Source organism: Ursus americanus, chromosome 18 (genome assembly GCF_024610735.1).
Source record: "Ursus americanus isolate L20-20 chromosome 18, mUrsAme1.1.p, whole genome shotgun sequence".
Lineage (NCBI taxonomy): Eukaryota > Metazoa > Chordata > Mammalia > Carnivora > Ursidae > Ursus > Ursus americanus.
The window spans coordinates 13,644,095-13,893,434 of record NC_142144.1 but is presented as its reverse complement, the minus strand read 5'-3'; the positions used below and the strand labels follow the sequence as shown (position 1 = coordinate 13,893,434).

At 42.9% G+C, this 249,340-nt stretch overlaps 5 protein-coding genes across 13 annotated transcripts; 1 reads left to right on the top strand and 4 right to left on the bottom strand.

The window, feature by feature from the left end:
- Positions 1-15,891: 15,891 nt before the first annotated feature.
- MEGF9 (multiple EGF like domains 9) lies at positions 15,892-99,445 on the bottom strand. Its single transcript, XM_045791073.2, has 6 exons — positions 98,699-99,445; positions 58,123-58,324; positions 31,700-31,839; positions 23,248-23,391; positions 22,420-22,689; positions 15,892-20,639 (listed from the first exon to the last, which is right to left on the bottom strand). The coding sequence occupies exons 1-6, from the start codon at positions 99,291-99,293 to the stop codon at positions 20,188-20,190; spliced, it is 1,803 nt and encodes a 600-aa protein (XP_045647029.2). The 5' UTR covers positions 99,294-99,445; the 3' UTR covers positions 15,892-20,187.
- A 27,420-nt stretch (positions 99,446-126,865) lies between these two features.
- FBXW2 (F-box and WD repeat domain containing 2) lies at positions 126,866-158,727 on the bottom strand. Of its 4 annotated transcripts, XM_045791072.2 has the most exons (8): positions 158,651-158,727; positions 158,440-158,548; positions 153,638-154,147; positions 146,159-146,353; positions 143,887-144,020; positions 140,924-141,010; positions 139,678-139,847; positions 126,866-133,915 (listed from the first exon to the last, which is right to left on the bottom strand). In XM_045791072.2, exons 3-8 carry the CDS (start codon positions 154,125-154,127, stop codon positions 133,627-133,629), a joined length of 1,365 nt encoding a protein of 454 aa, XP_045647028.1. In that variant the 5' UTR covers positions 154,128-154,147; positions 158,440-158,548; positions 158,651-158,727; the 3' UTR covers positions 126,866-133,626. The 4 variants fall into 4 exon arrangements, with proteins under 4 accessions (XP_045647028.1, XP_087725539.1, XP_087725538.1 ...); XM_087869413.1 differs by lacking the exon at positions 158,651-158,727 and having other exon boundaries at positions 158,440-158,643; XM_087869412.1 differs by lacking the exons at positions 158,440-158,548; positions 158,651-158,727 and adding an exon at positions 158,160-158,431.
- Positions 158,728-161,454: 2,727 nt separating this feature from the next.
- Positions 161,455-163,971, top strand: B3GALT9 (beta-1,3-galactosyltransferase 9). Its single transcript, XM_045791167.1, has 2 exons — positions 161,455-161,460; positions 162,868-163,971. The coding sequence occupies exons 1-2, from the start codon at positions 161,455-161,457 to the stop codon at positions 163,969-163,971; spliced, it is 1,110 nt and encodes a 369-aa protein (XP_045647123.1).
- A 3,587-nt stretch (positions 163,972-167,558) lies between these two features.
- Positions 167,559-186,143, bottom strand: PSMD5 (proteasome 26S subunit, non-ATPase 5). Its single transcript, XM_045791071.2, has 10 exons — positions 185,829-186,143; positions 179,658-179,802; positions 178,556-178,669; positions 177,991-178,119; positions 176,081-176,190; positions 174,859-175,001; positions 173,780-173,971; positions 171,150-171,259; positions 170,630-170,770; positions 167,559-168,365 (listed from the first exon to the last, which is right to left on the bottom strand). The coding sequence occupies exons 1-10, from the start codon at positions 185,999-186,001 to the stop codon at positions 168,108-168,110; spliced, it is 1,515 nt and encodes a 504-aa protein (XP_045647027.1). The 5' UTR covers positions 186,002-186,143; the 3' UTR covers positions 167,559-168,107.
- Positions 186,144-204,779: 18,636 nt separating this feature from the next.
- PHF19 (PHD finger protein 19) lies at positions 204,780-227,702 on the bottom strand. Of its 6 annotated transcripts, none has more exons than XR_015727330.1 (16): positions 227,578-227,702; positions 224,933-225,133; positions 224,366-224,447; positions 221,974-222,069; positions 221,374-221,474; positions 220,670-220,818; positions 218,935-219,030; positions 218,122-218,190; positions 217,814-217,934; positions 215,542-215,609; positions 214,083-214,244; positions 213,458-213,545; positions 212,634-212,719; positions 211,661-211,756; positions 206,418-206,554; positions 204,780-204,916 (listed from the first exon to the last, which is right to left on the bottom strand). XR_015727330.1 is itself a non-coding variant. In XM_087869410.1 (15 exons), exons 2-15 carry the CDS (start codon positions 225,116-225,118, stop codon positions 206,473-206,475), a joined length of 1,482 nt encoding a protein of 493 aa, XP_087725536.1. In that variant the 5' UTR covers positions 225,119-225,133; positions 227,578-227,702; the 3' UTR covers positions 204,971-206,472. The 6 variants fall into 6 exon arrangements, 4 of the variants coding, with proteins under 4 accessions (XP_087725536.1, XP_045647024.1, XP_087725535.1 ...); XR_015727331.1 differs by lacking the exon at positions 204,780-204,916 and adding an exon at positions 207,942-208,123 and having other exon boundaries at positions 204,971-206,554; XM_087869410.1 differs by lacking the exon at positions 204,780-204,916 and having other exon boundaries at positions 204,971-206,554.
- Positions 227,703-249,340: the final 21,638 nt, after the last annotated feature.

Below are 249,340 nucleotides of genomic sequence, written 5' to 3'. Positions count from 1 at the left end.
GAAGCCAACCTTCATCTGGGTGTTGCTACCTTCCCCTGCCGGCTGTCGGCAGAATCCTGGATGAAAATAACTTGAAAAGGGGGAGTGGATAGATGGTGACTTTCCCTATAATCAGGTACAAGTCCTCCCTTGGCCTCAGTTTTCTCCTTCTAAATGTAAGTGTACTATCCAAAAGAGGCCTTCTCTAATCCTCTAATGTAAAGCAAGTCGTTTCTTGTATTCTTAGCAACCCGTATTTTTCTTTTGTGGCACTTAACCACATTTTGCAATTATGTATTTCTGTGTTTTTTAAAAAACCTTCCTTTTGCTCTAGACTGGAAACCCCATGAGGACAGATACTATGTTCTGAATTGTTCACTGCTATATCCCCAACACTATGCCTGCCACCCAGAAGGTGTTTTAAAATATACATTGAATGCACGATTCAATCAATCTGGGAAGTGGGGGCTAATACCTATTTTGCAAGGTTTTTATGAGGATGACCTGAGATACCTCTAGCAGTACTGTCAACAGTAATCCCACAAATCCCTCCCCCACCCCTTTATTAGCTTTCACGAAGTCTAAAAACTAATGGTCCTGCGCCTGTCCCTCTTCTTTACTCAGTTCACCCACCCCTGAATCAGCAATAAAGCAACAGCCCAAAAGAGAGAGTGGGCAGGAACTAGTTGGCACATCAGACACCCGACCCAGGGAGGGGACAGTCCTTGATGCCCTGGAACGGTGCTAAGTTCAACCAGAGAGATGAGTGTGTCCAAAAGCTGGCAAGCTGGAGGTGTCAGGATGCCTGCCTTGGTTCTGCCACCAACTCTCTGCGGTCTTTGCAGACCATTCCTCTGGGCCTGTTTCTCCACCTCTGAAATAAGAAGGTTGGATAAGAAGGTTGGACTAGATGGGTGTCTCAGGACCTCCCAGCTCTGGAGGCGAATTCTTTGTGTTTCTTTCAAAGCTACAAACACACCGCCAACTCTGTTCTGGTGAGGGAGGCTGAGTCACGAATCATCACTTCCCAAATAAAGGCACTAACTTTCCATCCAGCAGATAGAAGCTCTTGAGGAAAGAAATGAGGACGAGGACTTACACATTTTGAGCATCTCTCATGTATTACCTGTGTCCAGCATATCTCATGTACCACCTCCCTGAACTCTCGCAATGGTCCTCTGGAGTACGTACAACTGTTATCCCCATTTTACTCACAGATGAGAAGACGGAGACCAAAAGAGGTAAAAATATCTCACTCCAGGTCTCATTGCTGGTAAGTTGCAGGGCTGGGATTGGAGCCCAGGTCCCTCTAAACTCCGATGCCCTAATTGTTTCAGGTAGCCTGTCTTTCCTATCTGCTTGGTTTTCTACACTTTAGAATTTAGGATTAAGAGGTGAAGTCTACATCCAGACAACAGGATTTCAGTGATGTGTTCACCAGACTCTAGTCCTTGGGTAGCTGCTGCAAGGTGGCCACAAGGCAGATCTTAGTGTGGGCAGTATGATTGCAGGACTGGAAGTCTGGGCACCTAGATTCGGATTCTGGAAAGTCCTCTGACTTTTCCTGTGACTGGGGTCCCTTCCCCTTGCTCCTTCTTGGTTTTCCCATGTGTTAAATGGGGCAGACCATGCTGAGCTCACACAGTTGCATTGTCTAACTAGATACTTTGAAAACTATAAAGCAGAAAGAGCCTGTGAGGAGCTCTCCTTATGATGAATCTATTGCCCTGTCCTGCAAATGACTATGTTCCTGGATGGTGGGCTAAACCCTTTAGTAAACCTGGAAACTGAAAATAGAATCAATTGACAACGGAGAGCCCATTTGGGAAGTTGTTTTTCCCATTTTCGTGGTCAGGGACGAACCCTTTGCCCCATCTCTGTCTCACCAGGGCCTTTCTTTCTGCCAGGCCTGGAGATGACGTCACTCCCACCAGCTGTGTGGGCTATCTGGCTCCATCTCCTTGACAACAGCCACCCAGCCACAAAGCTGACATTATTATTCTGTTGGGCAAGGTCAGAGCAAATGGCTGGGAGGAAGTAGCTTGCAGCCAGATGTTTCTCATTAGGGTAGAACCCTCCTGAAGTTTGAGCAGCTCAAGCATCTCATCAAGACACACGAGCTGCCACTACCGGCAGCAAGAATAACTTTGTAACATCAATACTTACACTATTTCATTTTATCCTCATCACTATGAAGTAGATTGGAGTGAGTGCCCTAGTCTATGGATGAGGAAAGAAAGGATCAGGGAAGGGAAGAGATTTCCCAAAGGCATTCTTCTTTCTTTCTCTCTTCCTTTCCTTCTATTTTTCTTAGCTTTTCGTTTAGAAATAATTTCAGACTTAGAAAAAAAAATTGCAAAAATAGTGCCAGGAATTTCCCATATAGCCTTCACCCAGCTTTCTAATATATTAACATCTGACATAACCATAGCGCCACTGTCAAAAATAAGAAATCACATTGTACGGTACTGTTGGCTACAGACCCTATTTAAATTTAATCAGTTTTGCCGTGAATGCCCTTTCCCTGGACCCAATCCAGGATTCCATACCGCATCTGGTCATACTCCCTCCTGACTCTTCTCCGGTCTGTGACAGTTCCTCTGTCTTTGGATTTTATGACATTGACACCTGAGGAAAGTTCGTGTCTGTTACTTGATAGAATGTTCCTCAGTTTGGGTTCACGTGGTGTTTCCTCATGATTGAACTGAGAGGTTGTGTGCTTGGGGCACGAATGCCACAAAAGCGAGGCTGTGCCATTCTTAGGGTATCAGGAGGCAGATGATGTCCTTATGTCTCACTCATTGGCGATATCAACTGTGATCCTGGCGAAGGTGGTATCTGCCAAGATTCTCCATGGCAGGATTATGATGTTTCTTTTTGTCATTAGTTAAGAGTCTTGGGAGGTGATAGTTGAGAGCATGCAAATATCCTGTTTTTCGTGAGACTTTCACCCACTAATTTTAGCATCCACGGATAATGCCTTCCTAAAACACTGATGACCGGGTATTCACCAACTGGTGATTTACTATTTGCATCTTTCCTTCTATATATATTTTTAAAGATTTTATTTTTAAGTAATCTCTCCACCCAATGTGGGGCTGGAAGTCACAACCCCAAGATGAGGAGTCGCACGCTCCACCGACGGAGCCAGCCAGGCGTCCCTGCTTCTGTATTTTTTAACTGGAATTCTACTGGAAGAAAGAGCTTTCCCTTCTCCCTCACTTAGTTATTTATTGAAATCCATATGGACTTGTGGGTGTTCGCTTTATTTGATGGGCTATAATCCATTACTATCCTTATTTCTTTTGTTATACAAATTGTCCTAGATTTGGCCAAGCCGCCCTTCTAATACATAGGTGTGCCAAGTTCCAGACCCAGGTCTGACTGGTCCCAAGGCCAGCAGAACCAGCAGAATTTCTAGCACGTTACCCCAGCCCCTTGCACTCAGAAGCTCTTCCCAGTCAGCCCTCCCCATCAGCAGTCCTTAAGTACTGACTGTCTTCTCCATAGCATGCTGGGTTACTAAGCTAGTGATGCCATCTGGGCCCAGACGAGTCCCAGGCTGTGCACAGAGTCGGTGCTCAATGCCAGTCTGTCAAATTCAAGTCCTGACTTTTGATTCAAGATGGAAAGAGGAACGAGAAACACTCCATAACAAGGGAATAGCAGGTAAAAAAAAGTAACACACAAGAACAGGATATGACTGTAGACATGCCAATTCAATGTTCCAGGCCTGCTTTCTTATTTGTAAACTCAGTGCATCAGACTGCAACACCGAGGGCCCCTTTGGCTCTGAAGTTCGTGAATAACTGATATGAGTTACCGTGTACTGATGAGCACTTTCTATGTGCCAGACATGTGTTAATAACATTCTATCCAATCCTTACATTAACCGTATGAAACAGGGACAGATTATACTCCAGTTTTACAGTTGACAAAACTGAGGCTCAGACAGAAGAGGGATTTGCCTGGTCACACAGCAGTGAGTGGAGGAGATGGGAGCTGAACCCAGATGAACCCAGCGCTTCATTCGAAAGCCTGTGCTCTTAATCATGAAGCCGCGAAGCCGTGATGCCTTTCACTGAGTTCCTGCTCCCCCTGCCTTCAGAAGCTGGTGAAAATGCATAATTAAAAATCACAGTGAGGGGCACCTGGGTGGCTCAGTCCTTAAGTGTCTGCCTTCGGCTCAGGGCATGATCCCGGCATTCTGGGATCGAGTCCACATCAGGCTCTTCCGCTATGAACCTGCTTCTTCCTCTCCCACTCCCCCTGCTTGTGTTGCCTCTCTCGCTGGCTGTCTCTCTCTCTGTCAAATAAATAAATAAAATCTTTTAAAAATAATAAAAATACAAATCATAGTGAAATAACTTCAATACTTTGCTGGCCTAAGAAAACTAACAGTAAGATTCTAAGGGCACAAAGAGAAGAAACTGAGTCATTCTGACTGAGAGGTTGGGGAAAGGCATTTTAGAAGCAAGATCCATTCCAGCAAAAGAAAATACAAACTTGTTCACATCGTATGTGCACAAGGCTTCACTTTTTAAGTCCAGCAGAAATAAAATCACCATTTGATGCAGCTCTATTTATAAAGCCCATATCACATTTTTCACCCCTTGATTCTTTCTCTCACACAAACAAGTTTGTTACCCTTTATGAATAAGGACATTGAGGCTGCAGACATGAACCAGTTTTCCCAAAGTTACACAGCAAAACTAGTGACAGAGAAAGAAACTTGGACCTCAATCTCCCAGTTCCCAAAAGCTGATAATTCTGAGCTTTTTGAAAACTTACAAAGGGCCTACCTATACCCCAAATCAAAATCTCCCATAATTGATATCCTCAGTACCGCAGCCAGATCCCCATGTGTCTAAACCCGGAGGCTGGCTATTAGAGAGTCAAAGGCTTTGGGAAAACTATCCGGGGAGAGCTTTCCAGCATCCTTCCCAGCTGCACATCTGAATATATAAAGTAGCAATAGCTGTAGGCAAGAAAAGATCGCGGAATTACTCAATTGTCTGAACATCTTGCGGCTTAAAAGAAGCACAGAACGTCTTGATTGTAAGTTACAGGCGGTGGTGGGAGACTGCCCCCATCCCTTAAATGCAGTGACTTTCTACTGAGAGAGCAGGTCAGGACGTAGGGAAGGAGGACCACAGGTAGGTGGCCACAGGACTTACTTCCTCCAAGGGATGAATGTAAGGCCCTTTTGGCTTTGCTTCTGCCTCCCCCATCCCCACCCCTCCCCCCCACCCCGGTCAGGCCACCAGCTACACTGCATAGGGTGTGTTCTGTTGGAGACACCCAGCCAAAGGACAAGTGGAGGCTGAAGTCCAGTCTATCCGCTTGCCAACCTGTGGGTTCTGTTTCCCAATATGAATCCATTCCAAAGAAGGGGCATCCTTTCCTGACTTGCGCAAAGGAACTTAGTATATGTGTGGCTCTTAGTATATGTGTGGCCTCTTTGTCACCCTTAACTGACACTTCAACACCTTCATTCAATAGTGTGATGATCTCTTTCTTTTCAGACAAAAAGGTGAGGAGCGTATTATAAGGAAATAAAGTTAATTCTTTACCCAGGTCCCATACCTGTTCACATTGCTACCTTTTCCTTCTAATTAAGGAAATTCGAAACATAGCTGTCACCAAAGTCTGCTTCTTGCTCCGGACTGTAAAGGCCTCTCCATTTCAGACAACTCCTTTGGAGATTAATGGTCCGTTGGAGGCTATACAATTTGCTTAATTACCCCCAAATTATTATCTCAACTAAAACAGAATCTTAATAGACAACCGTTAATGTCTCTATCCTTGTCTGGAAGAATCTCATCTCTTGGCAAAAATAGCTTCTTCAAATGAAACTGGATAATCCCCTCGCATGGTGATGAAAGATAACAATGGCTCATTTAGAAAATGTTTGGAGGAAATTAAAAAGCTGAGCGATAGCCTCTTGGTTCTGCAAGCTACTAAAAATAAAGGCAGGGAGGGGAGGGCACCCAAAGCATCCATGTATCAGACCGAGGTTGCTTCCTGCGCAGTCAGCACGTGCCCGCATGTTGGAGGCTCTGCAATCCAGTGAGTGGGCGGGGTCGCTCTCTTACTGAAGGAATGCGCTTGGTCAGCACCATTTGGCGGGAGGAAATCCTGGGCTGTTTATTTCCAGGGTCACCCCCCAAAACATCCCTGCTTAAAAGTGACTTGGTGCTGCCCAAAATAACCGTCCGCTTGGGCTTTCATTAATTCGAAGCCTTTACGACCTGCAGTATACTTATGTGTCTCCAGCATGTTCACTAGTATAAAAACGGTAATACAGTTGATTGGCTCGTTCATTTACCAGTATTTATTGAGCTCTTTTTGGTACCGGGGCCTGTGCTCAGCAATGGGATTAAACAGAAAAAGCTGGTCCAGCCATCAAATTGAACAGATAACTTGAGAGTAGACAGCTTACCATCATCATTTTCTCCTTCCTCCTCCTCCTCATCATCTTGATCATGAATCAATGTTGGATTTGGTCTAGTGCTTTTTCTGTATCTACAGAGATGATCGTCCTATAATTGTTTTCCCATCTATGTGAATTACATTGATGGATTTTCATACGTTGTACCAACCTTGCATTCATGGGATAAATCCCAGGAAGTTCTATCTTTTTAATATTTCATTGTATTTACTTTGTTTAAATTTTCTTAGAAATATTTATGTCCATGCTCGTGAGGGATATCGGTCGGTAGTTTTCTTGTGATGCCTTTGTCTAGTTTTGGTATCAGGGTAATGCTAGAATGAGTTGGGAAATATTTATGTAGAATTCATATTATTTCTTCTTTAAATGTTTCATAGAATTCACCAGTGAAGCTATCTGAATCTGGATTTTTTTTTTTTTGGTAGGAAGTTGCTAAACACAAATTCTGTTTTCCAATAGATGTTATCTATTGCTTTTTGAGAGAGTTTTGATAGTCTGTGTCTTTCAAGGAATCTGTGTGTTTTGCCTACGTCATCAAGTTTATTGGACTTGGTGGAGAGCAAGATGGAGTCACGCGTCAAGCAGGGGCCAAGCAGTGATGCAGGCAGCGAAGACCAGATATCACCGAGACCAGCACCAGCTGATGGCACACTCAGAACTGGTCACAAGCAGAAACAGAGATCTGCAAAGGCCCAAGTCTGATTAAATCCTTTAAAAAGGAGGGATTTTTGTAGCAAACTGTCAGACCCCTCAGACCCTGACTCCTCTGTGTCTGACCACTTCAAAAAGCAGCTGCAGCCGAGAGTTCTGCCCCACTGATCCCCAAAAAGAGCTGAGATCCTTCCCTGCTTGAACATAATAAGCAGTGAGGCCTGAGAATGGGCCTGGACAGGACCAAGGCCTTATCTCAAACTCCACACCCACGGACTGACTCCACATTTGGTTCTTGAACTTCCTACCCCCTGTGCTATCTTGTTTGTGGTGTGACTTGTCTTGTGTTTTGCTCTGTGTGATGTGTGAGAAGCCACGTTAAACATCCTAGTGAAATGTCACTGGGTCTGGAATCCTGAACTTGCTTTATCATTATGTTAACCTTGCTTTACGCCTGAAGAAAGCCGACATTGTGGGAAGACACAACTCGTGTGTGTGCCTTGCTAGCGTGCTCATGACAGCCTCAACTTCCCTTATGTCAACTTCCCTTTAATGTCAGTAGGATCTGTAGTGATAGCCCCTCTCTCATTCAGGATATTGGTTCTGTGTGTATCTTCTTTCTCTCTTTTTAAAATTTTCCAGGTTGCAAATTTATCAATTTTATTTGGATTTCTCAAAGAAGTTCCATGGATTTTCTCTCTTGTTTTCTTTTGTATTTATTTTTGGCTTTATCTTTGTTATATTTTATCTTCTGTTTATTTGGGGTTTATTTTGCTCTTCCTTTTCTAGTTTTTTTTTAAAGATAATTGATTTGAGATCATTCCTCTTTTCTAATTAAACATTCAGTGCTCCTAATTTCCCTCCACGCACTGCCTCAACTGCGTCCCACAAGTGTGAAATGTTGCGTTTTCATTTTAATTTAGTTTAAAATATTTTCTTTTCTTCATTTTTCCTTGGACCTATGTGTTATTTAGAAGTATGTTAGTTTTAGAAGACTTCAGAATTTTCCAGCCATATTTCTGTTACTAATTTCTAATTCCATTGAGGTCAGAGATCATATTTCGTTGATTTGATGTTTTTTTTCTTGATTTGTAAGACTTACTGGGGGATGTCTGGCTGTCTCAGTTGGTGGAGCATGCAACTCTTGAGCTCAGGATTGTGGATTCAAGACTGATGTTGGGTGTGGAGCCTACTTTAAAAATAAATAAATAAATTTTTAAAAATTTGTAAGACTAATTTTATGGCTCAGTGTATGGTGTACCTTAGGAAACGTTCCATGTGCTGTTGAAAAGAACGTGTATCATGCTATGTTGTTGGGTGAGTCTGTTTCCATGAAGGTCAAGTTGGTGATAGTGTTGTTCAAATGTTCTACATCCTTACGGGTTTTCTGTCTCCTTGTTATATGCGTTGACAGAGGGGTTGCAATCTCCAACTGTAATTATGTGGTTTTGACTATTTCTCCTTTCGGTACTATCAGTTTTTGCTTCACATATGCTGACACTCTGCTATTAAGTGCATAAACATTTAGGAGGCTCTGACGATTTATTTTTTTACCATTAGGAGATAAAATGTAGTGTAGATTTGTTTCCTTTGTCTCTTTTGGTTGTCCGGATCGTTGGGAAGATTATACACATGTCAGATCTCTAACACGTGTTTTTGTTTTGTTTAATCTTTTCAACTAAAAAAAAAAAAATGTTCACCGATTTCTCCCATCCCTTCACCTCTTGCAACCACCAATCTGTGCTCTGTATCTGTGAACTTGGGTTTTTTCTTTTTCTTTTTTAGATTCCACATATAAGGGAGATCCTATGATACTTGTCTTTCTTTGTCTGATTTATTTCACTTAGCATAATGCCCTTGAGGTCCATCCATGTTGAGTCAAATGGCAAGATTTCATTTTTTATAGCTGAGTAATATCCCAATGTGTGTGTGTATATGTATGTATGTAGATAGATGATAGATAGTTAGATACAGATATAGATTAGATAGATAGATAGATAGATAGATAGATAGATAGATAGATAGATAGATAGATAGATGATAGATAGATCACAATTTCTTTGTCCATTCACCCATCAATGAACACTTAGGCTGTTTCCATTTCTTGGCTATTATAAATAATGCTGCAGTGGGGGCGCCTGGGTGGCACAGTGGTTAAGTGTGTGCCTTCGGCTCAGGGCGTGATCCTGGCGTTATGGGGTCGAGCCCCACATCAGGCTCCTCCGCTATGAGCCTGCTTCTTCCTCTCCCACTCCCCCTGCTTGTGTTCCCTCTCTCACTGGCTGTCTCTATCTCTGTCGAATAAATAAATAAAATCTTTAAAAAAAATAATGCTGCAGTGAATATGAGAGTGCAGGTATCTTTTTGAGTTAGTGTTTTCATTTTCTTAAGATATACACCTAGAAATGGGATTGCTGAATCATATGGTAGCTCTATTTTCGATTTTTTTGGAGGAACCTCCATACTGTTTTCCATAGTGATTGCACCAATTTACTTTCCCACCAACAGTGAACAAGGGTTCCTTTTTCTCTACTTCCATGTCAACACTTGTTATTTCTTGTCTTTTTGATACTAGCCATTCTGACAGGTGTGAGGTGTTACCTAATTACGGCTTTGAGTTGCATTTCCCCGATGCTGAGTCATGTCGAGCACATTTTCATGCAGCTGATGGGCATCTGTACGTCTTCTTTGGAAAAATGTCTGTTCAAATCTTCTGCCCATTTTTTAATTGAATTTTTTTTTTTTAGCTATTGAGTTGTATGAGTTTTTTGTATATTGTGGATATTAGCCCCTTATCAGATATATGATTTGCAATTATTTTCCTCCCATTTAGTAGGTTGCCCTTTCATTTTTGTTAATGGTCTCCTTTGCTGTGCAGAACCTTTTTAGTCTGTTTAGTCCCACTTGTTCATTTTTGCTTTTGTTGTCTTTTCTTTTAAGGTCAGATTCAAAAAATCATCACCAAGACCTTAACACCTATGTTTCCTTCTACTTTTATGGTTTCAGGTCTTACAGTCAAGTCCTTAATTCATTTTGAGTTAATTTTTGTGTACAGTACAAGATAGTGGTCCAGTTTCATTCTTTTGTATATGCCTATCCAATTTGCTCAGCACCATTTACTGAAGACACTGTCCTTTTCCCATTGTATATCCTTGGTTCTTCGTTGCTGTAAATTAATTGACCATATATGTATGGGTTTATTTCTGGACTTTATATTCTTTTCCAGTGATGTATGTGTCTGTTTTTATGTAAATACCATACTGTTTCATTACTGTAGCTTTGTAATATAGTTTGAAATCAAGGAGCATGATGGCTCCAGCTTTGTTCTTCTTTCTCAAGATTGCTTTGGCTAGTCAAGGTCTTTTGTGATTCCATACAAATTTTAGGATTATTTGTTCTGTTTCTGTGAAAAATACCACTGGAATTTTGGTAACGATTACATTGATTCTGTGCATTGATTTGGGTAGTATGGACATTTTAATAATATTAATTCTTTCAAACCATGAGTGTGAAATATTTTTCCATTTATTTGTGTCTTCCTCAGTTTCTTTCATTAATGTCTCATAGTTTTCAATATATAGGCCTTTTACCTCCTTGGTTAAATTTATTCCTGGGTATTTTATTCTTTTTGATGCAATTGCAAATGAGTCTTGCTTTCTTAATTTCTCTGATAGTCCATTATTAGTGTAAAGAAATGCAACAGATTGATTTTGTATCCTGCAACTTTACCAAATTTGTTTATTTGTTCTCATGGTTTTTTTAATGGAGTCTCTAGGGTTTCCTATATATAATATGATGTCATCTGCAAATAGTGACTTTTATTTCTTCCTTTCCAATTTGGTTATCTTTTATTTATTGTTCTTGCCTAATTGCTCTGGCTAGGACTTCCAATACTATATTAAATAAAAGTGGCAAGAGTGAAGATCCTTGTCCTGTTCCTGATCTTAGAGAAAAAGCTTTCAGCTTTTCACTGTTGAGTGTGATGTTCGATGTGGATCTGTCATATATGGCCCTAATTATGTCAAGGTAGTTTCCCTCTATACCCACTTTGTTGAGAGTTTTTATCATAAATGGATGTTGAATCTTGTCAAATGCTTTCTCTGCATCTATTGAGATGATCATATGATTTAAAAAAAAATTTTTTTTTAAGTAATTTCTACATCCAACATGGGGCTGGAACTCATGACCCCTAGAGCAAGAGTTGCATATTCTACCAACGGAGCCAGGCAGGTTCCCCGTTGATCATATGATTTTTATACTTCATTTTGTTAATCTGGCCTATCCCATCGCCTGATTTGTGAATGTTGAACCATCCTTGCATCCCTGGAATAAATCCCATTGGATCTTGGTGTGTGATTCTTTCAATGTATTGTTGAATTCAGTTTGCTAATATTTTTTTTTAAATATTTTATTTATTTATGTGACAGATAGACAGCCAGCGAGAGAGGGAATACAGCAGGGGAGAGGGAGAGGAAGAAGCAGGCTCCCAGCTGAGAAGCCCGATGTGGGACTCAATCGCAGAACGCCGGGATCACGCCCTGAGCCGAAGGCAGACGCTTAACGACTGAGCCACCCTGGCACCCCTCAGTTTGCTAATATTTTGTTGAGAATTTTTGTATCTATCTTCATCAGGGATATTGGTCTGTAATTTTCTCTTCTGGTGGCATCCTTGTCTAGTTTTGGTATCAAGGTAATGCTGACCTCATAACATGTTTGGAAGAGCTCCCCCCTCCACTGTTTCTGGAAGAGATTGAGAAGGATTGGTATTAATTCTTCTTTGGATGTTTGGCAGAATTCACCAGAATTTGTTTGTTGGAAGGTTTTTGATTACTGATTCAATCTCCTTGCTAGTAATTGGGCTGTTCAGATTTCCTATTTCATTATGATTCTGTCTTGGTAAATTCCATGTTTCTTTTTTTTTTAAATTTTTTATTATGTTATGTTAGTCACCATACAGTACATCATTAGTTTTTGATGTAGTGTTCCATGATTCATTGTTTGCGTATAACACCCAGTGCTCCATGCAATACGTGCGCTCCTTAATACCCATCATCGGCCAAATTCCATGTTTCTAAGAATTTATCCATTTCTTCCAGGTTGTCCAATTTGTTGGCGTATAATTGCATAGTAGTCTCTTAGAATCTTTTGTATTTCTGTGATATCAGTTGGAACATTGTATTTTTGGTACAGGTATCACAAGTTATGGTATTTCCCTCCAAACATTTTCTGTATTATTATTTTTTAAGATTTTATTTATTTATTTGACAGAGAGACAGCCAGCGAGAGAAGGAACACAAGCAGGGGAGTGGGAGAGGAAGAAGCAGGCTTCCCAGTGGAGCAGGGAGCCCGATGCAGGGCTTGATCCCAGGACTCTGGGATCACGCCCTGAGCCGAAGGCAGACACTTAACAACTGAGTCACCCAGGCACCCCTGTATTATTTTTTCAACATAGTTGTAATCATGTTGTATCCACCAGTTCATATCCTATTGAAAATTTTCACTGTGAAATGTAACACATATACCAGAGTATATGTGTGTTTGTGCATATATACAGACACAGTATTAAAAAAGAATACATTAAAAAGCCCATGTACACACACACACTTCTTAAGGACATTACTCGTAACTTTGAGGTCATCTCTGCATCCCCCTCTCTTTTCCAAAGTTATCTTCACTTGTATTAATTATTCCCTTGTTTTTCTTTATAGTTTTCCCATATATGTATGTATTTTTAAACAATATATTTTATTTCCCATTTGGGGCCATTATATAAAAGAAATTATATTGTATACATTCTATACAGCTTGCTTTTTTTTCTTGGCATTATGTTTTTGAGATTCAGCCATACTGGTATATAGCTATAATTCATTCGTTTTTGACTACTGCGTAAAATTCTGTTCATGTATTTGGATACACCACAATGTATCCATTCTTCTACTGACAGACAATTGGGGTGGTTTCCAATTATTTTCCTATAACGAATGCTGCTGCAGTGAAGAATTTGAAGTATGGGTCCTGGTGCACATACATAAGAGTTTCTCTAAACTGTATACCAGAGGTGGAATTGCATGCACATCCTCAAAATACCGTTTTCTTCACTAAACCTTGATTCTGTTTTTAGTCATTCCTCCTAATTCTTTTTAATGTTTGCATTTTATCTCTACAGGTGCATGCACTAAGCTACATCTCTATTGTTGACCGTCTAGGGTTTGTCCCCATTTTTTTAAACTTTATATACACTCTGGGGGTAAAAAATTTTTTTGCACAGAATTCTCTGATTTTTAGGTCATTTCCTTATGAGGAATTCCCAGAAGTGGACTTCTTGAATCAAAGCTGTACTGATTACCATCCAGTGGGAAGGTCTTTACTACTGAAATACACAGAGTAATCACCATCCAAGTAGTTGTTAATCCTTTGGGGATCATAGATCCTTCAGAGAATATGATCAAGGGTATGGATCTTTCCTCCAGAAAACACATGGACATGCGCACACACATAGAAATTATTTGTATTCACAAACAAAGCAGAATGCCATTTCAAGAGTTTCTCAGACCCTCTAAGTACATATGCTGACATCTCTATTAAATAAGATATACTGTGTTGCCTAATGAATATGTCTTATACTTCACCACTTAAGTTCCCATACCAACTCCTGTATCTGTTAAGTAACTTTTGTTTTAAACCACAATTTCCTGAGCATCTACAATGTGCCAGCACCATGCCGGATACGAGAGATAGAAGAATAAATGTTCCTGGCTTCAAGGAATATAGAATCTACTGGGGAAGACATAAAATAACAAGTATTTCCAATAAAACATGTGCAATAGAGAAGCATTCATTAGGCAAAACAGAGATACAAATTAAGGATTGATCAACTTTCCTTTATCAAGGAGTTGCAAAGAATGAATAAACATGCTCAAGGATGTTATAGATAGGAGAAACAGTACCAGCAAAGGGAGAAAGGCATCCTATAACGTGGCACCTATAGGAAGTTATACATGAGTCAAATATAGCTGGGTTAGAAGGGTAATGAATGTAAGGAAGGGTTGGGACGCTTCCTTATTTGAGACTGAGATTAAGAAAACAGTATGGACATAGAAGACGATAGCGGTGGGTCTGACAGCAGAAAGGAAACCGCAAAAGAAGATTTCCTCCCAAATACTTCCTTTTTTACCCCAAACCTACTCTTATTAAACACAAAGGAAAACATCTTGCCTGTTTTTTTGTGCAACCATCTGAAAGTTCAGTGCTCAATATCCAAAGTCTAAAACCTACTTATTAATACAAACAACACATTTAACAGTGTGATGGCTTTCATTTTGTAAGTGGAAGTATCAGAAAGCCAGTACTGAAAGTACTACAATAATTTCCTCATAAAATTGCCTTGAAAATCTAACTTACATGTAAAACTATGTCTGGTTAACATTCACTTAAAATATCTCTTTGGGGGCACCTGGGTGGCTCAGCCGCTAAGCGTCTGCCTTTGGCTCAGGTCATGATCCCAGGGTCCTGGGATCGAGCCCCCCCATTGGGCTCCCTGCTCGGCAGGGAGCCTGCTTCTCCCTCTCACACTCCCCTTGCTTATGTTCCCTCTCCCGCCTGTCTCTCTCTGTCAAATAAATACATAAAATCTTTAAATATATATATATATATGTCTTTTCAGCCTGTCAGTTAACACTTCTAATGCTATCATGTCACGAAAATCATTTCGTTGTTTTGAATTTAGCCTAACTTTTTAAATGTAACTAAACATAATTGTTACTTTGAAGCACTGGTTTCATTATAATGGAAGATGTGAAATTTTTGTAAAACATACATATCTTCTACTCCTCTGGAAAAGGAATATACCCAGTTTTGATAATCTAGACATCTAGACATCTTTGATGTCTTTGGTGGACTTTCATCCAAAGTTCGAATACAATACTATAAAAGTAATATTTCTGGCAATATTTCCTCTTGGTGTGCTGGGATTGTACATACATTTCCCTTCCTTTGAAATTTTAATTTGTTTAGTTAGGTTTCAGCCCTGCTTACTCGTTTCCTTAAAGTAACACCCAAATCATATACATTATACACTTACGCGTATAGAACCACATACATAAAAATATAAGGTGCGATTATAGAGTAATACGACTTGTTTTCTTGTGTGACTAGAAAAGAAAGGAGAAACGGGGTTTTGAAGTTTAAATATCAACCAGCTGAAGCTGAATAAACCAACTGAAGTTTATAAAGCTCTCAGCACAAAGGAACGCCTGACTTACTTTTTCTCTTTTTCAAAGTACTCCTTGGATCTTTAGATGGCATCCCATTAAACACCACTGAGCTTTGTCAAAATACAGGATCTTCAAGGGTACCTCAAAAAATAAAAAGATGTACTCTTGTTGCAGGTTGTCTAATAAACACATAGAACATGGTTCCCTTCAGATTTATACTGAAGAAAGAAAAATTTTTATACGTATGAAAAATTCAAAAGGAACACGTTTTTTCTTTAAAATTTTTATGGAAATCCCAATGAATCTCATAGGGGACAGGCAAAAGCACAAACAAGGATATATGTTAACATATGCTTCCTCCCCCCCACCCCGCCAGGGTGTTGTGTTTTGTTCTAAGAGGGGGAATCTTATGGCATTTTTTTCCCTAAGTGGAAAAACATTTTTAAAAGGGAGTTAAAACAAAAAACATGGTCAATAAATGAAGGGTTCAAAGATTTTCCTGAACGGGTTTGAAAATAAATGCCCTGCGACATATATTAAAAGACTTCCAACAACTCTGACCACTTAAAAAAAGTAAAACGACGAATCTACAATAGGTACAAATTATATACATTTATTTTTTTAATAATTTTAAATAACACTCTTGTATAAATTCTTTTCATATATTCAAATCATACACAAATTTAGAAATGTATCATGAAGCCTAGTACAGCGTATGTAGGAGACATGTTTTTAAAATTTGTGTTAGAATTTTAGTGACATACAGACGAGTTTAATGTTTCAGAAACATTCCCTAATCGCTCGGGCTGACGTGTAATGCATGACAGAGCGCTTGTGCCTAGCGTGAGAACTCAGCTGCGGATCCTTCGGCTCTGGGCTAACGTGGCTCGCGTTGTCGCCCCCGCTGCAGTCATTGTATACGCAGAAGTAACAAGTAAGAGAGGCTCCCAAATGCCTTTGAAAAAGCATCATTCAGCCACTGCCATTTTAACGATCCATAACCTTCAGTCCATTTGACGTTGTTTGACGTCTTCGGATGAACCCGTGTGTTCTTCCTGTTTTTTCCCTCGTCATAGTCACTGGCTCAGGGTTAAAGAGGAAAATTGCCGCTAACCTTCCGTCACTCCCCTGCACACACCAAACTCCTGTTAGTTCCCAAACCCCATACTGTCCACGAAGATCATAATGGACCAAAAGTTTTCTGTGGGTGAGGCCAGAAATGCTCTTCTTGCTCTAACAGGTTACACTGGGTCGCTTTTTACTTCTCTGAACTTTTTGTCGGAGAGCTTTCCTTGAGATGCATAGATTCAACTCCTACCCACAAACCTCAAAGTATAAGAACCAGGGAATGTTCATTACAAGTGCTGTTATGTTCACCGTGTGTCCTACAAAAAATAGAGGACCAAGGTGAATGATCTAACAGCCCCGTCCCAACTGAGGCTCTTGGGAAGACATACTATTGCTTTAGCTCTCTGCCTCCAAAACAGCACGAGAAGGGCTAAACGTCCGGAAGGTACTCGCCGACCAAAATGAATGAATGGGGCAGTGAGTACTGCTTTAATGACCAATTTTCTGGGGGACGTTAGGGCTAGAGAGTAGCCATATAATCTGACACTTATACAAATCCTCTCTCCCCAGATCTCTCTCCTCGCATCCCACATCTGCTCTGTTCTCTCTTAAAATGCAGGTACCCCTAAGAGTAGTAACACATCAATCCATAGGACCCTAGTATAAGTGAGCTTTAGTTTTTATTACCATTTTTCTCTATACCTGCAGAAAGATGTCTGGAAGCTTGACAGTGCAGGGAAGGAGGGGAAAATAAGGGAAGACAGACATAGTTAATAGCACTACCTAGGGCATCTGTCAGAAATGCATCAGGGCTTACGAAAATGAATGAATGAAGATACAATCATTAGTTAATAGTAGTATCTGTCATTTATCAATAAGATTCACACTAGCCTTATTTGAAAATAAACACATTTCTAATCCTTATTTAAAATTCTTCCGATATTATCTTTCTAAAAGACTGACGGGATCCCGGTGCTGAACACCATAGTTCATGGGGATCTTGCCTTCAGAGGAATGAATATTGTGTAATGCATATTCCCTACTAGTTTCCTAGTTTAATTTTGCTGGTAGATCACTTCATGATTGATTTTAATTCTAGAGCAAAATGATTTCCCCCAGCAAAAAGCAGGGGACACTAAAGAATATTTTTTAAAACAAATTTTAAGACCTTAATTTTTTTTTCCACTGGGAAGAATTAAGAACATGACCTAGGAGATGTTAATAAGTATTTAGAGGTTAGTGTTCCTTGTAATTCAATGTTTGCAGTATCTCTTAAGGTCTGTTTCAAGAAATCTCTATATGGCCGGAATCTGGACTGTTTGGCTTTGGCTCTTAGACTCCGACAAACATTCCTGCTTTCTCTATTGATTTAACTTCTACTTAACAAATGGTTCTTCCTCATCGCCCTCAATCCCTCACGTCGAGACGGTGGCAATCTGGGAGGGAGGCGGGTGTGTCAGTCTGCACATGTCCTTGCAATTGTGCAGTGCACAGTCTGTACGTGCATGGGGGCAGCTGCTGGGAAAGCAGATTTTCCCTCCCTGCTTGGGGAAGATTCGTTCACTTTAATGAAGCACAAAATGGTAGTTTTTTTTTCTTATCACCAATACTAGCTTCAGATAGTAATCCTCCTGTGTCCTTTCCATGAAATCCTTCATAGCTATATGCCCCTGGACTGTACCTTGCACTTACAGAAGTTAGAAACAGTCACAGACAGGACTCTTCCCCCAGTCCTCCTTGTCTGGGGCTAGGCGGTTTCTGCACTGGCATACAGTGGAGAGAATATGTGCTTTAGTTAGGAGGCCTGATCCCAAGCCTAATAATGACGTATCGTATAGTCTCGAACAAGACATTTAACCTCATCTATAAAATGGGGACAATAATTACTTCCTCAGGGGGCTATGATAAGGAACAGAGGACATATATATATATAGAAAGGTGTTTTGTGAACTGCAAAGGGCTATAGCAATATTCACTGATTTTAATATAATGTAATGTCACATAACCTATATTCTCGTGAGCAACGGCCAAATATTCAGAACACCTCAGGTTACCAGAAGTAGATTATCTGTCTGTCCATCCTCCAGAACATCATCTCTAAAACCTGAGAAAACTTATGGGTCTCCTACAGAGGGATGACCAAATTACATATTTTTCTTGGGGGAAGTTAGGCAAGGTTGTTAACGTGGATTTCCTAGGTCTGATCTAATAAATCTTTGTTTTTTTTTTCCTAACCACTTGACAGTTTGCCACTCCTCCTAGTAAATATCTATATTTGATTTCTGGCTGCTTTTCCTGGCTTGCTTAACCCACAATCTGTCAATATCATAACAGATGAGAGCAACAGTAGGTGGCCTCTAGGGAAAAACTGTGTATAAAATCAAGGACTAACTGTACCCACCCACCTCCAGAGCTACCCTCTAACCCGACAAGAAGCTCTGCAGGAAGATGGTACACACCTTGTGGCATATGGGTGATAAGCTATGTTCAAATGTAGAAGGTATTTTTTTTTGAGGGGGTGGAGGAAGAATATAAATATTTGACAGGTATGGAGACTGGGGATCCCAAGCGGTACGATGGCTTTTCTTTTGGAACTAAAATATTTCTAATTCCTTTGGAAGACTATCTTTTACATTTTGAGACTTTTTTTTCATGAGGATATGTTCTACATTAATCTATGGAAAATATGTAGACTGGCTAATGTCTAATCAGGGGAGTACTTTGGAGAGCACAGCCTCTGTCCCAGCTTAACAATCAATGACTTAAAAATCTATTGCTTGAATCTATAGTAAGTCAAAGAACATATAACTCTACTTTGAGACTCAGAATGGGAAAGAAAGGTTAGAAACATTCAACCTCTTATAAATTTCAACAGTGTCCAAAGAGGGACTAAAAATGACTGATGGTCACCAGAGTCCCAGCTCTAGCAATATTGCCATCTATGTTACGCTATTTTAACCAATCCCCGTATTTTCTTTTTACAACACCGTTAACTGCTGTACAAATAAATTCTAGATGATAAAATATGACATGATTTTTTTTTACAAATAGATACAAATACAATGTTGACCAGATATGCTACATTAACTATATACACCTTATTTCTCTAGAGGAAGGAAGAGTCCTTATTTTTAGACAATTTACCATTTACACTGACACCCTAAGGAGGACCATCAACTTCCTGCTCCCGGATGTTGCCTTCCTCTTTCTACCATTAAAAGCTTATCCTGTGCTTTGATCCTATCATTGAGCAAGAATTTGGGAAGGAAAAATCAAGCCTTTCTAAAGATCTTCTTGAGATTTTTCTGCCCCTATTTTAGAAACAGTTGAGATTGTTTATTGTGATATAGCCCAGACCTTAAGCTTTCTTCAGTGGTGTCTTTTAGCACAGTAAAAGGAATATCATCCCTGACTTTCCTTTTAAAAAAGGTGTCTCAGGAATGGAGATGAAGTCTTCCGGCAGTCCTTCCCCCTCCACTTCCATCCTGTTTCTGCTGGTTTGGTGAACACTTCCCCAGAAGTCTATTCCGAGGTCAAAGTAGATGTGGGCTGCACTGTAGGGTTCAGCCTTTCTATACTCCCATGTAGTTTGGTACAAAAATATACTTTACTACAAGTCCTTATTGACAGCAACTGCTTCAGATCTTCATGGGGAGAAACTAAAAGTAATGGGCTAAGTGCATTACAAATTTGTACCTGAAAATTTCAGATGCACTCTATGCTTTTGCTTTCTCAGCAAATCTGCCCAGGCCTCATCTGGCCCAGGAGCTGATGGGGTCTTAGTGAGCACTGTGGTCTAATAGTCCAGACAATGGTTCTAGCTCCTTAGGCTTTGTAGTTATGTATGGGTGTCGTCAGGGTCAGCTGCCCGTTGGGAGCCACTTCATTACCATCATCTTCCAAAAGTCCTGACACATCTGCATTGGGAATGCTGTCATGGTAGCTGCTGAAACTGATATTGTCTTCTTTCAGCTCGATGGTCCAAAAGGGGGCATTGAGTTTCCGGTTTTGGTACTCCCGGTACATATAGACAGCCCCCACAAATCCCATCAGTAGCACCACCACAATGATGATGACTGTCAAAATGATGATGTTAAACTGGGTCCATGAAACGTCAGCTAAAGCTGATGTGCTGTTTTCAGCAGAGCTTACTGAGAAGATAGTCTGCAGGGTTGTGGGGGTAAATGTACTATTTATAACAGGGGTGGGCACTGATGTGGTCAAAGAGGCATTGGAAACCAAAATGGTAGAACCTTCAGGTGTTGGAACAATAACTTCTGAAAATAAAAACAGAGAATGAAATGTAAAAGACAAAATTATCCAGTTTTAAGAATCAATAAAAGAAATACACATGGGAGTGGAAGTTGATGTGGGATGCTGAGATGATATTCTGCTTTAAGGTAATGCAAGTTAAAAATAATTTTTAAAGAAATATAGTGGAAAGAATCAAGGTCTAGAAAGCTAGATTGTTACATCCATGCCTGTTCTCCAAAATGTACAATATTAAAATCTTTGGGAAAATTTTAATGTTGCAGTTTCCCATCCTTCTTGACTCTGGGATAGAGTCATACAGATTCCTGCAAAGGCAGTAAATATGTCACTACTGAATCCTGAATCACTTGGTTAAAAGTGATAGGGATAAAAAAACAATCATTTGAGCTAAAATAAGTTCAATGTGTCTGATGGCATTTCATAAGGGTGAAATTCTCTTCAAAGGTGGCAAAACAGAATAAGGAAAATAGTATTTCTAGTTACTTCTGAAAAACACAACTTAAAGGTCCAAATTGATGTCAGCCAAGGGAAAACACAGCCTTCCTTTAATCATGTGTGTAGTGATTCTTCCTTTGTGTAGATCGTAGACGATGTCATAATTAAAGCGCTAATGCAGCACAGCTCAGTAGAAATACCGAAGGCTTTGGAACCAGGTAGAACTGTGTGGCTGTAGACAAGCAAGTGAATCTTGTTAACACTGAGGCTTCTCATCTGTAAAATGGGAGTGATAGCACCTACTTTGCGGAGTTCCTGGGGAGGGTTAGGCGAGAGAGGGCGCTATGGAGCGTTCCCGCATGTAATGTTCACAGGGCTTGGCCCATGGTAGGCACTTGATAAAATGGCTGCTGTTGTCATTATAATTTGTCGCCATAGTCAGACACATTATTCTATCCCCAGAAGAGGCAAGTTTTACATTACCTAGTAACTAATAAGAAAAATCATCATGGTTCTGTCAGCTACGTATGGACAAAGTATGTCTCTAAATGGGAAAGGGAACTGCGTGACAGGATCTCCAGGCTAGTGAAAGGGTTCAGTCTCCATCTTTTAGCCTTGATCACAACGGAATAAGGATATCAAGAAAATGGCAGAGGGACGACACCTGCCACAGACCATCAGCCCAGTATTCAGCATCTGTCAGAATATCAAGGAGTGGTTTCTAAAAGAGCGTGGTCTAATCACTCTGTGACCCAATAAAGCCTGACTATCCCTAGCTCATCCTGAATTTCTAATCATTAATTTTTATCTAAACCTCTACTGACCTTTCCTGCAAGAAACATTTCACCATATGAGTAACTTTTTCTTTCAAAAGTCAGAAGGAATATTATTACTCTTTTCTCCATCGCACATGGGAAGACGCTGGCCCAAAGTTAGGACAGAGGCTACGGTGGACTCTTGTTTCTCAGCTGGAACGTCTAACTGGATTACAGGTCCCTACTTGCAAAGACCTTTGATGGTCACTGGAAGTGATGAGAATATAGGAAGCAAAGGATAAAAGAAATGATAGGACTTTTAAATTATTAACATAAAAATGAAAATAGATGAAAAGAAAATGTGAGAACCCTGCAATGACTTTGTTGTGGGCCTCAGATTTCTGGAGTTGACTTTGGAGCAGCAGGAGAGCAGCAGGAATAGAAGGAGATCCCTTTAGGCAAATATCTATCAAAATCTATTTCCAGAAAACTCCTCCGGTGGGATTGGAAGGTTTTATAAAGCTAAAGGTAGCTGTCCTGCACTCGTCACTGCTAGACTTAGATAGTAAATGTACCACCTTACATGAAGCGTTACCTTTCTTGGTGCAATTTCCCTCGAGGTCTCGGACATAGCCTTCTAGGCAGTTCTCACACCAAAACCCGGTGGTGTTATGGAGGCAGTGGATGCATTCACCACTCTCGGGCTTGCAGATCTTTGGAGTTGTGGTTGAGTCCACGTGGCTGTGACATTGGCACTTGGTGCAGATGCTGTCAGAGTTGTAATAGCCGTTTTCACAGGTGTTGCAGTTCTTGCCCGTGTAACCCTCTTTACACTGGACACAGCTAGGTTCCGATTCACCCAATTCTAAAAGTGAGAGAACACCAAAGAAATTCAGTGCAGCCTCAAGTTACAAGCAAAAATGCAAAACAACTCGTGGTCCTCAAACTGGTTTTTAAACCCTCCCTACTATCTCCTCTCAGACTTAAAGAGACTAATGATCTATACCTTATTTCTTAATTCTTAATTGTCCAGTTTATTGTAAAAATGATGGGGCCCTCCAGAGAATCTCTGCAGGTAGAGAACAAAAGAAATATGCTTACATAAGGAATATGAATAATTGTAATGACGAGGCACTCATAACTGTTTTTATTGCTTCTTTAGTCATGACAGGTGGAATAAACATGATTTTAACAAAAACTTCCTCATCTCTCCCTCAAGTCTCATTTCATATATGTACTTGGATTTGGTTGCAAATCCCTAGAAAGAAAAACCTTTGCTGTTTTTATAACTCCTCTTCGCCTACTCTCACCCTCCTCTCACTCCTTTTCGCCAAGAACTTCATTTATCAACACACTTGATATCAATTGATAACGGATTGCCTGGTCTTTCCTCTCAAAATGAAGAAGCAGAAGAAGGCCTTACTTATGACACAGCTGCCTGTCGATGTCACTGCTGAACAAGGGCAGCGAAGACATTCTTTCGTGGCACCAGGACTCTGATAAAATCCTTCTTTGCATTCTTCACAGTGATCCCCTTTGCTATTTTCCTGGCAGTTTAAACAAGCACCTAAAAGAAGCAAATTATTTTAAGAAGTTAAAGACTTACTCTGAAAGCACAATAACTTTAAATAAATCATACCCGCAACCAAAAGACCTTATGCGTTCACCAGAAGAAGTGATGTGACAGGAATTCGATAGAGTTCAGTTTCTATCCCATCTTATTTCTACATTGGCCGCATCTGTGGGGTCTGTGTCCCCTTCTAGATTGTAAACTCTAGGGAAAGGCTGGGTACATGAGTAGAGGAAGCCCGGGTTGACGGTTGACTGCATACAGAAAGCAGGCCAACTATTTTCAAATTAAAAATAAAAACAATCTAAAGACCTACGTAAAAAAGAATAAATTATATACTATTTTCATAGTTGGGATACTATAGTTAAGTAAGTGAACTAGACCTATATGTGTGAACATGCATAAATCTTGAAAAATGTTGGTTGAAAAAAAGCAAACCGCGGAATGATACAAAACAGAGGACAGTACTTACTTATCTTGTAAAATTTTAAAAAAACATACTAAACAATACTAAGCAAATGGATACAGAATACACTAAGCAAAAGGATACATACATATGATATGTGGTAAAAATTAAACGTGGACTGAGGGGGCATAGGCAAATCTCATGCTCTGCTCATCTTTGTGAGGGAAGGAGAAAAATGAGACACGGGGAAAAAGAGGACTCCAACTGTATTTGAAATTTCCTATTTCAAATATATAACTATATATAATACATATAAATATTGGGCAAAATACCAAAATGTTAATATTTATTAATTCTAGGTGTAGGTACATGACTATGCATATTATTCTCCATACATTTTTATATTAAAAAATTCAAGATCAAAGTAAAAACAATTAATTAATAGGAGCGCCTGACTGGCTCAGTCAGTAGAACGTGTGACTCTTGATCTTGGGGTTGTGAGTTTGAGCCCCACAATGAGAGATTACTAAAAATAAATAAATAAATAAATAAAAACTTTAAAAAAATTAGTAGAGAAAATGAAAAGGAAGGAGGAGAGCAAAGCGATGTGTTTTGTAGTAATACTCTCATGGTACCCTATTAGTAAAGATATTATACAGGCACTGAAGCAGCATCGTGTCTGAAAACAAAAAATGAAAAAGCACAGTGTAATTAACATCCCTTTTTTACGGGGCCACAGAGACGCACAGGGACTCTTCCAACTGCTATTACAGGAATAAGTGAGAAAATGTGACATAGAAACCTAAGAAGACGATAAAATTTTACCTGGTAAGCTAAATACCATTCAATGCTAAAACTATTCATAAACAGTTGTATTTGATTTCTTTTCCTTATGAGTGAAATATTTATGAAAAAGGGCAGAGAGACTGAGGCTGTGAAATAAAATGGTCTGACAACTGGGGCAAAATTTGAAAAACCAAATGACAATGTTATTAACACACATGGCACATCTCAATTCTTAAGTCATTACAACAGAATTTCCCCAAACTTCATGAACTGACGGGGAAAGACAGGTTTAAAAGTTTATTACCTGAACACTGAACTTTGAACTAAATCAAATTCCCATGCAAATGTCTCTTTCAATCATATAATTGTTTTTAAGATATTATTTCTAAGTAATCTCTACACCCAACATGGGGCTTGAACTCATGACCCCAAGATCGAGAGTCGCATGCTCTCCTGAGCCACCCAGGCACCCCAATCATATAACATTTTAAGGCCTGTTAGTGTTAATGATACTTTTCACATACATAACAAAATACTAGTATATCCTCATACAGTGATAAACACATTAGGTACTGATTTCTTTCCAGATCTTCTTATATCCTGATCCCTCTTTAGCTATGTATCTTTGTGACAATAAAAATAGCTGAAAAATACATACTAAGAAACAGCAAACTGCGGATTTTGGTTCTGCAAATAAGATAATCTTTTGTTTGTTGTTTGTTTAGAGAGGGAGGGGGAGGGGGAGGGAGAGAGAGAAACTTGAGCAGGTTCCATGCCGAGCGAGGAGGCCAACGCAGGGCTCCATCTCACAACCTTCAGATCATGACCTGAGCCAAAATCAAGAGTTGGACACTTAACCGACTGAGCCACCCAGGCACCCCCAAAAATAAGATAATCTTAAATGTTAAAGTGTTCTGCAGTTTGGAAAAATCAAAACCTGCATTATGTGTAAAATCTGGACACCTGCTGGCCCCTTTTAAAAATGCGCGATGAAAATAATTTTTAAGAAAACAAGTTCTGATAAAGTCCTAAACTTTCAAAATACCTCAAAAATGTTAATAGTCCTGTAACAGAATATGGATGTTTGGGGAAAGATGTGTTCCAATAACATGCCACTTGCATGTGACTAATGTAGCAAGAACAGGTCATATTGCTCTTCTTATTTAAAAATGGTAAATATATATACTGTTAATAGTTTGCTTCTACTATGCTATTGGACTTACATGCTTATTTTGGGGGGGCTTTTTACTATTTTAGATAAGACCTCAAGCCTTGGTGCTTATCACAATATCATTCCATTCTCTTAAACCGTTTATATTAGAATATACATTCTTTTAAGAAATTATAAAATGTATAACAATTAAACATTTTTTCCAGAAGAATTTATTTCCATTCATTTTATGCTGTATCCTACAAAGAAAAGTCAATGAGAAAAAAATAACGATATATGGTAAATATGTTGTCTCAAAAGGAAAGATGAAAACAAGTCTAATAATAAGACTCATTACTCTACACTGCTTCAAAAATAGCACGCACCTGGAACACAGCCACTGAGAAAGAAAATTAATGAATTACAGACAGACAGACATAAATACAGCCAAGTGCTATCAGTAGCTGTGAGGGCAACAGCTCTTTTGATTTCTCCCCTTTCATTTTCACGTGTCTCTGGTATGCATGTATCCTTTTTTTATATTGTCTTGATTTTTTTCCTGATTACAAAGCTAATACATTATAAACTCTATCACATGCGTATTATAAAATATTTTAAGAACTCAAGCAAGTTTAAAACATTTCATGAGAAACTTGGAGGAAATGTTTTTAGAATAACAATGAAGATCATAACCTTTCAAGTCCACATCCAGTAGGAACTGGTGGTGTGGCTTTACCTTTCTAACAGCTCATAGCTCCTCTTGGGGAGGCAAGAGAGCATAAGAAAACTGGTATAGTGTTTAATGTCAGATCTGAGTCCCACTCCCAGAGGAACCTCTTACCAGTGATGGGACCTTTGGGAAATAGCTTCTCTGACTCTCACTTTTCTAATCTGTAAAGTGGGATGATTCTTGGGCTAATGATTTAATGTAACATGAATATTTCAAGTGGTGAAAAACTATTCCATAAGACAAATGTTTTCTCTTTATGTTTCAATTTCCTCATCTATAAATTAAGAAAGCCACACTAGATGAAATCTAAGTTCCCATTAAAATCTAAAAGTTGAGGGTCTCTCTTTTATGATAAAGGATATGTAAACATTAGCTGAAGTTTAACTTTATTATACTCTGCCTGGAACCTCCCAAAATACAGCAATATCGCCTTAAAATTCACATTCTCTTTGCTGAAAGATGGCCAAAGGAGCGGATTACCAAATGAAAAAAAGAAGAAGAAGAAGAAAAAAAAAAAAAGGAGTGACTGTTTCCTGAAGCTGATCTCATCAAGCTCACTGGCTAGGCAGCAAACCAGTGTGGTAGGGTAACCAAGAAAGCAACCAGTCAAAGAAAAGAATGTGGGGCTCCTTTCCAACCAAATTCAATGACAACGCTTTGGAAACATAAATCGCCACCTGTAAAAAGCCTTGTCCCTATTTATTTTGCCATCCCATAGTTTATATATAAACCTGTCAGAAATACAGCAATGTGCTTTTTTGTGGGAAGAAACGCCTGATTCTCCCCCTATAGAGCAGAAGGCAAACTTGAACCTGTCAAAAAGAAAGAAAGCCAAACCTCCGTGAACAAGGGAGAGTAACAGAGGATAAGGTCAGAGAGAAAGGCAGGGGCCACAAAATGTAGAGTCATGCAGGCTATAGAAAGAAGTCTGAATTTTATTCCAAGACGGATGGGAAGCCATCCAAGGGTTTAAGCATGAATGACATGATGTGGTTTTACATTTTAAAAAGATCACTCTGGTTGTTCTGTGGAGACTGGACTGTGGTGCGGTGGGGCTCTGGGGTGAGAGGACAAGAGAGGAGGCAGAGAGGTAGGATGAGATCAGAGAGTGCCACAGTAGTTCAGAGAGATGACAGGGGCTTGGACAAGGATGACAGTAACAAAGGTCATAAACAGTGGTCAGATTCGTGGTGTATTTTGAATGCTGGGCTGATAGAACTTGCTGATGGATTGGCTATTTGCAGTGAGAAAAAGAAAGGAACCAGATATGACTCTTAGGCTGAATGGTGTCAGTCACCAAAATGAAGAACACTAGGAGTAAGGCAGGCTTGGCTTACAGGGTAAAATAAAGAATTGTTTTGGATGTCTTGGGTTTTGATGCCAGTTGAGGCATTCAGACGAAGATGTCCAATGCACTATTGGATCTTTGAGTGTGAAGATCAAGGGAGAAATGTAAATCTGGTAGTCAGCACAGACATAGATGGCATTTTAAATTAAATCCAAGGGACTGAATGAGATCACTTAGGGGACAGTAAAAATGGAGAAGACAAACATGTAAGATTTATTTATTTTAGAGAGAAAGAGAGAGAGAGAGCACACACACAGTAGGGGGAGGCGCAAAGGGGCAGGGAAAGAATCCTCAAGCAGATTCCCTACTGAGCGTGGAGAATGACACAGGGCTTGAGCCCAGGATCCTAAGATCATAAACTGAGCCGAAACCAAGAGTGGGATGCTTAACCAACTGAGCCACCCAGGCGCCCCAAGAGGAGCAAAAATAAATAAATATTCTTAAAGGAAAAAGAAGTGCACCATGTGAACATAAAGTTCTAGTTTGAAAAAATATTAGTCTCCTACTTCCATTTTAAAGTAAATATATACTCAATAAAGAAAATCTAGAAAATACAGGAGAATAGAAGAAAAAAAATCACCATCAGAAATCTGTCATTAAGATTTTGAATACTTTTCCTTGAAAACTTTCCTTATGTATAGAAGTTTAAGTTTTGCTTTTCAAATAGTCTAAATATATGGCCATGTCCTTTCACGCCCTGCTTTTTTTACTCTCATGTTGTTATATATACCAATCTTAAAAAATTTTAATGACTACTTAATAGTTGCCGTTTATTGATTACTCATAATGAGCCAGGCACTGTATTAAAGGTTTTATAAATATATTGCACTGAATCATCACAACAACCCATTAGACAGTTACTGTCATTATCTGCATTTCTAGACGAAGAAACAGGCTACGTAATTCGGCCAAAGTCAAGTCAAGATTGCACTTGCCGTGCTTTTAACCATGTACCGCCTAAGTAACATAACTGGCTTCATTCTCTGTTGATAGAAATAGGTTTGTCTAATTTTTTAGAATTACCACTACCACTTTAGTAAGCTTCTTTGAACGCAAAGCTTTTTATGAATTTAGAATTATTTCCTCAGAATAGATTTCTGGAAACAGAATTACTGGATCAAGGAGGTATTCTGAAGACTCCAATACACATTGTGAAAATGTTCTCCAAAATGTTTTTCCCCAATATATTTTATCACAAAAAATTTACTTTAAAACCTTCTTCATCTAAAACACAAGGTCTAGAAAAAGACTAGAAAGGGGGAAACGTTAAGGACTGGGAAAACATAGTAAGTGGCCACCAGAGGGCAGCCGTATCACAGCGCTGTTGAAAAAAATCTTTGAGACAAAAGGAAAGGCTGATTATATATTAAGCCTGCAGGTTTAAATTAAGTACTTGCATGTCTTCGTGTTGAAGTCCTCTTTTATTATATTTCCAAACAGAGAAACCATTTATTTTTCTTATTACTAACTGCTTTTAGAAATCATAACCATGGCAAAGATCTCTTTTGCCTTAAATTATCTCGAGCAAGGACAGGTTGGGATTTACTTGACATTGAAGATAGCTACCTCATTGCTGCAAGCAAAACTAGCAGTGAGAGGCAGCAGTGTAGACCGCTTTCTTACTATACAAGACCTGGGGAGAAATTTAAATCAACTCAGTAGGATGAAGCGTTCCTGTCCTTAACCAGGATTGAAATTTATCTTTCCTCTGTGTATTTTTCATTTACCGAACAAACATTTAGTGAGTACTGACTGCGTGCCAGGGTCCAGGCTAGAGATTGTGCACAATGATGAACAAACTGATATTGCCCCTACCTTCATAGAACTTACGACGTAGTGAGTAGGCTACACATGACTCACAATCACAAATAAATACAGAATTATAAACATAAGGTCCCGTGACAAAAAATACAAGTGCGTATGACAGTGTATAATTGGGGACTGTCATTCAGCCTGGAGTATCAGGAACTGCTTTCCAATGAGTAAGCTTTAACTGAAGGCCTGAAGGAAAAATAATGATTTAATAAGGCAAAGGGGCTAGCGGTGGCATAGAGGTATATTAGGAAGACCGTTCTAGGCAGAGGAAAGATCATGTATGTAAATCTTAGGACAAGGGAACACGGCTTGTTTTAGGGATAGAAGCCAGTATGACTGGATCACAGACAGTAGAGAAAAAGAATAGCTCAAGAGAGAACCAGTGAGTAGCCAGGGACCAGATCGCATAACAGAAAAAAAATAACACGATTTCTCCTGAATCAATTTTTTTCACCATGGACTAGAGGAATAAAACAAAGAATTTCAAATACTTTCCAGGGTACTTTCAATTTCAAGTACTCTGCTACCCTGCTATCATAAAAACACTTGTACTTGTCAGACTAGTTTGTCCTGATTTTTCTGTTGAGGGAAAAAGATTTCCAAGGAAGGATTTCTAATCCTTACGTTTAGGAAAACTGACCATTGGAAGAGTTCATTGTCTTTAGCTTTTAATAGTTTGCCTCAGTATGGTTTTCTTTGTTTTATACTGCCTGGGGTTTGCTGAGCTTTCAGAATCAGTGGGCTGATGGCTTTCACCAGTTTGGAAAAATCTCGGCCATGATCTCTACAAATTTTGCTTCTGCCCCAATCTCTCTCTCCTTTCTTTCTGAGTCTCCAATTACATTTATGTTAGTCTTTTTGGCTGTGTCCCACATGTCTTTCCTGCTCTGTTCTTTCCATTGCATTTTTTACTTTGTGCTTCAGCTGAATATTTTTAACTGAGCTGTATTCAAGTCTACTTATCTTGTCTTCACTGTGAATAATCTTTTGTTAAACACATGCAATGTGTTATTCATTTCAGATGTTGTATTTTTCAGTCCTAGGCTGACCTTTCAATTTTTTTTATAGATTCCAGTTCTCTTGAAATTTTCCTCTTTTTCCTATTTTCTGAGTTTTCCTCTATTTTCTGGGTTTTCCTCTATTTTCTTAAAGCATTAATTTTAGTTATTTTAAAGGCATCGTTTGCTAACTCTAACATCTGGATCATCTGTGGGTCTGCTTCCATTGTTTCTTTTTTCTCTTTATTATTGGTCACATTTTCCCTCAGCATTGTCTAGTATTTTTGATTGCATGCCAGATACAGTGTATAAAAGAACCACAGATAACTCTTTTCCCTGTTAACCAGATACAATGAGAGAATTGCCTCAATCCAATTCGAAATTGAGATGGGTTGAAGAAGGACTGTAATTTCAGTATGAGTCAGTTCACCTATGGCTCATCACTCTTTCTTGGTCATGGCCCTCTAATGCTTTTGACTGAAAGCCTAGCATCCCTGAGTCTCCACAGCCCTGAGAGACTGCAACAGACTGAGTACTGCCCTTTGGTGGTTTCAGCCCAGGTCCCACTCCACACACTTCAGAACCTGGCAAGGTCTTGAGAGAGAGATGGTCGTATATGGTAGCAGGGCCTCTCTTTCTAAAGGGATTTTGTCTCCTAAGCACCATAAGACTGAGAGACTTCTTTATCCCTTTTGGGCCAGCCTCTCATCTCTTGCACAATCAGCTAATGTCCTGTGAGAAAACTGGCCTTGTGTTGAGGGCTCCTCTAGATTCCAATCCATCATACAAGTCCCAGACAACTGCCAAAACCTCTTCTTGTATCTCTTTCCTCAAGAAGAATTCCTTTGCTTGGGTTAAATCTGCATCTTAGCCTATGACCAGAATCAGCAAATGTCCCCTGGAAATAAAATGGCTGATGGTCATCCACTTACTTAATTAGAGTTCTACCCTTTCTGGAATTTTAGTTCATATAGTCTTCTCTGCTTCCATAGTTCTCCAACCAATATGATTTTTGAAATTTATGAAAAGAACAAAAGACTAATCACATAACAAAGTTAAGGAAAGTGTGTACCTGTGAGGGCATCACAACTGGCAGACCGATTATTACATCGGCAGGGCAAGCAGCCACTCTTACTAAAGTCATAATATCCATCTTGGCATCGATCACATGTAGAGCCGGTGACACCCACTTTGCATTGGCATTTCCCAGAACTGCAAATAAAAGCAAAGACAATGAACAAAAGTAAATGAGTTTGAAAGTTTTGTTGCCTAACATCCCATCATAGATGATCTTAATGTAGAAATACTTTCAACTAGATTCTAATTACTAGAATTATTGTGATTTTTTTAAATTGGAAGTTAAACAACTTCATGACTATATACATTCAACTGACATACTAACACTAATCATTTGTGACAAATTAATCCTCTGCACTTAGGTAGTTTAAAATAACTGATAAAGGAGCCATGGAGAACATAAGTCCCCAGTGCTTAGAAATCTTTGTTTACTAAGCAGTGGGGCATAGAACTGGTACCACCGCTACCTCTCACTCCTGGATCATTCCACAGTTCCATCAGCATCCACCCTGCCCAATATGGAGAAGAGAAGAAACTCCACCTAGTCTTCACCCAACCTAGCTTCTGGCTGAAGAATATGAACACCAAGATCTATATCCATTTAGACGCTGAAAATGATACAATTTTCTACTTTAGATCCAGGATATATTAAAATCATATTTCTGGTAATTAAACTGGAATTCACAATTAAGTAAATATAAGGGGGACCTCTATTGTTTTCTGCATTAAATCCATATAAAATTCTAGATTGTCAACCCAAAAAGAAGTCTAAAGTCTAAAGTAAGAAAAATAGGGATGCCTGGCTGGTTCAGTCGGTAGAGCATGTGACTCTTGATCTTGGGCTTGTAGGTTTGAGCCCATGTTGGATATAGAGATTACCTAAAAATAAAATCTTTAAAAAGAAAGAAAGGAAGAAAAATACTTTATTTAACAATGTGACTCTTCTTTATATGCTTATTCTGAACCTGAAATTTTTAGACTTCACCTGAGCATATCTTGGCACCAGTCATATTAGATGGGAGACAATTTAAGGTAAAACTGCTTTTCAATGTAACATTTTTTAGAGAGTCAGCTCCTAATAATGAGCCCCCGTGGGACTGATAATTTTAGTTCAAGAACCCAAGCTCAAATTATTAATACTTAAACAGCTCTTACATATATCAGTTAAAGTAATCTCCTTCTAATTCCCATATTCCTATTTCTATAATAAAAACAGAAGTTCCAAGTTTGAGAGTTACTGGAATTTTCAGTTGCACTCTGCAGAACGGAAGTAAAGCAACTTTCAACCATGTGTATTCTACTTGCAGTGTACAAACCTAAGGACTTTTTTTTTTTTTTTTGACATATGCCTCTCTTTTTCATCAGCATCCCCTGGGCTAAATAATGAGGCTTACATCCTCCATCCCTAAAAACTATATTGAGCCGCTAGAGTAAAAGTTTACTTCTCTCTCCCTCTTACGGTTCTCTGCACTATCCCAGGCTATGCCAAAAAGGAGTAGAAAAGTAGAAAAACAGTTTGACATGGAATATTTTTAGGGCTTTACTCAAACAAAACCAGTCCAAGAAGGGAAAGGAAGCCAGGCTTATGTAAATAATATATACTTTACATATTTCAAAGTCTTGTATCCTGAGAAGCCACCCATAGGCCTCTGTATTCCTATCTTAAAGCTGTCTAGTATATCAGGTTACGTAATTGCTTGACTAACAAGTAGTTTTACAGAAAATGTAAAACAGAGGCATCTGACAGCAGGAGTGCTGCTGTTGCTGCTGCTGAAGACAATGATAAAAACGATGAGCCATCATTTATTGAGCGCCTATGTCAATAAGTATAGATATGCTCTCTAATCTTCAAAATAACCCTACTAGGTAAAGTCCTAATCCTCATTTTACTATTGAAGAAAATCAGAGAGGATAAAGTTGTTGTCCGCACCTAGTAAGTCAGGCTGATTTTTACAAAGCCAGACTTTTCCTACTATACCATGGCACTTACCACTCCCTAAGTCTGAATCTAAATTTGCACAAGAAATTTGCATGCCAAATAACTTGATACCTACTTGGGTATTAAGCTTCATTCGGTAGATTCCAAGCACCACAATTCACCATTTATTTAGGTTCTCACCTCAGTGAGCTGTTTCTGCCTTGCCCATACTCCGCCTAAGAAAAGTGGTCTCTTTTCTTACTGCCAGTAAATTTTAGGTCTTCCTTAACAAAAGCTAAGAGTTCTTACTGCTTGAAGAGAAACTGCAGCCCAGCAAAGTCCGAGGTTCCCAGAGATGCAAGCCCAAATATTTTGATGCTTAAAGCTTAGTTAAAATTTGTACTGATCATAGTAAAGAAGTGAGACTTGGTTTTAAACATGCAACAGAAATGTACATTACCAACCATGTCTCTTAAGTAACTTCACAAAAAAATAAAACAAAAGGAAAAAACCCAACACACATATGCTTACACAGTCTTACACAAGAAAATCTCAAGGTACTTAAAGATCTAGCAAAGTAAATCTGTATTCATCAAATATGAAGTTCAGGAATATGTTATTACTGAACAAGAAGGAACTAGTCAACTTCAGTCTCACTGAACTGTCAGAAAATTATAAAGGATATAATTGCCTTACAAAGAAATGCTAACATTTTATTAGCCAATTTCTAAGTCTTTTAAAATGTTAATCAAAATATGCTTGCTCCTCATTTCTCTACAGATTATTTGGTAAACAGAAGAATAAAGTTACTTTTAATGACAGTGTTTGCCGAACTCACCAGCCTACAAGAAAATGATATTATCTTGGAATGCCTAATCACTTCATAATATCTCATAATCATAATATAGTCCATGTTCTCAAAGTAGTTGCTATTCCTGTAAGTGGACTTTCCCTTCATAATTCTGCTCTGCATACTCAAAAGACTGATGCAGGCATCTTTCTCCCTGGAGAATGTGTTCCTTAGTTGCTGATGTAAAAATAAAAACCCCACAAGGGGCTTGCTTTATGAATCCCGATAAAGTGATTGACTAGTCTAGATACCATGCTTCATTTTTCCTGGGTAGATTTTAAAACAACAGGAAAGGAGGTGCTTTCTCTCTCTCTCTTTTTTTTAATATAGCAGAGAGTGGGAAAGTTTGCTGTGAGACGGCACTAGCAGTACTCTCCATGTTACTCATGGCCCAGGGCCAATTTCTGCATGTATAAGAATTAAATCACTCGGCAAATATAAAGCTCTCCCTGTGTGACTTCTTTTACAGAATAAAGCCTTTACAACACCCCCTTTCATGGTCTCCCTCTGTTGAAGACTGTTGAATGCTTTTTGAAGCAAAGGTCAATGATATAAATGCAATGAAATCAAAGACAGAAAAAAAAGTCCTGTTAACAGACCACTTATGCTTATCCATAGATTTGAAATGAAAGAACCGAAGACTCATAGCTTCATATCTGGAAAATAAGGGCACAAAACTAGATTTTGAACAGAAGTCAGAAATCTATACTATTGAGATCAGTTAAGATAAACTAAGATAGAACTTGCTCATCCGGTGTCACTTTTTATAGACATGAGTTAATTACTAGTAAAGTACTAAGATAGTATGGAGAATTACACCAGAAAGAAGAATATAGAGTTATTTACAAAGGAAGCACAAGCATTGTGCAACTAAGCCATACTAAGTATAAATAAGTATATACTATACATTTCTTAAATTATCCCAAATAGGATTCTCAGATTTTCTACGGTGTCAGGTGCTTAGTTATAGAATTACCACACTCATAAGTGTGAACCACTATTACAAGGCTTGAATCTTTAAAAATGAACTCTTAAGGGGTACTTGGCTGGCTCAGTCAGAAGAGCATGCGACTCTTGATCTCAGGATCATGAGTTCAAGCCCCATATTAGTATAGCGATTACTTAAATAAATAAAAATTGAAAAAAACTATCTCTTAAAACGTGAATAATATATTTTCTGACATGAAGTCATTAATTTTTCAAAAGGGAATTCAATGGTGTATCACATTTCAAGATATGGTACATATTTATGTCATGCAAGTACTAAACAAAATATCTTTTTAGAGGTTCTGGTCTGTTTATGATGAGTAGATGGAGAATCTCCAGAATTTCCATTATTTTATAACAGCACTGACTAGGGTGGAAAGGGTGGAACACAGGAAGGAAGGTATCAGGGTCTATGGAAAATTCATAGCCTAAGGAGACAGAGAGCTTGGTTCATATTCCAGCTCTGCTAGTGACTAGCTGGGACCAAGGGCTTATTCTATCTTAGACTCAGTATTCTCACTTGTAAAATGAAGGCAGTTATACCAAACTTTGTAGGGTTACTGTGAAAATTAAAGATTACATACCCAGGGTCTCAGCATAGCATCTGGGATGTGATCAATATTCAAGAATAAAAGAATTACAAAGATGATGACAGTAATCCTAGATCTTGAATTTTTCCTGAGAATTATAAAGAAAATGGGCTGGACTCTCTAATAGGCAAAGGCAGACAAAGCTAAGTTATTTCCTTTTAAAATTCTGTTTACAAACCTAGAGAAATTGCAAGAATTTATGGGGGTAATTGTTAGTTTAGAGCAAAAAGGTGGCTAGGAAAAGACAGCACATTATGAAAACCAGGTAGAAATAGTTTGGGGAAAGAAAATTCTAAAATTGAGAAGGGAGGGGCACCTGGGTGGCTCAGTCTTAAGGTTAAGCATCTGACTTCAGCTGGGGTCCTGATCTCAGAGTCCTCTTGGAGTCCTGGGACTGAGCCCTGCGCTGGGCTCCATGCTTAGTCGGGGGGGATCTGCTTGTCTCTCTCCCTCCCCCTCTGCCTCCTCCCCCCAGTCATGTGCACATGTTCTCTCTTTCAAAGGAATGAATAAAATCTTTTTAAAAATTTGTTTAAATAATAGAGAAGAGAAAGGATCTGCAAAAGCCTACATGATGTGGGACCTAAATCAGTGAGACTGATGTATTTTTGTACAAACTAGCTAATTGATTTAATTTTTTTCTACATTGTCAAATGTCTCAGCATGTTTTGTGTTATCAGAAACATTGTCTATTTTCTTCCTAAGAGGTATAAGATATAAATGACATGTACATGGCATATCTTTAGACATCATGTCATCAATCTGAACTTGTCATAGAATAACTAAAAAGATAGTTTTAATTAGGGGAAATTAATTTATTTATGGTTATTCTGAAGCCTTGTTTTTCTTCCTTCCTTCTTCCTCACACAATTTACATCTTGGCACTCCGACATGGAAAGAATAAGAAACAGAAAAAATGGATAATTAGAGGTATCGATTTTTTTTCTTCTATCTTTTCTTTTATAACTAACAATTCAGTGTAGGGACGTCTGGGTGGCTCAGTCAGTTAAGCATCTGCCTTCAGCTCAGGTCATGATCTCGGGGTCCTGGGATTGAGTCCTGTGTCATGGGCTGGGACCTTGTTCTCCCTCTCCCTCTGCCATTCCCCTTGCTTGTGTTCTCTCGCTCACTCACTCTCTCTCAAATAAATAAATAAAAATCTTAAAAAAAAAATAAAAACAATTCAGTGTAGAAAGAGATTGAACCACTAGTTAAAACACAGTATGAAATTAACAGAAAATTGCTGATTATAATCTCTCTCAATATATTAAAAATAATATTAAAAAGAAGCCAGAAAAAGTTGTTCTAACTAGAAAAAAGTCTTTACATGGGAAAACAAAGAAAATGAAAATTTATTAGCAATTCTTAACTTCATGTTTGTGTCATGGTTTTGTAAAGGTAGTAAAAATAGTTTCTCCTTTTGGTTATGAAAGAAACTCAATAATTGGACATTTTGGCAAAAGACCATCTGCATTTGGCATTCCTCTGTCTTTCTACAATCATGGAAAAGACCATTATGCAATGAGCAAAGCTCCTTTGCTGGAGAAAAAAAAAGATAGCTTTATTGTTGAAAACATTGGGCTATTATACTAAACATTCCTTGTATTTTTGCGGGCAAATAGTCTAAAATATTCTGAGAGGAAATCCATATTCAGACAGAAATTCTTAACACTCAAAAAGTGTATTGCCTAAGTGCAAAAATATTTTCTGATAGTTGATCTTACCAAAATCAAATTTAAAAGCTTATTTGAAAAGTCAGAAATAAAACTTAATGGCAAAAAAAAAAATAAAAAGTGTCATATTTCCAGAGCCATAACTTGGGAAGGCTTAACTTAATTCAACTAGGAAAATTATTTCTTGTTTCCTTCACTTTTTTAATGGAATAAATATGGCCATAAGAATACTCAAACCCACACAATTACTCCATTATTTGATAGAGATTTCTGCATTTTAAAAGTCATTTTGAAAAAAGAAAGAAAAAGCATGTCCCGATAGCATCTCCTTGAAAAGAAGATACACCTCAAATACATTAACATTGTATTCTTTTGTAACCATCGTGAAAGGTTTGCTTGATGAAAGGGTAATTTTTTAAAAATCTTTTTTCAATTTAAATTCTAGATAGTTAACATACAGGGTAATATTTGTTTCAGGTGAAGAATTTACTGATTTGGCACTTCCATACAACACCCAGCGCTCACCACAAGTGCACTCCTTAATCCCCATCACCCATTTCACCCACTCCACCTCCCCTCTGGTAACCATCAGTTTGTTCTCTATAGTTAAGAGTGTTTCTTGGTTTGCCTCTCTCTCTCTTTTCCCTTTGCTCATTTATTTTGTTTCTTAAACTTCACATATGAATGAAATCATATGGTATTTGTCTTTCTCTGACTGATTTATTTCACTTAGCATAAAACTGTAGCTCCATCCATGCTGTTGCAAATGGCAAGATTTCATTCTTCTTGATGGCTGAGTAATATTCCTCTGTGTGTGTGTGTGTGTGTGTGTGTGTGTGTGTGTGTGTGTGTGTGTATACACATATCATACACACCATATCTCTTTTTATCCATTCATCAGTCAATGGAGCCTTGGGCTCTTTTCATAATCTGGCTGTTGTAGATAATGCTGCTATACACATTAGGGGAGGGGAGCCTGGGTGGCTCAGATGGTTGAGCATCTGCATTCGGCTCAGGTCATGATCCCCAGCTCCTAGCACTGAGCCCCGAGTCAGGCTCCCTGCTGATCAGGGAGCCTGCTTCTCCCTCTCACTCTGCTGCTCCCCTGCTTGTGCTCTCTCACTCAGTCAAATAGATAAATAAAATCTTTAAAAAAATAAAATAAAGTCAAGCCTTGCTGAGGCTCTAGCATGCCCATCTTTAAACAAACAAACATCGGGGTGTGTCCATCATTTTCAATTAGTTGTTTTTGTATTCTTTGGGTAAATACCTAAGCAATTCCTGGGTTGTAGAGAAGTTCTATTTTTAACTCTTGTTGAAGGAACTCCATGCCATTTTCCAGAGTGGCTGCACCAGTTTGCTTTCCCACCAACAGGGCAAGAGGGTTCCCCTTTCCGCACATCCTCGCCAACACCTGCTCTTTCTTGTGTTGTTGATTTTAGCCATTCTGACAGGTGTGAGGTGGTATCTCATTGTAGTTTTGATTTGCATCTCCCTGATGATAAGTGATGGTGAGCATCTTTTCATGTGTCTGCTGGCCATCTGGATGTCTTCTTTGGGAAAATGTCTATTCATGTCTTCTGCCCATTTTTTAATTGGATTATTTGTTTTTTGGGTGTTGAGTTTAATACATTCTTTATATATTTTGGGTACTAACCTGAAAGGGTAATTATTAATACTTGATCTGTGCACATGCTGTGTTCCAAAAATTGACTTACCTTGTAGTGCCTAGATTTTAGAACTCATTTTCTCACAGAAATGACAGCATAAGTAGTGGCTTAGTTTTCAAATGAGCAAACAAAAACCTGTTGAACTAAAAATGTTGATACTGATAGTGCTAAGGACCAAGCCCTTTATACCCAAGTCCTAAGCTTTTGAGTTCTAAGCCCTGTAGGGAATGAAGTAGTCAGGAGGCAATATTAACATTTACTGAGTTCCTACTGTGGGATTAAAAATAAAGTGCAGGGGAGCCTGGGTAGCGCAGTCGTTAAGTGTCTGCCTTCGGCTCAGGGCGTGATCCCCGCATTCCGGGATCGAGTCCCACATCGGGCTCCTCCGCTGGGAGCCTGCTTCCTCCTCTCCCACTCCCCCTGCTTGTGTTCCCTCTCTCGCTGGCTGTCTCTCTGTCAAATAAATGAATAAAATCTTTAAAAAAAATAAATAAAGTGTATAACACAATATTTATATATGCTTTAGTTACTTTCGTTCTTACAATAATTCTATGACATTCATAAGTCTCAACTTTGCCACTTTCTAGCTGTTCGATTGTTGAACAAATTAAGTTTTCACATCTGAAAAAATAAGAATAATAATCCCTGTTTCAAACGATAGTGAAAACTAGTTAAAACTACATATTTAAGTACCTTCCAAATATTAGTAGCTCTCTATCTGGTCAAATTGGGGATACTCAACATCCCAAATAATAGAGCTTTCATGACATGAACTGACTCAGTTTTCAAGGTCACACACCCAGAGGGCAATCAGAATTAGAACCCAGGTCTTCTGCCAACTAATACCTGTTTTTTTCTCTCTCCTCTATGTTATAGATTACCTCCGTGTACTTAATGAAAGCAAGACAGAAGGATTTAATGTGCTCATCTTATAGACCTGCAACACTCTTAAAAGTTTTTTTATGTTAGCCTTCTCCTGGCTCAATTGTCAGTTGTTTAAATAACTCCTCTGATGAATGGGATTTTAAAGTGATTGCCAAGGAAATGAGACATCGCTTCTGATCTATCTCAATACAATTCTATAACTTGGGAGCTCTAGTTTCCTACTTGTGGCTGGCACAGTTTGCAAATGCCTCTGTTCTAGCCAGTTCCCTTGCAAAGCTTCCCACCCCTAGTAGCTTTATTGATATAAGCGTGCAAAGCTTTTTTAATCTTCATTTTTAAACTGTGAAATATATCATTCATTCAGAGATAGATAAATTTAAAGACAATAGAATTTAAAGTAGAAAAATAAACTCAATAATTTAATATCCACTAGGCAAGACATTTGAAGCTCCTTGCATGGCAACCACATCCCCTTCTCTCACCCCAGAAGCAACTAAGTTTGTTTTTTTTTTTTAAGATTTTTTATTTATTTATTTGACAGAGATAGAGACAGCCAGCGAGAGAGGGAACACAAGCAGGGGGAGTGGGAGAGGAAGAAGCAGCCTCCTAGCGGAGGAGCCTGATGTGGGGCTCGATCCCATAACGCCAGGATCACGCCCTGAGCCAAAGGCAGACGCCCAACCGCTGTGCCACCCAGGCGCCCCCAGAAGCAACTAAGTTTTGATCAGTTCAGCTCTTTAAGAGTTTCACCATTTCCATATGGATTACTAAATAATAGATCATATCGTTTTGCCTGCTCTTAAACTTTATATTAATAAAAATCATATATTCTTTCATTTACTTTTTTTCTCAATATATTATGTTTTTGAGATTTATCAATGTGCATTTGTATAGCTATAGTCATTCTTTCTCTGCTGTATTATATTTTATCACATGAATATAACCCTATTTTATTCATTCTTCTAGAGATTTGGGTTGTTTTCATTAGGTATTTAGATAATACCTGTACACATCTTCTGGCACATATGAGCATGTTTTTCTCTAAAGTATATGCCAAAGAATGAAACTGCTAGGTAACAGTTTGTTCAAGATCAACACACTAACTGTTTTTCTGAAGTGGTGGTAACAATTTACACCCCTATTAGCAACAGAATCATGGTCTCATTGTTCTGAATCCTCACCAATACTTGGTGTCATCAGCTTTAAAAATTTTGCCAATCTGGCAGCTCAAAGTGATATCACGCTGTGGTTTTTAATTGCATTCTCCAGATTTTAATGAGATGGAATATATTTTCAAGTTCATTGGCCATCTGAGTTTCCTCTTCTATGAAGAGTCTGCCCAAGTATTCTTTTTTACGAAAGGATAATTGACATATTACATTAGTTTCAGGTGTACAATATAATGATTTGATATTTATTTATATTGCAAAACCATCACCACAGTAAGTTTAGTTACCATCTGTCACCATACAAAATTGCACATTTTTCCCCAAGTATTTTTGACATTGACTTGTAGATATCCTTTATTCTTAGAGTAATCAATCCCTTGTCAGTATAATATGCTACCATTCTCTTCTCTCAGTTTGAGGCTTGTCTTTCCATTCTTTGTATAAGTTTTAGCATTTAACGAAGTAGTTAAGCCGTGAACACTGGAGCTAGACTACCTGGATTCAAATCCTGACTTTATCACTTACTGGCCGTATGACCATAAGTAAATTACCTCAACTTCCTGCTTCAGTTTCCTCACTTGTAAAATGGAGAAAATAATCTCTCTATCTCACAGGTGTGTTGTGAAGGTTAATTTAGTTAATATGGTTAAGCATTCAGAACAGTGTCTGACACATAGTAAAAACTGTGTAAGTACTGCTACTACATTACTAGTATGGTTGAAGCTTATCCCTAAGCTTTAGTACCTCTCAACCATATGTCAAGTATCTTTCTACACATGGGGTGTTTCTGGGTTTTGTTTTTGTTCTATTTATCTATTTGTCTGTCCCTGAACTAAACCAAACTGTCTTAATTACTACAGCTTTATTTCCCCTTTATGTTTTTCATATAAAATTTTTGAAAAATATAGATATGTTGAAAGAACAGTATTCTCATCATCTGTATATATATTTTGCTTTTACCTAGTACTCCCCTAATCCCTTCTCACCACGTACATCACTTCAGCCACACTCGCCTTACTGTTGTTCAGATGCGCTATGCATGTTCCTGCATCAGAGAGCCTGCGTTTGCTGTCCTTTCTGTTAGCAGTACCTTTCAGCCAGGGGATTCCACATGGCATATCCTCTTACTTCTTCTTGTTATTTGTTCAAATGTCATATTCTCAACAAGGCCTCGGCCAGCCACACCATCTAAGATTATAATATCTCTTACTACTAAATATAATATACATTTTATTTTATTTTTTATTATCTCTCTCCCCATCTAGAATATCAGCTCTATGAAATCAGGGGGTTTTATCTGTTTGCTTGTTTGTTTCCACTGCTATATTCCCAGGGTCTAACACAGTGCCTGGCACATGACAGACACTCAAATTTTTTCATTTGATGAATGTGTAATCTGGCTCCAAAATCTATGTATGCTTCCTTTTAATTCATGATGCCTTCTTTTTTTTTTTTTTTTTTAAGATTTTATTTATTCATTCGACAGAGAGAGAGACAGCCAGCGAGAGAGGGAACACAAGCAGGAGGAGTGGGAGAGGAAGAAGCAGGCTCCCAGCGGAAGAGCCTGACGTGGGGCTCAATCCCAGAACACCAGGATAACGCCCTGAGCCGAAGGCAGACGCTTAACGACTGAGCCACCCAGGCGCCCCCATGATGCCTTCTGAGTACCATACCTGTCTTCAATTTAGCCCATTTAATATTTTATATTACATTTAAATAAATCTCTTAGAATCTTAGAAACAGCGTATTTATTCTAGGTGAGCAAAATGAGACTTTTAATGACTGACTATCCATTATGGGCCAGTCAACATTGTAAGACATTGATCTCTTGGATTTGTTTTTTAAAGGATAAAGAAGAGCAGAAAGGAAAAAAATAATTTACTAGTCCACAAAGAAAAGTCTGTTTTGCTTAACCCCAATTCTCTGTTATGAACCTACTAAAAAATCCTCTTTAACTTCTATAATCCTCATATAAACAAAGAACAGAGACTGGAATGCCTCAAATAAGCCTACTCGTTATTACTTCTGGTTTTTTTCTGCATATAAGTTGACCTTAGATTTTTAGGGGCAACAAATTGATCAGTGGTTCTGATTGCTAGGCCCTATTTCAGAATTTCTGATTCAATACGTCTGGGGTTGAGCCCAAGAATTTGCATTTCTAACCAATTCCCAGTTTATGCTGATATTGATCTGGGGACCATACTTGAAGAACCACTGTACTAGATTACCTGGAAAAATGTCACAATACTTGCTTCACTCTACTTTTCATATTCCAAGCCCTGACTGGTAAAGCTGCTTGATTTCCATCTCTGCACTTGGTGCTTAACCCTTAATTTGGTATCAATTCTGACCTAGGAAGAGGGTACTTAAGGCAATCAACCTCAGTAAACTGTCATTCTCATTTGCTACTGGTTCCTTTGACCTTAATCCCCTAAATTCTCAATGGCTGAATTACAACTATTGTCCCTAGTTTCCTGATGTCTGTCTCCTGGTCCCAATGGCACCTGCCTCACCATTTCCCACTCCAATGACTAGATTCACAACACTTGCTTTCAGATCTCCCACATTGTCAAATGCCCGCCATTTAAGCCCCAACAAATTAAGTGGACTCAATTTTTATATTTATAATGTCCTAATTCCTGCCTTTCAAATGATTCTTTATGGATGATCTCAATACTTCAGTGGACTTCTTCTATACGGTATTTAATTTCATTGTAGAAGATCTGACTTCTAGATTTATGTCTCCATGGGCCACTCCTTAGGAGTGCTCACACACACCTAGACCTACACTTACACTGAGACTCACACTGCCATATCTAATCTTGCCCATTCTATTTTAGGGTACAATGGGGAGAGCCCTGGAGTCAGACAGACCTGGGCTCAAATGTAAGCTCTGCCATTTATTAATTATGCCATATTGTTAAGTAACTCAGCATCTAAGAGCAAGATAGCTAAGTTGTTCTAAGAAGTCAGAGAGGTTATATGTGTAACATCAAGAATAGAGGTTTAACAGTGTTCATCAAATGTTAATTTCCTTCTGTTCCTCCTGCTGCCTCTCCTGGGTTATGCAGCTTCCTTAGGTGAACAGCTTAGTCAAAAAAACTAATATATTTTCCTGTAAAAACTTTTCTTCCAAATATCTATAATATCGTTTACTGGACATCGTATTCAAACATAGAACTCTTTAAATAATCAATTCAGGATCAGCAAAAGTAAAATTTAATTAAGGAAGTGGTCACAGTATATGTGTTAGGAATTGGCAGAAGAGAAGGAAGGGATTCTGTTATTGACAATATAAGCCATTCTTTTCATTATGCTTTTGGCAGTGTGTGAAGAATGTCTATGTCCTTCCTGTATAGTATTTAGAATAAAATTTAAATTTGATGACATCCCAGATCTCTTTGAGAATCTATTTAATCTTATAGACCTTCTCCATGGAAAAATACATAACCATCATTACATGTCATGTGTTTCCCCCTTCCTAGGTTAAGAACTTCTGACCTTGAGCATAGGGGCATATACTAACCCAGAACAGAATGCCATGGGAGTTTAAGGTAAGAGAAAGAACATGAGATAAGTTGTCAGAAGACCTTGAGTTGACTGCTCTTGCTCTGGTATTAATAGATATCTAAGCTTGGGCTCCAACCTTTCAATTATTACTTCTCATTATAGTAATTTGGTGAAAAATCATCCTTACCTACTTCATCCTTACCCTGCCTACAGGGTTGTTGTTAAACTCAAACGAGGAAATGTACAGGAGAAGAGAATACTAGTTCAGTTATTAGTTATTAGCATTACCTGGAAACCTACTGAATTTATAAACAGAAGTGCAAGCCTGAAATACCCAAACTGGTGAAACACATGGAATATATCATACCGGAGAATTCATTTAATATATAAAGAACCATAATCATGGAATTGATAATTTTTTAAACGAGCCCTATATACTTCGAATGTCAAAATAATCATGGCTAAAGCACCTATATACTTTTTCTAGGAAATCTAGACACACTTTAAGTCAAGATCTCTCTCTGGAATTGACAAATTTAGATATTGTGAGTAGAAATCAAACCCAAGGAGAAAAAAGATGAATAGTCCCATATTTCTCTCTACCCTCTAGGAAACATATTTCTTGCTATTAAAAAAAAACCATCTGAGATGGAACAAGTCATGCTGATTTAATTTTCTTTCAGGGGACACAGGGGAAGACAAAGCCTTCTCTGTGGGAACAAGCATCCTTCTATTTCAGCGTAAGTCTACTAACACAAGGTTTAGAAGCTCTTCTTTTAAAACTTTATAGAAAAAAAGATATTTAAAACATTAAAACTGGCTATGCATTTGACTGTATATTCTTTTTTTTACTTTATAGGTAGTATTTATTTTTCTTTTCTATACAGTTGGCCCTTGAACAACATGGGTTTGAACTGCACAAGTCCACTTACACGTAGATTTTGTACAGTACAGTACTGTAAATGTATTTCCTCTTCTAACCACAACGTCATATATCTAAAGCAGCAGATCTTCATTCCAGCAAAGTTAGTTTATTTCCTTACCCTGATTCCTCTTCTGGACCTAAGGGTAAGAATTATCACTAGGACTAAATATACCTTCATCATAAGACAGTAATACTCTCCATATTCCCTTGACTGACTGCTTTAAATAATAATTCTATTAACTTTATTTCTAAATAATATTAGATTTTTTAAAAAGTGTAAAGATAGTACAGAGCGTTCTTGTATACTATTCACCCAACTTCCCCTAAGGTTAACTTCTCATATAACCATGGCATATTCATCAAAACTGAAAATTAACATTTCTATAATACTACTAACTACACTATGACTTTATCAGATTTCCCTAATTTTTACGTTAACATCCTTTTTTTCTGTTCCAGGAAATCTAAGATATCACCTTATGTGTGTTTACTGGTCATGTCTGCCTGGCTTTCTCCAATCTGACAGTTTCTTGGTCCTTCCTTGTCTTTTATAACCTTGAAGCTTTTGAAGAGTACTGGTTAGTTATTTTGTAAAATGTTCCTCAGTTTAGGTTTGTCTAATGTTTTGTCACAATTAGACTGAGATTATGAATTTTAGTGAAGACTGTCTCAGAGGTAACATGCCCTTCTCATTCATTGCATTGTATTAGGGGGTATATAATACTACTCACATGACTTATTACTGATGATGTTATCTTGATCACTCAAATGATAAGTTTTTCATGCTAGGAATCTGTCTGTATGGTAGCTAAACTTAGAATGTTACCAGGTTTATTTAGAAAATAAGCAGAGGTTCAGCCATGCAATTAATAAACACTTAATAAAATACTCAATTAATAAACACTCAATTAATAAACACTGATAAAATAAAGGCAGAATAGTCAGACGGATATTGATTTGAGCCTGTTTATGCTACTTACTAGTTGTCTGTTTGGGAGCAAATTACTCAAGTCTCAGTTTCTTCATCTGTAAAATGGGACTAATACCACTTCAGTCAGTTGTTATTTTATCCTTACAAGTTAGTACATAAAAAGCCCTTAGCCTGGCACAGAGCAAACATTCAATAAATGTTAATGCTGTTCATTCTGGGGTTGATGGTGGTAGTAATAATGTTCATATTATTTGCCAACCTGTGTGGTATTTTCATCTGAGAAAGAAGTCAAATTTTAGAACAGAAGACATGATGTGTTTATAAGATTTTTGCACTCTTTAAGTGTAGTAAAATGTCCCATCCAGAGATGCTTAACTGGAGATTTAATTGTGTTTTCTTTCTCCTTTAGCAAGAGAAGTTTGCAGTTGCTTTGCCATTTGGGCAAGGGGAGAAAATAATCTTAAAGCAGATTCTCCTGACTGGGTGAAGAATCACTTGTTTAGGCTTCTTTCAGATGTGTAAGTACAGAGTGAATAGGCCCCGAGAGAAAAGTTTAGCAAGAACTTTTTTATTGGGGAGGGAGGGAGATTTGGGGTTTGTTAGGTGAAAGATTCTACAAAATGTCCTCAACTGGAACGCTTGGAGCTGGCTTGCACTCTGGGATATGGCTGCATGAATAAACCGAAGGAGCCGATTGTTAAGATCTATAACTTTGGAGCCCTGTTGTAGAGCGTCCTTGCAAGAACTCGGCACTGAGGGGTGGGTTCATCCTCCCTCCAAGAACTGCTGCTGCCCCTTCAAGGATCTGGACCAGTGAAGGCATCATTACAGTGGTGAGGTGAGCAAGCATCATCCATCAGGTTGTTCAGCCTGGCAATGCCATGTCGGAGTGAGAGCCAGTAACGGCAGTGAACTGTTCGGAATCGCATTCCCTTGATACTCAGCATCAGAGGACTGACTCCTAGAGTTATTGGAAAATGAGTAATTAATCATTGGAGAATGGGTTGCCTCAAAAGGAAAATGGATTGCTACTGAGGCATATGAGTGTCAGAGTAATTAATTGGAAAAATAAAAGAGGGATGCCTATATCTGAACCCTGTTTGTGGAAAAGTCCGCCATTTATAGAACCATTCAATTTCCCCGTATCTATTATATTCGCTACCCCCACAAGCCTCTCTACAAAGGTTAATACTTTTTTAAACTCTCAAAAGGTAAAGGGCCCTTGTACTTATTTTTAGCAACACAGAAAGAACATGGGTGTGGGGACCCTGCTTGATGCTCAGCAGCAAGGCTCGGGGGGGAATCAAAATGCCAGGCAATGCAGCGGGTGGCAGCAGCTACTGAAGCATGTAGGAGAGCAGACTCAGTCCCCGCAGCCTGCAACAAAGGGAGAATGGGAACACAGGGAGAGACCATGGACCTGAGAAGGAACCCGGGACTGAGAGAGTCCTTAAATTCAACTTAGAAACACAAACTGCCTTTAGATTTGCGTGTATGTAGTAGTGCAAAAATCACAAACTTGGTAGAGAATTATGCACAGAAACCCTGTCATGGGGCATATCACCATTTTCACTATTGTCCACTCTCAATATTCTCTCTGTTCTCACTAATTATTATCGTAATTTTGGCCCTCACTAGTTTTCATTCTGCCTCTAATCTCCCCCTACTTATATCCATCCATTCTACTACTGCTAAGACACAGTGCTGATTTTTTCTTCTGCTTAAAGATTGTTTCATGAATAAAAGCCAAATCATTTGTCTGGCCCTTGAGGCCCTCTCTGACCTGACCCCAGCAGGACTTGCCAGATTTATCTTCTCTGCCCCCACTTCTCTTCCACCTTACATCCTGTGTAAGCACATCTCTGAGACATTAATCTTGCTCTTTCCTGTTCTCTAACATCCTTTCCCACCTTGTCCTCTTCTGTAAGCCTAATCCTTTCCTATCTTCAAAACTGAGGTCAAAAGCTATCTCTTCAATGAAATCATCTCTGATTTTTCCGGCTATAAGTGAGAACTCCCAGATTCTTAATCCCCTTAACAGTTTATCCTTATAGTTTATGATGTCGGCCAATTTTTACTTTACATTATAATTATTTACACACATTTTTTTAGTGTCCTTACTAGACCGAAGCTCCTTTGTAGTAAGACCCATTGTCTTATTAATCTTTTATTCCCCACAAGGTCTATTAAAGTATCCTGCACATAATTTGTTAAATAAATAAACACCTTGATACCAAATACTGCAATTTGTATGAACTTAGTTATTTTTTATTATTAGCTTATATACATCTACATATTTGGGGGAGTCTCTCAGCAGAAGCAAAATAAATGACCTTTTAAGATTATCAATAACCAAATTTTAACTTTAAAATATTTCTTTTAAAAATCTCAAACCGGCCTAAAAGTGGCTTAATAAAATAAATAAGTGGAAGAGTCTGCAACATGGGTTAGGGAAGGTACCATGTTTGATCAACAGCAATTATATCCACTCACTGTGACATGTTATGTTCACGTTCTCAAAGGTCACCAATAGCTGGAAGAAAGATGTGGGTTGTTTTTTTTTTTTTTCATTCATTTGACTACAGCTGTTATATGGTTAATAATTAGAAGACCAGGAAGGCAGAGCATGCCCTGTACTGAATGGAGGATTTAAAATAGCAGGGTACTGAAAAACACACAGAGCCATCTAAACTGTAATAGACATGCATTGTTTACACTTATATTCAATGCGCTTGGTGCCTTTTCCTGAATGAGCCCCTGTCTGGCCATTTATTAACATTCAAATTTCAGTCTAATTTCTTTTACCATGAACTTAACATGATACTTGGTGTAATGTGCTTAAAATATCTTCTAACACATAAACCATTGGCATTGTACGGACATTTCTTTCTTTTTTTTTTTTTAAGATTTTATTTATTTATTTGACAGAGAGAGGCAGCGAGAGAGGGAACACAAGCAGGGGGAGTGGGAGAGGAAGAAGCAGGCTCCCAGCAGAGGAGCCTGATGTGGGGATCGATCCCAGAACGCCGGGATCAGGCCCTGAGCCGAAGGCAGATGCTTAACAACTGTGCTACCCAGGCGCCCCTGTATGGACATTTCTTGAAACAAATTAATCATGATAGGATAAAGGCTGAGATCAATTACGTGCTTTTGACTAAGACAGCTACCTTTTAAAATTCTACCTTCAAGGAAAAAACATAAAAGTGAATTTAAAAAGATAATTTAAACTAGATATTGGTACCATTGCAAGAATGATAACTGGAGTATAGAATAAAATTATTTTTAAATAAAATTAAAGCTGTAAGGCTCTGTTCTATTTTCCTAAGGAATAGCAGAAGAATATGTTAGAAGATTTCTTGAGTTTGGAGCACAATGTACATGCAAGTATCTGACATCTCAATCTGAATATCTCACAATCACTTCAAAATGAACATGCTTGAACCCTAACATCATCATCTCCGTCCAACTCACTTACCTGCCTGTATTCTTTATCTAGTTAATGGATTATCTCTTCGCTCATGAGCCGAAGCCAGAAAGAAACATGGAAGTCATCTCTCTCTCTCTCCCCTTACTCCATACGTACCAAAAATCACCTAGCCCTGTACATTTTATTCTCCAAATACCTCTTATATTGGTTCCCTCCTCTCTTGCACCATTGCCAATGCCAATGCCAGTGTCCGGTTTCACTGGTCTCCTTCCCTGAGCTCACTCTCTTTATCCACCAGACTTCTGACAGTGATTTTTCTTAAAAGCAAATCCAACATCACTCCTTTTTAAGTATTCTTCAATGGATAAAATTTGCATCCCTTGCAATGGATAAAATTAGGCCCTTTATGATCTGGCCCTGTTTATCCTTCCTTCCTTCCTTCATTCTATTCATTCATCAAGTATTTAATGAATCTACTTTGTGCCAAGCACTGTTCTAGGTGTTAGAGATACAACAGTAAACAGATAGACAAAAGTTTCATCTCATCATTTCCCACTCTCCTTCAACCCTTCCTCTCCACCACTCACAAGTGCTCTTGCCTTTAAGAAATAGTGAGCCACTTGCACTTTACTAAAGATGACTTGCTATTTCATACAAATTTCTACTCATCTTTCAGGTCTCAATTTAAATGCAACTTTGTCTCTTAAGACTTCCCTGAATCTCCTGTGCACTTTATGAATACTTATATTTTGTTTGCGTTTCTATCTATGAGAGTAAGTTCCGCAAGCACAGGGATAATGTCTTCTGACACAGAGTTGGCAAATACAATACCTTTATTAAATGAAGTGAGTGAAAAAAATGACACAGCTTTCCTCAATTGTTAATTGTTTCTAGTAATCAAATAACTTTTTCTTGATCTCCCAGAATTATATGCAAAGTAATAAAGAAGAGTTTACACAAGCAGCTGTTACCCCAATGATGATACAAGTGATGATTTTCTGAGCCCCATGTGAACGTGAGCCTCAGAGGTTTGCCATCTTTCTACTTGACATTTATTTCATTATAAGTTGACTTCATGAGTAAAATTTTGCCCTCTGTCCTGGGGCATATTCCCATAATTAAAATGCAAAATAATAAATATTTCAAAATACACTCACTGTACAGCAGCAACCCCAGATTTTATGGAAAAGGGCATTACACCACTACAGAACTTCTGTGTTATCTTACGGAGACAGTCTATAATGATGCACCTTACATACAAACCTACTATGAATGCATTAAAAAAAAATCTCAAATCAGTATATAATTGCCTACATATAAAGCCAGCCCTGACAATATTTTAAGGGCTGTAGTTAAGAGATTCAGGCTCTCACTAGGCAAGCTGATTTTTGAGATAAAATGTTATCTGATTTCTCCATTCATTTATTAAACATATGTCCAAATATAAATCAGGAAAACATTAGAAATGCATTGCAAAAGCAAAAATGAGAAGTTAAGATATCGTAGACCAATTAAACAGGTTGGAACACCAATGGTGCCGTGAGGGGGTGGCCATCTGTCAGTACATAAAGGACTTTGTGTTTGCACATAAAGACGTTGCTCAACCCACATCTGGCTCCCATAGCCAAGTTCTACCCTCACTAGGGCAACTCCCACTGAAAATATAGGGGCATAAAGAACAGGGAGATGAATTTTTTAAAAGCCAGCTGTTTGTTCCATGGGCATTAGATGTACAAGAGAATCAGGATAGAATTGAGGCCACTATTCTACTTCTATTTATTTTTAAAAAGAGAACAGGGAGGTGGAAACAGCAAAGAATTTTGAGTAGGTGTTCGGAGATCAGATTTCTCATCTCATTGTATAATCTTGGGAAATTCACTTGAATTTGCATGGTTTTTTTCTCCTGATAACGTCTTCTTTTCAGCCCTCTGCCTTCCCAAATCATAACTTAGAAGGCGCATCTCAGTTCCCACCTCCTCTGGAAAGCCTTTTTCCTTATTACTTTAGTTTATTCTTTTCCCAGTCTAAACCATTCGACTTAGAAATTCAGCATATATTTATAAGCTGTTTTGTATTGGCTTCTAGTAGTTTTGTGCCCTTTAGTCTAGCATAGATTATAGGCTTCCAGACAAGAGCAAAAGCAATATTGTTTTACTCCTCTTTGTGAGTCACCAATTCTATAATCTAATATACAATCTATGTAATTATATAATATATAATCTAATATATCCCAAACTCTAGTTCCAAGTTGCAAATGTTTCAATCCCAACACTTTTACTTACTGGTTATTACCTAGTAAGTTAGGCAATTTACTTAACTTCCAATTTTTGTGCCTAGCTGATATGGCTGCTATAGGGATTAAATCTACTGCTAAATGCAAACAAAGGGCTTAGGATAGTGTCTAGCATATGTTTGATTAACTTTAACTACTACTACTACTATTATTATTATTATTATTATTATTATTATTATTATTATTATTATTAAATACAGATTATCAGGGCACCTGTGTGGCTCAGTTGGTTAAGTGTCCAACTCTTGATTTCTGCTCAGGTCACAATCTCAGGTTGTGAGATCAAGCCCCGCATCGGGCTCCAAGGTGGACGTGGAGCCTATTTAAGATTCTCTCTCTTCTTCTCCCTCTGCCCCTCCCCACTCACTCTATCTTTCTCTCCCTCTTAAAAAAAAGAAAAAAGAAAAGAAAATATAGATTGTTCAATTTCCAGAGGTTTAATATGTTCGCGAAAATGGAGGAAAATAATTTAAACGTTTTTTCCTATTAGAATGAACAATTTCTTCTTTAGCCTATGAGCAAAAACAAATACTCCAATCCGTCCTCATGTGCAACACAGGTGGACTTAATCCTCTTCTTCGGTGAGTCACCAATTTTATTCCTCATGTTTAAAAAAAAATAGCTTCAACCTCTAGGGAGTTATTGAGCTGAATCTATGTGCCAGTCACAGTGTAAGTGGACACACACACACACAATTTAAGACTCACAAAAATCCTTCATGTCACATATATTATTTTACAGATGAAAACACTGAGGCTCAGAGAGGTCAGATATCTTAATGAAGGTCATACAGTTAATAAGTGGCTAAACCAAGAATAGAATCAAAGTCACTAATTTCAGATTCCACTTCCTTTCTACTACACATACACTACTTGCCTACAATTTCCTTTTTTCTTAACTCATATATAATTTATAGCAGAGCATAACACAGAAGTGTTTCCTCATAGTTCACCCATACGTTCTTGCCAAAGTACATAGTCCTGCAACTTCCCATTTCTGTTCTTCTGGTCTTATGTCAATTTAACTTCCTTTCTGGTAGCGAGAAATGCAGTGTTTATAGCTGGATTTAGAGCTCCTGAACCTTCCTTCTAAAGACTTTCTTTGAGTACCGGTTTTTAAAGGACTTCAGTGATGTGCTGTTTGTTCTGACAAAATGCCTGACATTCTGAAATAACACTGTTAAATTTTTTTAATTAAATATTACTTTGCAGTAATCCATAGAAAAGGATTATGGATTTATCTCAAAAAAATTAATATACCTATCTTTGGGGCCATAGACAACCAAGAAATAGGGCAAGTAAAACAAATAAAGATTGGTGGGAGCAAGGAGGAAGGCTTATTGGAAGAGAGGTCAAGAAATTGAAAGGCCAAAGCATTGAGATTGTCTACAGATACTGAAATCATCCAGGATTTTGACAGATGTTGTGGCAGAGAGAAAACAGTGAGCTGTGTATAAGAAATCAGGGGTAGTGCCTGGTAGGGGAACAGCAACAAGGAGGTTGAACAGCATGCTTTGCTGCTATGAGCTTCAGAGGCAGGGGTTTTAGAAAGGGACGAGGGAGAGCACTCTATAAGTGGCAATGAGGAACAAGGAAGATTATCTATTCCAACTCCAGGTCCAGAGATAAGAGGAATGAGAAAGAAAGAGAAAACAGATATCACTTTTAAAGGTTGCAGGGGAAGCAAGGTCCTTCCAGTTGTCAATTAGAAGACAATGGCAGAGGATGTGAGAAATCAACATACTTTGTATGCAGATATTATAAAATTACATGTTACTCATTAAAAAAAAGACCTACTAAGGATAATAGAACCCATCAGGTACGCAGTCCATATAGATCAAGTAATAATAACAACAACAACAACAATAATAATACAGGTATCTTCCCCCTCCTGCTTAACATCAATCATCCATTACTGAAAATCATGTATTCTACATGAAATGCCAACAAAGAACCTATTACCCAATATTTCAAATGAAAATAATTATAATTCATTACATATCAACCCGAAACTACTAACCAACTCTCTAGAGTGTAACTAAAACACAATAAAGCACCTATAAATAAGTAGCAAACTCCCATGTTAAGGTGTAAAATGCTTACAACATCCCTTCCTGATCCAAAGCAATGCCCATGGTTGTACCGGGGGCCTTACATGCAGTAACATGCTGCACATCGTCTGTGCTGACGTGCGGTGCACTTCACAGATTGATTACATGGGATTCTGACTTTATGCTGATTATATCTGGAATTTAACATAAGACTTTCCACATGTTACTTTGTGTAAAATGCTGTATATGGCATTAGTGAGTTTCTGGGGTATAAACAAAAATTTTTCTTATGTAACCATTAGCCAAAACATATTGAATTGAGAGATAAGAACATTCTAGGATATTTGGGTGTTAAATACCAAGAGCCTTTCTACTAAGAAAAACAATTGTGCAATTATGAAGTCATTCTGCTTTACGGAATAAGCACTTGCTTATTACATTTGTTCAACTGGGGTGAATGGTAGGTAAGCTTATAGCTATACTCCCTAAACGTCAAAATTCACATATTCGAAATGGGAAAATAACAGCGCTCTCCTTAAGGGAGTTTCTTTGAAAATTAAATGAGATAATGAACATAAGCGACCTAGTATACAGTAAATGCTCAGAAAAATGGTTTCTAGTATTATTTTTATTGTGTATCTAGAAAGTATAGATTGTAAAAATTTACACGTGCATTTTCTTGTTTGATCCTTAAGACAAAACAACTCTATACAGGAGAGAAACAGGACATGAACTATTACCACTATTCACAAATTAAAAGATAAATGCTTAAAAAAAGTAAAGTGACTTCCCAAAGATACATGGTTGCCCAGCAATTTCTACCAAGATTGGAACCCTAAACCAAGGGTTGGCAAACTTTTTCGTAAAGAGCCAGACAGTAAATATTTTAGGGTTGCAGGCCACACAGTCTCTGTTGCAACACGTCAACTCTGCCACGGGAGCACAAAAGGCGTCACAGATGATATGTAAACAACTGAGTGCACCTGTGTTCCAATGACACTTTATTTCCAGAAGCAGGCGGTGGGCTGGATTTGGTTCACGGCTGTGGTTTACAGACCCCTGCCCCGGATCTTTGAGTTACTAGTCCAATGCGCTTTTCCACTACTCTCTAGTTACGACCTATTTTCAGAACAGTGGTTAGCCTATGTCACTTAATGACGTTAACTGTCAGGGGGAAAAAGATCAGAAATAATATATAGGGCCGCCTGGGTGCCTCAGTTGCATAAGAATCCAACTCTTGGTTTCAACTCAGGTCACGATCTCATGGGTCATAGGATCGACTGAGCCCCTTGTTGGGCTCGGCACTCAGCAGAGAGTCTGTCTGAAGATTCTTTCCCTCTGCTGTTCCCCTCACTCACATGCCACCTCTCTCTCTGTGTCTCTAAAATAAATAAATAAATATTTTTTTAAAAGAACTAATTTGTAAAAGATCAATGGAAACAGTAAGATATTATATGAATTGTAGAATAGCTGTTTTTCTCTCCTATCCAGCTTTTAACACTATCTCTCAATGTTCCCCTTATTTCTTTCTCCTCTAATAAAGCAGTTTGGCCTAGAAGGAAACACAATCTCTCCAAAGTGCTCAAGAAAAAATGTGTTTGCAGAATCTCATTCTAAAGGAAGCAGTAGCCATGCCATTAGACATTAGAATGAACAGACTTATCCAAATCTCATCTTTTAAAATGGTAAGAAAGGTTGAACCTTCTAAGGATGACTTGTGCAGGCATGTTTTTAGGGGAGCAAAGGGAGCAATGATAAGCAACTACTATATCTTCAGCCTCAAATAACAGAATGATTATCAGTTTTCTCATTATAGAAGCTGCATGAAATGGTGATAGGGACACTGGGCTTGGAATCCTAATGGGAATTCTTTCTCTGCCACTTAGTATCCTTGTGATTTAAAAACCCACATAAGGGGCACCTGGGTGGCTCAGTCCTTAAATGTCTGCCTTTGGCTCAGGGTGTGATCCTGGCGTTCTGGGATCGAGCCCCGCATCAGGCTCCTCTGCTGGAAGCCTGCTTCTTCCTCTCCCACTCCCCCTGCTTGTGTTCCCTCTCTTGCTGGCTGTCTCTCTCTGTGTCAAATAAATAAATAAAATCTTCAAAAAAATAAAAATAAAAATAAAAACCCACATAAAAAAGAGTTGCAAAGATTAAAGCAAATAACTATTTAAAAATACCAGCCATCATAAGCATTGATTACTGTTGCATTTGACATTATAAACTTCTCTTTCTTTTTTAAGATTTTACTTATTTATTTGAGAGAGAGCAAGAGCTAGAGAGAGAAAGCATGAGCAGCAGGGAGGGGCAGAGGGGGAGGAAGAAGCAGACTTCCCGCTCAGCAGCAAGCCCAATGCGGGACTCAATCCCAGGACCCCCAGATCATGACCTGAGTCAAAGGCAGACGCTACCGATTGAACCACCCAGGCTCCCAAAATTATAAACTTCTTGATCAAGTTCATATCCATATTTTTAATAGAGGTACAATATGATACAATATTGCGTATTGTGTGTACGGTGTGATTTATAAAGCATCCAAGAGAACTACTGCTGAGTATAAAGAAACTTCTGCCAAGGAGCTAAAAGTTCTTTAAAACTATTCCCTCATTTAAGCCAACAATATTCCTTTGAAATTAAAACAAACCAGAACATATTGTGTGATGTGTGCTAGGCATTTTACACACATCTATCCATTTAACCTTCACAACAACCTTGAGGAGAAACTGAGGCTCAGAAAAATGAAATAACTTGCTGAAAGCACAAAGCCCCTAAGTGGCAACAGATCTTGGATCTATGCCAGGTTAGACTGATCTTAAAGTTTATGTTCTTTTCATTACATAATACTGTCTCTTCAGCTTTTTGATTTGGGGTTCACAAAAAGCTAGGTGCCTCATACAAGGTCAAAGAATAATTACTTTCAATGTAGTAGAAGGCAAACCCTCCGATGGCGGGACACTGTTCCACTATACTAAGTTGCCTCCAAATAACATACTATTTTGAAGGTAATTTCCAGACAATTCCTGCTTGATCAAGTTTTGGTCCCCTAACATATGCTGGTGAAACCAGTCTTTCCCCACTCGTTAGAGAAATTAGGAGATTACCAACTTTAAGCCTTAGATGTGCAAAGAAACACTTCCAACATTTGGATAAGAGAAAAAATAAAGCAAAGAGTAATAAGTTTCCCAAAAATCCAATGGCATGTGAATAAACATAATAAGAACGTTTCCACTGGAAATGCCAGGAAGTTATCACTTTCAGAAAGGAGATTGCTTTCTCAGTAATTTTTTCCATGAAATTTAGAGAAATTATCACAAAGCAAAATTGGTGACCCAGGTGCTTTTGAAGAACTAGATCAGTAAATTAGAGGCTTTTTAATTTTGATATTAAATATAATATACAAAGTGAGGCAATAAAAGTATATGAAGTATTTTATAAATTTATGTCCCCTTCCCCCTTTATTTAAACCACTCTGGTCCTTGAGAGCAAGAGCCTTTTCTTTTTCATGATAAAATAGCATCACCTCCACCCTCTGCTGCTTACCTGCTGCAGTGCGAGCTGAGGGCTCCATGCGGGCTACAGTCACATGGCAGACAGAGCCCGGAAGTGTGATTCAGGTAAAAGCCCTCCCTGCAGGTGTCACAGCGGAGCCCTTGATAAGGCGGCCAACACTCACACTGCCCTGTGGTCTGGTTGCAGCGATTCACATCCAGGCTTCCCGTCACAGAGCAGTTACATGCATATTCTATAAAGGAAAGAAGGAAAGGGACATTAGTAACTAAGATTTAATGCTTTCTTAATAAAAATGAACGTTTTTAAATTTTTCCTATTGAGTGTTCATGACAATTTTGTAAGGATGGGAAAAAATGAATTCTGGTTCAAATTCACTTGCTGTCCCATTTATTTAAGATGGGAAATGTAGACAGTCAAATATGTAAAACTATACATCACTCATAATCCATACATCACTCAGTGTCCCTGCCAGTACTCTTTATCCTCTAGCCCTCCTACCCTACACTCCAATTTGGGGGCGGTGTGGGGACGGGGAAATCCTGTATACTACTGAGTTTTCCTGGACTGGAAAACTCTAAAGGCCTATGCTTACCTACACGGCACTAAGAGCACACGCTGGAAATGGCAACATGTTAAATAATGAATAGTCCCATTGTATAGCAGCAAGAGCCCAAGGCTCAAATGGTTTACTGTGGTCACTTCTACAGGTCAGACAAAATTGTGCTAGAGCTGGAATCATAAGCTAATATGTTCTTCCCAGGGAAGAAGTCATGGAGAGTTGAAACTTTAAGGTAAGGAAAGGACGAACAATAAATCTTAGATGAGAAAGTTTACACAGTCATCCTGATCGTGGGCTAAAACAAATCACAATTTGAATCTCTTGCCTAAGTTTTAAGATTTAGAAAATAAACTTTCCTTCAGCTACATTTCAAAGAGTTCTTTGGATGAAAATATTTAGAAGTCCTTGGCTTTAGCCTTTAAATGTAGATGTATTTAAAGGTCAGCTCAAATTTGGTTTTTGCTATTGTTTACACTCATTTTATCAAGAAAGTATTTTCAACATGGTTTGACACAGTACCCACACAGGACTTTGTGAGCATGTAAAAAACAAGTAAAGTCAACTGCAGATAAAGTAAAACCTTGTACACAGTTTAGGAATAGCCCCAATTCCAAAATAGCTACAAACCTAGATTTAACAAGCTCCCCCTAAATCTAGTAAAATTATACTTCTGAGTAGGTAAGGCACTATATGAAATGGCATTACATTGATAAAAATTTAGCTTGGAAAAAATAATCTTAATGTCATTTTTTATGATTTTTTAAAAGTTACTGAATAACTGCAAATCCAGGGTCTTAAATAGAATGTTAGAAAGGCATTTGCTTCTCTAGTCTGGAAAAGGAAATTAAAATTCCTAATGTCATCACAAGCCGCTTATCCACACAAGTCAAAGCAAAGGATTCCACAGAGAAATTCCCACTTGGCCACGCCCATACCAGTCCATAGCTCCCACGCTTCTTTAGTTCCCAACCTTTGGGGTCAGCTTATCTCCCTGCTCTTTCCATCTCTTCTAATTTGTAAATAGATCAAATGAATGAATATACATGTATTGGTGAGTGATGTACTTTATGCATAATTCAAGCAAGGGTGGTAAATTAGTTACAAATCTCAGAGAAGAATTCAAGATTTCTTCGACCCCAAACTTAGGAAAGGTAAGCTTCCCATCTCAGTCAACTTTCTTATTTTTACTAGGCTATGTAAGCATGACTTCTCTTTGACAGAGTTACTTGTTTTCACATTATTTCTAGTGTTTGGGGTGTGTGTGTGTGTGTGTGTGTGTGTGTGTGTGTGTGTGTGGTTTTTGTAAATAAGGAAGCCATGTTTAGTGGTCTGAAAAGGTGCCAGTGACAACTTCATGGTAAGACCTACACTCCACCAAAAATGACCAGAATGCTTAAAATAACATTTTTCTTCCAAATCTGGCAGAATTTCAACATACATCCAATTCTTCCTGCTGGGCCAATTTCATCACAAGTTAAGCTAACCAAATTATGCTGCTGTGGGCAGAACCAGCTCAAGAAAAATGAACAGATTAAGAAAAAGGTCTAAGACTGAGAATTTTATTCTATTATTTCCCTACTAATGTACTTCCATTTGAAACCTGAATCAGTGTTCCCAATCAATGAGATAAGCATTTTTTTAAAACAACATACTTAATCTAAAAACTTTGAGGAAAAAACTTTTTTTTCCCAATAAAGTTCTAATGGATAAACTTCAGTACTAATCAAGTTCATTAGCTACTTATTACTTCTATAGAGCCAAGTCAATCTCTTCAATATCCTCTGAACATATTCTTTTTATTCTCATCTTTAGACCTTTGCTCCTTCTGTCCTCCTTGAAATGCTCTCTACTCTCCACATATTCAAACCTATCCCCTATTTCAAGAATCAGCTGACACTTACTCCTCCACAAACTCTATCACCCTCAGTGTGAATCTGTAACAACGTCTATTACCTATAACTCTCATTTGCCAATAATTTGAAGAGGCAGGAAAGTGAAGCAGTTATGAGTACAGACTATAGCGGCAGACAGCTATGGGTTGAAATCCAGCTCTCTCATTCGCTAACTTAATGACCTTAGAGAAGTTAACTATCCTCTTGTGCCTTCCTTTTCTTGTCTGTAAACAGGGCATAATACAGTACCTATTACGCTGGGCCCCAGCACCTAACCCGGAGGTAGTTTGGAGTACTGCAAGGAGTAATCCAATAGCTGGAAGAAAGAGATACCAGATAACATAAACAATAATTCAGATGTCAGATTCATAGGCCACAGCTTTGTTATACCCTGTGGACAAGAAAGCCTGGGATTGGGTTTATTACTATGGCAGTTTTTGACAATGTTTAGGAAATAGAATTAGTGTCCCGACATTCAGAAATCCAAGTTGTAGGTTATCTAGGAAGAAAATAAAGGGTATAATATGTATCCTGGGCTTCATATATTACCAATATGGGTGCCTACAAAAACAATGCTGAAAACAGAAGGGTTGAGGATGTGGTTTTAGGGAGGATGAAAAAGAGCATTTATTGATTATATGCCCCTTGTATTAATCATCCTAGAAGTAGTGGAATGCATGGCAAATATTTCAGCAAGAGGGACGACCCTCATGCCAGGAAGGGGGTTGATTTATGAAGACAAAATGCGCTATCATGTTAACATTCCTCCCCAAATTAACCAAAGGAAAGGAAGTTAAAGCAAAGCATGCCAAATGCCGAGGAACATGTGCATCTTTTCTGTTTGGAGTTGGAATCTGAGGCCCTATTTCAGTGACTGGCCTTAAATGAAATGACCCAAGTTAAATGAATAGTATGAGCAACAGTAATAAATGTAAAGCACTGTGAACATCCAATAAATTGTGTCAGGATAACTTGTTAGCTTGTAAGTAGAGTAAAAACTCAGAGTCTTCACAGTTCTTGACATTCATATAGAACCAGACAGGAGTTAATGCAGAAACAATGCAATTTACTAGGAGGCTGGCAATATGAAGAAAAAGAAAGGAATTTCAATTGATAGAAGCAGTGGGAAGGACCTATAACCAAGAACAAGAGACGAAGTGCTGACTTTTTAATGAGGTAGAATCTTAGACAGCAAAGCAGCACAAAGGAGTCAGTGACATGACTGATGGTAAGTCACTAGTGTGGATGTTAATGGGAACGAAACAATATGAAGAGGACACAAAAACTAATCACGGACAAGTCTGGATGAAATGCCAAAAATCTCATTTGGCTGCCTGAGAGTACATATGATGTAAATTCTCCATCACTTGAGCTGTGAGTTTTCTTTCAATGCCCTGTGATTCTTGGGAAAGCTCTATACAGAAATAGAGAAAGGCAACATAAATGTTAGCAGAGAGATGGCAATCTTTGGCAGTATTTTTTCCTTTTGTTTGACTTCTGAAGAGCAATGAACTACTTTGAAGAGCAATGAATTGAACCCTAAGGAAGAATAAGAACTAAAATCTGGTGCCAAACTCTTTGAAAATAGAAATATAAAGGCCCAGAGAAGAGACAATAACTTGGCATTTTTCTTTGAAAACGTGAACGTACGTGATGATTTTGTGGTAAAAGTATCCAAAGTAATCATTGCATTTAAATCAAATACTGAACTTTTTCAAACATTCCTTACCAAGGGCCAGGAGATGAACATTCTCAGCAATGAAAAATAAATATAGAGTAATTTTGTTTAGAAGTCCCATAAATCCCCCCAACCCCTTTGTGCACAAACACCTGTACTGGTAAGAGATTGTCTCCCTGCACATACTAAAGACCTTTTCTCATACACCTGGTAGTCTTCTTTCTGTATCCGGCTTTTAAACACCTCATGTTGCTGCTCAGTAAAAAGTTCATCATATCTTCTAGAGAATTTTAATTGTGTTTTGGTATCTGCAGCTACTTTGATGGTAGTTTTTAGAAAAATATTAATTGTCATACCATGTCCCAATTAATGTGTCCTCTGTCTCTCTGCCTCTTTTTGAAGTCCTTTCTGAGTGTTGTGATTAACTATGATGTCTGGAAACTCAGGCAATTTGGTACAATAGTGTGTTAGCCTTTTGCAGATAAAAAAGAACTATAAAAGCAGTAAATGAAAGATCGGAATAAGAAAATGAAAAAAATTATGCCCCCAGTGAATTCATGATGCAAATGTCATAGAACAAAGAAATGTTAATTGATAAGAGTACCACTGCTGAACTAAATGTTAATTGATAAGAGCACAATACAAAACAAGTATTGCATTTGTGCACAGATACTGGAAAAATCCTTGTAAATATAACTAACAGAGCACTCACAGGAATCTGATCCAGGAATATAGCCTGAATTCTATCTATAGCCTCTTACAAAATTGTGGAAATAACTTCGCAAAACTCAATTCCCGACTCCTTTTCATTCCTCCAACAATGATTTCACTCTTGCTTTCTATATCTTCAGATATTGAAAGAATAAAAAAATATCTATTAAGAACATTTTTTAAAAACTGCTCTAGACTATTCCAAAACTTTTCATTCTTCCCCATAGTCAGAAGACATACAAAATACACTATAATATTTATTGATGTGTCTTCTGTTCAATGTCAAAGTAGCAAAAGCTAGAAGACATATATTTAAAATGTATCAAGGCTCAGCACTTAATCTTATAACCAAAATTTAAAACATTAATAGAACTGAATACCATATGAGGAAATTTTATTGGATATAAATTTTAATTTTTTTTAAAGATTTTATTTATTTATTTGATAGAGAGAGAGAGACAGCCAGTGAGAGAGGGAACACAGCAGGGGGAGTGGGAGAGGAAGAAGCAGGCTCCCAGCAGAGGAGCCTGATGTGGGGCTCGATCCCAGAACGCCAGGATCATGCCCTGAGCCGAAGGCAGACACTTAAGGACTGCGCCACCCAGGCGCCCCCCGGATATAAATTTTTAAAAAAATTTTAAAAAGCAATGAGGTTTTACTAGACTCTGTTTCTTTTTGTTGTTGTTGTTTTTTAATATTTTCTTAGATTTTGCAAGAAGGAAGCGTTGGTGTCCCACAAGCAACTACTTTAGCTGGACTGTGACACTAAATTCACATGGGACCCAACTAATAATTGAAGTCTTTTGCAAAGTTAATGTTACAATTAAGATAGCAAGAATTGATGAATGCTTCAGTTGATTACTGCATAAAAAGTTGTGGAACATTTTAGGATTTAAAATACTATTTAACTGGGGCACCAGGTGGCTCATTCAGCTAAGCATCCGACTCTTAATTTGGGCTCAAGTCACGATGTCAGGGTGGTGAGATTGAGCCCAGTGTCCGGACCTGCACAGAGCTACAGTGTAGCCTGCTTGAGATTCCCTTCTTCCCTCTCCCTCTACCCCTTCCCTCAACCTCCACCCCAGTGCCTGCACGTGAGTGTGCTCTTTATCTCTCTCCAAAAAAAATTAAAATAAATAAAACAAAATAAATAATAAATAAATATTAAACAAAATTTTTATTTAACTAAAAGAAGAATCTTTTTCCTTTGGCTCCAACTTAAGTCTTTGGTTGTAATTCCTCCTGTGTAGAATGAAGGAGAAGAAGAAAAAATAAGATAAAGATGTATAAGATTCCCATCCCTTTTTCATACACAACTGTTTCTTTTCCTTTGAGATTCATCATTAGAAACCCTATTCTATTTAAACAAACACCAGGGAAATGCATGTAAGTATAATGACTTTGAATCTACCCCGTCTGTCTTTTCCACAAACCTAGGATAATATCTACAAAAATAACATCTCTCCTGATTTTCAAACTGAAAAGAAATAGAAAAATAATTGTCAGAATCAATACTAGGAATACTTAATTTAAACCTCTGCCTTGGGGCGCCTGGGTGGCGCAGTCCTTAAGCGTCTGCCTTCGGCTCAGGGCGTGATCCCGGCGTTCTGGGATCGAGCCCCACATCAGGCTCCTCCGCTATGAGCCTGCTTCTTCCTCTCCCACTCCCCCTGCTTGTGTTCCTTCTCTCGCTGGCTGTCTCTATCTCTGTCGAATAAATAAATAAAATCTTTGAAAATAAATAAATAAATAAACCTCTGCCTATACATCAAATGAATACAAAACAACAACAACAAATAATAATATTGTTTTGACTACAGGCTTGATTTCCTAAGTATGGTGTATTTATTTCAAAATGTACTTTTTATTAGGCCCATATTCCATCTTTGTAGGTTTAGAGTAAAGGAATCTTGGAAAGGCCTCATTCTAGAGAAAAGGAATTATCAACACAGAATTTTCATTTTTATAAAAGATCTTACTCTAGCATAACACTGATCCTCAAATTACATTTCACATTTATGTTATGCCAGGGAAGGGTCACAAATCTTTGCAAAACTGGGAAACTCAATATCAAAGCTGATCAGTTTCTTGCATTAAACCAGACTTCACAGAAATGTGGAAAGTTTTAAAGCCGCTACTTTTAAAGAAAAGCTTTAAGCTTTACCTTTTAAAATAAAAATGTATCCCTTAAAATTCCCAATCATAATTCACTGTCACAAAACATTTCTTCTACTTTATGGTAGACACATGAGGAAAAAGTGGGTAACAATGACACAGGTTTTATAGAAAATGTTCTGCTTCACACTTAAGGACGATGTTGTTAATGCTTGTCCCTGGTTCACTGCCAGTTTTCCACAATTCAAAGACAATTCATCTAATTAATGAGACAAAATGACAAGTTCTGGGAAAGGTTGTAACAACCAGCTTTCACTACTACTAATAACCAAGATGACATGACCAGTTATTGGGCAGGCACTACATTATATCCAACAACACACTAAACATTTCACATGTACACATCCCTCAGTCTTCGCCATAATCCTGCGAGGTAAGTGCCTTGAAGGACATAAGTCTCAGAGAAATGAAATGTTCACACAACCAACCAGTACTGGAGAACAGATTGCAACCTAAACTGAAGAACTCCAAAATCTATGTCTTTTCACTATGAGAAACTTCTGATTCAAAACGAGTACAAAAAAACACTAGACAGACCCAGGACATTTTACAACCAGAATTTGCTGCTAATTAACCAGTTCTGTGACCTTCAATAAGTCTAAGTGCTCTGAGTTTCAGTGTCTCAATCTATAAAATGTGGATAATTCTTGTCATCTGCCTACATGAAACACTTAGGGATAAAGCTAACATAATATATACATGATTTTTATGCTAAAAACTATAAGACACTGAAAAAAAAACACAAAAAAAGACCTAAATAAATAGAGAGACACAGCATAACAATTAAATCTATAGATTCAGTGAACACCATTCAAAATCCCGTCAGGATTTTTTGGTAGGTATTCACAAACCGACTCTAAAATAAATTTAAAAAAGTAAACTTGAACAGCCAAAGAAGAATAAAGTTGGAAGACTTTCAGTAACTCATTCCAAGACCTACTTTAAAGCTATAATAATCAAGATGATGTGTTATTGGTGAAAGAAAAGACACAAAGGTCGATGGAACAAAACAGCCTAGAAATAGACCCTCATAAATATCATCAACTAATTTTTGACAAGGTGCAAAAGAAATTCAAGGGGAAATGATCGTTTTTTCAATAAATGGTGTTGGAATAGTTAGGTGTCCCTATGCAAAAAGCCAATTTTTGACCTATTCTCGCACCTTGTTCAAAAATTAACTCAAAATAGATCATAACCCCAAATGTAGAATGTAAAACTCTAATACCTTTAGAAGAAAACATAGGAGAAAATGTGATTGACCTTGGACTGGGCAAAGAACTTTTAGATACAACACCAAAAGCAAAATCCATAAAAGGAAAATTTATAAATTGGACTTAATTAAAATTTAAAACTTTTGCTCTTTACAAAACTACTAAGAGAATGAAAACACAGTTACCAACTGGGAGAATATTTGCAAATCACATTTCTGTCAAAGAACTTGTGTCAAGAATATACAAAGAACTCTCAAAACTTAACAGTAAAAAAACCCCACAATTCTAATATGGGAAAAAGGTCTGAACAGATATTTCAACCAAAGAAGGTGTATGTATAACAAATAAACACTTGATGTTGAAAAGGAAAAACAAAGCTGGGGGCATCACGTTGCCTGATGTCAAGCTATACTAAAAAGCTGTGATCACCAAGACAGCATGGTACTAGCACAAAAACAGACACATAGACCAATGGAACAGAATAGAGACTCCAGAAATGGACCCTAGACTTTATGGTCAACTAATCTTTGACAAAGCAGGAAAAAACATCCAGTGAAAAAAAGATAGTCTCTTCAATAAATGGTGCTGGGAAAATTGGACAGCTATATACAAAAGAATGAAACTTGACCACTTTCTCACACCATACACAAAGATAAACTCCAAATGGATAAAAGACCTTGATGTGAGACAGGAATCCATCAAAATCATAGAGAACATAGGCTGTAACCTCTTCGATATCAGCCACAGCAACTTCTTTCATGACACGTCTCCAAAGGCAAGGGAAACAAAAGAAAAAATGAACTTTTGGGACTTCGTCAAGATAAAAAGTTTCTGCACAGAAAAGGAAACAGTCATCAAAACAATGAGGCAACCCACAGAATGGGAGAAGATATTTGCAAATGACACTACAGATAAAAGGCTGGTATCCAAGATCTATAAAGAACTTCTCAAACTCAATACACGAGAAAAAAATAATCAAATCAAAAAATGGGCAGAAGATATGAACAGACACTTTTCCAATGAAGACATACAAATGGCTAACAGACACATGAAAAAATGTTCAACATCATTAGCCATCAGGGAAATTCAAATCAAACCCACATTGAGATATCACCTTATGCCCGTTAGAATGACAAATAATGACAAGGCAAGAAACAACAAATGTTGGAGAGGATGTGGAGAAAGGGGAACCTTCTTACACTGTTGGTGGGAATGCAAGTTGGTACAGCCACTTTGGAAAACAGTGTGGAGGTCCCTCAAAAAGTTAAAAATAGAGCTATCCTATGACCCAGCAATTGCACTACTGGGTATTTACCCCAAAGATACAGATGCAGTGAAGAGAAGGGCCATATGTACCCCAATGTTTATAGCAGCATTATCCACAATAGCTAAACTGTGGAAGGAGCTGAGATGCCCTTCAACAGACGAATGGATAAAGAAGATGTGGTTTATATATACAATGGAATATTACTCAGACATCAAAAAGAACGATTACCCAACATTTGCAGCAACATGGACAGGACTGGAGGAGATTATGTTAAGTGAAATAAGTCAAGCAGAGAAAGACAACTATCATATGGTTTCACTCATTTGTGGAAAATAAGGAATAGCAGGGAGATTGGTAGGAGAAGGAATGGAAGAATGAAGGGAGGGGGTAAACAGAAGGGGGAATGAATCACGACAGACTATGGACTCTGGGAAACAAACTGAGGGTTTCAGAGAGGAGGGAGGTGAGAGATTGGGCTAAGCCGGTGATGGGTTTAAGGAGGGCACGTATTGCATGGAGCACTGGGTGTTATACGCAAACAATGAATCAAGGAACACTATATCGAAAACTAATGATGTACTGTATGGTGACTAACATAACGTAATAAAAATTTTTTTAAAAACACTTGAAAGGATGCTCAATATCTTTTATTAGGAAAATGCAAGTTGAAACCATAATGACATACTACTACACGCTTAATAGAATGACTAAATTTTAAAAAACTGGCAGTACCAGTGCTGATAACAGTGCTGAGCAACTAGAACTCTTCCATGTTACTAGCAGGAATGCTTAGAAAATAATCTGGCCATTTCTTAGAAATTTAAATTTACACCTACATATGACCCAGCAATTCTAATCCTAGGTATTTACCCAAGAGAAATGAAAACTTATGTTCACAGGTAAGCATAAGTGAATGTTTACAGCAGTTTTATTCATAATCACTAAAAACTGAAAATTACCTAAATGTCGACTGGTGAATCGTTAAATAAACTGTGGTCTTTTTTATATGGTATGCTAATATATTTTTTCACATCAGAATCTGGTTTTGATTTATTAACTTGATCTGTCCATTCTTGTACCAGTAAAAAAAAAAAATAAGTTTTAATCACTGCAGCTTTATAACATGTTTCACTAATGGATTACCTTTCTTTACATTTTCTTTTAGTTGATAGTTATTTATGTTTCCAGTTGAACTCTACTGCCACTTTTCCTCCAAAAAGGATCCTATTGTACTTTTCCCATTAATTCCACTTATTCTAAAAGTTAGTGTATCAAGAACTCGTAGCTTTACGTTAGTCCATTTTTCTGCCTGTGAGCACAGCTATGCCTCTCTATTTATTCAGTCTTCCTCTCTATCTCTCAGCAAAATTTCATAACTTAAAAATATATGTACATGAGTTTCATACATGTCTTGATGAGATTATTCCTAACCTTTTTATCATTTGTGGTAGTAGTGGCAGTAGTGATTAGTGTGATTTTTTCCCCCCATTATCTGCTCTAATTAGTATTAGCTAGAAATACTTAACTTTGTTTTTTTCTGGAGATATATACATAGTCATTTTGGTGAACTCTCATTATTTCTAATTTTTTTTGCCTTGATTTTTTTGAGTAAGACTTCTATTCTAAATTACACGGAGGTCTTCTACTGAAGGTCATATCTTACCTGGCTATCAATAGATATAATTCTGAGTTTGGTAAAATAGAGCAAAGCATTTCACACAACTGATTATCTTAATCCCTAGGTCAGCCTTATTATTAATTATAATAAAAATACCACTTACTATTACCTATAATGTCTCAGCCTTTATCAGTCACACATTTTACTTGAATGAACACTTTGCTTCACAACAACCTTGCAAGGGGTGTTTATAAATAGGGAAACCAGAACTTGGAGAAGCTAAGTCGCTGCCCAAGACCACAGAGTTACTGTACGTGGTGAGACAGTGTTCAGACCCAGGTTTCTCTTACTCTAGTGTTCTTCCTCATTCCACTTCACCACAGAGCTCTCTTCCTTTAAAAAAGGGGAAGGAGGGAGGTGGGAAAAACAAGAAAAAGAAATTGAAATTCCACCTACTGCTGTTAAATGCAGTTGGGTGGTTTTTTGTTTTTTGTTTTTTTCAGTCTGTTTTCTTTTTAAGCAGGTGACATCGAGTCAAATGATTAGCAAACAGTAGGGTGGGGGGAAACAGCTGCTCAAGCTACAAAAATAATTCTCAACGGGAGATTTAGAACACCTTGCATTTGCTTTTGGTCACTGAGTGTTAATATACTGTTCAGAGCCAAAAACATACACTCATGATTTAATATTTGGGACCAGTTTATTTTATTTAAATACAATCTCATAACTAAAATAATACCATTAAATAGTTATCTCCAGTATCTCTCTAAATTCTGGATACAGACTATACCAAACTACAAAACTGTTATATAAACATAGGCCAAAAAAAGTTTCTTTTTGTGCCACCATTTTCCTATTTGTTTGCATTTTTCAAGGCTTCTTTTAAAAAACCAATTTTGCCATTTAGTAAGAGTTATTGCTTACTTTTTGGAAGGACATTTTATTCTCTCTGGCTATTATCATATTGAGAATGTACTGTAAGAATTGACCAAATACCTCAATAAGTATTCTATCAAACTTTGAATTTATATGAATTTGTTTATTTACAAAATGTTCACAATATCCTTCAGTTTAAGGGGAGGTGGGGAGGAGGGAGGAGCAAATACAGAAGAGGAATTTGTGCAACTTAAAATCTGGCTCCATGCTATAATAGAAAGAGAGCAGTCTATGAGGTCAAGGGACCTGGGCTCAAATACTGAAACCATTATTTATGATTTTAAAACTCATGCCCTCTTTGTAAATATTTTTTTTATAAAATTGGGATAATGATACCTAACGTACGAGGATGTTCTAAGAATTACAGGACACAAGGAAAAGAAAACACCTAGGATAGGGCCTTCTCTTTCCTCACCCTACATTTTATTATAAGCAATCTTTTTAGCAAAGTAGCATCCTTAGATGTTACTACAGATTGCAAGAATTGAGAACAGGGATCATCAGAGATCTCTGAGTGCATTCAAATTACCCTAAATAATGTCATTAATACCTTAATTTTGTAGCAATAGAACAGAAAGGCTAAGAAAAAGAGGAGAGCTTCAATTTCAAGTGCTGCCGATTGCTTCTGAGGTTGGGATTAGATTTGCCTTAGTGTGTCTATTTACAGAGCACAGCTGAGCAACTTAAAGGCTAGCACTATTTGCTCATTGTAATACCTGGAAAATTAGTTTGGAGAAAAGGAGCACGGAGAGAGCAAGAGAAAAGGTCAACTTAAAAATACTGTCCTAAGGCACCAAGTGATTTAACCTAGAAATCATGCCTAATTTCAATAAAAGAAAGTTGGTCTCACATATTAGAGTTTAACATCTATCCCACCCAATTTTTAAACATATTATTAAATGGATGGTTTGTGGATTATTAGGAATAAATATGTATTTAATTACAAAATTATGCCATACCATCTTGGGAAAACACATGGGTTATATAGGGACAAAAGTACATACAGAGAAAATCTACTTACTCTGGTTGCAACAAAGACTAACAGGGAGGAATAACTCCCTGAAGAAAATACATATTAGAAAGGTATACTTGGGCACTTTATCCTGCATGGAACAATTCTCCAAATCAGTGCCACCTCTTCAGAATCACCTGGGGAGCACAGTTAAACTTGGATTCCTGGGTCCCATCCTATACCTATTGAACAGAAATCTCGGGGGGGGGGTCTCAGGAATATGCATTTTTTACAAGCTTCAAAAGTGATTCTAATATACCTAAAAAGTTTGCTATAAGCAAAAAGGAAATACAGAAAATTCTTATGCAGAAGTGGCCAGAAGTGGGCTTCAGAAGTGAAAACAACAACAACAACAAAAATAACAACACCAATAATGACAACAGTAATGATCTCCACTCCACTACTTAGTGCTTACTCATTTATTAACTTATTCCATGCCAGGCACTGTTTTATGTACTCTACATGCACAAACATTTAAAACGTTCAAAGAACTTATCTATAAGGTAGGTCAGGTGATACAGGGGATAAAAGAAGGAAATGGAGGCACAGAGAAAGTAAGGAATTTCCCCGAGTCAGAAGGCCACCGATGTCCGACTGAGATTAGATTACCTTTAGCAGCAGTGTGAAGAAGGGACCAGAGTGGGGAGACTGGAGGTGGGAGATTTACTGATAATCAACTGCAGATGTCCAACAGGAAAATCTAAATTTGGGCAGTGTCACTAGTAAAGATTGCTTCTGCAAACATACAGATACCTGTCTGTATGTCATACAGTGAAATTAAATCTGTTCGCTTTTTAAATAAATAAACAAACACTGCAAGGCAGAAAATATACCTGTCTGCAGTTGTCTACAGTGCTAAAAGTTTAATAGATGTGGAGCTAAGAGCCAAGTGAAATAACTGAGCCTTGAGTTATTCCAAAGGACACTTAAGTACTTTTTTCTTTTGGAACTGGAAGTGGGCTATCTTACTTTGAATGCCCTATCTAATCCTCTTACCCCTCAAAACATGTTGACAAATTCTTCCCACTCTCCTGCCACTCTTCACTATTATCAAACACTTATACAGTATAAACATTGTTCTACACTGCAAGCTGTGAAGTTCTCTGCTTTATCATCATGACTAAGCATTTGGGTAACACTTCAAATTCAAAAATCTTAACGGCATGAGAGAGGAGAAACCCCTTTTCCAACTCCACAGCTGACTTCTGCTCTTCTACAGGCCTTTAGAGGAACCTAATCACACCCCCTTTACTCTCTCTCTCTTTCTCTCTCATAGGATGTTCAAAAGAAAACTGAAATGGTCAGGATCAATGCTAAAATAGATTGGGAGGCCTTTTTTTTTTTTTTAAATGAGAAGTTGGAAGCACCACGATGTTAAGTTCGCAAACAATACAAAACACAACCCTCAAACTTCCCCTAATCATTGCCACAGCACTAATGGAAGTTAACAATTTCAGAAGTTCTCAGGGACCAGCAGTTAATAATAAATCAAAAAAGAAATAATTTGACTCTCTCCTCCACTCCTAAAGTAATAGTCTTGGAGAAACAAACAACATTAGCCAAAATATCTAAGAGAAACAGAGGCTAAGTGAAATTTACCTCCACTCTAGTGGAATTTACCTATTCCTCCTTCACTTCTGATTTCAGGTATCCCATTCACTACCTTCTGTACTTTTAAAAGCTTTCACCACACCATTGGCAGGATTGTAAAATGGTCCAATCACTACGGAAAACAGTATGGAGTTTCCTATAGAAATGTAACTACCATATGATCCAGTCATCCCACTTCAGGATATATACCCAAAAGGATTGAAAGCAGAGCCTTGAAGGCACATTTGTACACCCCTGTTCAGAGCATTATTCATAATAGCCATCACGTGGAAGCAACCGAAAGGTCCACTGATGGATGCATGGATAAACGAAACAAAACAAAACAAAACGTGGGATATACATACAATGAAATATTATTTAGCCTTAAAAAGCGAGGGTTTCCTGTCCCGTGCTACAACATGGATGAACCTCCAAGTCATGTTAAATGAAATCAGCCAGTCACAAAAAGACAAATACTACATTTTTCCATTTATATGAGGCATCTAAAGTAGTCAAATCCAGAAAAACAGAGAGCAGAATGGTGCTTACCAGAGATTAGAAAGTGGAAAGAAGTAAGGGGGAGTTCTATTTAATTGAAACCGTGTTTCAAATTTGCAAAATGAAAAAGTACTAGAGATCTGTTTCACAACAATGTAAATAAATGCAACACTACAGAACTGTACACTTACACAATGGTAAGTTTTATGTATCTTTTAATCATAGTAAAAAAAAAAAAAACAGGTGGGGGTAGAAGCTATTATACAGCATGTCTGTATGCGTTTCTTACTTTACCAAAGGAGCTAGGAAATTTTAAGTGCTAGGACTTAGGAATCTAATTGTCTTGTCTACCCCCTTTTTACAGGTAACTGAAACTAAGAGTAGTAAACTAATTTCCCATATAAGGTTTGAAGCCAGACAGACCAGACCACAAACATTGGCTCTACCGCTTAGCTGTGAGCCCGGACAAGTGTGGGGATGAAACAATGTTGCACAGGGCCTGACACACAGTTCTTCCCTTTCAGCAATCTGGGATAGTTCATTCTAGAGTCAGAGCCCCATCTGGGTTGACAATGATAAATGGAGTGACCATTTGAAAAGAGATAGGTGAATTTTTATAAAAATATTTTAATTAAAAAAATGTATATTTAATTTAGATCCTAAGAAATATTGAAAGTAAGCTATCTACTGAAGTAATTTTGCTTTATATTTTAATGTTTCCCTTCCCCAAAATTTATCTAATTTTAAGGAGAGAATGATTACAGATTAAATTTAGGTAGTCATCTAAAAGAGGCTACTCCTAGAACAACCAAATCTCTCATAGAGTCCTGATGGAAATATAAACTTGTATAAGGTCTTCACAGAACAAGGTGACAACATCTAGAAAGATAATGATGTGCTACAACCTAGCAGTGCCTAGGAACCCAGTGTGTGTCCATGAATCTGCATTACCTGAGCACTTATGAGAAACGCACATTCTCAGGCCCACCTCAAACCAACTGAATCAGAATTTACATTTTAACAACGTACTCAGGTGATTCCTGTGCACCTTGATCGAGGAGCACCACCCTAGAGAAACTCTCCCATATGTGAAGAAAGAGACATGTGCAAGGATGTCCATTGTAACATTATTTGAAGTGACTACTAATAAGAAAATGAATACACTGTGGTACATTCAGAGTGAACAACTACACAGCAACTCAATCATTCAGAGTGACATGAACCAGCAAAGGTAAATCTCAAAAAGATGCTGAGTGAGAAAAGCATGATAAGATGCCATTATGCAGGGTGTTATACGCAACTAATGAATCATCGAACCTTGCATCAGAAACCTGGGATGTACTGTATGGTGACTAACATAATGTAATAAGAAAACATTAAAAAAAAAAAAGATGCCATTATGCAAAGTTTCAAACATTAAAACAACACTATATTTGTGTGTGTGTGTGTGTGTGTGTGTGTGTGTGTGTGTACGTCTGTGTATAAGCTTTCTTAAATGCATAGGGCCACATTCAGAATAGTGGTTACACTTGAGTAGGGAGGGAAGAAAATGGGATAAAGGAGGAACACTTGAGGCTTTAATCATATCTAGTATTTTATTTCAAAATGAAAAAAAAATCCAAAGTGAACGTGGGAGAAAACTTAGATAGTCTAAAGCTGAGAGGTAGGTATACAGAGGGTGTTCACTTTCTATAAGCTTTTCTGAAAGCTTGATACAGTTCATAATTTTTTATGAGACATAGTTTCTCCCCATTAATTAACATTTCTCATTAATAAATATTATCCTACTCAACCTTGTACTATGGTTATTTATCCACTTGTCCTATCTAGGTTCTAGAAGAACAGGTTTTACATCTGACTTATACTTAAATGAATCCTCACCCTTTCTCAACACACACAGACAAGGCTCTTGGGTTTCAGATACTAGGTTAGGAGATGGAGAGGTGAGATGTTAAGTGGAGTGACGGTTACCTAAGCCAATAAAATGGACAAACAGAATATTTGCCTGGGCAGCCAAAACTATGGCCTCAAAATGGGACTAAATGTAAAGTTCAAGAAATGAAAGAAAGAAAACATATAGCACGGTACCGTAAGCAACACTGCATCAGATGCATTGAAAAGGTAAAAAAGAAAAAATGCACATCCATGAGCATGAATTTATTCATTCATGCAGCAAATATATATTGGCTTGCCATGTGCTGAACATTGTATCAGGTGCTGGGGACACAGCACTAAATAAAAAAGACCAAAATTCATGCCTCATGAACCTTATATCTTAGCAAGGGGGAGACATACAAACAAGTTAAATATCTAGTTTGTTAAAAGGTAGATAAATGGTAAGGAGCAAAACCAATGTAGGGAAGGGAAACATGGCAGGGGTAGAGGATGGCAGGGGTGGAGGAGAGGAGGAGGAACTGCAGGCATGTGTATTGGGGAATATAATTTTAGGTAGAATGGACAAAGGAAGCGTATGGTAAGTATATGCATTAGTTTTCCTTTTGCATGTTCTTTACACGCTTCTGGGCAAGGTTAGGAAGTTTAAAAGGTTCAAAGCCATGTGCTGTTGAATGAATAAATAAATAAATGTGGGGCACCAGGGTGGCTCAGTCCGTTGTGTCCGACTCTTGATTTCAGCTCAGGTCATGATCTCAGGGTCATGGGATCATGCTGGGCATGGAGCCTGCTTAAGATTCTCTCTCCCCGTTTCCCTCTGTCCCTCCCCGCCACCGCCATGCCACCCCAGCCTCCATGCCACCTCTCTAAAAAATAAAAGAATGAATGAATGAATGAACAAATGAAAGAATGAACAGGACAAAAAGATGGGAAGAAAAATACCAAGAACATGAAAACAGAGAACCCTAATTCTTCTCTGAGGTTGCTAGGGAGAAGATTCTTGGCAAGACACATAATGATTAATTCACTCATTCAACAAATTAGCATGGAACCAGAAATGGGAAACATAACTTCTAGATGCCGGAGATACAACAATATAGAAGAGAGCTATGGTCCCTGACCTCATACAGCTTACAGTCTTAGAGAGAAAAACAAAGGAGCAATATAGTGTGATAAATAGTAAAATGGAAATTTGCACACAACGTTATGGGAAAACATGGTATGTGTGTTTGCACAGGGAAAAACACCTAATTAAGACTTTCCAAAGGAAGAAATCTAAACAGGCACACAAAAATGTGGAGGAGGTTTAGTCAAGCTAAAAGTAAAGGGGAAGATTATCCCAAATTCAAGGGAGTAGCACATGTAATGACCTAGAGGTTAAGACAGAGTATAGTACCACAGAGAACTGAGAAAAATTCATTGTGGTGTGGGCATAGAATAGGAGGCAGGAATAATGAGAGGTCAAGGACATTCGAGTAGCCATGGAAGAATTTTACACAAGATAGAATGACATGATCAGATTTACATTTTATTTTTTTACTTTTTTAAAGATTTATTTATTTATTTTAGAGAGAGAGAGCACACCTGGGGAAGGGGGGCTGGGAAGCAGAGAAAGAGAGAGAGAATCTCAAGCAGACTCCCAGCTGAGCACAGAGCCCAATGCAGGGCTCAGTCTCACAACCCTGAGATCATGACCTCAGCTGAAATCAACAGTCCAACACTCAACCAACTGAGCCATCCAGGTGCCCTCAGATCTACATTTAGAAATCTAAAGAATGGACTGGGAAAGAACAAAGGCAAAGTAGCCTGCTAAAATAATCCAGTTGAGAGATAAAGATAGTCAGAAAAGTAAATGCCAAGAGCATGTGCATGTTATTATGACCACAGGAAATTTATCATTACCTGGGCCCAACGGTACACTTATGTCCTAAAAACCTAGTTTTCTATTGTAGCAAAACCAAATCATATTTGCTGATGAATTATCAGTGTCTCTTACTCAAAAGGTAGGAGAGATCACAGAAAATCAAAGACCCTAATAAAACAGGCCCATAAAAATGTTTTCAGAGTTGTACTTTATAACCACCTAAAGTCATTATGCTCTTCCCTAAGACGGCACCTTCATTGCACGTTATGTCAATATCTGATAACAATTTTCATTCTTTCCTTTCCTCAAACAATTTTTCTACCCATTTTAACAGCGTCTGAGAACTTGAGATTCATGACTGGCTGTATAAGAGACAAATACAGCTTTTCAGCTGAATAAACAAAGACAGACAATGAGGGCAATGTGGCAAATCAGTCTGCCCACTCAGATATTTTCCAAAGTAGGAGTTCATGCCAGGCTCCCTCAGTTGGAAAGCCCAGGGGAATAAACATTCCAGATATATAACTGAACCAATACCAAAGACAGATTTCATTGGCACTATCAATTCTGCTCATTGTCGAGTGGAGAGTTTGGGGAAATTATGAGGTCGAAGAGCTTAAAAAAGAAAGAAGGGGAATAAAGAAGGGAGGTACACTGGGATATTTTGTTGACATCACCAGATTTGACACATTAAAACAATTTTACTCACCCACAGAGACCAGGAAAGCAATGTACTTTCATCAATGCCCATTTTAATGTATATTAAAAGATTCGTGGCTGTAGTCCAAGATGGCACCACTTAAAATGAAAATTATTTGTATGTTACAGTATATTCTAAAAGACTAATGTCTTGTATCAACTATATATCACGTATAGAATGTTTGACTTAGGTGATGCAATGTTTGAGGCAGCTTCTCTATCCTTTTTTCTCATTCAAAATGAGCAGTACATTCTTCACCAGGTCTGCTCAGACACCCAGGGTGCTAGTGAATGGTAGGACAGACTCTTCAGTGACTAAGCAACCAATATCCTGGAATTTGAAAAGAACTTTTTATAATGAAAAGTTCTCCTATCAATAGACCATTTGCCTGAGTTGTTTTCATAGTTGCAACTGACCTTCTGCTGGAGACCAAAATTGCCCCTCTGTTACCCTGAAGTCACTCCACCAGCTAAAAACTAGGGTAGGACAGGGGAGGGGAAAAGTACTTTAAAATTCTAAGACAACAAAAGATAGAAGAAATTAGGTAATCAAAGAGAAGAACGTCCTTGCTATAAAAATAATGTGGGTCATAGGCATTTATAAAGAAATATAAATAGCAAGTTTCTTGAACTCAATAAATATTTATGGAATAAGCATGAATCAAATGACGGATTTCAGCACAGGGTGCTTATGGTTTATATGACCTCTGACAACTCATTTCTTTGAGTCAGTCTACTCACATGTAAAAACTGGATAATAGTCTGTACCCAATTCTACCCAAACAATTCAAGTAGTCCTTCTATTGTTAGTTTTCATCTTCAATTGGGCTATATAAAGTATTTAGCAATGTCAGAAACAACCACCAAATAAGCTACCAATTTTCATTTCTTCTCCTTAAAAAAATGATCGAAGTCTCTAGATTTAACTTAAAAAGAAAAAAGGATCTCCCCTCAATCATAAAGAAAGCACTTTGCTGACTATACCTGATAACAGCATTGTGACTATTTAAAAAAAAATAAGAGAAGCCCTGTATTTTAGAAACACATGCTGCAATATTCATGGATGAAATGATATTATGTCGGGATTATAATTATTTCAAAATAATACAAGGGCGAAAAAAATGGATGCAGATATGGAGGAGGCAGGATTGGCCTAGACGGTTGTCTGGGTAGGTGGTAGGTATGAGAGAGGTCATTACACTATTTTGTTAACTTTTGTGTATTTTCAAAATTTTCCGTAGTAAAACAGTTAAGTGTCTTTATGCTACTTTCACAGGTGTATTTTCTTAGGTTTTTGTTTATGAGAGCAAGGCCATTCATTGATCCCCTGAACAAGAAGTCATATTTCAAATATGCATGCTAGGTAAAATTTCTCTAAGATTAATTTGAATAAGATAGGTTGATTTAAATTCATGTTAATAAACTTTCCTGAATGTTTGGAAAATAGATTGATTGCTATTCCAAAGATGATTTTAACAACTAACAAGTCTTTATTGAAGTCTTTCCCTGTGCTTTCACTGTTTTCAATGCTTTAGCAAAATTATCTCGTAAAAGTACTCATGACTCTATGAAGTGGGCTTAGATTGGTGACGGAGCTGGGATTTAAATCCAGACATTATGACTTTAAAGCCTGTACTTTTTTTTAAAGTTTATTTATTTATTTTTTTAGTAATCTCTGCACCCAACCTGGGGCTTGAACTTATGACCCCAAGATCAAGAGTCACACGCTCTTCTGACGGAGGCAGCCAGGCGCCTCTAAAGCCTGCACATTTAACCACCAACGACTGGATCCTTCAAGGCTCAGCAATATTGGTTTGTGTTGTGTTGGAAAGAATTAAGAGAAGGGAAGAAAACTACATCAGGCTCAAAAATATATATGCATTGCCTTGTCAGGGAAGTAGTGCATATGTTGGGGGGAGGAATGGAAAAAAAATTGGGGAGTTAGGTAGATTGAATATTGAATTGTAGCTATTTACCATTCATCATTATATGATCTTGACTAAGTTAAATACTTCTCTTAGTAGAACTTTAATATTCTCACCATAACACCACCACCAAAATGATACTTATATGAGATGAAGGACATGTTAACTAACCTTATTACGGTAAACATTTTGCAATATATATGTATATCAAATCATCACATTGTGCACTTGAAACTCACACAATGTTATAGGTCAATTATATCTCTATGAAGTTGGTGGGGGGAACCTCTATTACCTTCGGTTTCCCCATCCATACTTCAAAGATATGAGGTAAGATGGCAAGTGAAAATGTATGTAAAGGAACCTAATACACAAGTATCCTAAAGTATTTGCATACAAGTCTGTCCCTCCACCAGACTATAAACGCCTAAGTCATTCACAACTCCACCTCAGCTCCAGCACAGTGCCTGGCATACAGCAGGCACTTCGGTTTGTTCAACCTAACACCAGATCCCTTAAGAGGTCCGGCACCAACTGCTGGCTTTGATTTTAGTCTCTAATTTAAGTCATCCAAGTCTGTGTGTTATACCAACAGGCAAAATGTCTTCTTAATAAGAGAAGATAGAAAAACTAATTCATGTCACCCTTCTATTATTACATTATCTTAGCTTGTAAACCCTTTAATTCAAAATTAATGCTGGAAAAGATTTAGAGAGACAGTCAGCGGCCTCTAATTATCTTTGCTGGGGATCACTTACTCTTTTAGGAGTACACTGCAGTTTCCAGGTTGATCCAGAACACAAGCCCTACCATGTCACCTGGGGGCTCATATTTCTTCATTACTTTGAGAATCCATCTGAGCATAGTATACAAAACACTTTTTTATTCGATAGCTGCCAACCACTCTAGCCTCAAATCTCACCAGTTCCTCTTCCATCCTCACATACCCTATCCTTCCCTAGTCAAACCACTCAGGACTGCAGGTCCCCGAACAGGCCATGCATGTGCTCTCTTACCTCCGTGCTTTTTCACATGCTGCTCCCTTTTCCCAGAGGCCCCTCCTCCTCCACCCTGTAATTCCCATTTCAGCTCAGACCAAACTTCCTCCAGAAAGGCTGCTCTGACAACATCCTCTGCCCCCACCCCATGAAAAGTCCGGGCAAGGAGTCCCTCTTTCCTTCTGTGGTGTGTGCACACCACTATGATGGAACTTACCACCCTGCAGTCTGATCTTCTGTACCCTTCACTAGGGGTCAAGGGCAGAAACCATGTGTTATTTGTCTCTCCAGCATCTATCTAGCCCAGCACTAGGTGCACAGCAGGTGATTAACAATAATCTAATACATGAATAAAAGAATCTTATTTTGTTAACATGGAAAGCCCAATGTAAACTTACTGACAAAAGCATACCCTCTTCCCTATTTCTTAAGTAAAAATAAATGCAAAGTCTTAAGCTGAGCCGTCCTAGGAAAACACAGTTGAAGGCCAGTTTGGGCAAAAAAAAAAAAAAAATCACGTGGAGGTGCTTGGCTGACTCAGTAGGAAGAGCACGCGACTCTTGATCTCAGGGTCATAGTTCAAATCCCACATTGGGTGTAGAGATTACTTAAGTAAATAAATAAACTTTAAACAAAAATCAGGTGAAAAAAAGGGCCTGAAATCTTTTCTGGTTAAAAAAAAAAAAAGGGAGGAAGGGGAGAAAGGATGAGGGATGAGAAGGAGAAAAGGGAAAATAAGAGTAAGGTACCACTGCAGATTGGTTAAGCAAAAAGGAAATAGAAAATAATAGCTTCCTGACACTTGTAGCTTTAGCCCCTGAAGACTACTTAATCATTGATTTTAAGTGTATTTCTAAACAAGTGATCAATTATAAAAGATTATCAACTGAAATAAATTTAGCAAGAGAAATCCCTCCAATAAGCTGTTAAAATGCTTGCCATTAACAAGAAAGATCACATTCTAAGCAGAATAACTCTGTAAAACAGTAAATTTAAGTAATCATACCTTTTTTTGCCCCAAATGTTTGGAGTCCATTTGGAATTGCTCAACAGAAGTTTTATGCACAAGTTAAACAATGATGAATACACAGAAAACTAATACACTAGGTGGCAAACTTGTAGCAACTCAATATCATTATTTGATATGATCTCTATATTTGACAAACCCGTACACTGGCAGAAATGACCCTTAGCCTTTGGATGTATGCCATTTGCCCTTCAGTGCTATCCTAGTTAATGCATAAAATTCCTTACCCGATTCATAACAGATATCTAACTTTTCTGGAAACCAGTCTACTGAACAGATCAATTAGGCTAACAAAAGAGTAAAAGTGAAATTTAGTGGGCAGTCATAGTATGCGAGGAAATGCTTCGGTCTTTCCAGGCACAGAGCACAGTTTCTACTAAAAGTCCAAGGCATCAAGAGGCAAACCACTGAGGCTGGTAAACAAATCTATGGTATGGACAGAAAGACAATGACTACAAATCAGAAGAGAGTGAAGGCGGCGGGGGGAAAGATACATTAAAACTAGAAGGAGTGGTTGGAAGAATATAATAGAGCACATGAAGCTCAATCTACTTTTAGATTGTTATTTTGCCCCAATAGAAAGAGCTTGAAAAGTAAGTCAGAGTTGGGTTTAAATCCCAGCTAACCAGTACTTTTCAGCCAGTGACTATTGGGCAAACAACTTAATCTCATTTCAGACACAGGTCCTCTGTAAAACAGGGTAATACTACTAATTCAGAATTGAAAGGATTAGAGGTAGTGAAGAATTAAACAGATTGAAAGTAGTGAAAGTAGGTATTCAAAGTATAACATAAAAAGAAGAGCTAACATGTAAAAGGCCTACTTATGCAGACATTCTAAGTATTTCACGTTAGCACTGAAACCTTATAAGAATGGGGTGACATAGGTGCTATTCTTAGGCCCATTTTACAGATGGGGGAATTGAGGCACAGCCCAAGGTTACACAGTAAGTGGTAGAGAAAATGATTTAAATCTAGGCAGTCTGTCTCCAGATGATAGTTACCACTCATCATCATCATCATAATAATAATTCTTAATTTAGCTTGAACACAAGTTATCTTTTAGCTTCACTTAATTGTCCTTTTGTTCCCTCCAAAAAGCTAACCAATAAAAGCCCCAGATCTCTGGTCTGCAGTACATCTCTGCTACTCCACTGCCCTTGTACAAATCATTCCACAATTATAGGCCTTCATTTCCTCATTTCTTCAAAGTGAAATACTAACTGCCCTAGGTTATTATACTTTTTAATACAAGGTACAAGACAGTTTGCCCAAAAGCCCTTTCTTCCCAGAATAGATACAATCTCAGGATATAACTGGTTATACAAAAGGGGACAAAAAAAGGTTTCATGTCAAGCGAGTATGGTACTTTAGGCCCTTTTTGTGGCGAGTGACTATTGTGGTAGGTCTGGGAAAGAATTCCAAATTGCCCTTTCCAGATCATGCTTCTAAATGGGAAGAAGAGGTAACCAGAGATGAATAAAGCCATTTCTGGCCTCACCTTGTATGTGGTCTAGTTGGAAATTATGCCAGAGTGCTTTGACTCTGCCATTCACATTTGAAGGTCTTTCTGACAGTGTCATTCCCAGAAATAAATAATTTGCTATTTAGGATTATTCATTTATTGTATAAATATTTACTGAGGACCTACCACATGCTAGGACTTCACCTAGGTTCTGGGGATATAGTGGTTGAAAAAAAGAAAGAGAGAGAGACAAACACAAAAATCTCTGCCCTTAGAGAATCTACATTCTAGTGGTGGTGGGCAGGAGGATTACCCTTCAGTTCACCTCAGATATTTATTGAGTACTTACTATGTGCTGAACACTATCCTAGGTAGATGCTAGAGAGTACAGACATCAATAAAACAGCCTATAAGCTACTTGAGGACAAGGTATAGAGGAGTCATTTACATAAACGAGTAATACTTAAAACAAGAATGTTTAAAAAGCAAGTAATCAAAAGATATGATATATATAGTAATACTAGAATGCATAAGGTACAGTTGTATAGCAGGCCGCATGGATGATGTTTTTCAAGGACAAATAAACTTCTCAGGTGAAAGAAAGGGATGTGGTAGACATCTGTCATTGTTTTCGGCAGCCTTGTATCATTGTATAATTTCCCACTATTTTAGAATCTGTTCCTATCTGGGGAAAGAAGCCTGGCTCTCCCACCACAAAGGTTCATAATGCCAGATTGTTGTTTTCCCTACCCCCTCACCCCTGCCTGCATCCAGGGCTTGAGCAAGTGTTTGAGGTTCCAACAATCATATCCACCCTCCACTTGGAATTAGCAACTAAGGATTCAAAGGAATGAGCATGTGGTGCCTTCTCTGGTAGCAGATGAGATGGTTACAGTATGACAAGTGGCAGCAGTACTTGCCATTACAACATATCCAGTACCTAATGTTAGTGTCAAAGGTGCAAACAACAGCATCGAATTCAGTGGTGGTGTCAGAGGCATATTCAGTGGACCTCCCGGGGGCACGATTGAGCATTATCTTTATTCCACATCCTGAATTTGGTTCCCCTGGAGATTCTGTGAAATCTTCCATATCCTTTTAATAAATTCCACTTCTGATTAAATCAGCAAGCATTGGTGTTTATTGCTTACAATTAAGGCCTTTATTAAAACTGAACAGAAGGAGAATCCAGGCAGAGGGAACAGTATAAGCCAAATAACAAGAGGCCAGTTAGCTTAGTGATTCAGAGAGGAGGCTCTGAGGCCAGACAGATTTGAATCTGAATCAACGTTCTATATTTTACTACCTATGAGAACTTGCTCAGTGTATTTAAACTCTCAAAGCCTTGATTCCTGCTTAGTAAAGTGGGGATAGTAGTATATATTTCTTATTAGGTTCTTTTGAGAATTAAACAAGGCCATGATAACTCATTTAAACCTTTTATTTTTTTTTTAGATTTTATCTATTTACTCATTCGACAGAGATAGAGACAGCCAGCGAGAGAGGGAACACAAGCAGGGGGAGTGGGAGAGGAAGAAGCAGGCTCATAGCGGAAGAGCCTGATGTGGGGCTCGATCCCATAATGCCGGGATCACGCCCTGAGCCAAAGGCAGACGCTTAACCGCTGTGCCACCCAGGCACCCCCATTTAAAGCTTTTAATATTTGATACAGAACAAGACCTCCACAGATGATTGCTTTATTAATAATAATGATGATGATAATAAGCATGGTATTTGGGAGAAAATATAAGCAATTTGATTCTGCTGGTGTTGAAAGCACAAGGAGGGGCGGTAGGAAATGAGGACAAAGACTATGGAGAAGTTACAAGTCATATTAAGAAACTTGAGCTATGGGCTGGGATCACTTAAGGTGATGAAACAGGAGAATTATATTGAAGTATAAATATCATATTAAAGTAACTAGGAGAATGATATAACCAGGTTTTGCCTTGAATATATATCCTCCACAGCTAGTCGTAGAGCTCAACCTGACCACTGTACTTGTACACTGTAGGATGTTGTAATACACACTGCTATTACTGAGTCTTGATGTCATACAAACTGAAACGATTTCTTTCTGATAAATACAAACTGTCCAAAAGTGTGCATATATATCATTTGTCAGTATGTCTTGCAACTGGATCAGAAGGGGCTGGGTCTATACTTGAAATAATAGCTTCTCCTTTGTCTGACCTGAGAGACGATTAAACTTTGGGTGAAGTTTATAAAACAGGAGGAATGCTCCCTCAGGTGACCGGTAGAACTATGAACCACATCTGCAAGTCTGAGATTCTTCTCTGACTTTTATGTAATCAAATATCACCTGCTACTTTTTACAACATATTGTTTTGCACCAGCGTCTTGACCTAGAGTCCATATTAAGTAAAAGATGAAAGGCTTTGTTGTCAAGTCAAGAACAATCCATACTACCATTTTGCAGTATGTGGTATTTCTTGCCAAATGCTAGTAAGTATTACATTGTGTCTGTTAGCGCTAACCCTTCTGGTGCTGATTAGACAGTCTTACAGTTAGTGCTCAGTTCTGCTCTCCATTTATCATGGTTGTCTACTTGTTTAGTCTCATCTAATTTCCACCATTATTTCCTCTCTCCACCCTTACTCCACACCCATACCTACCTCCAAGAAACACTCTTTGATCTAATTTTGATTTTCCAGTAGCTACTGAAATCAAACTAGAGTCACTGTGCAACTCAGAATGAGTGCTGAAAAGGACAATGTATGGGCTTGCTGGGGGATGTTAGGGAAGGTGACAAAAACAGAACCCAAAATGTGCTCTGTATCCACTGAATGCTTTATTTCATTTCTGCTATTCCCATCTGTTTTGGCAATGCAGCATAGTTTAGTCAAAAGAAAAAAAAAAGAGCACAGACTTTTAAGTCAGACAGAGCTGGGTTTGAATTCTAGGTCGACACTCAAGAACCCTATTAGGTTGGCACTGTTATACTCATGTTACAGACTACGATAGAGAAGCCCAGGGAGATTATGTGACTTGCACTGTGTATGTGAATGTTGTATTTGGCATGCTTTCAAAAATATCCATGTTCAACCAGTCTAAATTTGAGTGGTCATGTCTTTCCATAGGCCCCAGTCTTATTTTCACTTTCCTAGGTCATTTGTAGTTAGGGCTCAATACCTACAAAAGATCCCAGAGGATTAAACATCTGCCAGAACTGAACGATGGCTGTTTCAGGGATTCCCTAGAGTCCCATCTTTGCATTTGTTTTTTGAAAATAGCTTCCATTCAGCTCAGTTCTGAGCGGTACAATTACTGTGTATCTGGCAACATGGCACAGGATAATTCTTTCTCGACCTCGGCCACTCTGAGAGGACAGGAGGTAGCCTTTTGCATCAAGCTTATTGGTCCTACCTGTACCTTAGAACCACCTGTTAGAAAAGGCTGATCTGTGATGTTCTGATTACCAATGTCTTGCCAGTCTACAGACTATGTCACGGAAGCTGGTAAATGTGTTAATCTAGAATTGACAAAGTTCTCTCTGCTGTTGTTTAAACATTGTGAATAGATAATAAAAACAATATGAATAACAATGATAGCTAACTTTGAGTGTTTACCATGTGTTGATTATTAAAAGCACTACTAAATCAAGTTTTTTACATGCATTAATTTAATCCTCTCTCAATAACATTATGGTTTGTTACTATTTTGATTTAAAAGTTATAGCCTTTTCTTCACAAAATTCAGAGAATAGAGATCACTACGTGAGATAGATATCAGATTCCTGGAGGCCAGAGCCCTTTTTTTGGCATATTCTTTAGCATAGCACGCAGGCCTTTTTTGGCAATATCTGAGCCAGGCAGATGGGCACTTTGACTTCCCTCATCATAGAATTGAAAATATCAAATGCCTGGCCTGGTTCCAGACTGCTTTGGGCTTTTGAGGGCCACTTGAACCCAAGAAAAATCATGCTTGTGCTGGAACAGACGCATGAGAAATAGTTGCTAGTTTGGTTCTGACAAGGAGTACCAAGTCTCGAGTAAAGCATCATATAGAACCTGAGATCTCCATTCAAAACAGATTCACATTCTTTTTGGTGATATGACAAATAATTTAAATGTGGTGAATTATTTATCATTTTGATCTGTCATATACTTGACTTCAGAAGAGTGCTAAACCCAACTCACACGGCTGTTTTCATAAAAAATACGTGATCTCGTTTGTGAGATCCATTTATGAGAAATGGAGCAATGTATACAGTAATTAAATATTATACTCAGTCAATGATAAAAAGCTTTATGGTTTAGTTGTTTTTTCTGTAATGATTCGGAAGCACCTAATACAGTAACTTAGCATCCAGAATTTGATCATCCAGATTATAGTAATATCACCAATACTAGTACTTCAACTTCATTTGAAAGACATCCCATTTTAAAATGTTAAAATATTTGAAATATATTATGTTTAAGAGCAGTATCAGAGCAATACATCCATATACAATTATCCCAATGGCAGAGAAGGGGATAAAGTAAATATAGATGCAAAAAAATTCTGTAGTTACCGCTAAAATGTTAACTTTATAGTTATCTGGGTTCATTTTTTGTCTACACTTCTTTACATTTTCTAAAATGAACATGTATTATTTTCATAATCATAAAAATGGTTAAGTGAATCCCTTCTAAACAGCTCAACCAAAAGTAATATTAAAGATCTACAAAAGAGCAACTTACTTATTTTATAAGTTTAATATGAGATAAAGATTATTTTATTTTCTCAAGGTAGTATGTGAAGAAAAATAATACCGAAGCATCCCAAACTTCAGAAAATATCATTACGGTCCATAAATTATACAAATATGTTAATTACAAAATAGTATAAAAATATATCTTACGTAAAGAAGCCACATATAAATGCATCTGTTTATTTCTTTGTTCTGTTTAGTCAAAAGCTATCTTGTTTACATTATATTATAACCTAATATGAACCATGTAATCAGGAAAGAATACCAGAAAACAGTTTGAATTCTATAAAGTCACTGCATTTGAGAAAAGCCCACAGTGTTTTGCATGTGAGACTTCTCAAAAACCTTGGAAGACTGGGAAGTTAGGAATAGGCTTCGTTTTATAGCTAAAGAAAGTCACAGAGCCATTTAAAAAAATGTGCTCGGGAACATACAAAGTGAATAGAAAGACAGACTGGAATCTAGTTCTGACTGCTATTCTACCGATTAGCTAAACCACTCAGCCCTGCCTTTGTGGACAAGTTGAAGCAACAAACTAACTTAGAAACTAAAACCAGTTGAGCAGGATAGATTTGCAGGCAATACACCAACAATTCAGTATAATAATACCCAACAGCTAGATTGCTTTGTGTTTTTGGTACACGTTATAACTATTCATTAACCCACACAACATCAATGGAGGTGGGGCTATATTGTTAATGCAGTTCATACAGTATGAATAAGTAAAAACATACTGTGGGATTATAATGACTACAAAATCAAATGAGAAACCTACAGAAAAAAAAGTCCAAGGCCTTCCTCTAATTAAACTTCAATCCACAAATAAAACAGGGTACGTTTGTTGAAATGCCAAGCATCCCTTCTTTTTCCTTATTATTTCCATTGATGTTTCCCAAACTGAACATAACATCCCAAAAATGATAGATGAGACTGCAGAGAACCTAAAAGCTACTCAGTTCATCCAATCTCCTTCAGAGACCACAACATCTAAATTTTCCCTAGAATATTTCTTAAGGATTACACCTTTAAAAACCATTTCCAAAATTAAAAGGAACTAGAGAATATGATGTTCTCCTCATAATTAACAATGCTACTCATAATTTCTTGCTTTTGCTCACATGGATCAAGTAAAAGCACTTGATTTTTAAAAATAAATAATAAAATCTAGTAAGATCCCTGGTAATATGCCAGTTTCTAGGAAGCATCTAAGACTGAAACAAAAGTTACAGAGTATCTAAAGAGTCTACAATTTACTAAGTAAGGTTATTTAACATTCTCCAGCCAGGTTGAAAATATTCCTACTCCTATCATTTTCCTTATGACTAGGCAGAATACATTCCTTTTTCTAATTGAATAAATTTCCCCTTCCCTTGATGCTTAGCTGTCTCCCTGGCAAGGGTATCATATAGAACAGCTGTTATATTACCAGTATACAAGCAATCCCATCTGATCTAATTGCAAAACATATGGACAGAATGAAACCAAATTTGGGGGGCTCTGTATCTTTAAAGGAAGAAATAAAGCTCTTCTATTGGTAAAAGCTGTGAACAATGCAATGAATTCAAATTTTGCACAATTTAAACAATATATATTTCACTAAACTACTTTAATTAATTTTAAGTGCATGTTTTACAACCCCCAAACAGAAGGATATGGATAAAGAACCAGCTCCATCTTCAGCCTTTTCTAAGATCTCAGCTAAATGTCCCCTAGAGGTATCAAATCTTAGATATGTTGACCCTACACTGTTTAAGATTTGTCAGGCCTCAGGAATAGTTTCCTTTCTTGGATATTATCTTCAGTAATCTATTTTCTTCAGAACCACAACTCAATGAGAGCAAATATCTCTGAGGCAGATCAAAATTGCTGAGTCAATGTCAAGAATTAAAAATTAAACTAGCCCTGGTGATATCACCTGACTTGATCTCACATAAAGAAAAGCTTACTAAGCTTATCACAACTTTTTATTCATTTTTTTCCATTTTATTCATTTATTTTTTATGACTATAAAATAAAAATTGGATGTATTCACTGAAAAAAAAAAACCTTGGAAAATTCAGAAAAACACAGAGGGTAATTTATTTTATTTTTTTTAAAGATTTTATTTATTTATGTGACAGAGAGACAGCCAGCGAGAGAGGAAACACAAGCAGGGGGAGTGGGAGAGGAAGAAGCAGGCTCACAGCGGAGGAGCCCGATGTGGGGCTCGATCCTAGAACGCCGGGATCACGCCCTGAGCCGAAGGTGGACGCTTTAACGACTGCGCTACCCAGGCGCCCCCACAGAGGGTAATTTAAATGACCCATAATCCCATAACTTAGCTTTAGCCACTTCACATTTTGGTGTATTTCTCTTATCTTATGTATATTGCTACTTAACAAAACGTAAGCATTTTAATGGCTACATAACAGTTCAGAGATTACCATAATTTCTTTATCACAGAAGTTTAGAGTACAAGAATTCCTATTTCAAAAATCTTTACTGAAAGAACAAAGCCCGTATATAAACCAAATGAGAGTGGAACTGATTCAAGCGCGGGCAATGATATAGAGGTGAGAGGTGAAGGTTGGGACGAGGGCCCAGAAGTAGGCCCACCTGGTCTCCTCAGTCCCTATGCTGGCTCCCAAACGCAACTACAGGTGCCCCCAAACGATACAGTTTAAAAACCACAAATCTAGTCTACCTCTCTCATTTTACAGATGAAATTCTTTGCCCGAGATCACAGAACTGGTGAGAGAACTGAGAAAGAACATTGGGTCCCATGGCTTAGAGACAAACGCTCAGCTTCTCCAGCTTAGCTACTCTTTCTACAAAAGTCTTCAGATGTTCATTTGCTTACTGGTGTTCCTCCTTTACTAAGATAAATAGAAGGAACAAAATTAGGTAACAAAAACTGAATAATTAATGTAATTTGTTAGATCTCAAAGAACCCCACTTGCCCTAAGTAAGTTTCATACTATTCCTGTGAGTTAAGGGTAAAAGAAGGAGAAAAGTTCATTTCTAAACTGAGGGAAAAGACTATGAGATTACATTATTTTCCCCAAGAATACACTGCTAAGTATAGTATAGCAAAAAACCATTCCCTCTTCTTCACTCATTCAATCAGTAAATATTTATTGAGAATCTGTTTTGAGTTGGACACTGGGGACATAATTGTGAACATAACAAACAGAAGTCCCTGCCCCCATGGACTTTATAAGCCTGATGTGTTTGAATAAGCTACTTTACCTCTCTGACTCTCTGTATTTGTCATCCAGAAAGTAAGGATAATAATATTGTACTATTACATTGTTGAAGAGTTAAATGACATGATGTATGGGAAAAAAAATCCTGATACGTAACTAGGCATATAGTAATATGAGCTCAGTTAACATTAGTTACTATTCCAGCCAAAGTGTCAAATATTAAATTGGAAGTGAGAAGTCAGAGTATCAAGTCTCTATGCTACTGACACACTGATTTGAGGCAATACACCCAAAATAGTATATTAAGATAATTCCAAACAGATTTCTACACTAGAAGAAAAGTAAATAATATATCAGTCTGGAAAAAAGGATATTTACATGAGCCCTCCCAATCAAGTTCTGTAGTTCACCTTGTCATCTCCATCACACTCGCTTTCAATGACTAGTGGGCTCTTTCCCTAACAGTCAGCCCCACAGAGTGCCTGGCAAAGAAAATATAAAGAAATCCTCATCTTCAAATACCATTTTCCATCCTGTAATTATGAGCAGCAAAATCAGTCAAAGATTTATATTCAACAAAGTAAACCTAAAAGACAACAGTTTGAAATACAAAATATCAAATGTGAAACCCACTAAAAACCTATGAAGATTTGGTCAATATTCATCAACAAAAGTACTAACAGAGGAAAGAAGTTAAGCCTTTATTCACTCATATGATACCCAGAACTCAACAAAATATGGATGTCACAGTCTTGGAGACTCCAAGAACACCTTGTAAACTGTAAAGTACTGCACACTTGTTAATTATTAGAAACATTCTGTTCACTATTAACTTTAATTAGATTTCTACAAAGGAAATTCTGTCATTCAAAAGATCAAACATTTGTTTCTCAACCAAATTAAACCTTTTATATTGGTATGCAGCCCAAATCCACCTACCCAACAAAAACAACTTATATTATTTATAAATAGAAAAATAAATTTGCTACTTATTCAAAGTATTTAACTTTTTTTGAAGCAGGTAACTTCTGTTATGACAGGTGTTTTTTTCCTGTATTGTTCCTTGGGAGAAAAGAAAAGAAAAGAAAAGAAAAGAAAAGAAAAGAAAAGAAAAGAAAAGAAAAACAGAATCTGGGCAATAAAAAAAGAGCCCAGAGCAAAAAGAAAAAACTCTTCTCTCATTATTTTCATAAAGAGAGAATTAATACCATGTCCTGAATACTATATAAATTATGATGCTTTCTTCTCAAATGGGCTTAATAATCTAAATTAAATAGACTAAAAACAAATCCATAGGAAAAAAGTCAAAGTCACAGAGAAAGACAGATAGGTTTTGTTCAGAGTGCAAAGTGTTCAACCCTGTGCACCCTGTTACCAGGCCATCTTCAAGGACATCTTTTGTTCCTCCAGAAAGACTTCTTGGGAGAATTGGGCTTTGAGGAGGCACTGAAGGAGGACAAAGTGCTAAATTGTTAAACAGAGAAGATAATTTGATTCCTTAAAGAACATGAAAGAATAGATGGGGCTAAGAATAAAAGAGAAGAGTGAGAAGGACATATAGAGGAATTTAAAGTGAAAAAATGAGCAAGGAGAACAGAAGAGAAGTTTTTTGGTTTTTTTTTCCTTAATGAAGGAAAAATAATGGGGAAAGTTTTTTTTTTTTTACAACAATACTTATCTGTGAAACAGTAGCATTACCAGAGGGATTATTCTGACACAAATTTATCACATGTACTTAGAAGAGACATCTACAAGGATAATTTTTTTGAATAAACCGTTACTGTGATCCAAACACGTATATGTCCAAACATTATCTTTTTCATCACAATTTTTAAAAATCTCCCTCCAAAGTTACTAGTGTAGTCTGGGTACTTATTTCCAGTGAAAAACAGATAAACCAAATTACATACTTGAAAAGAGACTAAGTGACCACAGAAGAGGTGCCTGTAACATAATCTCAACATTAGTAATAAAGATTTTTATATCACACCTACAGTAAATAAACAAAAATCAAGATCAAGGCAAAAAGCATGAATTAAAGCTCTTTATAACTAAAAATATCATCTAACACTGCTTTCAGCTAAACAAGATCTTATATTTCTATTCTCTTCTGATCTATTAAGTGCCCTAAAGCAGTAATCTCTCTACCCATAATTTACCCATCAGTAAAAACAGTACTGTGATACTTTTCTTCCATTCTTTTTATAAGGGTGCCAGGACGTCTGGAAGTTAATTTATACATGTTTAGAAATGCTGAGATGAAAAGTAATGCACACTTTAATTTTATGGGTCTTTAAAAAAAATCAAGATAAAAAGACCTAGTCAGATTATTTCAATGTGTAAATTTTCAATTAGCCAGAAGGCTTCCTGGGGTCATAATTCAGAAGATTTGAAACTAATGTTATATAGGAATTTAACTGTGCTATTCCAAAAACAAATCAGACTAAGGAATTTCTACAGAAAGCTAGGCACTTAGGCCAGGAATAAGATACAGTAAATTTGAGAAGTCCCTGGGCCTGGGCCTGGGCCTGGCCCTAAAAAGACTACAGACAAACTTCTCTATCACAGACCACATTAAAATCTAATCAAAGGAGGAATTAGAACTACAACTTAAAACCACAGTTGTAAAACACTGTAAAACAGAAAATTCAAAGAGGTGAATGAATAGCATACGATGAAGTGTAGGGAGTAAATGCCAGTAGAACAGTAGAAATTTTCTCAGATTAGTATCCAAGGACGAAAAATTTTTAGCAAAATGGTTTCCTTCTCTTCTCTTCTATGTAACTATTTCCTTAAATGCCAATAATATGGATTCTGGAACCAGAATGACTAAGTTTGAATCTAGGTTCTGCCATAACTGAGCTTCTGTGAGCCCCAGTTTCCTTATCTGTAAGATGAGGACAGTTAATAGTATCTAACTCAATTGTACCTAACTGTTGTGAGGATTAAAGAAGTTGATATACATAAGGCACTCAAAACACTTCCTGGAACATAGTAAGTACAATATGTGTGTGTAATTACTTACAGTGGTCCATAAGCCCTCAGACCTGATGCCAAGTACCAGGAGATCCAAAAACCAAAATTCTTTCTGTAACTCATTTGGCAGCAAAACCTGACCCAAACACATGCAAGGCTATTTTCAGTCTTTATTTATCCCATTCACTGTAAATATACATGCATTTTGCTGCAAATATCTTCATGTATTTGATCATAGGATGCTGACCCACTGGGGTATATTTATTAACTTCCTAAGATCCAGGGGAAAAAATGTAAATTCTGAAACACATCCAGCCCCACAGGTTTTGGATAAAATATAGTGGACCTACATTATCTCTGGAGCCTGAACAATTTCTATGTCCCTAAAACAAATGGTATCTTCTTAAATAACCACAAGCAAATAACTCTCTGTAGCTAGAGCAGAGAATTTTAGGATGAAGAAAACATTACCCGGTATACTTAGGCAGGCCCTGCATTCCCAGAATGTTCCTTTCAAACAAAATCCATTCATGATATTTTATTTACATGTCATACTAGTCAGAATTTTCAAGCTCTAAATTCTAAGGCTTGCTTAAACAAAGCCTATTCTCTTAACTTATATCATAAATAAATGATCAAGGCTCTTTGGGGGCATTAATGTGCCCTGAATCATGCATACCAAATCATTACAGAACTTTTAAGCTAGAAGAGACCCTTGAGAACTAAACTATTACTCCTTCCCTTCCAAACTATTTTATCATCCATAAATTTACTCTCCCCTGTGAGGTAAGAATAACCTGCTCTAACTTGTCTTTAGACTGTCTATAGGAACACCCTGTAGGTGAATGTGAATAAACTGGGTGGGGTACTCTAACAGACCTGGGATCTAAAAGGATGGCTTGAATCTAACACAATACATCTACATGTCTGGCAAATGTCTCAGTTCATACTTTAGAAAATAACAAGAATTTCCCAGTCCAGAATGAAGAAACACTCATCTAGTACATGTATTGTTTTGTTTTGTTTAAAAAAAAAAAAACGGCTTAGCTATCTTAATGGACTCAATGAGTCAACAACATAACGTGGCTGCCAAGAACGCTACTGTGATTAGGAACTAACTACATCAACAGTAGTATAGCATCCAGAAGGAACGAGGTAACTGCCCTCTCTACCGCAAGCTAGTCAGAGCATATCTGGAGTATTATGCTCAGCTCTGTGCTCCACACTTTGGGAGGGACGCAGAAAGACTGAAAAAGTCCAGAAGAGGACAGTGAGGGAATCTGAAACCATGTCACATAAAGAAAAGTTGAGGGAGCTGACGTTATTTAGTCCAGATTCCAAGAGAACACGATCACTGTTCCCAAAGAACTGTCATGGCCCAGAGAGAGCAGACTTGTTCTGCCTGGCTCCAAAGGGCAGAACCAGAACCAGTCAGTGTTAACAAAAGAGAGAAAGATTTCAGCTAGCCCTTGGAAGTATTTCCTAAAATGTAAAGCCATGCTAGGAGGGTTTTAAAGTCTTATCTAGCCATACTTTAAAAAATCAAACACTTGTCATCACCTTAGTCTCTTACTGCTGGTAACTACCATCCTCTGGCATCACAGCTTCTCCCTTAATTCTTCTTAAAATGTCCCACCCAGGCAACCAATCAGCCAAATGTATTGCCAAGCCTGTGGGAGGAAAGTGCCTGTTTGCTGGGCAATTAGTTTCAGTTTGCAGATCAGTGTCCTTATAAACAAAAGAGGGCCCTAACTGAGGGGCAGGCAAGAGCTCTCAGCTAGAACTCTATGAAAGAAATTCTTATTAAATCAAAGAGCAGCTAGAAGACCCATCTAATCACATAAGATATTATCGATGGCATTCAGTCCTTACAGGAACATTAAAATAAAATACCTAATACAACCATCTTCCCAAATGCCAGAGAATCCAACTCTGCAAGTCAAACTAGGTCTCTCAAGATCAGTTAGAAGCTTTCCTTCTGTCAAAGAGATGTATGTACTATTTGAAGTAGACTAGAACCCATGCTCAGATAAAAAGGCCATCTTTGATTGTATCACACTGTAAAGCCAAAACTACCTATCAACAGGCCCACAAAGTTCAGTTCAGCTGCTGAGAACTAGACATAGGCAATCCATAGTGAATTCACACATAAAAAAGTATGAACTGTGTTAATTTAAGACACAGAAGAGCTACTGAAGTTGGACAGCCTTCTAAAACTTTTGTCACCCAAGACCACAATAGACATGGTTATATGTTAGTCCATGGAAGTTACTAAAGCCTTGAACTGTTCATATGGCACATATTAATTAATCCAGCTTTACTTCACTTGAAATTGGATTCTTCGAAACTCCTGCTGAAGTACTGGAGAATATGTCCATGAGGGGCTTAATAAGAACACATCCTTCTCTGTGCTTTTAAAACTGAATCCCAGAAGCAATCTAAGTGTCCATAAATAAGGGATTGGTTTTAAAAAATATATATATATATATATAATTCTTGTACCAAAACATGCAACTGTTAAGAAGAATAAGGTAGATCTTAAGTATGGACATAGAAAAAAAAATTCGCGATAAATAGCTAAGTGAATACAGCAAGCTGTAAAACAGCTTGCATAGAATTATTTTGAGTTTTTAAAACTATTTTTAAAACCCATCTGTGTATGTATGTTCACAAATGCCCAGAAAAATGTCTGAAAACAGATCAAACTGTTAACAGTAGTAACCTCTAGGGACTGACTGGAACTAAGAAGCAGTAAAGGAGTGACTTTCACTTTTTCCTTTGTAGACTTCTGGTTGTTTGTATTTTTTTGAAGTAAAGGTTCACTTTGTGATTTAAAAATAACAATACAAAAATAATAAAGATAAAATAACATCAATTACACTGACTTATTTATCACATACTAACGTTCAAAATAAGTGATCGTGCTACTACTTAAATGTGTGCTTCAAACTCTGGAAAATCTAATTCATCATTTTTCTATTATATTTTACCACCACCACAACAAAAAATTGTCACATTACTGCTAGGTTTCTCAAAAAAAATTGTAGTCATAAGGATAACTAACACACACATGGTGCTTACTTTGGACCAGGAACTGTTCGAAGCACCATAAATGTATTAACTTGGTTAATCTTCACAGCAATCCTATGAAGTAAGTACTATTATTATCTTCATTTCACAGTTGGAGAGAGGTTAAGTGACCTGCCCAAGATTACACGGTTAATAAGGGACAGAGCAAGGATTCAAACCTAAGAATGGACTCCAGGGTCCATACTCTCAACCACTGTGCTTCCTGTCTCTTAGTAATATGTCAATCTCTCTATACCAAAGCCAAAAAAGGTTATAGTCAAAATCCAGCTAGTTAATATACTCCTTCAAGCTAGAAGAGATGCAAACTTAGCTTTTTATGGTTGAATAATCTGCATTCCTACTGATGTCAATGCCACCCTCCAACCCAAGATTCAAGACTGTATTAAGACTCATAATCATGTGGGAAAACTCTCTACAAATTCAATTATAGTCCAAAGTTCATACCTGACTCTACAGCAAATCACTGAGCCTAAGAATTAGGTCAGAGGGCCATTAATGTAAGTACAGCTTGGCAAACAGTTTGGACAAATCTCCACCCCAACTTAGGCAAAGGAATTCAGAAACTCTTGTCTAATGTCTTGACAAGGTAGGTTTTATTTGTTCAGTTCCAGGCCCACTTTAGATTAAAAGGAGACAAGAATAGGAGTTGTCTTTAACTTTGCTTGAAGACTTCAATCTGCAAGAAGAGCCTATTTTCTATGTGGACTCAAAACAGATACTGGCATTTATCAGCATCCTTCAAACTGAACATTCTAACTTAAGGGGGGGGCGGGGAAATGGGCATCCCTGCCTAAATTGTGTATTTGTCCAAACATATTGACCTTGTAATTGAGGAAGAAAAAATGGTGCAAGAAAGGGATTTAACCTAATTTATAGGCATGCTCAACCTAGATACACACCTGTCCCAAATGACCTACTGAATCCATTTATTTGCAGGGAAAACATGGATTACAATGTCTTTTTTTTTTTTTTTTTTTTTTTTTTTGCCCGAGTGCTCTGTAGTACTGTGGTAGACAAAACCCTCAATATCTCTTCCACCTGTCACATGCACTATATAGATATAGATATAGATATAGATATAGATATAGATATAGATATATATGCAACACATTATATATATGCACATTGTACACACACACACATTATACACACACAAACACACACACAAGGAGAAATGAACAAGGAAGCAGAAGCTTTGAAAGGAATCCCTTATACTTAGGTTTTGACTCATTGGTTGAAGGAGGTACTGTTCTGGCTTTCAAACTTCCCGAAATAACCCAGGCAGAGAGGCAGGGTGAACGAACCGAACCCAAAAGTTTGCGTCTATTCAGGGTCTCTGACAAAGGCCAGAAAGCCCCGTTTGGAAGGAGATGCGATGCCTTCCACACCGCAGCCGCCCCCCTCCCGGGGAAGCCCAGCCCAGGGGGGACAAAAGACTTTCCAGATTGGGGAGGGGGGCGGGCGAGCTGGAGCTCGACCTCCCCTTAGGAGTCGAAATCCGGGGAAACTTTGGGGTGAGGAATGATCAATTCCGGGCACGAACCCAACCCGGGAGGCCCGCGGCTGGGGTAAGGGTGGGCAGCCGAGGGGCTGGGTGCAGCCGGCAAGCAGCGCGAGGACTCACCTGGGGGAGGGGGAGAGGGGGTCTCGGTGGCAGGTGGGGTGGGCGGGACGGTGCCGCCGCCGGGAAGCTCGGGGGTTGGGCTCAGCGGAGTGGTGGGCGCCGGGCTGGTGGTCGCAACGGGGGTGGTCGGCGCCGGGCCAGTGCTCGTCAAGAGGGTGGTCGGCGCGGGTCTGGTTGTCGCGCGAGGGGTGGTCGGAGTACGGTCCACCGCCGGAGGGGCGGTCGGCGAGGGGCTGAGAGGCGCCTGGAAGGTGGTCGCGGCGAGTCCGGCCGTCGCCCGAGGAGGGGTGGTCTCCGGGGACTGGGCTGAAGAGGACGCAGCCGGGGGCTGATGGACGGTAGTGCGCGGCGCTCCGGTCCTCGGGGCCTGGGCCGTGGGAGTCGTCGCCTTAGAGAAAGGACGACTGGGCTCGTCCCCTAGCCCCGGGCCCGGAGACGCGTCCACCTGCCCCACGGCCCCGCCGCCACCGGTGACATTCCCCGCCGAGGTTGTTGAGGCGGCGGCGGCGGCGGCGGCGGCGGCGGCGCAGCACAACAGGGCGAGGGCGCCCAGGCTCGGCAGGCTCCTCATGGCGCGCTCGGCTCCGCCATTCATTCATTCAGTCATTGAGTCGGTCGGTCAGTCATCTTCTCCTCCCTGCGCTCGGACCAGGGAAGCCGCCGCAGCCGCCACTGCCACCGGGCGCACCATCGCCACCTCCCTCTGACAGGCGGCCGGCCCCGCGGGCGGGCCCCAGCGCGGAGGGAGCGACCGGGCCGAGCGTGGACAGCCCGCCCTCCCCGATTGGCAGCCTCTCCTGACCAATGGGAGGCCACGCTGGCCCACGTGACCCGCCCGCTTCCCGGCCTCTTTGTAGCCCCGCGGGCCAATCAGAGGACGTCGAGGGGAGGGGGCGGTGTTAAGGCGGGAGGAGGGTGGTACGAGCCCCTCTCCAGCCCTTCGGGCTCGCGGCAGTCCCGGCTTTGTCTGCCCAAGGAGCGGGGCGCGGGCCGCGGGCATCGGGCGACGCGGAGCAGACAAAGGACGCGCCCCGCGCGGCAAACGCCGGGCCAAGTCGTCTGCTCCACTGGGCGGCTAGCGCGACCCGGGGCGGGGAGTCCGCTCTCGGGAGCTTCCCCGCCCTCTTGAACAATGGGGCGCCGGCGCCGCACCCGGGCTCGGGTGGAGACTGGTCTGGAACCCCCGCAATGGGCGAGGGCGGCAGCAGCGAGGATGTAGAGTTCAGCTTTGCTTGTGCTGCCCGAGAAAGCCTGGTCTCGGCCCTGCGAGGTCTGCGCTGCCATTCCCATTTAAGGGATGGGGAAACTGAGGGCCCCACTGAGCCAAGACCCACGCCCGGACCAGACACCTGCTGTGGGCCCCGGCGCTGTGACAGACAGGACGGGAGTACTAGAGACGCGCCCGGAGCCGAAGGTGCAAGCTTCCTGTATAGTGGAGACAGACTCACGTGCACACTTTACCCTGACCCCGCACCCCCAACCCATCCCCAAGGGAGAATAGGCTCTGACGGGGTTTGAACCTCAGCGTCCTGTTTCTGCTGAGTGGCTTTGTGGCCTGAGCGCAGTTTTCTCACCTCTAAAATGGGCATGATAGACACGGAACACCCCCACACCTCCTGTCACAGAGATGATGTGAGAATTCAGTAATGAATGTACTGAAAGAGCTTAACCCAGTCCCCGGCCTGCAGTAAACCCTCCTTAATGCTAACTACTTGCAGTGTACTGGGTTCGGACAAGCCCCACGCCACAACCCTGAACTGTCCCCCGCCGCCTGCCTACTGCAGGGATTGGGGTGGGTCTGATAGCAGAGCTTGGCCCCGGGTGACACCAAATCCTGTATAAAGCTGGAATTCCGACGCGCAGCCTCGCACCATCTGCCCGGGATCCAGAGCCTGCTCAGGCGCCGCTGCTTCTGGGGGGAGCCAGGCGGGGCGGGTTTGTCATCTGACAGGGCTTAATCCCAGCCCCAACGCCACCCATTCCTGGCCTCTCCTACGTGATGCCTGCCTTTGTGCATGGTTTCCCATTAGTCACTGGCCTCCAACCAGAAAGGCAAGATGAGATTTGTATGTGAACTTGGGTATATGTTAATTTAAAAAAATGCGTTTATTCACCTGCGTGAGTAGTAGGTGGGGAGAGGATATGTACGTGCTTGTGAATGAGAGCATAAACATCTTTGTGAGTCTGTGTGTATGAGTATTATATGTATTTGTGTGAGTTTAGGGAGCTATTTTTGTGTATTATGTGTTTTAAGTATCTGCACATGTACTGGTGTATGTTTTATGTGTATTTTCTGCAGGAGTTGTTTCTTTTTATTTGTGAGCATATATGGATATATGTTGGTAGGTCTATGTATGGAAGAGGACTGCAGGATGAGAGGGGTGTGTGTAGGTGTTCTGGTTTCAGACCAATATTCAGCAAGTGCAAATGAAGATTCTGTTTTACTTCTCCTGGGGAAGGAGGTAGACAGGTCAGTCCCTTCCCCATGTTCTCTGGCTGATTCTCCCTAGCCTTTCAAACCCCAACCAAAATACCATGTCCTCTAAGAGACTTCTCTGGATCTCTGAGTGGGAATTAAACACTCCCTTCTCATTTACTCACTGCCCTTTGTTTATTCATTGATTATAGCCCCAATCGATCAATCTACCTCTCCCCTGCCTCTTCCTAAAAGGATTAAGAATGGCTCTCAGAAATATATACAACAGGATAAATTGAACTGCCTACCCGGCTTTTTTTTACTTCTCACAGGCATGCATCAGCCATAATACTAGAACTTGCAATTTATGTGTCTGTCTCTCCCATTAGGCTGCTCTCTCTGTTCTTAGTGCCTAGCAGGGGTAATATGTGTGAGCACTAATCCATGCTGATAAAATTGAATTAAATTGGAAAGAGATCCTGGGGTGCCATGGAAAGACCTTGTAACTTTAGAGTCAGACAGACCTGGCTCATGACTTTGCCAGATGTGTGACCTTGGAGGAAATCTATTACCTCTCTGAGTCTCAGTTTTCTCATCTATAAAGTGGAGTCAATAAATTATGTCTCACTTCGTTGAGCTGAGGATTGAAGAGGATGTTTTCACAGAGCCCAGTATACAGAAGGTGCTTGACCCTTGTAAGTTCATTTTTCCTTTATACCAGTGCTAACTTTGAGCCTTGTTGGCTGAAGGACCACAACAAAAACCTCTCTGTCATAGCTTCCCCATCAGGTGACATGGCCTGACAGTTGCCCTACCAGCTATCCACAAGTGATAGCTGGAAAATGCTGGGCTGGCCCTAAGATGTGCTAGATCAGAGATTCTCTGGCAGTGGGGGAGAAAAGCTGATGCAGCTTCTTTGCCTGGAGAATCACAGAGAAAGGCTAGAAGTCCTTACCAAAGTGATCCAGGCCAGCACTCTGCCTCAGACAGGGATATGCCCAGGCTTCTAAAATGGGTTAATTACCCTGTAATATGTCAGAATATGTTGAATTATTTTGAAAAATAATTTAAGTGTATAAATGTCAATTCATTCAACATTTTTTTTAAAGATTTTATTTATTTACTCAACAGAGAGAGAGAGACAGCCAGCGAGAGAAGGAACACAAGCAGGGGGGGTGGGAGAGGAAGAAGCAGGCTCACAGCAGAGGAGCCTGATGTGGGGCTTGATCCCATAACGGCAGGATCACGCCCTGAGCCGAAGGCAGACGCTTAACCGCTGTGCCACCCAGGCGCCCCAATTCATTCAACATTTAATTCTTTAAATGTTTTGCTTTGCCTCTATCTCTAAACCACAAGATAACTTTTTTTTTCATTTCTTAGGAATAATATTTTATGTTTAAAAATCAGAAACACTAGGGCCACCTGCGTGGTTCAGTTGGTTAAGCAGTTGCCTCCAGCTCAGGTCATGGTCCCAAGGTCCTGGGATCCAGCCCCAGTCCAGCTCCCTACTCATCGGGGAGTCTGCTTCTCCCTCTTCCTCTGCCCCTCCCCCCTCGTGTTCTCTCTCTCTCTCTCTCTCTTTCCCTCGCTCTCTCTCTCTCTCAAATGAATAAGTAAAATTTTAAAAATCAGAAACACCTTAAATATCCAGTATCAGACAAAGGTATTATTATGTCTGTTCAATTTAATTATATAAAGTCATTGTAAGGGTGGCTCTGAAGATAGTATAGTAAATATTCAAAATAGATCATTGAGCTCTTACTGTGTGCTAGACATTACACTAAAAGCTACACATGAAATATTTTGTTTAATCCAGAAAAGAACCCCAGGAAGTAGGTACTATTATTATCCTTATTTTACAGTTAAGGAAACTAGGGCACAGAGAGGTTAAGCCATTTGCCCAAGGTCACTTCGTAAGTGATAGAGCCAGAAATCAAACGGAGACTCACCAGCTCCAGTAGTTCCCTTAACAACTATGCTATAAAGGGGAAATGCTTATGATATAATGTCAAGAAGAAAAGAGGGGAAAAATTACAGCTGTGACTCCATGTGTAACAGAATGTTGGCTGGCACTTTTCCTGTTGCTCCAGAACCGTGGCTAAGACCCTGGGCTCTAAGGAGAGCTGACAACCCCCCCATGACACACGGGGCCACTAGACTTAATAATGAGGGGCCACAGAACAGCAGGGGTCAGAGAGGACCTTGTCAGAGCAGGTGAGCAGCCTGAACGTTCTCCTATAGGCAATGGAGATGCTGTAAGTGCCCCATCTGATTCCTCTTTGCATACTCAGTACCCAGCACAATGTCATATACGCAGGAGTGGCTCAAGGATTGTTGGTGGAGGGGCGCCTGGGTGGTGCAGTGGGTTGGGTGACCCGACTCTTAGTTTCGGCTCGGGTCGTGGTCTCGGGGTCATGGGATAGAGCCCCGCGTCTTTCTCTCCCTCTCCCTCTGCCTGCCACCCCCTGCCCTGTTCTCTCTCTCTCTCTCTCTCGCAAATAAATAAATCTTAAAAAATAAAAAGGAATTGTTTGTTGAACTAAATGGAGTCTTATCAAGTGGCAAACACTGTCCTAGGAGTTTTGCCTTCATAACGTATTTATTCCCTGAAGATAGGGCTGTCCCCATACTTGAAAGAACAGGAAGCTAAGCCTCTGAGAGGTGAACGGATTTGCCCAAGATCTACCCAGCTCCAAAGCCCAGGCTCTTCTTGAGACTCTGCCATCCATTAATGTGGCCACTATGTGTTGCACATAGTAGGAGGTCGATGAACACATACTGAAAAAAAAGGACACGTACACACAAAATTTTATCCTCCTATAAGAGCAGAATTTAAGAAAAGAGAAGCTTTGGGAGTATGAAAAGAAGAGAAAGCATAATAAAATAATAGATGCAGCTCAGCAAAATAACTTCATCTCCCCGATTCCAATAAAACATGGAAACTTTCCCCTTTCTGTTTCATTGAAACAGCAATGCTGACATGGACAATTTCTAATCCCGCTGGAGCCTGGCCTCCTATCAGATGTGGCTAAATGCAAGATTTGGCATTATCGGCAGACAACTTCAGGATTACTAGGGCCACTATTAACAAGTCTGCCCAGCAAAGGACATAATAGAAAACTCACAGAGGGAAATACAAATGGCTAAAAAACACTGAACTGCTGTATATTCAACTTAAGCAATCAAAGATTTGCAAATTGAAGCAGTAAGTTACCTTTTTTTTAAACCTGATTTGGCAAGAATTTTTAAAAACTGATAATATTTGCTAATGACGGAGTGCCTCGGTCTGTTGATTAGAATGTAAAGTGATAGAACTTTTCCAGGAATCTTAAAAAGTGTCTGTATTCTTCGACTAATTATTTCCACTTTTAAGAATATATCCAAGGGAGGGGCGCCTGGGTGGCCCCGTCGGTTAAGCATCTGTCTTCGGCTCAGGTCATGATCCCGGGGTCCTGGGATGGAGAGCCCCACATCGGGCTCCTTGCTCAGTGGCGAGCCTGCATCTCCCTCTCCCTCTGCCTGCCACTCCCCCTGCTCATGCTCTCTCTCTCTGTCAAATAAATAAAATCTTTTTTTGTTGTGATGAGCACTGGGTGTTATATGTAACTAATGAATTGTTGAACACTACATCAAAAACTAATGATGTACTATATGTTGGCTAACTAAACATAATTTAAAAAATAAAAATAAATAAATAAAAAACTGCAAATAGTTGAAATCTACCAACCAATCACTTTTCTTATTTGTTTGGGTGATGATAAATGATGATTTAACGCAAAGAAAAAAAAAAAGAGAATATATCCAAGGGAAATAAATAATCAGATGTAAATAAAGATTTATATACAAAAATGTCACCAGAGTGTTATTGACAATAGTTAAAATTAGAAAAATCTGAGCAGGTAACAGTAAAGGATAGGTTAAATACTTCGTGTTGTATGACCTCCCTATGTTGGGCTGCTATACATCTATAAAAAAAGGTGATACGCATGAAAGAAATTCTTACAATATAAAATAGTGAAAAAAATAGGTTACCAGTACACACCTCTTAGAATGGCCAAATCTGGACAACACCAAATGCTGGCGAGGATGTGGAACCATAGGAACTCTCATTCACTGCTGGTGGGAAAGCAAAAAGGTTCAGCCACCTCGGAAGACAGTTTGGTGGTTTCTTATGAAACAGAATATATTCTTACATATGATCCAGCAGTTGGGCTCCTTGGTATTTACCTAAAGGAACTGAAAATGTATGTCCAGACAAAAGCCCGCCGACAGATCTTCATAGCAAGTTTTGTTCATAATTGCCAAAACTTGGAAGCAATGTCCTTCAGTAGGTGAATGGATAAATGAACTGTGGTATATTCAGACAACAGAATATTATTCAGGGCCAGAAAAAAAAAAAAAGAGCTACCAAGCCATGAAAAGATATGAAGGAAACGGAAATGCATATCGTTGAGTGAAAGAAGCAGATCCGAGATGGCTGCATACTGCATGATTCCAGCTATATGACATTCCAAAAAACTCAGAACTATGGAGACAATATTATATATTATAATGATAGACACATGTCATTAGACATTTGTCCAGACTCATAAAATGTAACCCCGAGAATGAACCACAATGTAAGCTATTGACTTAGGATGATGACCATGATGTGTCAATTACACAGATTAGCTCATTGTAATGAATGTACCAGTCTGGGCGAGGATGCTGATAGCAGGGGGGGCTGTGCATGTGTAGAAGGAGAGGGTATATGGGAAATTTCTGTATCTTCCTCTCAATTTTGCTATGACCCTTAAACTGCTCTAAAAATAGTCTCGTAAAAAATAAGGGATGGGGTACCTGGGTGGCTCAGTCAGTTGAGGGTCGGACTTGATCCCAGCTCAGATCTTGATCTCAGGCTGAGTTCAAGCCCTGCAGTGGGCTCCATGCTATGTGTGGAGCCTACTTGAAAAAAATGTAAAAAAAGAATAGGGAAATATTTATACTATGATCCCAATTATGTAAAAGAATATATGTATAAAAGACCAAAAAGAAATACACCAATATAGGAATAATCTTTGTCTCTGAATGATGGCACTGTGGGTAAAGCTTTCTCCTCATATTGTTTTGCATTTTCCAAATTTTTGTTATATTTTATTTTTTTTAAATATTTATTTATTTGGGGGGGCAGGGGCAGAGGGGGAGAGAATCTCAAGGAAACTCTATGCTCAGTATGGAGCCCAATACGGGGCTCGATCTCATGCCCCTGAGATCAAGACCTGAGCTGGAACCAGGAGTGGGACACTTAACCAACTGTGCCACCCGGGGCACCCCTTAAGATTTTATTTTTAAGTATTCTCTACATCCAACATGGGGCTCGAACTTGAGGCCCTGAGATCAAGAGTTGCATGCTCTACTGACTGAGCCAACCAGGTGTTCCCACATTTTCCAAATTTTTATTTACAACGAACACATTGCACTTCAATCAGGAATTACCAGCAACAGAATTCACTTGGATCTGGGCATTTGTCTGCCAGCCACATCACTGATCTACCTCCATGGTATCTCTTATACCCTAAGAGGGAGAAAGTCCTAAGTGATAAACTCACATTAACTGCAAAGCACCTTCTCCGAACAATGAAGCTAAATGTTGAAATCCTGCTTCAAAGTCCTTCTAGAAGATGCTAAAAATAAGCTCAGAAAAGCTTTTTCTGCAGTTCTTGGAGATCTACTGAAGGACGTCATTCAGAGTGGGCACCAAGTCAAACTCTCGCTCGTCATCAGTGTTGGCCGGAGAGCAAAGAATGTGAGCCATTTGGGGGAGAAATGGGGCCAAGTCTTCATAAATAACTCTTTCCCTTAGACTGCTGTAATTGTAATAAAGGGGACCACTGACAGGTGCGGAACACAGAGCTTTCACTATCATGAGCTCACTTGAACTTTGCAGCCAGTCTGGAGGGAAGATGGAGTAATAGCAGTAGTGATAATATTATATTAGCGACTAACACTTATCGAGCACTTCTTATATGCCAGGCATCGATGCTGACCACTTCGTGCACATTAGCCCTTTTTTAGTCCTTCTGCTGCGAAGTGGGAGCGATCATCTCCATATGGGTCAGTATACTGTCACTTAAAGAAATCAGATGCTTGCCCAAGGTCACCAAGCCAGTAAGTGGAAGAACTAGGATTTATAGCCATTTTTTTAATCCTCAAGTTCAGAGTGACTTCCAATGCTTACTGAACTTCCTCAACTTTGATTATTTTTTATTGCTATTATTAGGAGAGACATTAGTGTAGCAGTAGAGTGCTGGGTACAATGCTGGTCTTTCTAGCTGTATCACCTTGGACAAGTCACTTAATTTTTTTTTTTTTTAATTTAGCCAACCCCGGGTCAGAGCCACACCCTACGACCCTTGAGCCACTATCAGACCTGAGTCATTCCTTACAGAGGGGCAGCTAAGGGCCAGCAAGGGACCTAGAGTTTGCTGGCTGGAAACCCCAGGGCCCTCCCCCCCACACAGCACTGCCCTTCTGACTTTTGGTCCAGAGCTCTTTATGTCACCGGGGTCTCTGGCCAGGCACTTTCCTCCTGGAATCACAGAAAGAGTGCCCTCCTGCCAACTTTTTATCAATGCTCAAGGCAGTATTTTAAATGATGACAATAATCTCTCAGGCAGCAGTCAGGACCTCAGGAATGGCAAAATCTTCCAAATTAGGCCACATTGTTGTAAGGGAGCTAGAAACAACATCTTTCCCATTCCATCAGGCCTAAATTAGAATGGCTTTAAAGAGGGTCCTGGGAGATCAAGCCTGCTCTCGGGCCTGTGGATCTGATTTCCTTTCTCAAAGGAAATCACTTTTCTTACAGTCGTTGGGTGTTTATCGGGTGTGTGCAATGCCTCCAGTGCAGCCCAGAATTTGGAATTGGATGTAATCTTTAGCCACAGATTGGCAGTGCTACTTTAGAAATAGGAATCTTGGAATCTCTGCCATCTGGTCCCATGTTAGAGCATTAGTCTATGAATCAGCCTAGCTGGGTTCCCAGGGCAGAGTCTATCTCCCTTCATGGTGGAATGGTCTAGTGAGAAAAGTCCATGACCTGGGGGGCTTGGCCGCACTACTCCCAGCCTATGTTACCTAGGGCAAGAATCAACCTCCCTATACTCTCATCATTGCAAAGTAAACGTATAATGCCTGGTCTACTCATCCTGTTGCCAGGAGGATTCCTTCATTCATTCAGCAGAAATGTATTAAACACTGATCTAGAGATACCCTAGTGAACAAGACACACACACAAACAGTATCCTGCACCTGTGATGCTTACAATATAGCGAGTAAGGGGCGTCTGGGTGGCTCAGTCAGTGAAGCGTCTGCCTTGGGCTCAGGTCATGATCTCAGGGTCCTGGGATGAAGCCCCAGGTTGGGCTCCCTCTCTGCTCAGCGGGGAGCCTGCTTCTCCTTCTCCCTCTCCCTCTGTGCTCTCTCTCTCTCTCTCTCAAATAAATAAATAAAATCTTTAAAAAATAATAAGATATAGGAAGTGAGATAGTCAGCTAACAAATAAATGGGTAAATAAGCAAGATATTCACTGATAACTAATAGGCACCACAAAGGAGATTTAAAGGGTGCTGGGACACAGCATAAGTGGGAGAGGTCCCCTCAGTTTGGTCAGGGAAAGCCTCTCGGAAGATGTGACCTTCAACCTCAAGCCAAAAGCGGCAGCTGGCTGTGCAGAAAGCAGGAGAAGCAAGTGCGGGACACGAGGTGGGGAAGGAGCTGGAAGGAGACCAGGGCAGCAAAGCCTACAGAGTGAAGAGGAAGTGGACAAGGTGGGAGCTAGCTAGGCAGAGCTCTGCAGCCATGCCAATTGGATTTTCCTTGCCAAGCAACAGCAAGTCAAGGGGGAGTGTTGAGGAGGGGGATGGAGGTGAATCTCAGGGCAGCAAGGGCAGCAGCAGGGAAGCAGTGAGAAGGCTGAGTTGCCCAGGGGTGAGAAGACAGACAGACTGGCCTGGGACTGGCCTGGAGGCACATTCAGGATCCAGTTTAGAGGCCGGCTTGTCAAGACTTGCTCTTGGATTGGGTGTGGGGTAAGGGGAAGAAAGCATCAAGATTGATGTCTAGGTTGGGGGGAGGGGGGGGTCAATGGGTGACTCATGCAGTCCCAGAACATCAAGGAAGCAGGGAGATTCGCCTGCCCCCTGGGCGTGCTGTTGCCCACGGAGATCTCCTAGCTCCGACGAGCCCGACCACAACATAGGAAGCAAGTGCAGCGCTGGTCAGACCCTGTGTAACCACGCTGGGGGAGGGCATCAAAGGAGTCTTCTGACGGGAGGGCCCTGTGAGCAGAGTCTCGAAGGAGCAACAGGAAAGAGGAGAAGGGCTTTGGCATCATAGATCACAGTTGTGAAATAACAAATGCCGACCCGGCTAATGGTAGTGGTGGAAGGGGCTAGTGTCTGCGAAGCCCTAACGATGTGCGGGGGGCTGTCCCGAGCACGAGTTAATGCACGGAGTCCTCACAGAGGAACTCGAGGACTGGAGACTCCGATGATCGTCTCTGCTTGGCAGTCGAGGAGATCAGGCGCGGCTAAGCCCTGCCTTGGAACTCACCAAAGGCCGTACCACCCCACACCAGGCTTTGGTCTTAGGCACTTGAGCTCTGGAGGCCTCGCCCTCATCGCCACACAAACCGCCCCCCTGGGAGGCAAGCGCAGAAAACAGAGGGTGGCGGAAGGCAGACGTCGAGAGAAGGTGACATAAATGACGTGGAAGTATTTTGCGAACAGGAAAGCACTGCCCCCACGCAGAGTACCATCACTGTTATTAAAGAACTGGCCTCCCCTCCATGCGAAGCCAAGGTTTCTGGAGTATTGGCCTCTGGAGTTTTGGAGGACCGTGGCTGCTCGGAGGTCCTGCCCAAACAGAAGGAATCTCCAGGGATGGGCTGCCGTGACTCTGACCACGAGCTGGGGAGTGGCAGGTGTGGGCTCCAGTCCTAGTCTTGCCCCTAACTTGCTACACAGCTTCGGATGAGTCATCTGTCCAGCCTGGTTCCCCCAACCGGAAGATGGAAGAAGGGAAGAGTGGGGATTCTAAGGGCTTTTCCAGACTTTGCATTTTGAACAATCGCTCCCGCTGTTGGTGCTCTGTGTCTCAGGCAGCTAACAAAAGGAACATCTGTGTGGGGCCCTTTACCAAAGCAGAATGCCACCTTGGATAGGAGGGGCACCTTGCAAAAAGCACCGGTCGCCTATGGCTTATGTCTCCCGAGTCCACAGATGTCCAAGTCAAACACGCCTCATTCCTCCCGCCCCTGCCAGGACACTGGTCTCCAGGGCCCTTAAGTCTGGCCCATTCCTGTCCCTTTGAATCCTTCGGGGAGCTGGGGGTGTGAGCAGCACAGACAGTATCTCAGACCCCACTTCTGAGGATACAGCCAGAAAATGCAGGTGCTGATTACATCCCGTGGGGTCCTGTTTTGAGTTTTCTGTGAAGCACAGCCCTCAGGCCTTCCTCACGTGTGCTCCATCCCGTGTCATCGGTTTGGGATCCCCTGCCCTGGAATAAAAAGCATTCATTTGGGAGACAGCACTGGATCTTTCTCCGTATGTTGGGATCTCCATAGTGAGAAAAGACTCCTAGGCCTGCAAGAGACCCTTTTCCATCCAAGCAATGCAATCCCAACCCTTCTCGCTGACGCAGAACTTTGTAAACTGTAAAGCACTTTCATACATTATTAATTCACATATTATTCCTTTTGTCCCTCAAACAATTCCTGGACTAGTGTGCGCAGGGTAGGGTTGCCAGATAAAATATGAGACACCAGTTACGTTTGAATTTCAGATAAACAATGAATAATATTGTAGGGTAAGTATGTCCCAGATATGGCACGGGACATACTTCTGCTAAAATAGTGTTCATTATCTGAAATTCAAATTTAACTAGGTATCCTTTCATTTACTCAATCTAGCAACCTTAGACAGGGATCATTAAACACCATTTTGCAGAAGTGGACTCAGAGGCCTGAAAGGGTTTATCGAAACTCCTTAGGAACAAGGACCGTGTGTGAGTCATTTTTTTAAATTTTAGTATTTATTTACTTATTAAGCATGAAAAGCATATTCCCCTAAGCCAGTGTATCAGTCCCTTTGATGGTGATCTGAGAGATTTATGCCTCCTGGAAATCTACTCCTCTGAGAAGCTATGTCCTATGTTTGCAAGATTAAGTACATGTATAGAGCGTTAAAAAGTTAATGATTCTTTTTTAATTCCCAGTTCCCACCCTGGAGAAGATTCTAGGGAAATGCTTACTCAGATACTGGACTTTCTGAGCCTCTCATTCCTACAGGAATCCCACAGGCTAAAAGAAAGAGCTGGCTCAAGACAGAGAAGGGTCTCAGGAGTACAGAGTTAGGCTTCCCTGTTATTTCTAGGTGGTTGTACTTAAGATTAATTCAGATGAGTTTCTGGAAAGCAGAGTGAAACTATAGAACATTGTGAAATTAGCAGGGGGCATCACGGCAATGCTCCTTTTCAGAACACGCCTTTCCTACTCCTGGTTTGGGACCATAGGGAGGTCTGCTCTGGGCTGCCACACCAGGGTGATCATGGCATAAAAGCCACCAAAGACACTGCTAAAGACAGAACACGAAGTCCCCGTCCTGCCCTCTGGAGGAGAAGACCCCTCAGTGGCACTGGTGGGCCGCCTCCAGGGTGACCCTGGACTAGCTTCAGCTCCTCTCTCTCCTGATGGACACCTTGGGCTCTGCCCACTGACAGATCATATACTGATGTCATCTGCCCAGCCAGAGCTGTGAATAAACACAGACACTCGGCAAAGGCTTGAGCAGCTGATGATGGAGGTCAGGGGTCTTGGCTCCTTGCCAGGCTGTCAACTAAAAATGGTGACTTGCTGAAGAGTTGTGAGCCTGGGTGAACCTCTGTTTCACATCTGAGGCTCAGTGGCAGAGTCTTCACATGTTAGGGTTAGGGGAGAGAGCCTTTAAAAGCATCTAGGTCAAATCCAAATGTTCTCATTTTTTCCAGAAAGAAACACCAATTTCAGAGAAGGAAAGGATGTAGTCGAGCTCACACCGTAACTTAGCAGCAGAACCAGGCCTGGAACTCATTTTTCTTCTAGATGCTGCATTCCTGATTCAGATAATCAACTTTGAGGGCAGAGTGAGCAGCAGGCGGGGCAGATGTGGTCACTGAGCGGTGTGCTGGCATGGGGGGTCACTGAGCTCTAACCTTGGTACACCATTAGCATCTTCACCCAGGCCGTCACCCTCTCCTGCCTGAAGGCCCTGCAGTCCCCAGGCCATGGCTGAAAGATAAACAGCTCTCCACAAGGCCCTGGAATTGGAGAGGAAATGGCCCATAGGGAGCAACTGGTCCAGTCTCCTTAGCAAGACAGGGTGCCCAGTGCCTGTGAGCTCCCCCAGGTTGCTGGTTGGTAGGCAGACCCCAGGAAGGCAGAGGGTGGTGAGCGGGCCAGGAAGGCATAGAGCTAGCCCAGATAAGTTGAGGAATGACCTTCTGTCTCCTGTCAGCTCTGTTCCAGAATCCTCTTCATATGGAACTGAAGTCTGCCTCTAGGAGCTTCTGTCCACTGGGTTCTGTCTGCTCCTCCAGCAGACCTGGGTAGGAGGCTGCCCAGATCACACCGTAAGTGAAACTGTTGAGTCAGGCAGGCACTCCGATCTGCACACAGGCCAGCCAAGCTCTCTCCCCTGCCAGGCCCATGCGCAGATCCCACCGAAGAGAAAAATGCTGAAACCCAATGAAGGAAGAGCAAGGGCAGCTCTGCTGGGCATTCTTGGATGGATTCCCTCACAAGTGCCCACATGTTTCTCTGCCCTGAGCAGAGAGCGCAAGGGCCTTTGAGGTCACCCTCTTGGAGCTTCCTTTCTGGTTAGGGAGTCAATTAGAGGAAATCGGATGATTTCAGAAAATAGCATTGCTAAGAAGAAAACATGCCTGGGACGGAATAGACAGTGACTCGGGGGCAGCATGACCTCTTGGAAAAGAGGTGAGGTCCGAAGGCGGGCAAGGAGGCAAGCATGGCAAGATCCAAATCTGTCTCTGGGAAGGAACAAGCTGACTGTAGGAGAAAGAGAAGAGCCAGCGTGGAGAAGTTGTAGTGAATGAGGGGAAGAGGGAAGGAGATAAAAATCTGAGAAGAGCCTGTGGTTTGCACCATGACCTACAGCGCCGTGCTTGGCCAAAGAATAAATCATGGCGTGATTCTACTCCCCAGGGAGCAGAGCCACAACAAAGCAGAAATCACAGCAGCACCATGATGGTATCTGTGAAGACCAGGTGCTCACACGCGCGTGGCTAGTCTGGTGTCACTGGAGCAGCTCCCCGGCCCCTGCTCCTACTCAGCTCTCCAGTTCAACAGCAGACATCTAGGCTCATCTGCTGCTTCCCCAGGGAGCTCTGTGCTCCTGGGGCAGCCACACAGGTCAGAGGCAACCAGAGAACCCTGTTTTAAAAGTTTCTGTGAAAGGCTAGAGTCTGAGCTTCACCTCCTTCACGCTGCTCCTTCCCTGGCTTTCAGAGTCTTGTTGGGGACCCTGCACTTACTTCTCCAGTCCGACCTGTTCTCAGGGTCAGGGATGACAGAATAGTTCACCCTGGGGTATAAATGGCACTACGCCCTCTCCCAGGGAGTCCTGTATTTTATCAAAAGTCAACGCCCTGAGTTAAAGGAATACATCAAGACTTGTGTAATTTCGGTAATCTGCCCTCCAGGTGGGCACGGGAGGGAGTGCCTGTGGAGTCGCCAGGTGGATGGCAGGGCCCTGCATGTAGCCGGGTCTTCTGGCTCGGGCCAGTGCTCAGTCCACCAGGCTGCATTGCCTAGTTCAGGTAAAGCATTCATTCCACAACCACAAGCATCTGACTCTCGGGAATTCGTGGGAGATTTGCAGAGCACCCAGCTCTGCGCTAACGGCTGGTGTACTATTCCTGTGGAGGCAGTTGGGGAAGGGTGGGGTGGCCCCAAATAAGTGGACAGTCAGAGGACTGGATATCAGTTGAGGATGTTCTCATGGAAAAGTCTAGCCCCTTCCAGAAAGTTCTGTCTGGCTCAGCAAATTGTCTTGTCATCTCATTGGCACTGTGTCTGTATTTCTTTCCCATTTCAGACCAGGAGAGAACACATGGGCAATCTCTGCAATTTGGTTTTATCTTTCCTCAGGAATGATCTAACCTTAAGCAACAAGGCCAAGAAAACCTATTCCCACCCTTTGGCCCCTCAGTCTGCTTCTAGGAATGTGTCGTAAAGAAATACTTTCAAAGATTGTTTTAAAAGCTTGTTTTCATGAAGGTTGATAGTATCATATATAACAGCAGAAAGCTGGAAATACCCCAGTGCCAAATGACAGGTGGAAGGACAAACTGGCCCATCCCCTTGAAGGAATATTATGACAAGCCTACAAATGATAAATACAAACCTTGTCAAGACGTGGGAAACACGTACAAAAGAATGTCCAGTGAAAATATGAGAAATCCAAACTGCACAGGTCTATCCATTTCTTTCCTAGAGGCCTATACCTGAAAACTGGAAGAGCTCAGGGAAAGTTTAAATACAATTTAAATAAAGCACATTTCTTTTTTGTGGGTATTTGTGTGCTTAGATAGGTAAATAAAACAATCCTTGGGAAAGTGCTGTTTAACTTTTCAATATGGTTCAATATAAAATTATTACTCATTTTCTCCAGAATATAGTTCATGATTTTTATAACTGCTAATTGTTCAATGCCCCATTAGGTGGTCAGGACAGAAGAATGATTGTTTGCTGCCTGGGGGTCGGGAGAATGGGGATCTGAGTCTTGACCAGGCCACTCCCTTCTCAGGTTACTCCAGGAGCTGGGATCCAGGCAGAACGGCACACGCTCACCCTCAAGGATGGGTCAGTTCTTGTCCTGCACCAGGGGAAATCCCCCACCCGGCCCCACTGGCCCGTCCTTCTAGAGAACTCCTCTGCTCCCCAACTAATAACATTAACTATATCAGACTGGATTCTTGGCTGCAAACCACAAACATCTCTTATGGCTTTTTCAACGATAACAGTTCTTGTTGCTGGTATCACCGTCATGAGCATCCCCGTCATTGGGTGCTGGCACTGCACTGGGCTTGGTGGTAAGGGTTTGATGTGCATTACCTCTTTTTATCCATAACTTTAAAAAGGGGCAATTACTCCGAGGTAAAAATGAAGTAATTGAGGTTTAGGAAGGTTGAGAAACTTGCTCCAAGGCCACAGATTTAGTAAGTGGTGGAGATGGTGTTCAAAGTCAGAGCTAACGACAAAGCTGTAGGTCCCACCCACAGGTCCTGCTGTCCCTACAATGAAGCCTCTTTTGGGCTGTCACAAAAATCCAGCCAGCCGGTGATGGTGCCTCTATCCTCCATGGGCCCCTACTGGCCCTAATATTTCAGTGCAATTTCCAGATGCTGGCCAGAGTTGGTTGTTGACATTCACACTCCAGAGCCATGAAGCTGGCTTTCCTAGCAGCTCACACGAACTGGCAAGAAGCAGAAAGTGCTCTCATGGCCACAGGAAACATCTGCAAGTCCTCAAGGAGGCAAGACCTGCCCCTTTATCGTTTTTCCAGGAGAGATAGCAAGAGTGTCCCATCTGCAGGGATAGGACAAACATGCTGCGTTTACTTTCCAGGCTGGGTCCCAGCAAATGGAAAAACTCACTCCTATTTAACTTTTAGGATCAGCCACTTGGGAGCAGACCCCACACTGGGCAATAGGCTCACAGTCTTGAAATCAGAGTGACTGACTACCTGCCTTCTAGGGCTCACGGGGCAATGGTGAAAACAGTAATAAACCGCATTTGCAATTCAAGGTGACTGGTATGGGAGAGAGGATGTGGGGTAAGGGGAAAGCATGAACTCTGGAGTCAGAAAGACCTGTTTCTTCACATCCTGGTTGTGTGATTCTGGGCAAATTTCCTAACCTCGCCAGGTTATTTCTTCATCTGAAAGAGATGTAAATAATTATACTTTTATTGCATAATTCCCATGAGAATTGAAAGGAACAAACATGTGAATAGTTAAAATTGTCTAGCACATAGTAGGGCTCTCCAAATGATAGCTATTATTAATATTAGCAGTATTATTATCCAGATGCCAGTAAGGGTATCTATAAATGTTGTTGATAAGACGAAAACAACAGAAGGGACCTATGAGCTGGGTTTTGACAGGTAAGTAGGAGTTTGCTGAGTGGCCTGTGGGCAGGACGAGTTTTCTAGTTAGAAACAACAGCAAGGGCAGCTTTGTGAAGAAGCATGAGTGGGCCAGTTAGGAACTACTGAAATGTTCCCATCAAGCAATAAGGAACTAGGCTGGTTCAAGATAAGTCTCTGAGATCCCCTTCCTGCAGTCTTCAAATAAAGGAAAATAAAGGACCTCTCTGGGTAAATACGTAAACCAGCATTCTTGTAAGCTATGTTCTCTGTAGGGAAGCAGCCACCACACCCCTGGCCGGTCAGTCCACAGGGAACACATAAACTAGCTTCCAGGCACCCAAGCCTCTGATTCGCCTCCTCTGGAGTCATACAGGCTCGGGTTTGATTCCTGGTGGAGCCACATTCCCTGCTATATCACCTTGGCAAGCCACTTGTCTCTCTCACCTCAGTTCTGTTATCTGAAACAACGGGAGTAATTAAATATTACATAGAAGTTATGATACACTATCTCAGCCCCCAGTGCATGACGGATGAGGGGTGAGGAGGGAAAGAGGGTGCTCTCATGCCTGAGCTTACAAGAGAGTGAGGGCGGGACTCACACTTTCTGGGGAAGCCTCGCAGTCTCAAACACCGAAGATAGAAAACTAGACTTCCACCAAAATGCTATGTTTTAGATACTGCTCTGCACTTGGCTTTTTTCAATGAATAATACATCACGCCAATATAGATCTTCCTCGTTCTTTTTTCTATTGAGATATAACTCCCATGCCATAAAGTTCGCTCTTTTAAAGTGTACAATTCAGGGATGCCTGGGTGGCTCAGTCAGGTGGGCATCTGACTTCAGCTCAGGTCATGACCCCAGGGCCCTGGGATCGAGCCCCAGGTCAGGCTCTGCGCTCAGTGGGGAGCCTGCTTCTCCCTCTGCCTTTGCTCCTCCCCCTGCTCATGCTCTCTCTCTCAAATAAATAAATAAAATCTTTTAAAAAATCAAATAAAGTGTATAATTCAGTGGATTTTGTATGTTCACAAGGTCGTGCACCCATCACCACTAATTCCAGAATAATTTCATCATCACCCAAAAAAACATAGTACCCATTAGCAATCCTGTCACACCAATAGTACAGATCAATGGTTAGAATCAGAATACAGATCTGCTAGCAAACCCCTTATACCAATAGTTAGAATTTCCCATTCCCTTCCCAACCCCTGATAACTACTTATTTTCTGTCTCCATGGAGTTGCCTATTCTAGACATTTCATATAGGTGGAATCTATTTATAGTGAGGCCTCCTGTGTCTGACTTCTTTCGCTCAGCATGTTTTCAAGGTTCATCCATGTTGTAGCATGTCTCAAAACTTCACTGCTTTTTACAGTTGAATGATATTCCATTGTATGAATACATTTTGCTTACTCACGAGGACATTTGGCTTGTTTCTACTTTTTGGCTATAATGAATAATCCTTGTTCTTTTCTTTGTTTTGTTTTTAAAGTAGTCTCCATGTCCAGCATGGGGCCCAACACAGGGCTTGAACACTCGACCCTGAGATCAAGACTGAGCTGAGACCATGAGCTGGACGCTCAACCGACTGAACCACCTACGTGCTCCATAATCCTTGTTCTTTTTAATAGTTGCATCGTATTTTATTGATTGGTTGGCACCTAGTTTATTTAAGCGCTTCCTACTGAAGGATAGCTCTGATCGTTCCCATTTGGGGCTCACACAAAATGCTAACGCAGAAAATGTTGCCACAACATCCTTCTAGTCTTCCATAAGAGGCAGTCAAAATTACCCCGTTTCCTGAGGAAATTATCCAACCAAAGCAAAAAGTTATGTTGACAAAGATGTTAATTGCAGCAATTTTCACAGTAACATAAAATTGGAACTACTTAGAGTCCACGATAAAGGAGACATTTAGATAAATTCTGTTATTCGACAGAATAATGTACAGTCGGTAAAAGTGATGATTATGAAGGCGCTGTAGCAACAAGTGGCTTGCTAATGACGATCTTCAATGAGAAAACCACCACCAACAAAATACAAAATGGCACCACTTGCAGACGTGGGTTCTCACAATTCGATGTACAGAATCCTAACACATTAGAGCAGATCTGCCCTTGGCACCAACTTCCTCATGTCCTCAGTGGGGAGAGTGAGGCTCAGAGAGGATGAATGACTAAAGTAGGACTGTTCAGATCTGGGATTTGAACCAAGGTCTTCTTTAAGGCTTGTATTCTTTTCACTGTGCCACCATCCAAAAAATGCTTCTGGAAACAACTTGTCCCCTGGCAGCTTAGTCAGTGTCGATGTGTACACAAAGCAAAATGTGTCTGGAAGTCCTTAGAGGACATAAAATAACTACACACACACACACACACACACGCACACGCACACATGCACACGTACACATGTGTGCGCTCACACACACCTGGTACAACCAGTGAACACATTCACATTGATAGAGAGAGGATAGGAGGACTTCATTCATTAATTGAGAAACTTTGTTAAGCACCTGCTATAAGACATGTTTGAGGCCCTAGATCCTGGTAATGAATGGTGCTCTTCTGATCTTACAGCATTTACGTTTGGCTAATGGTTGCTGGACATCTAGTATATGCTTCACATCTGTGCTATTACACCAAGAGCATTAATCCTGCTTATTGAGGTAGGGTGTCTTACGTGCCATAACCAGGCACTATTTCTAATCTCATAACAACTGTATGAGACAGCTGGCATTAACCCCATTTTACAGATGAGAGAACTGAATATCTGAGAGTCAGGGGATCTCCGAGGGTGACACAGACCGTCAGGGGCAGAGCTGTTTTTCCAATGCACATCTCTCTGCTCTTAGAACTAGGGCTCTGTTTCCTACCAGGCAGCTTGACCTTCTAACACCCACTCATCACGAAGCCCAAATAAAAGCCTAGGACTCAGTGTATTTGTACCTATCCAGACTCACTGAACTTACGGGGATGGGACCCAGGAATCTTCTGTTCTTTTTTTAAAAAATCAGTTGTCAGGTTTATTTTGAAATTGGCTGTCAGAATCTTCTGTTCTTAGTAAGATCTCTATAGACTCCGTACCGATGCTAAAGTTTAGGAACCACTGACCTAAGCTGTATCCTGGAATCCCATAGTTCAATCTTCCAAGAAAGGAATTAACCCCCGCCTCAATCCTCAAATTCCACTAGGGGGCAGTATAGGCCAATGTGTCCAGAGAAGCAGCCCATCCTTGAAGGGAGTGGAATCAGCCATGACATTCACTCATTCATTCACTGGACCAGCAGTGAGAGCCTGCCAGGTGCCAGGCACCAAGCCAGCCACTGGTGGATGATTCCTGTAACTCTTCCACTGTTTACAAACTAGGAAAGTTGCTTTGGAGCAATGTGGTAGAAGGAAAAACAAGATCATAATATTTTGCAGGCTCTCCCATCAAGGGGTGGTGACTATTTCCTCACCCCTTGATTTGGGGCTGACCCCATGACTCGTTTTGACCACAACAACATGGTGGAAATGACTTGTGGTGTCCCTTCTACCTTTACCCCTTGGAAGACTTCTGCCGTGGAGACCAGAAGCCGTGGGTGAAAGACCATGGAGAGAGGAGGCCCAGACATGTAGGGGAGGCAAATGCAGACTGGGCACCAGGGGAGCCCAGCAGGCCCAGTCCACCTGCTGGATTGTGAGAAATCATAAATCACTGTTGTTTTAAGCCACTAAATTTCAGAGTAGAATATTACCTAGCAATAGATAGAAACAGCAACGCACAGGGGTTACTCATTTCCTTAACAATTATTTATTAAGGGCCTACTGTGCACCGGGTTTTATATTATCCTAGATGTTGGGATCTGCACCTTGTGGAACAAGATAGGAGAAGCCCCCAGCCTCATATGGGAGAAGACAGATGATAAGTAAGCCGATAGACATAAAATTTCACTGGAGATTAGGGCTGTGAAGAAAATCAAAGTAAGAAGTTCAAAAGTGATTGGTGTTGGACATGGGGATTTTGAAGGTTGAGTGGTCATGGAAACGTCTAGAAAGGGGAAATCTGAATAGTCCTAAGTACTGAGAAAGAGGACTACCAGTGGAGATCTGAGAGAAGTGGGTTCTAGGCAAATGGAAAATTCAGTACATACACCCAAAGCAGGAAAATCTTCATATATTCACACAGCCTGGAGGCCACTGGGGTCTGTTAAGTACATTTCTAGCTTAGGGTAACTTTGTAACATATTTAGAATTCTTTAGATTTCAGTTTGCACTTCACTCAGAACACAGTAATATCAGTCCCTCACATTCAGAAGTGCTAACTCAAATGGATACAGTTCGAAAGTATTTGACAAAAGATATCTGAAAGTTCTTTATTTTTCTGGCTTTGGAATCAGCGAACTACTTTCCACTTTTCTGTCCTTCTTTAGTGTTTTTTGTCTTTAGTGTTCTCTTATAGTGTTTCAGACCAGATTTTCAACCTAGACTACCTCTTCAAAGAATATTAACAGTTTTAAAGCAGATAAATTAAGTTATGGGTCCATATTAAGATGGTAAACTAACGCTGGGTTCTCTCTCTTTACCAAAATGGAAAGACAGAGTTGAGGAGCTGGCAAAACAACACATAAGAAGAGGCCCCCGGGGAGTCAGATGTCTGTCTGGAACTGGTGTGTGCACCTGGGAGCAGGGAGGGGGTACCTGCAGTGGGGGTGGGGGGTGGGGGGGAAGCTGATGGAGCAGGAAGAGGACAGGCTGAAAGAAGGGCCTTTAAGGCTGGCTACTGCCTCATCAGGTGTTGTCCTGGGATAACCGCTGCCTGCCTTTCCCTGTGAGAAGCCAGCAGACCAGGCAGGCTACATGGGTCAGCCTGTCAGGAAAGCAAAAAGCCTCAACAAGAAGAAAAAGAAAATGGAGCCAGAGATTACACCCCAGAGAGACTGCCTCCTCCCAAAGCTGCTGCTTACTGTGAATTTAAAGACAAATCCCTGACCAGGGCATTATGTCCACCTAGAAAGGTGGGATTAAACCAGAGAGATCGAGAGTCATTGTGGAGGGACCTGAGGTTCTGTGACCTGGGTTACCCCCTCCTCATACCTTAAACCAGGTGGGAGGGACAGAGACTAGAGCCTGGTCTTCAGCCCTTCCCCCAAAACATTACAGAGCAGTGATATCTCAAGGGAACTTGCACTCGCAGACCAAACTAATTAGCCACTTGAGAAGCACAACCACAGCGAAAGGACAAACATCTACCAGGACAAACATCCACCATCTGAAGCAAAATGACTGGAACAGACTGGCTGAGAATATGCATGGAAAATACACTTAGGAAAGTAAGGCATTTTAAGTAAGTATATAAATAAAGCAAGGCACGTAAAAATATAAAGCAAGAACGGGAAATCATGTTTTACAACTTTTGTGATGTGTAATTAACAGACAATTTGCTGCACACATTTGACGTATTCGATTTGAGGAGTCTTGACATAAGTATCCATCTGTGAAACGACCGCTATAATCAAGATAATGAAGATCTCCCCCCCCCCCCACCCCGCGAAAAGTTTCCTCCTGCCCCTGGTAACTCACCCATAACTCCATCTCCAGACCGCCACTGATCTGCTTTCTGTCACTCAAGGTCAGTTTTCCATAGAGAATTTTGTGTCGTTAGAATCTGAGCGTCTGCATTCTCTCGTGTACGGCTGATTTCACCCAGCGTGATAATTTTGAAGTGCATGCGTGTTATCGTATTTGCTGATAGTTCTTCCTTTTTATTGCTCAGTAGCATTCCATTGTGTGGATATACCTCCCTTTGTTTATCCATTTACGGAGAGTAAAATACTCCTAAAACTTTTGCTCGTTCAGAGCCTTGCCTTTTTTTTAAAGTCCTGCCTTTGGTCTCTTTTCATCTATAGATTCCTCTTCTGTCCTTTTTCATTTTCTTACAAAGTCTGTGTTGCAGAATCGTTGAGCCTGCAGCTTCCCGCAGACCTCATACCCCCGGGGGCCGCTCCGCGCGCTGTCCTCAGTCCTCAGTATTCCTGCCCGGTGGCAGCTGCATTCAGAGAATGGTTCAGATTCAGGTTTGGTCCCTTTGGCAAGACTGTAAAAGACCCGTGTCTGGTTGTTCCTCTCACTGGGATCCTAGCAGCTGTTGACGCTTTATGCTTAGGTATTCGGTGGGGCTGCCAACTGGTGCTTTTCTATCGTTCTTTTCCGGCTTGGAGTTGGAATACTTTTATTAAGATGCACTTCCCCTCACCTGTTATTTGTTGGTCCTCCAGGTCTGTAGTCTCAGGTACATGGCATACATTCAATATGCAGTTTTGACCTTTTGGTTTAAATTGAATGTTTTCTTGATTTACAGTTTTTAGTGTTTGTTCTGTACCCTTGCTTCGGTGTTCTTCTTCGGGACCCCTGCTACCTGTGTGTTTGATCTCCTTTGCATGCCTCAAAGATGTATCACTTTCTCTCAAATCTTGTGTCTCCGATTCTTCGTTTTCTCTTGACTTACACATCTTTTTCTTTATCCTCTATTTCTCTTAAGGTGTTTGTTATCTGTTATGTTTAGTCCTTAGGCTGCTTGTGGTCCAGACTTCATTTCTTTTTTTTTTTTTTTAAGATATTTCATTTATTCATTTGAGAGAGAGCGAGCATGAGCGGGGGGGAGAGTCAGAGGCAGAGGGAGAAGCAAACTCCTCACTGAGCAGGGAGCCTGACTCGGGGCTCCATCCCAGGACCCTGGGATCACGACCTGAGCCGAAGGCAGACACTTAACCAACTGAGTCACCCAGGTGCCCCCAGTCTTCATTTCTTAAATAATTTCTCATTCTTTTCATTCCATTTTTGATTTATGCAATTCTCTCACGTCTTATTCCATGTGCTTAGTATTTTCATTTGTAAAAATATTATGGTTTTGGTCTCTTTCTAGCCACGTCTCCGTGGTGTGCTTCCATGGTCTATAGGGATGTTATTCTGCTTCCTCTTGGTCCCTTTTCTGTTCATAACTTTGGATGGAATTTGGCCTTAATACTTTTCTATTGTTTATTTGATTGTGAAATGATCTTTCCTGGCTTTTTGGATTAAGACTATGTACAGGAAAGATTTTCAACCTTTACAGAATCCTTTCTTCTGTTGCTTTTGTGTGGAGTTTAAAAATAAAGCAGCTTGCTTTCCGGGACTTCCTGCCCCTGTCCTTATCCTTTCTTGGGTCTGGGCCATCTCTTTCTTTCCTTGTCTTCAAATTCTGATAGTGTCTTACATGTTCCTACATTGCCTACAAAGACTCTCAAGAGGAATACAGTCTCTCTCTCTCTTTTGTCTCTGTCCTGCTCAATTCTGCTTTTAATCCCAGGTGTTTTTCCCAGTGTGGGGTCCTGTTCTGGAAGAAAGCAGGCAGTCTCATGAGCTTATAAGGGCTGCACTGCTCCAGCCCTTTCAGGTGTTCTTCCAGCAGGCCCTTGCCTGACTCACTGTTGGGAGAAGACAAGACTTCTCCCAGCTTCAGATGACATTTTTAGATCGGCTGTCCCTCTTCAGTGATCACCTGTTGCCTATCTTGGGTTCTCCTGTTCTCACATCCATCATACACTACCCCGTTCCTTCTTTTTCCTCCTGCGCAAAATGCTATTCTCATGGCAGTTTTTGGTTTGCCCCATCTGTTTATATTCTGGGGCTCATGGGGTTACCTTGTAACCTACTTTTAAGTATCGTCTGGGTTTTTGGTTTTGCCACTGAGGGTTGTTTTTATGTGCAGATTTGGAGAGATTGAAAAACTAGGCCTCCACCAACAACAACCTGCTCGTTTTGTGTTGAATTTCATTTGTTCAATGATTTTGTCTTCAAATTCTAGCACTGTCTTATGTGTTCCTGTATTGACTACAGAGACCACCAGGAGTAATACAATCCAGCCAACCACACATATCCTAGAGCCAGCTTACAAAGGCTGGTAACTTACAGGGTATCTGGGATCGAGAATCCTCTTAGCTTGGGAACTCTACGGAGAGTTACTTCCTCCGGGAATCCGTGGTTATCACCCCTAAGTAGAGCTTCTCCCTTATTTGTTCTTCATTATACCTCTTGGGTTTTGTGTGTATGCCCCTCCCGGGAACAGTGATCTCCAAGAAGCAGGGACCATACACATTTCATCTCTGTATCCCCAGGCCCTAGCACAATGCCTGGTATGGGGACTTCATAAATATTTCCCGAGAGAAGGAATTTGAGCTAAACTTAGATGGCTGCAACTGTATTACATAACTTAAAACATTTTTTAAATTATGCTTAAAATAATTCATACTCATGGCAGAAAATGTAGAAAATACAAAAAAAAGAAGCATATAAAAATATTTACCTCTAATCTCATCCTCCAGAGAGAACCATTATTACCCTCCTGGCGTATTTCATTTTGTTCTTCGGCATATTTAAGCCATTTAGTTTGAATAACGTTGCAGGCCATTTTAACCCTGTTTTTCATGTGTATTTTTGCATTTCCCCATGTTATTAGTCTTCCTAGCACTATGTAATAGCTGTGTATTATTCCGGTGTATGATAAAAGCAATGTAGTACAAAATTAAAGGCATTTCTAAGACAATAAAGACAAGTTTTCACAGAATGCCTGCTGACATCCTGACATAACATGCCCTATGGTAACTGGAAACGAGTAGAAGGCAACTCCAGTTTTAGAACACATTCACAAAAAAGTTCTTAATAGAATTAATGTACTCGAGTCATCGCCAGATGCTATTCCCATAAATTCCAGTAGGTGGCAGAACAGGTTAGCTAATGGTGGTTCTCAGCCTTCACGGGCATCGTCATCACCTGCCAGGCTCCAGCTTGAGTTTCGGAGTCATTAGCCTTGGGGTGGGGCCCAATCATTTGCATTTCTAACGAGTCCCAGGTAATTCTGATATGCTGGAAGGCCACACACTTTTATAACTTTGAATTACAGAAAGTCGACGTAGATCAACCCAAAGCACATTCACCCCCACATCCATGCATCCCCGCGATCAGCTTACTTTGTACCAGTTTCACGAGCACAAAGGATAACAGATTTCCTGTTTTCCAGACATAGTCTGGGGGGGTGGGTGCGGGGTGCGGGAAGAGAAATGAAGAAAATAATGCTCTGTTTATTACTTCTACCTCTCTACGTTTTCTTCCTGACATGCAGCCTTCGTGAGTGTTTGTTTTTCTGATCCCGTCTCAAATAGAGTTCAAGCTTTGTGACCTTAAAGTTTGAATGATCAACTAGTTCAAGAGTCTCTACTTACATGGCTAAATCTGCTAAACTACCAAACTCAGGAATGTCTGCTCTCCTAAAACTCTCAGAGAAGAAAAATCTCCTCTCTCAACCCACCAAGGCTTGAGATATAAAAGCACACCGGACAACCTCCTCCCTGATTCTGCATGAATAAAAATAAAACACCAGTATGACTATGTTCTTGGTATCTGCCTTTGGTTGCCTCCTGGATAAATTCCCCGTTTTAAATTTCATACATATTATGGTTAATTTTGGGAGAAAAACTTGGTTCATGATTGTCCACATATTCCTTTAAATACCACTGATTACTGTGATACACCTGCATTAGGAAAATATTAAAAATACAGTTCTACTATATATCCAGTACTGCTGATTAGCTCTCCTCTGCAGTTCTGGGCCTTACTAGACCTACTTTAAGAGATGATGCAGGGGCGCCTGGGTGGCTCAGTCCATTAAACGTCTGCTTTCCTCTCAGGTCATGATCTCAGGGTCCTGGGATAGAGCCCCACGTCGTCATCGTCTCGCTCCCTGCTCAGTGGGGAGCCTGCTTCTCCCTTTGCCTGCAGCTTCCCCTGCTTGTACTCTCTTCTCTCTCTGCCAAATAAATAAATAAAATCTTAAAAAAAGAGAGAAAATGCATATTTGTGACCTATCACATTGATTACTGGGATGTTAATAGTGATTGCTGATAGGTTTGCTTTCAACACATGCCTTGGGTTTAATTATTATTTCTAAATTAGTGATGCCCAAATTAGTGAAATTTTATTTGTGACCTTAATTCATCTCGATGTTTCCCAAGTACTTGAAAACGTAATAAAGGTAAACGGGTGAAAGATGCAGACAGAATTCAAAAGAAATACAAATAAACAGTTTAAAAAAATCTGGTTTCTGTCTTCACATAAAGACAAGAAATGCCAATTAAAGCAACCTTGAGATGCCCTCTATATACCTACTAAATTGGCAAACATTCAAAATAACCAATCTTCCCATTAAACTAATTGCTACAATAATGAATGACTTCATAAAATTCTGCAAACTTGTAGGTTACATCAATATAAAAGAAAATAATGGCAAAACATCTGTGATGTTTTCCAGTTAACATAGGAATCACCAGGTAAATATTGTTAAATTCTTTGTCCCACAACAAGAGTTGATTCATATGGACAGTATGATTTATGGTTTTTTTAACCACATACCTCCTCGGTAATTTATAATGGCTTTGTAGTAATGTGTATCAAATAAACAGTACTGGAAAATGGATATGCATGGTTCAAGTATTGAAAGATATGTAAATACATCTCTTACAGTTAATTAAAAAAAAACACGCAAAACTGATAATGTTGTGGTAAAACACTGTATTTAATCTAGCAAGGTGACAACATAAATCCCTTTGACCCCCCTGGAAAGCCATATGATAAATATGATCAAAAGCCATGAAATGCTCCTTCCTAGACACAGAGGAGTTTCTGGAGAGCCCGAAATGATCCTTCTTGACTTTGACAGTCCTTAGACAGGTGTTCACTTTGTAACTTCAATAAACTGTGTGTTTTACGCACTCTTCCCTGTCTGTGAAAAAAATGTTGAGAGAATTCTTCGCTTTTACCGATGAGTCTTCTACTGGGAACTTGTTCTAAGAAAATATGCACAAAGAAGTCCTCTCTGTAGCATTGTCTAAAAGCAAAACTGGAAGCTACCTAATTATCCACCAAAAAAGGAACGGGTTAGCAAATTATAATAATAAAAGAATATTGCAAAGTATTACGGTAACCGGAAAGACTTAAAGCACATTTTTGACAACGCGAAACACAATGATTTGTCAATGACTTGTAATCATATAAATCTATACTTAAGTGCATAAGGATTAGAAGAGAATATTAAAAATTGTTGTGATACAGGAGCTCTGGGGAATTTTCTCCATAAATTTGTCTTGTTAGATGATCTTTACCACAATGAGAGCAGAACGTGTGGTTCAAATGCAAAGGACAGGAACATCCCACTGGCAAAGACTACCCATTTCTAATCACGGAATGATCATCAAACATTGTGCCCACATGTTCTCAGAACAATTTAGATGTTTATGGGATATGGCAGAAGAGGGGAGTCTAAGAGGAAGAGCTGTGTGTTTTGCTTCAATGCTCTGATACTCTCAAAAGTTATTTTTTTTCTAGCTAATGTAGCCCCTAAGATGATCTGCAGAACTTATTAAAATACCTTCCCAAGAACTTACTGAGCAACATGTAATAATTCAACCTTAAACGGTGTTGCTGGGGAGAGAAGGTATTCACCTGAATTTTGAAAAGATTATGGATCAAGCGTGAAAGTTAATGGTTTGCCAACTGCAAAAGGTACAATGTGATGAACTGCCAACAGACTGCATATCTAACTACCCCAGGCAAAAATGTTGAGTCAAGCTGAGTGGGGGATGTTGGTCATTTGAGGCTCTAAAGATGGTGGGAAGTCAATGGGATCCTAAAGGCTGGCCCTAGGAGTGAGAGAGAGTAACTTGGAGGGCTTTTCAATGAGAATGGGAGAAGACCCAAACTCCAGAGTCAGGAAAAGAAAGAGCAAGAACTGTTTGAAGAGATGAGTTGGAACTCAATTATGGATAGGTTAATAAATCCAGACACCTCTTGTTGGTAATAGGGAGTCACTGAGGTTGTTTGAACAGAGGAACCACGTGCTCAAAGGAGTGGTTGGCGAGATGCCCTGGAGGCAGGTTCCACGGGTTTGAAAGGTACACACAAGTGGCGGAAGGGGGAAGGAGCCGTCCAGGTTTGGATGAAAGAGACTTGAAGTAGGCAGAGAATGGGAAGGGAAACAAGGAAAGGGGGGGAAATCTAGGACCTGGGTCTGTGGAGGCTAAAACTCTGGGCCCCAACCTCCTCACCACTCACTATTCCTCCAAGCAATTAGCCATTTTCCAAGCCTCAATTTCCTCTGTATAACTGAAGTGACAATCTGCCTGTAGTGGTACTGTTGGGGATCAAAGGTACAGGGCCATGTTTGGTGAATGACAAGGAGTCCTACAAATTTAATTTTGAAGAAGAATGAACCAACTAGAGGATTGGCTGAGTAGTGGAGGCAGGAAGATAATCCCAAAATCTGGAACCTGCATTAATGGCACTCTCCCCCAACCCCCACCCAATTTGCATCTACTCATAGAGCCCACCGAAATCCTTTCCTTGCATTTGACTTTTCAGTGTATTGTTTTCCTCTTGGATCTCATTCAGAAATTGCTATAATGTTGGGCTTAGATTCTAGAACATGCAGAAATATTAAAGGCACAGAGCTGCTTTAGCTCACACCAGAGGCAGTTCCATTTCTAAAAACACATTCTAAAATGCAATTGCTCTCGCAAAATCCCATCTGAATTCGTTGGGGAAAGAAGGTGAGAAAATAGTCTTCACTACAGAATGTGTATTTTTAAGGACACGCAGCTTTACTACTTTCAAGTACAAACAATAACTTGGACTTGACTAACCGAGTGTTGCCTAATTGACAGAACCTGCCTTAATGTATAGATATTGATGATTTATAGTTAGCACAATCACCCATGGTACAAGAATGCTTCGTGATGCATGAAAATAACTTCTCATTTTATAGAGACATCTTGTTCCACATTCGTTCCACTATCTGCTTAGGCAATCCTTTCTCCCAGCACCCCAGACACTTCAGATAGAAATGTCACCTCTTCTCCCTAGATCACAACATACATCAAATTAGTGAAACATGAATTGATACATTTTTACCACATTGCCATAGATGTTGGATTGGTGAGACCAGCCTTTTTCAACCTGAGCGTTCTCATCAAGAGCACTAAATCTACATTAGTGAAATACGTCTGTTCGCAACGTGAACAGAGGGACACAGAATAATTGTGAGCTTCGTCATCTGAATTAATGATTTTCCAGGTTTAAATATGCAAAAACATTTTAATTTGAGCACATTCACAAAGAGCAGAAGTAGCTGGGTTCTTCAAACTGCAATAATCCAGTGGGGTTACACCCCTCAGTACTGTGATGCTGACTTTAAGCAACTAAAGTTCCCTGTTCTAGGGAAGCTTGGAAACACATTGAAACAACTTGACAGCAAACATCCATCTGCACTGAGCATGATCATTCGGCATGACTAGGGAGTGGTGCAAAGACTACCCAAGACTCCACTGGAGGACTTATTCTGGGAAAAAACCTCACTTTCCTAGAGTAGTCACAAGGGACGCTCTGATCAGACACTGCCAAAGACAGCCAGTGGGCATTTCTATCAAAAATGCTAACCCCTGCTCTTTCCATCACTCTAGCTGGGGACTGCATAATTCTCAAGAGGGTCTTGGTGGTCTTAAAAATATCTTAGCAAGCACCAGCATAACCAGGTAGGAAGGCTGTGTCAAGGGGACAGACCTAAAGAGCTACTCCCCTACCCTGACAAAATCTGTGTCCCTAAAGGCAAAGGTGACCGTGTGCCCTGCCCCAGACTGTATCCTAGAGCAGTGATCTGATTCTGCACACTTCCCTACTGAGAAAGGCACTTGCAGGCTACCTTGGCCCGCAAGAGGCCCAGAGGAGGAGGCCCAGAGACTGGTAGAGTGATAGTGGAAGATTCACCTCTAGGTTCCGAAGAAGCCAGGGCACACAGCCACAGCTTCAAGAAGCCGGCTGGGTTTGGCCAAAGCAATGTTGTAAAGCCTGCCTCCACCATCCTTACCTACTTCTGTCGGGTCAAAATGCCTAACCTAACAAACAACTTCTTCATGTCTAAAATAATACTGTTTCCAAAAATATTTCTTTTCTCCCTAAGATGTTTTCTAAATGCAGAGCAGTAATCACTCTCCTGAGAACAAACACTAGAATGATAACATAATCCTCACTTATATTTTACTAAGTGTCTGCAGTGACCAGAACAATCTTCCTTAAGAAAAAACTATGAAAAATTAAGAGCAATCCTTAAAATTTAATAGCAATATTTCCCTACCTTCCACTGATGAAAAGCTATCTAAAACTGTGTACCTTCCTGTGCAACTTTTCAAGATCTAGCCTCCCCCCCCTCCCCCCGAAAAGAAGTCTTTCTTCCTATTTCTCCAATAGGTCTAAAGGTCAGCTTAAGGGCCAGTTTTGACAAATTTGACTTACTACTTCGAATAATGGGGCTGGAGGAAATTACCTCCCTTTGGAAGGTGAAAATGTCGCACTCTCAACTCTCCTGGACCCCCACCTCCCCCCAGAGCCTGAAGTTGTTTCCCTGCCCCTTATGAACCTGAGAGGAGAGGAACCCTTCGCTTCCACGACACTTCACTCAAGAAATCCAATCCTCATAAAAAAAGAATGGGGTCCCTCTGCTCATGACTTACGAATTTTTCAGAAATGAGAATGTTCACAAAAAAAGAGGAAAAGGCAATTTTCTTCCACTCTGAGCTAAGGAAGCAGAAGTCAGCACGCATGTAAAATAGTCCCCTAACTCAATGCAAGGGGACTACGCCACTCCAACTTTGGCGATCCCCTACCCACTTCCCTCACTGACCCCCCACTTCACTTTCTTTCTTAAAGGACGCGTTAGCTTTTCATTTTTATAAAAGCTGGAGTTTGTATGAATAAACCCAGCATCTATACAGCTATCAAATAAAATGCTCAGGTGAAACGAAGGCCTCCGTGAGGAGGAATAAAAGTTAGGACTCCAGCCACTGCCTCAAGCACTGCTGTCAACATCAGCAGCGTCAAGCCACCACCCGCAGGGAAACTTCAGTATCCACTGAAAATTGAAATGGGACGTTGCCACAAAAGTTCCAGGTTTGTCATTTTCAAAAAAAAAAAAAAAAACATTTCCCACAAATACCTATAATGACTTGCCCTGTGAAACTGCTGGATGTATCTGGAAGTAAGGTGGGAATGGGGATGGTCATCAGATCAAGGATCTCAGAGATCTGTTCAGGCTGGAGAAAGGAAAAAGGCATTTGCCCTCATCATTGCCCCACGTCTCCTGAGGCGCCTGCAAAATGGACTCCAGCTGCAGTTCCGAGTCCATTTCTTGGAAGACCGAGCGGAGCTCATGCACATAACTCAGTGTGAGATGGACTTCGGGGATGGAGAAGATACTACTTTTTTGCCTAATCGCCTTAGAGTCTCACCAGGAATACGAACTACACCTGTCCTTGACATCTAGAGTATTAACTCCACGGCATTCAGAGGTCCCCTGTCAGGCTCCGTGCCACTGCGGATTCTGGGAGAGCTGGGTCCCCACCAGGGTTGGCTTCCTTCTCAGCTCTGCCAGAAAGCCCTTTGCCCACGTGTGAAATGGATATGCTTTATATCTGCACCAGCGAGGATGAGGCACTCATGCTCCCAGGCAGAGGCTACCACCGAGGTTCCAGTTTGTGTGTTCATCTTCAAACTACTTCCCGTTGGTATGCGGATGAAATATGCCCCCCTCATTTTCCTGTAACACCATGGGAAACAGTTGAATTGTCCTGGGTCTGGCTCCCTCTACTCTCTCCCTAATGTCTGTGACAGTTACGTTAAAACATTCCCACTGATGATCTCAGAGTTACCTAACTTTACAAGAATGAGAGGGTGGAGGATACAAACTGGCAGCTCGTAAACACACTTTATTTAGCTCACTGTATTTTAAACTATCCTCAATTAGCTGTCATCATTTTAAAAATCAGAAGATTTCAAATAAAAATCTGGATTTCCACTCCCTCCTGAAAAAATTATACGAGCTGCCGCCACAGGGCTCACTTCTACCTAATACTTGGAGCTGAGTAACTGCCCCATTAGATAAGCTTTCCATGATTCAGCACAACCCTGCCCAGCACGCTCCAATCATTTACATCATGCATGGCTGCCCCGGGCATTTGAGTTTGTGAACCCCAATCTAGGGCAATTCCTTCATTTTAAAGATGAAGAAAATGAGGGCCCAGGGATAGAGAGTTAATCTGCCTGAAGCCACACATCAGATTAGAGGCAAAGGAGCAAGAAAAGTCAGGTTCAGGTGTCTTTCTAAGACCACCCATTCTAAAGAACCACGATTCCCCTTAGCATTTCATCTAGTTGCTAACATTTTCTAGGTGGAATCTGTTATATTTTCTACATTCCTTCTTTATCCATCCTTTTCATATAGCTGGTTTCCTTACAGAAAATAACTTTGTACCAATGATTTCATTTAAATATCTTCAACCTAAAAGAAATAATGAATTGGAAAAAACTGAAATGCCAACTTTTGCCCACACCTCAGCAGACACAGGACCAAAACCTTAGAAATCACTTAGCTTAACACCTGGCAACACAGGGAAAAATGGAGCCCAGGGAAGTGATATACTGCGGCTGCAGGGATGCTGGGTAACAGAGCTGGTCTTCAACCTTCTGGCTCAGTGCTCTTTCTACTGCATCCCATCACCTCTGTGCACTCACCCAGGCGGTGGGGAACCAAGGACCAGCTTGCTCCACATGGAAACAAAAACTCCAGAACTCCCTTATACCTTGGACATGGCCAACCTTGACTCTGCCAAGTGCTAGAGTTTAGAATGTGTTGTGAACAATTTATAGAACTTGATTTGCCCTGGAAGACAGACTTTCTTTAGAACTGGCATTTGGTGGAGAGTTTATGAATGTCACAGGACTCAGTGGTCTTTATAACACTGGCGGTTATAAAAGCTAAGCCCCACGTGAGAGAAGTTGCTGGAACAACATCATAGCACCTTTGCTTCAACTTCAAAAGAAAAAAAGGCGATGGTAAGAAGCTTTAATAGACTGAATGTGTTTTTATAGGCAACCAATTAGCAGATTAATGAACCATTTAACCTTCTTTACTGAAAACCAATATTCAAGGACGATGAACCCCAAATGCATCCTCTTATACTGACCAACGTAACTAAGTACAAGTGAAGTCAATGGTGTACCCCATTAGCATGCTGTGCTGTGTGTCGAGAAAACAAGCCCGCCCCCGCCCCGAGCCCTGGCCCCCTGGCAAACACAGATAAATGATTGTGCACTGCGCGATGATACCGTTAGGTGAGAACTTTGGTTCATGCAGTCGGCTGCCAGAGAGGTTGCATTGAAAACCCGCAGCCCCGGCACCCAAAGTCAGTCAGCGGTGGTCAGCTCGTGGCGTCAGCCGTGCTCCTTCCACAACACCAAGTGAATACTGTGGTCAGGCATGCTGGTGGCAAAGACCAAGCCCGTGTCATTGTGCCCATCCAGTCCATTGAGCCAGGATGCTTCGCCTGCCAGAAAGCTTGAGCCTCTCTTTGATTTCCGGTACTCTGGCAGAGGCCAGCGGCTAATCAGGCTCTCTGTCCGCAAGTCCATGATGTACAGGTAGCGGTTGTCAAACAGCAGGGCAAAGATGTCTCCAAAGCCAAGCAAGGCCAAGTTTGCTATCTCAGGAGTCTTGATGACCCTACAAAGACGAGAGTTAGGAAACATTAACCAGAAAGCAACTTTACTTCTGTTTCTGCCACTGTAATCTTTCCTGGAAACATAGAAAAACAATGGAAAATTCAAGAAAATTTGAGAGTTAAATGAAAGTTTTCGATAAAGTGGAAGAGACAGAAAGCTGAGCTTCCTTAAGAAAGGGGAGGGGGAGAACCCTTCACAATGACATGATAACACAGGCATGGAAGGAGAAAGGCATGGTACCTGATGAACATTTATGAAAGCACACAATGCCTACCCAGGCTGAAAAGGATCTTACAGATTATCTCGCTTAACATCTCATTTCCAAAATGTGAAAACTGAAGTCCAGCTAGGGTACATACTTTGCCTAAGGCTTCACGACTGGTCAGTTACCAGTAAGCAAGGGACTCACGTGCTACTCTATTCAGCAGGTAGCAAACTTTAAAAACAGTAGAGGCTGAAAGATTCAAGTTTTCCTAAATAACCAAAAACATTAATAATAAATGCGTGAGAAGTTGTTAGGGAAAACACGGGAGTGGTAGGACAGACAGACAGCCTTCACCTTCTCCAAATGCTGATGACAAAGGCACAGAATGGGAGAGATCCAGCCAAAGGGCAGCATAAATGAAAAACAAAAAACCATAGTCTATTATCTGCACACTTAGGCAAAAGGCTGACAAGAAAAGGTGATGTTCTCTTTGGAGGCACTAGGAAAAAAGCTACGAGAGAAGGATACACAAATTCTGCTCTGGGACGATAGGTTTGGGCCCTGTGAAAGGTTGATTAACCTGAGTTTCAACAAGGACACTACTTTCCAAGAGGTCAAGCGGAACGGCAGGGCCTGGTAACCAGGACAAATAAGGAACAGGTGAAGGAGATCAGCTGCGAGGGGGAGGAAAAGACATCGCAGGGACAGGGAAACTATAGCTGATCGTCACCTGTAAATACAAAGTGAAGAATGTGTGAGGCCAGACATGATGAGCTCTGGAAGAGAGAACTAGATCCAAGGCAAAGAGTCACAGCAAAGCAGATTTCACCTGACATTAGGAGGAGAGGGGATTTAGTCATGAAGGCCTGTTCCTCACACTCAAGCCATCCCACACCAAACTTGCTGGGCAAACCTGTTTCTCCTCCTCACTTCCTGGCCTGCTCTTTCACCCAGCTTCTCAAGCTAGGAAACATGGCAACCATCCAACTCTCCTCCTTATTCAAGCCGCAGATTCAATCACCACCATCCATTGATTTTGCCCCTTAAATTTTCTCCTACTTTATTCACTATTATCTAAATTGCCACAACTTGCCTGCACTGCTGCTGACAGTTCCAACTGGTCTCCCCACATCTACTGTTGACCCCTTTCAATCAGCTAATCTCACCTTAAAATCTAATCCTATTACCACCTCTTTTCACTTTACACCCTTTGAGGACTCTCTACCGCATTCACATCTCCAGTGCCAGGCTCCTACAGTCTTACGGCCTTTGAACAGACTGGTTTCTTGGCCTCCAATGCCCCTTACTGCACGCCCATTGCTGGCACTTAGTTAATGCAGATACTCATCCTTCAGAGCTTAGCCCAAACCTCTTCAAAGAAGCTTTCCCTTACTGCTCAACTAGGTGGGGTCTTGAAGTACTCCACACAGTGTGGCCCTTAGCCCAACCATGAAAACATCTCTAGGTAATTAGCTATTTAATGTCAATCTTCCCTCCTGCGGGTTAGTAATTTCCCCCAGTGTGATGAGCATCTCTGCAGGCTCCCAGTGTAGATCCCAAAGCCTAAAACACAGGTCGTGCTCAATAACTATCTGCTAATGAATACAGCAGTGGTGCAATGAACATGGGCAAAGAAAAACTCCTACAAAGTAAACTGGGAAAACAGCAAGAAAGTCTAGTAAGTTCCACGTCACCAATGCAAAGTAGGAAATAACCAAAAACTTAGATAACTGGGTGGCTGGGGGTAGGATTTAAGCCTGGTGACGATGAGCTGACTCCAAAGACTGAAGCACAAATATGTTACAGAGGAGAATACAGGTCTCGATGGGCTCACTGCCCCTTTAGCTTTGATTACTTTAGAACTGTAAACAGACATCCCTGCTACGCAGTCTGGGCCCTTGAACTTAAATAACTCTGCTTACTGTACTAAGATAACTCAGCTCCAGAGATTGCGTCACATCTTAGATTTATTGAGCAACATGCTACCATTTGCGCTTTGCTCCATTTCAGTTAGCTTCAAAGCGTAAGTAGCCCTATCTGATCTTAGCAACTGAGGCCAAAGGAGTTGCACTAAGATTTCAAAAGAGTATGGTTTATTTGTGTTGCAGGAGGTGGAGAAGAGGCAAGAGATAAAACGCACCCCCTCCCAAAATCTGAATCTAACACTTCCTAGCAGCAAACAATTCTGCAGGTTTATTGCTCAAAGCTAGTGTATCCAAATCCCAAAAATTAACACAACTTTCATCTGGGTCTCTGGACTCTCTAAACGCCACTCGGAGTCAGAAAAATACAAATGTGAGAAAGGTAGATACAGGATCAAATTAAAACCTTTAGAAACTCAAAGCATTAAAAAGATGACGATACCTCTATTCCACCTTACTTCTGCATTCCTCCCATCCAAGTCTTAATCGAAAACAAAAACACAGGGCACCTGGGTGGCTCAGCTGGTTAAGCGTCTGCCTTCGGCTCAGGTCATGATCCTGGAGTCCTGGGATCGAGCTCCAAAATCAGGCTCCCTGCCCCTCTGCCCCTCACTCAACTCATGCACTTCCTCTCAAATAAATAAATAAAATCTTTAAAACAAACAAACAAACAAACAAAAATACTAAACCGTACAAGGTCTGATTTTCCAACGGTGACTACTTGGATTTTGTGAACTATAAAGTTCTTTCAAAAATTCCTTCTCTCTGGCTTGCTGGTACTTTAAGCATACGCCCGCTGGATGATGCGAGGATGGACGGAGAGACAGACAGACGGATGGATGGAGAGATGGAGAGACGAATGGATGGATACAGGACTAGGGTTAGCTGTGGGATGCTGGGCAAGGCCCATACCCACTCTTGGCTTCATTTTCCCCATCTATAAAATGAAACGCTTAGACTAATGTTTTCTGGGATCTATTCCAGCCTTTTTTTCTCAAAGCATAATTACCAATCATTTCTAGAAATGATTCTGACAGTTTGGAATCCTAATTGGTTAGAAATGTAGGTCTGATTCCAGGAAGACATAAAAGGGGTTATAACTGTATGACCAGAGAGATAGGGCCCACCAAAGTCCTGCTGGCTAGTATGACAGATCCCATACAGCTGACCTCAAACAGTCATGCATAAAAACAATGACAAGAACGTTCAATTTTCTGTACTACTCCAAGTCAGCATTTCCTGAACCATGCTGCAGAACACTAATTCTGTGAGCTGGTAATAGGTGTTCTCAAAAAAAGGGGCTTTGTATACAATGAGTGTGAGGTACAGTAGGTTAAACAAATTCAAGCAGGCTTCTTTGTGCAGGGCTTCTCAGAGCTGTTAGTAATAAAGATCTGCCAGGTCCTGTGCTTGGTCCTCATTACAAGTACTTCATTTGATCTTCACTTTCCAGATCAGGAAACTGAGGCACAGAAAGGTTAAGAAACTTACATAAAATCCTCCAACTTACAGGAGGTGGTGCTGGATTCTAATTCAAGGATTATCACCCAAATAATTTCTCTTTTTTTTTTTAAAGAGAGAAAGAGAGCATGCATACCCGGGAAAGGGGGGTCGGTGTGGAGGAGCAGATGGAGAGGGAGAGAGAGAATCCCCAAGCAGGCCCCACACAGAGGGGAGCCCGACGTGGGACTTGATCTCAGAACTCTGAGATATGACTTGAGTCAAAATCAAGAGTTGGGACGCTCAACCAACCGAGCCACCCAGGTGCCCCACCAAAGTAAGTTCTCTTAGACACCATATAGCACTGGCTTCCAGTAGCCTCCAACATGCTTACAGATACCATCAATCTCCAAGAAGGGTCTAAGGTATGCGGTGAATCACAAAATTATTTGGCCATGGACCTCTTCTTATTTCTTTGGAGATAAACTCTGTAAGTTGTATTTTTCTCTAAATACCTCTGTCTTTCTACTAGTGAACAGAAGGCCACTTGATCCCTCAATGCAGAATTCTACTGACTAGACATACATAATTCAGAACTAGACACACAGATGGCCAATGACACATGAAAAGATGTACAATATCACTCATCATCAGGGAAATGCAAATCAAAGCCGTGACGAGGAGTGTCTGGGTGGGTCAGTGGGTTAAGCATCTGCCTTTGGCTCAGGTGATGATCCCAGGTCCTGAGATCAAGTCCTGCACTGGATTCCCTGCTCTGTGGGGAGTCTGTTTCTCCCTCTGCCCCTCCCCCTTGCTCACGCTCATTTGCTCTCTCTCTCTCAAATAAATAAAACCTAAAACAAAAACAAAAACAAAAAACCATGATGAGATATCAGCTCGCACCTGCCAGAACGGCTAAAATCAAAAACATAAGAAATAACAAGTGCTGGCGAGGATGTGGAGAAAAAGACACCCTCTTGCACTGTCGGTGGGAACGCAAACTGGCACAGCCATTGTGGAAAATAGCATGGAGGTTCCTCAAAAAGTTAAAAAAGAGAATTACCTTACAACCCAGTAATTGCACTACTAGGTATTTACCCAAAGAATACAAAACACTAATTCAAAGGGACACGTCCACCCTGATGTTTACTGAAGCAGTATTAACAATAGCCAAGATATGGAAGCAGCCCAAGTGTACATCAACAGACGAATAAAGACATGCTGTGTGTGTATACACACACACACACACAATGGAGTACTGAACAGCCATAAAAAAGAATGAAATCTTGCCATTTCTAACAACATGAATGGAGCTAGAAAGTATAATGCTAAGCGAAATAAGTCGGAGATATATGATTTCACTCGTATGTGGAATTTAAGAAACAAAACAAAGAAGGGGGGAAGAGAGAAAGAGAGACAAACCAAGACACAGACCCTCAAGTATAGAGAACAAACTGATGGTTACTAGAGGGGGGGAGGTGGGTGGGGGGTTGGGTGAAATAGGTGATAGGGATTAAGTAGTACACTTTGTCATGAGGAGCAGTGAGTGACATACGTAAGTGTTGAATCACTATATTGTACACCTGACACTAATATAACACTGTAGTGGTAATTATACTGGAATTAAAATAAGAAACTTAATAAATATATCAATATTTTACTAAATACACATTATCTGTCTAAAACTATATTTAAAAATATATATATCAGAACTAGGGACCTGCACTATCTCTTCATCCAAGCCCCTCATTTTCCTGAAAAGCATGCTTTTTTTGTTGTTGTTTTTTGGTAGGCAGCAACGTTTACTGAGGGCTAGTAAAAAGCTCCCGAAGAGGGAGGAGACCCAAGAGGGATGCCCAGCAGGTTCAATTCTGAAAGGGGAAGTGACACAGTAAGAGGAGATTAGAACCTACATCTTCTAGGCTCTAGGTGTACAGCCTATACTCTACAGGCTCTATAATAATATAGAGCCTATATTATAACTCTATAATAATTATCTCTAAAACTCTATAATAATTGTCTCTAAAATATTTTTTATGTGTGTGATTTTCAGCATATAACTCTGTTTATAACATTTCCCAGATTCAAACTACTGACTGGTTTATCCACATATTTAGTCTTGTCTTTACTATTAAACCACAACAAAAAAATAAACGGGAACAGACTGTCAAAGGTGAAGGCTCAAAGAAACATTACCTGAGAATATCATAACTGGCGAAGTCCCACTGGTAGAGACCCAGTGCTGAACTACAGACAATGTATTTGCCATCGAAATGAAGTCTTGGCTGCAGGCAGATACTCCTATCCTCAGAGACAGACAATGTCTTTAAGCACTTGCAGTTGATTTCTCTCCCAATTGGCCAAATCTACAGATAAAAGAAAATTAGGGAAGATGACAAATCATACACCACAGAAAAGCTTGTCCTGAAACAATGTCATTTGTGTTTGCCGACCCCAGATATAAAGTGAAGTACGTCGGAAAGACCACAGGTTTTATGGTTGACAGCCATGGGTTCAAGCCCTGCTGCTGCATGTATGTACTGCGTGATCTTGGGTAGAATACTTCACCTCTGCACCCCAGTTCCCACAAGGAAGATACCTACCACACGGAATGGTTTAAAAAATGCAGTAAGAACAAATCTAAGAGTGCTCTCTAAACTTTTTGCAAATTGTTTTTTTTTTTTATTAAACAAGTAAATTTTTATGTTTTCATAGTTTAGATCTAAGAATTAAAAGGGTATGAGATATGGGTCTTAAGAAAACAGAATGTAGGGGCGCCTGGGTGGCACAGCGGTTAAGCGTCTGCCTTCGGCTCAGGGCGTGATCCCGGCGTTATGGGATCGAGCCCCACGTCAGGCTCCTCCGCTAGGAGCCTGCTTCTTCCTCTCCCACTCCCCCTGCTTGTGTTCCCTCTCTCGCTGGCTGTCTCTCTCTCTGTCGAAGAAATAAATAAAATCTTTAAAAAAAAAAAAAAGAAAGAAAACAGAATGTGAAGATAAATTTCTGTGGATCTTTTTTTCTTCATTTACAAATCAGGGGTAGAAACTGCCTCATACATACGGGACACCTGGGTGGCTCAGTCAGTCAAGCGTTTGCCTTCGGCTCAGGTCATGATCCCAGGGCCCTGGGATCAAGTCCCACATCAGGCTCCTTGCTCAGCAGGGAGCCTGCTTCTCCCTCTAACTGCTGCTCCCCCTGCTTGTCCTCAGTCTCTCTCCCTCTGACAAATAAATTTAAAAATCTTAGGGGAAAAAAAAAAAAGAAACTGCTTCACAGATAGAAATAATGAGTAATTTTCTTTCCAAGGAATTTCTTTAAGATGACTTATACTAAGACATTCCTGCTTCCCTTGAAATACTCCCCCTGTGCTACACCATTTTAATTTTCTTGTATTTGCTAGTTTTTCTTTGATGAGGCAAATTAATGGAGGGGAAAACCTCACCTTGATCTCATATTTGTCCGCACTTAGGAGTATGTAGTCTCCAGGGCTGTGCAAAAGAGACTTGACTTTACACTTTTGCAAAACCACCTAGAAATATAAATATCCATGTTACAGCAAGATCCTTTTAAAACTATTTCTATATTGCTTTTTTAAAAATTAAAATATGAAAAAAAGCGTGAAGTGAGATGGTATGCTGGAAGAGCTAAGCTGTAATTCTATGACCACGTTAGCCTCTAGTTAGTACAACCAGATTCTCTGGTTGTCAGCAGGATCTAAAATTGTCTAATGTTGGCAGCATTTAATTTCCGCTTTAGTCTGGAAGCAAACATTAGGAATGATTTTAAAAACTGTAAAATGTGACTTTACAGAAAATGTGAGGAATAGGAAAGAAAACAGGTCTACCTAGAAGCAGATACGAATGATCTGTTTTCCTGAGAACGTGCATTATAACAGAAAAAGCACTGGACTTGGGACCAGAATCTGCCATATACTGATTCTGCAACCTTGGGCAAGACGAGCTAGCATCTTTGTTTCTCAATTTCCTCATCTTTAAAATAGGGGATGAGGAACTTATTATATCTCATAACTGCAATGAAAATGAAATAAAACAATTAAGTGAGGAGGAGGAGGAGGATGTAATAAAAGCTAACATTCCATTAGCACTTGGAGTAGGAAGATCAGTAGGAGAAGAAAGAGAAGAAAGGGGGGGTAAACAGAAGGGGGAATGAACCATGAAAGACTATGGACTCTGGGAAACAAACTGAGGGCTTCAGAGGGGAGGGGGGTGGGGGAATGGGATAGGCTGGTGATGGGTATTAAGAAGGGCACGTATTGCATGGTGCACTGCGTGTTATACGCAAGTAATGAATCATGGAACTTTACATCAAAAACCAGGGATGTACTGTATGGTGACTAACATTATAAAAAATATATTATTAAAAAAAATTCCATTAGCACTTGGGATAGTCTATAAACATTTAAGGGCCAGTTATTTTTGTAATAAGTCAGCACCAAGTGAGAGGGAGGCCAAGCTCACTTCTTCAGAAGTTTGGGTTGCAGATTCAACTGAAACTGACAGACCTACTACACACAGATGCCCTGCTGGGTCCTGTCCCATCATCTCATTCAGAATTCACAGGAACATTTAACAGATGAAACTCAGGCCCTGAGGGAGGAGTGACTTGTCTTAAGACATCACAGTCAGCGTCCTGGCCCCAAGTCCAATGTTCTTAACACAACACCAAATTGTCGTGTGTAACTTTTCCATTTAAATATTCAATGTGCCCACTACAGAACTGTGGTAAAAGATACATAACATAAAATGTACTCTTCTCAAACCATTTTAAGTGTACAGTTTAGTGGTGTTATTGATCTTCTCACAAACTGTCCTTTTAGTTCCGCCTATTTCAGAAAAACACATTCACCCACGTGAACTAAAACCCACTGGATGGCTCTAACTCCTCCTCCTTTGTTCCCCACGAGTCGGTAAGTTCAGCTGGCTTTCCCTTGAAGACAAATCCTTCATGTGTGCTCTTCTCTTTCTTCACTGCCACCCGGGTCCGAGCCACAGGTATCTTTTGCTTAGACTATTGCAAAAGCCTACCTGGCCTCCCTGGGTCTGTTTGTGCCCAACTTCAATCCATTTTTTTTACCTAGCAGTTATTTTCTTAACAGATAAATCACATAGCTCCTTGCTCAGAACACTCAACTGTTTCCTACTACACATATGACATCCAAATCCTTAACATGGCCAAGGAAGGCCTACATGATGGCCACCTCTCCCATACCGCCCCCAACCACAGCACAGCTCCACTGGCCATCAAGCCATCAAATGTTCTGGGATCTTTCTCACCCCAGGGCCTCGGCACATACTGTGCACTCTGAAACACTCCACTACTCTTTACCCAGCTACCTCCGATTTCTTCTGCATGTTTTGTCCCTTGTCAAGAAGCTCTCCCTGGGGCGCCTGGGTGGCACAGCGGTTAAGTGTCTGCCTTCGGCTCAGGGCGTGATCCTGGCATTGTGGGATCGAGCCCCACATCAGGCTCCTCTGCTATGAGCCTGCTTCTTCCTCTCCCACTCCCCCTGCTTGTGTTCCCTCTCTCGCTGGCTGTCTGTCAAATAAATAAATAAAAATCTTAAAAAAAAAGAAAAAAAAAGAAGCAGCTCTCCCTGAACAAATTAAATTAGATACCTTCTAGACTTTTTCACAGAACGCTGCATTTTGCCTTCATAGCACTTAACGGCATTTGTAATTGTACATTTATTTGTGAAATTATTGTTTAATAACTGTTTCTCCTACTGGGCTAACACTTGGGCCAAGCCTGGGTCTGTTTTGCTCACTCCTGTATCCTCTGTCCTGCACAGAAAGGAATGGGAAGTTCAGGAAAGCGTTTCTGCATGACATTCCCATGATTAATATTCCATTTGATCCTCACAGCCACCTTTTTTTTGAAAATGAGAAAACACCACAATATTCTTTTAAAGATCCCATACGTTTTTCTTTATCCCATTTCTTGGAATTATTATTTTTTCAAGATGAAAACTGCTTTCCTGATTAAAAAAGAAATAAGTTTATCCTAAAGGGAAAAAAACACCTACAATTTCATAAGTAATAATAACCTGTAACATTTTGGTGCATAACACACTTATTCAGAAATTGATATCGTACTCTACAATGTAGTTTTTTGTCTATGACCTGTTTTATTTGCTCCCTCTACCCACCGAATACATTGTGGGCATTTTTCCACGTCCATAAGTCATTCATTTGTTAACTGTTTACCAAGCGTCTTTTACTTGGCTGGTCACTGTTGCAGGCCATCGTGCACTGTGGGTACATCCGCTCCATCTTACGGCTCCCCTACCACTTACAAGGCAGCACCTAGCATCCCCCACCCCACCCCCAGCTCCCTCACCCCTACAAAGCCTGATGTCAAGGAGATTTCTTCTGTAAGTCTTCCTACCTTGGTGACCCATTCCGTGTGCCCGGTGAGTGTGTTCAGGCACGTCCCAGCAGATAAAGCCCACACTTTCACAGTGAAGTCTGCAGAGCCACTCACCAAGATGTCCAGTTCATCATTGTAGTCAACGCTAAACACTAGTATATATAACATACACAAAGTTAAAACATGCCCCTGTGAGGGTCTTTTATAATAAGAGTTCAATCATGTTCATTCTCCCTAGCTGACCAACTGTGTCATTTCTCAACCAGAGACACAAAAGAATGGTGCTACTCAACTAAGAATTTTATGATAAGAAATACATCCATTTCAAAATTCTTGTTATTATTATTATAGCTTATTATTCTAAGGATGAAATGTCCCAGGAATAACACAATCCTTTTTACTTGTGCTCGCTTCGAACTGAGAGGTAAAACCAGCGCTGGAGATAATGGCATTCCCACTCAGGCCTGCCTGCCTGACACTCCACAAAACTAATCCAGCTCATGCAGGGAAAATACAACACAGGCGGCCCTAGTCAGAGTTGCACTATTCATCACAATGAGACAGAATGTCAAGAATAATACCCATAATCAAGAAAACAATACCCATAATCAAGAAAAGCCAGTGAAATGAGAAAAACACACACACACACACACACACACAAGTATCTCAAAGGTCAAACTAAACCATTCTCTCCAATTACCTGAATTTCTTCATGGGTGTACCCCCAGTACCTACAACAGTACCTGAGTACAGCAAGTATTCACACATTTGTTTTTAAATGCCTGCCAAACTCTAAAGGAACACTGGCGACCCAGAGATGAAGACATTGGGCTTTTCCTTAAGGAACTCAGTCTAAGTGAAGGGTGAAGGAGTCGTCCAAAAAAAAAAAAAAAAAAAAATTAACTGTTTACCTCTTGCTAGGGAAACACCAAGGAGAATGACTAACTCTGCCCAAGGGTAGCAGGGAGGACTTCAGGGAAGAGGTGATACTGGAGATGGGCCCTGAAGGATGAGTAGAGTTTATCAAGAAAAGAAAGAGAATATTGCAGGTAGAGGGAACAGCAAAGGCTTGGAGTTAGGAAAAGCCATAGCAATGTCCAGGGAACAGCAAGGAGGAAATTTTTTAGAGCAGAGCTCTTGAAGTTGATCAGGCATAAAATCACCTGGAAGTCAATGTACATCTGGACATACAGAACAGTACACTCAATTTAACATATACCATGCTAAATCATGTACCTTCCAATATTAATTTCTATAACAAGCAAGTGGTAACAAATAGACTGAGGAAAACATGTATAAGATGACAAACAAAATGGGGAAAATTGTTGTCAGCACAATAGCTAGTTCACTTCAAAATATTACTGAGCACCAGACACAATACAAGGAACTCAGGACCTAAGGGTGAACAAGACATGCAGGATCCCTGTCCTCCTGGAGTGTATAGCCTAGTGGGGAATCAGACCGCCATACTTTTTTGTATGAGGAGTGTTAGGACAAAATACAGGTTATCGGGAAACCTACAGAGGGGAGTCCAAGAAGGCTGCTTATAAAACATGATGCTTAAGATCATAGACTGTGACTCTCCAGGGCCGAGGCAATGGGTAAACAGAGGAAAGGAAGAAGGGAGCTGATGCACAAGAAGCTGGGAAACAGCTCAACATGATTTCTGCACAAAGCTATAAAATACAATACAGCAGAGGTTAGCAGCTCAGGTCTCAAGGCTACATTCAAATGACCAGTTTCTGCACACTAGGCCACTATAAAATTATTAGGAAATATTCAGGTATCTGTTTCCTTTATCTTATCTCTAGGCACTGGTTAATTTTAATCAACTGTCAACTCCAATCCAACATAGCATGTATAGATCATACAATCTGAGAACTACTGTCACTCCAAAGGATTTTCAGCCCTAATTCTACAAATAGAGTACACTGAATTTATAAGTGTAGGACTTGCTCAATTTGGAGGTATGGAACCTGACAAAAACAAAATAAACTGATTGTTCAACAGGGTATAAATGAAACACATAAGGAGAACCACCCCTTCCCAGCACAAGGGTACATAGAAGAGTTCTGAAATGTGCCAAGGAAAAAGCAAAATTCGGGAAAAAATTCCAAATAGGAGTACCTTAAATAAAGGGATTAATCGCTATGACTAAGAAAAAAGAGGAGGGAAAGGCATGTTAAGTTAAAAAGCAAAAAGAAAACAAAACGGGGTCACATTCTTGGCTCCTGATCTTAAGGAATGAGGTTAAAGTAACTGTAGAAACCCCTGAAAAAGGGCAACACACCCGCCCCTGTGTGCCCCCGGAAGTGCTGGGTCCTGGCTCCGGAACTCCATTCCCAGCAGGCCACAGTGTTGTCAAAGGAGCCTGTCACAAGCTTCTGCTCATCAAATTTCACTGCTGCACAAGTGTGGGTCTGGATGCCATAAACGCACTGTCCTGTACTCACATCCCACAGTTTTGCAGACAAGTCATCTGACCCTTCAAGAGAAAAACAGGGAGGTTAGTAAAAAACCAAACACTAAAGAAGGAAAATCAATCCCCAAACCATGGTATTCTTCAAGTAGAACCTCATGATCCCCTCTTCTAGCATTTCTATTTCATAGCTGAGAAAAGCAAAGTACGGGGAGGGAATAACTCACTCATGGTCACCAAAATGGTGTGAACAGCATGCAGACTGCAAACTTTTCGGTTTAGTCCTTTTCCCTTTACTTTCCAATCTATAAGGCTGTACTAGACTAAAGCATCCCCTGGTGCTTCACTTGTGAGATTTCATAAATCTTTGACTACAATGAGCTTTCTGATTTGAGCTTGAAATGGAGTATTACCTATGACTGCACATATACATATGCATGCCTATCCATGACCTAACCCTGGGCAAATAACGCATGCAGAATAGTAAAACTGCCTGCTGGAATATATTCTACTCTAAGATCAAAGATAAGCCTCAGATCATGGGCTAACTTCTGCAAAGGCTAACTGCTAATTCCTTGAGCCATCCTGAAGTGTATAAAGGAACCTCTAAGAAAACCACGGATAAATTATTCCCAGACATTCACAACAACTCAACAATGAGCTTATAAAGACTCTTAAGATTCTGCAGAAAAAAGTAGGTTTTATTCCTGCATCTGATGAGATTATACTGATCATGATGATAATTCAGGATTAGCTTTAATTACGTTTAAAAGTCTAATGATTAAATCAGCCTCACAAACTTACCTTTATAACAAAAAAGTAATAATAAGAATCAATAAAGACGTTTTGAGAATACAAAAAATACAGTCACTATGACAAGGACATAGTATGCAGGAAAGCTCTGAATGACCAGTTTTAGAAAAGACGAAATGACTAAATAAAGCCGGCCACAATTTTACCTTTAAGGGCTGGTGAAAAGCCACTGTTTCACACAATGGAAAAATACCACTTATGAAAGGGGTAGAGCATGAATTCAACCTGGACAAATGCTAGGAGAACACACTGAAACGAAGACTATATTTGCTGTCACTTTACTATTGAGAGACTCAATTTCTCCTTTATCAAACAGGGGGTGGGACTTGGTTGGTGCTCCTCAACAGTCATATGGAGACAGGAGAATCATCTGGGGAGGGGCACTGGGCTGGCTCAGTCAGCAAAGCATGTGACTCCTGATCCTGGGGTTGTGGCTTCAAGCCCCATGTTGGGTGTAGAGATTACTTAAAAATAAAATTTGGAAACAGTACTGTCCAACAGAAACAAAATACACACCACAGAAGTAATTTAGATATGTAATTTAAAATTTTCTATTTACTTTAAAAAGTAAAAAAACATGTAATTTCATTAGCTCAATATATCAAAAATACAATTTCAACATGTAACCAATATAAAAAATTAATGAAATATTTTATATTCTAAGTCTTTGAAATCCATTGAGTATTTCCCATTTCACATCTCAGTTTGGACTAGCTACACCTCAAGAGCTCAAAAGCCTTATGTGGCCTGTGGCTACTATACTAGACAGTATGTCTAGATAATCTCAACTACACAACACTTAAAAATGGTTAAAATGAGGGGCGCCTGGGTGGCTCAGTCGTTAAGCGTCTGCCTCTGGCTCAGGTCGTGATCCCAGCATCGGGCTCCCTGCTCAGCGGGAAGCCTGCTTCTCCCTCTCCCACTCCCCCTGCTTGTGTTCCCTCTCTCGCTGCCTTTCTGTCAAATAAATAAATAAAATCTTTTTAAAAAATTGGTTAAAATGATAAATCTAGGTGTTCTATAAATATGCCTTAGGAAGTGGCATGATTGGCTCCTCAATCTTGCGTATATTTTACACAACTTGATAAAAACAACAAAAAAAGGGAGATTATCATAATTATTTAAATTAGTTTATATAGGAAAATATTGGGCCATTCAGTTTCACACCTTAAAGAAACATCAGAGAGCAATTACCTTGACTTCAGTTCGATTTTATAGTGTTGCAAGTCTAGTCTCCACTGTTAGGCTTCAGGAGCCATTATTCTCCCCTCCTGTTTAGTTTTATTTCAACATTCCCTGTGGACTCCTGTTTGCTGTGCTGACCAGCAGCAGGTCATCAATGATGCAACCCAGGGATGAAAGGGGACTAAATAAATGCAGACTATTTTTCATTATATGAAAGAAAAAAAACAAGCCCTCTCTATTCAGGAAAGATGATGAAAACAACACCTTGATATAAAAAATTACAGGGATGGGTATATAACAAAAAGGTAAGCAGAAAATGGAGCTGTAACTCAAATGGAGTAAACTATCGATCAAGTGAAGTTTAAATATTTAACTGGTAGAATCAGATCTTGGCTCTCAGCCGCCTCTTGGGGGCATCTGATTCTGATGACCAAATGAAGAAACATTTGTCACTGCATCTTCGAGACAGGCAATTTTCAATGTCCTTCTTGAAACTCTTCATCACCATTCTGCTTCTGTACTTCTTCCCCCTCTAAGTACACTCTTCGAGGATCCATCCTAGGCTCTATTCTTCTTCCTCTCCATCTCCTTTTAAAATTTCCCTGTTCTATGGGGCGCCTGGGTGGCTCAGTCGTTAAGCGTCTGCCTTCGGCTCGGGGCGTGGTCCTGGGGTCCTGGGATGGAGCCCGCATCGGGCTCCCTGCTCCCCTGGGAGCCTGCTTCTTCCTCTCCCACTCCCCCTGCTTGTGTTCCCTCTCTCGCTGGCTCTCTGTCAAATAAATAAATAAAATCTTTAACTAAAATAAAATAAAATAAAATAAAATAAAATAAAATAAAATAAAAACTTCCCTGTTCTAGCCATAGCTGTGATGTGGCTAACCCCTCAACCTTTTGCATCCAAAACTCTGATGTTGCATTTCCAGATATTTGTGGAATCTCCACTCGCATCCAGCTGCATTAAGTTCATCCCAAACTGAACTCCCTCTACCCTCTCGACTTTATTCCTTCATTTCCTATTCTTGTTACTAGTACCGCCAACTTCCCAGATGTATATATAGCTAGAAATCCCAGTCATTTTTTAAATCAATCCTTTCCTCGCCACATACTCAATCCACTGCCAAATCCTGTCAATTCCATTTCAGTGGCTGCTCTTCCATTTAACTGCTCCTTTAAAAAAATCTCTACCCTTACTGTCCTAAATCTAGATCTATTTACTCTTATCTCAACTGAAATACTCTAATACTTTAATTTAGAAACTCTACATTTGTCTCTGTCAAAAGGTCTCGACAGAAGTAGTATCATCTCCTAAGGGAACATTTTAGAAATGTGTAGGGGTGATTTCAATTGTCACAATGATTCTGGGGCAGGGGGTGAGGGGCATTACTAGCCTCTATTGGGCAAAGGTTGGAAATGCTAGACATCCTGGAACGTTTGGGACAGAACACAAAAAGAATTGTCTCATAATTTGCATGACTTCTTAAAGATTCTGCCCAATACTAAGTGAAAAGCTTATTCTTAGTTGTCTGAGCCTCAGACCTGTTTTATAAAAGCATGGAGTTTATTCTAAATTTTCTGAGTGTACCAGGTAGGTTGAGGAAAAATGTACTTTGCTTTGTTGGGGACTTTGCTAAGAGTTTTTCACCACTTGAGGTCACATCACTGATGGTACAAATACAACATTCCGCATTTAGAGCTGTCATGTTCATGATAACAGTACATACACAGGTGCAAACGTGTGATTACACGTCTGTCGTCTAGCACAGCTGTGCATGAGCGCAACACGTTTAATGTGTATTATTTTAAATTACTGTCTTTTTATTTCTGCTCTGGATCAGAGTTTAAGTATTACACTAATTTTTTGAAATATGTGTACGTGCAGCTAAGTTATTTCTATGAATTTTACTTCGAGGTAAGAGAATATTATAAAATATTTATAAGAAGAGGACCTGGGTCTGACAGAGATAAGAAACACTGGTCTACTTGGAAGATAGCTCTGATACTGGCCCTTTTTCAGCTCAGAAATCTTTCGTATTTTTTTTTTCTTACTACTCACAGAAAACTGTCCAAACTCATGTTCCCAATATTTAAGGTTTTTATACTATACCTCAAGCCAATTCTTCAGCTTATATTCTAAGAATCTCACAGAATCCCTACTTATATCCTGAGTTCAGCTAAAATGAATTTTCTTTATTTTCCTCCTATATGCTCCATGCTTAGTCCTTTCCACACCTTTGCTAATGCTGATCTTCCTACTGGAAAGCACTTATTCTCATCTCTCTAATATGCACCCATTCTCCAAGATTCAACATAAACACTGCTCAATTTTTGCAAATGGAGGAAATCACTCCTTCCTCTGAACAACTACATGATTTGTTTTCTCATATAATTCAACTATATCATTTGATCACACCTCTTTTGTAGCTATTATTGTTCTTATTCAACTATAAGCCAAAGTCACAATATGGCAGCTTGCAGACTCAATATGACCCAATCATAATATTTTTAAAATGTGAATAATACTTAAAAATACACTAAAAAAAATCAAAATATTGCACAGAAATCTAGATTTGGGACTTCTCTTAATATCAGATCTGATTACCCTAAACTTAAATCCCAAATGGCAATAATTCACTACAGTGGAGCAGCAGCTACCCTCTCTAGAAGGGCAAGTGCTCTCTGATTAGCAATAGTTTACATGGAGACTTAATCAGGCTACCTTCCCGATCCCAGTGTGTACGTTCTCTGAGCAAAGAACTGTCCTAATTCATCCATGCATGCCCTGACATTGTCTTTCACACAGAAGTCATTTTATAAATATCTACTGAATGGCAGAAAGCACAACAGGTTCCTTTCGTAATTACCATTTCAGAACAAAGCAGAAGGATAACTACCTAATTCACTATACTGTGTTAATTTTTAGCATCAGCCACCAATCTTTTTGGCAATACTATTTTATTGCTTGTTCAAGGGGCTAATCTAAAGATGTCACTGTAAACTTATTGCCAAATTCAGAATTTCCCAATTCAACCAAAGAGAAAACACAAGCTCTTCAGTAATAGCATGCAACAAACACATGTATAATGGTATAACAAATACTTCTCTCACTGGTTACAGTCCCAGGGATGCTGCTATTAGAAAAATTAAACCAGGGGCGCCTGGGTGGCACAGCGGTTAAGCGCCTGCCTTCAGCTCAGGGCGTGATCCCGGTGTTATGGGATCGAGCCCCACATCAGGCTCTTCAGCTATGAGCCTGCTTCTTCCTCTCCCGCTCCCCCTGCTTGTGTTCCCTCTCTCGCTGGCTGTCTCTATCTCTGTCAAATAAATAAATAAAATCTTTAAAAAAAAAAGAAAAATTAAACCAATGCTCTGGATTATTTTCAATAGAGCCTAATTTTCAGTATGCAAAGCTGATGAATTTAATCAGAATACAAAATACAGAATATAGGCCACTTAGAAAATAACCTTAAAATGCAGGGGTGGGTTCACAGTTATTGTAGATATTAACCTTCCAGGTAGTTAAAGAATTCAGTGAATGTGTCCCATTCACTTCTGCTTCAAGTAACTGAAGTTTTACTGCATTTCAAAAGTAAAGTTTGACGAGAATTTTTTTCTTTAAAATGCTCAATGTGGTTCTGAAAATGAGTCAACTGACAGTATTTACTCAAGTGCAAGTGACCACAAATCTCAAAGGTAATGCTGTCTTAATCTTTAAAAACTACCTGCCATTGATCATAAGCAAAAAGGATACAGAAAAGCTATCACCCCAAATGGGAAAGTACATCAAAGTATAAAAGAACAGATGATGCCGTTCCAATAATCTGGCTTATAGGACAGGGAATAACATGAGCACGGAGTAACTTTAGGATGACAAACAAACAAAACCATGAAAGCCTTAAATTTTATAAAACTGGCAAAATATCTGGCATTTCAGAGACTATATCACCACATGAGAAAAATGTATATCCTTGAGAAATCCTACATCTCAAAAATATTAAAATTGAGTCTAGTGGAACTCTCAGAAAGAAGCAGGTTATTTAAAAACTTTGCTGTGGCCATGGCACCAATTCAATCTCTCTGCAAAGGACAGTAAGAGGAGCTTTAAAATCATTCATATTTCTGGATCTGTGCTTCTTCTTTGAGGCTTCTGCCTCAAGTAAATAATTCGAGGGGAAAAATGCAAAAAAAAATTCATAAAAATAGAAACAACCTGAATATGCATTAATATTCAACTAAATAATGATGACATATTTACATAAAAGAACAGGAGGTGCTATTAAAAAAGGCAACTATGTACTTTAGATAATACTCATAAATGTTCATTAGAAATTATCTTGGGGAGCGCCTGGATGGCAGAGTTGGTTAAGCACCTGACTCTTGGTTTTCAGCTTTGGTTGTGATCTCAGGGCTGTGAGATCAAGCTCTGTGTCGGGCTCCATGCTCAGTAAGGAGTCTGCTTGAGATTCTCTCTCCCTCTTCCTGTACCCCTCCCACTTGTGCTCCCTGTCTCTCGTAAATAAATATTAAAAAAAAAAAAAGAAAGAAATTATCTTGAATGAAGAAAGAACACCAAGTATCCCTAAATATTATATACAATGAAAGTGACTAGGCATTGGGATCATTGATAAGAACTGCCTGGAACCATTCTAGACATTGTCTAAGAATTACTTACAATGCCTATCAAAATGTATTGCCTAAAACATATGCGCTGATTATAATTATATGCAGAAACATATGCCCATTATAACAAGAAGATACACATAATTTCAAATTTTAATGATTACTTTGTTATATAGTTACTTAATTGCTTAGGGTTAAAATATCTAACTTTGTTTCCATGTTCAGCCTCTTCTAATTCTTCTTAAAACCACAGGAATTTACAGCAAAAGAGAAATACTTCCCTTTCCATATTTTATAGACAAGGAAACAAACACAGAGAGGTTAAGTAATTCTTCCAAGATGATCTAACTACTTGCTAGGTCTAGACACCAACTTTTCCACTGACTTTTCTCAAAAAACATTGCTGACAGAAAAAAGAATTTTTAACCAACATGGAGAACTGTACATGGAAGAAAAAAGCACTGAAAAAAATAGTTACAGCTTTCTGATTCACATCACATTTAAAAGAATGTCTGGAGCTTTCTTCTCATACAATTTTATAAAAATGATTTGTTTTCTAGAGGGAAAGAGGATAAAGGGAGGTAAAACCACTCAGGGATGGGGGTGGAGGGAATGCCTCTATAGATATATAGTTAATACTTGCCATCCTCAACCCTAAGGAGTAGTTTGTTCTGTTTCTAAGATTATACCCTACGAAATGCAAAACAACAACAAAACAGTTCCAGGGTCTCCTACCTGTACAGAGAAGTCCATCTTTATAGTAAAGTGCATACACTCTGGCACTGTGTCCAATTAATGATGAGGTCTCAAAGGCTTCATGGTCCTCCAGTTGCTTCATTCTCAAAATAGCCTTCAAATAAACCTTCTTCCAGTGCAAAGCGTCCTGAACAGAATCATCTATCTGCCAGCCCAAATTTTTACACGCAGTCTGCCACACCTCTGTACAGGCACTTATCACCTTATTCCACTGTTTAGAGACGAGGCAGCATGTGAGTAAAGTCTGAGGATCGAGCCATTTTAACAAATAAAAACTGAGCTCCAGGGGAAGGAGTTTGAGGAAGTCCCGCTTGAGGAGAGTCTCCAGGTTATTGGAGAGATGCCTGAGCTGGACTGCCCCACTCAGACTAATCAGGTGATCCAGAGTTTCATTTTTCTGCAAGTCCGTCAGAGAAAGAAATGTAACAGAAATGTTATCAAGCCATGTCTCAAAGTCCTTTCTCTCCATAAGGTTATGGAAAAATTTACCTGTGGCACATCAAAATATTGTATTAGTTCTGCTCAAAAAGACTGTTCAAGCAAGACTGCTAACAAATGAAAATTAGTGTAAAAAACGTGGCATTACAACTTTATGCTTAGTTACTACATTACAACTTTACAGTTAATAAATTGCATTTGAAAATCTTCCATGCACACAGAGGAAAATACATCTGAGAAAACATATTTTAATAAATCATGATCTCTGAAACACAAGTCAGTGAGACTTATGTAGGTGTATGTGACTTGCTCCTTTTGAAGTCTAGCACATGCTCCACGCATCTTCACAGTAAAAGATTTACAAAGTATTTATTCATTACAAAATAGTTTATTCCACATACTTCTCCCCCACCACATCAAAACCATCATAACACAATTTCCTTAATACATCCTATTTGGGTACTAAAATCACAAAAATAAGCACCAGAAGGCAAGTCTTCTGAGCAGTAACTGGATTTATTAGTTATCATGCTGGGCACAGCCTGACCTGTTACCAAAATCACAAAACTGACTACTGGCTTTTCAATAGATGTTCAGGCAAAAAAGGTTTAGGGAAGAAAAATAAGCAGATGTAAAAAGTTATGTGGCTCAGGTATTCTGGCTCTTCTACTTTGTTTATGGCACTGCCTGTTAGAACATGAATTACCAAAGGCCTCAGGTGACCTTACACAGTTTTTATAAGTCTCATATGAGCTGGTGACAACTCCTAACCATGAGGTCAAGGAAGCCTGCACAAGTAAGTCAAATTAGTAATCCTGGTGCTTCCAAACACCAAAAAAACCAGGTAGCATCATCTCCACTTTGCAGAGGAGGAAGTTAAAAGTCAGAGAGGGTAAGTGATTTGCCTAGTGTCAACAGAGCTATTAAAATAGCATCAGAACAGCCTGGAGGTCAGTGCTCTCACCGTCAGTACTCTTCCAACCCACACCAAGCTGTCTCTTTCTGATGGCGGCTACAACCAGGAGAATCACAACCTGGTCATAAAATCTGGAGGCACTGTAACTATCTGATTACAGCACCTTCTCCTTTAGGAGAATGACAAATTGCTCCAGGACTAACTGGAACAAAAAAACCCTTACAATATACAGCATCACATACTGTGTCAAGGTGTCAACCCACTTTTAACAAAACGGACTAAACTAATGAAAAGAAAACAAAAAACAAAGCAAATCAGTAAAAACATCTTTCCCAAGGCTGGCTATATGTTCATAGATGTTAGTGCTGGATGATCAGTACACGGAGGTCTCTTTATTATCACATGCTTAAACATTTCCACAATTTAAAAACAACAAAAAAAACATCTTCCCTTCTAATCTGACCACTTATTCTCCCACCAGATTGTCATACTAATTTTAAAAATTTATATCCAAATTAATGCAGAAGAGGAAAATTCCTTCCCATATATGTCATCTAGGTCAAGTCTACATCAAAAGCCAAATCTCATCTTCCCACTTTGTTCATGTAGGTCAGTAAAAATCATTTTCACTTATTTCCCAATACCAAATTTGACAAGAATGTTATTGGACACAAAAGAGTAAAAGCAACCAAACCTTCCAATCATATCTGATAGTTTGGTTTGGGGAACAGTGAATGAACTTTAAAATAATACTCTGGAATCCTCAGGGTTTGGGCTAGGCAGGATTTATTAGTTTAAGGATTTACCTGGCAGCCAAAACATAATCAGTTCACCAAAAGTTTTATCAACAAAACAAGCTAACAAGCCTCCTCCTTCTGAATCCAAACATCATTCTATCTGTAACATTTCTGGAAATTTTTTACTCTAAAAAAACCACGCACAGTAAGGCAAAACAACTCTTTTCTGTGGACGTTCACAAAATGTCACGACAGCTAATTAATTAATACTGGCCAATTAAAAACACCAAAACATCTACCCAGGAAGAAGTGTGGAGGACATCCTCTCTCACATCTACACACACACACAAGTATCCATACATCCATCACAGAAATACTTATTTCTGCTTATAAGCTGAATTATTATTTAAATGACTACAAGGAAAATTTATAATACCCATGAAAACATTATCAGGTTTCCACCACTGACAAAAACTAAGAGACATCCTACAGAATGCCAAATTAATGTACTCATGACACCACAGAAGATTATGGGACAAACTTTCCAATGAGCACCTTTAAAAAACTCAGCCATTTCTGAGATTCAGATATTCTCTTAACCCCTAATAATTTTTTCCCCAACACTGCACTATTAAAAAAACACCAGTTTTTACTTTCCTAAAAAAATCAACTGTCTTTGGAGGGAACTTTCTTAAGATCGCAGGTTACAGGTCTAAAAGGAACCGTTTTAGAGAGCCTCTAGGAATATCATGTACTGGCAGCACAAAGCCCAAATGGGACAACTTCAGGAAGCAGGGTTTCAATTCAACAGGCGCTTTCCAATAATATAAGGGCTGTCTCCAGAATGGTGTGAGATTCCCATTGCTGGGAAAGTTGAGGACAGTTAGAAATAGAGGGAGAATGAGGTAAATGAAAATGCTCTGGAGTGAGTCAAATCTTTTACTGATTCAGCCACTTCCTGCAGAATCATGGACAACTTTGACCAACTTCTAAACTTCAGTTCTGTCATGTGTAAAATGGAAGCTATCACTTTGAGAGTTATGAAAATCAGAAATAGGGCAGGGACATCCTTAACACACAGTCTAAAGTAACTCACATCATATTTTTGTTAGTTTTATTACTATGAATACCTGCCAGGAAAGCTTATAGTAGCCCTAAGGTTGGAACAGATAGAACCACTAACATCCCTTTCAATCCTATGATCCTTATCATAAAGTTTCCCTTAAAATGGCTTAAAATATATGGAGGAAAAACTCAAGGGATTAAACTTACTGGGGTTTAATTTCATAATTAAGGATAGTTATTGACTTGAGGCTAGAATTTCCCACTAGGTGCACTTTTGTCTCTTCCCACACTTCAATTCTGCCTTGCCCTTTTTTCCCCACTTCAGATTAAACATTAAACCTGCCCTTCTGCCCTCAATATTAACAATCACAAGGCTCCGACATGGGTGGTGTGAGAAAGACTCCTAAACTGGAAGATGGGAGGTCTGGATTTGGTCTCTAGTTCTGCCATTCACTTCCTATGTTCTCTTAGGCAACTTTCATATTTGTATTGGTTTTAAAAGACTTAAGTACTACTCATAGACAGTAACTCCTTTGATTATCAGAACTTTGTGGGAAGTATCAGTACTACTGCCCTTAACTAATAAATGAGGAAATGTATGGCCTAAGAAGTGGAGTGACTTTCCCAGGGTCCCATAGGAAGCAGCAGCTTAACATCCTTCCCAGCCCCCACCCTCTGAAAACAAAACAAAACCTATACCCCTAGGTTTTATTAGAGACCGCCATTCTGGATAAAACATCACATATGTGTTTTCCTCTTCTCCACCAGGACCCGGCCTAGTTAAGAATGAAAGCATGACATTTGTTGTTGGAGAGGTGGCTTCATCTTCTCTGTTTTCTTATCAAGCATTATCGGCCGTTACAGTACAGAGGTTTTGAAAACGTGTATTTATAAACATACACATGCCTGTTATCTTTTGAATATTCAAGAAGCTGGTAACACTGGTTGCCTCCAGAGAAAACTGGAGCTAAGGAATAGGTGCGAGGAGCCCTTTCTTGAATTTAAAACCATGTGAATATACTATTTATTTTAAAACCGCCTTTAAGATAAATAAAAACAGCTCGGAAAGAATACAGTGTTAAATACAGGCTCTGCAACTCCACTTGTTGCTGAGTGACCCTGGAGAAATCACTTCACCCGTCTGAGGTCCAATCTCTTCACTTGTAAAATGCAACCACGCACAGCATTCCCTACTAAGGTTTTTGTGAGGATTAAGTCGGATAATGCACGTAAAGCGTTTAGCACAGTACCCGACACACTGTAAGCCTCCAAGAAACGCCAGTTACCATTATTATTTAGCATTAATATTGTTATCTGTATTTCAAGCGGCACCCCACATACACACCTGTTTCCATCGCATACCCACAACTATGGCGCAGTCCCTCACATTAACACAGCGCTTTGTACTTCATAAACCACCTCGCCACACTTCATCATCTTTTAAAGTCATGGCTCCCCTGGGACATCATTGTTAACTCATTTCGCAGCTAAGGAAACTGAGGAACTAAGAGGCAGTAACTCCGAGACTCAATTTTCCCATCTCTAAAATCAACTCCAGATCCCTTCAACCCGTTCGTCGCTCCCAGGTCCCCTGCTTCCAGAGTCGTGTTCCGCGCAGCACTGACCTGAGCGAGCGCCCCGGGGCCCGGGACCTCGCGCCGGGCTCACACCGACTAGGCGCGCTCGGGCCGCCAAAGCCTCGCAGCGGCCGGGTCCGCTCCGCAGCCATGGCGCCTGCACGGAGAGAAAGACAAACGGCCCGAGGCGCGGCTGGTCAGCAGCGGCGCGGGGGCCTAAGAGCCCCCTCCTCGGCCCGGCCCCGCCTCACGTACAGACCTGGACCAGCGGCCGCCGCTCGGGGTCTGCAACCTCACAGGGGAGCGGCTTCCGGTGCTGCCTGCGTCATCTCCGCGCGTCCCTCCGCCCGCGGCGCCCAGCGGACGCGGGTGCACTTCCGGCCCCGGCCTCGCGGGGGAAGCTGGCTGGCCGGGGAGAGCGCGGAGGGAGGGGGAGCATGCGCGCTACAGCTTAGACCTGTGGAGCTTCTTCCTGAACTTGTTTCACAGCTATATATCGGAACCGCCTCTCCTCCGATCTGACCTTGCACTGTGTGGCACTTTTTCTTATCCTCTCTTTTCGGAGGAGAGGGAGGAAAATTTCAGAGACCTGTCCAAAGTAAAACAACCCATTGTGCCACTTATTTTTTCCCAAACACTGTTCCGAGAGATGAGCGAAAAGCACAAAAATACACGATCGCCTGGGATTTACGTCCTAGCGGGGGAAGCAGACAGTTAAATAACTAAGCAAGGCATGGTGCAAGTCTTAGCAAGTGCTAAGGAGAAAAATTAAGCAAGTTAAGGGGATTGGTGAGCGAAAGAATGAGTCAGGTGATCTGGATTCGAATCCCACCCAGGTCTTACACTCCGGCTGTGCCTATGGCCTACTTATTGAACCACTCTGATTTATTTCCCTCTTCTGCATAGTAGTTATAGTACCCTCCTCGCGTGATCCTTCTGAGGACTGAAAGATGAAGCATAAATCTTTAAGTGTCAAAGAACTAAAACTGCTTCCTATGTACCAGGCGCTTTGGGTCACCGCACTCAATTCCCACAGCAGCCCTACACGGTAGTTTCTATTATTAGTTGCGTTTTTAGAGAAGGGGAAACCGAGGTCAAAAGGGATTTAATTATCTTGCCCAGAGTCTTACTAGCTGGCTATCATAGGATTTCACCCCAGGACCCCTGCAGAGCATAAATTCTCCTTGTCTCTCTGTAAAAGCTCATAAACTGCATGCACACAATCGTATCTTATACCAGAACCATCTGATAAGAATTTCAGCAATGATATTTTCTATTTGCACTGTCTAATAGGGCAGTCACTAGCCTCTTGTGACTATTGAACACTTGAAAATGCCTAATATGACTGAGGAAATACAATTTTAATTAATTTAAATTTAAATAGCCACACGTGGCTATCGGCTACCTTGTTGAACAGACTGGTCCAAGAGATATAGCACATTATATAGACAATACGACAGTCACATATCCAGTTAGTGGTAGAGAATGGCCAAGGCTCCAAGCATCCTGGGTCCATCTGGTGTACTTGAAACATGGGAAATAAAAATTTGACTATGTGAGGTAGAAGTCTTGAGAGTCAGGTCTCAAGAGAGCAAATTTGATTTGGTAGGTAGCAGGAAGCCTCTCTAGCCAAAGAGTGACTGATGACAACATTATAAGAAAATTTAGGAAGACATGGGTACTAAGATCAGATAACCTCCATGAAAGGGAAGGCAGTGCCAAGGTAATTAAAGAAACCAAGCACCCCTATGTGTCTCAACCCCAACATGGTAGGAGTTTGATGACTCAAACTGAAAATCCCAGATGGAGCTGCCTGGAGATAATGTTGTTTGACCTACCCATGGACCAAACAACCACACTGTCTAAGTTGAAGCCAAGAGGAGATCTGGGAACAAAATTTATAGCTCTGAGAAATGAAAATTGCAAAATAGGATTTGTGTTTAATTAAATACAAGATGTATTTAATTGCTAAACTTAGAATGTATAAAAAATTTCCTTTCACTTGCATTTTCTAGGTTAGATTTTCCCACTTTGTAAAAATTTCCAAGATTGCATGACAGTGGTTGAGAAACCATAGCCAACTTTGAATGTAATGGGATTTTCCTAGCCAACCAATTACAAAAAAAAAAAAAAAAAAATGCTGTGAACGGCAGGCAGGAGATCAACATGTGAAAAGACAAAGATGAAATATAGCCCTGCCTGAAAACAGAATGCTCAGTACAACTGCTTATGTGACAAGAACATGAAAATATGCTGCATGTTGTTTCTTTTCTTCAACTTGCTGGTAGAAACAGTGTTTGGAATAATTCCTACACATTCGTGCCCTAGGAAAATGGCAGACATTAAGTGCTTAGTTTCTTCAATTCTGGCTAAAATGGACTACATGTTGCTTTCCATTTTGAGGTAAAAATTCCTGGAGAGATAATCTGGGTGACAGATAACTGATCTAGTAAAGTTCTTGCATAGCCTATAGTAGGAGTTCAAAATCCTTCCCGATGAGACATAAGCCGAGCCTCACCTATGATGTTTCTTTGGGGAGAAAAAAATGTACCCATTAGGGATGACAAGTATTCCTTGATGTTTAGTACATGTCTTGCACATGCATATACCAGGGAGCAGGAACTATTCCAATTGTTTAGTTCCTTGAGAGCACTCCAAAACGGACTGTATGACATTTCTCCTTGTGTGATGATGAGTGGAGGGGTGATGTAGGAGAACTGCTTTTTCAACTCCCACACTTCACCAGGAATTCAGCATAAAGGCAAGGGGTCAGTTTTGAGAGGTACACAGGTTGGAAGTGTTTGAACAGGCTTGTGTTCTTTGTTCTTTGTTCTGGATTCACTCTAGCTGTAACATAATATGCACTTGATTTCCTATGGAGCCAGCAGGTATTCTGGGACAAAAGCTCAGGTTGATTAGGAAGAAACTTTATCCTTAAAGTCTCAGGCACAAAGTACTTCACTTCAATTGCTGTTAGACTGGAATGGTGCTCAGCTACATTTGGGCATCATTTGACATCTGGACTCAATAATTTCCAAAGCCCTGAAATTGCTCACAGACAACATGCAGGTAAGTTTCTTAAATCTTTGAAGCATTTGATATTTATTAAAACAGGCTTTGAAAAAGCTGAAGTTTCTTCTATGTGCAAATCATCAGCATTGAGAAAATGGAAAGGAGTTCAGATTATAATTGCAGGGCTGATTTTGTGGAAGAATACTTTCTGCATGCTTTGCCTTATGTAGATATGAAAGTTCTCGAAATAAAGGATAAGGCAAGAAAATTGAACGTGGAACCCCTAAGAAGTAATCTTTCCAAGTATTACATCCTGAGCCAGTCGGAGGTGTGTAAAGGGAAGAACATATAATTCGTTTTGTTTTGTTGTTCTTTTCCAATTTAGTAGACATAGAAAAGGAAAAGATGAGAGGATTCTCAGTGGTTAAGAGTGAGCTTCGGAATTTCGCAGACTTGAATTCAAATCATAGCCCTACCTTTTGTACTTAACCATTGAGTGATCTTCAGCAAGTTACGAAACTTGGATGCTTACCTTAATTTTGAAGATAACCTATCTAAAAGGGTTATTACCAGGACTAAATGAATTAAGGCATGTAAAGTGCTTAGCACAGTGCCTGGCACACTGCAAGTGCTCAGTAAGAGGTTACTGTTATTATAGGAGGCTTTGTCAATCGAAGCTCCAGTAGAAATTTAATTCCTTTAATGTTTCCTTGCTCTGTTACGTTACAATACTATATTTACCCTTCCAGATGGAAAGTTTCCATATTCTCTGATGATGTGGAGCAAATTTGGCACAGGTCCATCTTAGCTCTCCGAAGGGGTGCTATGCAGATAGCGGGAATTTGCCCATATTGATAGATGTGTCAGATGGATTAGAGGACATTGCCAAAACAGACAATGTCAGAATTCAGTATTAGATTAAATTGGAAAGTCATACTAGAAGGATGTAAATGTTTGATAGTACCCATTGTTCACTGGCCAACAAAAGCAACTACTTCATGGAAAATTTTCCCTTGACCTTTGTAATTAGAGAAGAAACTGATCCAAGTGCTTCACTTCCAGAAAGAACATCATATATTTTCTTGTAGGTTTTTAGCACAATGCTTGCTACTTTGTATCCATGTGTCTATGTCTGAGTCCTCTTTGCTTCTCCAGAGTCTAACACAGTGCCTTGCATAAAGTAAGTAGGCTTCCATCCAAACAAGGGAGAAAACAACCAACTAACATTTTATTCAGTTTCTACTTTGTGCCGAACACCGAACTCTGCAGCACTGGAGGAGAGAGGCATGATGCCACCTGTCCAAGGGGCCACGATCTAGTCGGAGAGACATATAACAAAAATAAATCAGAAATCCCTAAAATAGTGTACTCAAAGTGCTCTAAGAAGTACTTATAGCATTCAGTGGGGGCAAAAACAAGAATGGAGATGAAGTTTGAATGAACATGTGTTTTCTTCTTATTTAGGTGACATTCTGCAGGATCCGGACTCACCAGTGGTGTTTCATTCTATTTAATGTTATCCTATTCCATGCCTTGCTTTTTGGGGCTGATTTTGTGGAAGAATACTTTCTGCATGCTTTGCCTTATGTAGATATGAAAGTTCTCGAAATAAAGGATAAGGCAAGAAAATTGAACGTGGAACCCCTAAGAAGTAATCTTTCCAAGTATTATATCCTGAGCCAGTCGGAGTTGTGTAAAGGGAAGAACATATTTTTACTCTCTCTTATCTTCAGTAGCCCAGGAAATGGAACAAGGAGAGACCTCATCAGGAAAACCTGGGGTAACGTGACCAGTGTCCAAGGGCACCACGTTCTCACGATGTTTGCTTTGGGAATGCCTGTTTTGGTAACTACTCAGCAAGAGATAGACAAAGAGTCCCATAAAAATAATGATATAATTGAAGGAATCTTCTTGGACAGCACTGAGAACCAAACCCTGAAGATCATCACAATGATGCAGTGGGCTGTGACTTTCTGCCCTAATGCCCTATTCATTCTCAAGGTTGATGAAGAGATGTTTGTCAACCTACCAAGCTTGGTAGACTATCTTCTCAATCTGAAAGAACACCTTGAGGATACCTATGTAGGAAGAGTTATCCATCAGGATACACCCAACAGAGACCCCAATAGTCAAGAATTTGTCCCTTTTAGCGAGTACCCAGAAAAGTACTACCCAGATTACTGCAGTGGTGAGGCCTTTATTATGTCCCAAGAAGTGGCTCGGATGATGTATGTGGTTTTTAAAGAAGTACCCATTATGGTTCCTGCTGATGTGTTTGTAGGGATTTGTGCCAAGTCCATTGGCCTTATACCCATCCACAGTTCAAGGTTTTCTGGGAAAAAGCACATCAGATACAACAGATGTTGCTATAAGTTCATTTTTACGTCCTCAGAAACTACAGATGCTGAAATGCCCCTGGCATGGAAGGAAATTAACAGTGGGAAAGAATGTACCCTGTTTGAGACTTACTACGGGCTCATTTCCTGCAAACTTCTGACATACCTTGACAGCTTTAAACGTTTTCACATGAGTACCATAAAAAACAATGGCATGTATTTTGGTGATTAGGACTTTTTTTTTTTTTTTTGCTTTTTCTTATAAATGTGTTCTTTTTAAATTAACTCATACCTTGTTATAGAAAGCATCCCTCCTTCCTTGTGTTTGTATAGTTTCTCTTAGCAAGTTGCAAAATGTTATTAGTGCTGTGATGTACGACATCATATTGAGATCTCATTTTATGAAATTTAAGTTGATAGAGCATGATTCTTTTAAAAATAAAACCTTTTTGGGCACCTGGGTGGCACAGTCAGTTAAGCGTCCGACTCTTATTTTCGGATCAGGTCATGATCTCACTGTCGTGAGATCAAACCCCACACGGGCTCTGCACTCGGTGTGGAGTCTGCTTGATTTAAGAATCTTTCTCCTTTTCCCTCTGCCCCTCCCTGCTGCTCTGTCTCTCTGTTTCTCTCTCTAAAATAAATAAATAAATCTTTAAAAAAACAACATAAATCCAGAAATGAGAGAACATTAAATTTAATTATAACCAGAAGTCGTGTTTCTCTTTACAGTTAGTGAATTTGTAAACATCATATTCTGTGGAACTGTCATGACTTGGCAATAACAAAGGTGATTGATTTTGGGGAATGCTCAGAATTCAAGGAAAACACTCAGGAATGTGTTAACAAGTTTTCATCTTGGATGTAAGCAAATATTTTAGTAATCGGGTGGTGGAATTATACACTTAACTTGAAAGTATTAACCACCTAGTATATGTTAACTTAAACCATACCAAAGATTTGGATCTCTAACTCTTTGTAAAGCAATTTTCTTCAAGTCCTAGTTAGACACTGCTTTACAGATGGGATGCAACAAATTCACGTTTCATGTTATGTGTATACTCTCCATTAATTTCCTAGGAATGCTGTAAGAATGTACCACAAATTGAGTGAACTAAAAGAACAGAAATGTATATGCTCAAAGTTCTGGAGACTAGATGTCTGAAATCAAGGTGTTGGCGGGACCCTGCTCTCTCTCTCTCTCTCTTTTTTTAAAGATTTTATTTATTTGACAGAGAGAGAGAGAGAGACAGCCAGAGAGAGATGGAACACAAGCAGGGGGAGTGGGAGAGGAAGAAGCAGGCTCCCAGTGGAAGAGCCTGATGTGGGGATCAATCCCAGAACGCCGGGATCATGCCGAGCTGAAGGCAGACGCTTAACGACTGAGCCACCCAGGCGTCCCAAGGACCCTGCTCTCTCTGAAGCCTATAGAAGGTAGACTCCTTGCTTATCTTTTCTAGGTTTGGTGGTGGGGAGCCATCCTTAGCATTCTTTGGCCTGCAGACAGATCACTTTAATCTGTCTCCATCTTCACACATGCCTTCTCCTGTGTGTCTGTGACTTCACGTAATCTTCCCTCTGTGCTGTGTCCAAATGTTCCTGCTCTAAGGACACCAGTCATTGGACTGGCACCCAAATGACCCCATCCTACTTTGATTACATCAGCAAAAACTATTTCAAAATAAGGTCACATTAGGAATCAGGGGTTAGGATTTCAACATTATCTTTTTGGGGGGACACAATTCAACTTACAACACACTTTCTGATTTCTCTTGTATAAAGACTAAGCACTAGATCAATAGCTCCCATCCTGGGGTTCTTGGGATTTTAGGTGTCCCCAAAGTAATACACTTTGCACATCCCTGCCATGACACTTATTAGATCATATTTTTTGATATATTACTAAAATATACTGAGCCTCAGTTTATGTACAAAATCAATCTTATAGGACTTGTGGACGAAATGAGATACGTCAAGCATTTAGCATTGGATTTGGCCCCTAGTACACGTCCAATAAAAGGATGAGGCAGCATTTAAAAACGTATGTTCTCAGTTAAACAGCCTAGGTTCAAATCTTGGCTCCACTTACTTGCTATGTGATCTTGTGCAAGGTCCTTAATTGTGCTGTGCCTTGGCCTCAGGTGTAAACAGGGTAATAGCAGTATTTTATTCCTGGGAGAGGAAGGATAGCAACATGAGTTAATAGATGAAAAGTTATTTATTTATTTTTGGGGGTCGGGGAGAAGCAGAGGGAGAGGGACAAGCAGACTCCCTGCTGAGCAAAGAGCCTGACTCCGGGCTTAATCTCACAACCCTGAGATCATGACCTGAGCTGAAATCAAGAGTTGGATGCTTCACTAACTGAGCCACCCAGGTGCCCCTGAAAAACTTTTAGAACAATGCTTAACAAACATTTGTTTGCTATTATCTTCAAAATATAATCAAGTAACACATCTGACTAGCCACCAGGAAGCCAGGTGAACATTCTAGCTCTGGAGTGTAAATTTGTCAGAAATAGTAGCTCCTATTAGTAATAATGATAAGGAATTTTGTAACTTTCCCCTTTTAAGTTCCAGGGTTTGGTCATATTGCCTTGTAGTTCCCCAAATGTTTCTTGTTTTCATGTCTGGGCCTCTGCTTGCCCTGCTACTCTCTGTTATTTCTTACTTGACTCTCTCCTACTGGTTCTTCAAGATTCAGGTGTTTCCTTCTCTGGAGAACCTTCCTTCAAGTCTAGGGTAGGTGTTTCCTGTTTTTCTCTATTATTGTACTTACTATACACTAATGTTCTATTTCTAACAGAAATTAGTTTCTCTTTTCCTCCACTATTAGTCGCTTGCTACCTGGGTGATTTTGAGATAAGCTACTTAGTTTCTCTGAGCCTGGGTTTCTTCATCAGTGAAATACAGATGTAAAAATGTAAACGAGATGAACTTAGCACTTAGGACAATGTCTAACACTCTTCCCAATGCCAAGCATAATGAGCAGTTAATAGTGTTTATTGATTAAATGCAAAATAAAATAATAATTTGCAAATCTTATTTAATCTTAGAAAAAAGAAGTCACAGATGCAAAATCAGAATGAGTGTGTAGGCCACACATAGGAGAGAAGGCAACTCTCTGAACTCTGATATTAAATGAATAAAATCAACATCATGGATGAGATTAAACAAAAGTCATCTTAGAAATAGAATGTTTCTCAGGCCAGCAAAGACTTGGCTGTAGCCTAATTAGTGGTATTAGCTGTGGAGAAATGATCAGTATGGAAACAAACAAACAAACAAAATATCAGAGATGGTAGAAATGAGATGACCCATCTGGGACAAGAGAATTCCAGGCACTTGAGAACCATTTTGTTACAGAGGGGAATGGTTTATCAACATCACCATGGCTTAAAAGAGACCTACCTCTGGATTCTTCTGAATCACACTCTGATAGCACACTCATGCCGAAACGTCTGACTGGTGAGTGGTGTGCAGAGTGCTTTTCCGGCTAGAAAGCAGGGCAAAGGAAACAGGTGGGAACATTTTTTTTGTCAATGAAAAGAAAGTGCATCCTCTGTTAATCAATGTGGTGGCATCCTGGTTTATATACAGTGTCCTGCCATCTGACTCTGGTTATTAGGAGTCAGTGTCTCTCTCTCTGAATTGATGGATCTGAAAGATTAAAAGCAAAACCCTCAACAATGATGATCCACAAATAAGTAAAACAAGATTTTGGGGAATCTTTCTGCTTTAGCATGTAGCACTCCTTCCAAACCACAAACCACAACACAGTAAAATTCAATGATAAACAACAAAAATAGCAAAGAACATTAGAAACATTTTAAAAAGATTTATTGTTCATTTTCCAAAGGAATACAATGGTAACAAAAAATCCAAAGACACCTTATTAAAAGTATTTATTCTTAGCATGGAGAACATAATTTCAAGATTCCATATTGTTTTTCAAAGAATATTTATATCTGAGACATTGAAAGTGAAATCAGAAAGGCGAAAAGGACCAAAAAGAAAAAAAAAGGTGGTAAAAAGAATTCAGAAACAATTTGGTTCCATTCTATTTGAAGCGAATTTTAAATAAGACAGTGAGTAATTCCACGAAAATTTTCTGGGAGAACAAAACCTCCATCTTGGAAAGATTAAGGCAGTCAGAAGAATCTGAAAAACACCCGGTGCAATTAAGACCAAGTTTGCCTGCTTTCCTGTTTGCACACCGTGTTTCCATGCAGAAACACCACAGATGTAGTGATATAATTACGTTAGACACTCCATGATAATTCTGGGGGAAGGGAAGCCTCTTTTGTAAAATACAGGTGAAGTCAAATGCCTTAGGAGTTTTGGTCAAAAACGGTCTAGACTCTAGAGGAAATCATTCAGCTCCTTCCACGGCTGTTGTGGAAATAGGTTTCACATAGTATGGACCTTCACTCAGGTAAGTTCTGAGCCTCAAATAATTTGGGTTCCCAAAGATTTCGGCAATTGTCTTGGAATTGGCAAGTGCTTTCACCAGTTCATATTTGGCATCTTTTGAAGCTTTGTCATGCTCCACAGACCGGTCCATCACATACTCCACAAACCCTGGACTATTAAACATAAGTTTCTGAGCCCAGGGTTGATTTGCGATGGCCTGAAATGGAAAGCAGAAAGATCACAACTCCTCTGAGCCTTAAGAAGTTAAATGTGTTACTCGGAGAGCACAATCCTTAGAAAAAAAATTGGGCAAAATGAACCTTAAAAATGTTACTTTTTGGGTTACCTGGGTGGCTCAGTCGGTTAAGCGCCTGACTCTTGATTTCAGCTCCGGTCATGATCTCAGGGTCCTGGGATTGAGCCCCATGTTGGGCTCCACACTCAGCAGGGAGTCTGCTTGAGATTCTCTCTCTCCCTCTGACCCTCCCCCCACTCACACTCTCTCTCAAGTAAATAAAAACAAATCTTTAAAAAAATGATACTTTTTGCCTAAATAAATTCCCTTCTGAAAATCTAAGTTAAGAAAATAATCTAGGGGCGCCTGGATGGCTCAGTCAGTTAAGCACCTGACTCCTGATTTTGGCTCAGGTCATGATCTCAGGGTCATGAGATCAAGCCCCATGCTGGTCTCTTGTTCAGCGTGGAGTATGCTTGTCCCTCTCCCTCAGCTCCTCCGCCCACTCATGCGCGTTCTCTCTCTCAAATAAATAAATAAATAAATTCTTTAAAAAAAAGAATCTAAATGTTAAAAAGTTTTGTATACAAAGATGTTTATTATAGTGTGAGTTATAAATATCTAATAGTGGGGGGATGTTAAGTAAATTATGATATATAGCAAGAAAAAATAAACATTAAGAATAATGTTTATAAAGAATAGGTAAATCTATGATATTAAAAAAGTAGATCCAAATTATATACATGGCATGATTACAACAGTGGAAAAATAAAAACAAAAACTAGAGAAGAAAAGACTACCCTGAAGAAACTCTCATATGTGTGCACAAGATAATATTTTTGAGAATGTTCATTGTAGTACCATTTGTAATAGACAAATACTGAAATCTTCATAGATAGGAGAATGATTCACTGTGGCTATACAATGAAATAATGACTTTTTTTTTTTAAGACTTTATTTATTTAGAGAGTGCAAGTCAGGGAGGGGCAGAGGGAGAGAGAGACTCTCAAGCAGACTCCACACTGACTGCAGAGCTCAATTGGGGCTCAAACTCACAGCCCTAAGATCATGACCTGAGCTGAAATCAAAAGTCAGACACTTAACCAACTGAGCCATCCAGGTGCCCCTGAAATAAAGACTTTCTAATTGCCACTTTTAATATACACAAACCTTAGAAACATAATGTTGACGAGAAAAGAAGGATATGAACAGCATGATACCATTTACAAAGTTTAAGAATATGCAAAATATCGTTATTTGTTTTAAGATACACACATATGTAGTAAAAGTATAAAATCATGCATAGGCTTGGAAACCATGAATGCATGACAGTGATTAAATCCAGAGAGGGAGGAAGGGGAAGGGGTTGGCAGAGATTGGAAAGTATTACTGCTGTCTGAAATGTTTCACCAAAGCATGCCTGGGTGGCTTAGTTGGTTAAGCGTCTGTCTTTGGCTCAGGTCATGATCTCAGGGTCCTGGGATCAAGTCCTGCATCAGGCTCCTTGCTCAGCAGGGAGTCTGCTTCTCCCTCTCCTTTTGCCCCTCCCCCACTCGTGCATGTGCTCTCTCTTAAATAAAATCTTAAAACATTTTTTTTCACCAAAAAAAAAGTAAATAAATACTAACACTAAAAGGAAATACACGAAACAGGTCTAACTTTAAGTGATTTCAAAAATTCCTACTTTGCAATGTTTTCCAAATTCTAAAATAATAAATAAGCAGCTTTTATGAGAACTGACACTGCTTAACTCAACCTTGTGGGTCTGGGCAAAGCTTGCTGAAGACATACCTGAACTAGTCCTTTAAGAATGAGTAAGAGGTTAACAAGCAAAGCTGGGGAACAGTGTTGAATGTAAAGGGCACATAAAGGTCCAGAGATATGAAGCAGTTTGGTATCACTAGAGCATTAAGTATCAGAAGGGGAATGGCAGGAAGTAAGGCTCAGGAAGACTAGGGCTGGGTCAGTAGAGGGCTGGCTTGATGGCAGATAAGGAATCTGGAATTAATTCTGTGATCCCATAGAATCCTGTCCAAACCTCTGCCACAATATCTAATATCTTTAACTGAAACAATCTGTTTACGCATCTGTCTCCCTCATTAGTCTGCACTAATAGCATAGGGCAGAACCTGCACTACGCACTGGTATATTCCAGGGCATGGCAGAGGCACTGGCTCACTCTAAGCACTCACATGCTGAACTAGCTTCATCCCAGAAGGACCCGTGAAAAAGAAGAGGATGCTTACCGTGAACACTTTTAAGGCAGCGCAGTGCAGTTCAGGGAAGGGTTGATTACTTATGCCACGGAAGAGCTCCAGTGGATCCCGGGATAAAGAAGAAAACCAGGATTCTGTCATCCGCAGGAGGTCATCAGTCTGCTGCTCAGGCTACAGGGCAGAAAGGGAAAATCTCAAGCCTTTGGAAGTCAGGAAGCCTGGGTCTGATGGCACACTGTCCTCAGTTTGCTACGTGATCTCTGCTAAGTCTGGAGTATACTTTCCCAAACCCAGCTCAGACTTCCCCAGTTGTTTTTTGTTTTCCTGATCGGGTTGATTAGGCAAGCGCTAGGGTCCTCTCTCTCCAGTTCTAACCTCGATGCCTCCACTTTAACTTAAAAAATGTCACCAGTAATATAGTGAGGGTTATCTTCTTTTACTAAAAGTTGAATAACATTTACATTAAGTTAACCAGTATTATGTTGACTTATACAGATTTATTCTCCCAAACATATCCCACTGTCCTTCATTAATTTCCCAATTTACTTACCGATATATAAAAAATAGATGAAATTGCATCCAAACACCTAATTTTGAGCTCCGTCGAAGCATTCTTTGCTTGATATCCTATTTTCATGAGCAAGCGCTCAAAGCGAGTTCCTTTGAAGGATAACAAAATATTTTTTATTGTGGTAAAGTTAATATAAAATTTATCATTTTAACCATTTTTAAGTATACAGCTCAGTGACATTAAGTATATTCATATTGTTGTGAAACCATCATCACTATCCATCTCCAGAACTTCTTCATTTCAAACCATTAAACAGTAACTCCCCATCTCCCCCATCCCCTACCCTGATAACCAGTATTTTACTTTCTGTCTCTGTGTATTTGACTACTCTAAGTACCTCATATAAGCAGAATCACATAATACTTGTCCTTTTGAGTCTGGCTTATTGTACTTAGCATAATGTCTTCAAGGTCCCTACATGTTATAGCATGTATGAGAATTTCATTCCTTTTTTTTGTTCCGACTGGTCCACGCCCAGCGTGGAGCCCAACATGGGGCCTGAACTCATGACCCTGAGATCAAGACCGGAATTGAGAGCAAGAGTCAGACATTTAACCACTGAGCCACCCAGGTGCCCCTCAGTCCTTTTTAAGATTGGATATTTCACTGTATTGTATACACATTTTGTTTATCCATTTGTCCATCAATGAACATTTTGGATTGTTTCTGTATTCTTGGCTATTATGAATAATGCTGTTATGAATACAGGTGTACAAATACCTCTTTTAATTCCCTTGGGTGTATATCTAGAAGTGTATTTGCTGGACCATATGGTATACTTTTTTAAAAAAGATTTTACTTATTTATTTATTTGAGAGAGAGAGAGAATGCACACAAGCCGGGGGGAGGAGCAGAGGGGGAGGGGAAGAGAAGGCAAAAGAATCTCAAGCAGACTCCATGCTGAGTGCAGAGACCAATGTGGGGCTCAATCTCAGGATCCTGAGATCATGATCTGAGCTGAAACCAAGAGTCAGTCACTCAACCAACTGAGTCACCCAAGCACCCCTCTATGTATAATTTTTTGAGGAACCAACCACCATAATGTTTTCCACAGCAGCTGTACCATTTTAAATTCCCAACAAATATGTACCATGGTCCCAATTTCTCTACATCCTTGTCAACACTTGTTATTTTCTGTTTTTCTTGTCTTTTTTTTTTGTCATAATAGCCATCCTGATGGGTATGAAGTGAACGATGTTCACTTTAAAGTATGCTTTCATATACTATGACCTCTATCAACCTAAACACACACAAAAATTAAACACATAGTGGAAGAGACCAAGTGACAGGCCTAAAACACACATTCATATGCAATACAGCATATCTATATAAGCCAAACTGCAGAGGTTCAGGAATCAAAGGACTTGGATTTGAGTACGAGATGACCCACGGTCTGTGTGATCTTAAAAATATTCTTAACTTCCCTGAGTTTCAGCTACCTTATCTATAAAATGAGAATGCCATAGTATGTTCTTTGCAGGACTGTAAAAGGATTACATGTCATAGGTAAAAGCACTTAGGAAAAGTATATATAACAAGGATACTAGTTGTGATACACAACAGCATACTAATTTTCAATTCAAGATATATTTCATCAAGGTTTTAATAGTGACCACATTATTTTTTGTATAGAATTCAGGAGTGTTGGGGCACCTGGGTGGCACAGCGGTTAAGTGTCTGCCTTTGGCTCAGGGCATGATCCCCGTGTTATGGGATCGAGCCCCACATCAGGCTCCTCCGCTATGAGCCTGCTTCTTCCTCTCCCACTCCCCCTGCTTGTGTTCTCTCTCTCGCTGGCTGTCTCTATCTCTGTCAAATAAATAAAATCTTAAAAAAAAAAAAAAAAAAGAATTCAGGAGTGTTTTAAGATACTCATGAATGCGCCGTAAAAGTATCATTCTTAACATAAAATTCGCAACAAATTTTTGTTTCTTTTTCTTCTTGGACATTACAAATATAAAACAAACGTGTGTTTTCATTAAATATTCACAATCCCCAGAAGCAGCTGTTTACCCGTTTTATGAATGAATGAGGAAAAGAGGGCGTATAGCAATGAAATGAGGATATGAAGTTCAAAAAGCAAAGTCAGTGTTGGAACTGGGACATGAACCCAGGTCTTTCTGACTCCAGGCCACAGTCTCTGGACCAGGAATACCATCAAGGAGGGTGCAGAGGGGACACAGTGCTTGGTCTAGCCAAGTAAAAGATAAATAAACAAAAATTCGATAATAATTATGAGACTTTCTGGGATGAGTCCAAGGTCACAGTAAGAAGACTGCCGTCTCCAAGAGCAGTTTCTACAATGTAGTTAATGCGCCAGCAAGTGAGCTTATATACTGAATCCTTGTCAAAAATGAAGATACCGGGGCGCCTGGGTGGCACAGCGGTTAAGCGTCTGCCTTCGGCTCAAGGCGTGATCCCGGCGTTATGGGATCGAGCCCCACATCAGGCTCCTCCGCTATGAGCCTGCTTCTTCCTCTCCCACTCCCCCTGCTTGTGCTCCCTCTCTCGCTGGCTGTCTCTATCTCTGTCGAATAAATAAATAAAATCGTTAATTAAAAAAAAAAATGAAGATACTCCTAAAGAAAGCCAAAATAAGGCATACCAACCTGTTTTTTGTAAAACTTGTTTTCCTTCAACATTCGATCCCAGGATTCCAATTGTGTCCACTGCTACACCAATCATGGTGGGGTCCTGACTTTCAGTCATTTCAAAGACTTTTTCCACAAAGATAGGATAACGCTCACAGATCTGTTGAGGACTATCCATGATAGCCAGGTTTCCAAAAAACTTCACAAATCCTAAAGGTATTTCCAAAAACATACGTTAATAGAGGAGGAAGACCACATAAATTGTGGGCCTTATGTTTTCATAGGGGCCGTAATGAACTACTGGCCAGGAAGGGGAGAATGGTTATAGTACTGTACTTGGTTGACCGGCAACCAGACAGCCCATAAGGAGATACCGAAGGACCTGTAATGTGTGGTGCTGAGAACAGAAACCCCAGGGTGTCAATGGAGCTGGATTTAAATACTGAAGCACTGTCACATGCAAGAGGAAGAGCAAAGAACAAGGACCACTGGATACAAACTATAGGAAAACAAGTTTGGAGTGATTGTTCGAATAATTTTTTTTTTTTTTTAATAACCTCTATGCCTAATGTGGGGCCTGAACTTACGATTCTGAGATCAAGAGTCACATGTCCTACTGACTGAGGCAGCCAGGCGCCCCAAGAAATTTTTAAACAGAGATGTTCATCGATGAAGTAAGCTAGGCTACCTAAGGAAGGAATACATTTCCAATTCCTGCAAGTGCTCAAGAAAAACTAATTAGCCATGTCCTAGAACAGCATGGCTGAGTAGATCCTATGTTAGATAAAGACTCCACCAGAGATTTGCTGAATCTGTGAAATACACTATAAATGTCATTAGTAGTATTTTTATTTATGTTGCTTTTGACTGACATTTGAAAGAAACTATCCTAATGCTCTAAACAGCAATGGTATTTCCAGAAAATCAGAATCAATAATGCACGGCTCCCAGGACAACAGATTCCACCTCATTAAGGGACTGTGGGTATAATCTAAAGGGAATCTGCTCTAAAGAAAAAATAATCCCTGGCCTCTCCTGTCAGAGATAACTCAGAAAAAACATACACCATCATTTTCACAGAAATCAGTATTTCTTACCTGGCAAATAGAAACTAGAGAAAGGGTCTGAATCTGCCCCAACAATTATATTAGAAATCTGATCAATTACTCCTTCTTGAGCAAGGTACTGTCGTCCATGATGAGTATATGCCAGTGATGTCACCATTTCTATACAGGTGGCTCTGAAATGCCAAGATTTTGCATAGTTTATATAGCATATAACATAGTTTATACATTGCTTTTATAGGCTATCTTACTTAATTGTTTTAATCTGAAAGGTCAGTAATCCTGGCTCTACTTTTCAGATGAGGACACAAGGATGAGAAAATTGCAGTGATTTGTTCAGAATCACATTGTTATTACAAGGTAGAGTTTAGACTTAAATTTTGATCTTCTGAGTTGAGGCCCATTACTATTTCCACTGTAACAGAGCTGCTTCCTAAAGAATTTTTTTTAATTTTTATTTTGAAATGTCATGCATATACGAAAGTAAAGAGATCAGTGCAGTAAGCCCCGATGTACCCATAATCCTGATTGCACAGCTCTCAAGATTTTGCCTTACATACGGTTTTGACAAGATTTTGTTTTTCATCTTTTTTCTTCCATTTTTGCTGAATTATTTTAAAGCAAATTCTACTCATCTAGCCATTTTTCCCTGCATAATTTGGTATGCATCTCTAAAAAACATGAACATTTTCTCACACAATTATAATGCCATTTCCACGTATTTTAAGAATTGATAAAAATTCTTTGTAACACAAGCAGGGGGAGCGGCAGAGGAAGAAGCAGCCTCCCAGCAGAGGAGCGTGATGCGCGGCTTGATCCCAGAATGCCAGGATCAAGCTCTGAGCCGAAGGCAGACGCTTAACGACTGAGCCACCCAGGCGCCCCAAAAGCCCATGTTTCTTCTATCATGCCATAGTGCTTTTATTTAACAACGCCATAAAATGTGTAGGATAATCTATTAATACAAAATGGCAGTTATGTGATTGCAAAAACACACATGCCTAAGGACAGGGAATACGGTTAATCTAAAGTAGTTGAATTGTCATGGTTGATGGGGGGGGCTCGGCTACATTCCAGTATACTGTCACAATATAACTTGAGTAATTTCTAAAGGCCCTTTCTTTAGGACAGCAGTCAAGAGATTGCAACCCAGGCCCAGGGTCTCATAGGGAAGATCACTCTTAAGTCCCAAGGCTGTTTCCCGTGCCTCCAAAAAAAAGACATTTTGCTTTAAGAGCTCTCTCAGCCAACATACCTGACCAGCACATCCTCCCCAGTCAGCTCTCTGAGGAGCTGGGTTACCAATCCACTGGTGGTACAGTAGGTTAAAGATTCTGGTGAAACAGAAGAAATCTCCACAATTAACTGAAAGAAAAAAAAAAAAACAGAAAAAGCGAAAAGGTCAAAACAGTCCCATATCTGTTAGATCTCATTTTAAATTAAACACAGGACTAGGCACTTTATATAACTGAATTTTTAAAAAAAATCCATTATTTATCTCCATAAGTAGAAAAACGTCAATGAACATGTAAAAATTACTTTGGCACAGAAATATTCCATTATATCTGATTGTATCTGTGGGGTTTTTTTTTTTTTGTTTTGTTTTGTTTTTTAAGAAATCATCAATTCATTAATCAGGGTACGAAGGCTGAATCAGCAAAAAGATTGCTAAAAATCATTCATTCATTCATACATTCTATCAGTCGGTCATTCACGTACTCATTCCACAAGGTTGTCCTGAGGGCTTATGGAGAGATATAGGACACTGAAGGATTTTAAGCAGAGGAATGACAGAACCAGATCTGAATTTTAAAAAGATCATCCCGACCGCATCTGAAAACAGACTAGTGGTGTCAAAAATGGATGAGAAGAGACCAGTCTGGATGGAAATACAGTAGTCCAGGCGAGAGATACTGGTAGTTTAGACTAGGGTGGTGGTGGCTGTAACAGGGAAGAGAAGTGCGTGGTTTAAGTAAAACTGACAAAGCAGGATGATCTCAGGGATGTGTGGCAGGGAGAACAAGGCCTCACAGAGAACGAGCCCAAGGTCTAATACCCAACCATGCTGACTAGGATACAGGGCCAATGTGTTGCTGCTATGTTTGGTTGGAGCATGGGCTGGGTAAGGAAGCTTAGGAGTTTGGGTTGAGCCTGAGTGTGAGGGGCCTAGAATACATAGGTCCAAAGGGAGAACAGTGAGTAAGCAGCTGGACATGAGGGTCTGAGCTCAGACGAGAGGCCTGGGTTGGAGGTTTATGGAGTCATCCCAGATAGACAGGAACTGAGATCATACGATGAGTAAAACTGCCTAGAAATGAATATACAGTGAGAACAGGGTTTGGGAATTCACCTTCATGAACTACAACAATTCAAAAAATTCAGTAGAGGATAATGAGCCAGGAGACTGAGAAGAAACAGCTAGAGAGGCAGAAGGGAAGCCAGGATAGCATGGTACTGGGACATGCAAAGTAAAAACGTGTTTTGAACAGGGAATTAGAACAAGGGTTCCATTCTGAATATGCAGCCTATTAACTGTACGGCCTGGGTCAGCTACTCCATCAACAGTGAGGTTAATGACCATCAAGTACAGGGTTTACCGTAAAAACTGAAGACAAGTTATGTGGAGATTTAGCACAATGCTAAGTACAAAGCCCATGCAAATGAGAGTCATTTCTTCATCTTACCACTATAACTATTCCAAAGTCTAGTTTTAACATTATCTCCTCTATTGTAGCACTTTATGGAGTGCACTGTAAATATTTTTTATAGGACTGTCTCACACACTAGGCTGGGAGGTCACCCTCATATCCCCAGCATCTAATATAGGGCCTAACACAGACTACCTGCTCAGTAAGTGCACGGTAAACAAGCCATCTTGCCTTCCAGTGTAAGCTCTACCGCATTCTGAATTGTAGGCATCAGAAAGTGTGCTTTCAGGGTCACCTGGGTGGCTCAGTCGGTTGAGTGTCCAACTCTTGATTTCGGCTCAAGTCATGATCTCAGAGTTGTGAGATCGAGCCCTGAGTTGGGCTCCATGCTGAGTGTGGAGACTGCTTAAGATTCTCTCTCCCTCTCCCTCCCTCTCTCTCCCCTCTGCCCACTCCCTGCATTTGCGTGCACTCTCTCCAAAAAAAAACCACAAAAAACTCATGCTTTTAGTCTTACCTCATACACCCTGTATCGAACAATGTCGTTTGTTTTCATTACCCTTTTCAAATCATCCAGCAGATTGCTTTCAAATAAAGCCTCCAGTCCTGCTTGGGTTAGTGATATTCTCGACAGGGACTTAATGGCCTAATAAGGAAAGAAAATACCTCTTGAATCATAAAAATGCAGAATATTAATATCTACTTCATGAGATTGATGTGAAATTAGTGTGCGGACTGCATCTTGCACAATGAGCATTCACTATGTTTTAGCTATCATTATTTAAAACTGAAAAAGATACATAGTATTCCTTCTAGAAAACAGATGATGTAAATTTTATTTCTTATCAAGCAACCTAATACAAGCTCCATGATGGATAATTTAGATATGTGTATTCTAGAAAACAGAAGGGGTTTACTGGTATTCATTTGACACCATTTATTTATCTGATACCATCTATATTAGGTTACGAATTCAACTATACAAATCATCCATCCTAAACTTCCACCTCTCAATCCAGACGGCCTTCTTTTGTTTTTTAGGATACTCTGTGTGTTTAAGCTGATGGTTCTAGGTGACTCACCGCTTTAGCTACAGACAGATTGTCTCCACCAATACAATAAACGATCTGTTTTAGTAATTCAGCATTATTTAGAATCTCAGTAACAGCATCAGAATTTTCAACAATTTTTCCGACCTGAAATAAAAAAGCAATCAGAAACTCCCTTGGTGTGCATTTATCTTAGGAATTACTGATTACAGCTATAAGACAAGCCATTAAAAAATTCAAAATGACCCAAATTCATTAAAGCTGAACACACTCCTGGTATAGTCACATTATTGAAAAGAAAGAAAAAAATTAACAGTAAAGAGTTGAGACACTTCAGTGAGAGAAGACAATACAAATTCTAGTTCTATCAATTTTTAGCTACACTGCCCTTGGGCAAATTAACTAACTTCTTTGAACCTAATTTCTTATCTGTAAAATGAGAACACAATACTTAATTGCAGGATAGTTATGACGACTAAAGGAGACTAAATAGGAAAAGTACCTACCACTGTGTCTAGCACATAAACGGTCAGAGAATCAATCAATACTTTCTCCTTTTCTGTTGAATTAATACTTCCACAGGAGAAAAGGAAAAACAGTACTTGAATGCCTACTGAATACTAACTGCTTGGGTCCTAACATCTGAACAAGATAATCCTCAGCAGCAGCTCTTCACCCAAATAATAGAGTATTTTGGTTACCAAGGTTTTAAGAGTTACTGTCTCAATTTCTTGGTTTAGTGGCCTTTACAATAATACTTTGTTCATGCCACTATAAGACCTAATATGGCAATTACTTTGTCTAGATTAGGAGCTCCTTGAAGGAAAGAAATCGGCTTTATTTATCTTGGTAGCTCTAACACCATATGGCACAATGCCTGGCCTGAAAAAGGAATTCAGTCAGTATTTGATGAACGAATATTTCAGATAATACTGACTAGAACTCATTACTTTAGCTGGGATCCTCCTGGTTATAGTTAGCTATGCACACTAGAACAGACTAGATACTTCCTAGGCACAGAGAGAGATCATGTTTTCTTTATCTCTCTGTCTTTGGCACCCAACACAGAGCCTGGTCCAAAGCAAGTGGTCACTAAGTGTCAGTTCCTTTATTATATGCTAGTAAAACTTCATACCTGGGACAGAGTGAGAATTTTTACGGAATCATCGGGGTGAGTCAGTCCCCTCTGAAGGTCAGCCCCGAGGTTCCGGGCCACATGAACTGGCTCCATAGCTTGGAGCAATCTCTCCAGAATGGATACACACAAAGTGGTCTGTTCCCTAAAGGAGACGTCACAGATCTCATTAGTTTGTGTCCTGCCAAGTACAAAGTAACAACCTATTAAGATCTGAATCCTGGTTCAATGAGATCTTCACCCTTCAAGATACTAACCTTGGGGGCACCTGGGTGGTGCATGTCATGATCCCTGGGTCCTGGGATCGAGCCCCATGTCGGGCTCCCTGCTCCCTGGGGAGCCTGCTTTTCTCTCCCCCTACCCCTGCTCATGCTATTTCTCCTTCTCTCTCAAATAAATACATAAAATCTTTAAAAAAATACTAACTTCTACTAATTTATTAAACGTTTACTAAGTACCTATTATGTGCCATGCCTGTGCTGTGGCTACAAAGAAGAATATATATTCTGTAGCCTCAATGAGGTCAGTCTAATGGAAAATACAGAAGAACAGAAAGGCAACTATAATCAGATGCATAAATGTTAGAGGTTAGGGTTGGAAGCTACGGGAGCTCAAAAAAGAACATGGAGACCAGGAAGTCCTCCCAGAGGGGTAATAGCTGAGCTAAATTTTAAGAAAAAGTGGGAATTATCTAGGAGGACAAAGGAGTTCCAGGTAGAACACATGAAGGAGCATAGAGGAATGAGGCAGTGTTATATGTTCAAGGAAGTATAAGGAACTCCATATCACTGGGGTAAGAATGGGAGAGAAGTGGGGAGAAGGTAAGAGGGGAGGTACGAATGGGGAGAAATGAAACAGAAAAGATGCACAGAAGCCAGATTCTGATGGGTCTTTTTTGCTATGGAATTCAGACTTTTTCCAGAAGGCATATGGCAAGCCATGAAGTATATATAGAGTTTTTCAGTTGGAAGGCAGGTGATGAGGGAGTGAAACGGGGGAGTAGTAAGGAGGGATGGAGAAGAGGGAAAAGATTCAGGAGCAATGAAAGAGGTAAATGAATCAGAACTTGATGACTACCAGTTGTGGATACAGAAGATGTTTCAAGAATAACTTCCTTTTCTCTTAATGGGCAGTGCAAGTAAATAGCCCAGTACTCATACTGTTAATAGGAGTATACAATTAAACTGATACCACTTTTCTAAAAGTTGATTAAGCAATACATAGAAAAAGGCTTAAAAATGAACACAACTTTTTTAACTTAGGGATTCCACTTTGTATAATTGCACCTAAGGGAATAATCAAGAATGTTTATTATACCCAAGATAACTGAAACCATATGTCCACACAAGAATTTGTATGTGATGTTCATAGTAATAGAAACAACCCAAACGCACATCAATTAAACACAACCCGGTTTTATCCATCCAATGGAATATTATACAACATGGATGAAGTGTGGAAATATTATGCTAAGTGAAAGAAGCCAGATATAAAAAGCATCCTTTTGATGATGATTCCATTTATATGAATGTCTGGAACAGACAAACCTATAGAGGCAGAAAGCAGATTCCTGGATGTCAGGGGCTGGGGGAGGGATAGAGAGGAGGAAGGGAGAGGAGGGACTGTTAATGGATATGGGTTTCTTTTCTTTTTTAAAAAATTGTGACTGTATATACCACAGCATTTACCATTTTAATCATTTTTTAATGTACAGTTCTGTGCATGAAAGTTCATCCACATTATTGTGCAACCGTCACCATCAACCATCTCTAGAAGTTTTTCATCTTCCCAAATGGAAAACTCTGTATCTATTTTTTCTAAAGATCCATTTATTTATTTGAGAGAGAGCGAGTGGGGGGTAGGGGCAGAAGGCAAGGGAAAGGGAGAAACTGAGCAGGAAGCCCAATGCAGGGCTTCATCCCAGGACCCGATTCATGACCTGAGCCAAAGGCAGATGCTTAACCAACTGAGCCACGCGGGTGCCCCAAACTCTGTATCTATTAAATGCTAACTTCCCATTCTCCCCTCCCCGGAGCCCCCAGGAACCACCATTCTACTTTCTCTCTCTATAAACGTGACTACCCTTGGTGCCTCATCTAATTGGAATCATACAATACTGTCCTTTTGTGACTGGTTTATTTCACTTAGAATGGTGTCTCCAAGTTTCCTCATGTTGTAACATGTGTCAGAAGTTCCTTCCTTTTTAACGCTGAATAATACTCCACTGTATGTATCCACACTTTGTCTATCCGTTCATCTGCTGGTAGATACTTGAATTGCTTTATTATTGTAATTTCAATTTGCATTTCCCTAATGACTAATGATACTGAGTATCTTTTCATGTGTTTATTTGCCATCCATATATCTTCTTGTTCAAATATTTTGCCCATTTTTAAATTGAATACTTTTCTTGTTACTGAATTTTGAGAGTTCTTTATGTATTCTGAATACAAGTCCTTTATCAGATATATTCTTTGCAAAGACTTTTCTCCATTTGTGACTTGCCTCTTTATTCTCTTAACTGTGACCTTTGAAGAGCAGAGTATTTAATTTTGATGAAACCAATTTATCAATTTTTCCTTCTATGGATCATGCTTTTGGTGTCACACCAAAGAAATCTTTGTTCAACCCAAGGTCATAAAAATTCTTTCCTAGGTTTTCTTCTAGAAGTTTTATAGTTTTAGGTTTTATATTTAGGCCTATAATCTCTCATACACTGTCGGTGGGAACGGAAAATGGTACAATTACTTTGGAAAACAGTTTGGCAGTTTCTTAAAAAGTTAAACACCCACCATACGATCCAGCCATTTCACTCCTAGGTATTAACTCAGAGAGAAAAGAATATGTCTATGTAAGGACTTGTACACAAATGTTCAAAGCAGTATTATTTGTAATATAGTCAAACTGAAGACAGCTCAAGTGTTCACCAGCAGGCAAACTTAAAGAAATGCGGTACATCCATACAAGCAACTACTACTCAGCAATAAAAAGGAATGAAGTATTCATCCACACCACACGGATGAGTTTAAAATAATTATGAGGAGTGGGAGAAATCAGAGTACATACTGTGGGATTCCATATATATATATATATATATATATATATATATATATACACACACATATATATATATTATACATATATACATATATAAATATATACATACATATATACATATATATATATAAAATATAAATAAAAAACCTCTTTTTTTAAAAAAAGGCTAACTCATCTATAGTGATTGGTGGCTGCCTGGCTGAGGTGGAAAGGGATTACAAAGAGGCGCAAGGAAACTTCTGGGGGTAAGGCATATCTTTGCTATCCTAACTGTGGCAATCATTTCGTGGGTGTATACATATGTCAATACTTGTCAAATTGCATATATTTTTTAAAGATTTTATTTATTTATTTGACAGACAGAGAAACAGCACAAGCAGGCGGAGCGGCAGGCAGAGGCAGAGGGAGAAGCAGACTTCCCGCTGAGCAGGGAGCCCGACATGGGACTCGATCCCAGGACCCTGGGGTCATGACCTGACCTGAAGGCAGACGCTTAACCAACTGAGCCACCCAGGCACCCCAAATTGCATATTTTTTTTTAAAGATTTTATTTATTTGACAGAGAGCAAGAGAGCACAAGCAGGAGGAGCGGCAGGAGAGGGAGAAGCAGGCTCCCTGTTGAGCAAGGAGCCCGATGTGGGGCTTGATCCTAGGACCCTGGGATCAGGACCTGAGCTGAAGGCAGACGCTTAACCGACTGAGCCACCCAGGTGCCCCTCAAATTGCATATTTTATTATGCGGAGTTTATTTTATGCAAACTACATCTCAATAAAGCTTTTTTTTTTTTTTACAAGCAGCCATAGGTTAAGCTGTATAGTGCATAAATTTTAGGTCACATGTGGCCCTTTATACCAAAAAGCCAAAGAGTTAATCTACTATCAGTCTCCACGTTGTAAAGCAATAATCTTAGGACTTACATTCTATCACAAAAACTCCTGTCAAGATTCTAGATTTACATCTATTAAATCAGACTCTGAACCAATATATAGCAACCTGGGTGGTTTTGCCAGGATAAAAGAAATAGATCTAGAGACTGCCAATCTACTATCTGCAGAAGAATTATTCCCACAAAATGCAACTGGTATCTACTATGTACCCAGTCCTGAATTACCCTGCACTTGATCTTAGCCAAAAGGCCGAGAAGCGATTCTGAATTACCCTGTTTTAAAATTTCCATTAAAATTGTTTCTAGAGCACTGCTCCTTCATTAGGCAAAACACATCCCCCACGGACCTTATTCTTCAAACTCCCATGCATTTCATTTGATCAGCCTTGCGAGATCTGCGGGCACAGCCTCCCTTCCCGGGGTTTTGGCCGGGACTGCGAGTTGCCCCGGCCGCACCAACAGCAATAGATCCCTACTGTATCTCTGGTGTTAACTTGTAGTATGATATTTGAAATTTTCTTCATCCATGATATAAAGCAGTTGGACTAGGTGGCCTCTTTAAAATTTATGAGTCTGGTCATTTATCTGGCATATATTGTACTATGTGCTACACCCTAAGAGGGATGCCGAGATGCACAAAATACATCCTGTGCATTCAAAGAATTTTCAAACTAGAAGTAAACACATAAAGAACTATAATATAATGCAACAGTGTCAAGTAGCATTAACAGAAATGATGATAATGTCTCTCAGGAGATCTGAGGACCATTCACTTGAAGCTGGAGTGGCCAAGTGAGACTTTTTGCAGGTGACAGCACTTTACCTGGGCTTTCAGGAATGGAAAGAATTTGAAGAGAGGGAGGGCATTTCAGTTAGAAGGACTGGCAAGAACAAAGTTAGGAAAGTGCCAAGTCATGCTCAAGGGAAAGTAAATGGTGCCACATGATAGCTGAAGCAGATGAAATATTGTAGAGGAGTGGAGGGAAAAGATGAGGCTGGAAAAGTAGGATGGAAATATACTGTAAGGGCCCAAATGCCAGAAAAAGAAGTCATGATTTCACACTGCAGACAATGGGAAACCATGGAAAAGATTTGAGACAAATGACCCAAGAAGTTAACTGTGGTTCCTGTGTGGGAAGAACATGCTGGACAAGGAAGCTTAAAGGTAGTGAGTCAGACTCATGCAAGAGACATAGCAAGAGGGAGAAAATGAGGGACAGAAAAGAGATATTTCATAGGCAGAACCGGATGTTAACTAATGGATTTAATGAAGTGCAACATGTATAAAAAAGGGAGGACTCTCAGAAGGAGATTGCCAAGAAAGCCCCCTGAAATCACCCAGGATTGATCCAGTGATTTTTTACCTTTTCAAGTAGAAGGGTCACTTTTACATTTCTGGATCACAAACATTTGTAAACTGTTTTAAATTATCGAATGATCAAATATAAAGTGTTTTTTAATCAAACAGTACATATGTGCATAAAATGAAAAAGTTGCCATCCTAAGTCCCACTTATGTATTAATAGTTTCTACTGTATCTTTCGGATATTCTCAGTGTTATACTAGTCTGTGTACTGGGGGTGGGGGCGGGCGATTGAAATCCTTAAAAACGTTACACATAATGGGATCATAAACTCACATAATTTTCCTTTTCCATTCAACAACATAGAGGTTTTTCCATGTCCACATATATAGATCGACCTCAGTTTTTCTACCAGCTGCACAGGGTTACACAGTAATGTATCATTATTTATTTCCAACCCCTTTTAATGGCTATTTGGGTTGTTTCTAGTTTTTTTGCTGTCACCTTCTGCCATGCATCTCTCTCTCTATATAGGACATTTTGAGTGCGAGCATACCTGCCTGTTCAATGCCTAAGGATCAAAGATAAGTTAATTTAAAATGTGGATGGATCTTGCCAAATTGCCAGGATAGGACCCCTTCTTAAGAGAAAAAAGTCAAGACCCGTACACACGATTGCGGAGCTTCCTTCTAGGTGGGCAACCTCGCTTTCCCTCTCCAATTCCTATTTCAAGGATGAAAGGCAGTGAGGCCGGGCGACGGCCAGGGGCACACAACTAACGCTGGACTTGAGCGCCCTATCTGGCCTCCCGACCCACGGTCCCTCCCGCTAAAGTGTCCGCGATTTCTTTATCCTCCCTGCGGCTGGGGAGAGCCCCTCCCCTCCTCGCAGCCACCCTGGTCTCCAAGCTTGGGGTCGTCTCACCGGTGGTTCTCGTTGAGCAGGGAGAAAAGCGGGCCGAGGCGCAGTTCCGCCGCCTGCTCGCGGAGCTCGCTGAGCGGCACGGTCTGCAGCACCGAATGAAGCGCGCGCAGCTCCTCCAGCGGCGCTTCCAGTCGCGATACCTCCCTCAGCAGCGCCAGCGCCTGGACCGCCATCGCGCCCCTCCCGCCGGGGCTCGCGGGGCTGCGGGTGCGGGATCCCGGCGCGCCGCTCCGAGCCTCGCGAGATCTGCGGGGCGCAGTCTCCTTTCCCGGGGTTTCGGCCGGGACTGCGAGCTGCCCCGGCCGCACCAATAGCAATGTGGGGCCGGCGGGCAACGCGCGCGCTCGGGGGCCGCCAAGCCTCGCGAGACGGGGGCCGTCAGGGGCCGGGCCAACTGTCGCCGGTGGTTGCGGGGGTCGCGGCCGGGCGTCATCGTGGGCGCCGTTCGGTGGGTCGCGGAGGCCGACTTTCCGGTCGGCTTGCGTATTTCCCTTAGAGAGCGAAGACGCGGCAGATGCCCGGCAAGCGGAGTGGTGACAATGAGGACCCACAGAAGGTTAAACGGCCCCGCGGGCGGCCTCCCGGCCCTAAAGCCAGGCTGTCGGCTGCGGCGAGGGCGGCGGTGGTGGAGGCCGCCGCGGCTTGGGCAGCGGCCGAGGCCACCCCAGGCGGCGCGGAGGCCATGGGCATCCTGCTCCCGGGCCAGACACGAATCAAGAGGAGGCGGAGGGTCATGCCTCTGGAAGACAAGATGAAAATTCTCGAGAAGCTGGAAGAAGGCGTGAGTAACACCGACGTGGGGCGCCTGTTTGGCATCAACGAGTCAACCGTGCGCACCATTAAGAAAAACGAGAAGGCCATCAGGGCCAGCATGGAGAGTGTTTCGCCCGTCTGCTCCAAGGTGCTGTGCATTCCCCGTGACGTAAACATCGAGAAGATGGAGACCGAGTTAACCTTTTGGGTGGAGGACCAGACCATAGGGGGGCGGCCTCTGACGCTAAAGGCCATCTGCAGCCAGGCCAAACGCATTTACAAGCAGCTGGTGGAAACCACTGGGAAGGGCAACCCGGATAAGTTTCATGCGAGCAAGGGATGGTTTGAGAAGTTCAGAAATCGCTACAGTCTGCGAAATTCGAGGTTGATGGGGGAGGAAGAACCACTGAATGCCCAGTCGGCTCCCAAGTATTCCAAACAACTCCAGAGACTGATCAGAGCCAGAGGCTATGTGCCTCAACAGGTCTTCAACGCCGAGGAGATGAGCCTGTTTTGGAAGTGCATGCCTTCACGTACTTTTAGGGAAAAAGACAAAAGTCCCGAAAGCTTAGAGGAAGCGAAGGACAGGATTTCCCTCATTTTTTGTGCCAACGCCGCCGGTGACAAAATGATTAAACCCTTGCTGCTTTATAAAGACCCTAATCCCACGTGTCTTTTGGAAAAAGATAAAAACCGCCTTCCTGTGTTCTGGCGATCGCACCCCAAAGTATCATTAACCGCTGCCCTCTTTTTGGATTGGTTTCATAATTGTTTTATCCATCAGGCCCGCAGTTATTTAATAGAAAAAAATCTTGAGTTCAGAGTGTTGCTAATTCTGGACAGAGGTCCCAATCACCCAGACTCATTATTCTTTGCTCATCCTAATGTTGATATTGTGTTCCTCCCTCTGGAAGGCACTAGCTATCTTCAGCCCTTGGATCAGGGTATAATTGAAGCATTCAGGAGGTATTACACCAAGCATATGTTTGACCACTTTGCTGACTGTATTGAAAAAAACCCTTGTCTTACTTTGAAAGAAACATGGCAACAGTACAGCATTGCTGATGCTTTGGTAGTGATAAAAGAGGCAATGGATGATATAAAACCGGCTGCTCTTAATAAAGCCTGGTGGAAACTTTGGGCTGATGTTGTAAATGATTATGCATGTTTCCCTAGAGCTAATGAAGAAGTTGCAAAAATCATAGAGTCTGCAAAACGGATGGACTTAAAATTCCTTGACATTGAAGAGGGTGAAATTAATGAACTGCTCAAGTTTCAAGCTTTGGCCATAACGGAGAGAGAGTCTGTATCAATAAATACGGAAGAAGACAAGTCCCCAGAACCAGAGGTAAAGATGAATCTAAGGAAATTGAATGCTGTTTTACGCCAGGCTTCAGACCTCATTGATGCTGCAATTGATATGGATCCTTTCCTGGACCGAAGTTTGGCCTTTAAAAAAGACTTTAATAAATTGTTATATACCTATAAAGAGGTGCAAAAGAACCTTCAAAATAAAGCAAAGGAGTTGAAGAGTGAAAAAGATAGAAACAAAGAGGAAGCAGTGTGGATGAAGAAGATGGGTACAGAACTGGAGTCTGAATCAGAATCCGAGTCTGAATCTGAATCCGAGTCTGAATCCGAATCTGAATCCCACGAGGAGGAGAAGGTAAAGAGAAAGAAAGAGGACAAGAAGCCTCCAGAAGAAGATTCTGGACCCTCAGGCAGTGGCACTGAGACTCTTACTATATCTGAAAAATCTGCCAAAGCCATAAATGCAGAATTGGACTTTTGGAATCTAACCTTGGAATTGAATCTGGAGAGAGTAGACGCTCCTGAGTTAAAGGAATAAGAGAATCCAGAGGCAGTTCCTTCCAAATGACAGTTCATCTCTTGCCATGCTTCCCCTGTTGCCCCAACATCTACCTTCATCATGACCATCCTTATCATCACCAGCCACACATTCATATCATTTAGTCATTCAACAAACAGTTATTGAGCATAAGCTGTGTGGGGTCCTGTGCTAAACTTGGGGACAGCATCTCAGGAAATCATCTCAGGATCTAAGGTAAATGGTCATTTACCAGTGGCTACATTTCTTATTAATGTAATAGGTATAAAAGATCACAGCCTTATTTTACTGGACTTTGGATATAAAGGTTTTCTTAGGACCACAGCTTCATTTTCTCTAATCCAGTTTTTCCACAGATACTAAGTTCTTCAATCACAAATGGAAATTTTCTGAGTTAACCGTGGTAGTCAGTATGAGATTACTTTTGTTTCGTTTGATGCTTGTTTGTTTAAAAGTTTTATTTTTAAGTAATCTCTACACCCAGTGTGGGGCTCAAACTCACAACCCTGAGATCAAGAGTCACATGCTTTCCCACTGAGCCAGCCCGGAGTCCTGAGACTACTTGCTTTTGAAAAGCTGACATGGTCTTACATTTTCTACAACATTCTTACATGAATTTTCTTTGTTAATCTCCACTTTAGACCTGTGAAGGTGGTATTAGCCCTTCCTTTACCACCCTCCCCCCAGAGCTCAGCCCTTCCTTTACCACTGCCCCTCCCCACCCAGAGCTGAGAGAGTTTATGTAATTGGCCTGAGTCTTCACAGCAAATCATGTAAATGATAAGACCAGGGCTACAAATGGTTTATAAACTACTTTGTCAGACAGGGTGAGAAGTGTGGGCCTTTAAGAAGTTAGAGTCCGAAGTAATGAGACAGACAGTAAACAGATAATTAAAATAAACACAAAGGCTGTGAACTGGCAGCCTGCAAGCCAGATTTGGCTAACAGATGTGTTTTGTTTGGTCTGCCCAGCATACGACAATTTTGAATTGGTTTCCAGCATTTCCCCGGTTCCTTAAGGTGCTGTTTACAAACGATGCAATTCACCAATATAAGTGCATAGTTTGTTGAATTTTTTTAACACTTGTGTAACCACTACCACAGTCGAGCTATTGAACAGTTTCCTTAACTTACAAAAGTTTACTCGTGGCTTTGTGTGCTCCGTCCTTTCCCCTGCCCCAGAGAGATCATTTAAAAATTAAAATATTTCACATTAAAAAGCTGGATTAAAAAATTGCGCAGCCTGGCATCAGTGGACTCCGCATTCCTGAAGGGCCCCAGTCAGTCATTAGCTTGCGGTTCTTCTTATTTGTTTGCAGCTCTGCATGGTTGATGATGTCGAATGCTGCCACAGAAGTGTGTACAGAGTGCCTTAGGGGAAATAGAGGACTGTGGGATTAACCCTGCAAAAAGCTGCATGGAGCAGCTGGCCTAGAAAGATGAATGAGTTCCTAGGGAGAGCAGGTGGGAACAAGAGTATTTTAAGCCAAGGAGAATTAGATGGGAGATCCTGGGAGGAGGAGGTGCTGTGGGGGATGGGAAGGCAGCTGTGTGTGTTCGTGTGTGTGTGTGTGTGTGTGTGTGTGTGTGTATACACGCATGTGTGTATGTGTGCTTCCCTTGTTTTTGTTGGTTGGATGGGCCCTATAAAGTGGAAGAGTTTTGTGTGTGTGTATTAGTGTTTGTGTGCCGTGGTTTCTGGAAGTTTTATATATCTAAGAAACTTAGATCTCTTTATCTGTACATGTGGGTATTTTGTCTTTTTTTGTTGTTGTTAGAATGGGAACAGAAAATTAGTATTTTTGTTTTTGCAGGGGTTGTAGGTCTGCATATGGTGTCTGGGTTTTTTGTTTCTAGGAAGAGAATTGCCTAGTGAGAATTACTCCCTCTTTCCCTGCCCCCTCCACTCTCCCCTCCCAGCCAGCCTGGCTGGGGCCTGGCTGGACAGTGGGGCAGGCAGCAGGTGGTGAGGGGATGGGGCAGTGTAGGCCCTCAGTGCCCGCCCATCAGCTTGCAACTCAGCTCGAGGCCGCAGTTTGTTACGGCTGTGCTACTAAATTACCAGCGACGCCATGGACAGGCTGGGCTCTCGGTGCCCTCTGCCAGGATACCTGCGGCCCTCTGTCCTCATATGCCTCCTGGTGAGTGCCCCAGGCTGCAGTTCTGTGAACTCTCTCACCCCTAAACCTCCAGCCCGGGGATTGAGGGGAGAAGGTGCATTTCTTTTTTCTGCTCCTGGGCTTTTGAGCTGGGAGCAGGCAGGAGATGGAAGGAGAAATCCCCCAAGAGACCCCCCCACCCAGGTGTCCTGGAGACTATAGCATGATTCTGAAGATGACCAGCAACCCTTCACTCCCCACTTTGTGAGGAGGAGCGGCTGGGCTGCGTTTCATTGCCAGGGTTGTCCGGGGAGGTGAAGGGCTGTCTGCTGGCGGAGACTCATCTAGGGATCACATGGTAGATTCTTTTAATCTTTCTCTTGCAGGCACCATCTTGCTTTGATGCATTTGGGGAAGAGCTTGGTTTTGTCATCTCTGCAATATCTTAAAATGTTAAGGTTGGAAGTGGCCAGAGTACCACCAGTGGTGTGGTAATGGTGGTTGAGCACGAGGTGGAAAGAACTGTAGGAGAGGGTCATAAGTCTTGCTGTTCACTTTTTGGGTGATTTCTTCTCTCTAGCCCTTACATCCCTCATCTGAAAAATTGGCACAGATCAGTGGCTCTTAACCGCTTTGGAACTGTAGGTTTTCTTGATGTGTGTGTGTGTGAAAATTTGGATTTGTACAAGGAAAATGTATAGGTAAATACAATGTAGCACTCAATTCCAGAGTTCCTTAAAATTAGGTCGATTGGAACGTTAGAACCACTGGGTGGTTTCCGAGGCCCCTTCTGCCTTAACACAGGTTGTAAAGTCTATCATAACCTCTTTAAAGCTATGTAAATATTCCAAGACAAAAAAAATGGCAGAATGAAATATGAACCAAAGGGACACATAAAATATTTTGAAAGAATGTAAAATTAGAAAAAGTGTTTAGTAAAAGGTAAGTATGAAAATTTTATGAAGACTTTAAAAATTATAGTGAATCTTTTTCCATTATAATGTTTCTAACGGGGAATATTGTGATGTGTGTATTTTCCGTCAATTTTGCATTCATAGGATGTCACAGAATATGTCATAGAATATATCCTAGTCCACCTTTGGTTCCAAACTGGCCTCTCATGCTTCTAATACATTGTTGCTAAGCGCACAAACATTTCTCAAACCTCCCTGTCAGGGGTGGTAAAGTCCTGTGCATGTGAAAATGATTGAGACTGAAGAGCTCATGCCCACTTGGCCGGTGGGGGGGGGGGGCGGTGGAGACCGTGGACATGTGTAAACAGCTGTCTGTACTTCACTGTGAGCAATGGAACAACGGAAGGATGTGAGCAGCAACCCTGGCCTCTACCTACCTACTAGATGCCCAGAGCATCTCCTCCCCAGTCATCACAGTCAGAATTGTCTCCAGACATTGTCTGATGCCCCCCAGGGGGTAAAACTGCTCCGTGTTGAGAACCACTGGAGTATGTGAAGCTGAAATGACACCACTAAACCCATTCCTAGACATGCTCACTACAGTTCAAAGAACCCACAGTGGGATGCAGGGGTCTTGGATTCAAGTCTTGGTTCTATCACAGAGTTTCTGTATGTTCTCAGTTACCTTGTTTGTAAAATGAAGGGTTATCTTAGATACCTGAGGGCCCATTTACCTCTTAGCATTTTGACTGAGTTCATATGAGACTTTGAATACATTTTAGATGAGTTTATAGTTAATCCTGTAAGCTCAGTTTTCCACTGATACCTGCTGGCTGAAATGTTCCACATCTTCCCTAGGAATGGCTTTTTTGTTTGGGGGACAGGCCACTACCCCTTTTGTCTAGAGTCTGTGCTGGAAGCCACTTTAGAGTCTTTGGAGCCGTACAGCTCAAAGCTAACAGTGGGTGACTCAAAAGCCCTATCTACTTCACTATTTAGTCTTTCTTTTTTTTTTTTTAAGATTTTATTTCTTTATTTGACACAGAGAGAGAGAGAGAGCACACAAGTCAGCAGAACGGCAGGCAGAGGGAAAGGGAGAAGCAGACTCCTCGCCAAGCAGAGAGCCCGATGTGGGACTCGATCCCAGGACCCTGGGATCATGACCTGAGCCAAAGGCAAAACCTTAACTGATTGAGCCATCCAGGTGTCCCCGCTATTTAGTCTTAATAACCACATCTTGCTGGCATATTATTAATTCACTAGTTTACTAGTATTTATTGTGAATCTTCTGCATGCCATAAACCGTGCTGGGGGTACAGTGATGAGCAAAGCACGGTCCCTTTGATTACAAAGTCTTTTTCCTATCTGGTTTGAACCCATGACAACTCTGAGGCAGGCAACAGAAATGTCAAAATCTGCATTCTCTAATAACAGAGAAGGGAGAGGAGCTAACTTGTCGAAGGCCACGGGGCAGTTAGCAGTACTGGCACTAGGATTTAAATCCTGCTCTCTAGTGCTTTTATTTTTGTCTTAATAGTCTAATTGAGTTGTCATTAAGAAACGCACACATGCAATAAAAGCTTCATTGAAAAGCCTGGTTCTTTTGTTCTTGTATGCTCACTAGTTTAGTTCAGAGGACTGGTATTTTGATTTGGAGGTGTTGGTGAAGGTAGTAGGAGGGAATGAGAAACCCAACCCAGACAGGCCTCCAGTCAAACTGAAGCTCCAAACATAAAAATCCTGCTCAGGCCCTGCCAAGAAGTAGGAGCCAAGCCCCAGGCAATAATGTGGAAGGGGTGGGAGGACAGAGGCTTTTTTGAGTGAGGCCTGAGCCCTGGGCTGGGAGGCAGGAGAAGCACACTTCTGTTCAGCCTTGCCTGAGTCACCGTGGGCCTCCCTGTAAGTCGCCTCTATCCTGTTAATGGCCCCATGATCTCCCTCAAGCAGAGAGCCCTGGAATGGAAGCCGTTCTCCAGTTTTCAGTTCCTCTTATTTTAAATGTTTATCATTAAAATAGTAAGAACAATTGTATCTTGAGTGTCTTTTGCTCTCACATTGTCACTGCCATCTTCTTTGCTGAAGATCTTAAGGTCTGTTTCCTAGATCATTGTAGTGTACTGCCTTCTGGTCACTCCTCTAACATTACTCTGCCTAGCTTGACCATGGTTATTACTCTCCTACTTAAAAAACCTCCAAAAGCACCCTATCCCATGAGTACAAACCCCAAACTCCTCTGACTGACCCTTTCTTTATAAGGCTAGACAGTCTCGTTTCCTCCTGATATCATAGCTGCAGATTGGATAGCTCATCTGTCCCTAAATACCTCTTGAGTTTGTACATATTATTGTTTACTAGGAGTACCTCCCTCTCCTCTTGTAAATGTACTTATGATTTCAGATCCACCTTAAACAGTATATTTTCTTCGAAGCCTCTTCTCCCTCAGGTACAGCCTTCCTCTAGGTCCCACCACGTCTCAGTTACAACAGCACAGGTCACATTACTTGGAATGAGGCTACCTTTTCCACTGGACTGCCCACAGTGCCTGCGCAGACACAAACGAATGGAAGTGAAATTAACTCTCTACGACATCAGTAGATCATTCATAAATCATCCCCATAGGATGATAGCATCTCAGTGGATTCCAGTTGACATTACCTCCAATAGCAGTTTTATACAGTAAGAATGGATTTCCGCTCATCCAGACAACGATTCCTAACCATGGCTTCACCAATTGCAAGCTATATGATCTTGATTTCTGAGCCTTCATTTTTTATCACCTGCAAAATGCAGAGGAAAACATCTAGGTGCAAAAACCTCAAGTGCTAAAGCCCAGTACAGATACCAGGAATCATTTCGTGGACGGGGAATGGGGATGAAAAAATGATGCTTAGCCTTGGTTCCAGTTTGTTTGAGCTGGCAGATGTGTATCACTGCTGACCTATGCTTTTCTTTCCCTACCATGTAGATCCTGACAGCTTCTTTCGTGTCATACCCCATGCTCAGGACCCTTAGCCTGTGGCTCCATTCAGCTGTCACCGGCAGCTATGTCTCCGGCACTTACTCCATCGTCTTTGTCAACTGTCCCAATGAGCAAATTGCCAGAGATATTGCCAGGTACGGTGAAGGAGCGTAGGTGCTGCCCCGGGAGGCTGGAGGAGCTGTCGGGATGCTCTACTGTGTCCACTACGCAGCTGTCTGCTTGGGGTGATAAGAGGAGCACGGCCGATAGTCCCCAACAGATCCTGCTGCTGGGCCTGAAAACGTTGAGTGGTGCATGGGAGCATTTAAGGGACATGAGGCGAAGAGAGCTAGGTGGCTTGTCCAAGGTGTTAAGGTCAGAGGACAGGGGAACTCTGCAGGCTGAGAATTTAAGTCTTCTAACTCTTGGCTCAGCTCTCTTTCTTCTTGGAGATATGCTCTTAGCTTACTCCCAGAGGTGCTCACCAGGGCAAGTGAGGAAAGGCTATTCCATGTATTTGGTAAACTAACTAACTTTCTTTCTTTCTTTCTTTCTTTCTTTCTTTCTTTCTTTCTTTCTTTCTTTCTTTCTTTTTCTTTCTTTCTTTCTCTTTCTTTCTTTCTTTCTTTCTTTCTTTCTTTCTTTCTTTCTTTTCTCTTTCTTTCTTTCTTTCTTTCTTTCTTTCTTTCTTTCTTTCTTTCTTTCTTTCCCTTCCTCCCTCCCTCCCTCCCTTCCTTCCTCCCTTCCTTCCTTCCTTCCTTCCTTCCTTCCTTCCTTCTCTCTCTCAAAATTTATTTATTTATTTTAGAGACAGAGAAAGAGAGTGTGTGAGCAGGGGGAGGGACATAGGGAGAAAGAAAGAATCCCAGGCAGACTCCCCACTGAACGTGGAGCCCAGTGGTGGGGCTTGATCCCACATCTCCAAGATCATGACCTGAGCCGAAATCAAGAGTTGGACGATCAACTGACTGAGCCATCCAGGTGCCCCAGTATTTGGCAAATTCAAAAGCAGCTATGGTGTGGTGCAAAGAGCGCTGGACTTACAATCAGACCAGGGTTTGAATCTTGGCTGTGCCACGTCAGTAACTGTGTGACCTTGGGCAAGTTGCTTTCTTTCTCAAAGCATTAGTTTTCTGAGTTACAACATAGGATAATGCTACTTACCTCACAGGACCACTGTGAGGGTGAAATGATACGAAATATGTACAGTTCTTACCCCAGTAAATTGGACATAGCAGATGCTCACTAAATGTCTGTTGTATCTGAATGTCTCCCCTCATTCCTTTTTATGGATGTGTCTCTGAAGAGGGTTAGTGGGTCTGGAGGGTGATGGACTTGGCTTACTCTATAACTCAGCCATCTTGAAATTTGATGATAGACTAAGTTACGGTATTTTAAAATCGAATCTGGTCTTTGGGGACACACAGCTTCCAAATTCTTGGTCACAGATTAACCTCGCAATTTATTCCATTTTTCTTCCCCCTACCAGAATGTCTGTTTTTCCCTCATTAATATTATATTCGGAGACTAGCACTTGTCTGAAAGAACCCATGATTACTCCAGAAATATGACCGTAATATTTAGCAGCAAGGAATTGAAATCCCTTTGATGCTTCTGGTATACCTGGGGTATGTGCTGAACTGTTCGGATCACCCACTCCGGGTCCTGTCAGGGAACAACATCAGCTGACATCTGTGAGGTGGGGTATTGGGAGGAAAAGGACTCTTAACGCCTCGATCCTACCTAGTCGAAAGGCCCGTTCAGTAAATGGATCCGTGTGTGCCTGGGGAGAGGTCTCTCTTGCCTTCTTGTGTCCAAGGTTCCGATGAGAAGTCAGGTGTTTGTCGAGGTCTCATTCTTTGTAGGCAATGCTTTTGGTCTCTGATTTTAGAAGTTTCTCTGTCTTAATATTCAACTATTCATTTGGTAAATATTCTCTATCTTTCTGTGTCCTTTTCCTGGATCTCCTAGTTAGGTAGATGTTGAATTTGTTCTCTGGGACTGAACTTTTATATTTTTCTGTTTTTTTATTCTGCATGCTGGGAGAATTTCGGAGCAGTCTTCTCTCTTCTTTGTTTCTCAGCTGTTTTGCTATTCAGCCCTTCTATTGTTTTTGTTTGTTTGTTTGTTTAAACAATTACAGTTTTTTAAAATAGTTTTTTAATAGTTTTCCTTTTCAAGATTTCTAATTGTTTTTTAATAACCAACTGCTCTTATTTCATAATTATCTGATCATATTTTATGGATGCAATAACCTTGCCTTATCTCTCTGTGGATATTAATTATACTTAATGTATTTTAAATTTTTTTCCAGCTTTATTGACCCATAATTGACATATAACATTGTGTAAATTTGAGGTGTACCACATGATACTTTATATAAATACATATTGCTAAATGATTACCACAGTAAGGTTAGCTACCACATCCATGACCTCTCATAGTTGCCTTTTGTGCGTGTGTGTGGCGAAAACTTTGAAGACTTGCTCTCAGCAACTTTCAAGTACACATAATTTTACTTATTTTAAAATCTTAATTTTGAATGTTCTATTAACTGATTCTCTTGTGTAAATTCTTCTGTTTGTTCAGTTTTTGTCTCTCTTAGTTACTGACCTTCCTCAGTTACTTGTGATCAGCTGTGACCTCGCTCATCTTTGTAGTCACCCTTGGGGGCCAGTGCGGCTAGGAATTGGCATTATGCAGCACTGCTTTTAGAGAATGTGGGCTGGGGGCTCTCGTAACTTCTCTCCTAGCACTTAGTGCTCCTGCCTGGGCCCTGGCAGATTTCAGGGGTCCGCCTGCTACTGCCCTGGTGTCCCAGCTACTCACCTCGATGGTTGCCTCCAAGTTCCTGCCTGCTCTGGTTCCTGTCGCCTGCGGACAGGCACCGTTGCTCTCATCTTCTGTGGCAGTTGCCTGCACGCTCCCACTCATGTCTCAGGGTGACCTTTTCTTCTTTGGGGCCTCCTCGTGGTCGCTGGCACGTAACACGTCCTTACTGTGTGCTGGCAGGGCTGAGTGATGAGTGTCTCCCGTTGTTTCTAAGGTCTGCTGTCAAAGGCAAGGCTGCAGCATCTGTTTAGTCCGCCTGCTTGACCTTTAGGAGCCTTTAGGGGTGTGGCTGTGGAGCTGTCACTCAGCCTGTTTTGTTTGGTGTTTTTTATTAATGTTTTTGATAGAAAAGAGGCAGACAGGTTTCGTTGCCAGGATCTGTAGAAGGAGAGCACATGGTACATGATGGGGAGGGCCCCAGGAACAGGAGCAGGCAGGAACCCCAGCTTAGCTCCAGAGCCAGCACTGAGGCCTGGTCCCTCAGCTCCGGGCTAGTGGTCTGTCTTCCGTAGTGTTCTTTAGAGTTTAGTCTGCTGCCTCTCAGTTCTGGATTGTTCATGTATGGCTCCTGGCAGGTTCTTAGATCTCTTTATTGAAAGACACATTCTTAGCTAGAAAGATTAACTGGAATCATTTCCAGTTGGGGCCAGGGTGAAAATCCTGAGTGTTGAATCGGAAGACCTGGATTCTAGTGCCCTCTCTGCTGCCAGCTCCCCATATGACCTTAGGCAAGTCTTCCATCTCTTGGCTTCCATCTCCTGTGTGTAGAGGGAAGTGGATTAGATCAAGGGCGCAAACACAAGTACCTACAGGCAGGCCCCTAAATGAGCAAAGTGGACTGGAGTGTCATGAGGGCAGGTGATGGGGGATAAGCAACCCTGACTCCTCCTGTGTGTTGGGAGGAGGGAAAGCAGTGGGAACTGTGTGGACCTGAGAAGCGGATGTCACGCCTCAAGGGAGTAGCCACTGCTCAGCTTTAGCTAAATGTGACCTTGTTGGACTGTAGTTCTAATGTTACAAGACTTAACTTTCTGGTGAGAAATAGATAATCTGTATTTTTTGAGTGTGAAATATCCTGGTAATAAGTATTAGTAACAAAGTCAAGATTTTTTAAAATGCTGTAAGAGCCAAACCATGTCTGCGGTCTGTGATTCACTAGTCTGCGAACCTGGCAGTTTCTCGAGGCCCTAACAGCTCTATGTGTTTCTATCTTCTGCTCTTCTCAGATGGGCATGAGGGCTCCAGCTCCCATCTCTGACTCACTGTGTGTGTTGGTGTATGTGTGTGTGTCATCAGTCAGCTGACGTGCTTTCTTTTGCTCTCACGCCCTCTGGTTTTGTTTTTGTTTTTGTTTTGGGTTTTTTTGGCCATAGGGTCTTTTTGAATAACACAGTCCTCCGGATTTCTGCAGTCTTCTACCTGTGGACAGGCTGCTGGGATCCGTCACCGTCACCGTCACCGAGGAGTTTATATTCTGGGCCTTTGAGACAATGCGATTATTTTTTTTAAAGGTTTAACTCACTCCCTGTGTTTCCTTGCCACCTTCAGGAGCAATAAAATGGGATTTCTCAGTGAAGAGTTGAGTGAGTAAGTCTTGCCGTGGTTGCTTAAACAGATTTGTGCCATGTGCCTCTGCTTACAGGGATTTATTTAGCTCTGGAACACTCCAAGGGAATGCCACATTAATGTGGAGCCTTAAATAGAGCACTGTTGAGCCTGGAACCCATGGAAGAGAAAGTAGGTCAGTTCTCTTGGCAGCAGCAGAGGGCAGGAGGGATCGGTGAGCAGGGCTCAGACGAGGTTTATCTGTCAGGGTCCAAGCACTTCAGAGCACAGACCAGTCCCTCTTGGCGGCCTGAGACCTGAGAAAGGTTTGTCAGGGCCTGCCTGATTCTGAGGGCTTCCGGCTTTGATGCCTGGGAATGCTTCTTTGCATCGATGAGCTGGTGGTGCCCCTGTTTCTGAGACACGTACACTAATTAAGGCACATCTGATTGTGTTCCCCAGGGCTCGGCACAAGAATCAGAACCTCAGACCAGGAGCTCCAGGCTGTGGTCTGCCCCCAAAATCTTAGAGGTCTGCAGAGTGATGACTGTGCTTTTAGGGCTGTGGTAGAAACCTTTTCATAAAAAAAGGTGAAAAGAGCCTATATTTGCCAAACACAAGGTAGGACGGGGGTTTTGCTTTTACTTGGAGTTATAGCTGTTCTGTGCGGTCACATGGGTATCTACAGAGCAGAAGCAGTGAGTGTCAGCCCGATACGTACCTGAGAGATAAAGGCAGAAGGTGGTGATAGGATAAAACGACGGTGGAAGGCTTGGAAGCCAGTGGCCGAATTGATCCTGTTATGGTACAGCAGGGGGTCAGCCTGAGTGAGGGGGGCATGCCCGTCTTGGGTAGGTGCTCAAATACTTATTCTTGGGTTGAAAGAAAGAACGTGGTTAAAGTCACACAGCCATCCACTGCACGCTCAGGAACGGAATCCAGGTCTGTGTCCAGTGTTAATCAGCTTCCCTTCCCCAGACAGGGCCTGGCCTTAAAACTGCCTTGCCGTAGCTACTTCCTTCCTTTTCTCCCCACCCAGGGAAGGATTTATAAACTGCGCTGTCTTCAGAAGTTTTGTGCATGCTGGTTATGGAATGTCTTGGTTTGAGGGGGAGGGGGTGCTCTAAATGGTTCTCTACTTAGACTCTCATTTCCTGGGTAATTCCCAGGAACTCCCGTCCCTTGTCCCTTTTCTTAAGATGCTGGGTACTTACCCTGGTGACGGTGACTCTGTCTGTTTGCTTTAGGGCTAGCCTGGATAAGAAGCTGGCTGCCTCTGTGAACATCCTGCCCAAGGCGTCCTCACTGTGAGTTTTGCTGTGGCCTGTAGAAGGGTGTGGGGGCGCTAGGTCAGGTCCTGCTGGTGGAAAGAGCACTGACCTACTGGGAAATTTTCAAAGAACTGCTCAAAGGTACTAGTTTAATAAACAATTCATTGTTAATTTGTATTCAGAGGAAGTCACCTAGTGGACATCTGTCAACCAACAAAAGCAAAAATAGCCTTTAATGGAGAAGGGAGGAAAAAGGCCTGTATTTTAGGAACAGTGAATCTTGTTTGCACTTTGTTTAAATGAGTTAGCTTGCTGTTAGCAAAGAAGTCCGACTGGGCATTCCATCCCTGAGTAAGCCTATTAGGGATCTCAAAGAAAATAATTCCCACTGCTTTTGAATTCTCTGGGGGTTCTCTGAGGGGTTGGCCTCTGTGACAAGCTATTTCTTTGTTATCTGCCTTTCTTTTCTTTAACACCCTCCCTTTAGTTAATTCTGGTCTGTTCCATTGCCCTCATCAAAATATGTCAGCATCCCAGAACTAGCTGTGCAGGATTTGTCTTGTGCCTTGATCTCTCCCATCAGCCTGTTTCTCATCTCCTTCCTCCCCTGGTTGGAGGTGGGGAGGAGAGAGAAATAATATCTACTCTGAAGGTCAAAACAGAAAAGTGCTCTATAATGGAAGCTCCCTCCACACCCCTCCCCCAGCGATGTTACCCCCTCAGGGACTCACATCATCTATAGCTATAGCTCCCAAATTCGTCTGTGTTTTAGATTCCTGAGCTCCATTCTAGATCTGCTCTATCATTCTCCCTGAGGGTGGGGCTTGGGTCACTGAATTTTTTAAAAATCGTTTAGGCAATTCACATAAAGCCAGTCTGGGAACAAGTGTGTGGAAACTAGAACGGAATTTGAGCCTCACCTTCCCTTCATATGTCCATCCTTTTTATAATTGACCCCTTCACCATAGCACCAGTGGCCTACGTCATCTTAGACTTGCCCTGAGTCAGTGTAGATACTTTCAGACCAAATTTCTTTCCCTTCCCTTGATACTGTTTTTGTACTCTTTTCTGAACTTCATTACTGACTTTGTCTTTTAGCTTTTGTTATAAGGCTCACTTTTTCCCTGAAGCCTCCCTGCTTTTTTAATTATTCATTTATAGGCACTGCACTTTGAGAGTCAATAATAAAAGTAGCACCAGTCCAAAGGATGGGAAGGGCCTAGAAGCCAGGAGTATAGGATGAGCATAGAAAGAGCTGAAGGGGAGCCTGGGTGGCGCAGGCGGTTAAGTGTCTGACTCTTGGTTTTGGCTCAGGTCGTGATCTCAGGGTTGTGAGATCGAGCTCCACGTCGGGTTCCATGCTTAGCGCGGAGTGTGCTTGAGACTCTCTCTTATTAAGATAAATAAATAAAAATAAAATCCAAAAGAGCTGGAGATGCCCGTTTTGGAGAAGAGAAAACATAGGGGTCTCTGCGGGGCTGCCTTGAGGTGGCTCTTTATGTGGAAGTTGGAGAAAACGACTGGGTGGCAGATGTTGGCATGCCATAAAGAAAACCATCCCATGTGAAAGCCTGTAAGGTACATTGATGGACTTCTTCAAGAGATGGCGAGCCTCTCACCCCCAGGAACATTTAGGCAGCTTTTAGAAGTATGCATTAGAGTGGTTGGACTAGGTGACCTTTGGGGACTTGGCCAATTCCAGACATTTTTATGTGGGCTTGGAAAGATTTTCAGGTCTCCACCTTGGTAAGTCACCCAATTGGGCCAGGTTTGGCACCTCACTGGGCTCCTCTTGTGAGCCTCATAATTTGGTTTTGTTCTCTTCTCCAGGTACTTTTGGAATGGAGAAATTGAAGAAGCCACTGAGATCCTTTTGGTGAGTGAGGATGGGGAGTCCTGGGGCCTTGTTAGGGGAAGAGTGAGACCAAGGCCTTTTCCAAGGTTCCAAGTAAAATTGAGCAAAGATCAGCCCGTTGAGGTTTTTGCCCAACATCGGATGCCCTAGGCTACTTTGTGAATGTACCAGTGCCTGGTCACCTGGAGGATGCTGTTTCCTGAGCGGCCAGATGAATCAGCAGCTGCACGACTGGGGCTGAGGTCCTCCCTAAAGCAGGGATTTTTTTTTTTTTTTACAGCTAATAAAGACAAAGACTTCCAGGGTCCACGTGCTGTCCAGCTATATCAGGTAATGCTGGCATCTCTTCTCAGCCACGGATGTGCTGGGGACTAAGTGAATGAGCTTGAAAAGCAGGAGTCCTAGAACCTAGTCACCAGCCTCCCACATGACCCCGGGCACATCCCTGCCCCTCAGAGTCTCCGTCTGTAAAATGGGAGGCTAGAATGAGTTAGTTGAGACAATGGTTCTCAAAATTGTGGTCTCAGAATCCCTTTACACGTTTAAAACTATCAAGGACCCAGAGGAGCTTTGTTTACATGGGTTATATTAAAGTTTATTGTATTAGAAATTTAAAAAATTTTTTAGTTCTTTTAAAATAACAACAATAGGGGCACCTGGGTGGCTCGGTTGGTTAATCATCCAGCTCTTGATTTCGACTCAGGTCATAATCTCAGGATCCTGGGATTGAGCTCCATGTCAGGCTCTGTGCTGGGCATGGAGCCTGCTTAAGATTCTCTCTCCCTCTGCCCCTCACCCCCCCCCCAAAATAAAACAAACACATATGCTGATGTGTGTCCCTAAAATAAGAAAATTCATTATCCCCAGTCAATGGATAAAATTACCCCAACTCCCAAATGTTTAAGCACCTGTGCGTGTGTCGTGATTTACTAAGTCTGCTATCTCATGAGAACTTGACAGTGCCTCTTTCATTGGAAAGGAAGCAGGGGATTATCACCCCCCTTTGACAGATGGGGTACTGAGGCCCGAGGCCTCCTATATCTTCGGTTTGAGAAGTGAAGAGAACTTGCATTGTGTGCCGAGGGCCAGGTGAAAGAAATGGAGAGAAGGGAAAGATCCCTGTGGGTTTGGATGGTCAAGGAAGATCCCTTGGAGAAGGTCAGTCGTTGAATTGGGCCTTGAGGGATAGATAGGCGTTTAAATGATCAACAGAGAACTTTCTAGGTGGAGAAGAGAATCCAGAGGTATGGGGGGGTTGTTTGGGGAAGGCACAGTGAGGGCTGTGGGATAGTGATGAAGACAGTAAGTGACATTTAATGAGGGCACACCAGGCTGGTCAGTATACCAGGTGAGCGCTTCCTGTGCCTCGTCACATTTACTCCTGGGCAATCTAGTCATGGAGGGACTATTTTTATCCCCTTTTTTGGGGCCTTTGGAGAAATTAAGTGATCTGTCCATAGTTCCATAGCTCTGAGGGGCAGACTTAGAATTTGAATCCATGACTGTGAGACTCTGAAGTCATCTGGCCCAACTCATCCCTTATTGACAAGTGGGAAACAGGCTCGGGAGCAGTGGGGCCCAGTGCCTCACAGGGACAGGTGGGCTGCGGCAGATCGCAGGGCAGCTCGAGTGAGGCTTTCCAGTTGGGTCTAATTGCATAGGCTGATTCTAATCCTCGTCACTCACAGGGCTCTGCTTTCTTTCCAAAGGTTGGTGCATCCTTTTGAAATCCCAGAAATCTTCAGTCTTCCCATGGACCAAGGAGATGTCCACTATTTCAAGTGGCTGGAGGAGGGCATGGAGGAGGACTGAGGGGTGGGGGGGCTTTTGTGTCTGCTGATGGCTGCCTCTCGCCTGCAGCAGCTGCACTCTGGGGCAGGGGGCCTCTCTCGGCTTCGTAGCACCTCTGGATTCCATGTCTTTGTCGGCACAGAAGAGCTAAGGAACTTGAGAGGCTGAAGGCCTGAGCGCCGGGGGCTGGAAGAAGAGGCTGGGTTGGTCGGGCCAAGCAAGAACCCGGTGGAACTTGTCTCGAGTGCTTCAGGCTTATAGGTGGCCAGGGCGAGGTGGGAGGGTGAGGATGGTTATGTGGGGGGGCCAAGGGGAGGTGGCAGTGAGCATGAGGTTTGTCATCTGCGCCTTCAGTCACTGGGCCTACCTTGAGTGCCCAGGATGTAATTACTCTCCTGCTTCTTATGAGGAGGAATGGACCTGGTGACCTGTTTACCCGAAGCATGTGGGATGAATGTCGCCTTCTAGGGGAACTGGCAAGCACTTTATCCAAAAGGATGAATTGCTAATGGTAGAAATTCAGGGACAAGCAAGATTATTTCTTGTAACTAAAGATTTATAGTTTATAGTTGTTCCTGAGTCCTGAGAAAGTGGGAATGGGCTTCACGGGTGTGGGTAGGACTGGGGGAATATTAGGAATTAGACACAGCCTCATGGCTTAGAAGCAGATCTAGACTCTTCCATAGCCTGAATGTGACAGGTGTCAGAAGGTTCTGGTGCCTTGCTCATTGGAGACATAGGTTGGGAGCCTGTGGTACTAACCTTGTCACTTGAGCATTGACACTGAGCATCCTAAAGTGGAAAGACCCCTGGGGAACTGCCAGACCAGTGTTTTCCAGACTTGTTTCCTTGGGCCTTAGAGGTTGACAGAAGGTACCCTGGGTGCTTCTGGGTGGGGGTAAGGGTATGAGGCTTCCCCATCCATTCCTCAACCAGTATAACTACCTTTTATCATTTTTATATATTAAGCTCCCTTGTAAGATTTTTTTTATTTTTTTATTTTCATTTTTTAAACATGTTCTTTGTTAAAAGCTAGTAAACCAGTGGCCTAAGCCAGTCTCCATTTTATAGATCACCGAAGGACACTGAAGTGCATGGAGGTGCCGCAAGGGGTGGCCTGTCGCATTGAGGATGGTAAGGCCAGGCCTGCTCCCGTGTCCGCTGCTCCTCTGTCTGCTTCCCTGGGTCTCCGGTGGAAGAGGCCAGGGAACGCAGAGCCCCTTTGGTGCGAGAAGAAAGACTTGAGCTAGGCCCCCTCCATGAATCTGTCACCAGGTAACCTCGCTCTGGGGAGACTCGTGGGCAGTTCGGGTGGGGGTCCACACCAGTTCTTCCCAGAGGGAAGGGTATTTACTGCCAGGCTCTAGTTCTGACACACGCTGTGCTTCTTAAACCTTAGTTCCTCCAAATAAAAAACAGAGGCCCTCCCAGGGCCCTGCTGTGAAGCCCTTGTAGGGACATAAGGCTGAGGCTCTTCCAAAGGTCCAGAGATCCTTTTTGGATCGCCAGTGGGATTTTGGAGGCTGCCTCAGGAGGACAGAGAGAATGATAATGGTGACGTCCCTTTTTACAACAGGTGTTTCTGATACACAGGAAAATCTTGTATAAAGTAAACCCTAGGGAAAATGCTTTGGGGACCCCAAAAGGACTGCCTCTGTTGCTTTCAGGTTAGAGCCCAGTTTCTTGGTCTGGCCTTCAAGGCCCTTCATAGCCTTGCCTCACTTCACTTTTTCCATCTTCACCTTCCACCTCTCCTTGCCCACGCTGGCAAGGAAATGGCTCCAGTATGCTGTGTGAAGTTATTCCTGTGTTCGGGCCTCCCCTCGGCCTGGAGCGCCCTCCTGCACAAACGCCTGTGAAATCTATCTCCCCCTTTGCGAGGTCAGCTCCCCCGCTTGGAAGAAAGCTCTCCGGCCTTGGTGTCCCTGTTATCCTTTGTATCATGGTCAGCCTCCTGTTTCTAGATCGTGAGCTGCTCAAGGGCAAGGGCATGTCTGAATCTGTTTGATCTCTTGCACAGGACTGGACAAGTATTTCCCAAATTGATGTTTCAAGGATTTGAATAAAGCTTTCTCTGTAGCCCACAGCTACTAATTTATGGAATTGGCAAAATCCCGCCTTTTTTCTTTGAACTTTCTTAAACTGGGACTAGTTCCAAAGGAGATTTTTCTATTTCTGGCCTTCATTGGAGCATTTTCTGTGCTGGCTGTGCACAGAAAACTGTTTCTTGGTGGACTTCCTTTGCCTCTGTCACAGCTGGCTACAGGAAATGGGAGAGGAGAGGACAAACGCCAGCTCTCTGGCGCTCTCCTAGGTTCTCCACATTATTTTATCCTTCTAACTCAGTATTCTCCTCAGCTGGCAGCTGACTCCTGAGATCAGAGAGCATGACACTTAAAATACGTGACCAAGCTAGGCTGTGAACCCACGTGTCCAATTCTAGATCTGATGCTCTTACTGCCTCCTTCAGAGAGGTTGGACATATCCCTTTGTAGGCCAAACACCTAGAGAGCCTACTGTAGCCAACTCTGAAAGAAGGGTTATTGGTTCCAAAAACCAATAACAATGCAGGAAGTTGGTCTGGCACTTAAAAATGTATTGTATATACAGTATATTGTATTGTTTACTTCTACCCACAGATCTGGAGGCTGGTGACAGGATCTTTATTCTGCAGATGAGGGAACAGATCTAGAGGAGTTCAGGGACTCCCAGCTTACTTACCCTAGACCACATTGTCCCCCGAGAGCGCTGCTGTGGGGCTGGGCTAGGACCTAGACTAGTGGCTCCATGCAGGATTGCCTTCCCAGCATTTCTCAGGAAAGGTCTGTTTTTTGAATCCAGAATCTCCAGAAAAATCACTTGAGGAAATGAGAAAAAAATATGAAAATTATCTGTGAATACTAAAGCTTAAAAGCATCGAGATGTTAACTGGTTTGAAGAAATCATTAGATAAAAAAAGAGCACGAAACACCAACATGCGGAGTTGAGGGTGAAGGGAACCAGGACGGGAGCGTGCAGGAGAGAAACGATTATCATGGAATCAGTCTTGTGATTGTTGCCGTGTTCCACGTGTGTCTGTCTAGCCCTGTCTGCTGCAAACCATGAGTTATTTTTGCAGATAAGTTTATACACATAGTATACTTTAAACAAATTCTATGAGCTTTGTTTGAAGAAATCAGCTTTGGAAGCAAAATAAATTTTAATTGAGCAGTTCTGACACGTGATTTCGTGTATTCTTAACCTTGCTAGGATATTTGTTCTTTAAATACTTTCCAATAACGTTTCCAGTGTTTAAATAGTCCTTATAGGCTACAGTTCTTTCTAAATACTACTGAGCTTAAGATTCCTATTTGTTAAAATTTTTTCAGATATCTATGATAATGGGGAAAATATGAAAAGTGTTTCAAATATTTTAAGAATAACTTATGATTTAGGGAATTTTTGAGAATTCTAATTTCTTGCCCTTAAGGTCCAAAGGTAAATATTTGTTGTAAATCTGAATCACGAATCTAGACCACAGAGAACCAGGCACTCGTCAGCCTGGAAAGGACCACTGGTCTCAGGAGGGCTATACAGCTGTTCGCTTTGGAACTTGGCCTGGAACCCAAGTCTCTTGACGCTTCAGACCACTCACTTTTCATTCCATTACACTGATCTCAGCCCAAAGAATAATCCCGCCCCCTTGCCCTACCCTGGCTCCACTGTGGTTTTGTTCTAAGGGCAGTTAAAAGGCCAAAGCAGAAAGCATGGTAGGAAAAAGTGGGAGCCACAGTTGTTACTGAAGAGTTCTAAGTGCAGCCATCGATACTCGGGGATTAACAGGCTGCACTCCACCCCTGAAATTACAGAATCCACTGGAACCCATGGCCTGCACCTCCCTATTGCTGACTTTTCCTATCCCTTCATGCCAGTTTTTCTCAAATTTAGACAAGTTTAAGGTCCTAATCCATCACATTTATATGGGAAATGGTTTCCTCTTTCACCTGGGAGCTGACTTCAGCAGGGATTATTGCTGGCATTGGAAGGGTGAGGAACGCAAAGGAACCTACCCAAAGCGCTGTAAGTTACAACTAGCAAGACAGACCTAGGACTGACTGCAGATTTCTAGGATTGTGTGCAGTAAGTAGTTTTACAGTGGCTGTACATAAGTATTTTCATAAGGTCTGTTTCTAAGGCCATTTCCCATCTTTTACTTCTCCACGGCCCTCAGCTAATGCTGTTTGCCTTCATGGGTCAGGTACTCACAGATAAAAAGTTCCACATCCTGTTGGTGGTAAGGGTGAGAGTATTGTGGGGAGAATGTGGGAGGCAGTTGAAGGAGTGGCAGGTGGCCAGATGGGGTCCTGTCATTCCTCCTCAGTTTCCAGGAAACCAAGACCAGAAACCAGATAATTCCTCCTGGTCCCCAACAGCTGATAGTTCATTTGCTAGAGGCAAGATAGTTAATTTTTCAAAGGGAACTTTTAAATTATAAACCAGACACATTAATTATAACTTTAATATAACAAATGTTATTAAAAGCAGCAATTCAAAACCATAAATCTTTTCAAAGGTGCACAGGGTTATTATAAGGTCAGTTGGCAGTAATGCAGCTGTTAACTGGTATGAATGAAATGCTGGGATGTGGAGTCTGGGTGGCCTTGCTAGGCCTTATGCTGACTTTCCAAACGAGGAAGACACCCCCTTCCTCCCTTCCCCCTCTTCAAGCCCAGAGCCTCTCTGGGGCTCGAGTAGAGAGGGTGCAGGAGTCCTGCGGCAGGCCTTGCTCATGCTGTGCTTTCTCAGAAGCCTGGAAAGCAGGCCTGGGGGTTGCTGTGCCCTCTGAAGCCAGGCAGGAAGCCACCGATTGGATCCCAGGTCCCACACCCCAGCCAGGCTGGGGGCTGGCTTCTCAGCTCCCCTTCCATCTGGCCCCAGTTGGGGGCGTCAGTGGCAGCAGCTGTGGGGCTGAGAAGGGAAAGAACGGGGCCCACCCCCAGCTGCTCCCTGCCTGGCTCACGCTAGGGAAGCAGAGGGAAGTGGGTGGGCCATGTGCAGGACGTGAGGTCCTGTGAGAAAGGCACTGTAGGAGCTGAGGTTTGAGGCAAGGGGCATCTGGACCATCTCAGGGACTCCCTGATGCTCGCAGGTGGGGAGGGGCCGAGCCTAGTAATGGAAAAACCAGCTCCCCAGGCCCACTGCCCCCACGCCACCCCTCTGTTCATCCACCTTCGCCCTGCAGCTGGCAGCCTGCAAAACCCAGCCAAGCTGGAGGCCACAGCAGCGGTTGGCAAGGCTGGTCCCCATCTGGTCCACCCCCTGCCCTAGTGAAGGCACTTCTTTCTACTTTCCGATCATCTGAGTCAGTTTCTAATATCTCTGGAAGCAGCAAAAATGAGGGGTCCCCTTCCCTTCTCACTTTTGGTTTTCCTCCAGATGGGTATGAATTATAATGTCAGTTCTAAGAATTCTATTTTTACTCCCACTGACAAAGAATTTCCTTTGAGGGGACTGAATAACACAAGCCCTTTAAAAATCCCAACCTGTCCCAAAAAGTGATTGTCAATCTCAGGGCACAGCAGGGGCTAAGGAAGAGGGTAGGCGTCCTCTGAGCCTCCCTGCAGGGTCACAGCTGGTTCATGGCTGAAAGAAGGGGGCAGAGGCTGGACTTTCACATTAAGTTGCAGCACACGGCCCCTGAAGAGGGCCAAGGGAGAGCCAAGGGCAGGAACTAGGCTGGCACTGGAGGGAGTGGGAGTGTGTGTGTGTGTGGTGTGTGTGTGTGTGTGTGTGTGTGTGTGTGTGTGTGGTGTGGGTGTGTGTGGTATGCACTCCTGGAGGGTGAAAGCACACGTGTGGTGGGAGCTTCTGTGTGAGTGTGTATTGTTTGGCTGTGTGTGTGGTGGGTCTGGGGGTGGGAGGCACAGGAGACAGTCTGAAGTTTAGCAGGACATGGCTTCCTTTCCTCCCACTTCCTCTCCCTGTCCTGCAGGTTTGCAAGGCCAGGCACAGCTCCTTGGCAACTAAGAGGGGGTGTGGCCGGGGAGAGGACAACTTCGGGGACCTGGGAAGCTGACACCCACAGCCTTTACTCAGCCTTAGTAACTGGGCTCTGGTGCCAGTGCCTTCTGAGGCAGAGACCCAGCCTCTTCACGCCTCAGATCCGAGAGTCCCGGGGTCTCTGCCTCCCAGGCTTTCACGGAGGCCGTCTCACCAAGGGCAGCAGGGGGTGGCGGGAAAGCCAGAGGGAGAAGCTGAGAGGCGTCCTCTTCTCCACCCTCAGCCATGCTTAAAGGTTCCCATTCTTACAATGTGATCCCCGGGACGACTGGCTGCCCATGGGTCAGGAGTGAAGGACATCCAGGAGAGGGACAGCCACACGCACGTAGGTGTGTAAACACACACGCCCAACAGGGGTGGGAGAGAGAGGGACGCAGACACAGGGAAAGACTCAGGCCTCAGGGAAAAGGGGCGGAGAGCCAGGGGGCCACAAATTCAGAGTTACAGGTAACCAGCTGGAGGGAGTGTGTGGAGACACTGGGTAATAGCCAGGGGGACCTTGGAGACACAGGCAAAGGGGTGACGAGCCGAGGAGGCCCAAGAGCAGGGTGGGCACACAGAGCGGCGCGGGCCTCAGCCTGGCAGGCAGGCGCGAGGGGCCTTTCGCCAGGCACTTGGTGTCTTGCTTTCCTCCCCCACCCCAGCCTGGAGAGAGCGCTCTCTCTGTTGGTTTCGGGGCTCCTGGCATCTCCTGGAGCGAGTCAGTACGGGGTGGTCCCTTCCCACTCCACCAGGTACTGAACCTTGCCCTCGGGCGTGACCCTCCTGGCCAACACCTGGTACTTCTCCCCGCAGGCCAGCCGCCCCGCCGCCCCGAAGTAGTTGGTGATGGACGACTTGAGGTGGGACAAGGACGAGTCGTCCTCGCTGATGCTCTCGAAGGTGTGGCTGTCGATGCCTTCGTCCGGCCGCTCGGGGCCCGAAGCCCCCTCGGCACTGCTGTCTGAGGGGCAGCGTCCACCCAGCTCGGCTGCCCGCCGCTTTGCCCGCAGTGGCAGGTACGCCTTGGCTGCCAGCTTCCTCTTGCGGCTGCCCACCGTCCGTCTACGGCGGGATGGGGAGAGGAAGGCGCGGGAGTGGGGCGCAGTCATCCTGCCCAGCCCCTCTCCCCGAGCACGCCTCGTCCCTGCCCTGGACTCTTGGCAGCTCGGAGTCCAAGCGGGGCGGGGGGGGTGGGGAGAAGCATTAACGGACCTCGGCCCCAGAGCCTGAGCTGGAGAAAGGCAGACACGGGGACAGGAAGCGCTGGGCGAGAGACGGACACACAAAAGAAGAGGTGTGTGTCCTCAGGTGTTTAGATACAGGAACCAAGCCCCGAAGAGCTTGTGAACCAAAGAAACAGGAGGAACCAAACACAAATACAGGGGTGCTGGCAGAGAGAGACACCCACAGTCACCTGCGGGCGGACAGAAGCCAGGCACAAGTGTCCTGGAACACAGCTGCGGGAGCCTCCGGCGCCGCTGGGGACCGGCTGCCACCAAACAGACTGCAGCCTTGCCTAGGTCCCTGGGCACTTCTGTCCCCTCTCCTGGACCCCACACCCTGCACGATGCCACTTCCCCTCCATCAGGCTTCCACATGAATGGCTCTTTTCCTTAGTGACCCAGAAGACAGATCCTAGGTTTAGACAGCCACGCAGGGCACCCTGCGGGCAGAGGCAGGGTCATGCAAAGCCATGGCCCGCAGAGGCCAAGAACCCTAGCGAGGGAACTGCCCAGGGACAAGTGTCACATCACCTGCAGCCAAGGCACAACACCCTGAAGGGCCACACGCAACCCCGTCTGAACCCCAGGACTCAGAACCAGATGGTCCCAGGCCCAGACTCACGAGTGGAGGAGCCCAGGTCCCCGAGCTTGAGGAGACCCAGGGGGCAGGGGGAGGGCTGAGGAGAAGCCAAAGCCGAGCCCATCCGGCCGGAACCTCACCTGGAGTCGTAGGAGAGGCTGGTGGAGGCCGAGCCGGAGGTGCTGGCGGCATCAGTGGAGTCCACATCTGAGAAGAAGGTCTGGCCTGAGCTGGCACTGAGAGGGAGGAGAGGGTGAGCCTGCGCTGGCCCTGGCCACCCCTTCGTGCCTCTCCAGTTGTCTCTCAGCCCCCAGCAAAGGCTGAGCTTCCCCCCACCCACTGTGCCTGCCGTGGCAGCCCCTCTGCCTGTCCGTCTTCTACCCAGCCAGCCCTCCAAGTCCAAGGAGTCACGGGACACTGGAGAAAGCCTTCCCCCGGCACCGTCCCTGGTGGTGACAGGAGCACTGAGGAGCCTGGCCCCGGCCACCCAGCTGCTCTATAGACCCAAAGGGCCTTCATTTCCAGCATCTGTTTCAGTCTCGTGGCAGCCGTGCAGACACGGTGAGGAGGTTCAGAGAGGCTGAAGTCGCAGCTAGTGACTGCAAAGTAAGGGGCTGGAGCCCAGGCCTGACCGACTGAAGCCCTCCCCTGAGGTCCCTCCCCTGAGGGGCACCAAGCACGAGGTGCTGTGGGAACACACGGGAGCGTCTGACACAGCCTGGGGAGCGTCAGGGAAGGCTCCCTGGAGGAACGGGAATGCGGGATAACCAAAGCAGTTCTGGTATACGGTGTGAGGGCTGGAAGAAGCCGGAGAGGGGCTGGAGAGGACCAGAGGGCCCAGGCAAGGCAGCCTGTGACCCAGCTCTGGGGAGCGGTCCCCGGGGTCCTGGCCACCTTCCGGCAGGGGGAGGGATCGCAGAGACGGCTCTAGGGCAGGCGGCCAGGTCGCCTGCTGCAGTATGCACCCTTGTAACTGAAACGACCCCGACGGAGCTCCCACTCCTGAAAGGCTCTTGGCTTGGCCCCTTCCAGAGCCTGCCTTCACTGCTGGGGAACGGAGTCGCGGCCTGCTTCCACCCCGCACTGCAGGGCGGCCGTCTCCGGGGCCCTCACCTTCTCAAACTCTGAATCTCATCCAGCGAGAAGTCGAATATGCTGGCCAGGTGGTGGTTGGTGCTCCAGGCTGAGGTAAAGTCGCTCTGTGGACACAGGAAGGGGGGATCAGAGGGCGTCAGAGCCGCCTCCCACAGCGCACTCTCTCTGCCGATGGCCACCCAGGCTCTCCGAGGGAAAGACCGGTCCCTTGCTCCTTGGTCCCAGGCCGACCGAGGAGCCGGATCACACCGCTTCTAGCCCTGACTCCGTCTCTAGCTGACTGCACGACCTTCCCATCTCGGGCCTCCGTCACCTGAACTGCAAAGGGTGGACAGGAGCAGCTGTGGTGCTTCCCTGCTCCGGGGGCTGGGACGCAGGGCCGAGTGAGGGGCTGACTACAGGTGCCTTGCACGCCGCCAGGTGCGGGGCAGGCGTGAGGACCGCTAGTGTCCCTGCCCGCACGGAGCGCCCATGCCCGGCCACTAAGGAAGGAGTGCTCCAGAGCCCTGTTCTAGGCTGGCCTTGGCCACTGGCTGACGTGTGACCTCAAGAGAGTCACTGGCCCTTCCTAGTCTGCGGTGACCCCATAGGACTGTGGGGGCAAAGACGTTACCTCCCCTGCCCCGCCCCCTTCGGCTTCTGGGGAGAACCTGGGGAGATAAGGGAGTGGTCTTGCAGTGCCTGGCCTTGGCTTGTTAGCCCTAGGAGGAAGTGGCTTCTCCTTTAAGGGATGTGGGAGAGCGCCCCCTGGGCCTGGGGGGGCCTCAGTTTCCTGCACAGGACTCCCTAACATGTGCTGACCCTGTGTGTGAATGTGGAGAGCAAGAAAACAAGAAACTAACACTGGGAATAGCATCTTCCAGCAAAAACTTTGATCTTTTTCTTCTATAAACTCGCCTTTTCTGCTGCTGGAATTCGTGAGGCAACAAACTGTGGAGACAGAAAGGGGAGAGGGGGGCCGGGTCAGAGCCTGAAGGCCCAGAGGGAGGAGAGGCAGGGCTGGGGACACAGCAGTGCGGGTGGGGACAGGTGCTCCTTCCAGGCAGTGGGTGTGGGAGGGCATGGTGGGGGGGGAATGGTGGGCAGAAGAGAGAGAAAGCTGCTCTGTCCCCGACGCCCAGGACGAGGAGCTCAGCTCAGCGAGGAGAGCCAGGGACCCCTTACACACTCTCACTTCCCCTTCCCTCTCTGCCTAAGCCCTAACCCAGCAAGACTGGGCCCCATGACCTGGCTTGCCCTCCAAGCAAGGCAACAGGCTCCTCTGGTGGAAGAAGCCCAGAGTGTGGGACCGAGTCCCAGCTCGGTTGCTAACTGGCCCTCTCCGGTGCCTCCAGCTGGGCCTATCGGGGTGGAGGTCCTCCCTGCTCACTTGCATGCCACCGTCCTCTCTGGGCCCACTGCACAGCCAGCGGCTGGGGCTGGAGCTGGGAGTAGTGGAGACCCCGAGCTCGGTCCCCAGGCACTGACCCAGGCTTGCTCTTTCCTCTCTTCCGCAGCTCAGAGGAGGCGCCGCTCTCAGTGGGCACCAGGCCCTTGTCGGGCAGCAGCTTCCCTGGCGGGTTGGGGGGGACACGGATGCGCAAACGGAAGATGCACTTCTTCTTCTTGATCTCCTTGCCGCAGAGGAACCTGGGGGGTGGGCAGGGGGAGGAGAAAGCTCTGGAGTCTGTCGGTCCCTCCTCCTGGGGAGGACAGTCAAGCGTTAAAATTACCCTCTCTGCCTCCTTGGACCCAGAGCTAAAATCCAGGGTTGCCTGTAGAGATGCTGATTCCTCAAGGCCTGTGGGACCAGGGGTCCCGGGTGGTGGCTGGGAATGTGGCCGATGGCTCGTCCCTGTCCTTCCTCTTGTTATGTATGGGTCTTGCTGCTCCTCTCCCTTTTCTTCTCTGCCTCAACTGGCCCCAAGGTCACCTCCTACAGGAAGGCCTCCTCCAGCTCCCAGTGGAACTGCTGGATTCGACACCATTCTGTTTTCGGGTCTCCCCCAGGAGACTGAAAATACCTCCAGGCGCTTCCCTCCTCTTTCCAACATGGGCTGAGCTGCCATGAGGTGAGGGGAGGTGCCCCAGACAGTCCTACCCTCAGGAGACGGGCCACAGGGAAGGCGGAAGGCCCCACTATTCAAGCATAGGACTGTGTCTGGGCCCCAAACCATGAGAAGGTGGAAGATAAGAGTGGAAAATTCTATCTAGAGATGTCTGGAGAGGTTTCAGAAAAGCAGGGGCCATGTCCTGTTCCTTACTTAGTCCTCGGGACCCGCACAGGGCTGACACAGAGCAGCAGTCCAAAGTCGTTCACGGAACAAATGAGTGAAACGGATGGAAGAGCATTCTAGTCAACAGAGGGGTCTGAGCAAAAGCACTGAGTGGGAGAGCAGTGGCTTCAGGATAGCCGACACCCAGAATAAATAAAGCAAAGGGTCGGTGGCAAAAGGCATGGGCAGGGTCTGCTCATGAGAGGCCTTGAATGCCGCGCTCAGGAGCCTGGGCAGTCCCTGCAGTGGCAGCAAGGGAGGTGTCAGCTGTGTGTTCTGAGAAGGACTCGGAAGTCTGGAGGGGAAGACGTGGGCCGAGGACGAGTTAGGAGGTTGCAGCCCACCCGGGAGATGATGAATTGATCCTTCAGTGCCTGGTCCAGAACCATGGCGAGGGGAGGAGGGCCCCTCAAAGATCAGGTGCACCCCCTAGGGCGCTAAGCCCAGGATCCAAATGCATCAAGCTGCTGGAGTGGTCTGGGAGGCATCACAAAGCAGGTGGGATGCTCCCTGAATCTGGAAGAATGGGCAGGACTTATCTAGTCAAAGAGAAGGGGAGGGAGACCCAGGCTGGAGCACAGTTTGAGCAAAGGCCATGAGGCAGGAAGATGCTTTCCACCCAATCCCACCTGTCGGGGGCCCCACGCACTCCCTCCCTTCCCCGCACGCACCGGCTTTTGTAACTGTTCAGCGCGTTGAGGAGATGTGGTCCTCGGTCCGTCACAGGGGTGCTGGTGAGCTGGGGGGAGCAGCCAGCAGGAGAATCAGACCTGGCACATGACCCTCGTCCCCTCCCTCCTCCTCGATCTCTGAGTGAGGACCCTGACTTCTAGGATTCTAAATCTTTTCACCTCTCTGATCTCACTTCTCCATCTGGAAATGGAGAGAGTTGACTCCTGTCCTAGATGGATCAAGAGGCTTAATGGGGCACCTGGGTGGCTCAGTCAGTTAAGCATCTGCCTTCAGCTCAGGACATGATCCCAGGGTCCTGGGATCGAGCCCTCCGTCCAGCAGGGAATCTGCTTCTCCTTCTCTCTCTACCCCTCCCCCCCCAGCTCATTCTTTCTCTCTCTTGCACACACATGCTCTAATAAATAAATGAAATCTTTAAAAAAAAAAAAAAAAGGCTTAAGAATGCCCATGCCCTTGACCCAGTCAGCCATTCCTTGGGCTCTATCATAGAAATAGAACGTGAAACACAACAAAGCTTTAACAAAGCTTCCCCAGAGTGTCAGTCCTAATGACCGGCAGGTGTGCAAAGCAGCGAGGCAACTACCTGCCCAAGAGGTAGGAACGCAGTAAGTAAACCACGGTGGAAACCAATGGAGCCTTTAAAAATGTTGATAAAAACGCTTTCGGAATATGGAAAAGTATTTATGATATAATGTAAACTGGAAAAAAAAAGATGGCTTAAAATTTTATAAACTATATAGTGTAAACCAAGGAAAAACAGACACAGAAGGAAGGATGGGATACATTAGTGGCAGTTGTGTCACGTGGTGTGATGGGGAATACGATGACTTTTTTTTAAGCAGGCCCCACACGCAGCATGGAGTCCAACACGGGGCCCAAACTCAAGACCCTGAGATCAGGACCTGAGCTGAGATCGAGAGTCTGACACTTAAATGACTGCTCTACCAGGAACCCCTGGATGATTTTAAAGTATACTTCTTTACACTTTTTAGCGCTTAACCGTTTTTCTACCAGGAACATATATGTTCTTTTTATAAATCAGAAAAAAGTTATTAAAAATACCAGCTCTAGGGGCGCCTGGGTGGCACAGTGGTTAAGCGTCTGCCTTCGGCTCAGGGCGTGATCCCGGCATTATGGGATCGAGCCCCACATCAGGCTCCTCTGCTATGAGCCTGCTTCTTCCTCTCCCACTCCCCCTGCTTGTGTTCCCTCTCTCGCCGGCTGTCTCTATCTCTGTCGAATAAATAAAATCTTAAAAAAAAAAAATACCAGCTCTACCTATCTTTTAAGGCTTTACAATACGTATGTATTTTTAAGAAAGATTTATTTTTCTATTTTATAGAGAGAGAACAGGCACAGGCACGCGTGTGCACGAAGGGGGAGGGATGGGAGGGAGGAGAATCCTGAAGCCGACTCCCCACTGAGCACAGAGCCCTATATGGGGCTCCATCCCAGGACCCCGAGATCATGACCGGAGCAGAAACCAAGAGTCAGCTGCTCAACTGACTCAGCCTCCCAGGTGCCCTGACAATATTTATGTCTTAGAAATTATCAAACACTATAAATGAAGATGTTAGTATATGAAAAGCTTCTGCAAAGCATAAAGGTCATTTTTTTTTTTAAATACCTGTCTCATCAGAGATTTGGGGCAGTCAGTAGAGAAGACACCTCACTTTGGATTGGTGGAGAGGACTCTAAGGTTACCGTTAGGGAAAAGGGCGCATGGCCCCACCATGGGAGAGGTTGGGGCTTTGCTGGCCACCAGCAAGTCGCTCTCCCCCTCTGACATCCTGGAAGTCTCCTGTTACTTCACTGCCTGGGTCCCGGCCCCCCGGGGACCACTTCTGCTATTCGGAGTAAGACCAGCAGGGGGCAGGCCGACTTCACTTTCCACTGTAGCCAGGTGGTCCGGAGCAGGGCAAACATCTCTGCAGAGAGCCCTGCTCCAGCCAGATCCACCGCTAGCTCCCTGCTGCTGAGGCAGTGAGACCCCAACCCGCCCACGGCCAAAGCCTGGGTCAGGAAGCCCCTTGCCGGGCACTGCCTCACAGGCCTGGACTCAGGGACGGGGCAGCTAAGAGGCTCTGGGTCTTTCTCCCAGCCAACAGCCCTCACAGACAGGCAGCGCTACTGAGAGTGATCCGTTAGACACCGAGATCCCAGTCCTGCACCGTGTGGCCCGCTCTGGAGCTCAGTAAGCCCACCGCGGAACGGACTCCTGCCATTCTGCCGTCCCGCGGTCCTGCGTACCTTGCCAAGCTGCAGGAGCTCCCAGTGGTGGTTGACAAAGGCCAGAATCTCCTCAAAGTCAAAGTACTTCTTCTTGCTCTGCACCCCCAGGTTGTAGAGGGCCAGGTGAACCACATCCACCCTGGGCAAGGGGGCGAGTAGGTGGGGCGGGGGTGAGGTGGCAGCCTGCCCCAGCCAGGGCTGGAACCTCCCGGGTCCAGGCTGCAGGGCAGGGGCAAGGCTGGGAGCTGGTGGCTGGATATGGAATTGTTCCCGGTGGGAGGTGGGAGCGGAGCAGCTGGGAGGGGACTCAAGCCCCACCCTCTCACCATCGAAGGGGCAGCCGCTCGATGTACTCCGGGCCCTGGTTACACACCGAGCAGAAGAACAGGTAGAACCTGGGGGCGGGTGGAGAGGGGCCTGTGGTGGGAGGGGCTGACACCCCACCCTAGCCCAGCCCCTCGCCCCTCACTCCCCACCTGCCTTCCCACAGTCAGTGTCGTCCTCTTCCCAAGGGCTAGTGGCCCTACAGGGAATGGGGCAGTAAGGATGGGGCAGGGCAAAGACCGCAAAATACTTCCCTACCCCTCCTTCCCCTACGTCGTCATTATCCTGGAGCGTGACTGAGTTCAGAGTGAGCTGAGCTAGGCTGGGCTGGAGGGGGCACCCTCTTCCCCTCTGAGAGATGCGCGCGCGCGCACGCACACACACACACACACACAATCACAAACACGACACACCAACCAAGACACACAATATCTGGTGCGACACACATAAGCCTTCTGTTAGCTTAGCCCCATTTGTCAGAAGCCAGATCGATCATCCCCCCTTCCCAGTGGTTCCTCTTACTAGGGGTGGAGGTAGGGGTGGGGCGGGACACTGGAAGAGACTGGGGTGTAGGGAAGGTGGGACTTGGTCTAAGGTCCCCCCAGAAGTCAGTGGCAACTGGGGCTGTGGCCTGGCACGTTCCTCTACTGCGAAGGCCTCCCTCGCCCTTAGCTGACTCCCCTAGACAGGTGCCCACCATCAGAGACCCTGCGTAGGGCCTGGCAGGTGGTCTGGAAGAGCTGCTGCCCCTGCCCCTGTTTGCCCCCCCCCCCAACCTCCCCCTCAAGGCTGAGTGGGGCCGGATGAGCACCTACCGGTCTCCGAACATCATGGGCTCATTAAGGCACTGGGTGCAGGCCTCGTGGAACCACTGCCGGCACCGGTAGCACTGCAGCATCCTCAGGTACCATCTGGAGACCAGAGCAGCCAGGGTCAGCCAGGCCCACGCTCCCAGCCAGGCATCGGCCTCAGCCACCTCTCCCTATGGCAACTCGCACGCCGGCGGGGAGAAGGAAGCGAACTCACAGTCACCAAGCACGAGCACGGAGGCTGCGCCAGGGGCGGGCGGGGAGCAGGCCTATGCTCTACCGTTTCATCTCACCGTCTGGTAAAAGACCGGCCACTGCCCTACTTTTACAGAAGAGTCTGAGCTTAACAGGCTTGCTCAAGGTCGCTCGGGAAACAAGTGGTGGATGGTGACTCAAACCCTGGCCTCCCTCACTTCAGAGCCTGTGCTCTTCGTGCCACCCTGGAGCCCCCACCTTCAGCGCGCACACTGCTTCTCAAACGCTACCGGGATGGAAAGGTTTGCCCAGGAGACGTCATGGGAGACTAATGGCTCCTGGAAGCTCCGTGGGCAGCACCGTGTCTGGTGTTTCTTACGCGGTATCTACCCTGTCTCGCCCGTTCAACGACTATTCAGGGAATGTGAATGGAGAGCCACGTGGTACTTTAACAACTGATGCTTTGTTAGCAGCTTGCCAGGTGAGCTCCCTGGACTGCCTGTGGCGTCAGAGTCACCTGGGTCTCTAGATCAAACTATGAAGATTCCTTGGTCCACTCGAGACCTACTCAATCTTTAGGGGAGCCCCTGGGAGATGCATTCTTAACAATCACCCTGAGCAGTTTTGCCCAGTAAGCACCAAGAGTCACTGCCTCAATTCTGTAAAGGTCTCTTTTAGCATTTCTCCCTGTAATCACAAAGACCTTCCCACACACAGGGAAGCTGATCCCACTTGAGAGATGAAGGACTTCAAGCAGTTTGCCCAAATTACCCAGCTGGGCTGCGTGAGCCCAGCCTCCAGACCCCTACTATTGTCAATAGTGCTTGGGGCTAAGATTCAGGACTTCAGGGTATCCTGTAGGCTGTGTCCTGAGGGCAGAGACCCCACCTCTCACTTCCGTCGTTCCTGCCACAGTGTCTAGTGCAGTCAGCCCAAAGGAGCACCCATGGCTATATGGAGACCCAGCCTGGTAAGGAAGAAGCAATCAAAGACTCCTGTAGTTGGGGCAAGAATCCCCTCCACAGCAATCCCCTCCACAGTACCCTACACATGACCCCCAACCCCTGCTTGCACACCTCCAGAGGGAAGTACCTTAATATCTCACCACCAGCCTGTCTCATTGACTCTGACAACAGAAAGGTTTACCTTCAATTCCATGCACGACAGTAACAGCTCACGTTTATTAAGTGCTGACCAAGTGCCAGGCACCGGGTGAGACTTTATATGAATTATCTAATCGCCACTCTGCTCACAAACACCATATAACGGGAACACTACGATGAGAACTGCGCTCAGGGGCTGCGGAGGGGGCTGGGAGGATCTGGACCCTCGCTTCAATACTTCTTTCCCTTCCCAGGAGCCGCTTTCTGGGAGCGCGAGCCTCGCCGCCTCGAGCCCCGCCTGCGGGTCCCACCCCGCGGCCCTACCTCCGGGCCCCGCCCCCGCCGCCGCGGCGCGACCCCGCCCCTCGGGGAGGCCCCGCCCCACCGCCCGACCCCACCCCCGCCCCGCTCCTCGGGGGAAGGCCCCGCCCCCGCGGCCTTACTCTCCCGGCCCGCCGCAGTAGCAGTAGCACTGCTGCTGGTTGGTACGGTGGGGCGAGTCCCACTCGAGCTCCTCAGGCTGGTAGGACAGCACCATCTTCACGGCCTGCAGCGTCCTGGCGATGGCGCCCTTCTTCAGCGCGCCGCCTTTCTGCGGGAAAATGAGGGTCCGGCTCAGCCGTGGGGTCCCGGCAGGGGGTTGGTGGCTGGCGGGGGCGGGGCGGCCACAGGAGTCAGCACGCTGCGGCTGGCAACGGACCTGCTGACCCCGGGGACCCTCAGATATTCCAGTGTAGTCAGAAACGCAAGAAGCTTTTTCTCATCGATCTCAAATCTATCCTCTCTCCATCCCATAAGTTTCTCTTAGTAACAGTATTAACATGCAACAATAAAGTTAACAATAATAACCAATATGCATTGAGTGGGGGTGCTCACGTGGGTTTTGTCTTTTGATTGCAAAGCACCATTGACTGGGGGCCTCGGACCCCTGGCACCAAACCCATATCCATTTTACCATTTGTTGAGGAAACAGGCTCAGGGAGGCTAAGGAACCCGGCCAAGGACAAACCACTTGCCGATCAGTGGCGGCAGTGCTGTCTGCCTCCAAAGCCCAAGCTCTGTGACCTGGAATCCAGCCTGAGCCCAGGGAGTCTAGGCTTCCTGATAAAGTGGGGAAAGGCAGGGACTGCAAGGATGGAAGGCTCACCCGCACGGCCAGTGCGAAGATGCAGCGTCGGCAGAACCAAGGTGTGAGCAGGGGCCGGTCCGCACTGCCCGCTCTAGGGATGTGGCACTGCTGGTGGTACCCTACAGCAGAGGGGGGCTGGTGAGTGGCCACGGGAAGCAGTGGCCCCCAGGCCAGTCGGCCCAAAGGCCACGGGGCTGGGGAGGGTGGCAGCAAGTTGGAGGAGCCGTGTGCCTGCCAGCTCCTGGGGGCCTGGCTGGCGATGCTCGCCAAGGCAGCCAAGCTGGTGTCCAAGCAGGCGACTCAAAGACAGCCTGGGCCCAGTGGGAGACACCACAGTCTGGCTTCAGCCTCTGTGCCCCATCTCTCCACCCAGCCTCTCTCCTGGGCTAGGGGGAGCTCCAACCTGCACACCCTGTCTCACTTTCCAGAAGCCCCAGCTCTCCCCAGGGGTCACCTCCCCGGGCCCTCATTCCCAGACACTGGCTCCCCGTCACTCTGGAGCTCCAACAGGAACAGGAAGCCAGCTGAGATCCCAACAGTGAGGCATGCCCACTGGGCCAGTGGGGGGTGGGGAACCACAGGTCAGGGCCTCCTCTGTGCCCTGCGCACCACACTCACCCAGGCCACACTTCCCACAGATGAGGATCTCATTCAGTGGCCCTGATGTCTTCCCCAGACAGATGTTGCACTTGGGCTCCTCCCCTGGAACGCCAGCTGAAAGGGAGAGAGAGAGGCCTTCCAGGGTCAGATCCGGCTCGCAGGAATTGGAGAGTTGAAAATTCACCTTCCAGGCACTGAGCCTCCACTCGGTGCGGGGCCTGGCACTGAGCCCCATGGGCCCACTCACTGAATCTCCCCAACCACTCTGAGGTACCTATTATCATTAGCCCATTCTAGAGATGAGGAATTGAGGCTCAGAGAGGTTAAGTCCCAGAAGTTAAGTAGGAGAGGAGGAATTTGAACCCATGACTATTGGACATCAAATCCTTTGTTCTTTCTGACCATATCATGCTGCCTCTTCTGCCTAATTTAGTTCGTTAAACATTTTTTTATGTTAACAATAATAGAATGTTATAATGAAACTCCTTGTTCTTATCAACAATTAAGAACTCGTAGCCAATCTTGTTTTGACTGTATTCCCACCCACTTCCCCCCTTGTATTATTTTGAATCAATTCCCAGATACCTAACCATTTTCCAAAAGTACTTCAGTACGTAATTCTGAAAGATTAGGATGCTCTTTAAAAAAAAAATTACTACAGTGCCTTTATTGCACCTAAAAATTAAAAACGATTTCTCAATATCACCAACAAATTCAATTAGTGTTCACATTTCCAACTGTTTCTTAAATAAAAATGTCGTAACAATTTTAAGTATGTTCAACTGCTTTTAATCTACAAGTTCTTTCTCATCTCTTTTTTTTTCTTTGCCTTTTTTTTTTGTGATTGTTGAAGAATAGGTGTGTTTATGTGTGCAAGGTTTGAGTGAATATTTTAATACATTCTGACACATGTTTCTGTCTTGTTCCTCCTAGCAGGGCAGAAATGGTATCTGCTCATCACTCTGTCCCCAGGACCTCCTACAGCGTGTAGCACGTGTGTTCAAGACACGTTTGCTGACAACGTGGTCTCTTGTCTCTTATTACTGAATATGGCACTGTGGGTCCCAGTAAGCCCTCCCTGGCTTAAGGAAGTAAGCCGCTGATGGAAGCCAGGAGAATAGTAAGCTTCATTAAGTAATCGGTAACTATGGCTGTTCAGCCTTGTGCTCTCATCTTGGGTGAAGCCAGAGGGGCACCGTCCTGCCTGCGAGGCACGGGTATCTGGCTGGGGAGACAAGCTGTTCCCTAGGTGAGCACTGAAGCACATCTGGGGTCCCGGCACACCGTGGCCCTTCTCCTCAATGTCTGCTAAGGCGTCTGTCTGCACCTGCTGGCTCCCTATGCCTTCAATGAGAGGGTAACACAAGAGAAGAGCTCCTCATCGCTTTGGACCTTTGTAGAAGAAATTGAGGGGTGGGGGCTTGATGAAGTCTCCATGTCTGCGTCAGCTGCGACATCTTGGGGACATGGGCCGTTTGGAACCTCTATGACCTGGCTGGGTTCTGTGGTCTCTACTTGGCAGGCTCCTTGAAATCCTTTCTTACAATAAAAAATTCTTTAGGACGTGCTTCCCTGTTAGCACTGGGCTAAGTGCTATACTTGGGGTCTCATGTCACCACCCTGTGAGGCCACTACTGTCATCACCTCCTTTCTTCAGATGAAGAAACTGAGGCTTGGAGAAGTGGGGTCACTTGCCCAAGGACGTGCAGCTAGCAAGCGGCAGAGCTGAAACTTGGTCCGAGGTCTACTGAGCCCAAACTTGGAGCTCTATTTTGGAAACAGATGAGTGTTGGGACTCCTGAGTGGGTCTGTCGTGTCCGTGGGAAGGGAGAATGGTGGCTGGAGTGGGACAATGTCAGCTCTCTGCGCGCAGGGATGGCACCCAACTCAGCTCCCTTTCAACCCTGAAGCCCATCTAGCTCCATCCAGGCATGTCCATCCTCACCCTCCCTGGTCCATCTCTGCCTTCTGGGCTTTCCACCAAGGCCAGGGCTGCCTCCGCTCGTTTTCTTCACACCGCGCTCCCATCCAGAGGCGCCAGTTTTGATTGCCTGGGCCCCTCCCCCCTCCGTTCCTAGCCCTGTACTGACCCCCAGCTTTGTGTAGAAGTGGATGATGTGCCATCCCAGCTCTTCCAGAAGCTTCCTGAGCCACCTTCTCCACCTGCCCGCCTCCCTCATGATGCGGGACTGATTGAGGGCACGACAGACGTCAGAAGTGCCTTTCCATGTAAACACACAGCTAGTCATCTTATCTCCTCAGGTGGGCTGGTGAGGGGGTACGGGGGTCCATGGACAAGGCCAGATGCCAGGAGTACAAGAAAGAAGGAGAGAAGAGAAAAAATGGAAGTGGAAGAGGAGAGAGGGCCAAGGATGGGGCAGGGGAGCCCGAGCTCTTAGGGAGTACTCACCATGCTGTATGTCCTTCCACAGGACCCAGTATTTGGAATTATCTTCAAAAGTCACAAGGCAGCTCTGCTTAGAACTGCTGACCTGGGGCATGGAGAGGGAGGGGCAACGTGAGAAGTAGCTGAGGAAAAGCCGCCGGGACATGGTCTTCCTCTCCCATTTTTGTCCCCACAGGACAGAGGGATTACACCTGCTCCTTGTGCCCCGGAAAGCAGAGCGAGGCTGGAAGGGGAAAGACAGCAGCTCTGGAGGTAATGTGCACCAGTCCCTGGGGCTGCACAGTCAGGGGCCAGGGGACCACAACTTGGTGGGACTGCGGAGGACAGCACAGGCCAGGTGGTCATCTGAGATCCCCTCCAACCTTGTTTGGTTTTGCTCTGCAGGCTCACGGAGCTCTATTCTAAAGACCTGGTTGGATGATGTTGGCCCTAAGGATGGCATCTGCAAAAGCAGGTTCTGGTTCCTTCCACGGTCATCTTTTGAGCGTAAGGGGCATGAAGGGAGGCCCAGGCCAGAGGATGAGCAGAGACACTGCGCCTGGGAACAGGGCCCAGGGAGGAAAGGCTTACCCTCTTGATCTTCCCGAGGTAATACAGCCCATCGGTCCAGCGGCACAGCACGTACTGGCCCTCTGTCAGCTTGGACATCAGGTCTTTGAAGTTGTTCTTGGCTTTTGCCAGGGCCCCCTTGTTGGGGAGGTGGCTGGTGGCACCATAGGAGTCCCGAGTCCCTGGGTCCAGAGCCCGATTCTCCATTAGCTTCCCCTGACACTGGAAGAGAAAGAGAAGAGAGTTCTTACTCCTCACCCCCGTGCTCCAGCAGTCCCTCCAGGGAAGGAAGGAGACTACCTCACACAGCCTATGGTACTAGGCGCCAGGCACTTCTGCTATTGCACGGGATCCTCATGACAACCCTGCAAGGGAGACATTGTTATTCCCATTCTACAGACAGAGAAACTGAGGTTTGGCAAGTGAAAGTGGCCAGTGGGGCAGAGGCTGAGCTAAGGCTCAAATCAGGTGGGTGGATTCGAAACCCTGCCTCTCTTCCCACACACGCCATGCTGCCTTCTAAAGAGAACGAATCTCTCAACCAACCACAGGGCAGTCTCCCTGCCCCGCTGGCCTGAACTCCCAGGCTTAGGAGCCTGAAGCTTTATCCTTTAAGCAAACATGTTCTCTAAGTGGAGGGCCTTCTCCAGGGAAGCCGCAGGAAGTCTTCACTACCACCCCACCCCCCAGCCCGTGCCCTGAGATCTGGCCAGAGTAAACTCCCCTAGGAAGGAAAACTCCTAGGTGGTTTGTGACCGGGTATAGACAATTCACCTGTGTCTTCCATAATCCCCCTTTCTGCTCTCAATTATGGGGTGATTTAATAGGAACCAATTCTGGGACACTTAAACTCACTCTGGGCTTCTCCTGAGATGCAAATGTGCCATAGGCAGGTAAGTCAACACAAGCTGCCCTCTGGGCACCTGTCTCTCTCACCATCCTATAAAACACACCGTATAAAACACTGCTCTCTTCTTCCTGCTAATGGGACCACTAATGGTCCCCAGAACCCCTGAGCATCTTTAGACTTCTCCAGCTAGTCAGTTGCCACAGTTGGCCAACTTCAAGCCCAGTAGATTTCTGGCATCTGGCCCCTCTTTTCCATGTCCCTGTCCTGGTCTGAGTTCAGGCCTCTCCTTCGCTTGGGCCATTCATTCATTCATTCATTCAAGAACTGTTTCCTGAGCCTTGTGTTCACTTATGCGGGGTGCTGGGATGGGGGATGAGACCACCAGCACCCAGTGCAGGTCACTCCCTGCTTTCCTGTTTCCACATCAGACCCTTCCACAGGGCCACCAATTCTTTATTTCTCCCTTTCTCATTCTCCCTTCCAGGAACTTTCTGTGGCTCCCCAGTGTCTTCGCAGGCATTGGAAGCCTTCCCCAAGGTTCCCTCCTCCCCTCTCTGGGCTCACCTGTCTCTAAGCCCCTCCACACACTCTCTGCTGAGCCGAACACAGCCTTGCTCTGTTCCCTGCACCCCCTACTCCGGTCCCCTCCTTCTCTGCCACTGCACCGCACCGGGTTCCTGGTATTATGATTACTTGTAGACAGGGCGAGAGTCCTGTGTGTTTTGCTGTGCCAGTGCGTGTGTACTCCTGTAAGATTGTGTTTCATGATCTCTGCGGCAGTGTGTCAGTGGGTATGTGAAATTAAACGCATGTGTGTGCCTGTCAGGGGCCCTGGGGCGGGCAGGGCACTGTTGGGGTCTTGGCTCCCCGGACGACGGTGTGGCCACGTTCCCTTCCACCCCACACACCCATTCTGCCCTTTTCTGGACGGCAGAGCAGCGCAGGCATTGGGCAGGGTAAGCAATCCGAATCCCAGCCTTCTCCCTGCCACCTGGCTCCCGGGAGCTGCGAAGTCCCCGCCCGCCGGGCCAGGGCGCCGGGCCGCGGCAGGTTCACAAACTGACACTTCCTCCCCCACCGCGCCGTTGGGAGCCGGCCCGGTCGCCGCGCCCCCACTGGCCGGGCGGGGGCCCCCGGGTGGCGGCCCCCTCCCCGCGCCTCCATCCTCCCGGAGCGGGCCCCCGCGGGCTGTGATTGGCTGATTCAAACCCATCTGCAAAGAAATGCCTGTTTGCGGGTTCCCGTCGGCTTCCAGTTCAAATCCGCGGCACCAGGAGCGCGGGGCCGGGCGGGGGCAGGAAGCGAGGATGATTCATGCGCCGGGGCCTCTCCCAGGGCGGCCGTTGGCTTTTTTAAAAAAAAGGGTGTTCAGGAGGGGGAAAAAAAAACTTGCAGAGGTAACCCCCTCGGGCTCAAGCGCTTCTCTCTTCGGTCGCTCCGACGCCAAGCCTCCCCCGTCCCAGTCCTGCCGCTGCCTGACTTCGGACGTGAGCAAAATCCCAAATGCCTGGGTTGGTCTCCACCCCCGCCCCCCCGCCGCCCCCGAACGGGACAAGTCAAGATTTGGGGCCAGGGAGCAGCGACCTGTCACCCACGCCCCCCCCTCGAAGGCTCGGGGACCCGGGCGGGGCTCCCCCGCCCCGCAGACGCCGCTCAGCCCCGTTCCAAACCCAGGCGCGCAGCTCCGCGGGACCCCGACCGCCCCCCCCCCCACCGCCTCCCGAGGCGCTCGGTTCGCCGAAGTCCGGGGAGATTTCGCAAAGAGGGATGTGTGCCGGGAGCGAAGCGTGTGGCGGGGAGTCCCCGCTGAGCTTACCGCGAGCCTGCGTGTCGGCCGGTCCCACTTGGAGTCTGGCCACCAGGCGCATCGGCGGCGGAGGCGGCTGCGCGCGGCCCGCGGCTGCCCGGCCGAGTGTCCGCCCGTGGGGCCGGGGTCGGGGTCTCGGCGGGGGCGGGGCGGGGCGGGGGCGCCGCGGGGAGGAGGGGGGGGAGGCGGGGGAGGGAGGGGCCGGGGCGCTCAGGAAGGGGCCCCCCGGGCGCGGGGCGCCATCTTTTTCGCGTTTTCCCGCGAATTATTGACGTCCCGCTTATGTAATTAGCGGGGGCCGCGCCGGCCTCGCCATTGGAGCCCGCGGCGGAGGGGCCCCGCAGCGCCTCCCGCCCGCGCCCGCCCCCGCGCGCCCCCGGCCCCCGCCCCCCGCGCGCGCATCCCCGCCGCCCCGCGCGCCTGGCGCAGGCACGCGGCGGGACAGCACGGGGACGCGGAGCCCGCCGCGACCCGGCCACGCCGCGGGCACACGCGGAAGCACCGCCCCGCGCCGCCGGAGGAAACAGTAGGCTGCGCGCGGGGCGCGGACCTCCCGCTGGCCCAGACGCGCTGCGGGGAGGTGAGGACGCGCACTGACTGCCCGCCCAGCCGCGGAGCCGGGGCGGCCGCCAGGGACTCACACACGTAAACACTCGGCCGCCCGCGCTCGCCGCGTGGACCGCCGGCACAGCTACACAGCACCAGCCGACCGCGGAACCCTGCACCGCGCACCCAGCGCCGACCCGAGGTCCCAACACAGGATACACACAACACGCAGTAGAGACATTTACAGAGTATAGGCACAGATACACACAAGGAGAGACACGGTGTGCACAGCATAGACACACAACAACACATACGCGTAGGGTAGACAGACGGGCAACAGGCACAGACCCTCAACACAGTAACAACACAGGAGAGAAAGCACACCACAAACACAACCCAAAGATACAATCGCAAATACATACCACGTACACAAACACAATGTATAAGTAATTGCACACGGTGAAAGACAACATGCAGGGTCCTGGGAATAGCAGACGGAGGCAGTGGACACGGCTTCAGTCAGATAGTGTCCTTGCCCAGGGGAGAAAGGGCAGACCTGTCCCGATCCAGACTCACTCTTTGTGGGGGCGGGGGGGAGAACACTTGCAAACAACCCCCCACCCCATCCCTCAGCCCGCCTCTGACCTGCTACCATCCCATTCTGCAGACACCCCCGCGAGGCTGGGGCAGCGTGTGCAGCATGGGTATGGTCGGTGGACATCCCCATCCCAGCCTTCCTTGCTCACTGTCAAGTTGCCCACTGTTGGCTCTTTGCCTCCCAGCCTGGGGGTATGATCTCTCCAGCTGGCTGGCTCTGCCTTTAGGATGCTAGGGGCGGAGATTGTGGCAGGAAGGGCTTACCTCGGGGTCTGAGAGGGCAGCTCCTCTGATAACCGGCGGTGAGACCCTGAGTTTCCTTATCTGAATAGAGTTGCTGTGAAGATTAGAGTTAATATTTGCACAGCCCCTGGCACCCAGTGGGTGTGCCATGATTGTTGTAGTTTCAAGAAATGACATATTCATGGAGGGCACCCTGGGTGGGGGGGACTAGAGTGGGAGGTACGAGGTCCACATTCTCAAGGGAAAATCAAGTGTGGGCACAAGCTGGGACAACACACGGATACACAAAGGACAGGTGTGGTGCAGTGATGTAGACCATGGAATTGGGAGAGTCCTGGCTTCGAGTCTGGCTCTGCCTTGGGGCCCCTGTGGGATCTTGGGGGAACTGGTCTGCCCTACGGCCATGGTTCCTCATTTGTTCAATGGACTTATGAACACTACCCCATCTCATAGGTGGTTGCATAGATGGGGTTAAAATCAGATTATGAATGAAGATGAAAATAGCATCATGAAGGAGCAGATACTTTTGTAAAGGAAGAAGGGGTATGCAAAGTGAGGAGCTGTTAAAGCACCACACACTAGGAAATAGGAAACACCTCCAGCAAGGTAGAAAGCATCACCAGTGATCCTTTAGAGACGACTCTAACTTTGAATTGAGAAGAGAGTATAAATATCATGGGAAAGGTGGCACGTAGGCAGAATCTGGAAATAGGGAGGTGAGCCTTCCAGGTGGAGTGCATGGGTGTGTGCAGGAAGCCTGGACACAGCAGGCTGTATTTATGGGGCTGGACTTCGGGAGTGTGGAGGGGAGCAGTGGAAGAGGCAGTTGGAAGAGAAGGTGGGGCTGACTTTGGGGCTTAGCTCGGTTTGCAGCCCCCAGGCAAACCAGGGCCGCTGAGCAAGGTGATGAGCTAAGCTGTGCACTTCGAGAGAGAGAAAGAGAGAGAGAGAGAGAGAGAGAGGTGGGAAGTGCGGTGGTCTGAATTTGCTTTGGGATCTGGCAGGAGTGGGTTGGAAGTGGGGACAAACAAGACAGAGACAATCCGATGGCTAAAAATAAATAAATAAACAAATAAATGGTTAAGGATATCAATGGGCAATTCACAAAAGAGGAAATCTAAATGGCCAAAAATATGAAAAGAAGTTCAGCCTCACTGGTCATGTGAGACATGCAAATGAAAAGAGCCATGCTACCCCGTTTCATATCCACCGGACAGGCAGAGTGAGAAGTCTGTCATCGTGGGGCGTGGGGTGGGCTGCTGAGCACGTGGCACGGTTGGAACCCTCATACCCCACCGATGGGGATGTAAGTGGCTACGGCTACATGGGACAAGTGTTGACAACCTCTAAGAAACAGTCCAAGGTGCCCATATCGGCTGTGCAGTGACCCTACTGCACTCACGCCACCTGTGATGCTGAAAACTTAGACCTTAACTGTCCATCCACAGCTGTCCAGACAGATAAATCGTGATCTCTTCATATAATGTAATGATATACGGGGTATAAAAATAAACCAAGGCTGTAAACTTCAACCCAGATATTTTCTAGAAGAAATTTAAAAAAGCCAGCATCAAGCTGTGGAATAGGTACAGTGTGATATAAAAAAGTTTTTAAAAACATTCAAAACTGCCCTATATATATTTTTTTAGGGACACAGTCAGGTACAAAGAGTGTTAAAATGTGTGCGGGAAATCAGACACTGAATTTACACTAGCGGTTATGTCTGGAAGGGAGGGTTAGGAATGAGATCAGAGACACACGGGATTTCATTCTATCTGTGGTGATTTATTTCTTAGGAAATTAAAAATATCTGAGGCAAAGACAGCAGAGATTTGACAGAACTGGGTGGTCAGCCCAGAGCTGTTCTCTGCACCCCTTCTCCTTCTCAAGCCTGAAACTTTTTCTGTACTTTCTGTATGTTTAAAATATTTGGAAATTTCATTTATTTGTTTTTAGTAATCTCTACAACCCGATATGGGGCTCACACTCAGGACCCCAAGATCATCGCACACTCTTCCGACTGAGCCAGCCAGGCACCCCTGAAATATTTGGTAATTTTAAAGACCTTGACGAGAGGCGGAGGAGGTCGGTAACAGCATTACCTGTCACGTATGCAGGGCCAGCACGGTTACCGCGTCCTGCCACTCAGTCTGTCACAGAGGCCTGCCAGCCCTTGGGGAGCTGGGCGAGGCAGATCCGATGGCAGGGGAGAGAATGGAGGCCGAGTGATTGTGATTTGTCCAGGGTCCTGCACAATGAGGAGGGAGGACCGGTCCCCCTCTTCTCAGCTCTGTCTCAGCACCTGCCTGTCACAGGAGACGACGAAAGACCAAAGAACCTCCAGAGGACGTCACTCTCCTTGCGGTAATTCATCCTTCTCCGTGCATATGCTGTCCCGGTTTCTTCTACCGATTAAGGACAACCTGGAAAATAGGGAAAAGCACCTGAAGAAGATAAAAGTCATTTGTGATTTTCACGGTCTTCTAAGCTTTACTAGGTAGTTCCTACACCATAAATTCACCTGCTTTCAAAGTACAGCACTAACTTATTTTGAGAGAACATAATTTAGTTTCGGAAATATTTTTCGAGTGCTCTGCAAAGAAGACGTGATTTTCACAAATATGAATAATTATCGCTGTAATACAATTTTGGGAAATAGCTATAGTGAAGTTACTTCTACCCTCGAAGCCAGGTGGCCAGCGAGATGGGTCTGTGTTTCATTGCCCGAATTTGGGGATCAGTGTATAATGTCCCTGGCACGGAGGTGCCGAGAGTTTTCAAATTATAGTAGAAAATATGATTGTTAACACCATTTAAGAGTGAAAAACAACAACGACAACGCCATTTGACAAGGTCAGACTGTGACCCATTGAAGCCCTTGTGGTCTTGGTCAGCTGCCAAGCCATAAACACCTTTACCTGTGGCTTTTGTGGGGAAATGAGAGAAGGCAAGGGTCTGCCCCCTCTTCCAGCCCAGGAGGGGAGAAAAAAGACATCGCTGAGATACAGAAGATCCTACTAGCCCTCCCCCCAGGCTTGCTGCGGGACCCTAGGTGGGTCCCTCCCCTCCTCTGAAATGTAGTCTCGCCATCTGTTAAAGTCGTGCTTTATTCACATTCCACCTTCCGGAGACTTTAAGGGAAACGTGCTGTGGGCGGGTGCTGTGCAAGAAAGACGGGTGACGGCAGAGGGAGATGTGCCATAGAGAGTAAGACACAGCCTCTGGCCTCAAGAAGTGTCTGGACCGGAGCTGGCCGGTGGGATCGGAAGGACAGAATCCACAGGTCATCGTCACAGTGCATTAAGAGAGGGGTCAAGACAAAGAGTGGTGGCCTGTAGCAAATACCAGGGGTCTCTGAGGCCCCTCTGGCACTGCGCTGGGTTTCACACGAGCTATTATTTCACTCATGAGGGGACAGTCAACTTGGCAGAGTGAGCCATGAACCTGCCAATCTGGCTCCAGAGCCTTTAACCTCCATGCCCTCTGAGCCCTATGAACATTGCTATTGGGTCTCTCGTAGGGGCTTGTGCAGTTTAAGACACCCTAGATACATTGCACAATATTTCATCTTACGATAATACTTTGTATATGAATAGCGCTTGGTAGTTTCCCCAGGGGACCCTCATCTCTCACTCCATCCCCAAAGCCCCTGTACCAGATGAGCAAGGCGGGGACTATGATTCCCCCGTTTTGCAGGTGATGAATCTGAGGTTGAGGTTAAGCGATGTACCCAAGACCATGTAGCTAGAACAGGTTAGAAACCAGACTCAGGGGGCCGGGATTCACAGCAACTGGAGAAGACCTTCCAAGTCAGGTGGCCCACTCCTCTTTTTAGCTGGGGAAACTGGTGCCTGGAGAGCAGGTAAGGCTTGCTCAAGGTCATCCAGGAAAAGTTTGTTCAAGGTCAAGTGGTAAATCTGATCAGCCATCCTGCGATCAAGGCTTCTGCCTCCTTGCCCAGAGATTTACGTCACGTTGCTTTTGTCGGATCTCCAGCACTCCTCTCGAGTTTCTCTGCTGCCAGAACTTGTTTAAAAACCCTTCTGGTTGAGTGTTCTGTGACATTCTCATGAATTTCAGAGGGAGTCTCTACCTGGGTGGGGGAAACATCTACGTGACCTTTCAGCTTGGAGAGCCTGGATTGGGCCACCAGAATTCTACAGCTATTTCAAGATAATCCTCACTCTTTTGCTGCCCTCAGAAAAAACTCTCAGGTCTGATCTCTGTCTTTGATCTGTCCTGCTCCCTGATCTTTGGGCCTAAAGTGGGGTGGTAGTTCCAAGAATCTCAGCTAGGACCACTCAGCTCTGCGTCTACGGCAGCTTCTTCCAAGATTACAATTCAAAGTCCCCTAGGCCTCCCGCCATGGAGGAGAGGAAACATCTGGGCCTGAGCCGCGTGGAGGCAGCCCAGCTTGTGTGGGAGACACCCTGGGTAGGAGGCTGTGAGCTCAAGAGCTCTTCATTCCAGAAGAGCTCAGATCATTAGTGTCTGGATATCACCTGTGAGGCTTGGACAGGCCCAGGGTATGCAGGGAAGGTTAGAAGAGAAGTTGAGAGGGGGTCCAGAGCAGTGGGCACTCGGGAAGGAGGAGCCTATGGGACTTATCAGGAGGCCCCCCCTGGGACGGCCCTTCTGTGATGGTTAATTTTAAGCGTCCATTGGGCTGGGCTCTAGCTCGCTGGTATTTGATCCGACTCTGATTTAGGTGTGGCTTTGAAGGTATGCGGTCGATGTGGTTCGCATGTGCAGTAAGTTGATGGAAATGAAGATTACGCCTGGTAGTGTGGGTGGGCCTTATCTGATCAGTTAGAGGCCTGAAGAGCAAAATCTGGGGTTTCCCGGGGAAGAAGAAACGCTTTGTCAGGACAGTGACACCAACTTCTGCCCGTTTCCAGCCTGCCAGCCTGGCCTGTGGACTCGAGACGTGGCAGTCCCACAACCCCGAGAGCCAATTTCTTAAAATAAAGGTATCTCTAAATGAATGAATGAATGAATGAATCACATACACACACACACACACACACACACACACACACAAACATATAAAATAAATGTTTACAGATTACTGATCAGGCCCTGACGGGCTCATCTCCTGAGCACCTGATGGTACACATGGAGGTCCCCCCCCCCCATTCCTCAGTCTTTGGCACTCTGTCCGTCTGTCTGTATCCCCCAGCCCATCCCTCCTTCCGCAGGCCATCCCCCAGGGTTTACTTCAGCCTGCTTCTCCACACTCATGACTGTGAAAGGGCCAGAAGGACCCAGACAAGATCAAGCTCGGTGGCAGCTGGAAGAGCGGAGAGGCCTAGAACCGTGTGGTGAGGCCGAACGGGAGGTTATGTCTGGCTGTTCAGGGGACAGGCAGCGGCCTGGACAACTGGGTCTGTCTGCTGGGCTGTTTCTTTGGCGCTGGTAACCGAGGCTGTGTCAACATTTTTAGGGCATTTCCATTTCAAAAATGGTTTTCCTGGTAAGAATCTCCTAGGTCAGAGCCCACAGCAGCACACAAGGTGGCTATTTCCCACTAGCTCGGTAAACGGGATGAGGACCTATGACCTTGTCTCAGTCGGGATTCTTGGTTAGAAGTCACCAGGACCATCTCTGGCCATCTTCAGCAAGGAGGGACTTGTGGGAAGACAGTGAGGGCTCCCAGAACAAACAAGAGGCTGGAGAACAGGCTTGAGCAAAGGGCAGAGCCAGGGGAGCCATGGGAACCCCAGCCAATGGAATGCTGCAGCCACAGTCAGATCCAGGGGCCTCTACTGAGAGGGAATTTCAGCTGCAAGGGTCCCCTCACCCCTCACTCTAGAGTCGGCTTAAGGAACAAGTACCTGATTGGCTGAGGTTGTATTTCACACATGCCGATTCTCTATCCAGGTAGGAGACGATGCTGGCTGGCGAAGAATTCGGCTTCACTGTGCTTTCATAGTAATGGTGGCCATGAGAAATGAATGCTGGTTTTTTTCCTTCCTTACAATGGAGAATTCCTCCAAAAAGGGAATCAGGGTTCTAGGTGGGAGTGCATACTGGACAGATTACAAGTAACAGTTAAACCTTTGGAGCTATTGTCTTACTTAAGCCAGGAGCAGATGGCATTGCTAAAAAACCAGCAAGGTAGAGTGGACGGAACTTCGATGTGAACTTGGATGACCTAAGAGCAATTTCTACCACTGACCAGCATCATGATGCTGGGCCTGTCATCTAACCTCCGAGAGGCTCGGTTTCCTCCTCTGAAAAATGGGAGAAGAGCAACACAGACAGCTCACAAAACTGCACGTGTAAACATTTTGTAAAATATTTTGAGCCCTGGAGGGTGGTGGGGATGGAGCAATCCGCCTGAGGCATCTTTCCATCTTGGTGCCCGGTTCACAACCTGGCACCTAGTAAATGCCCAGGAAGTGTTTGTTGAGCGAATGGATAAACACGCCGTCAAGTGATTCTCGTCCACATCCCAACTTGACCATCAGCTTTGCAGAAAAAAAGGGCAGATGTTCTTGGACTCTGGATGTGGGTTTTATGAGCTGAGGCTTCACAAATGAGGTTATACACACACACACACACACACACACACACACACACACACGTACATACATATATATTTTAAATAACCCCTTTGACATTTTCATTTTAATATGTGAAACCTGGCTACTTGTCTCAGGGAGAGTTTATGGGAAGAAAGCTTCCAGTTGGCTATGGGGTAGCCCATAAAAACGTACTGAAAACTGACCAGTTAGAAATGAGGGGCTGTTGGGGAGATAGAGATCAGTGACGCCCTAAACCCTGGTGAGGCCCAGAGCATTTCAATAATTAGCTCTCTGGGCAAGAGGATGCATTCTTCATTCCTTCCTGGTTCCCAGTCAAAGGATGGGGCCCAGAATCTCTTAAAGAGAAACCACAGCTTTCAAATAACAGATGAACAGATCTTTAACACAGGCTGTTTGGTTCAAAGGGTTTCCAAGGGTGTGGGGGAGGGAAGGATCTTCAAGAGCTTTAAGCACAGCAGCTAATCAAAATGCCCCCACCTTTCCCTCCCTGCCAGCTTTCCAAACCCTAAACCCCGCCCCCCCCACCCCACAACTCAAGTCTGACCTCCTCAGCAAGCCCTCCTTGCTAACTCCAGCTCATCATGGGTTTGTTCAGCCGTATGACTCCTTGCCTTAAACCCCCCCAAGGTTCCTCTTAGCTTCAGGGTCAAGTTCAATGGCTTTGCAGTTTGGTCCTTTCCCGCCGCCTCTGGGGCCTCTTATGCTCCCCACCCCAGCCTTGATCCAGCCATGCCGACAACCTTCAGCTCCACCTCCTCCCCCCTCCAGTCGGGCCTCAGAGTGTCGGACTGTACCCTTGCTTTGGCCGGGATGTTCCTTCCCCTTCTTTATGTGGCTGGATGGTATTTACTCCCCAGACTTAGCCCAGGCCTCTCCTCCAGAGGATGGGGGGAGATGGTTTGCGTCTCCCAGGCTGGGCTAGGTTCCCCCCGCGTGGGTTCCCCCCGAGTACTCACCACACTTACTGTAAAGTCCACTCTCCTTCCGGAGCTTTGCTCACCTCTGTGTCTCGACAGTCCGTACCAGATCTGGCTCAGAGAGGGTGCTTGGTTTTGCGTCCTGCCCATCACACCTGGGAGCCCACTGGGATCACCTCTGGAGATTTAAAATGCAGACACCCCGTTTCTCATCCTCACAGGTCCTAATCGATCTGGGGGGGGGGTGACCTAGGCATGGGATTGGGGCACACGGGTTGAAAATTTCCCCAGGTGGTTCTAATGTGCAGCTAAGGTTGAACAGCTCTGTGACTTACAGCGCTTGACTCGGGACCGGCCCAGCAACTCCGAGGAGCTGCACTCAGGGCGCCTCTCGCAGGCATCACCTTGAACTCCCAGTCCCACCGTACTTGCTGCAAGTGGTGTTGGAAGAAGCACCATTCGTCCTCTTACCTGGATCAGCGGTGCTGAGCAGCTCTCCAACCCCCGCCCTGCGGCCCCCCAGCCCTCCGGGCCGACGAGGAGGGACCACCTGCGTCACAATACCTGGGAGAAGGATGCCTGTCTGAGCCCCACCGCAAATCCAGGAGCCCATCTGGGACCCGCAGTGGAAACAAGTTACCAGGGGATTCTGAGGCACACCTGTGTGCCGCAACTCGGGGCTGTAAGCTCCCAGGGCTTGCAAAGCCAGGCGTGGAAGTTAAAAACATAAAGGGCCTTGAGGGAACCATGGGAGCGGGGGTGGATTGGAAAACTACCCAGACCTAGCCAATCCTTGTCCTTTGGAAATGTGGGCCCCATGTTGTCAAATTCCCCCCCTTTTTTTAAATTAAAAAAATCTGGATTTTTCTGTGAAATGTAACTATTTAAACTTGACAACTAATTCAATACAACTTTTTAAAGTTTTTATTTAAATTCCAGTTAACCCACAGTGTAATATTAGTTTCAGCTGTAGACTCCAGTGATTCAGCACTTCCATACAACACCTGGTGCTCATCACAAGGCGTGCCCTCCTTAATCCCCATCACCTGTTTCCCCAACCCCCCCTCCCCCCCACCGAGCTCCCTCCCCTCTGGGAATCATCAGTTCGTTCTCTACAGCTAAGAGTCTGTTTCTTGGTTTGTCTCTCTCTCTCTCTCTTTCTTTCTCCCTTTGCTTGCTTGTTTTGTTTCTTAAATTCCACACAGGAGTGAAATCACGTGGCATTCGTCTTTCTCTGGCTGATTCATTTCGCCTAGCATAATACCCTCTAGCTCCATCCATGTCATTGCAAATGGCAAGATTTCATTCTTTTTGATGGCTGAGTAATATTCCATTGTGAATAGATACCACATCTTCTTTATCCATTCATCAGCCGCTGGACACCTGCGCTGTGGACAATCCCGCTATAAACATCCTGGTGCATGTAACCCTTTGTAATTCAGGCAATTTAAATACACTTCTCAGGCCAAACAAAGCTCACCTGAGGCCTGCATTTAGCTAATGCACTGCCAGTGTACTGTAAATGTTTTCTATAAACTCTGTGTATAGGTTAAGTCGGGGGGAGGCATACTTGCCCTGTGTTGTCACCCTCTCCCCTCTAAATGGAAGCTGGGGGACTTGGGCCAGCACCAAAGAGCACCCCGGAAAGAGCCCCTGAGACTTGCACCGAAGTGGACGGTTGGGGACGTTGTTCTTTACATTCGACGAGCTCTCTCTCTTCTCGCCAGCTCATCAGGAGAAGGCCTCTCTGGCCTCGGGGCCTGGGAGAGTCACGGTTCTCCTCCACGACTGGTTTATGGACTCTGAACCGCATGGGATCGGGGTTGGCGGCTAGGAAAGCTCAGGGGACAGTCTGGGGCCTGTCTCTGCAAGATGCAGGACCGCAAGGCCTGCACTTTGTGTGCCTGCTTCATTCCTGGGTTCTCCTGACCCTCTTAGCTTCGGTTTTCTAGTTGTCACTCGTCACGTGACCACATCTGCACCGTTAGTCTCTGTTTTCTGGAATAAGCCATGTTATAAATACATAAGCCCATACGAAGTAGTAAGTGCTCAAAAAAAAAAAAAGAAGTCTTATTGAATAAGTGACTACTTGAATGATTCATCTTGCAGTCCCACCCAGAGACCTGCCCAGTGCAGGTGTTCAGGAAATGAGCGCAGGAGGATGGGGTGGAAAGCAACGGTTTAGAGAGGGGGAGACAATAGGCCTGTCATTTCCTAGCCACTGGGACCTTCACCAAATTATTTAAACTCTCTTAGCCTCCATTTCCCCACCTGTAAAAAGGGGATAATCTCAGCACTCATCTCATCAGAGTTGTTGGAGGACTGAATGAGATCACGCAGGTAAAGTGCCTGGTACACAACAGGTGCTTAATAAATGGCTGCCGTGACTATTAATAATAAGAGTGGCCTCGTCTATGATGTCAGTATTTAGGAGCCTAATTAATCGTGCAGCATGAGTGAGAATATTCTCACTCTGCTCAAGCCAGCTAGAGTCTGATGGAGAAGCCACATGTACCTGCTGGGGAATAAAATGGAAATGAGTCCTGGGAAGCCCTCGATTCCCTCAGTTCTGTGTCCCAGGTCTCTGCTTACCATGCCCAGCGCCCCCCTGGTTACAGCGCTGATGGCAGGTAGCTTCCTGTCTGAGTCTCCTCTGCCCCAACACTCTCTTTCCAGAATACTCTGGTGCTGAAGACTCTGTCCTGCCCCTTCCATCACTCAGCTCCGCAGCCCTAGTCCCAAACACCCCTCCTCTGGAAGCTTCTCACTGTTTCCCCCGAGCTTTCCAGTTCCTTCCCTGGCCCTGACTGGCCAGCCCCTCTCCTGGTGATCACGCAGGAGCAAATTCATCATGAACGGTCATTTGCTCTCATCGCTTGATGGCTGCACCCGCACTGTAGGAAGTTCATGTCCTGTGGTGTTCAGGGGGAGCACTTACGGAGGGCTGAAGGTAACCCCTGGGGCATCCCTCTGAGGATGGGACATCAGGTGGACAGTCAGGAGTGTCACCCTGTAGTATCGTTACGGGTAGGGCCATTCCTCAGGGATCCTTGCCATGGGAAGTGGCCTATGGGGAATGTAAGGTCTGCCTAAATGCTGAAATTGATCCAGAGGGGTACCGTTGTTGTGCAGGGGCAAAGGCTCCTGGAGTGTGGTCCCCGACTGAAAGCATCAGCATCAACTGGGAATGTGTGATACATGCAAATTATCCAGCCCCACCCCAGAACGACTGAGTCACAAAACCTGGGTGTGGGCCCAGCACTCTGTGTTCTAATAAGCCCTCAGGGTGATTTGGATGCCCGGCCCATTTGTAGACCGGTGGAGCAGCGGGAAGGGCAAAGCCTGGGTTCTAGCTCTGAGCCTGTCGCCTCACCTGTAAGGAGGGCCGATGCTTTCTACAGCGGGTGTCTGCAGGGAAATGAGATGAACATGGGAATCGTGCCGGGCACAGGACTGGTACTGAGCAATCCCCTCAATGTGGGGGGTAGGCTGCCACCTGCTGCTGTTCTGTGATGGGCTGGGAATCACTCACAGACCCTAGGACAAGGGCTCCATCAGGGAAGTTGTGGGAAACCGGATTAGAAAGGTTGGTTGGGCCCTAATGCCAACCTTAGGATTTTTATTTGACATGTTTGTGTTACTTTTCTACAACAGAGCAACTGGATCCCTTGATTCCAGAAGCCCTCAGGGACCCCTGGCTCCTTCCCCATGGGCCACGTTGCAGCCCCACGGCCCAGCGCCCCCCCATCCCCTGTGCAGGGGCAGCCAGGATCTGCCCCCTGCCCTCGTCCCCTGGGCAGTGCTCCGGGGTCAGTCCTGGCGGGCCCCGCTCATCAAGACCTTGAGGCCCCGCTGCCAGGACAGGCTCTGGCTGCCTGGGGAGGGCCTGTCCGGGAACAGGCTCCAGGGGGAGCAGAACCGCGTGCTTGGAATGCAGGCGCCGCTCAATGCATTCCTTATGGCCACGGGTGCCGGGGCGGTGCTGGGCCCGACCCGAGCGGGCCAGAGGAGGGGCCGACTCTGGCAGTCAGCCCCTTGCTTCCCGGTTAGGCCCTTGCCCGGCCCTCCCTGCAGGAAAGCGCATTTTTTTTTTGCTCGTGTGTTGTCTGTCTCCCCAACCGCCCTGTGTGCAGGGATGTTGACCACTGATTACTGAGACTAGCACAGTGCCAGGGACGTGGATGTTAGGAGGATTTGATGAGTGAACACTTAATAAACAATGTATTGGGAGAAGGCTTTAGGAATTCTCCCCCCTTAAATAAACATAGCACACAGTCCCCAGAGCACTCATTTCCCTCCCACCGAACATTCCTGGGAAACTTCCCTGTGTCAGGACCTTGTATGCGTGACCCCAGCTGCCCCCCATACCCGCACTGGTCAGGGACTTGGTTATCCAGCTCCACCCTTGATCGCAGCTGGGCTCAGAGCTGGTAACGTGACTTTGGACAAGGACCCCGCAGGGCCTGAAACCAGGTTAGAGGACTCCAGGCCCCGTGCTCTTTCTGTCTGAGCTCCAGAGGGAGACAGGCCCTGCTGAAGCTTTATCCTGGCCTCCTAGGTCTTTTCTCACTTGGATTCCAGAGTTACTGAAACTCATACAGGAACTGACTCCTTAAGAAAACAAAGCAGAGACACTTCCAGCAAGCTTTACAAAAACATTTTTCCCCCCAGCTTCACTGATGTACAGTTGACACATGAAATTATTGGAGGCTTTTGGGCTTTCAAATTTAGGGGAGTGTGAGTGCCTTAAAGAGGAGTCTGTGATTTTCGTGTTGTGTTTACCTTACGGCTGAAGAGCACGAGAGCTTGATTAACAGGCTCTTTGGGTAGAAGCCGTGAGGAATCCAGCTGGGACGTGGGTTACTACCATTATTCAACATTGTTCTGCAAATCGAAGCCACCACAGTAAGATGTGGAGCAAGAAGACGGTGAGAGGAAAGACACACGACTTCTTAAGGACTCTGAAATTAGAGTTTATATCAAATTTTATATCTGGTTCTCATAGCACCGCAACAAGCTAGGTAATTATTTCATGTATTAGTACCATTTTCGTTTTTTACTTATAAGGGAATTAAAATTCGCAGATCTTAAGTCACTTGTTTATGTTTATCCACCAAATGGTCCTCTTGGCTCCAAAGTGTCATCGCTGTTGGAAAGGAGACAAAATTATGCTGGGTTCAGGAGGACCTGTCTGTCCCTCTTGAAAACCAAGAGAATTAACTGAAAAAGCTACTAGAATTAAGAAGAGGTTCACTTAAGTGACCGGGTATGAAAGGTGGTCACAGTCCTGGGTATCTGTACCCCCCACATACTCACAAAACCAACTAGAAAATATAATTTTAAAAGATCTCAGTTATGAAACACCTATGATGGAAACTAACAAGAAATCTGAAAAACCTATAAGAAGAAAACTACAAACCTTTATTGAGAAATGCAAAGATAAATAAATGGAGGTCCCATCATATTGTACAGACGTCGACTTTTCTCAAATGATGTTGCAAGTTTAATGAGACTCCCACAAGAAATCTTTGAAATATTTCATCACATCTATTGTATCTGGAAGAATAAAAAATCAAAATATGTTGAAACATAAGAGTAATTTTTAAAAAAGAATAATTCAATGGGCAATGGGAAATACCACCTGTTATGGCACATTTTAGAATATACTATAAAGCTATAAAAATCAAAACAGAGCAGTAACGATGTAAGAAAGGGCAAAAGGATTGGAAAAACACAATGAGCCCAGAAACTTATCATCTGTAGGCTTCAGTGTATGATAATAAAGACAGCAGCTCGGAACACCAGGTCAAGAAGGGATGGTTCAAGGGGAAGCCTAGGACAATTGGCCAGCCTTCCGGAAAAAAATTAAGTCAGAGCCTTTGCCTCTCACTGTGTATAAAATAAACTTCCTATGGAGGAAAGAGTCCATAAAAATTAAGAGAAAATCTAAACGATGATTTTTCCACTTTGTTTTTATATTTTGCCCTTTGATTTTGAAGTAATTTAGGACTTCGGTGAAGTTGCAGAAAGAGTCCAGAATCCTTGTGTCCCCCATCACCTAGCTCTCCCTGATGACAGCCTCTTATGTAACACAGTGCATTTTCAAACCCAGGAAATTGAAATTGGTACAATACTATTAACGAACTGCCGAACTTAGTTGAATGAGGACATATTAAATAATAAGAAATACAGCTCCATTTAAAAAATGAGATATTTTGGGGCATCTGGCGGGTTCCGTTGGTGGAGCAGGTGACTCTTGATCTTGGGGTCATGAGCTCAAGCCCCACGTTGGGCATAGAGCTTACTTTAAAAAAAAAATGATCTTTTGTATATTAAAAGATCATAAAAAATAGGGAAATAACAAAGTGAGAAAAATCTTGCAACAAGTATAGCAGGTGGATAATTACCATACTTTGCAACGATTGCTTGCAAATTAATAAGAAAAATACTAACGTTTACCTAGAAATTTGGACAAAGGGCACGTGTAGACAATTCACATAAAACAAAATGTAGATGCTTAGTAACCACATGAAACAGGTTGATGCCAAAGGAACCTGTGTTAACATCTTAACATACCATTTCTCAAGTAGCATATTAGCACTTATTTTAAAAATATAATCACGCTTAGGTGAGACATACTCTGACACGCTGCTTGGGAAATGTGAATTGTGTATGTCATTTCTGGAAAACAAATTTCAATGTGTATCAGAAGCCCTCGTAGTGTTTACATCCATTGATACTTTCTCGCTCTTCCGAGCATCTCTCCCAGGCAGTGATCAGAGACGCCACCGAACACTTAAGCACAAGACAGTTCATCAAAGTGGAGAGAAGCTGAACTAGCCAACAGTAAGAGGACGGTAAAATGACTTCTGTCCCCTCCATATAATGGACTACAACATTGCCACAAATAAACCTTTTTCATAGATTTTTTTAATGGTATAGAAAACTGTTAATAGGAAACCGGAAATGCAAGATAAAGAATGATCCTAATATTAAAGATGGTGTGTGTGTGTAATTTCTGTCCCGGTACCCATATCTGTGTCTGGAAGGAAATACACCACCATGTTTTTTGTTTTTTTAAGATTTTATTTATTTATTTGACAGAGAGAGAGACAGCCAGCGAGAGAGGGAACACAAGCAGGGGGAGTGGGAGGGGGAGAAGCAGGTTCCTAGCGGAGGAGACCGATGCGGGGCTCGATCCCAGAACACCGGGATCATGCCCTGAGCCGAAGGCAGATGCCTAACGACTGAGCCACCCAGGCGCCCCTCCACCACCATGTTAATAGCAGTGAACTCTGAGCGGAGCGATGCTTTTCTCTATTTCCCCCATCCCTTTTTAAAAATAATGAGCACCTATCACTTTTATATTATTATTTTCAATGGCTTTATTGAAGTATAATTTACTTACCACAAAATACACCCTACCTTTATATTATTTTACATGATTATGTTATTTGTCCACTTAAAAACAAATGTGTTCTTAGAAAATAGAACATTATTTAAAACGAAAAACAAGTCTGGACTGTATCGGGTAGGATTCCACCAAAGAAACAGAGAAAACTACACCAGTATGTACGTGTATGTATATCTTACGTATATACATAAACACCTTTGAATTTTACACTTTAGATGGGTGAATTGTATGGTATGTGAATTACAACTTAATTATATCTTTTTTCAAATTAAAAAAAATTTTTTTAAGTACGCTCCACGCCTAGCATGGAGCCCAACATGGGGCTTGAACTCATGAGCCCGAGATCAAGACCTGAACTGAGATCAAGAGTCAGATGCTTAAACGACTAAGCCACCCAGGCGCCCCTGAATTATATCTTAATACCAAAAAATTCCTGGCTCTGCCCCTCGCAAGGTGTGTGACCTGGAAAAGGGACCCCACCTGCCTCTGCTTCAGTTTCCTTAAGTTTAATGGTGATTGTGACAGCGGGAACTTGAGCTTGTTGCGTATCAATGAGGGGAATTATGTAACTGTTAAGCACAGTGCTTGATACACGTGGAGCCCTTGGTGAATAGTCACAGTAGAATGGAACATTCACTGAGGCTCCAAGACCTCAGTGGTCCTCCAAGCATTCGCAGGGCGTGGAGTGGAGGATACCGGGAGCAGGGAAGGCCAAGCCAGGGCACGCTAACGGCTGGGGCAGGGACTGGAAGCTGGGTAGTCCTGATGCCGGAGTTCGGGCTCTGAACCATAAGGCAATTCTGGCTTCCGTGTAGTTTTGCCTTAATGTGTATATGGATTTTTTTTATTACTCTGACCTGCTTTGTCTGCACAGCCTGAAGCTAAGCTTCATCCACTTACCCGCCTCCTTCCAAATTGCTTCTATCCTTTTCTCTTGCTTCGAATATTTCCCAAGGTATAAAATGCCCCGGAGAAAGGCTGCCTGCAACCTGGCAAGCACCCCACACTCGGTGGGCAGGGTTAGGCCTTTGGGAGAAAGGCTCGGCCTCTGCTCAGCCCCCTCCTCGCTTGCAGAGCCCTCTTAGCCTCGGCCTTGTCATAGAAAACGTGCAGATGATGCTAATATTGACTTGCCACGGGATGCTGAGAGGTTTGCTTACAGGCCCTGGAAGGCCCCAAACCATGGAGTTGTATTGTCCCGAGACCCCCGCTGGCAGGGAGATGGCAGTCGTGGGGCTGGCCCGCACCCAGCAAGCTTGAGAGCGAGCTGTGCTGAGACAGCGAGTACAGCTGCTAAAAATAAAAGTCACGTCTAGCAGGGCCGTGGGCTGGCCCAGAAGCAGTGCTCACCCCAGGCAGATGGGAGTGGGGGAGGAGGGCGCCGGGACACCCACCCACCACCAGCACCCTCGCCTGCAATGTGTGTGTGGGGCTGATTCTTTTGCACAAGGCCCCCATCCCCACCTACAGCAGAGTAGGCACCCCCCCCACTCCTTCCAGCCAAGACAATGAGCAAAGTCCTCAAGTGTTGACCCACAGAAATGTAATGTGAGCTACATATGTAATGCAAAGTTTCTAACACTGACCTTAAAGAAAAAAAGGAGAAATTAATTGTAATAATAGATTTCATCTAATAGGATGAAATGCTGGGGTGCCTGGGTAGCTCAGTCGTTAGGCATCTGCCTTCGGCTCAGGGCGTGATCCCAGAATCCTGGGATCGAGCCCCGTATCAGGCTCCTCTGCTGGGAGCCTGCTTCTTCCTCTCCCAATCCCCCTGCTTGTGTTCCCTCTCTCGCTGGCTGTCTCTCTCTGTCAAATAAACAAACAAAATCTTAAAAAAAAAAAAAAAGAAAAGAAATGTTGATCATTTCAACATGTCCTCAAAATAAAAAATAGTAATGAAATAGATTAAATTCTCCTTTTGGTATTAGGTCTGGGAAATGCGTGTATTTTAGACTTAGGGCTCATCCCAGTTGGGAGTGGCCACACTGCAAGCCCTGTATTAGCTCTGACTGCCACTGCAACACATTACCACAATCGCAGCACACATTTACCACCTTACGATTCTGGACACTTGAAGTCTTGAAATGAGACATCAGTAGGGCTGTGTTCCTCCTGGCGATTCCAGGGCAGAAATCCTTCCTGGGCTTTTCCAGCTGCAGGGGGCCACCTGCATTCCATTCATCTGTCCCTACCCCCATCTTCAAAGTGCATCATTCCAACTCCTGCTTTCAGGGGCACAACTCTCCCCCTGCTTTGGTTATCGCTTTGCCTTCCCTGACTCGGACCCTCTCGACTCCCCACTTATGAGGACTCTCGTGATGAAACTGGGCCCAGCCAGACGATCCAGGAGCACCTCCCGGTCCCAAGATCCTTCACCACATCGGTGAAGTCCCTCTGCCGTGAAGGTGGCATCTGCAGGGATTTGGGGATCGGGATGTGGACGTCAGCCTGCCACACATACTGGTGACCACCGGACCGGACAGCGTAGTTCCAGGGAATCAAGGTGAAAAGTCCGGTGAGCTCTCCTAGCTTCACAGGGCAGCCCCGCCACTGACACACGGTGGGATCTTGGGCAAGTCATGTCACATCCCTGCTTGACAGTACTTTCCTTGTGCATAAAATGGGGGTGATAATGACCATGCTTGACAAAATGCAACGAGCTACCGGGCATATAAGTGCTTATTTAACTGTAAGAGGGGCAGGCTGGAGGCTGCGCTGCCCCGTGGTGGGAGACCTCACTGCTTGGAGGGTCCTCAGATGCCATTGGTTCAGCAGCCTCATTTTACACATGGGAAAACCAAGGCCCAGAGCTGGAAGATGCTTGCTAAAGGTTCCCAGTGAGGGGAGCTGAGCCAGGGAGGGGATCCAGTGGGAACTTCCCATCATGTCCCACTGCTCATCCCCTATGAGCCTCACTCCACTGGCCTATAACATGCAAATAGTGGAGCACCTGGATGGCTCAGTCGGTTAAGAATCTGACTCTTGAGCTCAGCTCAGGTCTTGATCTCAGAGTCATGAGTTCAAGTCCTACGTTGGGCTCCATGCTGGGTGTGGCGCCTACTTAAAAAAATAAAAATAAATAAAATGCAAATAGTAATGACATCTTTTCGGGGCCACTGTGAAGATCAAAGGATGTCTCAGGTTTGAACATGCTCTGGGAACAGAGGGTCATGTGAAGGAAGGCCTCGATGACACCTGGGCACAGGCAGTAAGTATCTCTCCGGGGCAAAGGCAGCTGCAGCCCCTGTCTCCTAGCTTGCAGTCCACTGGATAGATACCTCCGAGGACCTCAGGGGGCCTGCCAAGTGTCCTCACAAGCTCTTCCTGTCTTCCCGTCTATCCCTTCTCCCCCTTCTAGAACCAAGTCTTGGGAGCAGCAGGAGGCTGCCTTTCTCCTTGTTGACAAGGGGCTGAAGGCCCTTTCCTGGAATGGGACCTCCCCAAGGCTTGGCCCTCACCTAGCTCTGCTCCTCCTGTGGGGGCTGTGTTTTGGTTGGGGGCAGGGGACCAGCCAAGTGCTCTTTGAGGCCGAGGGGGTGGAAAGCCTGAGCCTGGGGCTCCTGTTCTGGCCCCTCCTGCTGCTGGGTGTGGTTAGACCAGATGCGCTTGCCTTCTGGGGCACCCTTCCCTGTCCTTACAGGGGCCAAAAGATAGCTTATACCTCAACCAAACTCTCCCCTTCACAGACAGGCAGGGCCAGCATCTGGTGGGAGCCAGGGTGGGAGGCGGGGTGAAACAGGGACCCAAGGGTAGCTGCGGTCTGGGTCAGCTTCTCCCCTCCCTCCCAGCATTCCGGCTCCATCTCGAACCCTGGGCCCAGCAGGGCTGTCCTCTGCAGCGACAGGGAGACCCCAGGGCCAGAAGGAGTGGCTGCCGGCATGAGCGGTAAGGCTCTGAAAACAGGAATGCTCGGGGTATTAACAACCTAACCCCCTCGCTCATCAGGTTCCGTGCCTGTGGGAGGGCTTGCTTCATCACAAAACCCCCAGGAGATAGGAATTTATCACCATTTCACACATGGGGAAACTGAGGCACAGAGCTGTTAAGTCACTTGCCCAAGGATACACAGCTACTAAATGACACAGCCAGGACTTCAGTTGGACTGTTGGACTCTAACACATGCACTCCTGACCACATGCAAGTGTGAGGCTTGGGGTGTGATTCTTAAGTGGCCCGCACTCCTTGACCCATTACTGAGGGAATCCAGCTCATGTGCTGTGGGGATGCCCTGACTGGTGGCCCTGTGAGGGCAGACAGGGCCAGATCCTTAGGTCCTCAAGAAACAAGGGGCCGGGGCCATGAAAAGATACCACCGGAGATTCCCATGGGAAGGGGGCCTCTCTCTCAGTCAGACTCTTTGTGCCCAGACTCCAACCTGGTCAGATCTAGAGGCCTGTATCCAGCGTGCAGATGGGAAAATGAGCTCAGAGATGGCAGGTGCCTGGCCCAAGATCCCGCGGCAAGAGTATGGAGTTCCGGGGAGGCTGAACACTGGACATTCCGCTGGTCTTGGGGGTTCCCAGAGACCTCACTACCCCCACCCAGCAGACATCCAGACATTGGTGGGAGGACAGTAGCAGGAGAGAGGAGCTCTCTCAACCACTGTCCTGGATGCCTGAGTCCTGGGTGGATTCCACCCCACTGATGGCGCTGGGATTTCTTGACAGATGGAGCTGTGTGTGGGGGTGGGAGTGGGGATAGATATCAGCTGTTTCCACAAAGAGAATCTTTGGTATCGATACCAAGTTACTGGGTGCAGGAGGAAGGCCTCAGCATTGTGGCAGAAGACCCAGGGCTCAAGCAGGCTCTGCCTCTTGGCAGCTGGATGTCCCCGAGTGAGTCACTTTTCTCATCTGAGCTCCTTCTTTCCATTTGTACAAAGAGAACAGAGCCTGTGCTGCCAGAAGGGAGCCCACTGCCCCTGGGCATGGTGACAGGGTCCGCACGGCAGGCAGGGAGGGATAAGGGCTCAGCTGACCTCCCCCACAAGATAGGAATCACCAGCTGCCACCCCAAGCCACCAACCTGCTGAGTGACCTTGACCTCCTGCCTGCACAGCGGTCCACCCCAACAGCTATGACAACATCAGCACCATACACCACAGGCTTTCTGAGGAGGAAAATGCCATGAGATGGGTGGGGACTGAGGAAAGGACCCAAGAAGGAAGAACGTCCCTGGCCCAGATGAGTGTAATGGCCCAGCCCCCTCTGGAATGGTCCCCCAAAGTCTGGACCACATGAGTGTGTGTTGCTTAGCACACGTGTCCCCAGTGCGGAGGTGGCAAATGAGATCCAGCTCCTGGCAAAGGGTCACTGGCACATCAGCGGCTCCCCTGACCCCTGACTTCATCCTTCTTCTTCCCCGTGGCCCAACAATTCCACCCTTGTGGTGCCGCAGGGTTGAGGGCTCCAGGCACAGGCATCTCCCCTGGAGAACGGCTGGCAGCCGGTCCAGAAGACCCATCATTTCTCATTTGTCTGACCCTCTCCCCCTCCCCCAAAGCA

What these genes read in the sequence shown, in the direction of transcription:
- FBXW2 (XM_087869412.1), bottom strand. An exon ending in CGGACAAATATGAGATCAAG is followed by an intron (nt 139,848 to 140,923) that starts GTGAGGTTTTCC and finishes TTTTATCTGTAG; the next exon opens with ATTTGGCCAATTGGGAGAGA. An exon ending in GCCAGTTATGATATTCTCAG is followed by an intron (nt 133,916 to 139,677) that starts GTAATGTTTCTT and finishes TCGTCTTTGTAG; the next exon opens with GGTCATCAAGACTCCTGAGA.
- PSMD5 (XM_045791071.2), bottom strand. Translation starts at nt 186,001, where the DNA reads ATGGCGGTCCAGGCGCTGGCGCTGCTGAGGGAGGTATCGCGACTGGAA. An exon ending in AAATTCTCACTCTGTCCCAG is followed by an intron (nt 178,670 to 179,657) that starts GTATGAAGTTTT and finishes TTTTTATTTCAG; the next exon opens with GTCGGAAAAATTGTTGAAAA. An exon ending in ATCTGTCTGTAGCTAAAGCG is followed by an intron (nt 178,120 to 178,555) that starts GTGAGTCACCTA and finishes TTTCCTTATTAG; the next exon opens with GCCATTAAGTCCCTGTCGAG.
- MEGF9 (XM_045791073.2), bottom strand. Translation starts at nt 99,293, where the DNA reads ATGAATGGCGGAGCCGAGCGCGCCATGAGGAGCCTGCCGAGCCTGGGC. An exon ending in CCCCTCTCCCCCTCCCCCAG is followed by an intron (nt 58,325 to 98,698) that starts GTGAGTCCTCGC and finishes TTTCCTTTATAG; the next exon opens with AATATGCATGTAACTGCTCT. An exon ending in CAGTTGTGATGCCCTCACAG is followed by an intron (nt 23,392 to 31,699) that starts GTACACACTTTC and finishes TGCTTCTTTTAG; the next exon opens with GTGCTTGTTTAAACTGCCAG.
- PHF19 (XM_045791068.2), bottom strand. Translation starts at nt 225,118, where the DNA reads ATGGAGAATCGGGCTCTGGACCCAGGGACTCGGGACTCCTATGGTGCC. An exon ending in ACCTCGGGAAGATCAAGAGG is followed by an intron (nt 224,448 to 224,932) that starts GTAAGCCTTTCC and finishes TCCATGCCCCAG; the next exon opens with GTCAGCAGTTCTAAGCAGAG. An exon ending in GAGCGGCTGCCCCTTCGATG is followed by an intron (nt 217,935 to 218,121) that starts GTGAGAGGGTGG and finishes CCCCTTGCCCAG; the next exon opens with GGTGGATGTGGTTCACCTGG.